Source organism: Typopeltis vanoorti, chromosome 26 (genome assembly GCF_054136105.1).
Source record: "Typopeltis vanoorti isolate ZY-2024b chromosome 26, IOZ_Tvanoo_1.0, whole genome shotgun sequence".
NCBI classification, from domain to species: domain Eukaryota; kingdom Metazoa; phylum Arthropoda; class Arachnida; order Uropygi; family Thelyphonidae; genus Typopeltis; species Typopeltis vanoorti.
This window is the reverse complement of record NC_143574.1, coordinates 14,078,477-14,322,269: the sequence shown is the minus strand read 5'-3', so window position 1 is coordinate 14,322,269 and position 243,793 is coordinate 14,078,477. Positions and strand designations below refer to the sequence as shown.

Sequence of the window (243,793 nt, the reverse complement as noted above, 5' to 3'; positions counted from 1 at the left end):
AAAAGATTTTTGGAAATTTTTTTAGTGTTTTCTTCCTTTTTCTTTGGAGGGGCCAGGGCCCCAACCCCCCACTCTGGATGCGCCACTGGTCCCGATATATCAGCAACTGCAAAATCTGTTCTCTTGGATAATACACTCTTGCAAAGTGATCACTGAGCAACTCAACTATTTCTTTTGCTCCTGTCACCTTCCACCTACGAGCATCTTTGGTTAAATTTATCCTTCCATTAATCATTGTAAATCTTAATCACTAGAAAGCGATAAAACACGTTCCTTTTACTTTGTGTCAAAATCTAATTCAGTGTGTATTTCTATACTAATCGCCCTTCTGTTATGCACAGTTTGTATTGTCACCAGTATGTCATTATTATTATTATTACTCCAAGATCTCATGGAGTCAAAGATTCATTGGGGAGGTCCTTTTATCACACACACACACAGCTCATCATACCGTGTCTTAAACACACTCAAACTCCTTGCAGACACCACACTCTCAGGCAAGGCATTCCAATCATTTACAACTCTGCACAAAAAAACCTGCTTCTCACTCCCCTACTCACACCCTTTCTATACAGTTTCGATGGATGACCTCTGGTTCTCCCCCGATCTCCCACTTTTTTCTGTAGAACTTCACCAGCATTGTTCCTATAACAACCCCTTACTATCTTGTAGGTCTCTATGATATCTTCCCTCTTCCTCCTGTCCACCAGACTCTGCAAATTACATCCTTCATCTTTCCCCATACTCGACGTTCCAAAGGTTAGAAACTACCTTAGTCCGTCGCCTTTGGACCCTTCCCAACATCTCTTCGTCCTTCTGAAAACCAGGTGACCAACTCTTGGCACAATAGTCCATGTGTGGCCTAATCAAAGCCTTATACAATGGAACAAGAATCTCTCTACTTCTACAAGTCAGTGTGTTCTGCATCATTCCCAGAGGCCTTTGTGTTGTTTTCACAATATTGATTGTCTGTCCCCTAAATTTCAGATCCTTATCCACTATCACCCGCCATCTCTTATTTCCTCCAACTCCAACAATAGATCCTCACCAAGCATAAATTCTGCATCCCATCTTTGTTTTCCAAATTTTAAAACCTTACATTTTGCAACATTGAACTCACATCCCCGTTTCCATGCTTATTCACTCAATTTATTCAAGTCTTCTTGTAAGGCCACAACATCTTCTCTACTCTTCATGGTTTGTCCCAACTTTGCATCATCCGCAAATAACTGAATATCTCCATCCAAATCTTCACCAATATCATTAATATACAAGTTAAACATTAATGGCCCTAAAACAGATCCCTGAGGCACTCCACTGGTGACTTCCTTTTCTTGGATATCGTACCCCCATACACAACTTGTTGATACCTATCAGATAGCCAGTCTCCAATCCAATGCACTAATCTAACATACAACCCCATCTGCTCTAGTTTGACTATCAACTTATTATGAGGTAATCTATCAAAAGCCTTTGCGAAATCCAAGTATATTACTGTGTATTCTTCTCCTCTGTCAAAGGATGTTGATCGCTTTTTTCTGTACATTTTCTGTATTATTAATTATATCTTTACTGATCCACTTGACCCATACTTGGTTTGTCTTTCTGACAATGGGCATGGAGAAGATGCTCCTCTCAAACACTTTCTGACCTCTTCTTACGAACTGCTGACATAGTTTCGTTGTAGCTTCTTTAGCATTGATACCGCTTGGATCTATTAAGTTTATTTTAATTCCATAAGTGTCTATACTTCGACAGATATATGGAATTATTACTTGTCTTACTCGTGCTTTCAGCAGAGATTGTTATTATTGTTATTCTAGTCTACAAGAGTTTTGAACGGTATCACTAGGTGGCATGTGTATCAAGTTTCTCTGCCTAAAAATTATCTTTCGCCGGCTAGCATCCGTAATTTTTATTTATTTTTTTTTTTTAAAACTCCGTGATCGTCAATCGTTGTTCATTTTATAATGCCGTATAAAAGACGTAAGTTGCTCATCTGCATGCTTTATTAGTTTACGAAATAATTAATTATCGTGATGGAAATATTCAGTGTTATGTTACCAGTAATCTCAAATGTTATTTAGAAACACCCGGAAGCCATTATAGTAATTTTAGGGGTGGAGGAGGGTATGCCTAAGATATGATTTTGTTTTTAACAGCTGAATCAGCTCGGTTCATTGTTATGACTGATGCTCTGATCGAAATTTTGTACTTCATGAAATAACTCCTGATAGTATATGGAGGACCACTAGTTCAGGAAAGAAATGATCAGATTATATAGGTATTTAACTTGGAATATGGGAATTGAACCTACATAGCTCACTTTCTTCGCTTATGTATACCTGTATTCTGGACAGACAGTTCTGACGAACGTTAGTTAAATTGGAGGAACAGACGTAACCTTTTTAAACGGTATTGCACTTGAGTATGTGAAAGTGACAGCATGCACATTTGCCTTCCATCAGAAGTCTCATGCAGGTGGCAGAGTTTTTCATCCAGGGACAGGCATAGCAGCCACATAGCTTTTAAAACTTTTGTCTGATTCCAGACTATAACAACATTCCGCTGCAATGCGTGGGTTACTGAAATTAAATTTATGAACAAGATGAATCAGTGTCACAAACAAATACACGCAAAATAAAACGAAATGGCATTGGGAAGGTAACAGTAAAAAATAAAATAAATCAAACTGAGATGGAACATAACACATGAAGCTGTTTAAATTGAATTATTCCTTTTAAAATGTATTAAACTGTATTATTGTTGGGTACCTTTAAATCACATAAGTTTCAGAAATTATTCTCCCCTTGCTGTTATATTTACAAATAATTTTATTTTAATGGTTATCCTGTACTCTGTTTTTTTACTAGTATAAGTTGTTTAATGGCAATAGCAATTGTATTGACTTGTAAAACTTTCAGTTTATTTGGTTATTCATTTGATTCTTGAACTGGGGAGAATTTTGGGCATGTTAACTAGGAAGCATGATATCACAAATGCTGTGGCATCTCATGAATCAGTTTTATTATTCATATTTAATAAAGAATATTACTGATCCTTTTCTTCAATGCTTTTTCAACCAAATGTAAAACTGAATTTAAATTGTATTGAAAATCAGTACTGTTAATGTACTTATGAAATAGTCTGGCCAAAAACTGCAGTAAAATAGTACGTAAAAGATAAAGGTTTGTTCAGATTTCTCTAATTACACTGACATTAACCTAAATTGAAATAAAGTTTGGCAGAGATCTGAAGAGTATTTCAAAAATATAAGCCTCACTAACCAAGTACTAATATTCAAAGAAATGGTACTACTTGAACTTAGGTTGAGAAATTTTCTTAAATCATTTATAGTTTTTGTTGTTGTTGCTGCTGCATGATTTCATTGCCATTTTGTGCACTTACTGTGAATTATTTGTTGTTTTAGAAAAGATGCTTTGTATAGCAACAAAAAAAAGTGATGGAGGAATTAATTGATGTTCTTGTCAGCAGAGCAGTATGAATGAGTTTCTAATCATTCATACTGTGAAGCGAGCAGTTTGTGGTATTGCATTAGGTAATTTGTCTTGATTATGTAAGCAAGAGTTAGAGGAGAAGACTGATACCAAGAGGTCTACCTTATTTTGTTGATTGTACTATTACAACGTGAAATAGGTGGAAACAAGGGCAGAAGTTACACCCGACAGACTTAACAAGGGACCAGAAAGCTCAACTACTAGTTGAGCCACGAGTAAGCTTATTGCATTTGTTCCTTATTGTTCAATTCGTTCTTGATCTTCTTACACTTGCTTTTTGGGTTATGTTGTAGCTAAGTGTAAAGCTGGAGTTCTTGATTTGTGCCATGAAATATATACTGTATTTTTATCATGGCTACAACTGCACATTGTTTAGAGAACTATGGTTTGTAAAGAGGTAGGGTTTGCAGCAGTGAGAAATGAAGGCCCTCATTCCAGTAACAATTATATCAATTTTTTAGTCAGAGCATGTGTTTGGATCTAAGGAGCAGAAAAGAATAATATGATGTTGGAAAAGAGGTGTAGAAATCCAAGATGTCACCCCTTGCCATATGGTATGGAGGTGAGATTAGTTGAGAGGATCTTATTAAAGCACACTGAGCTTCTTGACTGCATATTTGGTCATTTGCATGGGTGGCGTATGGAGAGGGAAAAACGTGCATAATCAAAACGGATGGAGTATTTATCTTCAGATTTAACTGTTGACAAAGCAACATGGATAAGATTTTGGTTGGCATTGCAGAGAGGATATCAAACATCTGCTTTGTCAGAAGAGCTAATTTAAAAAAGTTTTAGTGTGTTAGAAGAATGATGAGGGTAATTTAATATTTTGGTTGGGTTAACTATTTGTGTTAAATCATGACTATTATTAGCAGTAGTAAATCTTTTGCTTTCCATTCTCATTTGATCTGTGGAATGAGAGAAGGGGGAGCCAATTCATGTTATGAATGTTAGTATTCTAAGAAGATAATATTACAATTTGGGTAATTAAATTACATCCATTTTTAGAGAACATTTAAGTGGTCTGAAAGGGGAGCATGGTTATCTGATAAAGTTAAGTGATAACGGCATCAAGTGAGTTAAGCAAATCTTTAGCCAAAGCAGATTGAAAAGTTGATTCCAGGTTTGATAGCCTTTAGTATGAAATGTTTTATTTGACAGAAGCATGCCTTCTTTGTTTTGCATAACACATCGTGCAGGATGTAGGGATGTACCAGTCGTGGAAGACCGTTTTGGGTTCGGTTAGGAATAGCAGATTGAGTTTTGATGTCTGTAAGTGGTGATGAATGCAATTCATTTTTGTTATTATGCTCCAGATGTTGGTGAAATTGACGTAGACAGGTTTATTGGATGAAGCTGTGTGTCATTTTGGCTTTTTTTTTTTTAGATATAATTTTATTTTTTTGTATTTTTCATCTTTTCCGTAAGAGACTTTTTGCATCTACATTTACACTAATATTTGTATGGTTATCTTTTATAGTAAAGTCAGCACAGGAAACTTAGAGCAGTGGCATGTAGCAGAGGTGAGGAACTGATGCATATACCTTTCATGCAGGGATGCCCATACTTCAAGTGTTTGTGGGCTTGATAGTGACCCTTCCATTCTGCTATTTTCAGAATCCCTTCATACATGAACCTGGCAGAGTAAGCATCAACAGCAGGATTATTTTATAGCTAATTAGGAAGCCTCTAACAGACATATTGCCATTGGGTCTAGTCCTATATGCTATCTTAGTGACTAGCATGTGGAAACTGCTTTATGGCAGCATACTCCTATGTGCTGGTTTCATAATTCATTAATAATAGTATGTTCAGTATTTTCAGCAAGCTGCCACCCAAAATGCATGTGAAAGATATGCATAGGGGTGGCTAGCTAGTGCCCTGTGTCTGTGGAACAGGTCATATGATGGAGAAGTGGAGAGTTTACTTGATCTGGAGATACTATATATTGCTCATAATTGTATTAATGGCCACATTGCCTAGTGGGGCCATTGCTCTGCTTATTATGCATAAACAGGAAAGTGAGAAATATGTTTCTTTCATCATCAGTCTATTATGTTTCTGTTCTGATTTTACTTTTCTGATGTCAAACCATTTATAGCTTCTGTTGTGCAAGTGAACCCCACCTTCTAGTGGTATAGTCTCATCATCATCATCAAATTTCTGATATGCACCCATCAGAATAATTTCTTTCTTATTCCATATACAATGATTTAGTTGATTTTCCAGCTCTGCTTGTTTTGTTTATTTCCTTATTATTTATTTCCTGTAGTGTTTTTACTTTTTTTTTTTTTTTTTTTTTGTAGGCTACCCATTTCAGCTGCAGCTGATGTTTTAAGTGACTCTGCCTATTTTCATGCTACATGTTTTATAGGACTTACCCAATTTAATTAAGAAATACTGCAGACGTCTAGTTGGCTTATTTAAGAGTACAGCAGATTAAAATCTGTAGTTTTGATATCAGACCTAATGCCAATTTCCTTCATAATGTGATCCATATAGATTGATCATCAACAGTGGATATAATGTGCATCCATGTGTCACACTTGATTTAACATCAAACTATCCTCCTCTATCTCATTCATACCTAGCTGCTGAGATCTCAAATGTCAGTTATTGACAGGACATATTGCTCACCATGTTGCCTCTACACCATACAGGTGTGCAGCTTTTTCTTGGTACCTTGTCATATGCCTCTACCAGGTCTATAAACCTAAGGTATGCTTAAGGATCAAAGCTGTATAACTGGGAGGAGACCTCATTGTTGCCTTTTAAGGAATGCAGAGAACCGACTGAGGCTCTAACCTAATGTCCAATCTTCACCTTCTTGTGGTGCACATTACCTGGATACTGAATAAATGAGGATAGGCTGACAATTTGGGATTTAGCCGACCAAATTGTATTCTTATTGGCTTAAACATAATGTAAAATGTGATGGTACAACATGATAGAATTTCATGTCTGGTTCGAGAAGGTCCCAATTGTTTTTGTTAGGGAACCATGGGAGACAGAGAAAAGTCAGCTAATGAAACAAATCCCATAACATGTCTCAACTCAACATCAACATAGTTCAAGATTGGTACTATCAATATAAGAGGCATCAATGGAAAAGAAATGGAACTAGCAGGAGAATTGGATAAGTACCAGATTGACATAATAGGTGTGACTGAAACAAACAAAAATAGGTGATATTTTTCTAAGCGACAAATACAAAATGTTGTATTCAGGCAATAACAGTAAAGGAAAAGAGGGGTAACTATGGTATTCAATGCTAAATATGAGAATAATCTTGAATGGTAGGCAGTAGCAAGTAGAGTGAGGTGGGCAGACATCAGAATAGGGAACTGGAAAATAAGACTTATTTATGGTCCCACTGAAGGTGCAACCAAAGAAGAAATGTAGGAATTTTTGGAGCATTAGAGAAGGCAGCTGGCTCAATGAAAAAGGAAAAGTTGTTCCTTGTTGGAGATATAAACAGCACAGTAGAAAATGGAGGAATTTTTGGAAGGATTAGAGAAGGCAGTTGGCTCAATGAAAAAGGAAAAGTTGTTCCTTATTGGAGATATAAACAGCAGAGTCGGAAATGATTATTAATCATATAGAAATGTTTGGGAAAAATTAAGAGAAAAGTGCAAAATTAATAATAATGGTAAATGCCTGCTGGATAATCCATATCCTGAACAGAAGTTAAGGACATGGAATAGTTATTACTAACACCATATTCCATCAGTACAGTAACGAGGGTATGAAGCATCTGTGCCAAGTGTCTAAGTTGTGCCCCCAACCCAAAAATTTTGAAAAATTTAAATGTAACAAGTTAAATTTTGCTAAATGCAATGTGTTAAATACTTACTATTAACCCCATCAAAATGAGTTGCAGTGTGTTGCAGAATTTGTGTGTCTAAAGCGGCATATTGCAGAAATTTAAAAATACGATATAAAAAAGCAACTTTTATATCTATTTATTTATTTTTTACGTTTTGCGCCCCAAACCTATTTGGTCCAAGGCAGACTCCTCTTTTGCCACGCCCTTGGTACGGCACTGTATTATTCCAACATAAAAATGTGCACAAATTCACATGAATGGTAGTTGCAAGAAAGAAAAAAAGTCTCATTAACTATGTTATAGTTGATAGCAATGTTTTCCTACTGATTCAGGACACAAGCATATATACAGAGGATTTGAAATAGGAATTGATCACTGTTTAGTTGTGAGCAGGAAAAAATTGAATTTCATATTGCAAAGAAAAGCATGTAAGAAAGCTTTAAAACAAATCAAGGTTGAGCAGCTTTCAGAGATGAACTGTAGATTCACATACACAAGCATCATTGAAGAAAAAATGAAAGATTTTGAAAACAAGAACCAAACTTTGGAGATTCAGTGACATATCCTAAGAAAACATTGATCATTTCAGCCAGAGAGGCATTTGGTGAGGTTGTCTGCAAGGATGGAAAAATCACTCATGATGGACTCAGGAAGTTAAAGAGGTAGCCAAGAAAAAGAAAAAAGCATATCAAAAGTTGCTGGCAAATAAGTTAGCTTGTGCTCCGAGAGCATACAGAGAAAAATGCAACAAATTGAGCCACTGTGTAAAACTAGCTAAAATGTCATGGGAAGAGTTTGGTATGAACATAGAAAATAAATATCAGGAAGGTGGCAAATATTTTAGAGGCTATTGAAAAAAAGCTTAGAAACGGAGAAAAAAGTATTGTAAAAGGAATCAGATGATAAAACCGACATGAAAACTAATGAATAAATTAAAAATGCCAAGAAATTATATTCTTGGTTTCATCCTTTATTCAAATGTAAACAAAGTTTGTGCTTGAAGTAATTTCACGACTGGGCTACTTGTATATACTATAGAGTCTAATGACTTGCACATCAGTTGCCTTAGTATCCCATAATGCAATGCATATATCCTTACAGAATGTATAATACTGTGCATTATGGTAAGGGCCCCTACCCAAACTGCTTTCAACTTTTATTGAGGTCTCATCACTAAGATCCAGACCTAAAAGTAACGTAATGTTGAAGTAATGCAGAAGTCATATTTCCATATACAAGTACTCAAAAGATGTCACAACTTATTACTAAAATACTCTGGATTAGAGATAGATATTGGAGGTTTTTTCACTGGGTTATACTAGAAATGAAAGAAGCCAAGAAATTATATTATATTCTGGGTTTCAATCTTTATCCAGGTGTGTGCAAATATTGTTTGCATACACCAATTTTATCCAAATGTAAACGAACATTATTTGCTCACGTTTGGATAAAATAATAATTTCAAGAAAAATGAAGATAAAGATATTCTAGATGTGTGGAATAATTACTTTGAAAGACTGCTAAATGAAACTAGCAGTGTCACACAGTGGTAAAAAAATTCAAAATAGGAATGCAGGCAGGAATTCATATCCATACTTGAACTATTGTAAAATGTATACACGTTTACACAAGAATATTATTTAATTTGCCAAATATTTGAGTCTGAATATTACAGACCATTTTCAGTGACTACATAGGAAAACAAAAAAAAAAAAAACAAGGTGAAATATGAACAATTGATCATTCACACATAGGACGAGCCGTGTGATGTCATATCACTATGTATTAAAAGAGTAAACATTTTTTATCAGAGGCATGATTAAATTAAAGATATTAAATTCAGAAATTCATGTAATAATCTTAAATAACATTAGACTGATATAGGGGGGAAAAAATAAATAAAAAAAATGGGTTATCCTGATTAAACTTTCCCAAATTTTTGATACAGATATACAGTCATATACGATTCAAGTTAGGACGTTGATGTAAGACCTCACACTTTATTTAAATAAACGTTCAAATTTATAGCGACATCTGTGTTCCGTGCTGAGCTAATCCAGATTTCTCGGGTTTGTTGTGGTGAATGGATGATTGATGCTCTTGAATTCTCTTTTCTATAGCGTGTCCAGTTTGTCCAAAGTAGGAAAGATTACAGTTACACGGAACTTGATACACACCAGGTAGAGACATAGTTGAGCATTTATCTTTAGAAGAAGGAAAATGAGTGGATAATTTGTTAATAGGTGTATAAGTAGCTGTTAAATCATATTTCATCAGAATTCTTGAAATTTGTTCTGAAATCCCAGAAATGTAAGGAATTGGAACTCGACGTATTAAATCTTTGCTGTTTTGTGTTGGATTGTAAGAATCGAAAAGATGTTGTGTACTCTTTTTGGAGAAGCCATTTAGTTTCATGTGATGTTTGATAGTCGAAAGTTCTTTCTGTAATAAATGAGAAGTTGAGCAGTTAGTTTTGACTCATCGGATTAAACATTTTATGATTCCTGTTTTTTGACAAAGTTGATGGGCAGATTCTTTGAGAATATAACGACCTGTGAAAGTTGGTTTTCTGTAAACTTTTGTTGTAAGAATATCCGAAGGTGAACATATGAGGAGGAAGTTTAAAAATGATAACTCGTCTTTTTCAATCTCCATGGTAAACTTTATACGAGGATGTAAGTAATTGATACTGCTTAAAAAGGAAGGTGAGGAGTCTCTGTTATGAGGCCATACAGCAAAGATGTAGTCTATATATCTAACCCAAAAGGATGGATGAGGGAAATATAGATGAGAACAGGACTTCTTTTAGATGTTCCAAATAAAAGTTGGCTGGAGCAGGAGAGAGTGCACTTCCCATGGCTGTTCCTTCCACTTCATTGTAAAATTTGTTTTGACATAAGAAATATCCAGAGTGCATTACAAAATCAAATAACTTTATAATGTCTTGTGGGAAGATGTCAGCAAGTAATTCTAAAGAATTATCTTATGTCAAAACAAATTTTACAACCAAGTGGAAGGAACAGCCATGGGAAATCCACTCTCTCCTGCTCTAGCCAACTTTTATTTGGAACATCTAGAAGAAGTCCTGTTCTCATCTATATTCCCTCAACCATTCTTTTGGGTTAAAAATATAGACTACATCTTTGCTGTATTGCCTCATAACAGACTCCTTACCTTCCTTTTTAAGCAGTATCAATTATTATTATTATTGTTGTTGTTCTGGGCAACTCAAAGGAGTCGACAGACTCATCGAGGGAGGCCATAACATCATGTCAAGAACAACTATTCTAACATTCACACAGTATCTATCATACCTTGCCTTGAACTCATTCACTACTCTCCAAGTAAAAAACCTAGCTCTAACACCCTTGTCAACCACACTCTTGCCCAGCTTCCATTCATAGCCCCTAGTCTTCCCACCACCAGTCATATTTTCAAAAATATCTTCTGGATCAATCTTATAGAAACCCTTCAGTAATTTGAATGTCTCAATCATACCACCCCTCCTTCGCCTATCGACCAATTTCTGCAACCCACAAATCTTCAACCTATTCTCATAAGGTTCATTCCACAGACCTGCTATCATCTTGGTCACTCGTCTCTGGATCCTCTCCACTTCCTCCCCATCACGAAGAAACCCTGGTGCCCATAACTGGGCACAGTAGTCCAGATGGGGTCTTATCAAGGCTCGATACAGAGGAACAACAACTTGTTTGTCTCTGCATGTTAAAGTATTTTTCAGAAGCCAAGTGATTTGGTGAGCTGTTTTAGTCACTTTTGCAATGTGCCCCCTAAACTCCAATTCCCTATCCACCAACACTCCCAAATCCCTGGCCTCATCAATTTCCTGGAGTACGGTTCCACCAATGCGATATACTGCTGCTATTCTTTTCACCCCAAAGTGCATAAACTTACACTTTGGCACATTAAATTGACATCCATTTTTCCTAGCCCAGTCCTCCAAACTATCCAAATCATCGTGTAAAATTTTGATATCCTGTGCACTCACAATTGCACTCACCCAACTTTGCATCATCAGCAAACAAGTGAACACTTCCTCTCAAATCCTTTCCTATATCATTGATGAACAAATTGAAAAGCAGTGGTCCAAGAACAGAGCCCTGTGGCACTCCACTAGTCACAAGCCGTCTTTTAGACTCCACTCCTGAATAAACGACTCTCTGGTATCTCTCCTTCAACCACCCTCCTATCCATCTCACCAACCCTGTATCTATCCCCATCTGCTTCAGTTTACTGATTAGGGTTCTATGTGGTATCCTATCATAAGCCTTGGCAAGGTCCAGTAATGGCTAGTGACGGCTGAACTGGATAGGGGTAAACCCATTACCCCTATCCAGTTCAGCCGTCACTGTGTTATAAAATGTGAGCAAGTTACTGGGCATGATCTACCCTTCACAAAACCATGTTGCCCCCCATACAATATCCCATTTTCATCTATCCAATCCTGTATTCTTTTCTTGACTAATTTCTCTAAGACCTTGACAATGATTCCTGATATGCTAATCGGTCGGTAATTTACAACAGCAGTGTTGGAACCACCTTTATGCAGTGGAACTATTTTCCCCTCTTTCCACTCCCTCGGGACTAACCCAGACCCGAGACTCAAATTAAACAAAATGGTCAAGGGTACTGACAATTCTTTAGCTGCTTCTCGTACAACACGAGCTGGTATACCATCCAATCCCACAGATGTATTGACATTGAGGTTATGCAATAGACTACTCACCTCCACTTCATTCACCACAATACCCGTATAATCTACTGGTTCATTCGTTTCTGCAATGTCACTGCCTGGATGATATATTCTTGCAAAGTGCTCACTCAGTAACTCAACTATATCAACTGATTCAGTTACCTCCCTACCATCGGCATTCTTTAAAATCATTCTGCCATGTACATTTTTCCTTTTACTTGCTACATATCTAAAAAACTGTTTAGGATTCTCTTTAGCCTGCATGGCCAATGTTCTTTCGTAATCCTTTTTTTGCTTTTCTTACCACACTCGTTACCCTTCTGGCCTGCGCCTTATACCGTTCGTGTGCCTGCCGGTCACCTTTCTCCTCAAATTCCCTCCATAGTTGTTTCTTTTTTTGCAGCTCAAGCTTAATGGTGTTATTCATCCATTTAACCCCTACTTGATTTATTATTCGGACTCTAGGTATGCAGTCAGCCATTGCTTCATGCAAACACTTCTTAACTACCTCCCATGCACTATCGACTTCTAGTCCTTGCAGTTGTACATGCCATGGCACTGAACCAATCAAACTCCTAAGCTTGTCATACTTTCCAGCCCGATAATTCCACATGTACCCTGTCTTAATTGAAAATTCTACACCTTTAGCCACCTCCCAAGTCAAGACCCTATGATCACTCACCAATTGGTGGCAATGTGGTCATATTTGTTACAGCCAAATCCTCAGATGTAGTTACTAGGTCAAGCACTCTCTGACCCCTAGTATTTTCCATTACATGCTGTCGCAGATAGTTATCCCTTAATAACCACATAAAATCCAATTCCTTCCTCCCGTGTGTCCTCTCCTCACTCCAATCAATGCGACCATAGTTGAAATCTCCCATAATAATCACCCACCTTCCACTCATTTCTTCTATTTGCTTGTGCATACTGTCACCACCATCTTTTCCATCACCTGGTCTATAGCAGCACCCAATTGTATATTTAGTTCTGCTAGCCACAATCTCACACCAAATGGCCTCAAATGTGCTCTTTTCTTTATCCTGCAATTCAACTTCTATTCTCCTTGGCTGCAGCTCATCAGCTATCATCAACAATACTCCTCCCCCCATTTTATTCTCCCTGTCATTCCTGAACACACTATACCCATCACATTCAATCCCACTAGCTATATCATCTACAGTCAGCCATGTTTCACTAATACCAATAACCTGTGGTCTGGAAGTGCCAACCATGGCCAAAAACTCTTCCTTCTTGTTCCTAATACTCCTAGTATTAGTGTACATGAATTTAAGACCCCCATTTGCCCCAGCCCTACCTTGATGCCTTATATTAGCTATCCCACTCTGGTTTGTTGTCCTTATTTGCTCTAGCATATTATATTCATTTATACATTCAACTGCCTCCCTAAGGACTGTATATCTACTCTCCCCCCCTTAACAAATCTAGTTTCCCTGAATTTGCACATCCACTACATTCAGCAACATTTTCTCAAGTCTTCTTATACCGTAACCATTCAAACGCAAACCATCCATCTTATATAGATCCTTTCGCCCATCAAACTCACTCCACACGTCCACAAATTCCACACCACTCGTCATACATAACCCACGCATAAAGTCATTCGCAATTATGGCCCTCCTTTTAAGTATTTCATTGTCATACCGTGGCAAAAGACTAATCATTCTAACTCTCTCACTCTTTTCTTTTGCTACCTCAAACAATTCATTCAGGTCTTCTATCATTTCCATTTTATCTCCTTTCAAATCATTCGTACCTGCCACAACAATCATTTCTTTCACCCTTTCCTTTTGCTCTCTAATAGATTCAGTTACATCCTTTATGGTCGCACTAGGTTGGTGCGACCATAAAGGATGTAACTAAAATATCACACTCACGATCCGAAATACTCTTCAATTTCTCATTCTCCCTACATTTTCTACACACATTCACTCCTTTATTATCATATAACCACACTCCAACTACACTCCACAAAGCGTACATTTCGCAGCTAGTACACTGAATCATCTCTTTTATACTATCGTTCTTTGATAAAGATGGCGAACCATCATTACTGGCCGCCATTTTCCTTCGTACTGGAGCCATACTTACTTGCAACGTATTTTATCAAATTATAAATTATAACACACCAAAAACACACAAAAAGATGCACTAAGAGACGCAAGGCAAACAAAACTACGCAATATTAAATAAATTTATCAACGATAACTGAAAATAATACTTATCTTATCCGGAGCTTTCACGAACACCACACTACAAATCCCTCTAGCGGCGACAGCCCCAATAAAATATGTTATAAAGACACACAAAATACTCTAAAAACACGAAAATCATTCTAATATACTATAAAACCAATTTTCTAAGGAAAAACACACACAAAAAACACCAAAAATCACCAATTTTACACAAGCGCTAAATTACACCGACCACTCACCATATAACCTCGAACCCAATTCCTTACATCCTCATATAAAGTTTATCATGGAGATTGAAAAAGACAGCAAGTTATAATTTTTAGACTTCTTCCTCATCCGTTCACCTTCAGGTATTCTTACAACAACAGTTGACAGAAAGCCAACTTTCGAAGGTCGTTATATTCTCAAAGAATCTGCCCATCATCCTTGTCAAAAAACAGGAATCATAAAATATTTAATCCGACTAGCCAAAACTAATTGTTTTCAACTTCTCATTTATTACAGAAAGAACTTTTGACTATCAAACATCACATGAAACTAAATGGCTTCTCCGAAAATAGTACACAACATCTTTTCGATTCTTACAATCCAACACAAAATAGCAAAGATTCAATACGTCGAGTTCCAATTCCTTACATTTCTGGGATTTCAGAACCAATTTCAAGAATTCTGAAGAAATATGATTTAACAGCTACTTATACACCTATTAACAAATTATCCACTCATTTTCCTTCTTCTAAAGATAAATGCTCAACTATGTCTCTATCTGGTGTGTATCAAGTTCCGTGTAACTGTAATCTTTCCTACTTTGGACAAACTGGACGCTTTATAGAAAAGAGAATTTAAGAACATCAATCATCCATTCACCACAACAAACCTGAGAAATCTGGATTAGCTCAGCACGGAATAGAAACAAGCCACAACATCCTTTGGTCCAAGACTCGCCTCCTACACAGATGTTGCTATAAATTTGAACGTTTATTTAAAGAAAGTGTGGAGGCCTTACTTTAACATTCTAACTTGAATCGTAATGACTGTATATCTGTATCAAAAATTTGGGAAAGTTTAATCAGGATAACTAATTGATTTTTTTTTTTCCCATATTAGTCTAATGTCATTTAAGATTATTACATGAATGATTTTCTGAATTTAATATCTTTAATTTAATCATGACTCTGATAAAAAATGTTTACTCTTTTAATACTTAGCGATATGATATCATGCGGCTCGTTCTACTTGTGAATGATCAATCGTTCGTATTCCACCTTGTTTTTTTTTTTTTAAAACTATTCCTATGTAGCCACTGAAGATGGTCTGTAATATTCAGACTGAAATATTTTGCAAATTAAATAATATTCTTGTGTAAATGTGTATATAGTTTATAATTCTAATATCACAAGTATCTTTAAAGAATCATACTTGAAGTATAAAAACCATAAATGGTCAAATATGGAAGTATAATAGTTTTATTGTGGCTGCATTGCATAATTCAGAAGGCTGGTCAGAGTTGGATTCTGTATAATTTGAATAGAGTTCTCATAGTACTCATCTATGAAAAGGGAAATAGAAAAACTGAATATGAGAATTACAGAGGTATTTCGCTGCATTGTATTCCCAGTAAGATTTATGTAAGTATTATTATTATTAAGAGACACCTCCAGGGAGTCGGAGATGTATTGAGGGGAGGCCACATATCACACACACACACACACACACACACACACACACACACACACACACTAGCTATCATACTTATTCTTGAATTCATTCACACTGCTTGCACTCACAACATACAATAGCAATCCATTCCAGTCATGTACCACCCTTTGAGAGAAAAATCTAGTCCTCACCCCCTTCTTAGCGTCCTTCATTCTCAGCTGCCAAGGATGCCCTCTCGTCCTTTCCCTATCCTCCATAAATTGAAAATTTTCATCAATTGAAATTCTGTATGATCCTTTCAGAAGTTTGTAAGTTTCAATCATATCTCCCCTCTTTCTCCTGTCTGCTAGTGTCTGTCTTCATCCTCAGTATTACACAATCCTGATATCGTTTTCAACACTCTCCTCTGTACTCTCTCCAGTATATCAGAATCGCAACGGAAACCAGGAGACCAGACCTGCGGACAATAGTCCAAGTGAGGTCTTATCAAGGCCTTGTAAAGAGGCAACGTAACATCCTTATCTTTACATGTGAACGTTCGATTCAGCATTGCAATTATATTTTGAGTTGTGTTTGCAATCTTTGCCACATGGCCTTTGAACTCCAACTTCCTATCTATTAACACTCCAAGATCCCTAGCCTCATCAGTTTCTTCTAGCCTAATCCCACCAATATAATACGACATTGAATATATAATTAACACAAAGTGAATGATTTTACATTTACTGACATTGAACTGACACCCATTTTCCCATGCCCACAATTCCAGCCTATTCAAATCATTCTGTAAGTACTGCATATCAGCAGCATTCCTGATTATCATACCTATCTTTGCATCATTAGCAAATAGCTGTATGTCGCTTGTCAAATTCTTCCCAATATCATTAATGTATAGATTGAATAACAGTGAACCAAGCACTAGTTACCTCAAATCTTGCATGTGAGCAAGTTGCTAAAACATGACCTTCCCTTAGTAAACCCATGTTGTTCATTGCAAAGTAGAGATTCACTGTCAACCCATTTCTGAACGTGAGCCTGTGTATGTATTTTATAATACTTCAAGTATGGATATGAATTTCTGACTGCATTCCTATTTTGAGTTTTTTTTTTACCACCGTGCTGACACTGCTAGTTTCATTTAGCAGTCTTTCAAAGTAATTATTCAAACATCTAGAATATCTTTATCTTCGTTTTTCTTGAAATTATTATTTTATCCAAATGTAAGCAAATAATGTTTGCTTACATTTGGATAAAATAGGTGTAAACTAGGTTTTATCCAAGTGTATGCAAACAATGTTTGCATAAACTTGGATAAAGAATGAAACCCAGAATATAATATAATTTCTTGGCTTCTTTCATTTCTAGTATAACCCAGTGGAAAAACCTCCAATATCTATCTCTAATCCAGAGTATTTTAGTAATAAGTTGACATCTTTTGAGTACTTGTATATGGAAATATGACTTCTGCATTACTTCAACATTACATTACTTTTAGGTCTGGATCTTAGTGATGAGACCTCAATAAAAGTTGAAAGCAGTTTGGGTAGGGGCCCTTACCATAATGCACAGTATTATACATTCTGTAAGGATATATGCATTGCATTATGGGATACTAAGGCAACTGATGTGCAAGTCATTAGCCTCTATAGTATATACAAGTAGCCCAGTCGTGAAATTACTTCAAGCACAAACTTTGTTTACATTTGAATAAAGGATGAAACCAAGAATATAATTTCTTGGCATTTTTAATTTATTCATTAGTTTTCATGTCAGTTTTATCATCTGATTCCTTTTACAATACTTTTTTCTCCGTTTCTAAGCTTTTTTTTCAATAGCCTCTAAAATATTTGCCACCTTCCTGATATTTATTTTCTATGCTCATACCCAAACTCTTCCCATGACTTTTTAGCTAGTTTTACACGTGGCTCACTTTCTTACATTTTTCTCTGTATGCTCTCAGAGCACAAGCTAACTTATTTGCCAGCAACTTTTGATATGCTTTTTTCTTTTCCTTGGCTACCTCTTTGACTTCCTGAGTCCATCATGAGTGTTGATTTTTCTATCCTTACAGATAACCTCACCAAATGCCTCTCTGGCTGAAATGATCAATGTTTTCTTTAGGATATGTCACAATCTCCAAAGTTTGGTTCTTGTTTTCAAAATCTTTCATTTTTTCTTCAATGATGCTTGTGTGTGTGAATCTACAGTTCACCTCTGAAAGCTACTCAACCTTGATTTGTTTTAAAGCTTTCTTACATGCTTTTCTTTGCAATATGAAATTTAATTTTTTCCTGCTCACAACTAAACAGTGATCAATTCCTATTTCAAATCCTCTGTATATACGCTTGTGTCCTGAATCAGTAGGAAAACATTGGTTTTCCTACTATAACTAGTTAATGAGACTATAACATAGTTAATGAGACTTTTTTTATTTCTTGCAACTTCCATTCATGTGAATTTGTGCACACATTTTTATGTTGGAATGCAGTGCCGTAACGAGGGTGTGGCGAAAAAGACGTCTGCCTTGGGCACAACTAGGTGTGGGGCACAAAACGTAAAAAATAAATAAATAGATATAAAAGTGCTATTTTATATCGTATTTTTAAATTTCGGCAATACGCCGCTTTAGAGACACAAATTCTGCAACACACTGCAACTCATTTTGATGGGGTTAATAGTAAGTATTTAACACATTGCATTTAGCAAAATTTAACTTGTTACATTTCAGTTTTTCAAAATTTTTGAGTTGGGGGGTTGAATCAAGTTAGACACTTAGTTAAATCAAGTGAGACAATGCTTCATACCCTCGTTACTGTACTGATGGAATATGGTGTTAGTAATAACTAATCCATGTACTGAACGTCTGTTCAGGATATGAATTATCCAGATTATCCAGCAGGAATTTACTATTATTATTAATTTTGCTCTTTTCTCTTAATTTTCCCTAAACATTTCTATATGCCTAATAATCATTTCCTACACTGTGTTTATATCTCCAGTAAGGAACAACTTTTCCTTTTTCATTGAGCCAACTGCCTTCTCTTATCCCTTCAAAAATTCCTCCATTTCCTACTCTGCTGTTTATATCTCCAACAAGCACTTTGCAAGCGTATATCATCCAGGTGGTGACATTGCAGGAATCAAAGAACCAACAGCTTATACTGGAATTGTGATGAATGAAGTAGAGGTAACTAGTCTATTACAGAACCTCAATGTCAATACATTTGTGGGATTGGATGGTATACCAGCTTGTGTCATATGTGAAGTGGCTAAAAAATTGTCAGTGCCCTTGACCATTTTGTTTAATTTGAGCCTCGGGTCTGGGTCAGTCCCAAGTGGGGTGGAAAGAGTGGAAAATAGTTCCACTGCATAAAGGTGGTTCCAAGGCTGCTGTTGAAAATTACTGGCCAATCAGCATAACAGGAATCATTATCAAGGTCTTGGAGAAAATAGTCAAGAGGAAAATACAAGATTGGATAGAAGAAAATGGGATACTGTATCGGGGACAGCGTGGTTTTGTGAAGTGTAGGTCATGCCTCAGTAACTTGCTCACGTATTATAACACAGTGATGGCTGAACTGGATAAGGGTAATGGGTTTACAGTGATTCTACTGACCCTTGCTAAGGCCTTTGACAGGATACCACATGGAATTCTAATCAGTAAATTGCAGCATATGGGGATGGATATAGGGTTGGTGAGATGGATAGGAGGGTGGTTGACGAAGAGATATCAGAGAGTGGTTTATTTAGGAGTAGTGTCCACAAGACGGCCTGTGACTAGTGGTGTGCCACAAGGATCTGTTCTTGGACCACTGCTGTTTAATTTGTTCATTAATGATGTAGGAAAGGATCTGAGAGGAACAGTTCATTTGTTTGAGGATGATGCAAAGTTGGGTAGGGAAATAGTGAATGCAGAAGATGTCAAAGTCTTGCAGGATGACTTAGATAGATTGGAGGTCTGGGCTAAGGAGAATGGATGTCAATTTAATGTGGCAAAATGTAAGGTTATACATTTTGGGGTGAAAAGATTAGCAGCTGTTTACTACATTGGTGGAACTGTACTCCAGGAAATTGATGAGGGACGAGATTTAGGAGTGTTGGTGGGTAAGGAGTTGAAGTTTAGGGGGGCACATTGCAAAAGTGGCCAAATCAGCTCATCAAATCACTTGGTTGCTGAAGAATACGTTGACAAGCAGAGACAAGCAGGTTATTGTTCCTCCGTATCGAGCCTTGATAAGACCCCATCTCGACTACTGTGCCCAGATTTGGTCACCTAGGTTTCTTCTTGATGGGGAGGAGGTGGAGAGGATCCAGAGGCGAGTGACCAAGATGATAGCAGGTCTGTGGAATGAGCCTTATGAGAACAGGTTGAGGATTTGTGGGTTGCAAAAATTGGTTGATAGGTGGAGGAGGGGAGACATTCAAATTACTGAAGGGTTTCTATAAAATTAATTCAGAAGATATTTTTGAGAACAGGGCTGGTTGTGGGAGGACTAGGGGACATCCATGGAAACTGGGCAAAAGTGTGGTTAGTAAAGGTGTTAGAGCTGGGTTCTTTACTTTTAGAGTGGTGAATGGGTGGAATGGGCTGCCAGAGTCTGTGGTGGATGCTGTGACAGTGAATGAGTTTAAGGCGAGGTATGATAGATACTGTATGAATGTCGAATAGTTGTGATGAATATGATTTGGGGCCTCCCTCGATGAATCTAATGACTCCCTGGAGTTGCCCGTAATAATAATAACAAGGAACAACTTTTCCTTTTTCATTGAGCCAGCTGCCTTCTCTAATGCTCCAAAAATTCCTTCATTTCTTCTTTGGTTGAACCTTCAGTGGGGCCATTAGTAGGAGCACAAATAAGTCTCATTGTCCAGTTCCCTATTCTGATGTCTGTCCACCTCACTCTACTTGCTACTGCCTACCATTCAAGATTATTCTCATATTTAGCATTGACTACCATAGTTACTCCCTATTTTCCTTTACTGTTATTGCCTGAATATAACATTTTGTATTTGTCGCTTAGAAAAATCTCACCTATTTTTGTTTGTTTCAGTCACACCTATTATGTCAATCTGGTACTTATCCAATTCTCCTGCTAGTTCCATTTCTTTTCCATTGATGCCTCTTATATTGATAGTACCAATCTTGAACTATGTTGATGTTGAGTTGAGAGATGTTATGGGATTTGTTCCAGGGCTGACTTTTCTCTGTTTGCCATGGTTCCCTGAGAAAAGCAATGGGGACCTTCTTGAACTGGGCATGAATTTCTATCATGTTGTACCATCACATTTTACATTATGGTTTAAGCCAATAAGAATACAGTTTGATCGGCTAAATCCCAAATTGGCAGCCTGTCCTCTTTCATTCAGTATTAGGTCAGAGCATCAGTTGGTTCTCTGCATTCCTTAAAAGGCAACAATGAGGTCTCCTCCCAGTTATACAGCTTTGACCTTTAAGCACACCTTAGGTTTATAGACCTGGTAAAGGCATATGACAAGGTTCCAAGAAAAAGCTGCACACCTGTATGGTGTAAAGGCAACATGGTGAGCAATACGTCCTGTCAATAACTGACATTTGAGATCTCAGCAGCTAGATATGAATGAGATAGAGGAGGCTGGTTTGATGTTAAATCAAGTGTGACACATGGATGCACATTATATCCACTGTTAATGATCAATCTATATGAATCACATTATAAAGGAAATTGGCATTAGGTCTGATATCAAAACTACAGATTTTAATCTGCTGTACTCTTAAATAAGCCAACTAGACGTCTGCAGTATTTCTTAATTAAATTGGGTAAGTCCTATAAAACATGTAGCATAAAAATAGGCAGAGTCACTTAAAACATCAGCTGCAGCTGAAATGGGTAGCCTACAAAAAAAAAAAAAAAAAACGATTTTTTCACTACTATTCATCAAAATTGTACTCTGACTTACTTTCATCTAGCAATATATGTTGATTGGTGGCTACTTAGGAAATATCATTCAGAAATAGACAAAAATAGTAAGGAAAGTAATAAATTTAGTTTAATCCTTTATCCAAGTGTGAGCAAACAAAGTTTGCACCTGAAAGTATCTTCAGGACTGGGGTAAGGTGGTACAACACTAGGACGACTCCTTGCAAAGGTGGAGCAAGCTACCAACACTCCTATCTCAGTATCTCCCATAATGCAAAACACATCTCCTTGCGGATATGTCTAATATTATGCATTAAGGCCAGAGTAATTTATTAAAAAGGTGGCACACCAATTGGCAACTCCTATGGGTAGTGATGACCTTGCTAATGCTTCTGACTGGTATCGCCACTTGGGCCTGGCTCCCACTGAAGAGACCTCAATAAAGGTCGAAACTAGTCTGGGTAGTGGCCCTTCCCTTAATGCATAACATTAGACATATCCGCAAGGAGATGTGTTTTGCATTATGGGAGATACTGAGATAGGAGTGTTGGCAGCTTGCTCCACCTTTGCAAGGAGTCGTCCTGGTGTTGTACCACCTTACCCCAGTCCTGAAGATACTTTCAGGCACAAACTTTGTTTGCTCACACTTGGATAAAGGATTAAACTAAATTTATTATATTCTAACCAAGTGAAAAATAAACTTTCAACATAGTAAGGAAAGAAGTAGAATATTGTGCTGGATGAGAACTTAAAAAAAAAAAAAAATTGGTTTTTCTTCGAGAAAGATTCTGTGAATTGTATCCAATGCATGGTCTGTAAGGCCAGATTGACCATAGTCATGATTGCTGATGTAAGGTTTGTGTTGATCTTAATGGATAGTCGCTGATCTACCTATCTGTCTGAAGTGAGCCATCTTGCAGGAGCAGGTTATTTCAAAGAGTCCAGGCACTGAGAGAGGAGGGAGCTGATATTTGGTAGAATAAATAAGGTTAGCAAGTTTCTGGTTGGGTTTAAAAGCTGTGTAGAAGTTGGACTGTTTTAAAGACCTGGGCCTATATAAGTGAGGGATGATGATGGCATTTCTGAAGGGATGACTGAGGAATGGGAGAGTTTTTTTCCTCTGTAGCCATTGGATAGGAAGGTCTTGTGTATATTGGAACAAAAATTAAAAATTTCGATTGGTTAGAGTTTTATTGTTTAGAGGGGTGGTGGTGGGAAAGTTTGTGAATGTATCTGCCTGTGTGAGTGGGTTTTCTATATACAGTGAAGGAGAGATTATCATTCAGAAGGCATGTTACTAAGGTGTCTAGGAAGGGTAAACTATCGCTATTTTCTTTTTCCATCATAAACCGGATTCTTCAATGTAGACTATTGTGGCATTGGGCCATGAGGCCAAATAGAGAACACATCATCTATGTATCTTAGCCAAATATGAGGTTTGAGAGGGGCTGAGTCTGTGGCTTCTCTTTCAAAATTCCATGTAAAAATTCCCCCCCCCCCCCACACACCAGTGTAGTGTGTGTGTGGGGGGGGGGAATCCATAGTGGTTCCCTCTATCTGTTGGTAAATTTTTTTCTTCTAAGAAAAATAACCAGAATTCATGGCAAATGAAAAGAGGTCTAAGATGTCAATTTTGATTATTTTGTTTGCCAATTTTTACATAAAAAATTTTGAAAAACAAGCCATAGCTTCAGTCCCTCTCAAACCTTTTATCTGGCTGAGATACGAACATGTGTTCTTTATGTGACCTCATGGTCCAAACACATTAGATTTCTTCCTCAGTTACTTCAAATAATCTATATTCAAAAAATAGCCAGGTCTTTAACTCTTAATTAATCGCACCTTGTTTTATTACATAATTAGGTGCATGGGGGTCAGAAATCACCTCTTACTCTACAACTAATTGCACCAGTGGCCAGCATGTGAATCATTTGCGCCACCTGTTGCTATTTGCCCTTCCCATTATGCATAGCAATTTACAATTCCAAAAGTGTGTGCTTTACATTATGAGATAAATGCTAAGGCAAGTGATGTTAAGCCATTAGCCTCTATACAAATAGCTCAGAAGTGAATATATTTCATGTGCAAAACATTCTTTTGCTTCCTTGGGTGAGGGATTAAAACCAAGTATATAACTTTTTGCTATCTTTAACGTATAATAAAACCAAGGGAAAACTTTCAACATCTTTCTCTCATCCAAAGATTTTTATCAATAAGATCCAGCACCTTTTAGCTACTTGTATATGAGATATATATGACTTCTACATTAATTCAACCTTGGTATCTCTCCTGGGTCTGGCTTCCACTGATGAGACCTCAATAAAGGTTGAACTTGGTCTTCGTAGTGGTCCTTCCCATTATGCATAGCGTTTTACATGTCTGGGTGTGTGCTTTGTATTATGATATATATACTAAGTCAAGTGATGTTACGCCATTAGCCTCTCTATACAAATAGCTCAGATGTGATTATATTTCATGCACAGAACATTGTTTTGCTTCTTTGGGTAAGGGATTAAAACCAACTCTTGCCACGCCTTTAACCCTGCGGAGCTCGCAGCTGATCTGACAGATACATGCAAAATGTTTATTATAAATGTTCTTGCACAATTCGGTGTATAGCTTGGAGGTCATGAGTAGCTGTGCATTCATATGTTACGAGTGATATTCTGCACTGTTTTTTTGCTGTCAGTTTGGTTTAACACATATTATGTAAAGGTTTGTGATATTTGACAGTAAATTGTATCTGAGAGATACCGCGACCTGTGATGTCAGTAAATTATGTGTTAGTTGTTTTTTTTTTATTCTTTGTTCAATAATTTCTAGATTGTAACTGAAAATATATAAACCATCATGTATTACTGAAATAGAGAGCCAAAGGCTTATTTATCATACATCTCCTCTAGGAGATGTGCTTTACATTATGGAAAATATTAAGGAAAGTGATCTGGAGCTTACTCCACCTTTACTACGAGTTGTCCATAAGGTTGCTTATGCTTGCATTTGCCGAAACTTTTAGTTTCTAGATATTTAGCACAAAACTCTTGTAGTTTCTATATTCGGCTATGAAATAATGTTGGATTCGATATCCACTTAATTTGTACCATTGTATTATATTTGCAGTGTTTTTTATTTGTTTTATTGCTTGTTTACCGAGGTCTGGAGAGTCATTTTGCTTGTTATCATAGAATTTATGCCGATAAGAATAAAACTGAAACTGTTCAAACGACTCGTGATAACTTCTTTTGATAAAAAAATTGCATTAAATAATGGACGAATTGTAATTTTACCATTGATTATTAGATTTGATTAACGCGATTTTGATATATGCGGTAACATCGAGGGATTAATTAACTGCTTTAATTGAGGAATACCTGTATATAATTTCTTGCTGTCTTTAACGTATAATAGAACCAAGGTAAAAAACTTTCAACATCTTTCTCTCATCCAAAGATTTTTATCGATAAGATCCAGCACCTTTCAGCTACTTGTATATGAGATACAGGGTGTTCAGGATAAATTTGACATATTTATAATTAATTATATTTTTCCGTAAGTTACATGTATTAACACACACTTCTCTTCATTTAAAAGTTTGGACCCTTCTTCATTCATATACAAGATGTCAGAAAGGATGGATAGCTGGAACCCACCTGAATCATGGAAGAGAATAACTTGTATCATGATGATTCGTGCCCGCCATCAAAATAAGGATATTACGACTGCTGCCCAATGCTCCCTGAATACAGTAAAAACAATCAGGCATGAACTAGAGACTTGCAATGGTGACTACGAGGATGTAGCAAGAAGAAAGATCCCTAGCAGACGATCTGATTGCGTTCGTACAGCAGAATTCCTCGCAAATCTGCAGGAACAGGTGTTGAAGAACCCTGGCATTGGAATTCGGGCTTTGTTCGTGGAGTTGCTAACTGTAGTCAAGCCCTGGATAACAAGGGTAGCCAATGGTAGGCCGTATGTATGGCAGCAGGATTCGGCCCCTTGCCACACCTCTGGGAAAAGTCAAAAATGGTTGTCTGAAAATTTCTACGACTTCACCAGTCCAAATGTTTGGCCTCCAAACTCCCCAGACCTTAACCCCATGGATTATTTTGTATGGGGCGCAGTTGAAAAAGACACCAATCGCACTTCCAGTAATACAAAAGCCCAGTTAATGGATAAAATTAAAACAGTTTTTGCGGCCCTTCCCAGGGAGACTGTAGCATCAGCTTGTTCGAGGTTCCGAAGCAGAATTGAAGCTGTGATCGATGCTAATGGTGGTTATTTTGAGTAAATCTTGTTGATAGTATTGTAATTAACTCTGCCTGTAATATTTTTTTGTCAATTCATTAAATTTAATAGATACAAAGAAGATTTTCTTTTTCCTTACGAAACTGTCAAATTTATCCCGAACACCCTGTATATATGATTTCTACATTACTTCAACCTTGGTATCTCTCCTGGGTCTGGCTCCCACTGATGAGACCTCAATGAAGGTCGAACCCGGTCTGCATAGTGGTCCTTCCTGTTATGCATAGCATTTTACATGTCCAAAAGGGTGTGTGCGCGCTTTACATTATGGGATGTATACTAAGCCAAGTGATGTGACCTCATTAACCTCTATATACAAATAGCTCAGATGTGAATATATTTCATGCACCAAACATTGTTTTGCTTCCTTGGGTAAGGGATTAAAATGAAGTATATACTTTCTTGGTATCTTTAACATATGATAGAACCAAGGTAAAAAATAAACTTTCAACATCTGTGTGTGTGTGTGTTAAAGAATAAATCTTTAAACTGAGATAAAATATTAAATTTTAACGATAATGATACAACTAGTTTCAGCCTCCTTCAGGTATCCACTAAAGGTAGAACACAGTAATAAAAAATTGAAGTTACAAAAAACTGAGAATTACGGGCAAAAAATGCAATATATGATTGACACAAAAACATTGTATTTTTTAAGTCGTTCTATAATACCCAAAAGTTGGGTATTATATCAACTCTTGCGAATCATGCAAGATCTGTACTGTCAGATGAAGAACTACATCTTAAATGGACCTTTAAAAAGTATCAACAAACAATTATCCCACCGTCAACGTAGAGACACAGGACGACTCCAAAGGTTATATCTCCTTGCCATATATCAGCACACTATCCAAAAAACTGAGTAGAATCTTAAAGAAATTTAACATACAAACGTGCTTCTCGAATCTTCCAAAAATAAGATCAAGTTTCAGCAACTACAAACAATGTCACAACCTTCTACAATTCTCAGATGTATACAAAGTCACATGTGAGTGCGGAAAACCTTACTATGGCCATACGGAAAAATCTATCCTCCTACGTCTCGAGGAACACCAGAGAGACATTGCTTACAAGAGAACCAGAGCTATTGCCCTATCAGGCCACGTCCTGTTTTCAATAAACACAAACAACGAAAGCCGCCAACATGAAGTAAATTGGACAACAACTTCAAACCTACACATTTGCCACGATGAGGTAGAACGCCGTATTGTCGAGTCAAAAGAAATCACTTTGGACTCTCTTCATATGAACAATAATCTCAGCTATAATTTGCCTGACTCTTTCAGCTCTACTATCAGATACTGGAGATCGCGTGGTTCCACACACGCATAAGTGTACAACAATAGAACTTTAACACAGACTATAGCTCAAGTTCATAATAACTATAATTTAGTCGAATATTATAGCTTTATAATTGTATAGTTTTAGAGTGTCTCAATGTTTTTTTCAGTGTCTTTTAATAGCTTTCTATGTTAATGCCTGATGAAGTCAATCCCGATGAAACATGTTGCGTTTTCAAATCTCAATTTGTTATAATTCTCGGATTTTTAGTCAGTTTATATTCAAATGAACAGATATGTGTATATATATATATATATATATATATGTATGTATGTATGTATGTATCTTCTTTATTAAAACATCTGTACATAATTGTGTGCAAGCTAGCTGTGCAATGCACACCTGTCGAATAGCATTATCACTATCAATGAACATTATCATTATTGAATAGCATTATCACTGAATAATGGTATTCCGTGAATATTTCGTATTCCCTTAAGCTCTCTGGTCAACTTATTTTTATGAAAATTTCATGGTTTCTACATTCGGCTTTGAAATAATGCTCGATCTAATATCCACTTGATTTTTATAAATTTTGCATCGCTGAACTGAAGCCTTTTGGCTCTTTACTTTAGTAAATACTTTCAATCACTGACCGAGAGTTCACTTATGAAAAATACACCTCGCCGACATTTCAAATCCCTTAATATTGAGAGTTTTTGCTCTCTTGAGGTTTCTATCTGATCTCCGAAGAGAACCAAGCAGTTGGAAACAGCTGTCAGTCCAGTGACAGCTGTTTTGAACAGCAAGCCAGTGAAACCTTATCAAAAATGGACCAAATTAGAAAGTGACTATATGGATGCCCTGGCATTCATGCTTTCTAAGGTGGTCTGTGCTACGGCGACTCGTAAATGCTGGTGGGCTTATTCCCATAAGCTCTCTGGTCAAGTTATTTTTATGAAACTTTCATAGTTTCTACATTCGGCTTTGAAATAATGCTCTATCTAATATCCACTTGATTTTTATTATTAAAGACTCCTCTAATTGTTTCCTGGCTTCGTGAGATTCCTAAAATTACAATATACTTTTTTGTTGTGTAAACATTGCATCACATTTGTGTTAATAGCCCCAGGTGTGTGGTCACAAATGAGGACACCTTGGATCTCTATAAACAAATGTACAGTTGACACAGTGGGTCAAATTCTTAATATTCCATTGATTTTAAACCATCGAGAAGGCAAAGCAGGCTGAGACAATAGCACGCTGAAATCAGTGACTGTGATTGGTTATTGTGTCAACCAATCCAAATGAAAATTATCATTTGCCATGAGTTGCTGTTTTTATTTTCTGAGTTTCATCTGTTTTTGTGTGCATGAAATGTGAACTGATGTGTTTAGTAGACTGATATAGACACGATTTTAATGTTTAATTTTCTATAAATAATTTGTAACTTATTTTGTAGATCGGAAGTTAGTAATGATGTAAGTTTTTCATGTAGTACTATCATATCCTGTACACCCTTTGTGAGGGTACATGGCAGGAATTTGATGATGATGATGATTTTGTCCATATTTTCAATGGGAATATTATTGATGATCTGCTGAATGTCGCATTTTCTGCCAGAACTTTTGCACATTGTATGATTAAAATATCATGGTGATTGGAATTTGTGTATAAATAAGTAAGTAAAACAAGTTAATTCAACTTTTCTTTGGTCCAGTTCTGGAAAATAATAATTTCCCAAGTGATTACTTTTTTCCAATTTTTGTGTGTATTGTATGGCTCGTTTTAAAAATCATACCAAAATTCAAATTATCCATGTATCACTCAAGTATTTGCCAATACAATACATTGTGGTGAGAGTAGATTGCCAATACATTGTGGTGAGAGTAGATTGCCAATACATTGTGGTGAGAGTAGATTGATAATCTACTCTCACCACAATGTAAACTCATTGCCCTTCTGACATAAACGGTGTGCATAAAGCATAGCTATTGTTCCTTTAACCTTTATGCATTCCATATTTACAATTATATTAATTGATAATATAATGGGATGATAATGGGTTAATAATAGGGTGCTTAAGGGTCAAAGCTGTATAACTGAGAGGAGAACTGCACATAGTCTTTAAAGGAATGCAGAGAACAGACCAATGCCAAATCCTCACCTTCTCGTGGTGCACACTGATAGGTACCTCGATACTGAATGAACGAGGATGGGGATGGCAATTTTGGATTTAGCTGAAATTGTATTCTTATTGGCTTAAATCACAATATAAAATGATGGTACAATATGACAGAATTTCATGCTAGCTGGGGCATCACCCAGTTAAACAAGGCCCCAGTTGTTTTTGCCAGGGAACCTGGGCAAATGGCAAAAAAGTCAGCTACTGGAATAAATCCTAAAACTCATCCCAACCCAACATCACCAGAGTTCAAGATCGATACTATCAACATGAGAAACCTGAATGGCAAAGAATTGGAGCTAGCTGAGGAATTGGATAAGTATCAGATCAATATAATAGGGGTGACTGAAAGAAAAAAGGCAACAACTGGTGAGATCTTTTTGAGCAATAAATAAAAAATGTTATATTCAGGCAATGACAATCAAGGAAAAGGAGTAGTCATAGTATTCAATATTAAATACGAGGCTAATCTTCTTGAATAGCAGGCAATTGTAAGTAGAGTGATGTGGGCAAATATCAGAATAGGGGAACTGGACAATGAGACTGCCTATGGTCCCACAGAAGGATCTGCTAAGATAGAAGTGGAGGAATTTTTGAGGCTTTAGAGCATAGGTTCCCAAAGTGGGTGGTACCCCCCCCACACACACACAGTGGGCACTGAAGTCTTCTATGGGGGCTATAGTGGGATCAGAAGCATTTGGGGGCAGTCTAGGGGTCGGTGGCTCTTTATAGAAGAAATTAATAATATATATTTAAAAATTAATTATTTTCGTGATTTTGCGATTCGATAATCATTTAAAATTTAAATATTGCATTTTAATTCATCTTATGCCCGTCTTACACGATCAATTTTTTTATCAATTTTTTATTTCAACTATTTAATCATTTGAAAATTTACCATGTCAGATAGAAATAGATGTCAATTTTCTATGTCAATCAGAAAATAGAGCATGTATATATGTGTGTGTATAATAGGGGAGGGCGTTACAAAATTTATGTCTTCCAAAGTGGGCGGTGGCCCGAAAAAGTTTGGGAACCTATGCTTTAGAGAAAGCAACTGACACAATGAAAAATGAAAAGTTGTTCTTGTTGAGGACCTAAATAACAGAGTAGGAAATGATTGTCAGAAATACAAAAATATTTTGGGAAAATTTGGAGAAAAGAGGAAAGCTAATAATAATGGCAAATACTTGTTAGATTTCTGCTCAGAACATGGACTGGTTATTACTAACACAATGTTCCAACATAAAACTGCACAAATTTACATGGAGAAAAGAGGCAAGGAATAAAAAAAGCCTCATTAACTATGTTGTTATTGTTGATAGTGATGTTTTCTCCATGGTGCATGACACTAGAGTGCACAGAGGATTTGAAATTGTAACTGATCACCCTTTAGTCTTGAGCAGGATAAAATTGAATTTCATATTGAAAAGAAGAACATGTAAGAAAGTTTAAAAATGAATAAATGTTGAGCAGCTCTCAGATGTGAACTGTAGCCTAAAAGACACAAACATTATTGAAGAAAAAAAGAAAGAGTTAGAGAACAGGAACCAAACGTTCGAGATTCAGTGGCAAGCCCCGAAGAAAATACTGATTAATTCAACCAGAGAGGCATGTGGTGAGGTTGTGTAAGGATATAAAAATCAGAACTCCATGGTATACACAGGAAGTTAAAGAGGCGGTGAAGGAAAAGAAGAAAGCATATCAAACGTTATTGGCAAATAAGTCAGCTTGTGCTCTTCGAGAATACAGAGACATGTAAGAATGCTAAAAACCGTGTAAAACTAGCTAAAAGAAAGTCATTGGGAGAACTTTGGTAAGAACATTAAAAAAAAATATCAAGAATGTGGCAAGATATTTTGGAGGTTGTTGAAGAAGATCAGAAATGGAGGAGAGAGTGCTGTAAAAGGAATTAGAGATGATAAAGGTGACATGAAAACTGCAGAAAAAGATATCCTTGAAGTACGGAGTAATTACTTCAAAAAATTGCTAAATGAAAAGATCAGTGACAGCACAATGTTAAAAACACTGTCCAGGCATGCAAACATTATTGAAGAAAAAATGAAAGAGTTTGAGAACAGGAACCAAACATTCAAGATTTGGTGGCAAGCCCTGAAGAAAACACTGGTTGATTCAGCCAGAGAGGCATGTGGTGAGGTTGTGCAAGGATATAAAAATCAGAATTCCATGGTGGACAGGTTGTTGAAGAAGCTCAGAAATGGAGGAGAGAGTGCTGTAAAAGGCATTAGAGATGATAAAGGGGAAAAAGATATCCTTGAAGTATGGAGTAATTACTTAGAAAAATTGCTAAATGAAACAATCAGTGACAGCACAATGGTAAAAAACACTGACCAGGCATGCAATCAGGAATAATATCCATACTTGAAGTAGAAAAAGCCTGAAATGTGGAAAGACAGCTGGAATAGATGATATTTGACCAGAAATGCTCAAGTATGTAAGTATAAAAGTCTTACAGTGGCTGCACTGCATAGTTCAGAAGGCCTGGACTGACGAACGAATTCCAGATGATTGGAGTAGAGCTATCATAGTACCCATATATAAAAAGGGAAATAAAACTGAATGTGAGAATTACAGAGTTATTTCTCTACTTGATTGTTCCTGGTAAAATTTATGCAAGTATACTTGAGAAACTGTTGAGAAAGATTGTGGAAGAGAAGCTTTGTGAAGAACAAGCTGGATTCAGACCAAATAGAGGCTGTCAGGATCAGATTTTCACTTGAAGACAGATAGTTGAGAAGTCATGCGAATATAACAAAGATATCTGTTTAAGTTTTGTAGATCTGGAAAAGGCATATGACAAGGTCCCCAGAGAGAAGCTATTCAAAACGCTACAGTTGTATGGTGTCAATGGGGAATTATATCAAACAATGCTTAGTCTTTATTTGAGTTGTAAGTCAGCATTTAGAATTTAAGAAAGTGCAGGAAGATGGTTTAATGTTAAATCTGGTGTCAGACAAGGATGTACATTATCCCCTCTGTTATTCATTATCTATATGGATCGCATTATAAAGAAAAATGGTATTAAACCTGATACCAAAATTGGAGATGTTAATGTCAGCCCTTTGCTTTCTGTGGATGATGTTATACTTCTAAATAAATCCGCTACAAGTCTGCAAGATTCCCTGATTAAATCAAATAACTGTTGTAATAGATATGGTATGAAGGTCAGCATTAAAAAGACAAGAATGAAAATAGGCAGAAATATTGAAAATATCAACTGCATTGTGAACAGAGAACCTATAGAACAAGTAAAACATATCATGTACTTAGGCACGATTTTTAGTGAAGATGATAAATTGAATACTGAAATAGACAACAGAATCAACAATGCTGGTATGGTAGGAAGTCAACTGAATAAATTTATTTGGAATAAGAGAGAAATTAGCGAAAACACCAAGTTAGTTGTATACAAGACAGTGTTCAAACCAATTTTAACTTATGGATCTGAGAGCTGGATTAGAAGTAAAACACTTGACCAAAGACTAGAGACCACAGATATGAGAGTTCTGAGAAAGATTAGGGGCGTGAACAGATGGCATCAATCAATATCTTGTTAATAAAGAGGATATTAGGAAAGAACTTGACATTGTTGGCATCCAGGAATGTGTTAGCAGAGCTAATCTCAGGTATTATGGTCACTTAAACAGAATGGGAAAGGGAAGATTAGTAAAACAAGTGTTCTCTGTCAGGTTGGCAGGAAAATGACCAAGATATATGCGGATTGATATGGTAAAAGGTGCCTTAGAAGATTGAAATATGAGATCCAATAATGAGTCTTGATAGGTAACAAATTGATTTGGAGCAAAATTGTAGGTAGGAAGTTAGTAATGACGTAAATTTTTCATGTAGCATTTTCATATCCCGTACACCCCTTAACAAGGTGTACCGGATATTATCATGTCAGGAATTTGATGATGATTAATTGATAATTAATTGTATTGGTCCAATTAAGATGAGTGCTGATGTACTATGTACTCCAAAAACTTTCATTCATCAATAAAAATGCAATCATACAGTCAAATTGATGTGAAATTTGTAGTGTGGGTTGCATAAGCTACATGATTGCACGTCAACCCAAATGGGTATGCAATGCCACTGATATAGTCCTAGTTTAAAGAAAACAATTCAGATAATTTTATTGGAATTAAAAAATCTTATCCTCATTGGTTATTTATAATGAAATTTGCTTACTATAACATTCTTTTGGTACCATTTAATTTAAGTAAATGGACACCCACCATATCATCCTCCACCATTTTTTTTTTATTGTCAAATAAAATAAAAATAGACAAGGGCAGTGCCATCCAGTTTTCTAAGCAAATTAATGTTATGCTAACCTGGAGTTGTAATTTTGTCACTCGTAACTTCATTAGTTCAAGCTTTGAAAAGGGTATATTTTGATATTAGCAATAGAGAATATTCAAGTTATTGAGTTCAGTTGATAAAATTTTTTTTCCTACAGGTAGTATATTTTCTACTTTGCCTCGCACTCAGCGGGGCATGCCATTAGTTCTTGGTGGTGATCCAAAAGGAAAGAAGATATTATATGCAAATGGAAACAGTATTATTATTAGGGATATTGAGGTGAGTCAGTTATTAAAAAAAATTCAAATCTGCACACTGTTTGCTTTATACTAAATAACTATTTGACATATTATTAATAGTCTCTGGAAGTTTAGTTGTGATATAAAGGAAACATAGCATTAAACTCAAAATAGAATATACCTCAAATTCAAAAGTTTTTACAGCATTAGCCAATAAAATTTATTATTAATCATAATTTTTTTTATCCTATTTCAGATATCATGTAAGGAAATTTTCAGAACATTTATCATCTGTGCTCTGATGATCCAAAATTTTAAATAAAATGTCTTTATTTGATAGCCTTGAATTTTAGTTTTTTTTTTTTAAAATCCCTGTGAAGCATTTTTTGAAATTATATGCTATAATCTTCTAAAGTTTGAGAAATTTTACAAGTTTTAGGCAATATTGCAGCTAGAGATTTTAAAAAATCTTAAAAGTTGAGAGGTCTGGACTGTGAAGAAAAACTGCATTTGTATATGCTTGAAGTTCTTGCATATAAAAGAAACTGCAAATATAAATTGTGAAATAGATGTAAAGGAATTCTTGGATTACTTTACAGATCTTTGGATTGATAATACTGGCATAAAAAATAATTACACCAGAAACTTACAAAATACCTTAAATGATATGATAACAATGAAAGAATTAAAGGGCAACCTAAATAAAATAAAAAATGGCAAATCAGCAGGAGAAGATGGGATAAATTCAGAACTGTATAAATTTGCTGGAAAAAAATTTCGTCAAAGATTACTAAAATTTTTAAATGAAATATATACAAATGGACAAATACCAATAGAATGGAATATAAGCATAGTAATACCTATATTTAAAAAAGGGGATAAAACAAAACCTACTAACTACAGAGGTATTAGTTTATTGAATACATGCTACAAAATATATAGCAGAATACTTAATGAAAAACTAAAAATATACAGTGAAAAAATATTATTAGAATGTCAAAATGGATTTAGAAAAGGATGCTCTACAATGGATGCAGCTTTCTGTTTAAAACTGCTTATAGAAAAAAGAAGAGAATTTAATTTGGAAACTCATCTTTTGTTTATATATTACGAAAAAGCATTTGACAAACTAAAAAGATATATACTGTTTGATATATTACAAAGAATAAATACACCTAATATTTTACTGCATGCAATATTGAATATATACAAAGATAATGAAATAAAAATAAATGAAAAGTTGTCTGAAAAACAATCTATAAACCAAGGAATAAGACGGGGATGCCCTCTGTCTCCAACACTTTCAATATTTACATTCATGAAATATTAATACAGAGGAACACCTTAAACAATCGAGGTATAGAAATTTTCCAGAATAACAAAATAAATACACTATTATTTGCAGATGATCAGGTAATAATATGAGATAAGGAAGACAATTTACAAAGAGCAGTATATAATTTAAACATTATAGAACAGTTTGGAATGAAAATTTCCACAGATAAAACTAAAACAATGGCATTTTGTGGGCAAACTCCAGTTAGAAGTAAAATCGTTATGAATAATAAAATAATAGAACAGATAAATACTTTCAGTTATCTTGGATGTGAAATATCATATGAAGGAGAAAAAGACATAAAATTAAAAACTTCAAAATTTTTACTGATTATAAGCCTGATAAATAGAACACTCAATCCAAATATAGTACCAAAAGAAACATGCTTGAAAATATACAATACTTTAGCAGTGGCCACATTATTATATGGCAGTGAAATTTGGGCAATAAACAAAGAATAAAAACAAATGAAATGAGATTTATAACTGCAAAATACACATTACTAGATCAAATAAGGAACGAAGACATTTTAAAAGAACTAAAAACAAAATCAATAGAAGAAAAACTAAGCAATTATAAACAAAAATATATTGAACATGTAAACTGAATGGCCAACACCCGACATCCTAAACAAATACTAAAATATAAGCCAGTTGGAAAGAGAAGCAGGGTAGACCTCAAAAATGGATATTGGATGGATAATGAGACTGGAACAGACCAATATGGTCTATACCCGTAATTAGTGTTATGATGATGATGAAGTTCTTGCAAAGAACTTCAAATCTCTACCAAAAAGGTTATATAAATCTACAAAAAGGATTGTAGAAATTGTTCAAGTTGCAGCTTTGCAAAGCATGGAGAAGTCACACTGACAAAGAATCATGTAAATGAGAATTGAGTTTAAGTTTTCTAGTTGTTGCTCATGATTATTTTTAAATTTTGAAATAGGAACTTGCATATTTCATGATATTGCATGTGATATAAGCCTTATTATGATGCTTTAGTTGAATCAGCTTTAGTTTCCCCCCCCCCCCTAAAAAAAAAGCTTGCTAACCTTTCAACAAAAAATTATTATTATTCAGGCCTCCATGGAGTCAAGAGACTCGTCGTGGGAGGTCCCTCTTAGGAAACAGAAAGTCTCTCATATCACTCCTTGAACTAATTGACCGTTCTTGCTCTCACCACTCTCAGGCAGTGCATTCCATGGTTCAACCACCCTTCCCGCAAAGAAACTACTCCTCACCCTCTTGCTCACAGCTTCCTTTTGTAACTTCCAGGGATGGCCCCTTGTCTTCACTCCTTCCCGCTGTTCCGTTCCACCAAACGGAAGAACTCTCCAACGTCGACCCTGTAACTGCCTCTCAACAGTTTAAAAGTCTCGATCATATCATCTCTTTTCCTTCTATCTACCAAACTCTGCAGTCCACATTCCTTCTGCCGATCTTCATAACTGATATTGTACAGTCCTGAAACCATTGTTATCTGCCTCTGTACCCTTTCCACAGTTCATTTATCCCCTTCAGATCCTGGGGACCAAATTTGAGAACAATAGTTCAACTGTGGTCTGATCAGGGTCTTATACAACAGAATGATAACTCTTTTATCTCTGCAGGTCAGCGTCTTTCTCAGTATTGCAGCGATCCTTTGGGTTACCTTCACTACCTTTGCAATATGCTCCCCGAATTTCAGTTTTCTATCAATCATCACCCCCAGATCTTGTCTCTCTACTTCCTCCAGTACAGCTCCTCCAATCGAGTATGCAGCCTCCCATTAATGTATCCCAAACTTCAAGACTTGACATTTTGCTGCATTAAACCGATACCCCATTCATTCGCCCATCTGTCTAGTTTATTCAAATCCTCTTGCAGGGGTGCCACATCTTTACTATTACTAATAACCCTTCCCAGCTTCACATCATCCACAAACAACTGAATATCCCCTTGCAATCCATTGACAATGTCATAATACAGGTCTCGGTACTGAGCCCTGTGGAATCCCACTTGTAACCTTCTGCTTCCTTGATATTGCCTCACAATACACAACTCTCTGATATCTATCAGTCAGCAAGTCCTGAATCAAGTTGACTAACCCGACATCTAAACCTATGTGCCGCAACTTAAATATCATCTTATCATGTGTCACCCTGTCAAATGCCTTTGCAAAATCCAAAAAAAAATGGCAGTATATGCCTTTCCCTCATCAACTGCTCTTGTCACTTTATTATAAAAGGCAGTCATATTACTAAAGCAAGAGCACCCCTTAAGAAATCCATGTTGATTCTCACTGATAACATTACCTTCATCTGTCCAACGCTGTATATAGTCCCTCACTAATTTCTCCAAGACATTAACAACTACTGATGACACACAAACTGGCCTATAATTAGACACTTCCAGTGTGCTACTGCCCTTATGCAGTGGCACTATCTTACCTCCCTTCCATTCCTTGAGTACCTTTCCTGTAGCTGATTTTTATTGAAAAGCCAGGTCAACACAGATGTCAGTTCTTTAGCACATTCTCTCAAAACTCATGGTGAAATACCATCCAGTTCCACAGCTTTACTGACATCCAGAGTACTGAGTACTCTCCTCTTGCACCTCTAAACCCTGAACCTGCCCTATCGTTCAGTATTACTGACATCACTGTTACTTAAAATTCTAAATACTTTCCATTCTTTAACTTCTGTCTTGCCAATCGTCTATCCTTCTTGTTATTCAACACTATTTCAACCATCCTCCTCCCCATGAAATACACTAACAAAATACTCATTGAACATTTTCCATACATATTCTGTGGATGTGATCCATGTTGCAATTTTAGCAACTGAAGTCATTCTTCCAAACTTACCCTTTCTTCTGTCAGCAGTGGAAATTCTATATATCTATAGAATTCTCTAGTGTTTTGTTTTGCTGTCTCAGTCAGTCTCCTCTCATATGCAGTTTTTCCTTCTTCCATATATCAGTCACTTCTTAGCCTTTGCCTTTTATATTTCTCATTGCTGCTGAGGTGTATTCTTGTAACTTATTTTAATTGTATTACAACATCAAAAGAAGTAAATTTTAAAAATATGTTTATTAACTGGCTTATGTTTCACTGGATTCCAAACCAGCATCTTCAGAGCAAAATATGTTATAGTTTTCATGTGAGTAAAAGAACTCAAATTGCAATGGACAAAAAGATCTACAGTCCATTGCAATTTGAATTGTTTCACTTACCCATTGTTGCATGAAAACCATAACATTATTTTGCTCTAAAGATGCTAATTCAGTGAATTATAAGCAAGTTAATAAACATCTTGTTATGATTTCATTCTTTTGGAATTGTAATACTGTTAAAATAAGTTATAAATAATGTCCAATACCTAATCTTGTCTATTAGATTGAGGTGTATTCTGCCATTTGTCTCCTTCATGATTATTGACTCTTCTATTTTGCCCATATTTTATCTTCCTAACCTTAGGAATACAATCTGACATTTTCAGTAGGATCTGATTTTGGACCAAGTCCTAGTCACTGATTTGTCTCCACTTTGGTTGATCAGCCCAGTCAGCTGGTCACCAATCTGTTGACTTAATTTATCATAGTCTCCTGCTCTGCCTAACCACTTTCCATGTCAAATCCACACAATCACTCACTCTCCCAATTGGTTGCATTGTGATGGCATCTTTTGTTATCACTGTAGGAAATATTAGTAAACCCAATGCTTGTGTTCCGTATATGCTTCATTTATGTTTTTTACATAGTTCCACCTACAAAAGCTTTTTGTAACCTCTAGTATTATTACATTTGTACTGTGGGTGAGCTAAGAGCTGTTTATATTAATTTTATATATTTTTTGTATTTTTTTATTTATTGTTTACATAGTCTCCAGACATCCTACTCTAGAAACCAAACAGAACTTTTTCAAGCCACTTCAGGCCTCCAATAAGCAGGCAATGGTCTTGCACTCTTCAACCTATTGGTTGGAGAGTGGATATGATAACTACTCAGCCATCCAGGACAACAAGCTACATAAGGTAGTTATCTCTAAGTAGCTTAAGGAATTCAGGCTCATTTCTCGCATATTATTTCCTGATTTCATTCAATGCTTCCATAGGCAGTTACCTATTGTCACCTTCCTGTCACTCTCAAGACTCATCTGACTAAACATTTCAGAATCATTCCCTCAACATTCCTAGTCTGTGGCAAAACCCACTAAAATTGGTGACTCACACTAACACTAAATGGTCTCAGAGCCATTATTGCTACTTTGAGTTTCACATGGAGCGATCATGACTCTTTTGAGATAGTCAGTAATACCCCTCCCTTCTTCATTTCTGTATTTTTGAAAAATGCTGTAAACATATTCTATTTCTTTGAGTAAATCATCCTTGGTTAACCATGTCTCATTGACACCAGTGATTTGTAGATCAACTAATCTTATCAAATTGCACAATTTCCACTGTTCCTCGCCCCATTAAAGTCCTTTGACTTTATTACTCCTATCGATGCTGTTCCTGTATCCTTTTGTTGTATTCCCTCAGTTTTTCATACTGATCGAGACTTTCATTTTCCCAGTTTCACACTGCATCATCAGTGGATAGCTCTCTCTCTCCTCTATTTTCAGATTTATGTCATACATCACTTACTTGGGTTCTCTTCTAGCTAACTTGTCATTCATCTCTCTCTCTTTTCTCCTTTCAAAATTTCTCTTCTCCTAAAAGGAGAAGAGAAATTTTATTGTCTGGTGTGAGACTATCTCCATAATTTTCAGTTTTGTCTTTAGAGTGGAGTTTCTAGATTATGTACAAAAAACAAACATATATATTAAAATATTTTTTAAAAAATTTACAAAATAAAAATCCTTAGCCTGCTCACAATAATAATATACCATATGTTTACAACCTTTTGTGGATGGGAGTCAAACTAGTTTTATGCTAATGCTAAGGAAATGAGAGTTGATCTGCAGTCAAAATAACTTATAAGTTAATGCAAATGGAATAATATAAATAACTGTCATTATTATTTTCTTGTCAAATTAGTTAGGTTGATCTGAAATCTGATGACCATGGGTCAATTACATGTTTTTGAGCATCTTTTTAACATAATTCATATTATTGATATTCTGAAGTTATTTATTGCATAATATACATAGTAATTTTTTTATACTATATATGCATACAGAATCCTGCTTTAGCTGATATATATACAGAGCATTCACTTCCAACAACAGTGGCAAAATATTCTCCAAGTGGCTTTTATATTGCTTCTGCAGGTTGGTATCTGTGTTCACTTAATTTTATTAATGTATGTATTTATGTAATATTAACTCAAATTTTGAAAGAATGTGCACAAGAATATTAATGGTATCCTATGATTGAAAAGAATAGAAATTCATATTATCCAGCCAGTCAACCAAACTCATGTTTTCTCTGAGAAAATTAGGTTTCTTAAAGCAACAGGCTAAAACTTTTTATTGAGCATGTATGCCCCTTGACATGAATTGCCTCAACATTAATGATTTAGTCAGTATCACCCCCTCCCCCACCTCCTGGAAGCTCTTGCTTCCATCCTGAAAAACAGACTGACCAGAAGAATATATGTACAGATAACTGACACATTACACACTGGCTTTATAGCTTTAGTTGCTTTGGCCATGTTTCAAAATCAGTCATTAATGTTACTTTACTTAAAATATACTATTTCCAAGAGCCTGCATTTTGTTTCATTAAGATTTTGCCGACATACAGAGCTATTTCAAATTCATTTTCTACAAAGACCAGATAGAAACCCCCACAACACCTGTGTACCACCTTGTCAACTTTTTTCACACATCATTCAGTAATAAATTTACAGGCTGTATACCTTTTAATACAGACTTCCACAACTCTAGGTTTCTTCTTATCCTCAAGCAATGAGTAAGAAACAGTCTTCAGGTCAGTACAACTTGGCAAGGGAAAATATAAACTCCTCTAAGGTTGCCTTTTAAGTAATGCAATACAAAATTGAATGCTCTTAGAAACTATATTTTATTTTACTGCATAATAAGTTTGCTTACATGGCTGGAACATGTTATTTTTAATCCTTTTTCATTAAGAATGATTAACATGTAATTATAATACATGTTCTATGTTCTGTATCATTATAGAACTTCGTTCCATTGAGTTAGAAATGTGTTCGGTTTATTTTGGTAAGATATACTTTTTGTATATCTTACCAAAGTACATCTTACTTGTATATCTTATGTACTTTATTTTCTGGCACACACAATATCATCCATGACTTTTATAGTATGATAGAATTATATATAAAAAAAAAAAAAATCATATACCTACCTTTCATCTATCAGCAAGTGTAGATGATTAGTATTTCATTATTGTATTGCATGATAACAGCGTCATTGCATCTGCTGTGAAAATACAGATACTGCTCAACAAGAAATATTTAACATGCTGATATTTGTATGAAAAATTTCTAAATATTAGCTTGGATTTTATTAACATGTTCATGCAGACTATGTGTCTTACCTTGTGTTTCATGCTATGCTAGTACAACTTATCTTGCAATAAATGTGTTAAAATAAATATTCAGACTACGTTGGTCATAATTTTTGGACAGCATTGTCTGGTGTATGTAGATATAAAGTGTTTAAATGCTATTTGATACCTTTGTAATATTCTGTATTATTCATCTGCTTGTTACATTATGGAGCGCAGTGCAGTTATGCTTGGATTGTTTTTCAAGGAGAGATAAAGAGAACTTTAATATCACAAGAAACTACAAAAGAAATTGCTCCTGCCCTACACTGGATCACTGTGGTGGCATGTGTAAATGCACTTCCATCATGGAGTTTCTGAAATTAACAGCAACAGTTATTCTTAGTGATTAATGACATATCGCAGCTGTAAAAGTGAATAATGTATTGTTCTTAGATTTCTTGAACCCATCAGTAGTATTTTCAAGTAAAACAATAGATGTGTACAATACCAAATATGACTATAATGAAATGAGGTGTTGTAATGAACAATGAAAAGTTACAGCCGAAGTCCCACAGAACCAATGCTATTTTAAGTTTACTATTACAAACAGTAAAATCCCCAAACCTTCATAATAGCAAAATGAATTTCCTAGCACATCACAATCAGTAGACAATGTTGTGTGAAATTGTACATATGAACAATCTTCATGAATGGTATCACAGTGTAGAAGCAGAGGAAATGACAGTAAATTATACATTATTGGCAGGAACTAAACGTAAAGAACACAATGCAAAACAACATTAAAAGGTACAAATACGAACAATGATCAACATGAAAAAGAACTAGAAGAGGAAAATTGTGAAAATGCAAAAATGTTTACATTTTGAAATGTAATGTTAACTTAATGTCACTTACCTGATGTCTTCTTGGCTACTTTACAAATTTTATTTAAATTTTGATTTGTCAAGTAGCCTGGTTTTAATCCCTCTGATTTAAACCCCAATTTAAATTGGAGAGACTGTTCTCTTATTTCATCTTATGCAGTGGGAGTCTGCCTAACCTAGTAGGTGGAAGTCCCAACCCACCTGGCCAATGTGGGATGAACTGGGGGACAAAACTTCCCAGATATATGGACAGGGCCTCCAACCCTACTACTTTTTTCTTGCAGTAACTTCACTCCAAAATGCTAATATGGTTGTGCCTTATAATACATCTCATGCTACATTGGAAGTATATTACAGTCTCCAACAAAAGTCAGTGATATTGTGAATGAGGAACACAGAAGGTATGGGATTAATCTCAGAAGGGAATTTTACATAGGCACATGGAATGTTTGGGGTCTACAGATGGGTAAGTATAAAATCGATAGGTATAAAATTGACATCCTGGGAATTACAGAGACCAGATGGAACTGAGAAGGTCACTTCAAAAGAGGATGGTAAGCTGGTTGTATACTCAGGAGGTGACTCAAAGCATCATGGGGGTAGCTGTGATACTGAAGACAGCTCAGGCAAGAAGCCTTCATGGTTATAATCCCGTTAATGATAGAATACTTTCTATTAGACTTGAGGCTCAGCCTATCAGTGTATCAACCATGATAGTTTATGCATCTCACATGGATAGGTCTGATGAAGAGAGTGAGGAATTCTATGAAAACTTAGACTGTTTTGGACTGCCTACCAAGGAGAGACATACTTTACATCTTAGGAGAATTAAATGCATAAGTGAAAGAGTATGAGAGTAAGGCTGGAGTGTGGTATGTTTGGTCCAGGTGAATGTAACACCAGTGATGAAAGACTGTCGGAATTTGCCCATGCTAACAGATTAGTTATTACCAATACCTGCTTCCAGAAATACTCACAACAGACCTATACTTGGATATCTAACATTGGTAGGTCAAGGCACCAGATTGATTACATCCTGGCTCTCCAGCAGTGGAAGACAAGCATCTCTGACGTACATGCTTGTCTTGGAGCACGTTGTGGTATAGACCATCAGCTAGTAAGCGCCAAAGTAAGACTAAGACTCCAAAAACTTCCAAATAGGTACATCTCACTAGACTGGATGTTAGAGTAATTCCTAGTGGATTCACAGAAGAAACATCAACTCAGTTAGATGATTTTTTTGGAGACCAGTGTGGAGAGCTTACCAGAAATGTTTTAGGAAGGAGTCAAGGTGATGATACAAGATACAGCCAAGAAGTATCTTGGCCCAATAAGAAGACCAAGAGACCCATGGATATCAGATTCAACATGGGAACTAATCAAAAGAAGGCAGTTGGAAAAACAAAGAGACACAGGGACTGAAGAATATAAGAGATTACATAGAGAAGTCAGAAGAGCCATCAAGCAGGACAAGGAAAAGTTTTATACTAATAAATGTGAAGAGATAGAGTTCCAGATGAGGAGAGACGATTATAAAAGGATATTTTATTTGGTTTGTGATCTAAAGCACAAGTTTAAGTCCAAATTGAATGCCATCAAAGACAGGAATGGAGCATTACTAACAGAAGAATTGAAAATCAAAAACAGATGGAAAAAATACTGTGAGGAAGTGTACAATAGAGTGGATAAAGAAAATTTGGAGGAGCTCTCTCACCAGGAAAATTCTGATTTGGAATCTCCTCCACTTAGGCATGAAGCTGAAAGAACAGTTAAGCAGCTTAAAAGCAATAAGGCCCCAGGTGCAGATGAAATCCCAGCAGAGTTAATTAAGACTACAGAGGATGGAGGGATAAGAGTGTTTCATAGATTTGATTACAAAGATATGGGAGACAGGATCATGGCCTAGAGACTGGAAGAAGTCTGTTTTCATACTATTACATAAGAAAGGAGATATGAAGACTTGCAAGAACTATAGAACTATTAGTTTAATATTTCAAACAAAATCTTATTGAAGATCATGCTAAATAGGATTGAGGCAGAGATACCCGAGGAACAAGCAGGTTTTATGAAAGGTAGGGACACCAGAGATCAGATCTTTTGCCTTAGACAGATCATAGAAAAATATAAAGAATTTAGATCCCCTCTGGTAATGTGCTTCTTAGATTACTCTAAAGCTTTTGACTGTGTTCAGCATGTGAAACTGTGGGAAGTTATGAAAAGAATGGGTTTTCCTTAACACCTATTAGGTTGATAGCCAACTTGTACAGTGAGCAAGAAGCCATGGTAAGAACAGGTGTTGGATTAACTGATTGACTTCAGGTTGAAAAGGAGTTAGGCAAAGATGTTTAGTATATATGCTGAGGATATCATGCATGAAGCATTGGATGAGCTCATGACAGGAATTAGGATAGGTGGTAGATTGATCAGTAATCTGAGGTATTCTGATGATACCGTACTCCTCTAATGACAAGAACTAGGACAAATTCTTGATAAAGTTAACAAGATCAGTAATAGCAGATGACTTCAACTCAATCCTAGTAAGACAAAGATTATGGTTTTCAAACGAAATACAAACAGGGAAGCTCTTGAGAAACAAGTTTACCTTAATGAGAAAGAATTGAGGAAAGCAGCGAATTTGAGTACCTGTGATCCATTATTAATGTGAAGAATTGCTGTTCAAAAGATGTCAGAAGATGATTAGGAATGGCTAAAACAACTTATCTAAAATCTGGAAGGATGGATCTATCTCCATGGGAACAAAGTTGAGGATTTTGAATGCACTTGTTTTTCCAACAGTGACTTATGGATGTGAGCCTTGAAACCTAAAGAAGTCAGATAAGAAAAGGACAGCTGCTTTTGAGATGTGATGTTATAGAAGGTTGTTGAGGATATTGTGAAAGGTGTACAAATGAATGGGTGTTAGAAAAGATCAGTAGAACTTTAAGTAGAACTCCTTAAGGATATTGACAGAAGAAAGCTAAAATATTTTGGTCATGTTGAAAAGATGGACGGAGGACTTCTCAGAACAGTAATAGAAGGTAAAGAAAGTTCTTGGAAAAAGAGTAAGGAGTAGACTCTCAATCAGATGGATGGATGGGGTGTGTGTGTGTGTGTGTGTGTGTGTGTGTGTAGTGACTGATCTTCAGAGAACTGAAGCCTCCAGAAAAGCATACAACAGGACTACGAGGGTGGTCTGAAAAGTTCTTGGCCTTGACCATAGATGGCAACACCATCGGCAAGATTTTTTTTTTTGTAAGTTGGTACATCTGTCATAAGCATCCATGTGAAATTGCAAGTCATTCTATCAAGTAGTTTGTTTTATACAGCTGTCTGTATCCCTTGAAATGGATAAAATTGAGTATCGTGTCGTTATAAAATTCTTTGTAAAAGAAGTAACTGGTAATTAATTTACGGAATTGACAACGCATATAAAGTAAATTAATTAAAGATAACTTTAATGAATCACTTCTATATTTCGGCAATGTCACATTGCCATCTTCGGGAACATAAAGATATGGTATGTGCACTAAGGAACTAACAAAGCAAATGAGGAAGAAAATAAGAACTAATTTTGTTCCTAAAGTCCTAATGGTGCCCTCTTGCGGGCTAATTTGGTAGTCTTGGCAGTTGGGCTGAAGTTCTCAAAATGAAAGTCTCCCAAATTTGGGGCAGTTTCATGCACCCAAATTTGTTGAGGTTAGGAACGTTTTTTAGAGCTGCTGAAGATTCTTTGAATAGTCTTTCGTATTTAAACTTGCTGCGATGGATTATTTTTGTCTTCTTCCAACGAATTTTATGGTGGGTATCTAAGGCATGGTCTGCCAGCCCAGAGCGGCTGTACTGGTGAAACCGGATGTAGTCTTGGTGTTCTGAAATCCTGATATTTGTTGTTCTGCCTGTTTGGCCAAAGTAGGACAATTTGCAGCTGCAAGGGACCTGGTATACACCAGGTAGGTCTAGGGGAAGTGGTTGGTCTTTGGTAGAGCGGATAAGGGATGCCAACTTTTTATATGGTCTGTAACAGGAAGTAAGGTCATATTTTTTGAGGATATTAGTTATTTTTTCAGAGGTGCCCTGGAACTTTGGTTTTCTCTGTTTACAGAAAACCCACCCACACTGGCAGATACATTCACCAGCAAACCCCCCCCCCCTCACAACAATATGGGGTGATAAAAACACTATATAACAGGGCAAAATTAATCTGCTCAGATGACAAGGCCCTGACTATGGAACTAAACTACATCCTCAACACTTTCTTAGCCAATGGCTACAACCCCAAAAAAAAATCCAAAAAATACTAAAACCTGTAAACCACAACCCCCCTCCCCCCCTCCACAATAAAGACTACACCAAGTCTATCACTATCCCCTACATCCAGGGCACCTCTGAAAAAATAACTAATATCCTCAAAAAATATGACCTTACTTCCTGTTACAGACCATATAAAAAGTTGGCATCCCTTATCCGCTCTACCAAAGACCAACCACTTCCCCTAGACCTACCTGGTGTATACCAGGTCCCTTGCAGCTGCAAATTGTCCTACTTTGGCCAAACAGGCAGAACAACAAATATCAGGATTTCAGAACACCAAGACTACATCCGGTTTCACCAGTACAGCCGCTCTGGGCTGGCAGACCATGCCTTAGATACCCACCATAAAATTCGTTGGAAGAAGACAAAAATAATCCATCGCAGCAAGTTTAAATACGAAAGACTATTCAAAGAATCTTCAGCAGCTCTAAAAAACGTTCCTAACCTCAACAAATTTGGGTGCATGAAACTGCCCCAAATTTGGGAGACTTTCATTTTGAGAACTTCAGCCCAACTGCCAAGACTACCAAATTAGCCTCAAGAGGGCACCATTAGGACTTTAGGAACAAAATTAGTTCTTATTTTCTTCCTCATTTACTTTGTTAGTTCCTTAGTGCACATACCATATCTTTATGTTCCCGAAGATGGCAATGTGACATTGCCGAAATATAGAAGTGATTCATTAAAGTTATCTTTAATTAATTTACTTTATATGCGTTGTCAATTCCGTAAATTAATTACCAGTTATGTCTAACCAACGTATAAGTCTTACTACTAGAATTTGTAAAAGAAGGTTTAACGGCAAAAAGAAATTCATTCGAAGTTCATAAAAGTTTATGGGCACTCTTCTCCTTCGTTTTCGACAATTAAGAAATGGGCTGCTGAGTTTAAACGTGGCCATACCAGCCTTGAAGATGATCCACGTGAAGGACATCCAAAAGTGTAACAACACCAGAAATCATTGATCAAGTGCATGATATGGTATTGAATGACTGGAGAGTTAAAGTGCATGAGATTGCTGAGACTATAGGCATTTCAAAAGAATGTGTAGGATATATTTTGCATGAAGATTTGCGCAAGATGGGTGCAGCACTTGCTTACATCATATCAATGAAAATCTCTGAACAGTGGAGCATTTTAACAAGAATAAAACTGATTTTGTGTGTAGATTTATTACTATGGATGAGACTTTGATATTCACCATTACAAACCAGAATCCAAACAGCAATCAAAACAGTGGACAGAAGCTGGTTGTTCAGCCAAAGAAGACAAAGTCTGTTCCTGGCATCGGTGTTTGGGATACTAAAGGCATTTTGTTTATTAATTATCTTGAAAAGGGTAAAACAATAACTGGGGAATATTATTCCGATCTTTTCACCAGACTAGACAAAACAATTTGTGCAAAAAGACCCAATTTGCAGAAGAAAAAAATGTCTTTCATCAGAACAATGCACCTGCCCACAAAGGTGTTTTGGCAATGAGAAAATTAAGGGATCTGCACTATGAATTGTTGGAACATCCACCTTATTCTCCAGATTTGGCTCCCTCTGACTTCTGTCTCTTCCCAAAACTAAAACTGTTCCTTGCTGGTCAGTGTTTTTCTTCAAATCAAGAGATGATTGCACCTGTAGAAGGGTAGGGTATTTTGCAGATCTTACTGAGAACCACTACAGGGATGGGATAATGGTGCTGGAGCATCGTTGGAATAAATGTATGTCTTAAGGGAGATTATGTTAAAAAATATAAATAATTCTGAAATTATAAATCCGTTTTTTCATTGTTAGGCTGAGAATTTTTCAGACCACCCTCGCACATGGCAAGACCTGGTGTGACACATCACACATCAGAGTGACCATATGCATCTATTGGATGCCCAGTGAACAGATGATGATGAGACTGTCCTGGAATTTGCACGAGTTCTGCAGAATTTGTGTAGCTGTAATAACACAAATGATGGTATGACCTTGGGTAGATTTTATTGCACCATCCTATGTACCCATCAGCATTAATAACAAATTACCATGAAGAGCACCATTGTTGTACCTCAATGCATGTGACTATCCTTGTTCTGGAGGTCATTTCATTCCTTGTCTGCACAGTCTGTGTTGTTGTTTAAGTACCCCTGATAATGACAGCTTGAGCTAGCAAAACATTGGCTTGTAAATAATTAATTTTAGTCAGTAAATTATTGCATTCTAATTCCTACATAGTTTTATTTTCCAGAAACTTTGAAATAAATCACTTCTTATATATATATACTATCCTACCAAAAGTCATGGAACATGTGCTGATATAAACAAAATGTCCTTCATATAGAAAGGGTTTGGTTGTGTTGGTCATTCATAATCATGGTTCACAGTATGAACAACATGAAGAGAGGAAAAAATTATAATTAAATTATTGAATTGAATATTTTGCTGGTTTTCTATCCAGCAACTTCATATCACAAGTTACAACTATGATGAGTACAAGCACCCAACTAAATCATTGTAGAAAATTCAAATTATATCTTAAAACAGAATAAGTTTAACATATTTTCCATATGTGTAGGTTTTTCATAAACTGGGAAAAGAACTAGTGTCCTCTGTCTTGTCTCAGAATCAGTGTTTCCCAGATTTCTGGAAAAGTAATGCAGCTATATACTTGTTGAGGTTGGGGAGCAGTGCTTCATAGCTAATTCTAAAAATAGTCACAGACCTGTAGTGACTTCTGTGTAATACCACTGTCTTCTTCCATTTAATTCTACATGAAAAATTATCCAGACCATAATTTTTGGTATGACCTTGGTAAGCTGCTAGACAATGGTCTAGCAGCTCAACATGCCATACAGATGATCACAGATGTAATTTTTCTGTTCTTTAAGGCAGATGTTAATTGATCTACTAGGCTGTCCAAAGTAGTCTAAACTATAAGCACGAGGTACTTTATACATGAAAGTATAAAGCACGAGGATACATGTGGAGAGGGTTCAGAGAAGAGTGACCAAGTTGGTGAGTGTTGTAAAAAATGCTCCCGACATTGATAGATTGAGAGCTTGTGGATTGCAGAGATTGGTTGATAGGCGAAGAAGAGGGGATATGATAGAAACATTTAAATTACTGAAAGGTTTTTATAGGATTGATGCAGGGGAAATGTTTCAGCTGTGTGATAGTGATGGAAGAACAAGAGGTCATCCCTGGAAATTAAAGAAGAGTGTGGTTAACAAAGGTGTCAGAACAAGGTTTTTTGCCTGGAGGGTGGTGAATGAGTGGAATTCATTGCCTGACTTAGTTGTGAGCTCTTCGTCTGTAAATGAATTCAAGAAGAGATATGACAGATATTGTTTTGCTAGTTTGGGTCTCCTGCGATGAGTCTACTGACTCCATGGAGATACCCGTAATAATAATACACTCCAGGATGTGCAAGAGGATGCTGATCTGTAGGAGAATGGATGAAGAGGTAGCTAGCTGAATGAGTGATTTAAAAGTGGCATGTATATTACATATGCAGAGAACTTGAGTTGTCTTTTCTCATGTACCTTGAATACGAGGGATGGGAATGGTTTTGCTGAAATCTTGTGTGTGGGTTGGTTGCAGGAGAGAAGGTGGGGGGGGGGACATGAAGTATTTTGTCTATTTTATAGGGATTATGGCCATTGGCTAAAAAGGGTTGCAAAGGTATCTGAGCTCAGTTTCAAGGGCTGTCATGTAGCCCTGGCTTGATGTGTGTTTTAAGGATGCCATACTGTTAGGATGAGTGGTGGTGGTGTGATTACTAATATTAATACCTTCCCATATGTTATGTGGGTTTTACATACAGGTATCCCTTGCTTAATGCGGGATTTGATTAACGCATCGAAATTAATTGCGGCAATCCCATGATATACGCGGCAAGAGTTTTGATTAACGCGCCTTTAACCCTGCAGAGCTTGCAGCTGATATGACAGATACATGCGAAATGTTTAATATAAATATTCTTACACAATTCAATGTATAGCTTGGAGGTCATGAGTAGCTGTGCATTCATATGTTACGAGTGATATTCCGCACTGTCAGTTTGGTTTAACACGTTATGTAAAGGTTTGTGATATTTGACAGTAAATTGTATCTGAGAGATACCGTGACCTCCGATGTCAGTATAGTATGGTTTAGTTTTTTATTTTATTTTATTTATTCTTTGTTCAATAATTTCTAGATTGTAACTGAAAATAAATAAACCATTATGTATTACTGAAATAGAGAGCCAAAGGCTTATTTTTCATACATCTCCTCTAGGAGATGTGCTTTACATTATGGAAAATACTAAGGAAAGTGATCTGGAGCTTACTCCACCTTTACTACGTGTTGCCCTTAAGGTTGCTTATGCTTGCATTTGCCGAAACTTTTAGTTTCTATATATTCAGCACGAAACTCTTGTAGTTTCTATATTCGGCTATGAAATAATGTTGGATTCATTATCCACTTAATTTGTAACGACTCTTGATAACTTCTTTTGAAAAAAAAATTGCAGTAAATAATGTAGGTACAAGTATTCTTGATTAATGCGATTTTGATACACTCGGTAACATCGAGGGATTAATTAACTGCATTAATCGAGGGATACCTGTAAATGGAAAAGGAAGACCTCATTAAGCAACGTTTTCCTCTCTGGCACATTTAAATTGTCATTCAGCATTTACTTTAATGTTATTTCTGGGAAGGTTCCCCCTCTTTTCCCTAACTAGCACCAACTTCTATATGGAACATTTTAAAAACCAAGCACTCGATGCAGCTGCACTTAAACCAATAGTTCAGTTGCACTATGTTGTTAATGTGTTTACTATTTGAGCTCATTGCCTAGAAACACGCGATGCATTTTTAGCTCGTCTTAACAGCTTGCATCCTAAAATAAGCGTCAAGACAAAAAAGAAAGCAATATTGTCTCCCCTTTTTAGACACTAGTGACACGGCTACCTAATGGCTCAATTATTCTTTTCCATTTATAGACCACACATACAGGTTTACATCATCACTCATCCCAACAGTATGGCATCCTCAAAACATTTGTACACTGTGCTAGGGCTATTTGTTCAATGACACAACCCTTGAAACTTAGCTGAGGTACCTTCACAACACTTAATAATTTCAATCCCTATAAAATACTGCATGCATTCCCTCCTGCATCAGTCAAATTAGATCATAGCAAACCCATTCCCATATCTCATATTCAGCTATCGGAAAAGATAGCTGAAGTTCTCTGCAGATATGATCTGAATGCTACTTTTAAACCACTCATTCAGCTAGCTACTTTCATCCATTCTCCTAAAGATCGCTTTCATCCACTTGTACATCCACAAGTGTATAAAGTTCTTTTTGCCTGCAGTTTATTTTACTTTAGCAAGCTAGCGGAATGGTTAACATCTGTCTTGAAGAACACAAAAATTACCTTTGCAATCATCTGTATGACAAATTGGCACCTGTAGATCATGCTCTAGACACTTATTTACATAGGATTAAATGAAAAATGACATCAGTATACACAGACATTGCTATAAGTCTCTAAAACTAGTTTTAGAAACAGCACCAGTTGTGAAGTTCCCCCTCCCTTCCTCCCTCCCCATCCTCAACAAGTATGGCTACATCAATTTTACCAGAGATTTGGGAGACAGTCATTCTGAGACCAGCTAGCCCAATTCTCCAAATGTTATCTGCTTGTTTTCCTTATTGTTCTCCTTCTGGCTCTTAGAGAGTGTTGTGTTAGATCTCTAATTCTTTTTCAGTTGCAATTTGAATTTTTCTAGAATGATTTGGTTGAATGCTTTATGCTTGTCATTTGCTCTGAGGATGCTGGGTAGAAAACCACTGAAATATTAGTTAAGAATAAATTATATTTTTTCTTCTCTTGATGGAGTTCATATGATTATGGGAAATGGATTTCTTGGTAAAAATTACTAATGTGTTGTCCATAATTCAGCCATCATAATTGATTTATTGTATTATAGAAGACATACCCATTTTTGGTAGAAAATTTTGCTAAGCTACACTAATGAAAAGGGCTTTGATGTTTGGCTCATGTCATTTAATGATTTATAACAAATAAGTAAACACAGTAAATATTTATTGATATTTAAGATATTTTAAGTCTCACTAAATATTTATTCAAAATATTTAGTGAGTTGGTCAATTTTCAAAAGTTACCTTTTGAAAATTGACCAACCATTGACATGTATTTATTAAAGGCTTGTGGACCACAGCTCTTTTGTGGAAATTTAAGGCATTGCAGCTTTTTAATGTGTTGTGCAAAAATTTCTGGGGTTGTCTGTCACTGTTCACAGATTGTGTAGGATGAGATGAGGTAACCAGCCTTCTCAAAGAGTGCTGGCTTTCATTATTTATGTCATATTATCTCGGGTTCATTACTACCTGTAAATTTCTGTTTCTGATTGCATTACCTGCAACTTTCTGAACACTAAATGCTGTGCACCTACATTTTTTCTATCATCTGACATTCAGCTTTCATTTTCCCTTCTTTGAAAGGCTGTTAACTTTTTTATTTTGCATATAAGACTGAATGACTTCTAATTGAACTTCTGATCTCTTTTATAGGTCACAGAATTTGTTTAATCATTTTTTTTTTTTTGCATCTGGAGGAGTTTCTCATATATCAAGAAACTATATAATTACTTTGTTTTAAGACTTTACCTAGCTAACAGATATTTAGGAAATAATATTTGGCTAACTGCTCGAACTGCTTATTTAGTGGTACATACACCACATTTTGAGATTTGAGTGCAATTCCACATTTGAGTATGAACATGCACTGTTTACCAAACTGAATTATTTCCATATTAATGATTTTCTGGTAAATTAAATATGGAAATAGACAACAGAATCAACAAAGCTGGTATGGTAGGAAGTCAATTGAATAAATTCATATGGAATAAGAGAAAATTATGCATCATCATCATCAAATTCCTGCCATGTACCCTCAAGGGGTGTACAGGATATGATAGTACTACATGAAAAAAATTACATCATTACTAACTTCCTATCTACAATTTTCCTCCAAATCAGTCTGTTACTTGTCAAGACTCCAACATTATCAGACCTTATATTTCTATCGTCTAAGGCACTTTGTACTGTATCAATCCACCTATATCTTGGTCTTCCTCTGGGTCGTTTTCCTGCCAACCTGGCAGAGAACACTTGTTTTGCTAATCTTTCTTCACCCATTCTGTTTAAGTGACCATACCACCTGAGATTAGCTCTGCTAATGCATTCCTGGATGCTGACAATGTCAAGTTCTTTCCTAATATCCTCGTTTTTAATATGATATTGCCATTGATGCCATCTGTTCACGCCTATAATTTTTCTCAGGACTCTCATATCTGCGGTCTCTAGTCTTTGGTCAAGTGTTTTGCTTCTGACCCAGCTCTCAGATCCATAAGTTAAAACTGGTTTGAACACTGTGTTGTATACAGCTAATTTAGTGTTCCGACTAATTTCTCTCTTATTCCATATGAATTTATTCAATTGAGTTCCAAACATTCCAGCTTTGTTGATTCTGTTGTCTATTTCTATATTTAATTTACCATCTTCAGTAAAAATCGTGCCTAAGTAGCTGAAATGTTTTACTTGTTCCACAGGTTCTCCATTCACAACACAGTTGACATTTTCAATGATTCTGCCTATTTTCATTGTCTTTGTCTTTAAATGTGACCTTCATACCATATCTATTACAACAGTTATTCAATTTAGTCAGAGAATCTTGCAGATTGTGGCAGATTTATTTAGAAGTATAGCATCATCCACATAAAGCAAAGAGCTGACATTAACATCTCCAATTTTGATATCATGTTTATTACCACTTTCCTTCATAATGTGATCCATATAGATAATGAATAACCATCCTTGTCTCACACCAGATTTAACATTAAACCATCTTCCTGTACTTCAATTCTAACTGCTGACTTACAACTCAAATAAAGACTAAGTATTGCTTGATATAATGCTCCATTGACATATAACCCTAGCATATTGAATAGCTTCTCTCTTCGCACCTTGTCATATGCCTTTTCCAAATCGACAAAACTTAAATACAGATCTTTGTTATATTCCCATGCTTTCTCGACTTTTGTCGTAAATTGAAGATCTGATCCTGACAGCCTCTATTTGGCCTGAATCCAGCTTGTTCTTCACCAAGCTTTTCTTCCATAATTCTTCTCAACCGTTTCTCAAGTATACTTGCATAGATCTTGCCACAAACACTCAGTAGGGATATACCTCTGTAATTCTCACATTCAGTTTTATTTCCCTTTTTATATATGGGTACTATGAGAGCTCTACTCCAATCATCGGGAATTCGTCTCTTTTATAGTGTGCTTTTTACTATTTTTTAAAACTTATCTTTAAATAGTAGGCAGCATCCAGAACGAATTAAACGATTTTCTATAGAAACCTACTTTAAATCACGTTTCGGCTAACAAATGTGATTCCAGAACGAATTATCTTCGTTAGCCGAGGTATCACTGTAAATAACTTTATTTACCATAGCATATGTGTTATTCTAGTTATGGATATCCCACAGATTTCATGATATATATATATATATATATATATATATATATATATATATATATATAACTTTAGAAGATTGAAAAGGCTGATCATGATAGTTGATAGAAACTAGTGATGAATCCATAATTGTGTTGGTCATAATATATTGTACATCCCTTTAGGCATAATATAAAATGGTTTGGAAATAACTTACGTATGCTTTGCTCGAATGTACCATAAGCAGGTTTGTTAGGTTATAGCTTAGTAAATGTTTTTTTATCTTGGTTGTTGAATTATCTATTGGATGTACCAGTGAGGTTAATTAATATACTTGTTTTGTAAATTAAATATTTATTTTGCATTGCCATTGAGGCTTAGATTTATTTAAAATGGAAAAAGTAATAAAACAATTGAATTTTTATAGATCAGTCTGGGAAGATTAGAATTTGGGATACAACTCAACAGGAACATATTTTAAAAAATGAATATCAGCCTTTTGTTGGTCCAGTAAAGGATTTAGCGTGGTCTCCTGACAGCCAGCGCATCATCATTGTTGGAGAAGGTCGAGAGAGGTAACTTCTGTACCATGTATTTTTAGCAAGTTTTTGATTTTTGCATGTCTGTAATTTGTTATTACACTGAAGCCATTGAACCTACAAAGATCAAATTTAAGACCTAAGATTGTGAATGCTGGAGAGAAAACAAAACTTTTTTGTGGGGGGAAGGGAATACATTTCAATTTTTTTTTTATTCTGAAAGCACTAGGAAAGTTTGGAAATTAAAACTTATCACTTTATTCACAAGATAAGCCCTTTAATTGTAATTACTGAATATTAAAACTAGTTGTAAACTTAATGAAGTTAGCGTTTATGCCAGAAATGTTGAAGTGAATTTTTTGAGCGAAGTGTTTTAACTACATTTTTGAGGGAAGCTAACCTTGATGTACACTTCTGTTGGATTCCAAGTCATTGGGATTAAGGGAAATGAGGCTACAGATACTGCAGTGAGGTCAGCTTGTTTCTTGAACTCCACCTTCTACTTGTACCATACCCAGATTATCAGACAAAACTCATATCCCACTGGCAGCTCTATCTTGGAACAGAGAAACTAATAATAAACTCTACCAAGTTGAGCCTGAAATTCTGTCAGCCTAGCCTGCACAGGGTTCAAACTGAAGAAGTTGTCCTTGCTGGGCTCTACATAGGTCATTGTCATCTTACACACTCCTTCCTACTGAGGGGGTGATGGCATCACTCATATTTTAATTGATTACCCTTGTTTTGCCAATGAGAATAGCCATAATCGGAGCTGTATAATCTTCTGCAGATTTGTTCAGGCTCATCAACTGCAACCTGATTTTTAATAATTACAGAGTATTAATCTTTATCACCTTATATAAATTATGTACTTACTAGTCTAAGTTATTGTAAATGTTTTTAAAAACATGGATTTTATGTACATTTTATGAATTTTAATCATCATCAAATTTCTGACATGTACCCTCAAAGGGTATACAGGATATGATAGTACTGTATGAAAAACTTACATCATTACTAACTTCCTATCTTCAATTTTTCTCCAAATACCTGTTATCAGATATTTTATATTTCTGTCTTCTAAGTGCTTTTTACTGTATCAATCCACCTATATCTTGGTCTTCCTCTGGGTTTTTTTTGCTTCCAACCTGGCAGAGAACACTTGTTTTGCTAATCTTTCTTCTCCCATTCTGTGTAAGTGACCATACCACCTGAGATTAGCTCTACTAAAACATTCCTGGATGATAACAATGTCAAGGTCCTTCCTAATATCCTCATGTTTAATATGATATTACCATTGATGCCATCTGTTCATGCCTCTAATCTTTCTTAGTCTTTCTCTTAATCATATCTGCAGTTTCTTGTCTTTAGTCAAGTGTTTTATTTCTAACCCAGCTCTCAGATCCATAAGTTAAAATTGGTTTGAACATTGTCTTGTATACAGACAATTTAGTGTTTTGACTGATTTCTCTCTTATTCCATATAAATTTATTCAGTTGACTTCCTATCATACCAGCTTTGTCGATTCTATTGTCTATTTCCATATTTAATTTACCATCTTCACTAAAAATTGTGCCTCAGTAGCTGAAATGTTTTACATGTCCTATAGGTTCTCCATTCACAATGCAGTTGATATTTTCAATACTTCCGCCTATTTTCGTTGTCTTTGTCTTGTTATCGCTGACCTTCATACCATATCTATGAAGGTGGTCTGAAAAGTTCTCGGTCTCGACCATAGATGTCATCACTATCAGCAAGATTTTTTTTTTTTTTCTAAGTTAGTATATCTGTAATAAACATCCATATGAAATTGCAAGTCATTCTATCAAGTAGAGTTTGTTTTACACAGCTGTCTGAAGAAAAAGTGTTGTCTGTATCCCTTGAAATGTATGAAATTGAGTATCGTGCGGTTATAAAATTCTTTGTAAAAGAAGATTTATTATTATTACATCACACCTCCAGGGAGTCCAAAGACTCATCGAGGGAGGGCATCTACTCTACAACTCTTTGTCTCATTACTCCACCAACCTTCATCATCTAACACCAACGCCATCTACCACCACTAGTACTTTCACAGACAATCACAAACATCCATGCAGATGGCGGGATTCGAACCCACAGCCTTTTCGCTGGAGAGTGGATATGCTGAACAGCAAAAGACATTCATTCAAAGCTCGTGAAAGTTTATGGATACTCTTCTTCGTTTTTGACAGTTAAGAAATGGACTTCCGAGTTTAAATGTGACCGTACTAGCCTCGAAGATGATCCACATGAAGGATGTCCAAAAATTGTAACAACACCAGAAATCATTGATCAAGTGCACGATATGGTATTGGATGACTGGCGAGTCAAAGTGCATGAAATTTCTGAGACTATAGGCATTTCAAAAGAACGTGTAGAATATATTTTGCATGAAGAATTGCAAATGAAAAAGCTTTATGCAAGATGGGTGCCAAGATGGATCTCACAGCAGATCAAAAATGCACTTGCATGAAAATCTCTGAACAGTGCTTGGAGCATTTTAACAGAATAAACCTGATTTTTTGCGTCGATTTATTACTATGGATGAGACTTGGATTCACCATAACACACCGGAATCCAAACAGCAGTCAAAACAGTTGACAAAAGCCGGTTGTTCAGCACCAAAGAAGACAAAGTCGGTTCCATCAGCAGGAAAGGTCATGGCATCGGTGTTTTGGGATGTTAAAGCCATTTTGTTTATTAATTATCTTGAAAAGGGTAAAACAATAACTGGGAAATATTATTCCGATCTTTTAACCAGACTAGACAGAAAAAATTCGTGAGAAAAGACCCAGTTTGCAGAAGGAAAAAAATCATCTTTCATCAGGACAAAGTATCTGCCCACAGAGGTGTTTTGGTGGGAAAATTAAGGGATCTGCACTATGAATTGATTGAACATCCACCCTTTTCCCCAGATTTGACTCCCTCTGACTTCTATCGCTTCCCAAAACTAAAACTCTTTCTCACTGGTCAGCGTTCTTCTTCAATGCAAGAAGTGATTGCAGTTGTAGAGGGGTATTTTGTAGATCTTACTGAGAACCACTACAGGGTTGGGATGATAGCGCTGGAATAAATGTATTAGTCTTAAGGGAGATTGTTGCAAAATAAAAATAATTTTGAAATTATAAATTCGTTTTTTTTTTTTTTTTTTTTTTTTTTTTTTTTTTTTTTTTTTTTTAGTCCAAGAACTTTTCAGACCACCCTCGTATTACAACAATTATTCAGTTTAGTCAGGGGATCTTGCAGATGTGTATTAGATTTATTTAGAAGTATAACATCATCCACATATAGCAAAGAGCTGAGATTAACATCTCCAATTTTGATATCTGATTTAATACCAGTTTCCTTCATAATGTGATCCATATAGATAATGAATAACAGAGGGGGATAATGTACATCCTTGTCTGACACCAGATCTAACATTAAATCATCTTCCTGTACTTCAGTTCTAACTGCTGACTTACAAACCAAATAAAGACTAAGTATTGCTTGATATAATGCCCCACTGACACCATATAACTGCAGTGTATTGAATAGCTTCTCTCTTGGCACCTTGTCATATGCTTTTTCCAGCTTTACAAAACTTAAATACAGATCTTTGTTATATTCCCATGATTTCTCAACTGTTTGTCGTAAAGTGAAAGGCTGATCCTAATAGCCTCTATTTGGCCTGAATCCAGCTTGTTCTTCACAAAGCTTCTCTTCCACAATCCTTCTCAATTGTTTCTCAAGTATACTTACATAAATCTTACCAGAAGCACTCAATAGAGAAATTTTTTGAGAATTACTTCTGTAATTCTCAAAATCAGTTTTTATCTCCCTTTTTATATATATTACTATGACAGCTGTACTCCATTCATCTAGAATTCGTCCCTCTGTCCAGGCCTTCTGAACTATGCAGTGCAGCCACTGTAAGACTTTTATATCTCCATACTTGAGCATTTCTAGTTGGATATCATCTACTTCAGCTACTTTCCATATTTTCAGGAAAAGCCATCACTTTTGATGGCTTTTCCTACTTCCAGTATGGATATATATTCCTGATTGCATGCATGGTCAGTGTTTTTTTTTACCATTGTGCTGTCACTGATTGTTTCATTTAGCAATTTTTCGAAGTAATTACTCCGTACTTCAAGGATATCTTTTTCTCCAGTATTCATGTCACCTTTATCATCTCTAATTCCTTTTACAACACTCTTTTCTCCATTTCTGAGCTTCTTCAACAACCTCCAGAATATCTTGCCATCTACTTTATGTTTATTTTCTGTGTTCTTACCAAAGTTCTCCCATGACTTTTGTTTAGCCAGTTTTACACGGTGTTTAGCTTTCTTGCATTTGTCTCTGTATTCTCTAAGAGTACAAACTGACTTATTTTCTAGGAACTTTTGATATGCTTTCTTCCTTTCCTTCACTGCCTCTTTAACTTCCTGTGACCACCATGGAGTTCTGATTTTTCTACCCTTGCAGACAACCTCACCACATGCCTCTCTGACTGAATCAATGTTTTCTTCAGGGTTTGCACTGAATCTCCAAGGTTTGTTTTCTGTTTTCAAACTAATTTTTTCTTGAACAATGTTTGTGTATTTAGTCTACAGTTCACACCTGAGTGTTGCTCAACTTTTATCCACTTTAAAACTTTCTTACATGTTATTCTTTTCAGTATGAAATTCAATTTTATCCTGCTTAAGACTAAATGGTGATTGCTTCCAATTTCAGATCCTCTGTACACTCTAGTGTTCTATACCATCGAGAAAACATCCTTCTCAACAATAACATAGTCAATGAGATTTTTCTTATTCCTTGCTTCTTCTCTCCTTGTGAATTTATGCACATTTTTATGTCAGAACATTGTTATTAATAACCAGTCCATGTCCTGAGCAGAAATCTAACAGATATTTGCCATTATTATTAGCATTTTCTTTTCTCAAAATTTTCCCAAAATATATTTGTATGCCTGATAATCATTTCCTACTCTGCTATTTAGATTCTCAACAATGACCAGCTTTTTCTTTTTCATTGTGTCAGCTGCTTTCTCTGAAGCATGAAAAAATTCCTCCACTTTGACCTTTTAGAACCTTCTTAGATCATAGTCACCAGTGAGTCTCATTGCCCGTTTTCATTCTGATATTTGCCCACATCACTCTACTTGATATTTCTTGCCATTACAGAAGTTGATGAATACTATAGCTACTCCTTCTTTTCCTTGATTGTCATTTCCTGAATATAACATTTTGTATTTATTGCTCAGAAAGATCTCACCAGTTTTTGCCTTTTTTGTTTCAGCCACCCCTATTATGTTGATCTGGTACTTATCCAGTTCCTCAACTAGCTCAATTTCTTTATCATTCATGATTCTTATGTTGATAGTACTGATCTTGAACTATGGTGATGTTGAGTACCAGTATCTGACTTTTCACTGTTTGCCCTGGTTCCCTGGTGAAAACAGTGGGAGGCCTTGTTTAACTGGGTGACACCCAGCTGGCATGAAATTCTGTCCTGTTGTATCATCATTTTATATTGTGGTTTAAATCAATAAGAAAACAATTTGGTTGGCTAAATCATAAATTGCCAGTTCATCCTTGTCCGTTCAGTATGCATGTAGATACCTAACAGGGTGTACCACAAGGTGTGGATTGGTCATTAGGTCAGAACTCATGGTCAGTTCTCCACATTCCTTAAAAGGCTAGTGCTCTCCTCCCAGTTATACAGCTTTGACCCTTAAGTACATATTTTATATTTAATTCTTTTTATATATGTTTTATATGCATTTTTTGCATTTTTTATGCTCTCTTACATATTTATTAAATAGTATACTTTAAAGAAATGTTTCATTTATGATTATTGTTATTATTTTGACTTTTATATATAGCTTTTATACCTATATAGGCCTCTTATTTATTACACATGTTTTGGTCTAGCACGACCATATATGCTCTTGTGGCATTAAACCCAGATGAGGGCAGGAAAGAAAAAAAATATCCTGAATATTATCTGTTTTTTATTTAATAAATTTCTCAAACTAATTAATCTTTAACATCAGGAATGTCTTTCTTCAATTTTCATATTGTTTTTATCTTGTTTTTGTACTGTACTGTTCTGTTTCATTTCCATGTTTTTGCAGTAGTCTTTGGAACATTTTGTCACCTTCAATTTTCATGATGCTTGATATCTAAATTATTCTCATGACATTTGCTTCTACAGATGTCTTAGCTATCTTAATTTTTTTTTTTCTCTCTCTCTCTCTCTCTATGCCTTTTAAGTGCACATGCTGACCCATTTCCAACTAACTTTCAATATGATTTCTTCTTTCCAAGAATTTCATTCTTAACCTCTTGAATCTGCATTCTGAATTTTCTACCCTTATAGATGACTTTGTCCCATGCTTCCATGGCTGGATCACTTGCTATATTATATTTTGCTGAAGTTCTCACACTCTCTCACTTATTCTTCATTAGTATTTGAGTTTGCTTTTTATCCCTGGAAGCACTTAGACTTTATTTTTAAAAGCTTATTAGGTGGATTTTCCAACTAATAATGTTTTAAAATTTTCTCCAAACACTTCTGTGTGTCTAGGATTCATTTCTTCCTCTTTTTCTTAAATCTTCAATAAGAAACAGTTTGATTCTTGAAAAAGATTGAAAATATGGACTGCATAAACTGCGTTCTCATTACGAACTTGTAAATCAAGTAAAATGTTTTTAACTATTCAGACATTTTAGTGAACTAGCTTTGCTTAGTGTATATAAGCAAAGCTAGTTTTGTGGAGGAGCCAGTTGAGTAAATTTATGTGGGAGAGAAATTGAGTTAGTAGTGATGTAGAACAAAACATGAGATTTGATGATATTGAACACTTGAAAAAAAAAAAAACATTTTCTTCCAAGTTAATGTATATACATTACAAAACTAGTAAAATATATACATATATATATATATATCAGGAGCGAATATTCTGGGAGTGCAGTTGCTAATCCATGAAATATCAGTATTACCGATGTTATATTTTTGCATTTATTCCCGTTAAATACTCCCTAATTGTTTCCTGGCATCGCGTGATTCCTAAAATTAAACACAATATACTAATGCTTCATGAAGAGGGCATTTTTTGAAGCATAAACATTGCATCGCGTTTGCATTAATAGCCTGGGTATGCTTTCAGAATACGTTGAGCTCTGAGACTAGCACCTAGAGGCTGTGATTGGTTATCGTTTCAACCAATCCAATTGAATGTTTTCATGAGTTGCTATTTTTGTTTTTTGAGTTTCATCTGTTTTGCTTGCATGAAATGTGAACTGAAGTGGTAGGCAAGTTTTTATATATAATATAGACAAGTTTTTAATATATAATTTTCCATAAATTTATAAATTTTTTGCCCATATTTAGAATGGGAAACAGTGTTGACGATCTACTGAATGTCCTGTTTTATGCCAGAACGTCTGTGGATTGTATGACTGTACTCGAAGGAGGTAAGCCTCCTCTTCCAAATTTAGAGCATGCAGAAAGATGCAAAAACTGAGTATATGAGACACTTCTCTATTTCACAATACAGTACAGAAGAATGGTTAACTGGATGTGAAGTGTGGTCAAGGCTTTTTTTTTTTTTGTTGGCCTTGTTTATTATTCTCCAGAGAGAAAGGCATTTGGAATTAGCATAGATATTCTGACCTTAATCATTTAACAGCAGCAGCAGTGCAAAAACATGAGTGCTCTTAATCACATGTTCAATCATTTTTAAATCTCAAGATGTTTGGAAAACAAAGAATTGACACTCTCATTGACAATGAAAAATTGAAGTTACTGTCATAATGAACAGGTAAAGAAAAATAGAGATATTTTAAAGATTAATTGATGCTATATGCTGTTTAGCTAAGCAAGGGCTTCCTTTGAGAGGTCATGATGAATCTGAAGATTCAATTAATCGAGGAAATTATAGATGGAACTTCCCGTTTAACAAGCACAGTAAAATGTCACAGAAATCAACTCATTGAATTTTTTGAACACATAGTGGAGAATTGTGGGGAATGGGACATGGATGCTGTAATCAAAGCTTGTATTTTTTTGCATTTCTTGCAAGATTTTCAAACAATTTTGTTGCTAGAAATTTTTTCTGTTCTATTTGGCTATACTGATGTCTTGAATAATATACTGCAAACTTCATCCTATGATATATTGTACTTGTATTGTATTGTATACTGTCGTAAAAAAAAGTTCGCGACACTGAATCATCTTCGGAATGACAGGGAACATGGATTTCATGATATTTGGGTTTCTCTATCAAAGGAAAAGCATACGGTTGATGAGTCAAGACCTAAGAGACGAAAAAGACCAGAAGAGACGGAGAGGAGCACGTACCTTCAATTATACTAGGGAATAGTCGACTGCATGTGTCTAGAGATGAAAGAAAGATACTCTTCACTTTCGAAACTTGAATTTTTTTCAACTTCTTTGTAATGAAAGATATGGTCAACATGCGAAGACATTTCCTGATGTTATTTTAGAAAACTTAAAATATTTCTATGGTCCAGTGTTTGATTACATTTGCTTGAAAAATGATCTGTAATCAAAGCTTGTGTTCTGAAGAATTTGCCAGGAAACTAATGCATCATCTATTAAAATTCATGCAAGAAAATCAACTTCAGGTTTCATTCAAGGAAATTTATAAGTTAGCAGACCTTTCCATGTCGATTCTGAGCTCTACTGCTACAGTTGAGCATTCTTTTTCGGCTATGAAGAGAATACATATGTGTTATAGAGGAACACAATCACAGGAAAGGCTGTGCAGCCTAAGCTAAATCGCTATTGAAAAGACATTGATGATGGAACTGAAGAAAAAGCCTTCATTTTATGATGTGCTAACACAATTCCTGAAGAAAAACAGAAGATTGGAACTTGTGTATAAATAAATTAAGTAAAATGAGTTATTTCAGCCTTTCTTTGATTCAGTTCGGAAAAATTATAATTTCCCAAATGATTACTTTTTCTGATTTCTGTGTGAATTATGTATGGCTGAATTTAAAAATCGTATCAAAATTCAAATTATCCGCATTTAACTCTAACATTTGCCAATGATAATCTAACCTCACCAAGAAACATGAACCCTTTGTTTCTCAGAAAAACGCCGCGTGTGAAGCATAGCTATTGTTCATTTGACCTTTATGCTTTCTATATTTAAAATGATATTAAAACATCACGTTCGCACCTGGGTGTCTGTCGTTCCTTTATTAGCTTTTAGGTACTAGCTTTTAGCATATGTATGCCTTTTCTGCATTGAGCGGTTGTATTTTCACAAAGCTTATATGGCATGTTAGTCCAACTTTCGTGGTAGAGTGTCTTGATGATATCAAATATCTTAAATGCAAGTCAAACTGATTTCAAGTTATATATTGATTTTGCTTTTCATAAATTGATCACTTTCTGTATCCACTGGCTGTTACACATATTTTGTGGAACTGAAAATTTGAATGCGAATGTTAGGACAAATGTATTTAATTAGGTGTTATGTTTAGTGCTACAATAAATCTTTTCTGTTCGCATGCATGCAGCATAGCCTGCGTGAGTTGATTGCTTTTCCATTAAGTGTTTTGTTCGAGTGGTCTTGCACTAATTGTTCCTAAATATAGTACACAGATGTTAAATATCTGTTTACTGTATTTAGTATTAAACAAAGCTAATTGTTTTTCTTGCTTGTGCTATATAGCATCTTTTGAGGTTGGAAAGTTTTTTAATGGTATAGGGACATTTTTATTTTAGTCTTCGGAAACAACAGGCAGTAATAATTTATCTATTCCTGAATAAAAATTAATACTTCTGTGAATTATAAGAAGTTGTTGATCTACAACAAAATACCAGCATATGTGAGATTGATAAGACAGAAGAGCTACTGACACACACACACAAAAAAAAACTAATGAATATAGGATTCCCGAAAGTGTGGATATGAATCACCCAATCAACATTATTAATTCATTGGAATAGCCTCTCCCTTTAGTTTTTAACTGAACTACTAAATGTATTAGTGGATGTTTATTATTGGTTAGTTATTTATGCCTTGCAAACAAATCTCTTTTCCTCTCCTCATCCTTTTTTTTTTTTTATTTAAATTATGCCATCATAAATTCGCTTATTCATGTCTAGACTTATAGGATCACATGCTATTCGCTCTACCCAGCAACGTATGGGACACACATATCACTAATGTTAATTATTAATAATTTGTTTGACATTAATGAAAGTATTTTTACTCACACTTATTCTTTCCTTTCATTTCACATTCTCACATGTCTTATAAATGATGGTTCACATTTTCACCTTTGAGTAATTCAAATATATCAACCAAATAGGAAGAATTGATGGCAAAGGAACTAGAGGAAGAAAAAGAATATCATGGTTTGACAACATCAAGATGTGGACAGGAAAGAGCAGTGCACAACTGCTCAGATTAGCACAAGAGCGCAGTTTGTTCGCCAAGATGGTCGCTGACCTTCGATAGAAGATAGCACAATAATAATAAGAAGAACCAAATAGAGCATTCTCCTTCATTGTTGTTTTCAGATAAATCCCCCAATCTATGCAGATTTGGTTACAATTAATTAATAAATTAAAGTATTTCAAAGTTATCCTACAATTAATTTCATTGAACCAATTAAGATGAGTGCTGATGCATTGTGCACTCTCAAAACTTTCATTCATCGATAAAAATGCAATCATGTGGTCAAATTGATGCAAATTTTGTAGCAGGTTGCATAACCCACACAACAGCACACCCAACTGAAATGAGTACGCTATGCCATTGATATATATATATATACAGCAATCCCTCGATTAATACACCTCCGATTAGTGCATTTTTGATTAGTGTGTCATTTTTTTTTCTATAACCAAATTTGATTAGTATGCCTATATACATCTTAAAAATAAGTGTTAAAGATTTATTTTAAAAATTTTCTATCTATATATTTTTTATGGGCAACTATTTTAAAAAAATCACTCACCAGGATGAAATAATTTAGTTATCGATTTAAAACATTTTACAAAGTTATTTTTTAATGACATACTACACTATTTCCACATACACTGTTCCAAATTTACCGCCAAAATTTGTTATCTGCTAATTACATAGCATTTTGCTATGTAATTAGCAAAATGCTATGTAATCATATCTTGTGCCTCATTTGCAATTGTTTTTCTTACTTTTATTATTTTAAACTATTTTCCCAACCTTTCATCATGAGTAAAAGAATTAGTGAGCAAAAAAGTGGAAGTGTAAAAATGATTTGAGAAGCAATCTCATTGGAAGAAAAACTTGAAATAATAAAGAAAAATGAACAAGGCGAGTCTAGAGCAAAGATAGGTCAAGAACGCAAAAATGAGTGAATCAACTATAAGAGCAATTTTAAGCAAAGCTGCTGAATACAAACAGAAAGATAAGACTGCTTCAAGTTCATCATGCATTTACTCGAAATCAAAGTATTATAATGACTGAATTAGAGCGACTTCTTTCTACATGGATCGGAGATTGTAACCAAAAAAAGCATTAAGTCTCTTTGCAACCTTGAATGAAAAGGCTATCAATGACGAAAAGAAGAATTCCACGCTAGTGCTGGGTGGTTTGAGAGTTTCAAAAAAAGAAATGCCTACATAATGTTCTAATTTCAGGCGAAGCTGCAAGTATAGATAAGGAGGTGGCTGCAAATTATCCAGAGATTTTAAAGAAAATTGTGAATGAAGAGGGCTATTGTAACCAGCAAATTTTTAATGTTGATGAAACCGGCTTTTTTTTGGAAGTGAATGCCTTCCAAGACTTTTCCCTTACAAAATTCCTTCCAAATCGGCGAAATCTCAGCCTGGTTATTAAGTCGCAATGACAAATGAAATTACTGCTAGCAGTATGTGAGCCGTTTGGAAGCACATTCTTCCACATTGTGCAAATGATTTTAGAGGCTTTTAAAATGAATCTAAGTTAATTAAATCTCATTCTGAGAAATTGAGTGATTCTGACCTGCTAAATTTAGATGCACAGCAGCCTGAAGAATATGAAGAAAATTCAATCACTGACAAGCCCAAAGAGATTTCAGAGAAACAATTAAGAACGTTTTTCTTTAATAAATTTAGTTTAATCCTTTATCCAAGTGTAAGCAAACAAAGTTTGCGTCTGAAGTAACTAGTGGTAAAGGTGGACCAAGCTCTCATCACTCATTGACTCAGCATCTCCCATAATGCAAAGCACATCTCCTTGTGGACATGTATAATGCTATGCATTAAGGGAAGGGCCACTACCCAGACCGGTTTTGACCTTTATTGAGGTCTCGTTAGTGGGAGCCAGACCCAGAAGTGGTGATACTAAGGCAGAAGCAATGGAGAAGTCATATTTATCTATACGAGTTGCAAAAAGGTGTACCACCTTATTACTTGGTTAGACTATAATAAATTTAGTTTAATCCTTTATCCAAGTATAAGCAAACAAAGTTTGCGCCTGAAGTATCTTCAGGACTGGGGTAAAGTGGTACAACACCAGGCAACTCCTTGCAAAGGTGGAGCAAGCTACCAAAACTCCTATCTCAGTATCTCCCATAATGCAAAACACATCTCCTTGCAGACATGTATACTGCTGTGCATTAAGGAAAGGGCCACTACCCAGACTAGTTTCGACCTTTATTGAGCTCTCTTCAGTGGGAGCCAGGCCCAAGTGGAGATATCAAGGCAGAAGCATTAGCAAGGTCATCTCCTCCTATAGGAGCTGCCAAACGGTGTGCCACCTTTTTTTTATTAAATTACTCTGGATTTAGAGAAAGATGTTAGAAGTTTGAAAGATGTTTTAATCCTATACCCAAGTATAGGATTAAAACAAGAATAGGTAAGCATGAGTAATTCATAAGCAATTTAAATTAATAATTAAAGTAAGCATAAGCATGAAATAACTTCACGAATAGTGTACTCATATAGATGCTGTTGATTTCACATCAGTTGCCTTAGTATTCCACATGGGAAGGATCACTACCTAAAATGGTTTCAAAGTTTATTGAGGTCTCATTAGTGGGAGCCAGACCTCAGTGATACCTAAGCTAAATCAGTGCAGAAGTCAAATATCTTCTGCAATTAATACAAGTAGAAAAAAACTACCACCTTAATAAGATATATAAAATTGTATTAAATAGTATTTTAAACCATAAATGCATTCTTTAACTTCCTGTGCTCCTAATGTTGCATTAGTTTTCAATTTAGCGCACACAATTATAAGAATGATACCTATTTATTAGTATACTTTTTAATTTTCATTTATTCTGCTGTAAGAAATTTATGGTGAAATATGTGTTACTCATTCCTACTATTTAAAGTGATTTTTATCACTTATACTTAATTATCTAACCTTTAACTATCTATACTAATCTGCTATACTATACTGTGATTTCTACAATTTCTTGGCAGGATTATCATTAGCATAACAATAAAAAAAAATACACTATCTCTTGATCATAATGGAATATGACCTCCATAATTTTTCCTTCTGAGTGTAAATTTGTTTATCCTGATAAGGTTATCCATAACACTGAGAGAAACATGCATGAAATTTCTAATATTATTCAATATGCAGTATTGATTTCAATACAGCATTGTCCTTCTCAGTGATATCTAGATTTTATATATTTGCATTGTCTTGCATAAAAAAATGTATTGCTGAAATCTTGTACTTCTATACCAATATGCAGATATCTTGTTTGCACAGCATCTTTATTGTGTGCCTGCATGCATGCACATGTCCTAATTTGTAATGACAAATTTTATCTCAAAGGATATTTTTACCTCAAGATTTTACTGTGAGCCATCTGTGTTGACTGAACAAAATTTGTCTTTCTTTACTATTCTTAAATTTTTATTGTGTAGCATATGTAGACATTGACAATTAAATTAAGTGCATTGATAGCTGTGAACATCAACTATTTTACATTAACTTAGGTATTTCTTATTGCAGTTCTTAGCCACTGACAGTTGTTTAATTTTCTAGATTTGGACATGTAATAATGGCTGAAACAGGAACATCAGTTGGCGAGATTGCAGGTCATAGTAATTTGATAAATTCTTGTGATTTCCGTCCATGCCGCCCATTTCGTATTATTACTGGCAGTGAAGATAATTCTGTAGGCATCTATGAGGGACCACCTTTCAAATTCAAGACAACATTAAATGTAATAATATCAAGTTTCTTTAGCGGTGAGCTTATAGGTTTAATAGTCACGTAGAACTTGTAAAATTTATTTATCGTATGGCATATACACATGGTTAAAAGGAAATAAAATATGTATGAATATAGATAAGATACAATATATATAATTATAAATAAGAAGTAAAACATAAACAAACAGATAAAATACAAATATTAAATATTAGATATTAAATTGACAAGCATCAAGCAAAAAATTTAGTCATATTTTTACATATAGATTTTTAATCCAATTGATCGCCTCTGGAGATAGGTCAAAAATGTCCTTTAGTTCACCTGGATATGCCGTTAACTCACATTCCTGAACTATATGATGAATGGTTTGGGTCTCGGCTCCACAAGGGCAGTAGGGATTCAGTATCTTTCCCCATTTTGATAGTAAGTCTCTGCATACACCATGACCTGTATGGATCCTGTTAGTAGTCTTCCATATATTCCTGGGCAGGTCAAATCCAGATGGTTTTTGAAGAATATTTATGTAGCTATGCACTTCCGGTGATACTGCTCGGGTCCACAGCGCATCCCACTTATTCATCAAGTCGGCACTCTGACTGAGAAGAAGACCTGCCATTATAAAAGATTATAATGGCAGGTCTTCTGGATTTTAATCTATCAGATAAAGCATCTGGAATAAACTCATGTATTGGGAGATTTTGGTTATTTAGGATTCTTTTATATTCACGAAGCAGAGCTTCCTGTCATCGCAATTCTGGAGGAGAAATATGGCTCAGTTAAAGTCTGGATTGATGGACAGACTCACGCACACATTATACAACATATTAGATTCAATTTGGCAGTAGAATTTTATTTGAAGTTAACATTTGCGATCTTTCTTAATGATATTGAAAATTTCATATGCAATTGAACAAACACTTATTTCTTGTAATTGAAAATTTGGACAAATGTTTGGACAATAGTTTTTAGTTAGATACTGTGTTTGCGGTACACCGTACAGTTTTGCTTGAGTCTATACAGCATAGTCTATACATGTGGGAGGGGACGGGATTCATTAGTTAGTGCCGTTTTTTATCCCAGTTGTCTCTAATAGCACTATTTGTTGACAGATATATTACATAGACTGCAAATATCTCTGTACCTTATTCAGTGATACAATAAAACTATTTGTTTTTCTTGCGTCTGCAGTATAGTGGCTGTTGTGGAGAGCATGTTGTTTACCACAGCAAGTTACTGTCGCCCTGACATGAACTTGTTTAAACTTTTTTTCATATGTGAGATATGTGCAAAACATTTTGATTTTTTTTTTTCATAAAGTAAAATCAGGTGTGCGAGTTGTACACAAAGGCAAGTTATATTCAAGTAAATGAGGTATAGTATTCGTCATCTTCACAGTTGCAGCAGAATTAGAACATCCAAGAAAAAGTGGGGCTAACGTTGAGGTTCACACATGGCAGGGATGCATCACCTCGTATTATATGAGCTTATATTCATGAACTGGGATACAAAAAATTTCATACTTGCTGGGCTTATGCCACATATAGTGTGTATATTTTCCATTGAACCAGTTCTGTAGAGCACAGAACATATTGTTTTCAGCATATAAAAGTAGCCAATAATTAACACAATTTCTACATTGAACTACTAAAGGGTGGAGTAAATTATATGCGAACCTGTAACATAATCATGAATCATGTGTGCAAGTGGCACATTTAAAATAGAAGTCATAAATTAGAAAATTAGGTAGAACTTAGAAAGATAAGTTCACAACTGAAAAATAATCAATTTAGATTTCTGTATGTGGTAGCAGTTAATTCTAGGAGATAGGATAAATCACTCATGAGCCTATAATCTAATGGCCATGAATAATATGTGATAAGCTTAATCCAGAAAAATTACTTATAAGGAGACATATTCTTTGCAAAAATAAAGAATAAACAGTATCTGTATATGTATTTCTAGCTTATCAAATGATTGGAAAGGAGTAAATCATTCTCACAATAGTGCATGTGACTTGTCATATGCATTATTGTGAACATGAATCCTACATATGCATGGAGTTCTGAACACTCATACTAGTCCACATTTGTTCTATGTCATCATCATCATCATCAAATTCCTGCCATGTACCCTCAAGGGGTGTACAGGATATGACAGTACTACATGAAAAAATTACATCATTACTAACTTCCTATCTACAATTTTCCTCCAAATCAGTCTGTTACTTGTCAAGACTCCAACATTATCAGATCTTATATTTCTATCGTCTAAGGCACTTTGTACCGTATCAATCCACCTATATCTTGGTCTTCCTCTGGGTCGTTTTCCTGCCAACCTGGCAGAGAACACTTGTTTTGCTAATCTTTCCTCTCCCATTCTATTTAAGTGACCATACCACCTGAGATTAGCTCTGCTAACACATTCCTGGATGCTGACAATGTCAAGTTCTTTCCTAATATCCTCATTTTTAATATGATATTGCCATTGATGCCATCTGTTCACGCCTCTAATCTTTCTCAGGACTCTCATATCTGCGGTCTCTAGTCTTTGGTCAAGTGTTTTACTTCTGACCCAGCTCTCAGATCCATAAGTTAAAACTGGTTTGAACACTGTCTTGTATACAGCTAATTTAGTGTTCCGACTAATTTCTTTTTTATTCCATATGAATTTTTTCAATTGACTTCCCACCATACCAGCTTTGCTGATTCTGTTGTCTATTTCTATATTTAATTTACCATCTTCAGTAAAAATCGTGCCTAAGTAGCTGAAATGTTTTACTTGTTCCACAGGTTCTCCATTCACAACACAGTTGACATTTTCAATGATTCTGCCTATTTTCATTGTCTTTGTCTTTTTATTGCTGACCTTCATACCATATCTATTACAACAGCTATTCAATTTAGTCAGAGAATCTTGCAGACTTGTAGCGGATTTATTTAGAAGTATAACATCATCCGCATAAAGCAAAGAGCTGACATTAACATCTCCAATTTTGATATCAGGTTTAATACCACATTCCTTCATAATGTGATCCATATAGATAATGAATAACAGAGGGGATAATGTACATCCTTGTCTCACACCAGATTTAACATTAAACCATCTTCCTGTACTTCCTTCAATTCTAACTGCTGACTCACAACTCAAATAAAGACTAAGTATTGCTTGATATAATGCCCCATTGACACCATATAACTGCAGCGTATTGAATAGCTTCTCTCTTGGCACCTTGTCATATGCCTTTTCCAAATCGACAAAACTTAAATACAGATCTTTGTTATATTCCCATGCTTTCTCGACTATTTGTCGTAAAGTGAAGATCTGATCCTGACAGCCTCTATTTGGCCTGAATCCAGCTTGTTCTTCACCAAGCTTTTCTTCCACAATTCTTCTCAACCGTTTCTCAAGTATACTTGCATAGATCTTGCCAGGAACACTCAGTAGGGAAATACCTCTGTAATTCTCACATTCAGTTTTATTTCCCTTTTTATATATTGGTACTATGAGAGCTCTACTCCAATCATCAGGAATTCGTCCCTCTGTCCAGGCTTTCTGAACTATGCAGTGCAGCCACTGTAAGACTCTTATACCACCATGCTTCAGCATTTCTGGTCGAATATCATCTACTCCTGCTGCCTTTCCACATTTCAAGCCTTTGATGGCTTTTTCTACTTCAAGTATGGATATGTAATCCTGACTGCATGCCTGGTCAGTGTTTTTTATCACTGTGCTGTCATCACTGCTTGTTTCATTTAGCAGTTTTTCAAAGTAATTACTCCATACTTCAAGGATATCTTTTTCTCCTGTTTTCATGTTACCTTTATCTTCTCTAATTCCTTTTACAGCACTCTTTCCTCCATTCCTAAGCTTCTTCAACAACCTCCAGAATATTTTGCCACCTTCTTGATATTTATTTTCTATATTCTTGCCAAAGTCCTCCCATGACTTTTGTTTAGCTAGTTTTACACACTGTTTAGCTTTCTTACATTTGTCTCTGTATTCTGTAAGAGTAAAAGCTGACTTATTTGCCAGGAACTTTTGATATGCTTTCTTCTTTTCCTTCACTGCCTCTTTAACTTCCTGTGTCCACCAGGGAGTTCTGATTTTTTTATCCTTGCACACAACCTCACCACATGCCTCTCTGGCAGAATCAATCAATGTTTTCTTCAGAGTTTGCCACTGAATCTCCAAGGTTTGATTCCTGTTCTCAAACTCTTTCATTTTTTCTTCAATAATCTTTGTGTATTTTAGTCTACAGTTCACATCTGAGAGCTGCTCAACTTTTATTCGCTTTAAAACTTTCTTACATGTTATTCTTTTCAATATGAAATTCAATTTTATCCTGCTCAAGACTAAATAGTGATCACTTCCAATTTCAAATCCTCTGTACACTCTGGTGTCCTGTACCAGGGAGAAAACATCACTATCAACAATAACATAGTCAATGAGACTTTTCTTATTCCTAGCCTCTTCTCTCCATGTGAATTTGTGCACATTTTTATGTTGGAACATGGTGTTAGTAATAACAAGTCCATGTCCTGAGCAGAAATCCAACAGATATTTGCCATTATTATTAGCTTTGCTCTTTTCTCCAAATTTTCCCAAAGTATTTTTGTATGTCTCACAATCATTTCCTACTCTGCTATTTAGATCCCCAACAAGGACCAACTTTTCCTTTTTCATTGTGTCAGTTGCTTTTTCTAAAGCCTCAAAAAATTCCTCCATTTCTACCTTAGTAGAACCTTCTGTGGGACCATAGGCACAAATAAGTCTCATTGTCCAGTTCCCCATTCTCATATTTGCCCATATTACTCTACTTGAGACTGACTGCCATTCAAGAAGATTAGCCTCGTATTTTGTGTTGAATACTATGGCTACTCCTTCTTTTCCCTGATTGTCATTGCCTGAATATAACATTTTGTATTTATTGCTCAGAAAGATCTCACCAGATTTGGTCTTTTTTGTTTCAGTCACCCCTATTATGTCGATCTGGTACTTATCTAATTCCTCAGCTAGCTCAATTTCTTTGCCATTCAGGCTTCGTACATTGATAGTACCGATCTTTAACTCTGGTGATGTTGAGTTGGGGTTTGTTTTCAGATTTGTTTATATAACTATTAGTAGAAATGAAATAAGTATACATCACAAGAAATGGCTTTATTTTAATGCATTTCACAAATTGCCTAAGAACCTGCTAGATTTGTTTTGTGTATCCATGCATATACAAGTTACTCAAGAATTCTGGCTAGATGAAATTTATTTGGGATTTGAGAAAAAAATTATCTTTTTTGGTTGTTTCAGCCAGAGACACAAAGGAAATTTATATCTCCAAGTGAAATGCTCTTCCTGGGAATTTGGGTTTTATGCTTTGCAGAACAGGCAAATCCAGCCATTCAAAGAACACATGCAGTTAATAGACATAATAGTTAATAGATACTGACCTCATTCGTTGCTTTAGCCATAATCTCTCTCTGTGTGTGTGTGTGGTGTTGGGGGTGGGAACGGATGTTGCAATTCTCTTTGGCTGGATAAAAATTGGGATCTAAGATGAAAACAAGATACTTTAATTTTGGATAAAATTAAAAAGTTTCATTTGGATAATTTTTATTGGCAAAATGATTCAAACTGATGATAATGTTATTCTGCACTGGCTGGATGTAATTTAATGAAATTTTGTATTTAGAATGTTTGATAAAATTTGTAAGTTTCAGATTTGGTTTCAGTTGAATAATTTGAAAATAAGTAAATTAAGGTAGAACAAATTTCACATTTAGAATACACAATTCAAAAATTGATTGTCATAATCAGATTCAAATTTTAACACTTTCATCTTCTTTTTACAATTTGATAGAGTTCTTTGAGTAACTTAAATTTGTTGTAGACATCATAGTTCTTACAAAAACAAATATTGGCAATCAAAAACTCAACTCTGATCATTATGGTAAATAATTATAACAGGTTTTAATCCTAACATTCTTGTAGCAAAATGGGTATGCTGCAGTCCTTTTTGTTGTTAAACCAGTTGTAGGTTTAAGTCATCATAATAAAAGATTTGATTTTCATTATTTTATTCTACAGTGTATTGGCAAAATGAGTTGAAATAACTTATTTTTTCATGTTATAATTTGGCTAATTTAAAAATTTAAACATTATGCAGACAAAATTGCCTGCAGTATCTGTGCCAATGATGGGTCCACATTAATTGTGATAAAGAAGTTTCTATAAAAAAATGGTATTTTTATAGAAAATATCTGTTTTGTGTATAAGAGCTTTTGCATATCTCTATATATGCAAATTGTTCTAGGACTCAGGCCAGACAGATTTTACTCAATTTTGAAATATTGGGTTGGCAAGTAAGTTTGTTCAGTTTTTCAGAGTGGAATGAAACACATTTTATTTAATACATATAATACATACTAGTCAGTTATATATTAACCCTCTTTATCAATGACTTCTTGCCATCTGTCCACCAACTTCATTATGCTGTGTTCATAAACCTCCTGAGGTTTACTGGCGAAAAACTGATCCAGGTGTCTTTTGACAGCCTCCTCATTAGCAAAGGTTTTCCCATTCAGAGAATTCTGCAACGATCGGAATAAGTGGGAATCGGAAGGTGCCAGGTCCGGTGAATACGGAGGATGCGGCAAAACATCCCAGCCAAGACATAACAATTTACTCTAGGTTGTTAATGATGTGTGGGGTCTGGTGTTGTCGTGGCGAAAGACAACTCCTTTCCGATTTGCCAATGCAGGATGTTTTGTGCTAATTGCACGGGCCAGTCGCTTAACTGTGAGCAATAGACAGTCGAATCAGTCATTCTGCCTAACGGTAACACCTCGTAGTGGATAACACCTTTATAATCCCACCACACAGAGAGCATGATCTTCTTTGGGTGCAATCCCGCTTTCAAGGTTGTTTGTGGCAGTTCGCTCTTGTGCCCCCATGATCTTTTACATAACATGTTATCATACACAACCCATTTTTCATCTCCCATAATCATCCGGTTCAAAAATGGGTCATTTTCTTGGCGAATCACAGATGGATATGCAAGCAGTCATATTGGCCTCAGTCAATTCATGCGGCACCCAAACATTGAGTTTTGAAACATATCCCAGCTTGTGCAAATAGTTTTCAATGCTTCTATGGGATATGTTCAGTACTGCAGAAATCTCCTGCACTGTTTGTGACGGATGTTTGTTGATGATATCCTTCACAACACTCGAATCAACCTCAGTCGGGCGACCGGCGCAAGGCGCATCGCTGACGTTGAAATCTCCAGAATGGAATTTGGCATACACAGTCTGTTAAGGCATCATCCCCATATACGCTGCATATTTTTTATGGGCCTCTGCAGCTCGTTTGCCTTTTTTGAAATAAAAAAGCGAAATATGCTGGTAATGTACGTTATTTCCTTCCATTTCTAAAAATATGTTACACACATGCATCTGAAGTACGCCGAACAAAAATTCACTAAAAGGTTATGTGAAATGTTGCCTTTCAACTGTGCAATAGCGTTGCATGGTAGCGCAACAATAGCAACAGGCGAAGCGGTGTAAACTTGTACCAACGCATAAACCGAATGAACTTATTTGCCAATCCAATATTATTTAGAATCCATTCAAGAATTTCAGGCCTTTTAAAGAGGCATGAAGAGATAAAACTTTTCAGTTATTATATTGTGATAACTCATTTTTGATTGAATGGAATTTAATAAAATTTCAGTTTAGGATATATATACACAATATGTTCTTGTGATTCAGCTTTGATTCATTTGTAATTTTTTAATCACACTATTTGAGTCAGAACAATTTACAAAAAAGTGATCAACTCATAATGCAAAAACTATTGAGATTTTCATTAAAGTGTCATCACTCAGGGATTTAAAATGATATGATTACAGATGACATGATAGTTCTCACAAAAGCTACAGAAATATTGACACACAAAAAAATCATTTTCTATTTTAGCATAATATTGTATATAAATATTTAGATGTTAGCCCTGACATAATTTTGTGTTGAAGTAAATAAACTAGCCCTTTATTCAAGATTGCTTTAAAAAAAAAAAAAATGTTGCTAAAATTATTTGAAATTGTTCCTTTTTTTTTTTACCATATAATTGGATCACTTTATGGCAAAATTAGATAAAATTGTTTAATAATATGCATTCTAAAAATATGGTTCTAAGCTTATTTAAATTTGTATTTATTTATTAGGAGGAGCAATGTCATGAGGTTCTGACATGTTGTTATTGCTAGAGGATTTGAATAGGTTGGTACTTTGGGCTGAAGAATTTGAATGTCATTTCAATGTTGCTAAGTGTAAAGTTATATACTTGGCCAGAGAAGATGGAATGACGTTTACTACATTGGAGGAACATTGCTTTAGGAAACGGGGAGGCAAGTGATCTGAGGATCTTGTTGGATAGGGAACCAAAGTTTAGGGAGCACATTGCAAAAGTTGTAAGGGTTATCCAGAAAATTGCTGCTATAATGTGAAGAACACTGCTGATTTGTATGTATAAGGAGATGATAGTTCCATTGTATAAAGCACTAATTAGGCCTCATTTGGATTTCTGTGTACAGATCTAGTTACCTGGCTATGTTGAAAAGGAACTTTGGAGAGGGTGCATAGGCAAATAACTAAGACTGTCTCAAGATGCTGGAATATTTAGTGTAAAAGACAGATTGGGGGAGGGGGTTTCAGGGTTTGGCAGGTAGGAAGAGGAGGAGTGATATGATTGAGATCTAAAATTGGCAAGCAGATCCTATCCAATACAGGAGAATTATTGCATAGAATAATATGTGATGCAAAAATGAGTGATCATCCCTGGAAACTACAAAGACCCTGAGTAAGGAAGTGAAAAGGAGATTTTTGCTTGGTGGTTAATACATTGCCAGAGTGGATGGTGAGTGTTCTAGCATTGAATATATTCAAGGCAAGCTATGATAGTTATTGTGGTCTGTGAGTGTTCATCCTCCCCACGATGAGTCTTCCGCCTCCATTGCTGTTTGGAAGTAATATTAATTTATTTAAAATTTACTTTTCTTACATAACAAATTTATTGTTACTTTGTGTGCTGCCGTAACCTTTTATCTGGCACAGCATAATCTTTGCTGTCCTTGCACCAACTGACTGACTGACCACTGGCTCTCTGGTCTTCCTGTCTTTCTTTCCATCTCTAGGATACCCTTCAGTCATCAATTGCCCATTTTTGAGTGCTGCTACTTACAATTTGATGTCAACAATTGTCATTTGAATATTTTAATGGCTATTATATCTCAACCTGGTCTGAGCTCTGATCCAAATATTGTGCTGTCTTGAATGGTAAAGTCAAGCAGTAATCTTTCCATTTTCCTCTTATAGTGTTCTGAACTTGTTGGTCAATATTTTATTTCAAGTTAATGTTTTCCTTCCATTTGTCATGACCAGAAAGTATACAACTGCCAGTTATTTTTCTATTAAGGCAGATTGGGATGACTCATTTGAGTGCTTCGTGGTGTTTTCTAGCCAAGTTGAATTCTTCATATTATTTCTTCCCCACTGCCTCCCTGTACTCTGAACTTTTGCTGTAGATAAAAAGGAAGTTACTATATCATTTGCTGATATATTTATTATACATTATTTTTGTTTTATCTTAGTTTATATTTAATCCTTTCTTTTTACTTTCTGCATTCAATGCATTGATCATTTGTTGAAGTTCTTCAAAGTTTCCTAAAAAATGAACAATGTCATCAGCAAATCATAAGTGATTGTTATTCTTGTAGATAGGCTTGTATGTTGGTAACACATGACTGTTAAATTATTTAAGGAATTTATAACATATACTGGAATATTAATTAAAAGAAACTTTAATAAATACCTCCTATATTTTGGCAATGTCGCATTGCCATCTTCATGGGAACATACAACTATGACATGTGCACGCAGGCACAAAAAGCAAATGAGGCAGAAAAGAGAAAACTACTGTTGTTCCTAGAGTCCTAAAGCTGCTCCGTAGCGGGCTATATTGGGTTGTCTTGGCTGTTGGGCTGAAGTTCTCAAGATGTAAGCTTCCCAAAGCTTTCTTTTAATTAATATTCCAGTATATTTTGTAGAAATCTGTGTAGCTCAGTGGATGTGGCGTTTGCACACCACGGCGCTTGGCCGCACGAAGGAAGACTTAGTTTCGAATCTAGTCGGTGACTAGAGGAAATTTTTCTAAGCCTTTTTTCGACCGGTTCCCGAGTTAGTCGATTTCTGGCACGGGCAAGCGAGTTTTTCCTCCCGGAAACTCAAGAAAATCGACCGTAGAACCCACATTATTTCAGACATTAAATATATTGTGTTAGGGTTAGGGACCACGAGGTGGCGGCACCTGTAGAGCCGTCTCTCTTCACTGTGTACCGCTTAATTAGTAATAGCCTTGGGCCATCTATCTCTGATTGGTACCAGTGGAGATTGAACTGCCCACTCAGTCTCCAAAAGTTAGATAGGGCTAAATGGCCTCGCCTACTCCCGTGTACGGGAATAAAAAAGGCGTTAGCTGATTTTTTTTTTTTTTTTTTTTGTATATTTTGTAAATTTTTTAAATAATTTAATAGTCCTGCTACCAACGTATAAGCCTATATACAAGAATTAAGATTATCCACAGAGATTCTATTGCACGCAAGGCCTGCCATTACAGCAAACTACAGATGAAGATATCGAGACAACTAAATTGTTTGACCTTCTTAAAATGCTGCCAGGATAATGAGGTAATCCTAAATTGTTTAACATCAAAGCACCGTTTCTCTTCACAGAAGGCTCTCCACGTTTATAACTGCGCTAGCTTCACCCTGCTACGAGAACAAATTACCGTTACACGTGTTCTCCTGGCCGACGTAAACAAAGCTATTCAGGTGCTAGAGGAGGAGCTTTCCAACACGCTGAACCATGACCTTTGGATGATTCTCTACGACGTCTCGTGCGCCTCAGCAGCAAAAGAATTTGAAAAGATACGAGTCGGCACATCAAAAAATTTTAAAACTTGAAAAAGGACTCTACCTCCGAACGTCAACAACCACTTGACACTGTAATCAACCTTTCTTTCGTTACTTTGAAGCCTGAGGCACTCAATGCACTGGCACGTCACCACAATTTCGGCAGAACTCCTAAAAAATACTGGCCGAAGAAATAATTCAAGTAGAACATGGTATCCACAACCTTCCGAACCACATCACCAACTATATCAGACTAGATGTAGCCAGTATTTTCACCAAAGCAAGACCACCAAAAACCAACCTATTTAAAGGAGAATATAAAGCTCTACAAGAAATGAAGAAAAACAAAGAAATAGTAATCACCAAAGCAGATAAGGGAAATGCCACTGTGGTTCTCAACCAAACTGACTACACAGGTAAGCTTAATGCTTTATTGTTAGATCGGGCTACCTACCTCCCTATTGAGTATAATCCCGCCTGCTCCCAAATTAGAACACTCCAAAAGCTCATTAAGAAGGTCACTTCTTGGCCTGTGGAAGTTACCAACAAACTAAAACCTTTTAACTCTAGATCAACAAATATATGGGCTTCCAAAAATACAACAAAATGTGCCATTATATCCCATAGTGGATGGCATTGATTTCCCCACATACAAATTAGCCAAACATTTAGCTAAAGCACTCGCACACTTTACTGGCAACACACCATCACACATAAAAAAACTCAATCCACTTCAAAGCCAGTATAGAAAACCTCTCACTCCAACATACTGACATAATGGTCAGTTTTGACGTCTCCTCCCTATTTACAATTCTCCCTCTCAAGGAAACCTTAGAGCTCATCCAAGCCAAATTTTCTCCCAATATCTCAGCCCTATTTCAGTTCACAATGGACTCAGGCTATTTCATTTGGCAATGAAAATTCTTCAAACAGATAGAGGGGACAGCCATGGGTTCACCACTCTCCCCACTTTTCAAGAAAAAGCCTTAAACTCAGCCCCACAAAAACCCACTGTTTGGCTTCACTACTTTGATGATATGTTCACTATTTGCATGGCTCAGATACACTCCACTACTTCTTAACACACTTAAACAATCAACACCCCAGAATCCAGTTCACCTTGTATAATAAATTTAGTTTAATCCTTTATCCAAGTGTGAGCAAATAAAGTTTGCGCCTGAAAGTATCTTCAGGACTGGGGGTAAGGTGGTACAACACCAGGGCAACTCATTGCAAAGGTGGCGCAAGATACCAACACTCCTATCTCAGTATCTCCTATAATGCAAAACACATCTCCTTGCGGATATGTCTAATGTTATGCATTAAGGGAAGGGCCACTACCCAGACTAGTTTCGACCTTTATTGAGGTCTCTTCAGTGGGAGCCAGGCCCAAGTGGAGATACCAGGCAGAAGCATTAGCAGGTCATCTCTACCTATAGGAGTTGCCAAATGGTGTGCCACCCTTTTTTAATAAATTACTCTGGATTTAGAGAAAGATGTTGAAAGTTTATTTTTCACTTGGTTAGAGTATAATAAATTTAGTTTAATCCTTTATCCAAGTGTGAGCAAACAAAGTTTGCGCCTGAAAGTATCTTCAGGACTGGGGGTAAGGTGGTACAACTCCTATTTGGCAAATCCTATAGGTAGAGATGACCTGCTAATACTTCTGCCTGGTATCTCCACTTGGGCCTGGCTCCCACTGAAGTGACCTCAATAAAGGTCGAAACTAGTCTGGGTAGTGGCCCTTCCCTTAATGCATAACATTAGACATATCCGCAAGGAGATGTGTTTTGCTTTATGGGTGATACTGAGATAGGAGTTTTGGTAGCTTGCTCCACCTTTGCAACGAGTTGGCCAGGTGTTGTACCACCTTACCCTCAGTCCTGAAGATACTTTCAGGTGCAAACTTTGTTTGCTCACACTTGGATAAAGGATTAAACTAAATTTATTATACTCTAACCAAGTGAAAAATAAACTTTCAAAACCAGTTCACCTTGGAAAAAGAGGAAAACTACAGTCTCCCTTTCCTAGACACTCCAATCACTTGCCAGCCTGATGGATCCTTGGCTTTCTCTGTTTACAGAAAACCTATCCATACAGGCAGATACATTCACCAGCAATCGCCCCCTCACAACAATATGGGGTTATAAAAACACTATATAATAGGGGAAAATTAATCTGTTCAGATAACAATGCCCTAACCACTGAACTAAACCATATCCTTAACACTTTCTTAGCAATGGCTACAACTCCCAAAAAATCCAAAAATTATTAAAACCAGTTAACCACAAGCCCCCCCCCCCCTTCATAACAAAGATTACTAAATCCATCACCATTCCCTATATCTGAGGCACCTCTGAAAAGTTAACCAAAATCTTAAAAAAAAATGACCTGACTTCTTGTTACAAACCATATAAGAAATTGGCATCCTTTATCTGCTCCACCAAAGACCAGCCACTTCCTCTAGACCTACCTGGGATATACCAGGTCCCTTGCAGCTGTAAACTGTCCTACTTTGGTCAAACAGGCAGGACAGCAAATGTCAGGATTTCGGAACATAAAGACTACATCCGGTTACAATCACTCTGGGCTTGCGGACCATTATCTGGATACCCACCACAGAATACGTTGGAAGAAAGCCATGTTAATAGACTGCAGCAAATTTAAATATGAAAGATTGTTCGTGGAACATGCCTCAGCTTTAAAAACTTTCCAGACCTCAACAAATTTGGGTGCATGAGACTGCCCCAAATTTGGGAAGCTTGCATCTTGAGAACTTTAGCCCATCAGCCAAGACAACCCAATATAACCCGCTAGGGGACACCTTTAGGACGCTAGGAACAACAGTAGTTTTCTCTCTTCTGTCTTATTTGCTTTTTGTAGTGCCTGCATGCACGTGTCATAGTTGTATGTTCCCATGAAGATGGTAATGGGACATTGCCGAAATATAGGAGGTATTTATTAAAGTTTCTTTTAATTAATATTCCAGTATATGTTGTGAATTCCTTAAATAATTTAATAGTCAGGTGATTGTTCTTTCCCATTTACTAGAATTATTCTATTTTTCCAGTCTAGATTTCTAAAAATTTCTTGTAGGGCTGCTGTAAATAATTTCAGTGAAATGACATCTCCCTGTCTTACTCCCCCCCCCTCCCTTTTTTTTTTATAGGAAATGCTCTGTTTGTTCCTGATTTTTATAGAGGTATTGAAGTTTTATATATACATACATTCATATATATATATATATATATACAGGGTGGTTCAAAATTCCATGTATAAACTTTGAGAGGAGGTAGATAACATCAAAATCAACCATATTCACATAGGAAAGCATGATTGGAAACGCCACCAAAAGATACTAACAGGGACACAAAGATACAGAAATAACACAAGGCAGTAAGTAGTGTAAAAAACTTTATTAGGCATAACTGAACAGTTCAATAGTAGTTGGATACATAATATGGTTTTATATCAGGTGCTCAAAGTTACGACCATTAGCAGTGATGAATGCCTGACACCGACGATGCATTGATTGCCGTACGTTTTTGAAAATACCTGGAGTTTCCCGGATATTATCAGTGGCGATGGCAATTCTTGCCACGAGGTCCATGGCAGAGGCAACAGTCATTTCGTACACCATGGCCTTAAGGGTTCCCCACAGAAAGAAATCGATGCTCGATAAATCAGGTGAGCATAGGGCCATGCGATGGATTCACCATGCCCAATCCATCTAGTCCCAAAGGACCTGTCCAAATACTGACTCAGAGATGCCAAAATGGGCTGGAGCCCCGTCGTGCTGGAACCACATCTGCCGACACACAGTCATTGGAACATTGTTCAGTAAATCCGGCAGAACTTCTTCCAGAAATCTAATACTTCTGGGAGTCCAGTAGGGGGGGGGGGGTAACAGGTATGGGCCGACTAAACAGTCAGCGATGATACCTGCCCATACATTAATGGTGAAGCGTTATTGTTCAGCATGTGATCGCACAGTGTGTGGGTTCTAATGGGCCAACACATGAGCATTGTGGTGATTGAAGACCCTTCGTGTGTAAATGAAGCTTCGTCCGTGAATAAAACACAAGTTGGAAAATCCAGGTCTACGGCAGTTTTCTGCAGAAACCACTTCGGCCATCAGTAACTGGACCTGTTGCAGATGAAATGGATGTAAGGACTCAGAGTGTAAAACGTGTAGTACACTGGATCGAGATACTTCTATAGCAGAGGCAACAGCACGTGTGCTTTTCTCTGGATTGTCCATCGCATGCAACATCTCCTCTTCCATGGCCGGATTTCACGTCAACCATGGCCACCCACTATCATGCCTGCGATCCCTGAACGATCCATAGTCACACAAATTCTGATGCAAATGCACAAACATTTGGTGATGCAGTACACGTCTGTTTGAGTACCTTTCGCGATACATTTGTACAGTAGCTCATCCATTACTGTCAGCTAAACCGTAAACGAGGTGCATGTCTGCCATCTCAACATTTGTAAAATGATGCATGTTCTTTGTACGACATTGAAAGCTTGAATGAGGAAGCCCCAAATGTAATCTCACCTGGAGCGCTGCCGAACAGCGCCACCTAACACTTGGATGGCATTTCCAATCATGCTTTCCTATGTGAATATGGTTGATTTTTATGTTCTCTACCTCCCCTCAAAGTTCGTATGTGGAATTTTGAACCACTCTGTGTGTGTGTATATATATATATATATATATATATATGACACTTTAACACCCCAACTGGCCACCGTGTCTATAGATGTCCAGCTAAATCTGGATACAATTCTGTAATATCCATTGAATAACATGGATAAGATGTGCAATTTGGTCTCAATATTTCATCCACCTTCTTGGCCGGTAGGGAGGTTAATCATGTCTCTCTAACACTACTTTTTTCTCAGTTTACAGTAAACTGATCACACAGATAAAAAAAATTATAAGGAATATTTGTTCCTCTCTGCATCTCACATCCCTCTCAACATAACAATGTAATGCTATTACTATTCCCTATATCCATGACATCTCAGAAAAAATAGCAAAAACAAGAAACTATTTGAAAAAATAGCAAGAACAAGAAATATAATCTCTGCATAGCTCACATACCATATTTTGAAGCTAGCTGCCATTATTATTATCATCCCAAGACCCTCCCTATGAGGTCATAGACTCATCATGGGAGGTACCTTTGTCATACACATTGCTCATCATACTGTGCCTTAAATACAATGAAATTCTTTGTAGATACCACACTGTCAGGCAATGCATTCCAGTCATTCACATCTCTCTCCATGCAGAAAAACCTGCTTCTCACTCCTTTGCTTACACCCTCCTTATATAGCTTCCAGGAATGAATTTGTGTTCTCCCCCCAATCTCCAAACAATTTAAGAAAAACCTCTTCAACGTTAATCCTATAACAACACCTTACCAACTTTTACATCTGTATCATGTCATCCCTCTTCTTCCTGTCCACTGTATTCTGTCAGTTGCATCTTCTCATTCATCATATTCAACATTCCAGAGATCAGAAACTCAGTTAATTCATCTCTGGACCCTTTTAAACATCATCAAAAGATTTTCATCTGACAACCAGGTGACCAAATCTGTACACAGTATTCCATATGCGGCCTAATCAACACCTTATACTATGGAAGCAGAATCTTTTTACTTCTACAAGTCAGTGTCCTCAGCATCATTACCAAAATTTGTTTTGTTGTCCTCACAATTTTAGATCCTTATCCACCATCATCCCAAGATCTCTTATTTCATTCACCTCTAACAATATATCTCCATTAAGAATAAATTTTACATCCCATCTTTGTTTTCCAAATTTTGCAACATTGAACTGGCATCCCCACTCCCATGCCCATTCATTGAGCCTATTAAAGTCTTCTTGTAAGGCCATAACATCTGCTCTACTCCTAATAGTTCATCCTAACTTTGTATCATCTGCAAACAACTGAATATCCTCATTCAAGTTTTCTTCAATATCATTAACATACAGGTTAAACAGCAACGGCCCTGAAACATAACCCTGAGGAACACCACTAGTTACTTTCCTCTTCCAGGATATTGCTCATCCATACACAACTTGTAGAAAACTATCAGATAGTCAATCTAGAATCCAATGCACTAGTCAAATATCCAACTCCATTTGCCCTAGTTAGACTATCAACTTATGTAGCAAACTATCAAAAGCCTTTGCAAAATCTTTGTATACTACTGTGTATCTATCTCCCTTGTCCAGTGCAGCTGTCACCTTATTGTACTTAGTAAGCAGATTATTAAAATATGACCTCCCTTAAGAAAATTCATGCTGTCAATCAAAGATAATACCACCGTTGTCAATCCAATTCTGGATCCTGGTTCTCACCAGCATCTCAAAACTTGAATCACTACACCTGACACACAGATTGGCATATATTTTGATGTTTGAGTTCTGTCACCTCCCTTATGAAACAGTACAATCTTGCCTTCCTTCCTCCTTTGGAACTTGACCCAAATGTAACACACATTAAATATATGCCAAGGCAGATGTCAATTCCCTGGATCATTCCTTCAGAATGCGTGGTGATATATCAAGTCCCTCAGCCTTATTACAATCAGGTTTGCTCAATTCCCCATTATGCCTTTTGCTCACTCACAGTTCAACTCTGTTTTTCACTCTTTATCGAAACATTTATTTCGTAATCTAGTAACCTTGAAATTCATATACCCATGAAAAGAAATATCCAGGCAACTTTCTTACTTTCTTTATTGCAAACTTGTAGATATTACAGGAATACAATTTTATATTTATCCCATACATAAAAGGCAGAAGTGCTTATATTAAACAAAATGCCATGCGTTGGTAGGATCTGGAGTAGATTAATCTGTTGATATTCTTTTTAAACTGTTGGAGATTATAGTCCTTTGGAATTGCTTAAAAGGAGGGGAGAGGCTGTTCAGCAGAATTGAGGTGGAAGGAATGAGAGATGACTAGAAGTAGCTGGTGCAGTGAGTATATAGTTCAACTATAAAGGCTCTCATTAAATTGTTAAGCACTTTATTGAGTGCAAAAGGGTGGCAAAGTTTTAATGGATAGTTTTATATAAAATACCATTTATGTTTCTGGGACAATTAGTCAGGCCTTAATGGATAATTTGAGTTAATTGGCTGTAATGGTATTTGCTATAATAAGAGCCAACTGTATTTAGTTTTATTCTTATGCAGTATATTAATTTTACATACTACATGATATTTCTGTATTAACTGTAAAATATCCTGCATATGTTGGAATTGTAACTTGTGTTTACCTGGCTTAGAATTTTTCATAATTTATTTTCGATTAGTTTCTTAAATTTGAATATTTTTTCATTTTAAAATGGGAATAAAACAAATTTCTTTTTTATTCCTTTCTCTCCAACCGAATTCTGTCAGCATAGAATGCTTGCAAGGGATGAAAAGAAGGAAAAAAGTAATAAGAACTTTTTTGAATTTGACAAGACAGAGAAAGATATTTCTCCCAATGAATTGGAAATATGAATAGTCAAAAATTTTTTTAAAATAATTTCTACATTTGGAAAAATTGACATTTCTCTTGCCTGGTATACTTGTGTGGCAGTATTGAATTTTTCTTTATCTTCTATAAAAAATAGTAGAAACTATTCCAGTTCATTATCAAAATTCGTAATATCTGTTTCGTTCTTAGAGATCTCTCTTAATTTTTCCAAATAGTTCTTTTTTTTCCTGAATTATGCAAGCTTCATTGGAAGAATGTTTTAAAATTTTTTATATTATAATTATATGTTTTATTTCTACAAGCAGGTTCTGCTATCATACTGTCACAAATAACATTAAAAGAATTAAAAATTAAATTTTCTTGCAATGAAAATGAATGATTTTCTTCATTACTGTCATCACAAATAGGGTTTCTTTTTTTTTGTCACCTACATATTTGATCCTGTTCCTCAAAAGTTAAAGATGCCATATCAGTTACTTCTTTTTCTACATTAAAAAATTCACGGAATCTTTTAATGAAATTTTTAAATATTTTAATAAACCAGATCCTTTAACTAGTATACTCAATTGATCGCAGTGATTTGCTGGCAGCATTTGCTCTGTAAAATTACTCTTATCAATGCCATTTCATGTTTATTCGTTTTCTTTAACAAAGATGTAGTTTCCACTACAATTTTTTTTTCCGAATTTAAAGCTCAGATGTCAGATAACGCCTCTTTTATATCGTTATAACCAATTTTTAATGCCATTACGGCATCTGCTCCAATCTTTTTTTCACTTCAAGCTCGGAGCACTGGTAGTCACCAGGCCTGACACCTGCTTGATCTACCTCTGGCCATACTTGATACTCAGTGAGTGCTTCATTGTTGATTCTGACTCCAAAAATAATCTGAAGTTATACCAGCATCAGTGTAGTAATTTAGTTTTCTTCCCTTTAATTTTGTATGAAAGGATTTCCACTACATGTTCCTTCTAATTTTGACCTGCCACTGTGTGGTAGCATATGTATTTTTGTTCTTCAAGGCAAATATCTTAAGAAACACATGCACTATTATTGTAGTTGGTCAGCACTGACAGACAATACATTGGACAGTGCATTGTATAAGATTAAATTATTATTGTTGCATGGGCACCTTCATGGAGTCCTAAAACTCATCATGGGAGACCCAGACTGTCAACACAATATCTGCCGTACCTCTTCTTGAAAATGTTAACAGACAAAACACAACTGACTCAGGCAACCCATTCCATTCATTTACCATTCTTCAAGTGAAAAAATCTAGTCCTCATACTCTTACCCAACTTCCAGGGATGCCATTTTGTTCTACCTCCCTCTAGCCAAGTGCTGAAATGTTTCCCTGTATCAATATCAATCCTGTAAAATCCTTTCAGTAGCTTAAGTGTTTCTATCGTATCTTCTCCTGCCTATCAACCAACTTTTGTAATCCATAAGTCTTCTGTCTTCATAGGAAGCATTCCACAGACCACTCACCATCTTGGTCACTTGCATGTGGATCCTCTCACCACTTCCTCATCCCCAAGAAATCCAGGTAACCAGACTTGAGCACAGTAATCCAAATGTGGCTGTATCTAGGCTTTATAAAGAGGAATGACAACTCCCTTACCTCTGCTTGTTAGTGTGTTCTTCAATAACCAAATAATCCTGAGCTATCCTAGCTACTTTATCAATATGTCCACTAAATTTCAGTTCTCTATCTACTACCACTATTCCCCCCCCCCCAAATCCCTGGCTTCATCAATTTCCTGGAGTACAGTTTCCTCAATGTGGTACACAGCTTATAATCTTTGTATCTCAAAATGCATAACTTTACATCTTTCCACATTAAATTTGACATCCATTATGCTTTAACCATACGCTCAGCCTGTTTAAATCATCCTGCATGCTCTCCACATCACCTTGATTAATTATTACCCTACACTCAGCTTTGTATCATCAGCAAACAAGTGAATATCTGTCTCTCTTCAAATTATTTCCTATATTATTTTATTTCCAAATTAAACAGCAGTGGCCCAAGCACTGAACCCTGTGGCACACCATCAGTCATTTGCCTTCTCCTGAATTCTGCTCCTCCATATGCTACTTTTAGGTATCAGCCACCCTTTTATTCCTATCACCAGATTTACAAGGTGCTATCAAAAAGAATACAGACTGTGCTGAACACTTGGCGACAGATTGAGTTACAATCTCATGCTGGCAGGTGTCAGTGGCGTAGACATTGTTGAGTCAGCCTGCCACATGCCATTGAGCTGTGTGCGCTGGAACTCATGTAAAGCGCATCATTCACATTGTGTTTGTGCCATTCTGCGAAATTAGAACAAAGGGCAAATATAAAATTTTGCATAAAACTGGGGGAACTCTGCCTGAATTACTTCGTAAGGTATATGAAAATGAAGCCATGAGCTGAACTCAGTGTTTTGAGTGGCACTCACATTTTAAGAATGTAGAACCACCTTGGAGGATGACAAGAAGCTAAGACTCTTGACCAACCAACAATACAACCCATGAAAATGTTGAAAAAATTCATCAGATTGCTTGTGCAGATTGAAGCATCACCATAAAGGAAGTTGCTGACAGAGTTTAGATTTCATATGGAGCAGCTGAAGCGAGCATCGGAAGACATTTGAACATTATTATTAAGAGAGACCTCCATGGGAGTCAGGGATTCATCAAGGGGGCCACATACTACACAATAACGGAAAACTCGCGTACAAAGATTATTTAATAGTATAATTTTCGCCTGTGTGTCGCAGGCATCTTCAGTACATTTTAAGCTCAAATTAAACAATAACTGACAATTCCAAAAAGCGCCACCTAAGTAGCTGGTGTAAGATAACTAAAAAGGTCACTAAATTTCCTAACCAAAAAAAAAAAAAAAAGATATATATATATATATACATACACACACAATAAAAAGTTAGGAAAGATTAGCTGATTTATAAAGTACTATCTCCCATAAAGGGAATAGACGTAAGCCGTCGGATCTGTTTAAGTTAGGAGAATGAAGTAAAGTTTCACATGTTTCTTTATAAAGGCGTTCCATGAGGAACTGACTTTTGTGAAGGACTCTTGTCTTTCTCCAATGAACTCTATGTCTAGTGAAGATGGCATGTTCTGCAAGTCCAGACTTTTCAGGTAAAAGTATTCAATATAAGATTGGTTTTCTTCTAGCCGAATAGAGGCAGATCTTCCTGTTTGTCCAAAATAAGATAATCCACAAGAGCATGGAATCTGGTAGACACCTGGATAATTAAGATGTGGAAGCTTGTCCTGAGGAGAAGTGAGAAAGGTGGAGATTTTTCTAAATGGTCGAAAGGCAACAAAAATGTTCAGTTGTTTTAAAACTTTTGCTATACATTGACTAATGCCTTGTACATAAGGGATAGGAATGCACATTATTTCTTCTGTATTTGAAGAGGAAGACATATTAAAACTACTCAAAGCTCTTTTAATGAAGCAATTCTTATAACCATTAGATAGAAAGGAAGAAGTTATATATTGCAGTTCTTTCTGTAAAAGATCGCCTGAAGAACAAAAGGAGTGGGCCCAATGAACCAGTGTTTTAATAGTTCCTGCCTTTTGATTGGGATGGTGATGAGATTCAGCATGGATATAATGGCCTGTATGAGTCTTCTTTCTATAGAATTAGAAAATGTAGGTTACCATCTGGTTGACAAAGAATTAGATGTAAAAAGGCTAACTGCTTATTTGATTCTACTTCTAGGATGAACTGGATCCTAGGATGAAGTTAATGTTTAACTTAATGAGAAACTGTTGAAGTTCATCAGAAGAGCCATTCCGTACAGCAAAAATGTCATCGACATATCTGAACCAATGAGTAAGTCTGGGAGAAATGTTGTCAAAGAAGACTCGCAAAGACTGCCCTATGAGAGAAAAATCTAGCCTTCATCCTCTTCTTACATTCATTCTCAGCTTCCAAGGATGTCCTCTTGTCCTTTACCCACCCTCCATAAATTGAAAAATTCCATTAATTGAAATCCTGTATGACCCTTTCAGAAGTCTAATTCTCAATCATATCACCCATCTTTATCCTGTTTGCTAGTGTCTGCAGCCAACAAATTCTCAGTCTATCTTTATAAGCAGTATTCCACAATCCTGATCTAATTTTTAACACTCTCCTTTGTGCTTTCTCCAGTATATATATATATATATATATATATATGAATCACAATGGAAACCAGACCTGTGCACAATAGTCCAAGTATTGTCTTATCAAGGATTTGTAAAGAGGCAAAATGACATCCTTCTTTACATGTGAACGTTCGTTTCAGCATTTCAATTATCTTTTGGGTTGCATTTGCAATCTTTGCTACATGGGCCCTGAACTTCAACTTCCTATCTACTAACACTCCAAGATCCCTAGTTTCATCAATTTCTTCAAGCATAATCCTACCAACATAATACGACAATGGATATCTGATCATGCAAAAGTGAATAACTTTACATTTACTGACATTGAACTGATATCCATTTTCCCATGCTTACAGTTCCATCCTATAACCTACCTATCTTTGCATCATCAGCAAATAACTGCATGTCGCTTGTCAAATCCTTTCCAATATCATTAACATATAGATTGAATAACAGTGGATCAAGCACTGATCCTTGTAGTACACCACTGGTTACCTTAAATCTTGCCAACTCGCATTCCCCATATACCACTTTTTGATATGTCTATCAGCCATCCTGTTATCATATATATGCAACAGTCTTCCATGCTATATTCTGTCAAAATCCTTAGCAAAATCCAAAAGTATCGCAGTGTATCCATTCCCTTTGTCTAGTTCAGTGGTAACATTGGTATAGAATGTGAGCAAGTTGCTAAAACATGACCTTCCCTTAGTAAATCCATGTTGCTCATTGCGAAGTAGAGATTAACTGTCAACCAATTTCTGAATGTGAGCTCTAACTAATTTTTCCAAAATCTTCACCACCACTCCTGAGATACTAATTGGTTGCTAGTTGGATACATTGGTCTTTTCACCATACTAGTGCAACGGAATTACCATACATTCTTTCCATTCCTGCAGAATCTTCCCTGTTCTGAGACTCATATTAAACAGCCTGGTCAAAGAAATAGTTCAGCTGAACACTCTTTTAGCACATATGCTGATATCCCATCACTCCCTATTGCTGAATAATTCTTATTCAGTTTGTGCAACAGCTCTAATACCTCGTCCTCACACACGTGAGTTTCTTCATCCAGTGAAGAGGTAGCAGTGAGCTCAATGTTGCATACACCAGGTTGATAGCTTTTAACAAAATGGGCACTCATTAGTTGAACAACCTCTTCTGTATCTGTAATCCTCACGCCATTTGCATTTAGAAGAGTTATTCTTTCATATTCATTCTTTCTTTTACTTGTAGCATATCGATAGAGTTCTTGTGGGTTGTCTTTAGCACACAGAGCCAGTTTCTTTTCATACTCAGACTTTGCTTTCCGTACAACAGATGTGACTATTCATGCCTGCTGCTTATAATTTTCATAATGCACATCATCCTTATGCACATGGTATTCCTTCCACATCATCCTTTTCTTAGGAATCTGTTGCTTTATAAGATTCCATTAATAAGGTCAACGTTGCCAAGTGTAAGGTTTTGAGATTTGGTAAGCAACAATGGGATGCGAAGTATACACTTGGTGGGGAAACTTTAACAGAAGTTGTGAAGACATCACATCGAATAATGGCAATGATGCAGAGAACCTTGACATGCAGAAATGGAGAGATTATGATTCCATTGTATAAAGCCTTGATCAGGCCTCATATGGATTATTGTGTTCAGATTTGGTCGCCGGGTTTTCATGGTGACGAGGATATGTTGGAAAGGGTACAGAGAAGATTCACAAAGGTAGTCAGTGGTCTTTGGAATGTGGAGTATGAGGACAGATTGAGAGAATGTAAGTTGCAGAGCCTCTTGAATAGGAGGAAGAGGGGAGGGGATATGATTGAGACATATAAATTGGTCAGGGATTGTTATCAGGTAGACATAGAAGAGATTTTTCATTGAATTGGAGAGGGGAGTAGAACAAGAGGCCATTGCTGGAAACTGTATAAGGAGGGTGTGAGCAAAGGAGCGAGAAGCAGGTTCTTTGCATGGAGGGTGGTTGGTGAGTGGAATGCATTGTCTGAGTTTGTTATGGATGTGGATACATCGAATCAGTTTAAGACGTGGTTGGATGAGCATTGTATGCAATAGTGAGTACCTCCCACGATGAGTCTCTGACTCCATGGAGGTCGGCTGTTAATAATAATAATAATTCCACATCCAATTTACTCCTATCCTATTTATTCTTCGAACTCTCGGGACCCACTCTGATATCCCATCATTTAAGTATTGTTTAAATGCTTCCCATGCACTGTCGATATTCTTTCCATCCATCAACTGATCCCATTCCCTGAACTTAGTATACTCCTCAGTTGGTCAGCATGTAACCTTTTCATAAACTTAGTCACATCGTAAGTGAGTACTGCACAATCACTGTCACCAACCATAGGCAGAATAGTTATGTCTTTAACTGAAATGCCTTCTGATACTATAATCAGATTTAGCACTTTTTGACCTAGAGTTCCTTCTATCACATGCTGCTTGAGGAATTTGTCCCGAAACAGCTCAATAAATGCATTTTCATTCTTCTCATGATATTCTACTGCTATGTAATCAATATTTGGATAATTAAAGTCTCCTATTATGATTACTCTTTTTGTGCTCATCTTGTCTATTTGGTGATGCATTTCTTCATCACTAGCAACCGACCCATCAGGTCTGTAACAACACCCCGCTAATCGATCTTGTTAGATTCCACCTCACACCAGATGGCTTCAAACTCACTGCCACATGAAATACTGTTAGGAGTAGTAGTAGTACTACAATCATAGATTTCAACTCTAACTGTATTCAAGTCATCCGATATCATTTGCAGCATGCCCCCTCCTCTCCTATCCTCTCTATCCTTCCTAAAAATAGTGTACCCTTGACACTCAATTCCAGTTAGTATGTCTGATTCTGATAGCCAGGTCTTACTAATGCTTACAAACTGAGGTCCCAACATATTGACCAAGGCAACAAACTCTACCCCTTTGTTTCTGATACTCCTAGCATTCGTGTACAGACATAGTAATTGCCTGCATGTTCTTTTGTATACTCTTGTCTGCATGACACAGTTGGACAACTTGCAGATCTCTATTCTTCTCTAGTGCCTTATGCATTTAGACATCTTTGCACATGTTTGATTGGTCCGAACCGGACAAACACAAAGTTGTAATTGTTCTCTTCAACTTTTCCACAACAAAGCCCATTCCTGTCATTAACACAGTTATATAATATTGCCGCTCTTACGTTCACATTCTCACCATTCCTCCCTTTATAATTTAGTTTCCTGACTCTCTATGTTAGGTCTCATACCAATTATTAGTTTTTCTAGCCTCCTGATACCAAACGCATTCAGGTGTTGGTTGTTCCTCTTATACAAATTCAAACTTCCCCTCAAACTCACTCCACACATCCAAAAACTCCCATCCATTCCTTCTACATAGCCTATGCATCGAATCGTTTGCCATCATAACCCTTCTTCTTCATTCATTTTTATCATATTGAGGCAAAATACTGACGATTTTCACTTTCTCACTCATCACTCTCGCCTCTTCCAACAACCCTTTCATGTCCTCTCTCATACTGAACTTATTGCTAGTTAAGTCATTAGTATCTACTACAGTTACTATTCCGTTTACTTTTCTTTTCTGTTTTTGAATTGCCTCCTTTATATTCTTAATTTTCACTCCAGGAAAACTCAAAGTTGTAACTTGCTTTTCAATATCATGTTTTATTATGGAGCATGTCATATTATATTATAACATGCATCGTGTCACTGCCAAATTCGTTCCCTGTCTCTTGATTTCTGATGAGAAGGAGCTCCATGTGAGTCTGTCAAGATCTTCATCAAAAGGCCATCAATGACCCAACCTTCAACTCACAGGTGACGAGACTCTGGTTTACGGCTATTAGCTATAGACAAAACACCTATTGTCACCGTAGAAGAGTCCACATTCCCCAAGTCAAAATGCGACAAAAAGCATGTTGATTATCTTTTTCGACGTTGGTCCCACCTGGTCAAATGGCCAATGCAGAATTTTACTTTAATGTTTCAAGGTAGTTGAGAGAAGACGTTCGTTGCAAAAGACTAGAACTGTGGTTAAGCTGCAGCTGGCTCCACCACCACAACAATGCTCCCTCCCACAGCAGCTTAACGATGTGAGTTTTTTGGCAGCCTGGCAATCTTTCCACATCCTCCTTACTCTCCAGATTTAGCTCCTTGTGACTTCTTTTGTTTTCAAAAATGAAATTGAAGCTGAATGGGCAGCAGTTTGACACTGTTAAGGAGATCTAAGATAAATTGCTAGCGGTGCTTCGTGCACTTCAACAAAAAGACTTCCAGAAAGCGTTTAGAGCATGGTGAAAGTGGTGGGATTGCTGCATGAACTTTGAAGGGGGGGGGGGGTTGAGTCCAAATTTAAATTGTGTAAGTTGTAAAAATTTTATTTAGCCTAGTTTGGTTTCTATTTGTTAGTATCTCTTATGTCCATTCCCATTTGTTGTAGTTTGCATAACAGAGTTCCATGTGGTATCCTGTCATATACCTTTGCAGCATCGAGCAGTAGTATCATCGTGTCGTCATTCCCTTCACAGAGTCATGCTGTCCCTCATTGTGCATCATATTCTTATCCTCCCATTCAGAATTCTCTTTTTGACCAACTTTTTCAGTACTTTTACCACTGCTCCTGAGAAAGTGATTAGGAAAACTATAGTACTTCATGGTTGAGAGACTATTTTTGAGGTTGGCAGCAGTAGTGAAACCTTCTCCTTCCCTCCCTGCAAATCAGGAGATATGTCTTCATTAATTTACCAAAAATATGGGAGATGGTAAATTTAAGATCATCTTTATCTTAACCTCTTTAAATTTATGTTCCAAAGTTTTAGTAATTTAATGCAGCAGTTATTAAAATTATATATAAAAAAAAAAAAAAAATCTAACATCCTAAAGTGTGTACTATAATGCGGTCAGATTTTTTTTTTCTTTCTGCAAGGACTTCTTCATTATTAGTGTCTTGTTTACCATGATGTGTTACTAATGCTGTAAAGATGCTGGTTTGAAATCCAGTTCAACAGCAGTTTAATAAATCTCATGTATCTTGTTATTAGGATGTGAGTTGAGATGATTTACCATCTTCTGATCTTTTCTGCACATTAGAGCTAATTTTCATACTGGGCGAGACTGTCTCCTTCAGCTATTATTTATGACTTAAGTTTAAAGAAATTGTCATAAATGAATGTAAACTGGTGAGAAGTAAAAATAAATAAATGGAAGTTTTAATCAGAATAAGACCAAGTATGTTGAGTTGAAACAGTGCAATACAACACAAACATTCTGCTGAAAATACAGGATATTCTGTTAAAGAGAAAATAAAACTCTTAATTTGGTTAGTAGGGAATAAATTCTATAAGTGAAAGATTAATGAAATACCCAAGAAGGAAGAGATTGAAGTTTGATGCTTCTTCTAATTGATTTTTGATACCTTCCCAAAAACAAGAGATGAGCATGGAGTAATTATTTGGGTTTACTTGATTTCATATGGCCTTGCCAGTTTGCTTGGATAATGTTCATATTTTCAGTAACTATTGTTGAGAACTTTGATCTAGTTCCATTTTACCCTTGTTTAGTGGATATAGATTTGTCCATTTGCCAATGGACAAATCATGCTACATCCACCAAATGAGTAAGTGTCAAATGGCATTCAATTCAATAGCATCAAATTGGTCCATTTGCCAGTGGACCAATTTGATGCTATTGGCATAGATGTTATTAATACTTTTATTAAAAAAATCAACTTCTTGACCAGTGTTAAAAAATGTTTGACATTTTATGATGACATATCATAGTTACATTTATTCTGTTATTACTATTGACATTCACTTAATAAATCTACTTTTTTTTTTTAAGGATCATATTCGTTTTGTTCAGTCTGTCCGTTTTTCTCCTAATGGAGAACTTTTTGCAAGTGGAGGGTTTGATGGAAAAGTGAGTATATTAATCTAGCTTGTTAATAAGTTTCAGTGCTTATTTTTACATTTTATTTCCAAATAAAATACAATTAAAAAAAAAGCAAGAAAATGAGATTTCATATTTTCTCTATCTCACTTCACACAACAATTAGCACAGATGATCTTTCTATCCATTGTCTTTCCTTATCAATAATTCTTATAAATATGAATAAGTCCATTGTCTTTATTCAGCTGACCTATAATATCCACGATCCATCCACATTTCTCATGACAAACAAAAATTATAATGTGACTTCAGAACTCATCGAACTTGCTTTTTCCTCTCTTCTTTCATTCCTAGTACTATTTACTATAATTTAATATTTTAGCACCAGTTATTCAGGACAAGTCGATAAGCTGTTTGTTCCCAATCTCATCTAAATTTGTTGTTGTATTATTAGTATACTGCAGATTTTGAAGAAACCTCTTTGGGATTGGTACAACAATTCAGAACTGCCTACCATACCATGGAGGTGCTTTTCCTTCTTTATGTACACGAAGACACTGTTTATAGCACTAAATGGTTCTTAAATCACTTTAGTGTAGCATACTGATTAAAAACTAATTTTATTAAATTGTCAGCTCTTTTTTAAATTAAAGAAACGTAGTTGGATATACTGTGTTGGTCGGGACATCACCCAGTTAAACAAGATCCCTGCTGTTTTCACCAAAGAACTGGCGTGAATATTGACATTCCAACCAGTGGAACAGATTCCAACTCAACATCGGTATAAGAAAGAATTCAAACAAAATTGAGTAGAGCAAAAATCAACTTAAGAAATATCAACAGAAAAGAACTAGAACTGTACAGAAGAATTAGAGAGGTATCATGTCAGTGTAATTGGTGTTACTAAAACAAGACACATAGGTGAGATTCTTCTAAATAACAAATACAAGGTGTTACATTCAGAAAAACAGTGATCAGGAAAAGGAAGAGAGAGCAGTAATGTTCAGCACTGATCATGAGAATAATCTTGAATAGCAGGCAGTATTACCAGCAGGAATTTAATGTGGACAAACATCAAAATGGGAAATTGGACGATGATATTTACTTGTGCCTGTGGTTTCCTAGATGGTTCTGCTAAGGGGGGGAGGGGGGAATGGAGGAATTTTTTGTCATTAGAAAAAGCATCTGATCAGAAGAAGTTGGTCCTCGCTGGAGATGTAATTTGCAGAGTAGGAATATCATATATATAAATGTTTTGGATAAACTGGAGAAAAGCAATAATGTAAGTACCTGCTGGACATGGAATAGTTACTACTAACACCATTTTCCAACATAATGATGTATACATACTCACATGGAGAGAAGTTCATTGACTAATTATTGTTGATAGTGATATTTTCTTGATTGTTCAGTACACAAGAGTGTAACAGGAGAATTGAAATAGGAAGTGATCACCATTTGGTTTTAAACATGATAAACTTGAATGTAATACTGAAAAGTATATCAGAAAAGTTTTAAAATGAAAGTGGAAGTGCTTTCTGAAGTGAATTATAGTGTTATATATACAGGTCTTATTCAAGAAAAAGATGTTTTGACTAATTTCCTTCTTATTCCATATAAATTCAGATGACTTTCTGCTGATTTTTGTACCAAATTTATTACAACAATTATTCAGTTTAGTCAGGAAATCTTGCAGACTTGTACTGGATTTATTCAAAAGTGTAACATTATCTGTGTAAAGTAAAGAGCTAAGATTATCATAACAAATTTTGATATCAGATTTAATACCACTTTCCTTCATAATGTAATCCATATAGATAATGAAGTGAAGATAACTGCACCCTTGTCTCACACCTGATTTTACCTCAACCAATCTTCCTGTACCTCCTTCAAGTCTGACTGCTGACTTACAGCTTAAATAGAGACTATGTATTTACACTAAATAACTGTAGCATTTTGAAGAGCTTTCCTCTTGGCACCTTGCCATATGCCTTTTCCAGATCAACCAAACTTAAATAAATATCCTTGTTATATTTCCAAGATTTCTCATGTTTGTCTTAAGGTGAACATCTGATCCTGACAGCACCTTGTCATATGCCTTTTCCAGATCAACCAAATTTAAATAAATATCCTTGTTATATTTCTAAGATTTCTCATCTGTTTGTCTTAAGGTGAACATCTGATCCTTACAACTTCTATTTAGCCTGAATCCTGCTTGTTCTTTATTCATTATGCTGTTAATTTTTATTCTGATAAAAACTAAATGGTGATCCCTTTTTATGTAATATCCCCTGTATACTCTATATACTGAACCATTCAGTATCAGTAATAATGTGGTCACTCAGACTTTTCTCCATGTGAATTTATGCACATCTTTGGGTTGTAACATGATGCATAACAGAGTTCCATGTGGTATCCTGTCAAATACCTTTGCAACATCTAGCAGTAGTGTCATTGTGCTGGATGATTTTTCCCATCGTGCTGGATGGGAAATGAATTTTATATATATATATATATATATTTATTTATTATTATTATTATTATTTTTTTTTTTTTTGCAACTTTTGGACTTTTGATCTTTTTCACCCATAGTCAAAATAATCATAATTTATTTTTACATGCAGAAATATTGCATATTTTTACATTTTACATATTACTTTTGCAAAACCTAATGAATTAATTACTAATTAGGTTAGATTTGAAAATAAATTTTAATTATATGTTACAGATGTTTCTCTATAATGGAACTGATTACAGTAAATTGGGTGAATTTGGAAATCCAGCTCATGCAGGAGGAATTTATGCAGTTAAGTTGTATATTGTATTCAGTTTTTCATGCTATGTTACGTTACCTTTTTAAAAATGCAATAAATATTTTCTTGAATAGAATGCAGTGTCGTAACTATGATTTTTTGACTTCTTCATGTCGTTTAGTTGTGGGACAGGAGGATCTATACACACTTTCATAGCGTATATAGCATTTCTCTTGCATATCAAATCTTGTGTATTTGATTTCTTTTCCTACATTGCAAGGTTTCATGCTATGTTAGTTACATCATTGCTTGAGTGTTTACCATCAAGTTACCTATATATTATAAAGACAACTGGAGTCTGTAGACTCATTGATAGACTCTAAACATTAGAAGGTGTGTGGTTTTGAGGTTTTAATATTTTTTGGATGTGGGGATTATAGCCATTGGCTTTGAAAGTTTTATAAATATAGTCAAGTTCAGTGGAGAGGGCATTGTTATCTAATTAATTTCCCCCTGTTATATAAGGTTTTAATAATCCCATACTGTTGAGGTGGGGGGGGGGGTGACTGTTGACAAAGTGTACCAGTCAGGGACCCATCAGGTTGGTATTTATTTTCTGACTATAATTGGGCACCTACAATAGGATGCACTGGAAAAAGGCCACTTTACTCCACCACAGTAAATATAAGTATAAGAGACTATTCCTTAAATTTGCTTCAGCCTTAAGAAACTACTCTTACCCAACAAATGTTGTCAGATTTGGGAAGCACTCATCTACTATGCTTCAACCTAACAGCCAAGTATTTATTTTAGCCTACTGGGAGGTACTATGCCATGCTTCAGTCTCATTTACCAGTGTAGTGCCTGCATGCACATATCGTATTGTTGCATGTTCCATGATGATGGCAATTTGCCTTTGCTGAAATATTGGAAATATTCATTAAATTTATTGTAATTAGTATTAATTTGTTATAATTTCTTTAAAAAATAGTTATAAATAGCCAACATATAAGCTAGTTTTATGACTTTGTATGCAAAAAAACATTTCCTTTGGTGATATAATCCTAACAGAGTAGATGTTGTTAGATGTGCCTGTCTAGAAGCATTAGGTAGCAGCCCTACCACTGGACTTACCCAGCAACAGGCTAGTAACCTTGTCCTGGAGAAATTCAATATACTTTCAAGTCTCATCCAAAGAAAAACTGGACTCTCAGGGAAAAGATCACAATTCAGGAAAAAGTAAATGAAATTGGAAAAAGGAACACATAATGAAGATTGTAACATGTATGCGATGTCAGAAGCATCGCATACAAAGAAGAGAAACTTGATAAACAACTAAACCAGGTTAATATAAAAATATGTATAGTAATAGAAACAAAAAAAAAAGGTAAAGAAACAAATAACTATATACAAATCTATATTAGGATAAAAAAAAGAAGAAAGAGTAAAAGCAGATGTAATGATTATGGTACATAAATAGCAATATTGTATATTATAACTATCTGAACAAAAGACTAATAGAAATTAAGACTCAGGACATTAAGAGGACACATAACAATAATTGGTGCATATGCAACAGAAGAGGAGAAAGAAGAAGACAGTAATATATTTCATAAAGAATTACAGAATGCCATAGATAAAACGATCTTGTCATTTATAATAATGAGAATAATGAATTCAGTGTTTAAACACAAGGAAAAACATAAATATACTTGGTCAGCCAGAGGATGTAAACCAGTAATTGATTACGTTATCACAAATTTTAAATTAGTGGAGTTAATTTTAGATGTAAGAGCATATCAAGGTTTTGAATTAAACTCTGATCATTATATGGTATCAGCAAAAATTCATTTTAAACCAGAGTGGCTAAAAATAGATAATTGAAAATTCTTATCGCAACTGAGCTACAAAATTTCTTCATTACAGGATTTCCCATGTTAGACAACAATATCAAAAATGCACAAACTTAAAAATAGGAACTGCAAATGAATCAAGTGACATAGAAGAGGAATGGGAAAATTTGAAACAAATTCTCACAAAAGCAGCAACAGAAAGCTTAGAATTAAAGTGCAAATGGATTAGAAAAAGAGGACTACGAGACTGGAACAAAGAAACAGAAAATATAATGAAAACAAAAAAGGACAGTTACCAGAAATGGTTAAATTCCAAACCAATAGAAGCAGAAATAGAGTATAAAAGAAACAGTGCAATTGCAAAACAAGAAATAAGGAAAAAACATAGAGAGAGATGGAACACTTTCATAACAGAACTAGAAAAAGATATATTTAAGCCACAACCCAAAACCTATAAAGTAATAAAATACATGAATAAATAAATAAAAGAAAAGATAAAAATACAAACAATAGATTTAGAAAAATGGATGACCTATTTCAAACTCTGGACAGATGAGAACAATGAAATAAAATTTTATAAAACAAAGAATGACCTAACAGAAAATATCACAATGTTAGAACTGAAAACTACAATAAAGAAGATGAAAAATAGGAAAACACCAGGAAAAGACGATATAAATATAGAACTATGCAAAAATGCAGGTGAAAAATTTAATGAAAGACTTCTGAAATTTTTTAATATGGTTTGGATGTCTGGTAAAACTCCTGACTTTTGGAAAAAAAGCACTGGTTATCCCAATCTATAAAAAAGGAAATAAAGACAATTGCAATAATTATAGGGAAATTAGTCTGCTAAATACAGGATATAAAATATATGCAAGAATATTAAAAGAGAAGCTAAATGGTATTGTAGAGGACAAACCACTGGAAGAACAAAACAGTTTCTGAAAAGTCTAATCTTGCATAGATCCAATTTTTAACCCTGAAATTATTAATAGAAAAGAGAAGAGAATTTCCAAAAGAAATACAAGTGGCTTTTATTGATTATGAAAAAGCCTTTGACAAAATTAGTAGACAAAATTGTTTAAAATATTAACTGATTTAAATATACCAAACCAACTTTTACGATCAATTCAAGAAATTTATATACAGGAAATAAAAAGCAGTTAAATTAGAACACATCTCAGAATGGAAAGATATATCAAGAGGAGTATAACAAGGATGTACCCTCTCACCTCTACATTTCAATATATGTGTATATATATATATATATATACATACATAAAATTATAACAATTATAAAAACCCACAAATGAAGATAGATACACTATTTGCAGTTGATCAAATAGTATTAGCTACATCAGAAGATGATTTACAAAGGTCATTAAAATGATTAAACGATATCTCAGAACAATATAATATGACAATATCTAAAGAAAAAACAAAAATAATGGCATTCAAAGGAGAAAACCCAGTAAGAAGTAAAATAGTGATAGATAATAAAATATTAGAACTAGTAAGTACTTATGTTCGTACAATATTGCATACCAGTTTCGCTAGTAACTGGTATGCAATAACTGGTAAGCTTTCTCAAGGCTTGCACAGTACAAAAAAATGGTAAATGCAAAAAGGGTTTAAGAATACAAAAAAACGTTAGTACCTGTTAGGTAGCTAAGGTAACACGTTCGCGTGACATCTCTACTCTGTCTCAAATCGCTATAACACTATCACAAAATGGTTATCCTCGAAACATCATCAACAAATTTTTATACAAAGATAACTAACAAGAAAGAACAGTCTACAAATTTCAACAGCAGTCATCCCCTTTATGGGTTCAATTTCCACCAAAATTGCGAGATTGTTAAAGGCCATACATTAGGGTTGTATTTAAACTAACTACTAGCATCAGACAGGTTCTAAGATCTCCTAAAGACAGTGTTCCATTTTATAAATATCCAGGTGTGTATAATATTCCATGCATGTGTGGTCTTTCCTACATTGAACAAACTTCGAGAAGCCTGGAAATAAGACAGAAAGAACATGTTGGTGATGTAAATCACAACAGAATGACCACTTCCGGGTTAGCACATCACTTTTCAACATTGAACCACACTATAGACTGGAATAACAGCTCTATGCCCTACGTAGACGAAGATTACAGACATCGATTATTTAAAAAAGCAGCAGTAGTGCTATGTACAGGCAGCAACCTAAACAGAAATCAAGGAGCTATACTGAACGATACTTTGAAAAATCTAATTAATTCCCTCAGTTCAACAGAACTACAGTACGCGAATAATCATGTTATGCATTTGCATGTAACGTGTGTTCATGATACTGAGTAGAGATGTCACGCGAATGTGTTACCTTAGCTACTAGTAAATACTTTCAAATACTTAGGTTTGATTTATCATACGAAGAAGACAAAGACCATAGACACTAAAATATCAAACTTTGTCAAAGTAAATGGCATAATAAATAATATATTAAAACCATCCCAGTACAAAAACACACTAGAATCAGACTATATAATGCCTTGTCAAAACCATACTATACGGAAGTGAAACATGGACCATAAAAAGGAAAGATGAAAAACAAATTCAAACAGCAGAAATGAAATTTCTCAGAAAAACAGTTGGATATACCAAGTGGGACCATAAAACAAATGAAGAAATTTACAATCCCTGAATATAAAACCAATTAATTACTACCTAAGACAGTATAAACAAAAATTGGATAAAATATTTAAATCGAATGGACAACAGCAGACTACAGAAAATATTATACAAATATAAAATAAGTGGGAAAAGAAGAATTGGAAGACCAAGAAAGAGATGGCATGAGACCGGAATAGGTCACCTGGCTTAAAATCCATGTTAGGAAGAAGAAGACCTTCTTGCTGTATTTATTCACATTTCTATTGTTCTTTACTCCATGCTGAAGATGTTTTTATGAGTTAATATATATTAATATATATCTTATTTCATAAGATGTATTAATATATATCTTATGAAACAAAATTGTTTGTAAATGGATTAGGCCATTTACTGTATGTTTCAAAATGATATTAATCTTTTGTGTCACTTCTGTTTTTATTAATTCTCTGCTTTCACATTTTTCATGTCAGTTTTTGATCTTTATAACAGATGAATAGTTTTCTTACACCTTGAGATGGTTACATTGTCTTGGCTACCTTCTCCTACCTTTTATTTTGAGGTCTGTTAGGATTTTTTCCCTGCCATAGTTTTAATCTGGGAAAACAAGCTTTAAAATATCTTGCTTTTAATATTAAACATAAATTTCTGCTAATTGGCCTAGCCTAGCTTTCAACTCATCTTCCAGTTATCAAATTGCAGCCATTCAACTCATTATCATACGGTCTCTCTCAACACTCAAAACCTTACCTTCATCTCTTATGCATCTATTAAAAATCTGGATGGGTATTGTTCAGAGCTGTGATTCAATATTGATCTGACCAGAGATATACAAGAGTATTATGATTTTTTTTTTTTTTTTTTTTTTTTTTTCCCTACAGTGCATCTTCTTTTAATTCTTTCAACAGTAGTCTTCTGGACTTAATTAGTTGATCACCACAATGGTTCTTAAATTTAATTCTTTATCCATCATTTTTAGTATTATTATTATTATAGGCAACTCCAAGGAGTCCTTAGACTCAAGGGAGGCCCTAAACATATCAAGAACAACTATTCGACATTCGCACAGTATCTATCATACTTTGCTTTGAACTCATTTACAGTCATGGCACCCATAACAAACTCTGGCAGCTTATTTCATTCATTCACCACTCTCCAAGTAAAAAACCTAGTTCTAATGCCCTTGCTAACTACACTCTTGCTCAGTTTCCATGGATGGTCCCTAGTTCTCCCTTCACCAGACCTGTTCTGAAAAATTTCCTCTGAATTAATCTTGTAAAAACCCTTCAGTAATTTGAATGTCTCAATCATATCACCCCTTTTCCGCCTACAAACCAACCAATTTCTGTAACCCACAGATCTTCAACCTGTTCTTGTAGGGTTCATTCCATAGACTAGCTATCATCTTGGTCACTTGCCTCTGGATCCTCTCTACCTCCTCCCCATCAAGAAGAAACCCAGGGGCCCAGATCTGAGCACAGTAGGTCAAGATGGGTCTTATCAAGGCTCAATAAAGATGAACAGTAACTTGCTTATCTCTGCTCGTCAAAGTATTCTTCAGTAACCAAGTGATCTGATGAGCCGATTTAGCCACTTTTGCTATGTGCCGCCTAAACTTCAACTCCCTATCCACCAGCATACCCAAATCTCTGGCTTCATCAACCTCCTGGAGTATAGTTCCACCAATGTTGATATACTGCTGCTAATTTTTCATCCCAAAATGCATAACCTTACGCTTTGCTACATTAAACTGACATCCATTCTCATTAGTCCAGACTGCCAATCTATCCAAATCATCCATTTTGACATCATGTGCATTCACTATTGCTCTACCCAACTTTGCATCATCAGCAAATAAATGAACAGTTCCTCTCAGATTCTTTCCCATATCATTAATGAACAAATTAAGTAGCAGTTGTCCAAGAACAGAACTCTGTGGCACACCACTAGTAACAGGCCTTCTTTTGGACTCCACTCCTGAATAAACTACTCTCTGATATCTCTCCATCAACCACCCTCCTATCCATCTCACCAACCCTATATCCATCCCCATGTGCTGCAGTTTACTGATTAGAATTCCATGTGGTATCCTGTCAAAGGCCTTAGCAAAGTCCAGCAGTATCACTGTAAATCCATTACCCTTATCTAGTTCAGCTGTCACTGTATTATAAAACGTGAGCAAGTTACTGAGGCATGATCTAACCTTCACAAAACCATGCTGTCCTCCATACAGTATCCCATTTTCATCTATCCATTCCTGTATTTTGCTCTTGACTAATATCTCCAAAACCTTGACAACGATTCCTGATATGCTGATTGGTCAGTAATTTGCAGCAGCAGTCTTGGAACCTCCTTTATGCAATGGAATTATTTTCCCCTCTTTCCACCCCCTTGGGACTAACCCAGAGCTGAGACTTAAATTAAACAATATGGTCAAGGGAACTGACAATTCCTTTGCCGCTTCACATAAGACTCGAGCTGGTATACCATCCAATCCCACAGATGTATTTACATTAAGGTTCTGTAATATACTATTCATCTCCATTTCATTCACTTCCATTCCTGTATCAGCCATTTGTTCTCTCATTCCTTCAATATCACATCCTGGATGATATATTCTTGCAAAGTGTTCGCTTAGTAATTCTACTATTTCATCTGATTCAGTTACCTTCCTGCCATCGGAATTCCTTAGAATCATTTTGCTGTATACATTTTTTCTTTTACTTGCAGCATATCGAAAGAACTGTTTGGGATTCACTTTAGCTTGCATTGCTAATTTACTTTCATTAATCTGCTGTAGCTTTTTACCACACTAGTTATCTTTCTTGCCTGTACTTTGTACTGTTCATGTGCCTGCAAGTCACCTTTCTCCTTAAATTTCATCCACAATTGTTTATTTTTTTGCAGCTCAAGCTTAATGGTGTTATTCATCCATTTAACTCCCACTTGATTTACTCTCCGGACTCTAGGTATGCAGTCAGCCATTACCTCCCTCAAACGCTCCTTAACCATTTCCCATGCACTATCAACATCCAGCCCTTGCAGTTTAACATGCCATGGCACTTATCCAAGCAATCTCCTAAGCTCGTCATACTTGCCAGCCCAGTAATTCCACATGTACCCTGTCTTAATTGAAAATTCCACACATTTAGTCACTTCCCAGGTCAAGACCTTATGATCAATCTCACCAATTGGTGGCAATATGGTCAAATTCATAATAGTCTATTTCTCAGATGCAGTTACTAGGTCAAACACTCTCGAACCCTTAGTATATCCCATTACATTCTGTCTCAGTTAATAAGGTAGTTATTCCTTAGTAACTGCATAAAATTCATTTCCTTTCTCCCATTTGTCCTCCACTCATTGAGTATTTGCCTATGCATATTGTCTTCATCATCTATTCCATTGCCTGGTCTATAGCAGCACCCAACTGTAAATTTTGTTCTACTGACCTCAATCTCACACCAGATAGTCTCACATGTGCCATTTTCGCTATGCTGAAATTGAACTTCTATTCTCTTTGGCTGCAGTTCATCAGCTAGCATCAATAACACTCCTCCCCCTCATTCTTTTCTCTCTGTTTTTCCTGAATACATTATACCCCTCACATTCTATCCCACTAACTATATCATGTTCTGTTAGCCATGTCTTACTAAATTGCAATAACCTGTGGCCAGGAATAACTAACCAAGGCCAAAAATTTCTCCTTATTCCAAATACTCCTGGCATTAGTGTACATAAAGTGCAGAAGCCCCCTAGCCTCACCCCTATTTTGATGCCTTATACTAATTATCCCATTTTGGTTTGTTATCCTTCGTCCTAACTCAGGCATATTATACACATTCTTACACTCAACTGCCTAAACTGATGTCTGCATTTTGATACTTAAATCTTTTTATTTGCTAACTTCTTCCAAATCCATTCCATTTAATGAGTTCAGTTCATGAACTCATGATTTGCTATTCAGTTAAAAAAAAAATGCCTAGTTTTCATTTGGAAAGATTTCCCTTATAAACTTTGCTGCAGGAAATTTCCAAATGTGATTAAAAAAAAAGTTAGCCACATGGGTAGAGCAGGTAATTGCAACACATTGCACAGTGTATCTGAAGACAAAGCTGAATTCAGATCCTCTCTTCAATGTGAGAACCTTTATAAAGGCTTTTCAGTTGAAGCTGAGTTAACTAATTTCATTGAGATGTTGGGTTTTTCATCCTGCGAAACAGACAAACTGGTAAGAAGAAAACACAGTATAATAAACTGGCCTCATAGCCTTAAATGATTTAGCCATAATTCAAAAATATCAGATTAAAGTTTTTTTTTTTTTTCCCATTTGGACAGGAAAGTAAACAGTCAGACTGTTTAGTTCTGGGCAACAGAACATACCCAGCAGTTTAATGGAAAAGCAGTGAATGGAAGTAGTCATGTCATGTGCAGCATGAAATTATTCTGTAGGAATAACTTCCTGTTTCAACTTAGCCACCTTTGAATACTGACTGAAACGTGGTTGATATTCAAGGTGGTGCCATACTACACAAACACAGTAAATGTCATGTTAGATTTCTTGCACAGTACCTTTATTATTTATATTATTCCTCATTATCTTAGTTATCTTAGTCATATAAAACAAGTTGCACTAGAATGTAAGTTCACTCATTGTTGTCTTCACTGTGAAGCGCTGATAGTTAAATTTCTCCCTGATGATTTAAAAAAAGTGTACAAATAGTTAATATCATCAAAACCCAACCATTGAAGTCTCGACTTTTTCAATTATCTGTGATAACTAATAATTAAGGAATTGACAGCATACACTAGAAGGTCACTTAGACCTCCTTAAGAAGGTCACTTCTTGGCCTGTGGAGATTACCAACAGACTGAAACCCTATAACTCTAGACCCCCCCCCCACACACATATATGGGCTCCCAAAAATACATAAAGATAATGTGCCATTACATCCCATAGTGGATGGCATTGATTCCCCCGCTTACAAACTAGCCAAGCATTTAGCCAAAGCGCTCTCACACTATACTGGCAACACATCATCACACATAAAAAAACTCAGCCCACCTCAAAGCCAGTATAGAAAACCTCACACTCCAACATAATGACATAATGGTCAGTTTTGATGTCTCCTCCTTATTCACGAATGTCCCCCTCAAAGAAACCTTAAAGCTAATCCAAGCTAAATTTCTTCCCGATATCTCAGCCCAATTTCAGTTTACAATGAACTCAGGCTATTTCATTTGACAGGGAAAATTCTACAAACAAATAGAGGGGACAGCCATGGGCTCACCACTTTCCCCACCCTTGGCTAACTTCTTTATGGAGACTTTTGAAGAGAAAGCCTTAAACTCAGCCCCACAAAAACCTACCATATGGCTTCGCTACATTGATGATGTGTTCGCTATTTGGCCACATGGCCCAGATTCACTCCTCTCCTTCTTAACACACTTAAACAACCGACACCCTAGAATCAAGTTCACCCTGGAAAAAGAGGCAAACAATAACCTCCCCTTCCTAGACACACTAGTCACCTGCCAACCTAATGGAACCTTGGTTTTCTCAGTTTATAGAAAACCCACCCATACAGGTAGATACATTCACCAACAATCCCATCACCCCGCCTCACAACAATATGGAGTTATTAAGATGCTATTCAACAGGGCAAAAATAATCTGTTCTAATGATCAAGCCCTAACTACTGAACTAAATCACATCCATGACACTTTCTCAGCCAATGGTTACCCCCCCCCCCAAATAATCCAAAAAATACTTAACCCAGTTATCCACCCCCCCCCCTTCACAAAAAAGATTATTCTAGATCCATCACCATTCCCTACATCCGAGGCATCTCGGAAAAAATCAACAAAATCTTAAAAAAACATGACTTGACCACCTGTTACAGACCACATAGAAAATTGGCATCCCTTATCTGCTCCACTAAAGACCAACCACTTCCCCTAGACCTGCCTGGTGTATACCAGGTCCCTTGCAGCTGTAAACTGTCCTACTTTAGCCAAACAGGCAGGACAGCAAATATCAGAATTTCAGAACACAAGGATTACATCTGATTTCACAAGTACAGCCACTCTGGGCTTGCAGACCACGCTCTGGATACTCTCCACAGAATAAGATGGAAGAAAGCCACAGTAATACACCGCAGCAAGTTCAAATATGAAAGACTATTCATGGAATCAGCCTCAGCCCTTAGGAACATGCCAAACCTCAACAAATTTGGATGCATGAGACTGCCCCAAATTTGGGAAACATTTATCAGAAGAACTTCAGCCCAAAGGCCAAGAACTACCAATATAGCCTGCCAGGGGACACCATCAGGACTTTAGGAAAATGTTACCTTCCTAGCTTCTGTTCTCATTTGCTGTTATGTAGTACTTGTGTGCACGTGTCTTTGTAATAAGTTCCCAAGAAGATGGCAATGTGACGTTTGCCGAAATATCGGAAAGTATATATTAAAGTTTATTTAATTTATATTTCTAGTGTACGCTGTCAATTCCTTAATTATTAATTATCATGTATAACCAGCATATAAGCCTCTCAACAAGAACAATTATCTGTGAAGAAATGGGTAGCCTGCATAAGAGATTGCTGCTTCACACAGAAGTACATTGGTTGTCACGAGGAAATGTCCTTTGCCGTTTATTTGAACTCCACAATGAACTTTGCTTTTTTTCACGGACCACGAGTTTTAACTTTCTTTGAGATTACGAGATATAATCTCAAAGAAAGTTAAAGAGACTAAAAATATCAGCTAATGGATATTTAGCTGATATTTTTGAAAAAATGAATATTTGGAACTGATCATTGCAAGGAGACAACGTCGATGTGTTCTATGTTGAGAAGAAAACAAGAGGCTATGGTAAAAAAAAATTGTCTCTGTGAAAACAGAATTAAAAAGAATAGTTGTGACCAATTTCAGCAACTACATTCATTTCTTAAAGAAAATGAGCAAATGATTGCAGACTTTAAAGCCTAATGGAGGTGGGAGAAAGCATTTCTCTTTGGCCTGAAATTTGAAGTGCTTCCTTGTTTCATATTCACTTATCAGCTGGTCTCAGATTGAAATGGCATTTCTTTTTCTTCCAGAAAACGTGGGCTTTTTCTCTACAAAGCAAATCACCAGTGAACATTTGACAGACATATGACACTCTATGACAAGCTGCCTTGCCATTAATTCTAAATTACTTTTTTATTTCATTTATATTTAATGCTATCTTAAAATATTTAATGCTCGTCGTCGTCCGGTAGCATCCTCTAGCAAGAGGGTTGCAGCAGATGAGCAGCTCTTCTCCATTTCTCTCTGTATTTAACGCTATCTTAAAAAATAAGTTCATCATACTGTACTTCTCTGGCTACTTCCAGCTGTATATGGTTTATGAAATAGTTTAATGTTTAAAATATATATTTTTAGACTAATTAGAATTTTTTTTTTTTTTTTTGAAAAATTCTCTAGGTATCTTGGAGTGCTGATGGTAAGAGTATACTTTCAGCTTCAGGTGACAAAACTTGCAAAATGTGGGATGTCTCCACTATGAATGTTATCACGTAAGTCATTTGTATTTTTTGATTCTTCTTTGATCCTGCCAGACATTTTTGACACTAGTATTATGTTCTTATAATTACCTGGATTCATTGTTATAGTAAACATAAAAATTAAAGGAATAAAACTTAAAATTTTGCTACCTAAACATTTTTAATGTAAATCTCATTCATGAAAGGCTTTAAACCTATCATGCATTAGTACTCTTGGTGGACCAAGGTTAGATAATCTGGAAACTTTTAGAGATTAAACATGGAACTTTAAGTCACTACAGGTCTTCACTATGCTGAATGGTAGTCTTACATGTCACATTGTTGAAATTCATATACCATCTATGGATTTTTCACAAACATCCATGCCTGTTGTGTGATGTTGTTCTTCCAATTTTGTGCTATTTTCTTGATAAAGTTATTTAATACAGCATCCCAAACATTAGTAAGCAACCTGGTTATAAGAATCCAAGTAGTAAATGAAACAGGAAAGCCTTAAGTGTTGGATGAAAAGCTTGAAATAAAACATTTTCAAGGAAATTAGAGAATGTGATATTTCAAGAGCAACAGGCCTAAAGGAAGCCATATTGTGTACTATCAGAAATTACACTGAAAATAAGACTTGTTTAGCAAGAATAACTGTGAGTGCTGAAAAGTTAGAGAGGCGATGAGGTGTGTGTGTATTTCATGTATTCCTCCTCAGGTTACTACCGGGTGGTGTTACTCAGTGATGCAAAGAATAGTTACCTCATGAAAAATCACATGAGCTGACATGATTTTATATTTTGGTGATTTTATTTCCCTGTTTATTATTGCATATGAACAAATTTGTGCATTGTGTTGTATTAGAAGAGACTATGTTATGTTTTTTATTTTGGAAACATTACTCTAGAGATCAGATATCAAACTGAAGCCACTTCAGGCCCCTAATAAATGAAAGATTAAGCTTACACCAGCCAATAAAATTCATTTCCCACCTAAAGACAATCATGACGACTGTGGGATTTAAACTCATAACCTGTGGTTCGAGAACAGATGTACTTAACCACCTTGCCAGGGCTGATGGGTTGCATTCTTCCTAGATATTTATTGCTGCTATTCTGTGATTTGATGCAACATTTAATAATGCAATTTTCCCTTTGCATGTTAGGCTCACTTACCTGGTAGGCCGATATTGATAAGTCAATAGTTGGTAGGTATTGATAAGTCACTAGTTAGTCACATTAATCTTAGCACTACCCTTGTGCAATGGGATTATACTACATTCTTTCCATTCCTGTAGGATCTTTCCTGAGTTAAGACTCACATTATACAAACATGTCAAGGACCCATCTAGTTTGGCTGAGCATTCCTGTAGCATATATACTAATATCCCATCTATCCTCCCTATTATTATTTTATGTCATCTCCATGGAGCCTGGAGACTCATCACAGGACACATAAATCAACCATCATACACACAAATCCTATCATACTTCTCCATTCACCATTAGGGAACTCGCAACTAATTTTGGAAATCCATTCCACTCACACTCTCCACACAAAAAATCTGATCCACACATCCCTACTAACCATGCTCTTACACCTTCCACAGATGCCCCCAAGTTCTCTATTTGTCATATATTGAAAAATTTCGTTTGTATCATCAATTTTATAAAACCCCTTTATAATATTTTAGAAGTTTCTATCATGTCCTCCATTTTCCATCTATCAACTAAACCTTTGTAACCTACAAACCTTTAACCTGTCCTCGTTGGCAGTATTCCACAGACCTCTCACCATCTTGGTCAATTGTCTCTGAATCTTTTCAACCACCTCCTGATCCCCAAGAAATTATTACCAGATTCTTACCTATGTTATGCAACAACTCTAGAATCTCCTTTTCATGCACCTTCATCTCTATTGAATGTGTACTGTGTTAGATATTACAAGTTAATAGGTTTAGAAAAGTGAGCACTCTTTATTTGAGTCTTATCATCTGCTTCTGATACAAGGGTACCTTTTACATTCAGTTACTGTTATGAGAACTGATTCTTTCTTTTAATTGCAGCATAAACATAAATTTTTCAGGAAATAACTTATACCAAAATATTAATTATAAAAAACTTTAATTAATACTGTCCTATATTTTGGCGATGTTACATTGACATTATCAGGGATCATGAAAAACAATGATATGTGCACACAGGCACTAACCTGGGCAAATGAGGCTGAAGAAAGGTAACAAGTCGAGCCTACGATACCCCTTAGTGGCTAAATTGGTAGTCTTGGCCGTTGGGCTGAAGATCTTAAAATATATGCTTTCCAAATTTGAGGCAATCTCATGCACCCAAATTGGTTGAGGTATGAAAAGTTTTTCGGAGGTGTTGAAAATTCAAGGAATAGTCTTTCATACTTGTATTTTTTGTGGTGTAATAGAGTGGCCTTGTATTCTGTGGTGTGTGTCCAAATCATGGGTAGCAAACCCTGAGTGGGTAAATTTGTGGAACCGGATGTAGCCAATATCACAATATCTTGTGTTCAGATATTGTGATATTGGCTGTCTTGCCTGTTTTGCTGTAGTAGGACAGTTTGCAACTGCAATGGACCTGGTATATTCTTGGTAGGTCTAGGGGATGTGGCTGGTCTTTGGTGTAGCGAATAAGAGATTACAATTTTTTTTATGTGGTTTGTAAGTGGTTGTGAGGTCATATTTCCTTAGGATTTTTGTCAGTTTTTCAGATGTGCCCTGGATAAATGGTGTTAGATTCTGAGTAATCTCTGATCTGAAGGGAGAGGGGGGGGGGTTGCAGTTATAGGGTTTAATATTTTTTTTGGGGGGGGTTGTAGCCATTGGCTAAGTAAGTGTTAAGGATATGGTCAAGTTCAGTAATTATAGACACTGTTATGAGAACTGATTATTATTTTTTGGTCCTGTTATATAGGATTTTTATAATCCCATACTGTTAGGAGGGGCAGGGGGGGGTGACTGGTGAATGTATCTACCTGTATGTATAGGTTTCCTGTAAACTGAAAATGCCAGGGATCATGTCAAGTTCAGTAATTATAGACACTATTATGAAACTGATTATTATTATTTTTTGGTCCTGTTATATAGGATTTTTATAATCCCATACTGGTAGGAAGGGGGGGGGGGTGACTGGTGAATGTATCTACGTGTATGTATAGGTTTCCTGTAAACTGAAAATGCCAGGGATCAATCAGGGTGGCATTTAATCAGAGTGTCTAGCAATGGGAGACTGTTGTTTATCTTTTCCAAGGTAAACTGGATCCTGGTGTGTTGATTGTTTAGATGCGTTAGAAATTGTGGAGTGTATCTAGACCATGGGGTCAAATGGAGAACACCATCCACATAGTGCTGCCATGCCACTTTTTTTCTTAAAAGCTCTCCATGAAGAAGTTGGCCAGGGGTGGAGAAAGTGAAGAACCCATGCTGTCCCTTCTATCTGTTTGTAGAATTTTCCTCCTCCTCCTCCTCATCATCATCATCAATGCCATGTACCCTCAAGGGGTGTACAGGATATGATAGTACTACATGAAAAAAATTACATCATTACTAACTTCCTATCTACAATTTTCCTCCAAATCAGTCTGTTACTTGTCAAGACTCCAACATTATCAGATCTTATATTTCTATCGTCTAAGGCACTTTGTACCGTATCAATCCACCTATATCTTTGTCTTCCTCTGGGTCGTTTTGCTGCCAACCTGGCAGAGAACACTTGCTTTGCTAATCTATCCTCACCCATTCTGTTTAAGTGACCGTACCATCTGAGATTAGATCTGCTGACGTATTCCTGGATGCTGATAATATCAATTTCTTTCCTAACATCCTTGTTTTTAATATGATATTGCCATTGCTGCCATCTGTTTATGCCTCTAATCTTTCTCAGGCTTCTCATATCTGCGGTCTCTAGTCTTTGGTCAAGTGTTTTACTTCTGACCCAGCTCTCAGATCCATAAGTTAAAACTGGTTTGAACACTGTCTTGTATACAGCTAATTTAGTGTTCTGACTAATTAATCTCTTCTTCCATATGAATTTATTCAATTGACTTCCCACCATACCAGCTTTGCTGATTCTGTTGTCTATTTCTATATTTAATTTACCATCTTCAGTAAAAATCGTGCCTAAGTAGCTGAAATGTTTTACTTGTTCCACAGGTTCTCCATTCACAACACAGTTGACATTTTCAATGATTCTGCATATTTTCATTGTCTTTGTTTTTTTATTGCTGACCTTCATACCATATCTATTACAACAACTATTCAATTTAGTCAGAGAATCTTGCAGACTTGTACCGGATTTATTTAGAAGTATAACATCATCCACATAAAGCAAAAAGCTGACATAACATCTCCAATTTTGATGTCATGCTTAATACCACTTTCCTTCATAATGTGATCCATATAGATAATGAATAACAGAGGGGATAATGTACATCCTTGTCTCACACCAGATTTAACATTAAACCATCTTCCTGTACTTCCTTCAATTCTAACTGCTGACTTACAACTCAAATAAAGACTAAGTATTGCTTGATATAATGCTCCATTGACACCATATAACTGCAGCGTATTGAATAGTTTCTCTCTTGGCACCTTGTCATATGCCTTTTCCAAGTCGACAAAACTTGAATACAGATCTTTGTTATATTCCCATGCTTTCTCGACTATTTGTCGTAAAGTGAAGATCTGATCCTGACAGCCTCTATTTGGCCTGAATCCAGCTTGTTCTTCACCAAGCTTTTCTTCCACAATTCTTCTCAACCGTTTCTCAAGTATACTTGAATAGATCTTGCCAGGAACACTCAGTAGGGAAATACCTCTGTAATTCTCACATTCAGTTTTATTTCCCTTTTTATATATGGGTACTATGAGAGCTCTACTCCAATTATCGGGAATTCGTCCCTCTGTCCAGGCTTTCTGAACTATGCAGTGCAGCCACTGTAAGACCCTTATACCACCATACTTCAGCATTTCTGGTCGAATATCATCTACTCCTGCTGCCTTTCCACATTTCAAGCCTTTGATGGCTTTTTCTACTTCAAGTATGGATATGTATTCCTGACTGCATGCCTGGTCAGTGTTTTTTACCACTGTGCTGTCATCACTGCTTGTTTCATTTAGCAGTTTTTCAAAGTAATTACTCCATACTTCAAGAATATCTTTTTCTCCCGTTTTCATGTCACCTTTATCATCTCTAACTCCTTTTACAGCACTCTTTAATCCATTCCTAAGCTTCTTCAATAACCTCCAGAATATTTTGCCACCTTCTTGATATTTATTTTCTATATCCTTGCCAAGGTCCTCCCATGACTTTTGTTTAGCTAGTTTTACAAAGTGTTTAGCATTCTTGCATTTGTCTCTATATTCTCTAAGAGCACAAGCTGACTTATTTGACAGGAACTTTTGATATGCTTTGTTCTTTTCCTTCACTGCCTCTTTAACTTCCTGTGTCCACCACGGAGTTCTGATTTTTTTATCCTTACAGACTACCTCACCACATGCCTCTCTGGCAGAATCAATCAATGTTTTCTTCAGAGTTTGCTACTGAATCTCCAAGGTTTGATTCCTGTTCTCAAACTCTTTCATTTTTTCTTCAATGATCTTTGTGTATTTTAGTCTACAGTTCACATCTGAGAGTTGCTCAACTTTTATTCGCTTTAAAACTTTCTTACGTGTTTTTCTTTTCAATATGAAATTCAATTTTATCTTGCTCAAGACTAAATAGTGATCACTTCCAATTTCAAATCCTCTGTACACTCTGGTGTCCTGCACCAGGGAGAAAACATCACTATCAACAATAACATAGTCAATGAGACTTTTCTTATTCCTAGCCTCTTCTCTTCATGTGAATTTGTGCACATTTTTATGTTGGAACATGGTGTTAGTAATAACCAGTCCATATCCTGAGCAGAAATCCAACAGATATTTGCCATTATTATTAGCTTTGCTCTTTTCTCCAAATTTTCCCAAAATATTTTTGTATGCCTCGCAATCATTTCCTACTCTGCTATTTAGATCACCAACAAGGACCAACTTTTCCTTTTTCATTGTGTCAGTTGTTTTTCTAAAGCCTCAAAAAATTCCTCCACTTCTACCTTAGTAGACCCTTCTGTGGGACCATAGGCACAAATAAGTCTCATTGTCCAGTTCCCCATTCTCATATTTGCCCACATTACTCTACTTGAGGCTGACTGCCATTCAAGAAGATTAGCCTCGTATTTTGTGTTGAATACTAGGGCTACTCCTTCTTTTCCTTGATTGTCATTGCCTGAATATAACATTTTGTATTTATTGCTCAGAAAGATCTCACCAGTTTTGGTCTTTTTTGTTTCAGTCATCCCTATTATGTCGATCTGGTACTTATCTAATTCCTCAGCTAGTGCCATTTCTTTGCCATTCAGGCTTCTTACGTTGATAGTACCTATCTTTAACTCTTGTGATGTTGAGTTGCGGTTTGTTTTCAGATTTGTTCCAGTAACTGACTTTTCGCTGTTCGCCCTGGTTCCCTGGCGAAAACAACGGGGGCCTTGTTTAACCGGGCGACGCCCCAGCCGCCATGAAAATTTGTCATGTTGTACCATCATTTTTTATTTTGGTTTAACCAATAAGAATACAATTTGGTTAGCTAAATCCCAAATTGCCAGCCCATCCTCTTTCGTTCAGTATCCAAGTAGATACCCAACAGGGTGCACCACGAGAAGGTGAGGATTTGACATTAGGTCAGAAGCCCTGGTCGGTTCTCCGCATTCCTTTAAAGGCTATGTGGAGGTCTCCTCTCAGTTGTACAGCTTTGACCCTTAAGCACCTCTTGGTGATTTCTATGCATTATAATTAGTGTTTTGAATAATATGATATGATTAAATCAAATTGGCTTCTGAGACCTGAATCCTGAAAATTGCTATGGCAGGCAACGTGTTAAACAAGATATTCGTAAGAAACAGATGATGTAGAAAGAATACTGTATCCATGAGGATGACGCCTGTTATGAAAATTATAAACAGCAGACTACAATAGTCACAACTGTAGTATGGAAAGTTAAGTTTGAGTATGAAAAGAAACTGGGTCTGCAGGCTAAAGCTAACCCACAAGAATTCTGTCTCTGCTGCAAGTAAAAGAAAGAATGAATAAAGATTAACTTCTGAATGCAGATGCAGATGGTGTGAGGTGACAGATGCAGAAGAAGTTGTTCAACTAATGAGTGCCCATTTTGCTAAAAGCTATCAACATGGTGTATGCAACATTGAGTTCACTGCTACCTCTTCACTGAATGAAGAAATTCAGGTGTATGGAGAGGTGGTATTAGAGCTGTTGCACAAACTGAATAACAATTTGGTAATAGGGACTGATGGGTGCTAAAAGAGTGTTCAGCTGAACTAGCTATTCCTTTAACCAGGCTATATAATTTGAGTCTCAGAACAGAGAAGATTCTGCAGAAATGGAAAGAATGAATTTTAATCCCATTGCACAAGGGTGGTGCAAAGACCAATTTATCCAACTGTCGACCAATCAGTATCTCAGGAATGGTGGTGAAGGTTTTGGAAAAATTGGTTAAGGTTCACATTCAGAAATTGATTGACAGTAAATCTCTACTTTGCAATGAGCAGCATGGGTTTACTAAGGGAAGGTCATGTTTTAGCAACTTGCTCACATTCTATAATAATGTTACAATTGAACTAGACAAGGGGGAATATATACATCATGATGCTTTTGGATTTTGCTAAGGCTTTTGACAGAATACAGCATGGAAGACTGTTGCATAAATTGGAGAATAAGGACTTTGATTATAAAATATTAGCGTGGATAAGAGAATGACTGACTGACATATCAAAAAGTGGTATATGGTGGATGTGATCAGTCTTTGGTCCACTGTTATTCAATCTGTACATTAATGATATTGGGAGGGATTTGACAGGCAACATTTTTGCAACTCCAATGATGCAAAGTTAGGTAGGGTAATCAGGAATGCTGCTGATATGCAGTACTTGCATAGTGATTTGAATAGGTTGGAATTGTGAGCATGGAAAAATGGATGTCAGTTCAATGTCAGTACATGCAAAGTCATCCACTTTGGTGTGATTTGATATCTGGTGTTGTACTATATTGGTGGGATTATGCTAGAAGAAACTGATCAGGCTAGAGATCTTGGAATTTTAATAGACAGAAAGTCGAAGTTCAAGGGTCATATAGCAAAAATTGTAAATACAACTTGGAGAATAATGGCAGTTCTGAAATGAATCTTGACATGTGAAGATAAGGAAGTCATTTTGCCTCTTTACAAGGCCTTGATAAGACCTCACTTAGACAGTTGCATGTAGGTGTGGTCTCATGGTGTTTGTGGTGATTCGGATACAGTGGAGAGAGAGAGAGAGTGCAAAGGAGAGTATCAAAACTGATATCAGGATTGTGTAATACAGATTATGAAGACATTGAGAATTTGTAGGCTGCGGACACTAGCAAACAGGAGAAAGACGAGTGATATGATTGAGATTTACAAACTTCTAATAAGGGTTATACAGAATTTCAGTAGATGGAATTTTTATTTTATGAAGCATGGGGAAAGGACGTGAGGGTATACACGGAAATTGAGAATCAATGCTGTCAAGAAGGCGGGGGGGGGGGGTTAGGGCTCGATTTTAGTACTTTTCTCTTAAAGTAGATTTAAGTAGATTTTTCTCTCGTAGGGTGGTGCGTGATTGGAATTGGAATATTGCCATTGGATGTTGTGTGTGCAAGCAGTGTGAATTCAAGAATAAGTATGATAGCTTGTGTGTATGTGTGGTATGCGGCCTGTTTCGATTAGTCCCTGACTCTCCACAGATTTCTCTTAATACTAATAATAATAAATCAGGATCAAGCCCTTCATACATCACACATTTCAGATGGCTCCATAATCAAATGTCATGGGTTTGAAATCAGGCGAACAAGGTAGCCATTCTGTGGGAAATGCTTGACTAATCACTCTGTGTTCTGTGAAGTGATTTTGGTTTTGTTGCTTTCGCTGTACTTGCAATCCAATGTGAGGTAGTTTTCCATCCTGCATGAATGTGGTAGAGTCAAGGCATCCTCATTGCTGCAGTTGCACAACAACAAATTTGCACAGCATCTCTCAATACCTAACAGCAAAGATGATACAAGTTACTGGTCCTGTCGGGCAAAGTTCTTCGAAAAAGTACCAACCAATGATAAATGATGCGGTGAAACCACACTTTGCACCCAAAAGGTTGAAAGCAGGGTTTTGCACCCTGCTTTCAACCTTTTGAGATGTAAACTGGAAAATTGTATGCCCATATTTTAGAAGAGAGGCTTAGGAACCAAATTGGAGATGTTAATGTCAGCTCATTGCTTTATGCGGACTATGTTATAATTCTAAATAAATCTGCTACAAGTTTGCAAGATTCCCTGACTAAATTGAATAACTGTTGTAATACATATGATATGAAGGTCAGCATTACAAAGACAATGAAAATAGGTAGAATTGTTGAAAATGTCAACTGTGTTGTGAAAGGGGAACCTGTGGAACAAGTAAAACATTTCAGCTACTTAGGCATGATTTTTACTGAAGATGGTAAATTAAATATGGAAATAGACAGCAGCATCAACAAAGCTGGTATGGTGGGATGTCAATTGAATAAATTCATATGGAATAAGAGAGAAATTAGTCGGAACACTAAATTAGCTGTATACAAGACTGTATTCAAATTAGCTGTATTTAAACCAGTTTTAACTTATGGATCTGAGAGTTGGGTCAGAAGTAAAACATTTGACCAAAGACTAGAAACCGCAGATATGAAAGTCCTGAGAAAGATTAGAGATGTGAACAGATGGCATCAATGGCAATATCATATTAAAAATGAGGATATTAGGAAAGAACTTGACATTGTCAACATCCAGGAATGCATTAGCAGAGCTAATCTCAGGTAGTATGGTCACTTAAACAGAATGGGCGAGGAAAGATTAGCAAAATAAGTGTTCTCTGCCAGGTTGGCAGGAAAATGACCCAGAGGAAGACCAAGATATAGGTGATTGATACGGTACAAAGTACCTTAGACGATAGAAATATAAGATCGGATAATGTTGGAGTCTTGACAAGTAACAGACTGATTTGGAGGAAAATTGTAGATAGGAAGTTAGTAATGATGTAAATTTTTCATGTAGCACTATCATATGGTCACTTAATACACCCCTTGAGGATACATGTCAGGAATTTGATGATGATGACTGTCTATTCTATAATTTTTAGTAATTAAAATATTCCATAAGAAGTCTTAAACAATGTGCCTCTTGGCAAGTGTGTTGACTAACCTCCATTAAGGTGGTGTCTAGTTAACTGAGTTTTAATTCAATTAGTCTGAATCATACAGTTGGAACTCCAATAAATTTCAGTCATTCATGTTAAATTGTGCTGGTTAAAAATGGATGTTTTTTAAACAGCATAGTTTTTGTCCATAATCTTCATAATTTTTTGCTTTTGCTATATGATATTGGATTCCTATAACTGAAAATATATTTAATGATTTTAGAAAAATCATGTTTGTAAGTTATAATGCGAATGTTAAAGAATAAATATCTTTAATTATTCTTATTTGAATGAAATATGATAACTTCTTCCAAATTGTGTTTGCCTGAGAAGGGATATTGATGGCTTTACTAAAGTTTTATAATGGGTATGCAGGTACCAAAAGTTTAGAAAACACTGGCATAGAGCACAGGGGACTTGTTGAATTAGCCAGTTGTTTACTTTATTATTTACATAAATAACCATATGTTGATGTTTTCCAGATTCTACCTTCTTATTTTCTACGAAAATAAGAAGGTAGAATCTGGAAATCCCCCCCCCCCCCAAAAAAAAAGGTGAATACAATATACAAACATACTGGCTTCATAGCCCTACTTGTAATTCAGAATACCCATAAAGCCATTTTTCTTCATAATATCATCTCCAAACAGATGATGAATAACACTGGTGATACTGTGCACTCTTATGCACTTGATTTTCATCATTCCTGTATCCTTCAGTTCTAATGCTTACTTAAGTCTATTCTATATATAGCTCTGTGTATTGTCCCATTTGCACCATCTAATTTTTAAACACTTTTCTTCTGGCATCTTATTATTTGCTTTTTTCCAGATCTACAAAATGTAAAATACAGATCCCTCTAATGTTACAATGATTTCTTCAGGTCTTCACAACTCTCTTTTGTCTTAATCAAGTTTGTTCTCCAAGTTTCTGAACAATTTTTCTTAGTCTCTTCTTGCGTATGCATGCATAAATCTTATCCGGAACACTCACTGGGGAACCTCCTCTGTAATTCTTGTTTTGTTTCCTTTATATATAAACAGGTTCTTTGTAATTTCTATTCCAGTTATTCAGAATTTGACCTGACCAGGCATTCTGAATTATGCAATGCAACTCTAAATAGAGGATATAAAGGACTAAAATTTTTACAAAAATGTGATTTCTATGCAATTAAACCAAATATATTGATTGATCAGGTCTCTCTCTCACTCTACTTCGATACATATTGTTTCTACTTTATGCATTGTCTCATAATGTTTTTACTTTAACTATTCTTTAGAAATACTGTTATAATTCCCAGTGCTTCAACTAGCCAGTACTATTTCTTTTGATTGATCCTACTTTACTGCACTTCTTCAGAACAGCTTCTCTTATATTCTATTCAAACTCTGTATTGGTAAGGTTTATTACCAGCCTCCATCTGTTTGCAGTTAGAGTTCAGAATTAGCAACTCATAGTGACAAAAGAACTAAGTTTTTTTTTATTCAAAGGTTTTATAGTATCTTTATAAATAAAGATACTTTATTTATAAAGATACTATAAACTACTAGAGTGAGAGTTGACTTGTATGTATGTATGTACTAATATTCTTTGGGACAATTATTTTTCTTTTAGTTCTCTTCATTCATAAAGAACCTTTATTCTGATAAATAATGCTTGTAAATAATAATACTCTGTGTGTGTTTGTGTGTATGTGTGTGTATATATATATATATATATATACACACACACACATTTTTATTTTATTTATTTATTTATTTTTTAAATAGGGAGTTCCCCATGGGATTAGATATTCAAGATCAGCAAGTTAGTTGCTTATGGCAAGGACAGTATTTGATATCAGTATCACTTTCTGGCTTTATCAATTATCTGGATCCTAATAATCCTACAAAACCTTTACGTGTTATCAAGGTAATTCAATTGAATTTTCTGCATGTGATGAAATCCAATACTGTTTTTTTTTTATGTACTTTTTCTTATAAGCTTCTGTGAACAAAAATAATCTAACTCAAAAGTAAGATTTTTTGAGTTATTTCCTGCTGTCAGCATAAAATAAGTATCATCTAAAGAAAAGTAAATGAGATTGTAATTGTAATAGGCATGAGCAATAAGTTCAGTAGGAGAGAGGACATGAAAGTGTTGTTGGAAGAGGCAAGAGTGAGAAAGTGAAATAGTATAGTATATTGCCTTTAGATTAAGAATTAAGAACTTTAGAATTAAGAAGGGCTATGATGGCAAACGATTTGATGTGCAGGCTGTGTAGAAGGAATGGATGTGAGTTTCTGGATGTGTGGAGTGAGTTTGAGGGAAGATTGGATTTGTATAAGAGGGACGGCCTACACTTGAATGCATTTGGCATCAGGAAGCTTGAAAAATTATTAGTTGATATAAGACTTAACAGAGTCAGGGAAACTAAATTCTGATGGGAGGAATCGTGAAAATATGTGTGTAAGAGCAACAATGTAAGGTAACCGTGTTAATGATGGGAATGGTTATTATTACAGAAATGATTATGAAGAGAGAGAACGATTCTGTATTCCGATTCGGAATCTATCAAGCATGTGTAATGATGTCTACATAAGTAAGGAACTAGATAAGAACAGAGATCTGCAAGTTGTCGAACTATGTCATGCAGACCACAGACAAGTGTATGCAAAAGAGCATACAGGTAATTTATTATTTCTGTACATGAATGCTTGGAGTATCAGAAACAAAGGAGTAGAGTTTGTTGCCTTGGTTAATATGTTAGGGCCTCGTGTTGTAGGCATTAATGAGACTTGGCTATCAGAAGCAAATGTACTAACTGGTATCAAATGCAAAGAATACAGTATTTTTAATAAGGATAGACAGGAGAGAGAGAGAGGAGGGGGGGGGTGCTGCTAATGATATCAAATGTCTTGTATCCAGTTAGAATTGAGATCTATGACTGCAATACTAGTAACAATTTTTTGTGTAGCAGTGAGTTTGAAGTCATCTGGTGTGAGATGGAGTCTAACAAGATTTAAATACACAGTGGAATGTTGTTACAGATGTGGTGGATCGATTGCTGAACAAAGAAATGCATCAACAAATAAATATGATGGGTGGCAAAAGAGTAATCATAATGGGGACTTTAATTATCCAGTATTGGGTAGCTATGAAATCTCATGAGAAAAATGAAACTAAATTTATTGAGTTGTTGCAAGACAACCTTCTCAAGCAGCATGTGACAGAAAGAACTCGAGGTCAAAAAGCACTAGATCTGATTATATTGTCAGAGGGGGTTTCAGTTAAAGACATAACTATTCTGTCTCTCTGGTTGGTGACAGTGATCATGTGGTACTCACTTGGAAAGTGGCCAAGTCTATGAATGCTCCAATCAGAAAAGATTACATGCTGAACTATAAGCAGGAAATTATGAACACTTGAGGGATATGCTAGGGTCTGTGCCATGGTATCAGTTATTGGACAGGAAGGATATCGACAGTACATGGAAAGCTTTTAAAAGACACTTAAATGATAACAGCAGGCCAAAAGAGTCAAAGAATGAATTCGAAAGAATAACGCTGAAAGAAAGACTGATGCAGAAGTGATTGTTCAGCTAATGAGTAGCCATTAGTTGCTGCTACCTCTTCACCATATGAGGAAACTCGTGTGCATTTAGAGGAAGTACTAGAACTGTTGCACAAAATGAATAAGAATTCTGCAATAGGAACTGATAGAATATCAGCACGGATGCTGAAAGAGTTTTTAACTGAACTGGCCCTATTCCCTTGACCAGACTATATAACTTGAGAGTATGGTATGTATGGTTAATCCCATTGCACAAGAGTGGTTCAAAGACTGATGCATTCGACTATCGACCAATCAGTATCAGAAGTGGTGGTGAAGATTTTGGAAACGTTGGTTAGGGTTCATATTCAGAAATAGGTTGACAGAGAATCTATACTGTGCAGTGAACAGCATTGGTTTACAAAGGGAAGGTCATGTTTTAGCACTGAGTTAGGCAGTGCACCATAGCATGCACCATATTACTTTTGGATTTTGCTAAGGCTTTTGACAGAATACAATATGGAATACTATTACATAAGTTGGAGAATATGGGACAGGATTATAAACTACTGGCATGGATAAGAGGATGGCTTACTGACATATATCAAAAAGTGATACGTAGTAGATGTGAATCCGCAAAATTCAAGGTAACCAGTGGTTTGCCTCAAAGATCAGTCCTTTGTCCATTGTTATTTAAGCTGTACATTAATAACATTGGGAAGGATTTGACATGTGACATACAACTATTTGCTGATGATGCAAAGATAGGTAGGGTAATCATGAGCCGCTGCAGTACTTGCAGAGTGATTTGAATAGATTGGAATTCTGAGCATGGGAAAATGTATGTCAGTAAAGGCAAAGTCAAGTACTTAGGTGTGATTAGATATTCAATATTGTATTATATTGGTGGGATTATGCTTGAAGAAACTAATGAGGCTGAGGCTCTTGGAGTTTTAGTAGACAGAAAGTTGGAATTCAAAGAGTCATAGAGCAAAAATTGAAAATACAACTCGCAGAATAATCGCAATGCTGAAACAAATCTTGACATGTAAAGATAAGGAAGTCATTTTGCCTCTTTACTTGATAAGATCTCGTTTAGAATATTGTGTGCAGGTCTAGTCTCCTGGTGATTCTGATACAGTAGAGAGAGAGAGTGTAATCAAAAATGATATCAGGATTGTGGAATACAGATTATGAAGACATATTGAGAATTTGTAGGCTGCAGACACTAGCAAACAGGAGAAAGACGAGTGATATGATTGAGATTTACAAACTTCTGAAAGAGTTATACACTATTTCAGTAGATGGAATTTTTCTTTTTATAGTGGGTGGAGAAAAGGATGCAAGTGATTCCATGAAAATTAAAAATGAATGCTGTCAAGGAGGTTAGGGCCAGATTTTTCTCTCATAGAGTAGTGCATTATTGCCATTGGATGTTGTGTGTGCAAGTAGCCTGAATGAATTCAAGAAGAGATATGACAGCTGATGCGAATAGCGTGGCCTCCCTTGATGAGTTTCTGACTGCCTGGAGGTCTGTTTCTCTTAATAATAATAATATGTACATTTGTATAGCATACATATGTATATATGTATATGATGCAATTGTGAGTTATGTATGAATTAGTGATACACACACACACACACACATCATAATTGTATATCAGTAAAAGAAGTATGACATTTTCAGTCTGACCTATTTGATCCTCATTTATGTCAGTGTTAGAAACAGCTTTTGTTATGTCAAAACTAGTGGCATCAGATTTTATTTAATAGTTTTGAATTTGTAAAAATTTTTTGAGCACCAGAAAAAAAAAAATGCCACATTCACTGAATTCAATACGCTGCAGTTATATGGTGTCAATGGGGCATTATATCAAGCAATACTTAGTCTTTATTTGAGTTGTAAGTCAGCAGTTAGAATTGAAGGAAGTACAGGAAGATGGTTTAATGTTAAATCTGGTGTGAGGCAAGGATGTACATTATCCCCTCTGTTATTCATTATCTATATGGATCACATTATGAAGGAAAGTGGTATTAAACCTGATATCAAAATTGGAGATGTTAATGTCAGCTCTTTGCTTTATGTGGATGATGTTATACTTCTAAATAAATCCGCTACAGGTCTGCAAGATTCTCTGACTAAATTCAATTGCTGTTGTAATAGATATGGTATGAAGGTCAGCAATAAAAAGACAAAGACAATGAAAATAGGCAGAATCATTGAAAATGTCAACTGTGTTGTGAATGGAGAACTTGTGGAACAAGTAAAACATTTCAGCTACTTAGGCACGATTTTTACTGAAGATGGTAAATTAAATATAGAAATAGACAACAGAATCAGCAAAGCTGGTATGGTGGGAAGTCAATTGAATAAATTCATATGGAATAAGAGAGAAATTAGTCGTAACACTAAATTAGCTGTATACAAGACAGTGTTCAAACCAGTTTTAACTTATGGATCTGAGAGCTGGGTCAGAAGTAAAACACTTGACCAAAGACTAGAGACCGCAGATATGAGAGTCCTGAGAAAGATTAGAGGCGTGAACAGATGGCATCAATGGCAATATCATATTAAAAATGAGGATATTAGGAAAGAACTTGACATTGTCAGCTTCCAGGAATGCGTTAGCAGAGCTAATCTCAGGTGGTATGGTCACTTAAATAGAATGGGAGGGGAAAGATTAGCAAAACAAGTGTTCTCTGCCAGGTTGGCAGAAAAATGACCCAGAGGAAGACCAAGATATAGGTGGATTGATACAGTACAAAGTGCCCTAGACGATAGAAATATAAGATCTGATAATGTTGGAGTCTTGACAAGTAACAGACTGATTTGGAGGAAAATTGTAGATAGGAAGTTAGTAATGATGTAATTTTTTCATGTAGTACTATCATATTCTGTACACCCCTTTAGGGTACATGGCAGGAATTTGATGATGATGACATTCACTAAATACAAAGATTGCTTTACTTGATGCATTCTGTCTTTGGTTAGAAAATACTCTTCTGTTAGTGGATATACGTGATTTTACATTTTTCAGGAAATGACAATGTATACTAAAATATTAATTAAAAAACTTTAATCAATACCTTCCAATATTTTGGCAATGTTAAATTGCATTTTCTGGGAACATAAAACTATGATATGTGCATGCAGGCACTAAAAACTAGCAAATGAGGCTGAAGAAGGTAACTGGCATTGGTCCTAGAGTCCTAAAGGTGCTCCCTAGCAGGCTAAATTGGTCGTCTTGGCTGTTGGGCTGATGCTCTAAGGATGCAAGCTTTCCAAATTTGGAGTAGTCTCATGCACCCAAATTTGTTGAGATTTGGGAAGTTTTTTAAAGCTGAGGCTGATTCCAGGAACAATCTTTCATATTTATATTTGCTACGGTGTAGAAAATTGGCTTTCTTCCACTGTATTCTGTGGTGGGTATCTAGTTCATGGTCTGCAAGTCCTGAGTGGCTGTATTGGTGAAACCGGATGTACGGATGTAGTCTTTGTGTTCGGATATCCTGATATTAGTTGTCCTGCCTGTTTGGCCATATAGGACAGTTTACAGCTGCAAGAGACCTGGTATACTCCAAGTAGGTCTATGGGGATTGGCTTGTCTTTTGGTGGAGCAGATAAGGGTTCTGGCTTCAGAGGTGCCCCAAATGTAAGGAATGGTGATTGATTTAGCGTAATTTCTGGGAGGAGAGGAGTGTTTTGGTTAACTGGTTTTAATATTTTCTGGATTTTTTTTGGTGTGTGTGTGTGTGTGTGTTAAGGATATGGTTAAGTTCAGTAGTTAGGGCATTGTCAATTAATTTAGCCCTGTTATATAGGGTTTTTATGATCCAATATTGTTGTGTGTGTGTGGGGGGGGTGATTGCTAGTGAATGTATCTACTTATATGGGTCGGTTTTCTGTAAACAGAAAAAGCCAAGGATATCCATCACGCTGGCATGTAATCAGTGTCTAGAAAAGGGAGACTGTTGTTTTCTTTTTCCAAGGTGAACTGGGTTGTGGGGTGTTGATTGTTTAAGTGTGTTAGGAACACATTATCCACATAGCATAGTCAGGGTTTTTGTGGGGCTGAGTTTAGGGAAGTTTGAAGAAGACTTTTTTCTTCAAAATTCTCCATAAAGAAGTTTGTCAGGGGTGGAGAAAGTGGAGAACCCATGGATATATCCTCTATATGTTTGTAGAATTTTCCTTGCTAAACTAAATAGCCTGAGTTCATGGTGAACTGAAATAGGGCCGAGATATCAGGAAGATATTTGGATTGGATGAGATCTAAGGTATCTTTGAGTGGGACAAATGTGAATAAGGGGGGAGACATCAAAACTGACCATTATGTCAGTGTGTTGGAGTGAGAGGTTCTCTATACTTTAACGTGGGTTGAGTTTTTAATGTGTGATGATGTGTTGCTGGTATAATGTGTGAGCACTTTGGCTAATTTGTATTTGGGGGAATCAGTGTCATCTAGAATGGGAAGTAGTGGCACATTCTGCTTATGGATTTTTGGTAGTCCATATATTGGGTGTGTGGGAGGAGGGTTTCTAGAGTTGAAAGGTTTCAGTCTGCTATTCACTTCCTCAGTCCAAGAAGTCACCTTCTTAAGGAGCCTTTGGAACGTTCTGATTTTGGAGCTGGTGGGATTATATTCAGTGGAGAGGGAAGTAGAACGATCTAACAGTGAAGTTGAAAGCTTACCTGTGTAGTCCGTTTGGTTGAGAACCACAGTGGCATTTCCCTTTTCCACTATGGTGATTACTATTTTGCTGTTGTTCTTCATTTCTTGTAGAGCTTTAAGTTCTTTAGAAAGGTTGGTTTTTGGTGGTTTAGCTTTGGTAAGGACTCAGCTACATCCAGTCTGATATTGTTAGCAATATGGATAGGAAGGTTGCGGATACCCTATTCTATCTGTATCATTATTTCTTCAGACTGTATTTTTTTCGGTGCTATGGTGAAGTTGTGGCCCCGTGTGAATGCACTGAGTTTTTCAGGCTTCAAGGTAATGGAAGAAAGGTTAATTTCCGTGTTGAGCGGTATTTGAAGTTCTGAGGCACAGTTCGTTTTTAGATTTTCAAACTTTTTTATGTGCCGACATCATATTTTAATAAATACTTTTTCTGCTGAAGCGCTAGAGATGTCTGAAAGAATCATCCAAAGGTCATCGTTAGAGGAAGAGCTTGCCACTATGCTGAACGTAGTAATGGTGTCCCCTCCTTATTCGTAAATGTCCCACTCAAAGATACCTTAGATCTCATCCCAGCCAAATTTCCTCCCAATATCTCAGTCCTATTTCAGTTCACCATGAACTCAGGCTATTTTGTTTTTTTTTTGGCAAGGAAAATTCTACAAACAGAGGGTACAACCATTGGGTTCTCCACTTTTTTCTCCACTCCTGGCAAACTTGTTTATGGAGACTTTTGAAGAAAAAGCATTGAACTCAGCCCCACAAAAACTGCTACATGGATGATGTGTTCGCTGTTTGGCCACATGGCTTAGACACACTTAAACAGTCAACACTCCAGAATCTTGGAAAAAGGAAACAACAACAGTCTCCCTTTTGTAGACACTCTTGATTACACGCACAGCCTGATGGACCCTTAGCTTTCTCTGACTCTCATAACAGAAGTTTTTAAACATTTCCATACATCAAGAGCAATCACTAAAATATATCCATTGCCTGGTGATTAGTACCTCAGATTGAAAGACAAACCTCACCCTGTGTTTCACCTGGACAAAAAAAAAGAAAAAATCTTACTAGGTATTGCTATATATTTACAGAAAACAAACCCATACAGGTAGATACATTCACCAGCAATACCCCCCCCCCCAACAATATGGGATTATAAAAACTCTATATAACAGGGCAAAATTAATCTGTTCAGATGACAATGCTCTAACCACTGAACTAAACCACATCCTTAACACTTTCTTAGCCAATGGCTACAACCCCGAAAAAATCCAAAAACTATTAAAACAGTTAACCACAACCTCCCCTCTTCATAACAAAGATTACACTAAATTCATCACCATTCCCTATATCCGTAGCATTCTGCTTATGCACATTTGAAAAGTTAACCAAAAGAAATATGACCTGACTTCTTGTTACAAACCATATATAAGAAATTGGCATCCCTTATCAGCTCCACCAAAGACCAGCCACTTCCCCTAGACCAGTGCTTCCCAAACTTATGGATGTAAAGGCCCCCTTGGAAAAATTAAAATATTTCACAGATCCGATCGGAAAAAAAATCGTATTACAGACATATATTATTATTATATTTATTGTATTTATATTCAATACAAAACATACACAGCGAATATTGCATAAATCAAATGCAAATATTACATGTTTAGCATCCTACATACACATTTGACATGGCACACTTAGTCTTAAAACATTTTAAATTTGTTTTCATTTCACAGCCCCTGAGGGGGCTGCAGCCCACAGTTTGAGAAGCGCTGCCCTAGACCAACCTGGAGTATATCGGGTCTCTTGCAGCTGTAAACTCTCCTACTATGGCCAAACAGGCAGGACAGCTAATATCAAGATATCCGAACACAAAGACATCTGGTTTCACCAATGCAGCCACTCGGGACTTGCGGACCGTGCACTAGATACCACCACAGAATACGCTGGAAGAAAGCCACTTTACTACACTGTATCAAATATACATATGATTGTACCTGGTATCAGCCTCAGCTCTAAAAAAAACTTCCCAAATCTCAACAAATTTGGGTGCAAGACTGCCCCAAATTTGGGAAGCTTGCATCTAAGGATGCAAGCTTCCACTAGCAATCATCCCCCCCCTCCACAACAATATTGGATTATAAAAACCTTATATAACAGGGCTAAATTAATCTGTTCAGACAACAATGCCCTAACTACCGAACTTAACCATATCCTTAACCCCCCAATCCCATCAAAAAAACAATCCAGAAAATATTAAAACCAGTTAACCAAAACCCTTCTCCCCTCTTCTTAACAGAAATTACACTAAATCTATCACCATTCCTTACATTTGGGGCACCTCTGAAAAGTTAACCAACATCCTAAAAAATATGACCTGTTACAAACCATATAAGAAATTGGCATCCCTTATATGCTCCACCAAAAGACAAGCCACTCCTCCTAGACCTACTTGGAGTATACCAGGTCTCTTGCAGCTGTAAACTGTCCTATATGGCCAAACAGGCAGGACAGCTAATATTAGGATATCCGAACACAAAGACCACATGTGGTTTCACCAATACATCACTCAGGACTAGTGGACCATAAACTAGATACCCACCACAGAATACAATGGAAGAAAGCCAATTTTCTACACCGTAGCAAATATAAATATGAAAGATTGTTCCTGGAATCAGCCTCAGCTTTAAAAAACTTCCCAAATCTCAACAAATTTGGGTGCATGAGACTGTTCCAAATTCGGAAAGCTTGCATCCTTAGAGCATCAGCTCAACAGTCAAGATGACCAATTTAGCCTGCTAGGGAGCACCTTTAGGACTCTAGGACCAATGCCAGTTACCTTCTTCAGCCTCATTTGCTAGTTTTTAGTGCCTGCATGCACATATCATAGTTTTATGTTCCCAGAAAATGCAATTTAACATTGCCAAAATATTGGAAGGTATTGATTAAAGTTTTTTAATTAATATTTTAGTATACATTGTCATTTCCTGAAAAATTTAGTCATGTGTAACCAACATATGATCTACAAGAATTAGTGGATATACGACAGACTTTTGTTGAAAGTACTGTTCACATTTTATTTATTTGTATTGTAATTAATTGCATTGCCCACATTTTTCTACACCCTAAGGACATTCCAGCCCCTTCAGCTGTCATTTGTATTCTTAACATTTTCACTGCTGAGCTTGAATTTTCTTAAGCACGTTAAAATTGTCTGTTAGCCAAGTTTGACAACAAAATCACTGTTGAAACAACTTTTAAGAGTTGATTATATAGAGAAACCTGTGGAGAATTCATGACTAAAGTTAACACACGTTAAACACAGTAGTAGGTTTTTTATTACGTAAATATTTCATCCTAGATATCTTAGGACATCATGAGTACAGTGGAACAATACTGGGAATGACACAAAGGATAGGGTGCGTACATGCAATGGAATCCAAATTGCGTGTAGTGTCGTGTTGCGGCCTGAACTTAAATTTGATTAAATTGAATTAAATTAAAATTAAATTACAGTGAAGTTATTTTTACACAATTTTGTATGACAATTTCCCATACTTCAGGGATGGCAAGAACATCATTGCGGTTTAGATTTGGTCTGTGAAGTAGGGCCTCAGCACTTTCTTTATATAAGCATTCATATTTATATGAAGATCTGTGTAGGAGTTTTGTCTTTTCCCAGTGGATCTTGTGGTTTGAGTTTTCACTCCATGTTGAGCAAGGCCTGATTTTTGCGGTTTGATGAGGCGGATTTGGTCTTGATGTTCCAGAATGCGTTTAAAAACTGATCTGCCTATCTGTCCATAATAAGAGAGTTTACAGGAGCATGGAACCTCGTATACACCAGGTAGTAGCATAAGTAAAAGTTTGTCTTTGGGCGAAAGTAACAGGTTGTGGATCTGGTTGATGGGTTTGTAGGTGGCAGTAAGATTGTATTTTTTCATAATTTTCGAGAGCCGTTCAGAGATGCCTTTGATATAAGGTATGGGAATCCTATGGGCTTGTTCTTGTCTAGGTCGATGTGTAGAGAATTTGCTGATGATTTTTTGAGTTGTTTTGAGATTGTATCCATTTAGAGTGGCTGTGTTTTTGATTATTTCCAATTCTTGTTTTAGAGAATCCTCAGAGGAGCAAAATCTGTGTGCTCTGGTCACCAATGATTTAGTTTAATTTTAATTTAATTTAATTATAATTAAATTCAAAATTAATTTAATTCAATTTAATCTAATTTAAGTTCAGGCTGCAACATGCCACTGTACGCAAGTTGGATTCCATCGTACGTATGCACCCTATCCTTTGTGTCATTCCTACTATTGTTCTACTGTACTAATGATGTCCTAAGATACCTAGGACGAAATATTTACGTAATAAAAAAACCTACTACTGTGGTTCACGTGTGTTAATTTTAGTCACCTTTTAAGAGGTTTGAATTTTTTGAGCTTGTATTGACATCTGTTGTGAATATAATTCAACTCAACACTTCTCTTATATGCATCTGTTGTGAATTGAAAGAATGTTTGTACTATTGCACATAGCATAAGAAATCTACCAGCCGATTCGTCACATAGTTCATGTCTTCTCAGGAATAGTAAAAATAGTGGGAATCTGTGCATGATCATCACACATCATGAAAATTCATGAAATCATCATGAAAAAAATAGACAGTTTAATCCACTAATGGGGCTCAGTAGATGAAAACATACAATAAGAATACAAGAGCAGTTGATGGGTTAGACATAAGTTCTGTTGAATGTCTGATAAGGCATTGATGTAGTATAGAGTTCATTTTTCACCACCTGGTCATAATTCTAAATTTTCACTAAAAACACAGAAAACAATACTTGCAGATTTTCAATCATAAGAGAAGTTTTTAAATATTTCCATACACCAAGAGCAATCACTAAAATATATCCATTGCCTGATGATCAGTACCTCAGATTGAAAGACAAACCTCGCCCTGTGTTACACCAGGACCAAAAAAAAAGAAAAAAAATCTTATTAGGTATTGCTATATACTGGGGAGGAGCTCGGGTGGACAGGGAGACATGGCATAGCGAGAGTGAATGTTGAAAAGGGCAGTGAATGTGTGTATGAAGATGGAGTACATTGCAATGTGGGTGGGGAAGTTGAGACTGAGCAGGTATATGTGGTAAGTGGTGATAAAGGTGATTTGGCAGGTGTAGTAGGGAAATCACAACCAATGTATGGCTTGGATAGGACTGGCTATAGACCTAAAAATGAACTGCCGTGTTTGTTTACAAATGCCAGAAGTATCGGAAATCAAAGGGATGAAATGGTTTCAGTGATTGAGTTTATTCGCCACAAATCATTGGAATAAGTGAAACATGGTTGAACGAAGATATCTTAACGGGAATAGAAATGGAAGGGTACAGTATTTTTTTGCGAGGATAGAAAGGGCAGGAAGGCAGGGGAATTAAGTCCACATAAGGTAGACAGGAAAGGGGGAAATAGTGGCAATGGTTATGAGGCAGTGTGGTATAACGTGGAAGTTCAGAGGAAGATACTCATAAGAGTCTCTGGGAAGGTGGTGATGAAGAAATGTATAAACAACTTGGATTAGTGAAGAAAGCAAGGGTAATTATTACGAGTGATATTAATTATGGTGGTATAGATTGGAATGAAGAGGTAGCATTTGGGAATAAGGAAAATGTATTTCTCGTGTTCTTGAGAGATAACTATCTAATGCAGCATGTAAAGAGGACCACTGAGGATCAAGAGTTATCATTATAATCATCCAATTCCTGCCATGTACAGGATATGATAGTACCATATGAAAAATTTACATCATTACTAACCTCCTATCTACATTTTCCTCCAAATCAGTCTGTTACTTGTCAAAACTCCAACATTATCAGATCTTATATTTCTATCGTCTAAGGAACTTTGTACCACATCAATCCACCAATATCTTTGTCTTCCTCTGGGTCGTTTTCCTGCTAACCTGGCAGAGAACACTTGTTTTGCTAATCTTCCATTGCCCATTCTGTTTAAGTGACCATACCACCTGAGATTAGCTCTGCTAACACATTCCTGGATGCTGACAATGGCAAGTTCTTTCCTAATACCCTAGTTTATAATATGATATTGCCATTGATGCCATCTGTTCACACCTCTAATCTTTCTCAGGATTCTCATATCTGCTGTCTCTAGTCATTGGTCAAGTGTTTTACTTCTGACCAGCTCTCAGATCCATAAGGTCAAACTGGTTTGAACACTGTCTTGTATACAGCTAATTTAGTGTTCCCACTAATTTCTCTCTTATTCCATATGAATTTATTCAATTGACTTCCTATCATACCAGCTTTGTTGATTCTGTTGTCTATTTCCATATTTAATTTACCATCTTCACTAAAAATCATGCCTGAGTAGCTGAAATGTTTTATTTGTCCCACAGGTTCTCTGTTGACCCAACGAAGTTGACATTTTCAACGATTCTACCTATTTTCATTGTCTTTCTTTTTATTGCTAACCTTTATACCATATCTGTTACAACAGTTATTCAATTTAGTCAGAGAATCTTGCAGACTTGTAGCAGATTTATTTAGAGGTATAACATCATCCGCATAAAGCAAAGAGCTGACATTAACATCTCCAATTTTGATATCATGTTTAATACCACTTTCCTTCATAATGTGATCCATATAGATAATGAATAACAGAGGGGATAATGTACATCCTTGTCTCACACCAGATTTAACATTAAACCATCTTCCTGTACTTGCTTCAATTCTAACTGCTGACTTACAACTCAAATAAAGACTAAGTATTGCTAAGTAATGCCTTGACACTATAACTGTAGCGTATTAAATAGCTTCTCTCTTGGCACCTTGTCATATGCCTTTTTCAGATCGACAAAACTTAAATACAGATCTTTGTTATATTCTCATGACTTCTCAACTATTTGTCGTAAAGTGAAGATCTGATCCTGACTGCCTCTATTTGGCCTGAATCCAGCTTGTTATTCACCAAGCTTTTCTTCCACAATTCTTCTCAACTGTTTCTCAAGTATACTTGCATAAATCTTACCAGGAACACTCAGTAGGGAAATACCTCTGTAATTCTCACATTCAGTTTTATTTCTCTTTTTATATATGGGTACTATGAGAGCTCTACTCCAATCATCGGGAATTCGTCCCTCTGTCCATGCCTTGTGAAGTATGCAGTGCAGTCACTGTAAGACTTTTATATCACCATACTTCAGCATTTCTGGTCGAATATCATCTACTCCTGCTGCCTTTCCACATTTCAAGCCTTTGAGGTCTTTTTCTACTTCAAGTAAGGATATGCATGTCTGACTGTATGCCTGTTGAGTGTTTTTTTTACCACTGTGCTATCACTGCTTGTTTCATTTAGCAATTTTTTGAAGTAATTACTCCATACTTCAAGGATATCTTTTTCTCAAGTTGTCATGTCACCTTTATCATCAATGGGTCAAAATGTCCTTGTACCCTTCTGCATTTAGATTTCAGTGTAGTGTTATGAGAGGGCCAAGTCCATTCCATGAAAAACACCCCTGCACTGTAATGACACCTCCTCCAAATTTCACTGTTGGCACTACACATGCTTGTAGGAATTGTTCTCCAGGCATTCACCACACTCAGACTTCCCATTGAACTGCCACATGGTAAAGCATGATTCATCACTCCAAATCGCACATTTTCAGTTGTCCAGTGGCATCGTTCTTTACACCACTGCAGGCAGTACTTAGTATTCAGAGGAGAAATGTTTGATTTATGGGCAGCTGATCGACCATTGAACCCCATTCCTCTTAACTCTCGACAGCCAGTCATGGTACTGGCTGGACAGTAGCACTGCAGATCTCCCAGGTGATTGTTTCACTCAATGCCTGGCAATTTCCATGAACCACTTTCTTCAACCCTCAGTTGTCCTGTGTGTCATTAAATATGGCCTACCCGACCATGGTTTTGTTGTGGTTCACAATCACAGCACCAACTGTTGACTCGGGCAACTTGAGGACGGTTGAAATGTTTCTGACAGATTTCTTACTGATGTGGCAACCAATAACTAGTCCACATCCACGTTCAAAGTCACTGAGCTCCCTTGACCTATCCATTCTGCTCTTATTTCTTATCACTGAACAACACACACACACACATACACACAGCTCCGTGCCTCCTTTTATACCAGTAAGCGAGGTCGTAGTGACATCTAGATGTCAGTTTATGAATTTCAGAGGGGTATCCGGATACTTTTGATCAGATAGTGTATAATGCATAGCATTATACAAGTAAAAATTCTACTCTCTTGTGCCCAAGATTTCCTAACTCAGGAATTGGAAGAAACAAAAGTTCTAGAAAATTGTCATCTGGATGATTTGAAAAAAAGTTATAATTAAAAATTCTTTGTATAGCATGTTCTGAACTCGAAGCAGTTCGTTCAGTCAGTGTGATGTACATGTGTGTGTGCACACATGCATATGCACACACAAATTAATATGGTCTTTTCAGTGTCTAAAATATACATTAATGAAATTATTAATGAAAATAGTGATAAAATTTTATCGCTGAACTCCAGCTCACATTGCATTCTGACTTTTTTCATTTTCTCGAAGTATGGTTGAATAACCGTTAATATTAGTTTTTGGTCTGAATCATATTTATTATATAGTTGAGTTTTGCTTACTGTGAATAATAGTCATCCCTTACTATAGCAAGCTCTTGAATAGGCCTGACCAACATCCCTCCCTCCCCTTCCTTAGGCACAGTGTTATTCTAAAAGAAATTCACTGTAACACTTCCTGTGAGTCCTACTAGTTTGCTATAGTGAGAGTTGACTGTATTTTTTAAAATTTATTTATGAATATTTTATTCTAAAATATGAAAACCATATTTTTTCCCTTACTTTTCAGGGTCATAACAAATCCATTACAGCACTCGCAGTCAGTTCTGACAAGTCAACTTTATTTACTGGTAGTCATGATGGCTATATCAATATCCTTTCATTAATTTTTGAATCGTTACTGTCATGATTTTATCTTAGTTCAGTATATTTTAATCTTGTTTACATATTTCTGGAATTGAAACAAAACAGAGAAATCTAAAATTGTTTCACTTAACCAAATTTAATGATTACAACCATATGTACACAGACCAATGTTTTTCTGAGGTCACATCACACCATGATGTGTCAGACATGGATATCAAGTATATTACTTAACAAAGTAGTTCAAAGAATTGTAGTATCATATACTGTGTTATTTCTCGCTGGGCTCTACACTGGGCTATATCTGTGGCTGGTTGAACTCTAAAAATGTATTCAGGCCAGGCTATGTTTCACATATGTTGTGCATCTGGCAGTAGTATGCTTGACTTCGTAACATGTCCCTTCCACTTTAGAGCAAGTGAGATTTGACATGTATATGTTGAATTATTGTTACATTGCTGTTTAATTATACACAAACCGCATGCTTATATTGCCAAATTTCCCCTGGTGGCAGAATTTTGTACTACTTTTTTGTCTTCTGTAAATCAAAACTCCATGTTCCAGAGTGTACTTACCAAGTTGGTTTGAATTTTGTCCCATACGTTTTTCACTACAGGACTCTGAACACCTACTCTTTAATTATAGCCACCCTGTATAATGACACATATAACCTATCTTACTACCTGTAATGTCATGTGAATCACATGATATGCTTCATTGTTATACTTGAATCTCTTCTTCCTATCATGGATTTTAAACCATGTGACCTCTTACAGTCTCATAGCATTGCTTTCTTGATTTTCTAGTTCCTCTTTTACCTTTATTTCATCTATACAGTAATTTTGGTAGTCTATTATTGTCCATTCAATTAAGATGTTTTACCCATTTTTGCTTATGTATAATAATGTAATTTCATATTCAGAGATTGTAAAATTTCTTTTTTTCTTTTTTTTTTTTGGTCCCACATAGTTTTTTCAGCTACTTTTTTCTGGTTTTTTTTCTATCTGTTTATAAAGTTAGTTCCTGCACATGAAGTAGCCCAAGTGCATTACAAAGTTTGCTGATTTGGTTATTGGTAGGATTCTGAGTAATCTTGGTAAATGGTTTGATCTTGTAATAGAAGGGAAATTTTTCTGTTATACTCTGTGTTATCCATGACTACAATAGTTTTCCTTTATTTGCTTTTGCAATGGTAAGCTAGGATTTTAGGGCCTTGGTTTTAGCTGAGAGAGTTTGGCTCTCGGTAGTGTGGAGAGAGAACTTTTAGTAGGAGTTTATTGGTATAATCACTTAAGAAGGTGAGTACACTTCTCTCAGTACTATAAAAAAAAAAATCCAAATATGGAATATTTTAGGCACTATAGCAAAATCATGTTCTTTGCCAAGTGCTGAAATTTTTGTTGCAGTGAGGGTCATCCAGATATGTTCACTACCCTTGGCTCGTTTTTGTTTCTGTGTATGTGAATCAAACTTGCAGTCTTGGGTGCATCTAACTGTATTGTACAAATAGCAAAGAGAGACTGTTATACCTAATGTTGAGAAGGTCTGTGTTTAAGATCAGGGATGTTGTCATTTGAAGCCTGGAGATGTTGCAGATATTGAGAATGAGATCCAATTTGGTGGCTCATGGTTGAATAAAGCAATTAAATGAAGGCAAGGCTAGCATTGATGTAAATACAATGAGCACCCTGGCGATTTGATGGTTTCTTCAAATGTAACAAAGATGGGGATTATATTTGTGTCATGGTATTGTTTTAATAAGGAAATCCTTGCTCATAGCTTACCTTGTTGAACTGATAGCGTGCTGAGTTTACTGGTCTTTGTGGGAAATTCTTCCTGTGAAGGATAATTAAACTAGTTTTTAATGCCACTTGTGATATAGCAACCATTATTAGGAACATGTGTTCACAAGAAAAAGAATAATTTTATTATTAGAAATATGGCAGAGCCCTACCAGTAGCCAAATCAACAAACTGAATTCTCCACTCAACGTGATCATCTGGGAAGAAGATACCGTAAAAAAAAAAAAAAAAAAAAAAACAACGATCCATTTTGGAAGAATCCCCCAAAAAATTCATCAGAATTCCTAACAAAAATTAAAAATTTATCCTTATAACCATTAGACTTCATGGTCAGTTTTGATATACAGTCATTATTTACTGGTTTGCCTCTTGCTGACACTCTTCAGCTGTTTTCAGAGCAATTTCCTCCAGACATACTGAATTACAACTGTCATGCACTCAGGCTACTTGGGTATAGAAACCAATACTACATATAAATTAAAGGAGTTGTGATGGGAGGCTCCCATCTCCTACAACAGCCAAATTCCACTTAAAACATCTTGAAGATGATTCCCTATTCTCTACAATGCAATTGAACCTTCCTTTTGAGTATGCTATATGGATGATGTTGCCATTTTGCCAGAATCAGAAACATTTTTACTAGCCTTCCTAACCAAAATTAACAGTCTATACTCATGCATCAGTTTCACAATGGAAAAAGAAACAGATGAAAATTAGTCTTCATGGATATCTTCAATTCCCATACACCCCCATCTGGAATACTTACATCTCTTCACTGTTACCTTCACAGGCTGTTAAATACAGCAAAATTCAGTCCATGTAAAAAAAAAAAAAAAAAAAAAAAAAAAAAAAAAAAAAAAAGCATCATCAAATCTTTGCTCAGTAGAGCATGTTATCTGCTTTAATCCCAAGAATTTCTGACAAGAACTGGGCACCATCCAAAACATAATGCTACAGAATGGCTCCACCTCAAGATAGTTTAAATGCATCCTGGATACATACAAGCCAGTTGCTAATAACTCTAAACAGCCATCTTTTAGGCAATTGCAAACATTCTGAAATGATGGTTTAATCCCTACTTTCTTCTCTATCACAGAATCCTCTCCTGGTTACCATCCACAAAAGATAACAAGCTTCCCACCCAGTGTTTATCAGATTCAAAGTGATTGTCTCTGCTCATTCTTTGAACAAACTTTCAACGCCTTGTAAAAGTAATGTGTCACACGGCAACAAGCTCATCTAAATTAATAACAGCGATTAACAATAAGTTCAAGGACACTTGCCCCAGTTGCACATATGTGCTCAACCAGATGTAACATTTGTCCAGAGAGAACAGTCATCTTCGAAAACAACTAGAAGAAAACACCAAAATGCAGAAAGCAATTGGATTATAGACTACAAACAAGTTAAATAGGTGAAATCAAGTGAAGCCACTAGTATCCACCATGGAAACCAGTATGCAGACACAGCATAGGAAATGTGCAAAACCCTTGGGTCAAATATATGCCTCACAGAGCCTTGCATATCCACTTCACCAACATCCGTGGCCTAAACTCCAACCTTAATAGTGTCCACTACAACCTTCAGTCTACCAAATCTCACTTACTCTTTCTGGCAGAAACTCAAATCCCCCCCCCCCAGCACTATTTATCTCAACCTTCCAAACTACACATGCTTTAACTCTTTTTGACCTAAGGGTGGTGTCCGCACATACATCTTTTTTTTATGTATGTGCAGATTTTTATGTATGTTGGGCCCATATACAGTAGGTTGGCTGGTCAACCTATAGTACGTTAGTACCGATATGGGTGATGGGTTGTGAAAGGAGAAACTTGTTTACATTTGATTTGAATGCCTGTATATTGTATTCCTTGGGAAATACATCAGGGGGAAGACTGTTCCACAGTATTGCAGTAGCAGGGATGAATGAGGAGGAGAAGAAACTTGTTCTGTGGGTTTCGAGGTGTACTGTAAAAGGATGTTGGGCGGCAGATGTACCTGTTCCAATGGGTTTGGTACAGGGTGGGGGAATTATTGATGCTGTTTCAGATGAACCTTTCCCGTGAAAGTATTTATAGAATATACAGATTGCGGAGACCAAGCATCTATGTGAAAGTGGGGGGAGTGAGTTGGTATGGGATGGATCATTTATTAGTCTAATTGCTCTCCTCTGTATTGAGTCAAGCATTTTGAGGGAGTTTTTTGGAGCTCCACTCCAGATATGAAAGCAGTATTCAAGAGTTGGGCGGATTTGTGACTTGTATAGTGTTAACAGCTGTTTAGAGGTGAAGTAGCGTCTTGAGCGAAAGAGAAAACCTAGTTTTTTGGAAGCTGAGGATGCAATGGTTGTGATGTGTTTATGCCAGGAGAGGCTTGATGTCAAGGTAATTCCGAGAAGAGAAATTTCGTCTTGTCTGTGAATTTGAATGTTATCGAAAACAATGCTGGGGGAAAATGGTTCTTTTTTGCGAGAAATAAGACAGAACTGGGTTTTACTAGTGTTGAAGTTGACAAGGTTGTCTGAGCCCCATCGGAGGATGGCTTGGAGGCCGGAATTAAGGGCAGTGGTGGTTGATGTTCTGTGGGTTGAAGTGAGTTGTGTAGAGTAGGGTTTGTCAAATGAAAGGGAGGAATGTAGTGTGCTGTCATCTGCAAAACTGTGTATTGGGTTAGAGGTCAACTGAAGTAGGTCAGTGAGAGAACTGAGCCTTGAGGGGACCCTGGCATTAGTTGGATAGTGAGAGGATAGGGAGCCGTCTACCATCACACATAGTGTGCGTCCAGACAGGAAGCTGGCAATCCATCTGCAGAAGTCCTGAGGCAGTCCAAATGATGGGAGTTTGCTTAGTAAGCCTTTGTGCCAGACTCGGTCAAAGGCTTTGGAGATATCAGGTGCAACTACTTGGGATTCGCTGAATTTCTCCATAGCGCTTATCCAGTGATGGGTGATGTACGAGAGTAGATCTCCTGTTGGAACGGCTTTGGCAGAATCCGTACTGGTGGTCGCTTAATAGCTGGGTAGATTATTCAAGGTAGATTAGGATTTGAGAGTTGATGATTTTCTCCATTACTTGAGATAGGGCGGTAGTTAGATGGCAGTGATTTGTCACCCTTTTTAGGAATGGGTTGAATATAGGCCAGGTTTTGGGATATATACCAGTGGAGTAAGAGAGTGTGTATAGGTGAAATAGGTTAGGAGTTAGTTCAGATGCACAGACCTTCAGAATAATTGGAGGAATTCCGTCTGGGCCAGAAGACTTTTTTTGTGTCTAATTTAGACAGCAGGTTTGTGATGTCTTTTTGGCAAAAGGATATAGGAGCATTGTATGTTAGACAGTTGGAATGAATGGAGTCCATTTGCCATTGTGTGTGCATTGGAGGCAAAGTGCGATGTCAGGAGGTTAGCTTTTTCTATGGGTGATGTTGCAAATGAGCCATCTGGGTATGATAGAGGCGGGAATAGTGTATGGCAAAAGTTATGGCCAGTTGCCTTGGCAAGGGACCAAAAGGCATGCTTTCCATTTGGACAGGCTGCAAGCTTCCTGCTTTTTGCCCGTTCAAAATCTGTTTTGGAAGTATTGATAGTTTTCTTGCATTTGTTTTGGGCTTCAGTGTAGGCATTGAATGAGAATGGTGTCCTTGATTTGAGCCAGTTAGCATACCACAACTTGAGCCAGTTGTGGTATGCCTGATTTTTCATTTGTACTGCCTTGGCACATTTTTTGGAGAACCAGGATTTAGTTAGGGGACGGCAGGTCTGAGTTGAACAGACAAGGATGGGCTGGCAATTTCAGATTTAGCTGACCAAATTGTATTCTTATTGCCTTAAACCAAAGCAGTTTGATTTTAGAGTTGCTCTTTTCAAATTGCTCTTTTTAGAGCAATTTGATTAATAACTCATCTCTTATCAACTCAAGCCCCCCCCCCCACTTTCGCAAATGCATTTGGTTTCTTCATGATGTGTATTCTATAAATATTTCCATTACAAATGCTAATAAAAAAAAATAGCAGCAATAATTCTCCCACACAGTACTTAGCCTGTTGGAACATGTGAAGCTGCTGGCCAACATCTTTCACAGTACACCTTGAAACCCACAGAACAAGTTTCTTTTTCTCCTCCTCCATATCTACTACTGCTGTATTGTGGAACAGTCTTCCCCCATTGTGTTTCCCAAGGAATATAATATACAGTTGTTTAAATCACAAGTAAACAAGTTCCTCCTTTCCCAATCCACTAGCCATATATGGTACTAATATACTATAAGTTGATCAACCAGTCTCTTGTGTATGGGCTCAACATAAAAAAAAAAACAAAAAAAAAAACAGGACATTCGATCAAAAAATGAGTATAGAAACACCAGTCTTAGATCCACCATAGTTAACCTGAAAAGTCTAGCCTTGCACAGCATGGGATCGATGCTGATCACAATATCCTCTGGTCCAGTACTCACATTTTATATCATTATTAGTTTAAATTTGAGCTGTTGTGTAAAGAGTGCTGAAGCACTGATTGAATGAATGACTCCAATTTTTTTTTTTTTTATGTCATTCATTTTTTGTTATTTTCATTATCTATTTTTATTATTTTATTCTATTTCAATAACTTATTTAGTAATTAATAAAGATTATTTAAGCCAAATATATGTAGAAACTATGAAAGTTTTGTAATTTGATCTGAGAGCTTATGAGAATGCAATCCTTTGCATTGGGGTTGCCTTAGCTTGCACTACTTAAAAAAACATGGGCATTGCCCATATGTTTGTATAATTATTAAGCTTAACCAGTTTGAAACTGCTGTCAGGCCAGTGAAACTTTTATCAAATGCACTAATTAAAGGTGAATATATGGATGATTGAGTAGTGCTCGTGTTCTTTTAAATAGTGTGCAAACTAAGGCAACTATGATGCCAAGGATTGCATTCTCATAAGCTCTCAGGTCAAATTATGAAACTTTCATATCATAGTTTCTACATATATTCGTCTTTGAAATAATGTTGGATCCTTAATATCCACTACTTCTATGTCATTTAATTTTTTTTATCTGTAAATTCATTTCGTTTTGTAACCACCCATGTTGTGGCAATTCCCTCACATGGCTGAGATCTGTGAAAAGGAATAACTTTTGTTCTAGCTTTATGTTGTGATTGTGCACTGATGATGGCCTGTTAGGTTCAGGCTGACATATTTGCAATAATAAAATTATCTTCCTAAAAATATCCTTCACAATATGATTCTGCCATTTCTGTTGTCTGTTGACTAATTTTTCTCAGAACTCATGGTTTCTTCAGTTCTTGATCAACTGTTTAATTTCAAACCGAACACTCAGCTCCTTAAGTTAAAATTGATGTGAACACACTCTTACATACAGGTAGTTCAGTGTTTGACTAATTTCTCTGTTTAGGTGTAACAGAGACATTATGACCACAACTGAGCATTCTTAGCTTCTTCTCTAAGCACCTGCGATGATAAATTTGTGACCATGTGATCTCATCGAAGTTGCAGTTGATAGTACATTTTTCCCCTGAAACTTCAGAGATGTCATATAGTCTACAGTTCAGGATTTAAAACCTTAAATAATTCTACATGTAGATCCATTATAGTGCTGTTTAACCCGATAAGCTGTATGTGAGTAGTGCCAATTTGTTCCCATAGGAGTTCCCATACTAAACTCACCCATTGGTTAATACTGTGTGCCTTACCGGAATGTAACTATTTGAATTTGAAAAATGTTTGATGTCTGGATAATTTCAGCTTACTGAAATGTTGCACATACAGTGTCATCTCTGTAGATATTCATAATTCTAATAGACAAACTTAGGGTTAATGTTATAACTTATTTTACTGGTATTACGACCTCCAAACAAACTAAATTATTTAGTTTGTTTGGAGGTTAATGCAAACCATACTACCTCCTCAGGTTAGGAGAATCCTTCATAGCCATGGAGATCCAAAACTGGTTTATATTTCACTTGATTTCAAAACTAGCATCTTTTTTTTATTATTATTATTACGTAACACCTCCAGGGAGTCCAAGGACTCATTGAGAGAGGGCACCAACTCTTCATCTCCACCAACCGCAAGTACCTTCATTATCTACACCAATGCCATCTACCACCACCACCACTAGTATTTTCACAGACAATCGCAAACATCCATGCCCATGGCAGAATTCAAACCTGCAGCCAAACGGCTGCAGGTTTGAATTCTCACTATGGTTTGGGGACATGACCCAAGGGGACATCAACCAACCAACCAGGCCAGCGACACTGAGTAAGTGAAACCATTCAATTTGTACCGGACCAAAAAAAAGATAATACATCTGTGTAGCAGATTAATGCAAACTATACCTCTTCAGGTTAGGAGAATCCTTCATAGCCATGGTTGACTCTAAAACTAATCTTTCTGACCTAATGACTTCTGTATAACACATTGGTTATGTCGAAGTCATTATATAACACTTTGGCAGTACTGAACTGTATCACATGCATCATACTTTGAAAAAATAGCAGTTATATGATACTTTTTGAAATAGTACTAGATACATTTATCACACACACATTTGTGCTCTCCCCCCCCCCAGCCCTCCTCCCAATTTCCATGTGAGACACCTGTTTGTGGTGGAGGGGACCTCCCCAAGTGTAATACTGATGCTTTTCATTCTTATTCATGTACTATGCTTTTCTTCTTATATTCTTTGCTCTATTTCTCCTGAGTCTTTTATGCTATCCTATCTTCCAGACTATCACTGCATTCCAATACCTCTCCACCATGTTTGCCATGCAGTACGACCCATGGACAAATGGAAAGGGGAAATCCTTGTAGTATCACATTACTTTGGCCTCTGCTTCAGCAAGATGGGCAGTCTGGATTGCCTGGTCATGATCAATTGACTAGGGGACTTGCCTGCAAGGGTCAATAGCATTGCAGTAAGTCTCCTTCACCATGGTTTGGGGACATGACCCAAGGCTTGCTGTGGTGCTGGTATAGCATCCAGGGCAGCCCTGGCATCCTGCTTCCAAGTGCAGCCATTGCTTTCTGGAGAGTGGGCATTCATGTGTTGCTCTTTGGTGGGTGGGAAGCTCTGATGCTGAATCAAACTCCTTCTGAGAATGATAATTTTTCGTCCTCTTGTTTATTAGGACCTTCAACAGGCCCTAACTTTGTTCAGAAATCATAGAAACATCAATAGAAAACCAAACTAAAGCAGAAGCTGCAACAAATACACCACTTTTCTTAATTCTTCAATCATTGGGAAAATCTACTTGGAAAAAGTCTCCTTGTTCTTTATCCAGAAAGGTTTGGAAGAGTTGGCAGGATCTCCAAAATCTGTAAAGTAACTTGATTCAGGAGATATTGAAGCAGAAGCAGTAGCACATCAGAAAAATTACTTCATACAACATTATCACTGGAATGTGCCAATTATTGTTACCTCCCCCCCCCTAAAAAAAAGAACTGTTTTAAAGCCATAATAAGGAGGTATAGTAATAAGGAGCCATGATAAGGAGATATACCTAAACTCAAGCAGTGACAGCCACAAGAAGAGTCTTCTTACATACAGATGGGCACCTGGTTACCAACAGGAACATCATCCTTACCTCGAAGAAACCAAAACCACCAACACCTGTCAAAGCAGATTATCTCAGCTGTCCAGTAAGACTATATCCCGAACTGTTTGCACTGCTTTAAATGTCAGAAATGTGGTTATTATCCACCTGCCTGTCGTGCCTTTGCCATCTGTACCTGATGCAGCAGTAAAGACCATGAAAACAAAGATTACAAGCACAAAATACTAATTGTGAGAGATGCCATCCAGATCTTCCAGGCCTACCAAAGGTGGAAGAATGAAAGGGAGATCCAAAAAATAAAACAGCAATGCATCAAGAAGTGAAGAGGCAGTTTTTTATTATTTATTTTTATGTTGAGCCCATACATTCATTCTTATTCTTGTACTATGCTTTTCTTCCTGTATTCTTTGCTCGAGAGGTTGGTTGATCAACCTATAGTACATTAGTACCATGTATGGGTTGGGAATGAAGGAACTTGTTTACATTTGATTTAAATGACTGTGTATTGTATTCCTTGGGAAACACAACAGGGGAAAGATTGTTCCACAATACAGAAGTTGCAGGGATGAAGGAGGAGGAGGAGGAAAAGAAACTTGTTTTGTGGGTTTCAAGGTGCACTGTGAAGGGATGTTGAGCAGCAGCTGCATGTGTTCTAACAAGCTTAGTACTAAGTGGGGGAGTTGTTGATGCTATTTCAGATGCACATTTTCCATGGAAATACAGGGTGTTCGGGATAAATTTGACATATTTATAATTAGTTATATTTTTCCGTAAGTTACATGTATTAACACACACTTCTCTTCATTTAAAAGTTTGGACCCTTCTTCATTCACATACAAGATGTCAGAAAGGATGGATAGCTGGAACCCACCTGAATCATGGAAGAGAATAACTTGTATCATGATGATTCGTGCCCGCCATCAAAATAAGGATATTACGACTGCTGCCCAATGCTCCCTGAATACAGTAAAAACAATCAGGCATGAACTAGAGACTTGCAATGGTGACTACGAGGATGTAGCAAGAAGAAAGATCCCTAGCAGACGATCTGATTGCGTTCGTACAGCAGAATTCCTCGCAAATCTGCAGGAACAGGTGTTGAAGAACCCTGGCATTGGAATTCGGGCTTTGTTCGTGGAGTTGCTAACTGTAGTCAAGCCCTGGATAACAAGGGTAGCCAATGGTAGGCCGTATGTATGGCAGCAGGATTCGACCCCTTGCCACACCTCTGGGAAAAGTCAAAAATGGTTGTCTGAAAATTTCTACGACTTCACCAGTCCAAATGTTTGGCCTCCAAACTCCCCAGACCTTAACCCCATGGATTATTTTGTATGGGGCGCAGTTGAAAAAGACACCAATCGCACTTCCAGTAATACAAAAGCCCAGTTAATGGATAAAATTAAAACAGTTTTTGCGGCCCTTCCCAGGGAGACTGTAGCATCAGCTTGTTCGAGGTTCCGAAGCAGAATTGAGGCTGTGATCGATGCTAATGGTGGTTATTTTGAGTAAATCTTGTTGATAATATTGTAATTAACTCTGCCTGTAATGTTTTTTGTCAATTCATTAAATTTAATAGATACAAAGAAGATTTTCTTTTTCCTTACGAAACTGTCAAATTTATCCCGAACACCCTGTATTTGTAGAATACACATATTGAGGAAACCAAATGTCTTGCAAAAGCGAGGGGGAGTCAGTTGGTAAGAAATGGGTCATTAATAAGTCTTATTGCTCTCCTCTGTTTTGAGTCAAGCATTTTGAGGGAGCTTCTAGGGGGCCCCACCCCAAATGAGAGGTGGTTTGACTTGAGCAAAAGAGAAATCCTATTTTTTTTTTTATTTAAGAAGCTGAGGATGCAATGGTTATGATGTGTTTATGCCAGGAAAGGCTTGATGTTAGGGTAATTCCAAGAAAAGAAATCTCAAATTGTCTGTTAATTTGGGTGTTGTCAAAAATAATATACTGGGAGAAAATGGAAAATGGTTCTTTTTTTTAATGAGAAATAAGACAGAACTGGGTTTTATTAGCATTGAAATTGACAAGGTTATCTGAGCCCCATTGAAGGTTGCTGTGGAGATCAGAATTAAGGACGATGGTTGTTGATGTTCTGTAGGTTGAAGTGAGTTGTATAGAGTAAGTTTTATCATATGAAAGGGAGGAGTACAATTTCATCTGCAAAACTTTGTACTGGATTGGAGGTCTATATAGTAGATGAAGACAAAAAAAAATGTTTAACTTAATTATATTCATAATAGATGTCTTTGCATGCTAATAAAATTGAAACATGTCTGCAATGACTTTAAATGCAGAAAGTCTGCTCAGGTATACTCAAGCTCAGCAAGGATACCATTTTTCAACTACTCAAGTTTAGTATTGAAAAGATTAATTAGGATGATATAAATCCAAGTTTCTTGGTTTGATATAATTATCAATGGCTTACAAGTCATTGAGCCTAACACATTCAGGAGATGATAAATAATAATACAAGACTTATGTTAGTGAGTTGGTTTAATAAATATCTGTGGAAGAAGAAAGAAAAATCAGAAAAATTACTGCCAAATCACGAAGTTGGCAGTAATACAAATTTGCTAAAATTGAGTATTCAACTTAATTTTAGCGAATGAAGCAGAGCATTTGGTTAGGGAGGGTTTTCATGTTTTTAATTAAACATGAAAAATAAAGATATTAGTATAGAATTAGACATTATTGATATTAGAATGTGTAAGCCAGGATAATTGGAAATGGTAGTTCACTTAAACATAATGGGAGATCAAATATTAGTGAAACAAGTGTGCGAAAGAAGAAATAACAAGAAAAGACCCATAGGAATATAGTATATGAATAGATTGATACATTTTGGCATGATTTAAAACCGGCTTGTCCAACCCACAGGCCGCATGCGGCCCAGGATGGCTATGAATGCGGCCCAACAAAAAATCGTAAACTTACAAACTTTATGAGATTGTGACTAAAAAATATCATTAATAATACTACAAATACAATTTTAACATGCTATTAATTTATAAGCAATGAACTTTTGAATTTAACATGTTCTTTAGCAATGAGAGATTCATAAAATCGTTCTCAAATAATTGTATTTATTCAATATTGCCGCCCTTGCGAGTAGTTACTTCTCGACATAATAAATGGTGCTAGCACTCTTGCTTCCTACTTTTACTACGCAATAGATGTCTCTCTATGTGCACCATGGGTACGCTGGTACGGCTTTCAATGTGCAATTGTAAACAGTTGAGTTGACACTGAAGAAAGATGCAGACGTTACGTGTGTTTGTGGTGATTTGGCGAGTAATTTTTTTAGTAGTAAAAATTTGGCGATTTGGTGATTATTAAACCTAGTTTTCTGATTTTCAATCTATTTTTTTTTTTAATTCCAGCATGGCTTCCACAGCGTCTCGAAAACAGAACCAAAAAAAAAAGAAAAATTATAGAAGAAGGAAGATTGTTCAATGAAAAGTGGACAGATGACTACTTTTTTGTCGAGGCTAATACTAAGGCAATCTGCTTAATTTGTAGGAATTTGTGCCAGTTTAAAGACTACAATTTGAAAAGGAATTATACGCAAAAACATACTGCGAAATTTAATGCGTATCAAAGAATGTGTCCTAAAGACAAAATAGCAGAACTGAAAAAGAAAGTCTATCATCTCAACAAAGTTTTTTTAAAAAAATAACAACTGAAGTGGATGCTATTGTAAAAGCTAGTTATGCGGTTGCAAACTTGATAGCAAAAAAATCAAAACCATATGCCGATGGTGAGTTTATTAAGCAATGTATGGAAAGCATGGCAGATATAATTTGCCCTGATAAAAAAGGGGATTTTTCTAAAATCAGTTTGTCTCACCAGACTATAGCCAGGCGAATTGATGAAATAGGAAAATCTGTCGAAAAAGGTTTGGAGAGTAGAGCTGCTAATTTTAAATTTTATGCTTTGGCAATAGACGAAAGTACTGATGCTACTAATACAGCTCAATTGGCAATTTTTATTAGAGGTATTGATGACGAATATAATATCACTGAAGAAATGGCTTCTTTAGTGCCATTAAAAGACACAACTAAATCAAGAGATTTATACGAAGCAGTGAAAAATACGTTAAAGCGATTTTCTTTGTCCGTTGTGAACATATCTGGTATAGCTACTGATGGTGCCCCGGCGATGATAGGTAAAAGAGATGGACTTGTAAAATTAATAGAAGACGATGCAATTGCCTCCCAGAATTTAAGTATGATGAAATATCACTGCATAATATACCAAGAAAATTTATGTGCAAAAGCTTTAAAGATGGATAATGTCATGCAGATTGTCATCAAGGCAGTAAATTTCATAAGGGTCAAGGGATTGAATCATCGCCAATTCCAGGAATTCCTTAAATTTATGGATGCTGACTATGGGGACATCATTTACTTTTCGGAAGTAAGATGGTTAAGTTGAGGTAAAATGTTGAAAAGATTTTATGATTTGCGAAATGAAATCAAGTCGTTTATGGAATCAAAAACAAAATTTGTGCCAGAAATTGACGATGAAAACTGGCTCACAGATTTGGCATTTTTAGTAGACTTGACCGCTCATTTAAATGAGTTAAACATGCGTCTTCAAGGTGAAAACCAACTGATCAGTACAATGTTTCAAACTATAAGAGCGTTAGAAATGAAACTGAAACTATGGCAATCTCAAATTAAGGCAAATAATTTTATGCATTTCGACATGTCCTGTGAACAACGAAAAATATGCAGCCTTGCTTTTTGATTTGATACAGGAATTTGAGAAGAGGTTTCAAGATTTCTGGAAAAATCATCAATCTTTTGATATATTTGACTCCATTTTCAGTCGACATAAACATATTACCTGCCAATTTTCAAATGGAATGCATAGAGCTACAATCTGACATTCAACTTAAAGAAAGAAAAATTTAATCATGTCTCTTTACTAGACTTCTATAAGCTATATCTTCCCAGAGAAAAATATCCCTCGCTTCACAATCATGCATTATTCATGTCATCGCTATTTGGAAGCACCTACATTTGTGAGCAGCTATTTTCAAGGATAAAGCACACGAAAAATAAAACTAGAACCAAAATATCTGATGAGCACCTTGAGAACTCACTGAGAATTGCAACTACTTCCATCGAATCATTAGTGTCTCAAAAACAATGTCAAACATCTCGCTAATTTCATGTTGCTATCTTGTCTTTTACTTTTATAATAAAAAATTCATGAATTAATGAAGTTTAAATTACTTAAATATGTTAACTATACATTCTACGTTTTTTTGCTCATCAGCTATCGTTAGTGTTAGTGTATTTTATGTGTGGCCCAAAACAACTCGTCTTCTTCCAATGTGGCCCAGGGAAGCTAAAAGGTTGGACACCCCTGATTTAAAAGATTGAAATGTAAGAGATGCTTAGATCAGTCACCTGAATAATATGCTAGTTTTGAAGCTGTATCATCTGTAAAATGTATTATCTTCTTCACTAGTTTGTCTCTTTGCCATTTCACTAATCCTTTCACTACAATCCTTGATTGTAGATTCCTTTTCATGTGAGTTCAGTAAATCTGCAGTAAATGCTTCTAGAGCTAAGCCAGTTTGCTCTTTCAACCATAGTCATTGCCTTTACCAAACAAGATTCTAAACTTTCAGAGATTTCAGTTAATTGTGAGCAGAGTTTCTTTCAGTCTGCCTTTAGATTGGATTTCACAAGTTAATTCCATTCTAGGCATCTAACCATTTTTATACCATCTAAGTGCCAAAATTTTGTCAAAACTCTTGGATTGTTGGGTTGTTTTCCTAATTGTGACATGCCTTTATATATGTACCTCAAATTACATTTGTCATGTTCACTAAAAATAGCTGAATTATATCTAAAACCAAAATTTTACATGTCCTATAGATTCTCAGTTTGGGATGCAGTTGATATTTCCTATGTTCCTACTAATTTTCATAGTTCTTGCCTTTTATTTCACTTATTGACTTAACAATTGATTCAAGTCTCAGTAATGCCTCGTTATATGTTACTTCATTAAACATAGCCTGAGAATGAGTAGAATGTTCTTGATGTAAGATATCTTCTGAAAAATGATTTTTGTAAGTTGACCATAGTGATAGAGGATCAGTCATATAGCAGTGAACCAACATTACAGTGAACAAAAGGTGCAAAGGTAACGGCGAGTTTGAAATTATTGCAGGGCTGAGACAATTAGACCAGTGATAATCATCTTCTATCAAATTCAAAAACTTACATGCATCATAGTATGTTGGATATACTACATTATTTACTGTTCTTAGGTCACTGAATAATTTTGGTCCTTTCACACAAATCAAGAGCATTTGTAAATAAAAGCATTCAGCATTATTGGGATGTACTCTATAAACATGACCTAGAACATTACTCTTTTTCTTACCAGGATAGCCATCCATGTTGGCATCCAGTCTTCTTTTGAAATTTGTTTTGATGCCAGGTGTAGTATGTTGGTACCTCGTTATAGGTCAGTGTTTGGGCCAAATTATCTTCAATGCATAGCTTAAAAAAAGCTGTTAATGTTGTGTTCCTTGGTGACTTCACTATGATGAGTGCATTATTTCTGTGAAGTATACTCTTTGACCATTTTCGAGATGAACTACAGTTGAATGGTGCTCATGAATATCAAAAGAAAAAATCCACCAAACAGCTTCAGAGGTGCTGATGTATCGTCCGGCTTGGTTATGTTCATTTTGCAAACCAAACATAGTTTGGTCTGAGCCTTGTTGATATACTTGCATACATATTTGATGGATTTCACGGTACTGTAAATTTCAACATTTATGTTTGCATTAAAGGTTCATGACAAAACTGGATTATATGGCGATTATCAATTTCAAAAGTTCCTTGGCTATTTATGTATGGTAGCAATTCGGCCACTGAAGGAGCAGGTCAACAATATCATGGATATTCATCCTCACCTGTTTGAGTTTCATTTCAAATTATCTTAGACATCTCTTCATGTACTTTCCTGACTTCATGCGCGTTGAGATTGGATTAACAGGTCCACATGGAGTGTGCATTGTGTTTTGTTATGATATTGAACATTACTTTGTCACATTGAGAGGTATCTTGGTACTTCTAATGGAATTGATTTCATGGCTCTTGATTTTATCTTCAAGTCAAATCAATATGTGAGCTTGTGGCAATCCTCTTTTTTGCCATTCTACTGAATACATATAGCAATCGCCTCCATGCTCCAAAAATCTTGTGCTGCGATGAGATTTATCAATTTCTTCAGCTTGCTATGAAAAACTCTTGCAATGATGTCATGCCTGTCATAAATCTTGTTACCAGGTAGCAAATTTTTCAAAATATCTGGCCAATTACTGTTGCACTTAAAGGTAATGAAAAGGTCAATGCCACCATATGCTCTAACCATACGTTGCATCCTGAGTCTTTTTTTGTTGAAATAATGGGAAGCTTCCCACGAAAGAAGGCAATATTTGAATTTGGCCAGTGTTTGAAGCATTTTCATCAGTGCACAATGCATCACAGGAATGGATATAATTTTCTACCTGAAGTTTATTTACTTTTAGTTTAAACATATGTATGTGAGACACTCAGATCCAATTTTAGCATACATGCCAACCCAGTATTGATTGATGAGCTGACCATATTTATGTAGTGGATTTAAATTTTCCATCTATACCATCATGCGATACGCATAAAAATTCACTGATGAAATGGTTTTTCTACTTGTAGGTTCTTCACTTCCTGGATTCATTTGTGGTAAATCAATGCAATACCATCTTCTATTCTGCAAAATAAAAGTGGATATTGGAGAGAATCATAGGCTCTATGCATCTCACTTATCCATTTCAGTCTATTGTTACAACCATGTAAGATTGTCTCAACAGTTAAATTCTTGCCCAGTAATAACAATCTCTACTTCATTAGCTGTGGGTGCATTGCATCTATCTCTGTGATATCCTGTAGGTACTCGGTTTGCATATATGGCCAGTCTTAGTTCTTGCACAATGTTAGCATTCTCTATAGCTGACTTAAAAGTTTGTATATACGAGGGTGGTCTGAAAAGTTCATGACCCAACAATGAAAAAATGAATTTATAATTTCAAAATTATTTTTATTTTTCAACATAATCTCCCTTAAGACTAATACATTCATTCCAGCGCCATTATCCTGTCCCTGTAGTGGTTCTCAGTAAGATCTGCAAAATACTGCTCTATAGCTGCAATCACCTCTTGATTCGAAGAAAAATGCTGACCAGCGAGGAAGAGTTTTAGTTTTTGGAAGAGAGAGAAGTTACAGGGAGCCAAATCTGGGGAATAGGATGAATGTTCCAACTATTCATAGTGCAAATCCCTCAATTTTCCCATTTCCAAAACACCTTTGTGGGCAGCTGCATTGTCCTGAAGAAAGGTGATTTTTTTTCTTCTGCAAACTGGGTCTTTTCTCATGAATTTTTTCGCCTAGTGTGGTTAAAAGATCGGAATAATGTTCCCTGGTTATTGTTTTACCCTTTTCAAGATGATTAATAAACAAAATGCCTTTAGCTTCCCAAAACACTGATGCCATGACCTTTCCTGCTGATGGAACCAACTTTGTCTTCTTTGGTGCTGAACAACTGGCTTCTGTCCACTGTTTTGATTACCGTTTGGACTCTAATGCGTAATGGTGAATCTAACTCTGATCCATAGTAATAAATCGAAGCAAAAAATCAGTTTTAGTCTTGTTAAAATGCTCTAAGCACCGTTCAGATTTCATGCTAGTGCGTTTTTGATCTGCATGGAGCAAACACGGCATCCATCTTGCTCAAAGCTTTTTTCATATGCAATTCTTCATGCAAAAAATGTCCTACATGTTCTTTTGAAATGCCTATAGTCTCAGCAATCTCACACACTTTTGCTCGCCGGTCATCCAATACCATATCATGCACTTTTTTCAATGATTTTTGGTGGTGTTATACTTTGGACGTCCTTCATGTGTATCATCTTCAAGGCTGGTACGGCCATGTTTAAACTGGGCAGCCCATTTCTTAATTGTCGAACACAAAGGAGAAGAATGCCAATAAACTTTTATGAACTTCGAACGAATTTCTTGTGGCATTAAACCTTCTTTTACAAAGAATTTTATAACCACACAATACTCAATTTTATCCATTTCAAGGAATACGGACAACACTTTTGCTTCAGACAGCTGTATAAAACAAACCTTGATAGAATGACTTGCAATTTCACATGGATGCTTATGACAGATGTACTAACTTAGAGGGGAAAAAACTGCCGATAGTGTTGCCATCTATGGTCGAGGCCAAGAACTTTTCAGACCACCCTTGTATATGTTATTGTTATGCTGATGTAACATTCTTTGATAATCAGATACAATTTCCGAGTTCAACCCCGTGATCTGTCTACAACGGAAAGCTGCTTTTCGTGTAGGTTTGAAATTAAATAAATTTGTAAAAATTTATGATCATTTGGTTCGACTGGTAACAAACTTCCAGCCAAATGGTACACCTGTCCTTGCATCTTGAAAGTAGGCATGAACCCCCCTTTCAACTATTTGCTTCACACCCCAAATGATGTGATTTGAAATGTGGAATTGTAAGCTCAAATAGTTTCAATAAATTGATGAGACTGTGGATGTTGCATTGTAGTGAGTGATAATAATGGTTCAGGAGGAGCTGTGATTTCATTTGGTTTCACCTTTCCATTCAAACAACATATCGGAGAGATTCATGTCTATATTTAAATGCTTTACAGTGCTGACATACTAATCATAGTACCAACCACAACTGTTGAATCACTGGAATATCTAATATTGCAGTTGTAAGAGAAAGCAGACCATTCCTTATTATTCTAACAAACTTCAATAATTTCACTCTATTTAGTGTCATACACCTTGCTGCAGGAGTTGAGTGACATAGAACTTGCCCTTCATTGTGGCATATTGTAAAAAAATTAAAATACCTACTATTAATTATAAAAGCTACTAATAAATACTGATATTAATATAATGATAGTAATAATAATGGTAATAACAAAAGATCTTTGCAAAATAGTAGCCAAATATTGTTAAACTGCAGTACAGTAATGTGAGGCTATTCACTACAGCATATACTATGAATGCATTTTATTTACTATGAATGCACTACAATCTATATGGTTTGCTAAAGTTACCGATCAACCGTTACTACAATTATTGGCCTGACCTCTGGTGAAAAACCTGGTATGAAAGAAAATTTAAAGAAGCCTGTGAAATTCTGATTAACCACCCTAATATCAACAATAATGGTGGCATAAAAATTCCAAGAATTTGGATGGCACGTATTCAGCCCACTTAGTATCTAGCAGACTTTAGGAGACTATTCCATATCAATTGGTTGAAATTTATATGTATAATCACATTTTTTTTTTTTTGTTTGTTTGTTTGTTTCTTTTTAAATACAGTGGTATCTCGCAAATCCGAACCTCTTTAGTCTGAACCCTCCAGTAATCCAAACTGCAGTTTGAAAGAAAAAAAAGTTTTATTTATTACTTATTATTTTGTATATTATTATTCCAGTACAGTATTTTTTTCATACCGTCGATTGTGCAGTTATAGTGTAGGCCTATTTTGATATATTGTGTGTTCGTGTTTGCTTGGGAAGCCGTAGAACCTGAAACAATTATAGCATCATTGAAAAAACTGTGGCCTTCTAGAATTTACCAAGATAACGACGGTGATATACAAAAAGAGGAAATTCAAAATGTGCATAATTTGGTTAAAAATATAAATTCAGATGTTGAAATTTCACAAACAGACGTTATGGAATGGATTACAGGTAGAACCGAAAGTGAATTAGAAATCGAATCAAATGCTGAAATTATAAATATGATGCTACAGAATGAATACGAAGACAATGATGACGATAAAGAACTCAAAGGGGAAAAAAAGTAAAACATGGAGAGGCAGTTGACAGTTTTAGTATGTGTATAGAATGGACTAAGAAGAATGATACGACATTCTCCAAAATCTTATTGCTAATGCAGCTCCAAAAAGAAGCATTCGAAAAAAGTTTAGCTTCCAAGAAGCAAACGAAAAACAGTGACTTTTTTTAGAAAGAAATAAAAAAAAAACTTTTTTGTGTGTGTTATTTTGTGAAACTTTTTTTTGTGTTGTGTACAAGAAAGTGATATTCTGTACGCAAATTAAGTTACGTACTGAACTATACAATTTTATTAAATCAGAATCCTCAACAATACAGGTACATACAAACTACATTTTTTATTAAAATAAACTTGTATACTGTATTATTTTTTAAGTTTCTCATTACAGTACAGTAGCTTTTTTCCTATCAGTTACTTCATTTATTTACAGAATTAAATTGATGTACCATTAGAATCTGATTATTTTTGTCTTAAATACTAGTTATTGTCTCTTGGGGGAAAATTTGCTAATCCGAATGAGCACGGTTTTTATTATTTCGGATTAGCGAGATACCACTACACACACACACACACACACACACACACACACGTTGTTCTCCAGCCCAACTCTTAGTTTTGTAACCTAATAGATAATAATAAGACTCTAGCTTTGATGTAGTAAAGGTTTTTTTTTTCCACCAGAGGTCAGGCCAATAATTGTAGTAACGGTTGGTGAGTAACTTTAGCAAACCATGTAGATTGCAGTGCAGCTTGTTTCTCTGTATATATTGTGTATGCTCCAGAGGATGAAGGTCGAAATGTGAAGTGTTGATTTTGGTTTATATTAAACTAAAGTTTTACTCTATAACATAGTAGTTGTCTCCATAATTTTTCAAAATGTATTCTGATCACCGTGTAAATGTGAAAGAAAGGATACTATGAATGGGATGCTTCTGACTCGTGCCAGCTCTCATGTTATGCCATGGTTTCTCACCTGAGCAAGGCGAGCCTCTCCCCTCCATAGAGACCTACCAATGTGCTTGGCAACTTCATTTACTTCAATAGCACATTGTACTTGACACACTATGATTTTTTTGCATATTGTAAATCACCTGTACAAGATAGACATATGCTGTTACTGAGTTTTTTTTCTTTTGTAGCTCTCATCAAGATCTACATTTTTGTCACACATAGTATGCACCTATTTTCTGCAGTTCAGCCAGTACATTTAGTTGAACACTCACAGGTGGGCAGCAGAGGGAGGTATAAAAAAAAAATTCACTGCTCCATAATCTGGAGGTGTACATCAATGAAAATGCACATAAACTATTTTTGGAATGTTCTCTATCTACTGGTAAAGACATAATCAAAATTGGTCAATTCATTCTCGAGTTATAAGTGAACATTGAAAACAGACTTTGCTCTATACCTACTCTATATTATAAAATGATAAGCTGAAATTGGAAACGAATGCGATGTTGGCTTGAAACGGATGTAGGATGTAACATTTTTGTCAAGTTATTTGAAAAGTTTTGAAACTCGGGCTACCCTGAGTGTTGAGTCTTGAAAATTCGGGTCATTGGAATTCAGGGAGAACCGGCCTACCAGTCTGGAATACTGGGGTTGGGTGCCAGGGGAGTGGAGTCCCCCTTTTGAAGACTCGACACTCAGGGGCTACCCTGAGTCTAGAGTCTTCAAAATTCGAGTCATCAGAATTCAAGGAGAACCGGCCCACCAGTCCGGAACACGAGGGGTTGGGTATTGTAGGAGTGCCTTGGGTAGGGCTTGAATTAGTGGAATATAACCAGCCTTTTCTTAAGACTGAGGAAACAAATCAAGCTTTGATGAATCTTATATATATATATATATATATATATATATATATATAGATGGATAGATAGATAGATTGATAGATGGATGATATTTTTTTTTTTTTTTTATTGTAAACATAACAATCTTATATACAGGATTAACCGGTTTTTGGTTTTCTCTGCAGTCAGACAGAGAGGTTACATGCTCATACTCTTGTTGAGGTATGTTACATCGAAGTCACTTATAAGGCTAATTACATTTTTTTTTTTTTTTTTTAAATAAATTAAAGCCATTAAGAGTTATTTTAACATGATAACATAAGATCTTGTTTTAACATAAGAACATAAATGTGGAAGAACATAGAAGTTACTATTGCACAATATTATCCATTAACATGAGAGTGCCAGCTGATTAACTTTCGCACTGTTAAGCACAACAATCCTTCTTTCTTCCCCCTTTCTTTTTTTTTGGGGGGGGTAAAGGTGTCACTTCTATGCTGGAAAGTGGATTATAATGCAGTCGCCCTGCTCAGCCAGGAGTTGATTCCGTGGATTCCATTCTTGGTGGAAAAGATCTAAGGTGTTGTTTTGCCTATGGTGGTGATGTTCGTGTAGGATCCGACATCTCACCTTTTGTTGGAAGGCTGCAGTGAGTTGGTCAGTTGCCTCTCTCTGTGAAGTCGCTGTGCTGTCTGGTCTTGTATGTTTGAGGTAGAAGTTATATATTACCGCTTTTGCGGTGATGAAAAGGTAATTGCAGAATGAATGGTTATTTGGCTCCACATGGACGAGATTGAAATATTCCTCTTCTGTATGAAGATTACCACATGTAAGAGCTGCCGTTTCCCGAGTCAAACTGATTAATTTAGTGTTGACTGGGCATTCCAAGTAGACATGCCGGACCGTTCCTAACTGGTAGCAGAAGAGGCAGTTATCTGAGACGTTTGAGTTAAATTTTCGTAATATAGTAGGAGTAGGTAATATATTATGCCACATTCTCCACTGAATATCTGCGTCAGGTTTGATGGCTCTTGTGCGATATGGTAGATCCCATTGAAATAGTGTTTGCTCAGATGATGCAGGATTTTCCATCAAATTGCTTTGGTTTGACTGTTGTGTTATGGTGCTGTAGATCTTGTTGGTGTTGCTGGGTGTAAGTTTCTCCCATGAGTTATTGGTTTTTATCAGAAAGATAGGCGCCAAAACTTCTGAGTTTGGAGGAATAAGCCCAACTTCTGTTATGCTATCAGGCATAGCGGCTTGAAACGCGGCCTTTACGGTGTCTATCTGCTCAGACTCATTCCCATATTCCAGGTTTTCGAGTGAATTTGGAAAGCGCCAGGTGAGGCTTGGAGAAAGAATGTCACCCAAGATCCTCACGTTTCGCCAGCTCCATGGAGGAAAGAAAAATTCTTTCTGAGTGATCGGGCTTCTTACCATCGTGTTGTGAAAGATGGGTTCCATGAGGATTTCAGGTAGGGATGCTGTCTTCACTGTGTGCTGGAGGTTTAGCTTCTTCCATCGTCGAAGGGCGTCTTTGTAGAAGTTTGTTAAATTTACAGGCACTTGAGCTGTTGTCATTCTTAAGGTGGTGGAGAGAGAGAGACCTCTAGTGGCAGAAGTGAAAATATACTCAGTGGTGCACTTGTGTGATATTTCCTGTTGTAGGGCATTTATGAGAAATCGAGCGCGGAACGTTGTTATCCTGTTGTCAATGGAGACCAACTTTTGTCCTCCATCTTTGAGAGAAGTACATAGCTGGGAGTAGGAAAGCCAGTTTGTTTTATTCCATATGAATCGATATATGGTTGACTTTATTTGTTTGATGAATTGAACTGGTGGCGTAAGGATCTTTAGTGTATGCCAAAGGACACTGGTGGCTATTTGGTTAACGATTATTGTTCTCCCTCTTGTGGAGGCAGAGGCTCGTATTGCTGCCCACTTTCCTAGAACTTGCTTGAAACGCTTGTTTAGTGTTTCCCAGTTCTTATCCACATAAGAGGGTGTGTTTCCTAGGTAAATCCCCAGGTATTTGTTTCCCTCTGTGGACCAGGTACCAGACATTGGGGAATCGGTTCGGTTTTTCCATTTGCCACACCACAGTCCTGTGGTTTTATGTGTGTTTAGTTTGGCTCCTGAGGCTGCCTGATATTGTTGGTATGCCATTTGTATGTTATGAAAGTCCTCTTCTTTGCGGGCTATGATTGTAACATCATCATCAGCATATGCTGTCAGGGTTATGGTTTGGTAGGGAAGTTTAGGGCGGAATGCTTTGAGCAGCATGCTGAGTCTACACAGAAAGGGTTCGATGGCAATTGTGTAAAGAGGACCGGAGAGTGGACAGCCTTGTTTAATACCTCTGCTGTATGGTGCAGTTATGGTAAGCCTGTTGTTTATTTTCATGCAAAACTGTGCCTTGGCATACAACATTTTAATAGAGTGAATGATGCCTGAGCCAAAACCAAATGCTTTCAAGCAGTTGAAGAGGTAAAGGTGTTCAACGCGGTCGAAAGCTTTTTCTTGGTCTAGTGTTACAAGACCCATTGTTTCACTGTTGTTGTTCGCTATGCTTATGAGATCCCTTATGAGATGTAAGTTTTCGTGGATAGATCTTCCAGGGATGGAATAGCTCTGATGCCTATTTATTATTTCGCTCAGAGCGGGTTTAAGTTTGTTGGCAATGGCTTTGGATATAATTTTGCAGTCGGTGTTTGTGATAGAGATGGGTCTCCAGTTTCCTAGTTTCGTCGCGTCTCCTTTCTTTGGAATGAGTTTGATAACTGATGTTGTCATATTGAGTGGAAAGCCATTGGTATTCGCTTCGACAAATACTCTGTAGAGGATAGGTCCAAGCTGTTCCCAGAAGGACTGATAAAATTCAGTGGTGAGCCCGTCTATGCCAGGAGATTTATCTTTAGGTAAGGAGGTGCAGGCAGTTTTCAGATCGTGTAACGTGATAGGGAGTTCTGTGTTACTCCTTGTTGTTGGTGAGAGTCTTTTCACATCGGAGAGAATTTTATTCGTGGCCTCCATAGATGTTGGGTTGGCTTGGTACAAATTTTTGTAGTACTGCAAGGTATATAAGAGGATTTCGTCATCATTTTCTATGATGTTTCCATTATCTGTTTTAATAGCAGATATAGTGGTGCACTCTTGTTGGCGTTTTTCTAGTGAAAAGAAATACTTTGTAGGGGCATCTGCGAAGTTAATATGTTTGCGTCGTGCTCTTATTAGTGCTCCTCTTGCAGAGTGCTCTAGGTGTGAGCGTATGGTGGCTTCTAGGGACTGGATAGATGGATGATAGATAGATGGATGGATAGATAGATAGATAGATATACAGTGATATTCTTGTGCAGTTGTAAAATTTCATGATTTCCATTCTATACATGATAAAATCAATTTGAAACAAAGGTAAATGAAAAAATTTATTTCAGATTTTTTACATGGTCAGAAGGTTGAATTCTGATTGGAGTAGTTGCTGCAATAGTACCCATCTATTAAATAAGGAATAAAGCTGAATGTGAGAATTACAAAATTTCTCTGTGTGTTCCTTTCAAGCATACTTGAAAAGAAGTTGAGAAAGATTGTGGAAGAGAAACATGGAGAAGAACAAGCTAGGTTTAGGCCAAATAGAGGTTATGAAGATCAGATTTTCACTTTAAAACAGATAGTTGAGAAATCATTGGAATAAGACAAAGATCTGTATATTTAAGTTTTGTAGATCTGGAAAAGGCATATGACAAGATTCCCATAGAAAAGCTTTTCAAAACACTTCAGTTATGAATGGAACATTATGCAGAGCAGTACATAGTCTATATTTAAGTTGTCAGTTAGTAGGTAGAATTGAAGCAAATACAGGAACATGATTTGATATGAAAGCAATTCTAATATCAGCCCTAATGCCACTTTCTTTCATAGATCACATTATGAAAGAAAGCACCATTAGGGTTGACATTAGAATTGGAGATGTCAAACTTAACTCTTTGCTTTATGCAGATGATGAATAGCATTGAATAACAGCTGTAACAAACTTGCCGTTAAAATTGGCAATAAAAAGACCAAAACTATGAAAATAGGCAGGAGCATAGAAAACTTCAGCTGTATTCTGAGTGGAATCCTATAGAACAGGTAAAACATTTCAGCTGTTTAGGCACAGTTTTTAGTGAAGATGGCAGGATAAATCTGGAAGTAGGCAACAGAATAAGCATAGATGGTATGGTGGGTAGCTATCTGAATAAATTTTTATGGAATAAGAGAGATATTAGTCAAAACAGCAAACTAGCAGTACATATGACAGTGTTCAAAGCAGTTTTAAGTTATGGATCTGAGAGTTGGATTAGAAATAAACCATTTGATCAGAGACTAGAGACCACTGATATGAGGGTTCTGAGAAAAATTAGTGGTGGAACCGATGTCATCAATGGCAGAATCATATTAAAAATGAAGATATTAGAAAAGAAACTTGACGTTATCAGCATTCAAGAAAAAAAGACCTGTAAGAAAGCCAAGGTTTTAGGTGGATTGATTTAATCAAAAGTGCCTTAGAAGCACAAAATATTAGATATGACAATATTGAGGTGTTCAGAAGTAATAGACTGATTTGGATGAAAATTGTTGATAGGAGATTAATAATAATATAAACTTAATCATGTAGTGCTTTCATTATAACCAGAACACTCCTTGGAGATACATAGCAGGAAATTGATGATGGTTTTTGCCAAGTTAAATTTCTTCATCCACATTAGGAGCAAGGATGAAGAAATTTAACTTGAGCATTAAAATTCAAAACTTACTTGAAAACAGCAATGAAATAGAAATATCAAGTGCAAACATTTCTCTAAACCTTTCGATGGCACATGTTGTGAATCCAGCTAAGGAATTCATTCGCAGTTGTCATTAATTGATTGATTTTGAAGTTGACTGCTAGTGAACATGAACATTTGCAGGACTGAGGTGAGAGCAATGGGTCGATAGTTTGATGTGAGATTTTAATCTTTTTTTATGGAATGGGATGAATTTAAACTTTCTTCCATACTGTTAAGTGTTATAAAACTTGAGTATGAAACTATCAGAGGCATGGGGATGTCATTGATCTCTTAAATATTTTGACTTTTCATATTGTTCTGTCATTTAGGCCATCTCTTCACTCCCTCTATTTTTCCAACAAATCTCATATCTGCAGTCCCACTGTTGTTAATCAACTGTTTTGTCTTTAACCAAACTCTCTGCTTCATGTATTAAAATTGGTTCACCACTCTCTTGTATATTGGTAGTTTGGTGTGTATTAACACGTTCGCTGCCAACTACGAGTATACTCGTAGTGGGTAAACCTGCTTCACAAGCCAGCTACGAGTATACTCGTATGACGCTTACCGCCGGGAACGAGATTATTGTAGTGACCTTGAAGTGAAAATCCTTGGCTTGTGGGGCTAGCATCAAAACTGTGTATTCTCATAGACCGTATATGCTCTGTACAAGCCAACTACGAGTGTACTCGTAGGACGTTTACCTCCGGTAACGAGATTATCGTACTGACCTTGAAGAAGTAAAACTGCTCAGCGTAGGGAAACAGACCATGCCAAAGTAGCATGGCAGCGAACGTGTTAAATTAAAAATTTCTGGCTTTTAGAGCATAGACATTGAGCACAACCATTTTTTAAAATCTTCTGCTCAGAATTATAGTATTACGATGAAATAAACTTATTTTCTAGATACTATTGACGCAGTAATGATCATTGGTAAGTAGCATACACAGTTAATGATTTTCAGAGAGAAAAAAAAATGCATAACTTAGTTCCACTTTGTGTTGAGAAGATTATAATAAATAATACAATAGCATACACTGTTTCATAAAATGTGTATTATGTACTGCTAGGAAAAAAAAAAAAGTCCCAACTGAAATCTAATAGCACAGGGTGTGTTTTTTAATTTGCATACAGGCTATTTCAGAAGTTCACTATAATGAGCACTTCATTTATTAACATTGGCCTTATTGAAATGTTGGAAAATGACAAGTCATGGTTACCCAATGAATCGCATCCTTTTGCAAGTATATACTCATGAACCATTCTAGGACAAGATATTTTCCTCCAAAATACTTTCACTTAACCTTTTGCTATAAAAAGCTATTACAAATTTGCTGTAGCGAGAGTTGAAGTATGTAGCTGTGTTATGCTTCTTCAAACAGAAAAGTTAAAAACAGATCACATTTATATAAAATCATTAAAATGAAATGATGTGATTTATCAGTTTTTAATAGTTGCAGGCTGAACAGAAGCTATAGAAATTATAACACATGATCAATCAAACCATTTAAGTATCTGATTTGAGGACCAGATAGAACTGCTTAAAGTGAAAAAAAATAGATAAGTGTATATCAAATTATCTTCATTATGTCATAAGTGTGTAAAAAATCTGCACTTAATATATTAAATTTTTGTTTTGAATTTTAATTCCTTAAACATAACCAGTAAGCTGGTAAATGAGAATTCCAATTTGTTTATTGTAATATTGACAATTTACTATCTCTTGGGGATTAAAATTCTGCTCTTTCTCTTGAAAGCAATTTCTTACCATCTGGGTGTAAAAAGTTTAATTGTTTCATTAATTTTTTATCTTAATAGTCATTCTGTGTGATAAGGTGTCCCTTTAGCTGAAGTAGAGAAACTCAGCTATGGTAATTTTCAGAAAAAAAAAATACAAAGTAGGCAAATGTGTGATTTAGTCCCTGCTTTTGCATCAGTTCAAATGCCTTCAGTCTTGATTATTATGAGATAAAAGGGCTGAGATGTTTCCTTGTTGCTATACAAAAATGTATGATTTCTGTTTGGAAATACTGCTTCACATTTAGAAGTTTGTAAATTTGTTATTGGGTAATTTTGTACTGTCTTGATACCTTGCAGTTGGCTTGATATTTCTTTAACATATTCACCTTTTTGGGATGCCGCTACTGGAGATCAGGACAGAGTTCAGGGGAAAGGTCACAGTAATCAGGTACAGGACATGGCTGCCAATAGTGAAGCAGTTTATACCTGTGGATTAGATGACACAGTGAGATCAATAAACTTAGCTACAAACCATTATGCGTAAGTTTTTAAAGTTGTCTTGCAGAATTAAATTTCAAAAACATTAACAATTGAAAATTTAGAGAAATTCACTCTTTTTATATACATATATTTTATAGAACTGCTGAGATAAAGATGGACTGTCAACCACGAGGTATTACTACTAGAGATGGCACTATATTACTTGTTGCAGGCATCAATGATGTAAGCTTTCTTTGTGATATTAATTTTATTTCAGCTTTATTTTTAACATTATGCTATAACATTTCACTACCTAAGTGAAAAAGTATTAAAAGGTGAAAAAAAAAATAAAGACAAATTACACCTTCCCCTAATGTTAACATCAATTCCACTATTTTTATTTAATTAGGTTGTAGTAGATATTTGCAATGTAGTAAAATGCCAGGGGTACCGTAATTGACATGGCATGATATCCTACAGCCAGGGACAGATCTGGGAAGGGACAAAATGTTGCACTTGCTTCTGGCAGAGCTTAACGACAGAGCAAAAATGAAACAATCGAAATTATATGTCAAACGTGAAGAAAACCAGAAGCAAACATGTGAAATAACAATTGTATCATATTGTAAGAGGATGAACTTTGCCTGTCTCATTTTGCAAGGAATGAGACATCCCGCTCAAGAAGCAAAAACACTTGCTGCAAGAATGAGAATGGAAGTTCTTAAGTAGAAATATTAAGTTTTTTTTAATGGTTTTAATTTACAACATAATAATAAGAAAATAGATAAGTAACTAAATATTTTCTTATTCCTGTGTTGTAAATTAAAACCATTAAGAAAAACTTAACACATACTGCCAACATAAACATTTCTACCTGTCTTAAGCAGAAAGAAAATTTTAAGTTGTCTTGAGATGAATTAAGAATATGGTCACCTTAAAGAGTGTTTTTAATTGAGAACCTAACCTCATTTTTGACTGCATAATTACAGAAATAGAGACTACAATAGAAAGTGCAAAAAAATTGAACAAATATTTGCATTTCTTAATGTGCCTGAAATAACAAAGATAACAGTTCATGATTTACAAAAAACACAGAACAAAAACATAGATTTTTGTTCTGTGCATAGATTCAGCTCATAGATTTATTTGCTAAAGAGAGCCTACAAAGTAAAATTTGGAGAGACTTTTTATGTTTTTGCTGAATTTCTACTTCAGCATTTTTACCAAACAGAAAAGTACATTTTTGCTTTCAGAAAATAGTTAAAATTTCAAAACTTTGTAATAGTGGCAGCAAAAATTGTTTTGTTCCTCCCCATCTCACACACACACACACTATGATTATTTTTTGTTTTTTAGATCTGACTCTGTCCACAACAGAAGCACAAGGTTTGCAGCATATTCTAGATCAGGATTTCCGCAGAACACTGGTGTTCCGCGAGAAGTTCTGGAATTTATCATTTTAGTTTTCAAAGCATTTTTCATGAATAAATATTTTATAGTGGAAATATTCTGAGGAAAATAATATTCGTGAATATGTCGAAAAGCTCAGACCCAGAACACCTAATAACATCTGTGTAGCAATTGTTAGTGACCAAGCTGTGTATTTTTAAACATGGAAGTATTCATGAATTATTGTTAATTTTCACAAATCGAAACCTTTCGACATTTGGGAAAGGGAATACCGCTGTTTATGACTGGTCATAAAAATTGCCTGCAAGCAGATTATAACAATGGGCAGCATAAACTGAAGGAAATGACATCTGTGTAGCAAATGTCAGTGACCAAGCAGCATATTTTTAAACATGGAAATATTCATGAATTATTAATTTTCACACAGAAATCTTTCAACAATCGGGAAAGAGAATACCGCTGTTTATGACCGATCATAAAAATTGCCTGCAAGCCAATTGCAACAATGGGCGGTGTATCCTCTGTTCTCATAACTGAACGAAATAACATCTGTGTTGCAGATGTTAGTGACCAATCAGCAAGGAAGTATAAAGAAAATTTTTCCACTAAAATTGAAGATCAAGGTAGTCTGTATCCGGTTCTCAAATCTAGTAATACTGTATACTTACTTCACAAGTTCGTATTGTAGGGTTAAAGTTTTGAAACCATAGTGCTGTGATTTTTTAAAAGTAATAGGCCTGCAGATTTAAATTTTAATATGAATAAGAGACAAGGAACTTTATTTAATTTTGGTATTAAGAAATCTCTTATTGAAGGTGTTTGGGACACCACAGATAGTGAGTCATTCACCACCAGCCTACGATGCGATCTCTGGGATGTACAAAACGAAGGGGAAAACTACCAGCATACAGGAGAAAAAGTCTGCATTCACTTGTAAGTACTTATAATAATAATATACATTTTTGGTGATCAGAATGGGATATGTCAATGAAAATCAGCACAAATTAATTTAATGATGTTTATGTTTAATTGGTGTTTAATTAATTACTAATTATTAATTAATAATAAAAATCAGCTAAATTAACAATTAATTATTAATTAATGCATTACAAAATAACCAAGGTGTTCCGTGAAAATTTCAGGATTTGTGAAGTGTTCCGTCGTAGGAAAGGTTTGGGAAATGGCGTTCTAGATAGTGAGACTCACTATATGACATACTACAAACCTATCGCCCCTTCTGACTGATAACTCGTCACTGGCATGACCTGTTGTTGCAGGGATTATTAGTTTTTAATATAGGATGGCCATTGAGTGCAAGATATTGTGCCAGTTGCTATACCACAGCTTCCATTATTATTTTTTAAATTCAAGATGTTCATGGAAAGACTGTAAACCTATATAGTACAGTGTAACATAGTAGGCTAAAGGCTACATACAGAAACCTTCCTCTACAGGCCAAACTGAACTTCCTAATGCCACTTCAGCCATCCATGTTTTGAGAATTATTAGTATGTCCACTTTCCAGTCAGCAAGCTGTGGATTTGATACCACCCTGACACATGGATGTGTATGAATGCCTTTGTTAGACCACACAAAGTGGTGAAAATAGCTTAAGAAAATAAATGCCAGGTTTTGGTCTCTTAAGAGTATGGTTTCTGTATTATAACCTTTAGCCTGCCCATGGTGCTAATACTAATGTCCTGTAGGCTAACAGCCTTTCATTGGTGGGAAGTCACACATCAGATGACTAGACAGTGAGTTGCATAAGCTAATGAAGCCATTATATTATATCCTGAATGATAAGAGATACTATATCTTTTGTCATTCTCCTTATTTTTAAGATTGCACTTGCATTAGACCAGATGACAAGAATTACCTTAAAATTCTAGAATGTAATAAAAAGTTGTTCATAAATTCACAAGGAGAAAAGTAAGTCTTACTGGCTGTCCTTGTTTATTAATTTTTACACTGAATATATAGGATATTTTTAAACAGAAAGTGATCACCACTTAGCCTAGAGCAGATAAAATGACGATCATATGATGATCATATAAAATGTTGATCAAATAATGGCCAGTCTGGCCGGCCGAGTGGTTAGCATATCTGCTCTCCAGCCAAAAGGCTGGGGGTTCAAATCCTGTCATGGGCATGGATGTTTGTGATTGTCTGTGGGAATACTAGTGGTGGTGGTCGGCATTAGATGGCGTTGGTGTAGTTGCAATCAGTTGGTGGACGAGTGGTGGAAACAGAGTTATACAGCAGATACCCTCTCTCGATGAGTCTTCTATCTCCTGGAGGTGTTGTATAATAATAATATTGAAAAGAAATGTGTAAAAATATTAAGAAGAATGTCGGTTTTCACATATGAACTTTAGACTCAAATATACAAATATTACTGGAGAAAAAAAAATGAAAATGTTTTTAAAACAGTGACCAGACCTTGTAGATTGAGTAGCAATTCTGAAGAAAATGTTCGTTGATTCAATTAGGGAGGCAGGTGGTTAATTGCTTGCAAGAATAGAAAAATCTGAATTTGATGGTGGGTCAAAGAGAGACATTGTCCTAGGAAAGAAGCCAGCAGGTCCACCTTACAGAATACAGAGAAAAATGTTTTCAAGCAAACCTGGCTTAAAAGCAGGCTAAGTACTGTATTTACTCGAACATAACTCGATCTCACGTATATCTCGCACCCCTAATTTTACTTTGCGAAAAAATTAATAAGTTTCACATATACCTCACACTCAAAAAAGTTTTAAAACTTTAAAAGAAATAGTGAATGTTGTTATGGCAGTTTTCAGATATTTTAGAATTCAGTTAGAGAATCAGCATTTCAACTCAATCATTGGTTTGCCTTTGTCATTGAGTCGTGCGATCTTTTGTTACTACTGCACCAATAATGAAACTGTTTTAATTACAGAAGCACTGTCTCTAAAGATTTAAATATATTGTATGATGAAGGTAAGTCTCCAATCACATAAATAACGTTGATAATTAAAATTTAAATACATTCATTTTATAAATAACGTAAGCAAGTATAAATTATAATGAATACTGAGGATTTACTTATAATGTCAATTTAGTTTCTTTTTCTTTTTTCCTGAAAAACTTTAGTTTACGAAAATCCCTGCATATATCTCGCACCCCGATTTTTTAACTTTAATTTTGGGGAAAAAAGTGCGAGTTATATTCAAGTAAATATGGTAATTCATGAGAAGACTGGTAAAAATGTAAGAATAGAAGATCTAATCTTTAGGGATACCTGTGACATAACTATAAATAATAAATTACATGATAACCACAGTAATTAACTTTAATGAAATAAAGGGTACAAATATTTCTTACTGAAATTAACAGTACATCATCAGTGTAGACAACAAGCAGTTCAAAGGAATGGAATACAAAATACATAAGTCGGTGGATTACCAATTAAAAACTTGCATGCTAGAATTTAATATTAATAAATATTATTAAATAATTCTTAAAAACTTTCTTTGATGGTCGCATAAGATAAGAATCTCCCAAACTTTTGGGAGAGAGAGAGAGACAATCATTTTGATTCAGATTTGGCCGATGTAAAAGGGCTTCGCAACTTTCTTTGAAAAGCCATTCATATTTAAACTTGCATCTATGGAGAAGACGAGCTTTATCTCACTGGATATTGTGTTTAGTGTCAATACGATGTTGTGCCAGACCAAACTTTTGCGGTTTCGTGTATTCGATATAATATTGATGTTCATTCATTCTTTTTTCCACAGAACAGCCTGTTTGTTCAAAGTATGTTAAATTACATACTGATTCACACAGTATCTGGTAAATGCCAGCTAATGATAGAGGTGCCAGTTTGTCTTTTGTAGATGGCAAGAGGTGAGAAATTTTGTTGATAGGAAAATATGTGGGAATGAGATGATACTTCTTCAAAATTCTGCCAATCGGTTCCAAGATGCCAGAAATATAAGGGATTGGAACGTGAAGTGTTGAAACATAGGAGTCAATTATCTGCTGGATTTGATTAAGGTTCTAACCATTAAATTCCATTAACATTTTGATAGTGAAAAGTTCTTGTTGTAAACTTGAGGGAGAGGAGCACACTTTATGTGCTCTATTAATTAAAGACTTGATAACACCAATTTTTTGAGAGGTGTGATGAGCAGACTTTTGATGAATGTATCTGCCAGTAAAGGTTGGTTTTTCGATAAACACTGGTTGATAAATTATCAGAGGCTGTGCGTGTAAGAAGGATGTCCAAGAAAGGTAAACTACCAGTCTTTTCTTTTTCGATGGTGAACTGAATGCGTGGGTGAAGGCTATTGATCTGTTATAGGAATGTAGTAAGTTCCTCTTCAGAATGCAGCCAAATAGCAAAGACATCATCAACATAACGAAACCAAAGAGAGGGCTGGGATGAATGGATGAGAACAAGGTGTCTTCCAGATGGTTCAAAAAATAGTTTGCCAAAGGTGGAGACAGAAGGCTACTTATGGCAGTACCTTCAACTTGTTTGTAGATCTTGTTTTCCCAGCTGAAATATCCTGATTGTATAACAAATTCAAAAATTTTTGCAATATCCGGAGGGTAATTATCATATAGTAAATTAACAGTGTCAGTAAATGGGGGTGCTTAAGGGTCATAGCTATATAACTGAGAGGAGACCTCCACATAGCCTTCAAAGGAATGTGGAAAACCGACCAGAACGTCTGACCTAATGTCCAGTCCTCACCTTCTCGTGGTGCACCCTGTTAGGTATCTACCTGGATACCTGGAACGGACAAGGAATGGGCTGACAATTTGGGATTTTGAGATTTGACATTTCAATTAAGGATATGACTGCTTTGCCACCATTTTGTAGCAGTGTGATATTGACCTGGGAAGTAGCCAACTTTATGGATATTCCAATTAGGGCAGGTTATGTGTTAAACTAGAAAGCTGGAAATTATGAAAACTCAGGAGAATACTGTGTTCTGTCCCCATAGCATCTTTACTGAATGAGAAAGATATCAGTAAATGGGAAGCTTTGAAAAAAAAAATTCAGTTTGTGAATGTGCCATTAGAGTTTGAAGAACAAATAGAGTGGGAATAAGATGCGTATATCTGCTTATGATACAACCCTTGTGTCATAAGCAGACGCAATTGTTTAAATAATGAGGACTGAGATCTATTAACCTGGGGTATGTAACATAATATTGCTACCACAGTAGTGAATGAAGAGACAGAAAAAGAGGTTCCAGAGCTATTGCATAAAGTAATTAATATTCAGCCAAACTGGCTGGGTCCTTGACATATTTATATAATTAGTGTTAGTGCAGGCAAGATCCCCACAGGAATGGAAAGAATGTATGATAGTTGATCCCATCTTGGCTCAAAGAGATTAACAAAAAAAGCTTAAACCTTATCATGGCAGACCACCCCAGATATATGGAGTCCCAAAAATTCATACACGTGACATCCTCTTTGTCCAATAGTAGACAGCCCCTGATCTACAAACTGAACATTTATCCAAATCACTTTGCACCCCCCCCCCCATACACACACACAAGCAACTACATCATCTGTTAAAAATGTATACACTTCTGTACACTTTAAAACATTAATAAAAAAATCTAACATTGACAGATTTAACATCATGGTCAGTTTTGATATTACTTAAGTATTCACCAATGTAGCTTTAACAGAAACCCTTGACCTCATTAAGCTACATTTCTTCCTCACCCCCATCCTAACATAACTGAATTATTCAGATTCACCATATATTAGAGTTATTTCTTATGGAAAGGGAAATATACAAGAGTGGATGGGACTGCAATAGGTTTTGTTCTTTCCTCCCTTTACACCTTCACTATAGTTAACTTCTATTATAGAACATTTTGAAAACCAAGCAATCAACACAGCTACACTTAAACTAATAGTTTGTTTTTGCTATTTGGCCTTGCTAATTTTTGCATACCATACAGCAATCCATGTTCACTGTTAAGGACTTACTTTTTTTTCTTTTAGTCAGAACTGTAATGCTACACACCACCTGAAGTGGCAACTTTGAGATCATAGAGTAAACGTTTTGAGCTCCTTTTTCATTCTAATTCCGATTTACACTCATGTGTAGACCCACACTTCACTATGCAGGCATTCGAAACCGAAATCCTATGGAATAGGTTGGTTAATCCTTATTCCAGGAATGTCTTATGTCTGTAGATGTGTGTTCAGGGGGCTGGTTCGTCCTATTCTGAGGGACAAAAACCCAAGTTTCCAGGTGTAAAAACCCTCCACCTCCATATGAGAATGGCTAACTCACCTTTAGTTGAAAGAGACCAAATAAAGATTCCTCATGTCTTGGACAGGAATTGAACCCAGGTCTTTCCGACCAAATGGCTTCATCTATACCAACTGGGCTATGAGGCTCTTCCTTTTTCATATACCATAAATTTAAGTCATTTTTCACAGTGATGATTGAAATATATACAGTTTGTAAGGGAGCATCTATATTGTAGTGTAGAGAAAACTGCTGACATGCTGCTCAGAAATTTTCTCTAGTGTTGTACAGGGTTAGCCTAAAAGAAATACAGTTTAAACACTTTATAAATTGAAATTTGTTTGTTACATCAGCAACATTTGTTGTGTTACAAAAGGGTCACACATAGAATACTTGTAACTTACCCATGTAAACTTCAGAACGTACTCTTCAAAATATGTAAGTTACATACATACAAAATATGTATGTAAGTTTCAGCCATGCTATTAAAACTCTTCTTTGCAGGCTAACCCTGCATATTGCTGAACTATATTTTTACAGATATTTTCAAAAAAAAGAAAAAAAGTCAATCTCATGTCAAATTTTTAATAACAATAAAACATATTCATTGCAACTTTTCAATAAATGGAAAATTGCAGTGAACTCAGTAAACAAAGAGAAATATGAACTTATCACAAAGTCACTCTGCATATGTTGTACTGAGATATCGGTAAAGAGTTCTACACTTCAGAATATTAGAGATGAAATTCTGCTATGTTTCGAAAATATGATGGTATTCATTCAGTGGTTACCTGTAAAACTACTGATTGTTATAAATCATTCCTTCTTAAAACTATCTAATTTCTTTTCCGAGAGCATCTCAGTATTTTACAATTAAGCATTTTGAATGCAAAATGTTATTTTTACATTTATTTGAGTAATAGTTTGTTCTTTTCAATTAGATATGTGTAGTAGACAGCGGACAGAAAATGTCTTCATTTCCTGTTGATTATGAACCTAGTTGCATTAGTCTACATCCTAAAGAGTCAGATGTTGCTGTTGGAGGAACCAAGGTAAATTTTGTGGCACTTAATTTTATATTAGAATAATTGTATCATCTGATGCTGATTTCAGCACTTATCCCTTCAAGTGTGATATAGTCGATTCATTTTGACATCACTAATTTTTAGTATTTTCTTATGTTCTTATCATGACCTGACCTGATCATAAACCGTAGAAATATCTAGAATGACCCCATGGTTTCACCAAACCTTTCTGTTACTTGGTTCTACAGATGAGTGATGATGTATCAGAGATCTGCTGTCAGTTAATTATGACAGAATCTGATTGATTAACTGGAAGGCACCTAGTGGTGAAACAGTTGATAATCACCTCATTTTTGAACTGAGGTGAATGCAATGTGATGACAGTGACTGACTTGTTTCCTTTCTTTAGGATAGGTAAGGTAAATAGATGATTATGAAAGATAACATAAGGTGGGAGTTCATTTAGGAGCACAAGTTTTAAACACTTGGTGGAGGGAGATACCATCAGGAGTAGCAGACTTGTTGGTATCCAAGCTATTTAGGATTCTTCTCTGATGTGTTTATGACAAAGACTAGATGAAGCATATAGTGAACAGTTAATATATTGTAGGAGGGAATACTTTACCTTGATCATCAGTTCAGGAGTTGTAAAATAAGAGTAATGTAAGGAACTCGATCTTCTCTTCATCAGTCTCATACAGTGGTATCATCTGGTGTGAGACATGTGCCTTGACTGCCATTTGAGCAGGAGACAACTTTTTTTTTTTCTCTTGGCCCTTTTGAAGTCTGTTATGGATTGGACAGTGATCTTTATGCAACTGTTGCATGCTGCCTTGTAGACTGAGAGTATCTGAAGTTTAGTCTTGTGCCACTTGTGATATTCTAATTTTTTTTTTTTATTGCACTACCTATGCACACACTTCAAAACCAAAATTTGGATAGTGGTCTAGGTGTTTTGGGTGCATTGAGGCCTTCATTCCATTTGCAAGTATTTCAGTTGTTGGTAAGAGATGGGTCATTAAGAAGTCTAACTGCTCTCCTCTGTATTGAGTCAAGCATTTTAAGGGAGCTTTTCGGGAGCCCCCCATATGTGAGAACAGTATTCAATAGCTAGGTGGATTTGTGATTTGTATAATGTTAACAGCTTCAGGTGTGAAGTAACGTCTTGATCGAAAGAGATATCCTAGTTTTTTTTGAAGCTGAGGATGCAGTGGTTGTGATGTGTTTGTGCCAGGAGAGGTTTGATGTCAGGGTAATTCCAAGAAGAGAAATCTCAAATTGTCTGGAAATTTGGGTATAGTCAAAAAGAATACTGGAAAGAAATGGTTATTTTTTATGAGAAATAGGACAGAACTGAATTTTATTATCATTGAAATTGATGAGGTTATCTGAACTCCCATTGGAGGATGACTTGGAAATCAGAATTTAGGGCAGTGGGTTGATGTGATGTTCTGTAGGTTGAGGTGAGTTGTGAAGAGTAAGGTTTATCAAATGAAAGGAAGGAGTGCAATATGCTGTCACCTGCAAAACTGTGTATTGGGTTGGAGGTCGATTGAAGTAGGTCATTGATATATAGCAGGAAGAGAGTTGGTGAGAGGACAGAACCTTGTGGAACTCCAGCATTAGTTGAATAGTGAGAGGATAAGGAACCATCACACATAGTGTGCATCCAAACAGAAAGCTGGCAATCCAACTGCAGAAGTCCTAAGAGAGACAAAACGATGGTAGTTTGCTCAGTAAGCCTTTGTGCCAGACCTAGTGAAAAGTTTTGGAGATATCAAGTGCAACCACTTGAGATTTGCCAAACTTCTCCATAGTTGTCCAGAGATGGGTGACATAATATGTCACCCATCTCTGGACAACAGGAAATCTTCTCACATATTATGTGAGCAGATTTCCTGATCAGCAGTGAGAATCCATACTGGCAGTCATTTATTAGATGGGTGTCTTCAAGGTAGTGTAGGAGTTGGGAATTGATTTTTTCCATTACTTTAGATAGGACTGAGGTGAATGAGATAGGACAGTAGTTGACTTGTCACCTACTGTCCTTGTCTAAGGCAGTGACTTGTCACCCTTCTTTGGTAATGGGTTGAATGTAAGTCAATTTCCAGGCTGTGGGATAGATACCAGTGGAGTAAGAGTACATACAGGCGACATAGGATAGGTGTCACCTCTGGTGCACAAACATTCAGGACAATTAGAAGAATGCCAGGAGACTTTTTTTGTGTCTAATTTAAACAGTATTTTTCTGATCTTTTCCGAGCAAAAGGATATAGGGGTCTTTGTATGTTGGGCATTTGGAATGGGTGGGGGACATTTACTATTGTCAGCTATGCATGCATTAAAGCAAAGTGTGAAGCCAGAAGATTGGCTTTTTCTTTTGGTGATGATGCAATAGAGCCATCTGGGTATGATAGGGGTGGGAATAGTGTTGGCCAGAAGTTACGGCCAATTGCTTTGGAGGGAGAGAGAGACCAAAAGGCTCGGCTGCTCTTTGGACAGGCTGCTAGTTTCCTAGGAGATGCTTTTAGTTCCTTCAAACTCTGTTTTGGAAGCATTGATTGTTTTTTGCATCTATTTTTGGGCTGCAGTATAAGTTCTAAAGGAGGATGGGGGTTCTTGATTTGAGTCAGTTACTGTATGTTTGGTTTTTAATTTGTACAGCTTTGGCACATTTTTGTTGAACAGGGTTTAGTTAGGCTGTTCAGAGTAATGTGGGGAATGTATGTTTCAATGCATATCAGGATTACTTTGGTGATAAATTCTGTGCATATGTTTGGGTTGGAAGGCTGGAAGCAATAGTCCAATTATGGAAATGTGGCATAGAAGTTGCAGAGACTGTCCCACCTGGCACTGTTATAATGTCAAACTACTCTTGTATGGGAGTGGCTGTGTAAGCATTGTTGTGTGTAGTAGGAGATGAACACTAGATTGTGGTCAGAATACATAGGGTGGAGGGCCCACAACTTCCATTGTTTATTTGGAATGGTCATTGGTGAGGAAGAGTTCTATCGTGTTGGGAGAGTGGTTCAGGTTATCTGGTATTCTGGTTGGCATCTGAACAAGTTGTGTAAGGTCGTTAGTGATGGCAAATGCTTCTGCATCTCTGCCTGAAAAATCTGTACAACTGGAGGAGGAAGCATTTGGTGTTGTGAACATTAAAATCTCCTAGGAGGATAATTTCACTGTTGGGAAAGTGGGACTGGAGAAAATCAAGTTTTAAGGAGAGGAAATTAGAGCTTAGAGCGGTTGGTTGCATTGGGAGAGCGATAGAGACAGCAAATAAATGTGGGGAAGGGATATTTACAACTAAAGAAGGTCAAAGTTGGGTGATTCTAGGTTGGGTGCTCTCTGGCAAGGTATGTCAGAGTGGATGTATGTGCAGACGCCACCCTTGGATCAAAAGAAGTTAAAGTGTGTGTAGTTTGGAAGGTTGAGATAAATAGTGCTGGGTTGGGGGGGGGGGATTTGAGTTTCTGCCAGGCTTAAATATAGGCTGTGAACAAAGCCAGGATTTTTGTCTCAAGCCACATATGATATGCTGTTTTCTTTTCTTGGACTGTCCTTAACACTTTTTGGAAAACCATGGCTGAGATATAGGATAAGAATTTTGAATAGAATTGGAATCAAGGCCTTCATTCCAACTTCAATAATGTCTATAATATGATTGCTGCAGGTATCTATCTGGAGAACAGAAGTCATGTTCTTAGTAAGGAGAGAAGTAAAAGTCTCAGATCTTTCCACTTGGCATTGTAGTTTTAATGTATCTAAGGTCATGAATGGATGAGGTGAGGGTAACTTGGATGAAATTCTGATCTGAATTATCAAAAAAAGTTGTGGTCACCTTGACAGTGTATCTGGATGGAGAACTGGTTAAAAAGAGATCCAGAATATTGGGTGAGTGGAGAGAATCATCAGGAATTCTGGTTGGGAGATGGTTTGTTTGAAATAGTTGCTTATAGCAAATATCTGTATACTTCCCTTCCAGCTTGGTCAGTGGAATTTGGAGGGGAAAAAAAAGTACCAATTAGAATTGTGGATGTTGATCAACAAGGAAGATGACTTCACTGTTAGGGAATTTGGATTGTATGAAATTAATTTTCATGGATAAGAAGTTAGAAGTCAGAATGATTTACAAAATTGAGGGAATGGTAAAGCCAACAAATGAGACAATAAGGCAGGTTAATATTAAGCTACATAAGGTCAAAAATGAGAGAGATTCAAATTAGGTATCCTCTGGCAAGCAATATAAGATCACACAAAAGCAGATGTGTCACCCTTGGAATGTAGTTTGACAGTTAAGAGGGGTTGTGATTGTAATGGAAGAGATTTGCTGTTTGCTAAAAATAGATTAGGTTTGGATATCTTCCAGTGATGTATATTATTTAAGTTGGTCTTTATACCACAAATGTTGAGGTGAATGTGCAATAAAGTTTAAAAACACAAGATTATTGAGATTTTAAATTAAATATTTTTCAGGGTTGGGAGGGGGAGTTATTTAATTTAACCACAATAACACTATTTATTTAGGTTTACTCTCAGTCAATGTTACAAAGGTGAAGAGAAAAAGAGGGAAATATACAGTGAAAGGAGATACTCTGACATGTTACCCATATAAGGACGTCGTTTCCATACCATTGTGTCGCCTCACAGTATGACATGGAAATCACAACTTCCTCCATCCAGGCACATCCTGGCCATGTGGATGGTAGCAAAATTATGCCCCAGCTGATCATGAAGCCTCCACAAATGCATTACCATCTAGTTCAGTCCCATGCATTATCTGGAAGCCTGTCTCCAGAACTGTTTTGCTGCTGTATGCTCAAAGAGGAAGGAAGGCACTAGCTCTCTGGTTTCCAGTCCCTGCCCCACTGCATACACTCTGGGAATCTAACATGGCACTAATCATTTCAGACCTCCCCCTCCTCTCCCCAATAATCAAGGTAGTGGTATTTCACTTGGCAATGGAGGTCATCTACCATCTATCAGCAATTTATATAAATTGCTCTAAATTATTCTCTTATCAGATGAACACTATTCAGAATTTATTTCCAGAAATTCTTTTATATTCCAAATTTGAATTGTATTGTTAGTTAATATGAAAAAATGAACAAGTTACTTTGGGAACCACTGGTCTATAGTAAGAATCTAAATGTGAAGTGAAAGAGCTTTTACTTCTATATAATTGTCATTAATTTTTAATTGTCACTATCTTTTTTAGGATAATTCTGTTCACATATATTTGTTAAATGGTTATAACTTAAGTCATAAGACAGCCCTTGAGCATCGCGGGGCTATTACCGATGTTTCATTTTCTCCTGATGGAAAGTACTTGGCTTCCTCTGATGCTAATAGAAAAGTTGTTGTATATAATTCTCTCACATATGAGGTAAGCTTCAGTAAACTTCAGTGTTTTTAATTTGGAATGTGCTTATTTAATTCAACATTTTTAATTGCATTTATGATTAATTTTATTTCTTGTGCTCACATTTCACAGATTGTCTTCAAATGATCTTTATATCGAACTACACACACACACACACACACACACACACACACACACACACACACACACACACACACACACACATATAAACAGTTGTGTGAAAACTAACATGTGTATATCCTTGATTTTTAATGATCAGGTTAATATGGAGAGCTGTGTTACATATATAGAACATGAAACTTTGTTTTGGCTCTTTTAAATCTTAAAAATAAATCTTAATAGAAACTTTATTGTATATAACTCAGAAGAAATGGACAACACAAACAGCTGTGTAGAAATCATAAGTTTCATGATTTACATAGCCAACCAGATGAAATAAATGATCATGTTTATATAGCCTTCCTAAATCACAAGAAAACATATCTCCATGTCAGAAATTACAACCATACCAGAATATGAATAAAACAGAACTGTATCCAATAATTAATTTTTTATGATAAAAAGTTTTTCTGAATTAAAAAAAATTCAGAGAAAGAAAATCCAAATGATTAAAAGGCAAAAATTTACAAGATACTCAAAAATATATAATTCTTATTTGAAGGTTATCTGAATTTAATGCTTCTAATATTTAATATAATATAATATATTAAAAAAAAAAAAAAAAAAAAAAAAAAAAAAAAAAAAAAGCTTATTCAATTTAGTCAGGGAATCTTGCAGACTTATACTGGATTTATTCAGAAGTATAACTGCATAAAGAGCTGAGATTAACATCACCAGTTTTGATATCAGATTTAATACCACTTTCCTTAATAATGTGATTCACATAGATAATGAATAACAGTGGAGATAATGTGCACCCATATCACACATATCATTTTCCATAAACCATAAACCATTTTCCTGTACCTCCTTCAAGTATAAAAATGCTGACTTATAGCTTAAATAGAGATTATGTATTGCTTGACCCATTTACACCATATAACTATAGCATTTCGAAGAGCTTTCCTCTTGGCACCTTGTTATGTGCCTTTTCCAGATCAACAAATACAAATCCTTGTTATATTCTCAAGATTTTCCAACTATTTGTCTTCAACTGAAAATCTGATCCTGACAACCTCTATTTGGCCTGAAATCAGCTGGTTTTTTATCAAGCTTCTCTTCCATAATTGTTCTTAGCTGTTTCTCAAGTATAATTGCATAAATCTTACCTGGAACACTCAGTAGAGAAATACCTCTAATTCTCACATTCAGTTTTATTTCCCTTTTTATAGATGGATACTATGAGAGCTCCTCTCCAATCATCTGGAATTCCACCCTCTGACTATGCCTTCCGAAATATGCAATGCAGCCATTATAAAACTTTTACATCTCCATATTTATGCATAAAGAAAAGCATTCAACTGAATTATCTCAGATTTTGTTATCAGATTTAATACCACATCCCTTCATGGCATGGTCCATATAGATTATAAATAACAGTAGAAATAGGCAACACTGTTGTCTGCTGACTTGCAATTGACGTACAGGCTATATCATGTTCTATGTAATACCTAATTTATACCAAATAACTGCAATCCTTTCTTTTTATATATATACACAGAAAAGCAAAATTACATGGTAATTAAATTCAAACAGTATGTCAAAGCATCACAAAGCAAGTTATCTGTAACCCTACTAGTCTGACCTCTAGAAATTAATAAAAAAAAGTTTTTTTTCCATCAGCTAGCATTTTTAAAAAGATGTAGAGACAACAATCTGATTACTAACTGCGTGAAGCTAAAAGAAAGAAATTTGCCATAGCCTAGAGCACCACTCTGAATTTAGGCTCATGCAGAGGGAAAAAAATACTTAGAAGGAAAATTTAAGCTACTCATAAAAACTAAGCATGTGCTCAATACTCAAAATCAGGTTCCGATTTTAAAATTGCAATTTTTCAGTTATATAAATCCTGATATTTGGGATGTCCTTGAGAGATTCACCAGCAGCTCAGCTAAACATATTCTGGAAACCAATTTAACAAACCAAAATTATGGCAAGATTTAAATAGTCAACATACAAATATACTCATCGCAACAAATGATTCTAGGAACAGCCAACTGCAAACAAGTGATAAAAGGATCAAACCAACCACCTAATCAGCAAGTAAAAGCAAATCAGGATATTGTGATTACAAAGACATAAAGGTAATGCTACCAGTATTTTAAACTAAACAACTTACCTTTAAAAAAAAAAAAAAAATCAATCAGTCTCTGACAGCACCTATCAACTTATCAAATATAACCCAACAAACTGAATGAAAAAGAAACTGTAGAATTATTTAAGTTGATTAAATCTGAGATGCAGTTAAAGAACTATTATCACACTATGATTACTCCCCGAAGAATTTATTTTTTTAAGATTTAAATAAAAGGCATTTTAAGATATGTAAAAATAATGTGCCACTTTGGTCAATACTCAAAGGTATTAACACCATAATTATCACTTAGCCAAGGAATAATTGTTGACACTAATGGAGTTGGTAGGTTATTCCCCTTCTATAACACACATACACACAAATACTTCATAAACAAAAGCACATCACACTTGGCAAAGATGATCAGTTTTGATTTATCTGCACTTTTCACAATGTCCCAATCAATGACACTTCTTTTACAGGACAAATTTCTGCTCAATAACACAGCCTTCTTTGTAAATGTACTATATTCTGTTATTTTGTGTGACAAAATACTTTTTCTTATACATAAGAAAGACAGTCATGAGTTTTTTTGTTATTCCACCTCACCCTCCCAATTATAGAAGCTTTTGAGCAATGTACAATAGATTCCTCCACTGTAAAATCCTCTAAAATAAAATCAGATTACAGTAAAGCTTTAGAAATTCTTGGTCAAAGATCTCACGTTCTTTCCCCCCTCCCCTTCATATTAGGAATTGTCTCTATTTTAGAAGCGCCGTGCGCACCTCAGGTTGTTTATATGTTCGACTAAACAGCCAAGAGTATAGTTTATTTCTCTGGATTTTCCTTCTTTGTGACACAAGGTTCACATGAGGGTCTGTCTCCTCTAACAAATGAGGCTCCTTCAGATTTAACAACTGAAATGCTGATCTGTTCTTTGTCATTTCGTTTCTGCGGTTTATATCTGAATGAATCCCCTCTTTTCTTGTAAGAAATTCCATTGTTACCTTCTCGAGAAATTCGCCTCCTTCCAAGGATATATACCTTCCTCCTTGCATAATCACACTTGAAGTTGTACCTCATCAAGAAATCATCCCCTAGAATCAGCTTGATATGTGGAAGAGAAGTTCTGGACAAAACCAGAAATTCATGCCAAACACATAGTCTGAATTTGGGCAAGTACACTTTTAGATATGCAGATTTGGTAGCGTGTGTTGTGGAGGCGGTAATCCCAGTTATTCTTACTGACCTTCTGAGATATGTAACATTATCCTTTATATAGGGCTCTATCAGTTTAAAATAATCATCAGAAATAATGGAGGTTTGGGACCCGGTGTCCAATAAAGCATTACAATAGCTTCCATGGACACTGCCCTTCACCATCATTCCATGAGGTGGCTCTTTCATTCTCTGCCCTTTTCTCCATGTTCTATAAGCATAAGTATGGGATTAGGCTCCTCATTATAACATCTATTAGATCGTCTCCTACTGCTGTAGTAATTGCAAGCAAGATGCCCAATCTTGTCACAATTGTAACACCTGGGTAGTTCTCTCCTATCACTTAGATCACTGACAGTTCTGTGATTTGGTGGAAGTACTGTTGTTTCTTGGGAGGTAATAGCGGTTAGTTTCTCCATGACAGTGTTTATTCGGTCAAGAAGGGGGCCTTTGTAACCTCTCAAACTCCTCGTGAATTAGTCTTGTAGTTTCTTCCGTCTTGATGTTATTAGGCTCTGGAGTCTTCACAGATATTGTTCCTATTTGCTTCATTACCTCGTCTAGTCGCGCCATGATAGGTTTCTGGAGAAGTTCCACCTCCTGCTTAACTATAGACGTGATTGTGCAAGTCTCAGGAAGGAATTCTGTGAACTTATTTATCATTTCACTATCATTACCCTCATTTCCCTTTCGTATCCTGGATTTATCCTTCTCTCTCTCTCTCTGCACTCCCTTTCCTGTTCAGGTTGCCTCATTGTGCTGCGGTCTTCCTCAACCAAGTTAATAAAACTGGCAGCAGTTGAGGGACGGATGTCCCCAAGCATCTGCTCCCGCTCCTTAACCGCATTGTAGCATTCTTCCGGATTGGTCACTCTTTTGTTGAATGCTGTCTCTCTTAACTCCTGTCTCACTCCTTTTGAATTGCTGGAAAACAGCCCAGTCCAATCCAAGTGGGGTCTTTCCTCACTGGAGACACTTAAAGCACTGGCCACCGTCAGCAATCTATTCTGAGAGTCAGACACACTCCCCTATCCTTCTGAATAAATCTCTGGAGCTTCCACAAATTAGGCCCCAAACTCCTCAGTTTAGAAAATTGAGAAATTAGGACTTCTCTAAATCTGGAATACTCCAGAGTCTCTTTTAGAATGGGAGAGGAGTACAGGAAGGTTTTTGCCTTCCCTGTCAGTTTGCTACGGAGTAGAACCAGTAACTAAAATTCAGTCCATCCTCCAGCCTTTTTCAGTTCCTGTATATAATTAAAAAATGCGATTATATCATTCGTTTCCTCCCTTGAGCATTGAGGAAACACTTGTTGTGGGTTAATATGCCTGAAAAATTCATTGTCATTTATCCCTGAACTGCTATCTGGGATAGGCATGCTTGCAATCTAAGTTAACATAAACTCTGATAATCAACCTTTGCTTTGACAAAAATTTTCTGGATAGAATCCGAAACCTACTTGCTGTGATTTATATATAATCCTGATCTAATTAAGTAAATCACATCCTGTCGGCCGTGCCATTTAGGTTGTGTCCTCTTTCTTAAAATTTTATAGTTCTATATATTTTTATAGAAAAATATATAGAATTTTCTAAAATAATTTTCTAGAAAATTGTATATTTTCTATATAATTTTATAGAAAAATAAATTATGTTAATCAAGAAGTGAGTAAGAAGACGTACTGAAATAACACTAGATTTGCAATTGTGACCTTAATCGTACTCTAGAAGTTTCCCGCTCAGATTCATAGCAATTTTACAAGTGGTACATCGGATTCCATACACAGACAATCTTAGTTAAGAATAACAAGGTTTATTAAACACAAAATATACAGCTAGTAATACAAGAAAAATTTCCATTCTAAGTAAGTTAGAAATCAAATCAATCAACATGAACACCCTCTACAGATATAATCAGCAAGACACAATTTACAAATCCCACATTGCAATCTTAATACTAACAATTCATATCAACTTTTATTCCATAGGCTGAAACTTCTTAACATCCATTAACATATGCAATAATTCAATTTTGTTTAATGATTATCCTTTCATGATCTCCTATATAACAAAAAAATGCTATAGTCCTGTCTTATAATTCTGAGTCCTTCACTATCAACGTTTCACATAACATTAAGTGATCAGGTTATACACAAACAAAGAACAAATTTTCTACTTATCCACGCACGATAGTTCCTCACTCTTGCTGCATCATCACTAGTTTGTCTTTTATTCAATTGGACATTCCTTCGGTACTCTCAATCTGTTTCAGGGGCTAGAATTCTCTGATCATCGATATGCTCAAGCGATCTTTTCATGACCTCCTCAGTCACAGCCTTCAGGACGCGTATTTCTTCCAACTCTAATCAGCATGGCCTGCTACTGCCTCCTCCCGGGAGTCCGTGAGGTGGCAGTAGCAGTCTATTCTTCTAATCTTCTATTCCCACAGAAACATCGTCCGAACGCTTAAGAATGGAGTTGCTCCCGCAACCGTCCAGCCAACGAAGATCCAGCACCAAGAGAGCCGGTCAACAATGAGGGGAAACAAAAAAGAGAGAAGAGAGCTGGGGGAGGAGGGTTTTCCTAACCCTTTTATATCTCCTCCCTACCGGCAATCACCATAACTTAGATCGTTCACCCGGCACGTAGAATTTTCGTCGCATGGATCTGACCTCACAACGTCCGTTCTCTCTCCGCTTGTTTTCTTCACGTGCCGTGAGCACACGACTGCCGGAGGCAATCATTTGCTTGCCCCTGAACTTTGAGCTTTCGTTCACACAGATTATCTTTGTCATCTCTCTTGTAAATTATTTTACATTAAAGGCAATATCAACTCTAAACCAATATTATTAACTTACACTTATCATTGGCATTTCCCCCATATATATGCATCTTTTTTTTATCAAGTAATTAATGTCTCCTTGAGTTATTTCACAATTCTTTTCTTTTTAAACTAATGTATTCAATATTATACAAAGAGCACAACCACACATACTTAGAAACAAACATATATTTAAATTTCTTATAGGGTCTTTGCCTGTTAAACAATGATAAGTGGAATCTTAGTATTCTACACTTATCAAAGTTTAACACAATAACCCTGAAATGTGGAAAAGCAGCTGGAGTAGATGTAATTTGGCCAGAAATTTGTTGATAATATACTATGATCATTTTACTCATTTGATAAACCATACAGGGTTCAGTCATCCCAAACTTTCACATTCAAATTATTAAAATGCTGTTCTCTCTTGAACATCAAATGAAAGAGTGAATTGTTTAAAAAAAAAAAAAAAAAAAAAAAAAAATTAAATTACAGAACCTGCAATATTCGAGTTCCTCTGATTATTTGTTTCATGCTTTAAATTTATGCAAATATTAATTTTTTTTTTCTTTTTTAAGCATTCACTCTTTTAACTCCCGTATTTACTGCTGTCACATGGCACATCACATAATTCATTATCCTTAAAAAAAAAAAACTCTCCAACATCATAACTGAAGATAGGAACCATCAATATAGGGAATAATTAATGCAAAGGAAATCGTACTTCCAGAAAAACTGGAAGAGTACCACTTTAACATAATTGATATTACTGAAAACAAAAACAGATGAGATCTTACCAAATAATAAATATAGGATGTTATATTCAGGCAACAGCCATCAAGGAAAGAAAAGAGTAGCAACATTATTCAATACTAAACATCTTAATTGAAAGGCAATTTCAAGCAGCAGGAATACCACAAAATGGGAAAATGGACAATAAAACTTATTTATGCCTAGGTCCCACAGAAGGTTCTCCTAAGGAAGAAGTGGAAGAATTTTATTTCAGTAAAAAGTGTTCATTGTTGGAGATCGGAACAGCACAGTAGGAAATGAATCACACCAGACATATAGGAATGTTTTGGGAAAATTTGGAGAAAAGGGCAAGGCTAATAATAATATCTTCTGAGGATATGGCATAGTCATTACTAACACCATGTTTCATCATAAACTTGTGTACAAGTTCATGTAGAGATAAGAAAAGCCTCATTGACTGTGTCATTGCTGATAGTGATATCTTCATGCTGGTTCAGGGTACAAGAGTGTACAAAGAATTTGAAATTGGAAGTCACCATCACTAATTTTCTAAGTAGGATAAAAATGAATATTATACTGAAAAGGACAGTATGTAAGAATGCTTGAAAAATAATTAAAGTTGAGCAACTTTTACAAGTAAGCTTTAAACTATACAAATATTATTGAAGAAAAAATGAAAATGTTTGAAAACAAGAACCAAAACTTGGAGTCTCACTGGCAAACTCTCAAGAAAACATCAATTGATTCAGCTATAGTGGTATGTGCTGAAGTTGCCTATAAGGATAGAAAATTAACACCATGTGGACACAAGATGTTAAATAAGAAGTCCTGGAAAAAGTAGAAAGCATACCAAAAGTTCTTACCAGCAAAGAAGTGGACAGATGCCTTAAACGAGTACACAAAAAAAATTGTACGACAGCAAAGATGTGTAAAAGTGGTTAAACAAAAGTCATGGGAAGACTTTGGTAAGAATATAAAAGATAAATATCATGAAGGTGGCAAAATGTTCTGAAGGCTATTGAAAATGCTTAGAAATGGAGGAAAGAGTATTGGAAATGAATCTTCTTCTGCAGCTTTTCCCACTTAAGTAGGGTCACTGTTTGTGGTGAGTCTCCTCCACAACCTCCTGTCTTGGGCTGTAGCCACATCCAAGTTCTTCATCCTCAAATCCTCCTGTACCATCTCCCTCCATCTCTTCTTTGGCCATCCGTGCTTCCTCTTCCCCTGCACATCCATCTGCATGACCTTTCTTCCCACATACTCTTCCTCCCTCCTCACCACATGACCAAACCATCTCAACCTTGCCTCCTGTATCTTTGCTCCTAAGTTCGTAACTTTCACTGTTCCCCTTGCATTATTATTTCTCAGACGATCCTTTCTGGTCACACCACACATCCACCTAAGCATTCTCATCTCTGCTACCTCCATCCTGCTGATGTTATTTTTCCTCAGGGCCACAGTTTCCATAGCATACGTCATAACTGGTCTCACTACTGTCCTGTAGAATTTGCCTTTAAGAATGATCGGTACCCTCTTATCGCATAGCACTCCAGCCATCTCTCTCCAGTTCCTCCATCCTGCTTGTATCCTGCATCCCACTTCCTTCTCAGCCTCACCATCTTCTTTCATTGTTGAACCTAAGTATCTAAAGTCACTGACCTTCCTGATGACATTTCCTTCCAGCTCTAGATCTGTCTCCTGGCTGCCATCCACTTTGCAACTCATATATACTCTGTCTTACCTCTGCTCAGTCTCATACCTCTATCTTCCAGTACTTTCCTCCAGCTTTCTAGTTTAGCTGCCACTTCTTCTCTTGATTCTGCACACAGCACGATGTCTTCTGCATACAACGTAGTCCAAGGCGCGTCTTCTCTCACCTCCTCCATCACCACCTCCATCACAATATTAAACAGGAACAGATTAATTGCTGACTTTTGATGCAAGCCAACTGTCACTGGATAACTTTCTGTCTCTTCCAGGCAGGTTCGAACTCTTATCTTCACATTTTTGTACATCTGCACCAACCTGACATATTTCTCCGGTACCTTCCTCTCCCTGAAACACCTCCAGACTTCTTGCCTTGGCACTCTATCATAAGCTTTCTCCAGATCAATAAAAACCAGGTGTAGCTCCCATTGCTTCTCTCGAAACTTTTCCATCATCTGTCGTAACCCAAAGATAGCATCTGTCGTCGATCGACCAGGCATGAAACAAATTGCTCCTTTGCAATCTCCACCTCCTTCCTCAGTCTTCCATCAAGAACCTTCTCTAGGATCTTCATTGTGTGGGACATCAACTTTATTCCTCTGTAATTCTTAGTCTTGGGCATCCCCTTGACTCTTGTGGATGGGGACAAGAGTACTTTCGCTCTGTTCCTCAGGTATATTTTCCTGTTGACAAACTTTTATTAGCAGGTCCCACAGCAGGTCAATTCCCTCTTCCCCTAGTGCCTTCCATGCCTCCACTGGGATCCTGTCAGAGCCTACCGATTTTCCATTCTTCATCCTCTTTACGGCTTCCTTCACTTCCACTCTACTAATGTTCTGCACCATCCCCTCATTAGGCTCATCTTCTCTGTGAGTCCTTGCATTTTCTTCATTCAAAAGCCCTTAAGTATATTCTCCATCTGTTTCTTATATCCACATCCTTCCTTAATACCCTTCCTCCAGAGTCTTTGATCTGCGTCACATGTACGATGTCCTTTGATGCCTTATTTCTACATTTTGCCAATCGATAAATCTTTCTCTGTCTTTCCTTTGTTTCTAATTGATCATAAAGGTCTTGATATGCATATTTCAAGACATTGGAAGACTTTGGTAAGATAAAAGATAAATATCATGAAGCAAAGCCTTCACCTGTGCAACAACTCTTTTGCCTTCTCACTTTTTCTCTCTGTACTCATCTCTGTCCTCTTCCACTCTTGACTCGTCCCACTTCTCCTTTGCCTTTCTCTTAGCTGTCACTGCATCTTGTACATTATTATTCCGCCACCAACCCTCCTTCTGCTCTCTAATCTTTCCGGATGTTAGAATTACTTTGGAATTATGTCTCCACCAGTCTTGTACACTTTCTAGTCCATTCGAAATCCTCTCTAACACCCTCTCCCTAAAACGGTTCCTCACACCCTCTTCTTTTAACCGAAACCACTTAATTTTCTTCCTCTCGTGGCTTCTGAAGGTTCCTATCTTCGACTTTATTTTAAAGTCTGCACACCGCAGCTGGTGTTGCTGCGCTACCTGATCTGTTGGGATTACCTTATAATTTGTTACTGCCTTAAGATGCTTTCTTCTAGTCAAAATGTAGTCAATCTGTGAACTATTATTGCCACGTCTGAATGTTATCAAATGCTCTTCCCTCTTACAGAAAAAGGCATTCACAATTGCCAGATCAAACGCTACTGCAAAGTCCAAAATCCTCTCTCATTCCTGGTTCTCGTTTTCCATCCAGTTCCTGGAACGTCTAGCACGTTCCAGAATTCATCCTTCTCCTCTACTGTACAGCCAACTTGTGGGGCATATACACATAAGACGACCAGTTGCTCTTCTCCAAGACCCAGTTTCATTCGCATGATCCTGTCGTTCCTCCTACCCACTTCCAGTACTTCGTCCTTCATTCTGCCACACACCACAATTCCGGCACCATTTCTTCCCTCTTTATTCGCTCCAGAGTAGAACAATTTTTACCTGTCTCCTAGTTCCTTCGCCTTTACCCCCTTCCACCTTGTCTCCTGCATGCAGAAAATGTCCAGCTTCCTCTTCCTCATCATGTCTGCCACCTCTCTTCCCCTTCCAGTCATGCTTCCAACATTCAACGTTCCCACTCGCAACATTCTCTCCACCTGCAGGACTCTGTTCTTTAACTGCATCCGCCCTTGATGCGGTAGCTCTCGTCCACTTCTCACAGCTGTAGGGCGATGTGGCCACGTTGCTTAAGTGGTACTCCCTAGCCCTTGTATCACTTTCTTTTCAACTTATTTGATCATAGCTAGAGCTAGCAGTGACGTTTTATGACCAGATGCCCTTCCTGACATCAACCCTTGCCATTTATCCGGGCTTGGGACAGGCACCTATTGGGGCTATCTTTTTCACCCTTCAGTGGCTGCAATAGGCGAAATGACATAGCAAGATAGGAAAGATTCACCCCTAGCCCTCGAATACTCTAATAGCATTGTGGGTAAGGAGCAATAAGAGAAGAAAGAAGGGGAGAGGACCAGTCTACAGATAATATAACAGATGTATATTACATGAAGTAAGGCAGTACCTCGGGTTTGCCATGCCCATACTCGCTAAAGTGAGCCCATGAGGACAGTATTGTAAATGAATCAAAGATGATAAAAGCTGATGTGAAAATTGAAGATAAGGATATCCTAGATGTCTGGAAAAATTACTTTGAAAAACTATTAAAAAAACGTTTTAACAGAATATTTAGAAAATTTCCAAGAAAACAGCATCACACATCAGTACTTGAGATAAAAAAAAAAAAAAAAAACTATCAAAAACTTAATGTGGAAAGGCAGCTGGAGTAGATATTCTACTAGAAATGCTCAAATATGAAGGTATAAAAGTTTTGCAGTGGCTATACTGCCATTATTCAGAGTACTTAGTCAGAAGATTGAATCCCATGATGATTGGAGTAGAACTCTCATAGCTCCCTGTTTAAAAAAAAAAAAAAAAAAAAAAAAAAGTTCCAGGTAAGTTTTATGGAAGCATATTTGTAAGGAGAGAAAAAAATTGTGTGCCTAAGAAAACACCAATGATTCAAGAGCAAGAAGTATTCTGTGAGGGAGGATGTAAAGGAGTTGTTAGAAGAGGCAAAACTGAAGGTGAAGATTGCAAGTCCCCTACCATGCTATGATAGAGGAAAACTGAGGAGGAGGGCATTGATATTCAGTGAGTCCATACATAGATTGTGCAAAAGGAATGATGTAGAATGTTTGGCAGAAAGATGGATTTGTGCAATGCTGATAGACTACATCTAAATGGTTTTGGTGTCTGGAGAGAGTTTTGTTCACAGAGCATGCTGAAGTGCAAATTTAGGGAACTGTAATCAATTAGGGTGGAAGCAAGTGAGTTTGTGTGAGTGCACCCATGAAGCAAGTGATTGAGTGAATGACCAAGTGAGGGATCTAGTCTCTCGAGCAAAAATATTGAATAGGAAAGTCAGTTCAGAAAGTAATGGTGGGTGGGGGACTAAAGGGGATGCTGCAGTTTCTATCTACTAATCCTAGAAGTATCAGGAACAAGTGGGAGGAGTTTTTGGCATTGGTTAGTACAACCTCGTAAAATGTTATAGGCATTAGTGAGACTTGGCTAAAAGCAGATGATGTAATTACAGGGATTGAATGTGAAGGGTTTAGTATTTTCAGCAAGGATTGGATGGGGGGGAGCAGTACTATTGACGAGAGCAGATGAATTGCAGCCAAAAAGAATAGGATACAGGCAGGAGGGTAGAAGTAATCTGGTGTGAGATTAAGGCCAGTAAGACGAAATATATATAGTTGATGAGGGTGACCATGCACTCTTGACTTGGAAGATTGTAAAACATGAGGAATATTCTATCAAGAAGGGGGGGGGGGGTATTTGCAGAACTACAAGGCAGGTGATTGTGACATGCTTAGGAAAAAGTTTAGATAGATCTGTACTGTGTCATAAAACACTACAAGGTAAGGATGTTAGTAGTGCATGGGATATAGTTAAGGGTCATCATATAGAGGAAGCAGTATTAAATTTTATACCTAGGGTGAGGAGGGTTAATCAGCTAGGAGTTAGATGGATGAGTAATGTCATTAAGCATGAGCTGCAGAAGTAGAAAATGCTGTGGACAGTATATAAAGCGAAAGGTGACCAGCAAACTCGTGAACAGTACAAGGCTCGCACAAGAAAGGTGCATGGCAAGGAAGGCAAAATCAGATTATGAGAAGAATCTAGTCCAGCAGGCCAAAGGGAATCCCAAAGAGTTCTTTCTCTTTGGGATTCCATTTGGGATGGCAAGAAGAAGAATGACTATGGAAGATTAATCTTAATGAGTGATGATGACGGTCACGAGGAACAGAAGCTGATAAAACAGTTGAGTTACCGAGTAACCACTTTGCAAGGATCATTGTAGTGAGGTTACTGCTTTAACCTATGTGACAGACACTAATGTAAGAACAGAGGTGGATGAATTGGAAGTTCTAAGGATATTGCAGAATCTCAATGAAATTACAGCTGTGGGATTAGATGGGATATCAGCTAGGGTTTTGCAAGAATGTGCAAGGAAACTGGCAATGCCTTTGACTAGTCTGTTTAATTAAAGTGTCAGCTCTGGAGTTCCAAGGGACCTGAAAGGAAATATTCAGTTGTTTGCTGATGATTCGAAATTAGCTAAAGTAATAGGTAATCAAGATGTTGGAGAGGTTGCAGGGTGATTTCAGTAAGCTGTTGGTATGGACAAAAGATGATGGGCGTCAGTGTAATGTTGTGAAATGTAAAGTTATGCATTTTGGGATAAATAGAAAAAGAGTTTCAAATAATTCCTCTGCATAAGAGAGGCTCTAAGACTGCAGAAGCAAATTATAGCCCAATCAGTATCTCAGGTGTTGTGGTAAAAGGACTACAAAAATTGGTAAAAAAAGAAAATTCAAGAATGGGTATATAAAAAACACAATACTGTATGAGTTGTCAAAATGACTTTATAAAGGGTCAGTCATGCCTTAGTAATTTACTAACTTTATATAATAGAGTAACAGCTGATTTGGATAAAGGAAATAGCTACATGAATTTTACTTTATTTTGCAAAGGCATTTGACAGAATATCACATGGAACTCTGTTATGCAAATGAGAACAAATGGGGATGGATATGACACTTGTTAAGTGGATAAGAGAGGGGCTGAATCAATGCAAAAACAGGTGACTAAGTGGTATGGTGCAAGATTCAGTGCGACCATTGCTGTTTAATTTGTACATAAATGATATAGGAAATAACCTGAAAGGAAATATTCAGTTGTTTGCTGATGATTCGAAATTAGCTAACGTAATAGGTAATCAAGGAGATGTGGAGAGGTTGCAGGATGATTTCAGTAAGCTGTTGGTATGGACAAAAGATGATGGGTGTCAGTGTAATGTTGAGAAATGTAAAGTTATGCATTTTGGGATAAATAGATTACAAGCTGTGTATCACATTGATAGCACTGTACTCCAGGAAATAGATGAAGCTAGAGATTTAAGGATAGTTGTAGACAGAGAGGTAAAGTTTAGAGGACACATTGCTAAGGTATCCCATAAGATTACTTTGCTAGTGAAGAACAAATTTGTCATGAAAATGAGCAACAAAAATACTAAAAGTATTAAAATAGGCAGGATAGGAAACTTCCAAGTGCATTCGCAGTGTAGAACCTGTAGAACAAGTAAAATATTTCAGCTATTTATGTGCAGTTTTTAGTGAAAATGGCAAATTAAATTTAAAAATAGGCAACAGAATAAGCAAAGCTTATTATGTATAACATGGTTGTAGAGTCCATAATTTGTCTAAAATGAATGCTGATCACCTTTAACACTAAAGGAAAGGATTACCTAGAATAACAGAAAAATAAGTTTCATAGGGATTGGTGTCGAGGCTAGCTGGTGAACGGACGTGCTACCGGAGAGCTCCTGAGAGATTTGTGTTTTTTGTTGATTTATTGGTGTTTTGGATTCAATTTAATGGACTTAAATGTGTAATTTTGGTATATTATTGGAGCTTTATTAGCGTGGTTAGTGTACTAAAGTGTTTTATAACATAATCTATGTCGGGAAGTCGCCGCTAGATGAATTCGTAATGTGTAGTGTTCATGCAAGCTCCAGATAAGATAAGTATCATTTTCAGTTATCGATACAAATGACTTAATATTGTGTAGTTTTGTTTTGTTTGCCTTGCGTATTTTAGTGAGTCTATTTTTGGTGTGTTATAACGTATAATTTGACAAAACACGTTGCAAATAAATATGGCACCTGTGCGAAGGAAAATGGCGGCTAGTAATGAAGGTTCGCCATCGTTATCAAAGAACGGTAGCATAAAAGAAATGAGTCAGTGTACTAGCTGTGAAATGTACGCTTTGCGGAGTGTGGTCGGAGTGTGGTTAGATGATAATAAAGGATTGAATGTGTGTAGAAAATGTAGGGAGAATGAGGAATTGAAGTGTATTTCGGATCGTGAGTGTGATATTTTTGTCAACCTTCAGAATGAAGGAAATAGGGATATGACAAGAAACGGCAAGGTTGTACATGAAAATTGTGACAGTGTGAATGTAGAAAGTGTGAATGATAGTATAAATGGTTTCTCAGAGAACAAAAAAGATGAGATAGATGCATTGAGTGAGATCGCGTTGTTGAATAGTGCGATAGAAAGAGCAAAACAGCAGTTAGAGTGCATGAACAAAAGTAGACTGAATGAACCAACCAATAATAAAAGGTATGACAGGAAAAATAGACGTATGAATGTGAACATGAACAAAATGAAGGATAGAGTGCTGTATGGAGACTCGTTAGTACGAGGTGTGTTAGTAGAGGATTTGACAAAATCGTACCAACCTGGTGCGACCATAAAGGACGTAACTGAGTCTATTAGAGAGCAAAAGGAAAGGGTGAAAGAAATGATTGTTGTGGCAGGTACGAATGATTTGAAAGGAGATAAAATGGAAATGATAGAAGACCTGAATGAATTGTTTGAGGTAGCAAAAGAAAAGAGTGAGAGAGTTAGAATGATTAGTCTTTTGCCACGGTATGACAGTGAAATGTTTAAAAGGAGGGCTATAATTGCGAATGACTTTATGCGTGGGTTATGTATGACGAGTGGTGTGGAATTTGTGGATGTGTGGAGTGAGTTTGATGGGCGAAAGGATCTATATAAGATGGATGGCTTGCATTTGAATGGTTACGGTATAAGAAGACTTGAGAAAGTGTTGCTGAATGTAGTGGATGTGCAAATTCAGGGAAACTAGATTTGTTGGGGGGGGGGGGGAGTAGAGATACAGTCCTTATGGAGGCAGTTGAATGTAAGAATGAATATAATATGCCAGAGCAAATAAGGACAACAAATCTGAGTGGGATAGTTAATATAAGGCATCAAGGTAGGGTTGGGGCTAATGGGGGTCTTAAATTCATATACACTAATACTAGGAGTATTAGGAACAAGAAGGAAGAGTTTTTGGCCATGGTTGGCACTTCCAGACCACAGGTTATAGGTATTAGTGAAACATGGCTGACTGTAGATGATATAACTAGTGGGATTGAATGTGATGGGTATAGTGTGTTCAGGAATGACAGAGAGAATAAAATGGGGGGAGGAGTATTGTTGATGATAGCTGATGAGCTCCAGCCAAGGAGAATAGAAGTTGAATTGCAGGATAGAGAAAAGAGCACATTTGAGGCCATTTGGTGTGAGATTGTGGCTAGCAGAACTAAATATACAATTGGGTGCTGCTATAGACCAGGTGATGGAAAAGATGGTGGTGACAGTATGCACAAGTAAATAGAAGAAATGGGTGGAAGGAGGGTGATTATTATGGGAGATTTCAACTATGGTCGCATTGATTGGAGTGAGGAGAGGACACACGGGAGGAAGGAACTGGATTTTATGCGGTTATTAAGGGATAACTATCTGCGACAGCATGTAATGGAAAATACTAGGGGTCAGAGAGTGCTTGACCTAGTAATTACATCTGAGGATTTGGCTGTAACAAATATGACCACATTGCCACCAATTGGTGAGAGTGATCATAGGGTCTTAACTTGGGAGGTGGCTAAAGGTGTAGAATTTTCAATTAAGACAGGATACATGTGGAATTATCGGGCTGGAAAGTATGACAAGCTTAGGAGTTTGATTGGTTCAGTGCCATGGCATGTACAACTGCAAGGACTAGAAGTTGATAGTGCATGGGAGGTAGTTAAGAAGTGCTTGCATGAAGCAATGGCTGACTGTATACCTAGAGTCCGAATAATAAATCAGGTAGGGGTTAAATGGATGAATAACACCATTAAGCTTGAGTTGCAAAAAAAGAAACAACTATGGAGGGAATTTAAGGAGAAGGGTGACGAGTGTGGTAAGAAAAGCAAAAAAGGATTACGAAAGAACATTGGCCATGCAGGCTAAAGAGAATCCTAAACAGTTTTTTAGATATGTAGCAAGTAAAAGGAAAAATGTACATGGCAGATTGATTTTAAAGAATGCCGATGGTAGGGAGGTAACTGAATCAGTTGAGATAGTTGAGTTACTGAGTGAGCACTTTGCAAAAGTATATCATCCAGGTGGTGACATTTCAGAAACGAATAAACCAGTAGATTATACGGGAATTGTGGTTAATGAAGTGGAGGTGAGTAGTCTATTACATAACCTCAATGTCAATACATCTGTGGGATTGGATGGTATACCAGCTCGTGTTGTACGAGAAGCAGCTAATGAATTGTCAGTGCCCTTGACCATTTTGTTTAATTTGAGTCTTGGGTCTGGGTTGGTCCCGAGCGCGTGGAAAGAGGGGAAAATAGTTCCACTGCATAAAGGTGGTTCCAAGACTGCTGTTGTAAATTACCGACCGATTAGCATATCAGGAATCATTGTCAAGGTCTTAGAGAAATTAATCAAGAAAAGAATACAGGATTGGATAGATGAAAATGGGATATTGTATGGGGGACAACATGGTTTTGTGAAGGGTAGATCATGCCTCAGTAACTTGCTCACGTTTTATAACACAGTGACGGCTGAACTGGATAGGGGTAATGGGTTTACAGTGATACTACTGGACCTTGCCAAGGCCTTTGATAGGATACCACATGGAACCCTAATCAGTAAACTGGAGCAGATGGGTATAGATATAGGGTTGGTGAGATGGATAAGAGGGTGGTTGAAGGAGAGATATCAAAGAGTGGTTTATTCAGGAGTGGAGTCTAAAAGATGTCTTGTGACTAGTGGAGTGCCACAGAGCTCTGTTCTTGGACCACTGCTTTTCAATTTGTTCATCAATGATATTGGAAAGGATCTGAGAGGAAGTGTTCACTTGTTTGCTGATGATGCAAAGTTGGGTAGAGCAATTGTGAGTGCACAAGATGTCAAAATTTTACAGGATGATTTGGATAGTTTGGAGGACTGGGCTAGGAAAAATGGATGTCAATTTAATGTGGCAAGGTGTAAGGTTATGCACTTTGGGGTGAAAAGAATAGCAGCAGTATATCGCATTGGTGGAATCATACTCCAGGAGATTGATGAGGCCAGGGATTTGGGAGTGTTGGTGGATAGGGAGTTGAAGTTTAGGGGGCACATTGCAAAAGTAACTAAAACAGCTCACCAAATCACTTGGCTTCTGAAAAATACTTTAACATGCAGAGACGAACAAGTTGTTGTTCCTCTGTATCGAGCCTTGATAAGACCCCATCTGGACTTCTGTGCCCAGCTATGGGCACCAGGGTTTCTTCGTGATGGGGAGGAAGTGGAGAGGGTCCAGAGACGAGTGACCAAGATGATAGCAGGTCTGTGGAATGAACCTTATGAGAATAGGTTGAAGATTTGTGGGTTGCAGAAATTGGACGATAGGCGAAGGAGGGGTGATATGATTGAGACATTCAAATTACTGAAGGGTTTTTATAGGATTGATCCAGAAGATATTTTGAAAATATGACTGGTGGTGGGAGGACTAGGGGCCATGCATGGAAGCTGGGCAAGAGCGTGGTTGACAAGGGTGTTAGAGCTAGGTTCTTTACTTGGAGAGTGGTAAATGAGTGGAATAAGCTTCCAGAGTCTCTGTTGTGGGTGCTACGACCGTGAATGAGTTCAAGGCAAGGTATGATAGATACTGTGTGAATGTTGAATAGTTGTTCTTGACATGATGTTAGGGCCTCCCTCGATGAGTCTGTCGACTCCTTGGAGTTTCCCGGAACAACAACAATAATAATAATAATAATAATAATAATAATAATAATGAAACTAGCAGTTAAAAGCAGTGTTTAAATAAGTTTTAAGATATGGATTTGAGAGATGGGTTAGAAATGAAGCACTTGATCAAAGACTAGAGGCCACATATATGAGTTCTGAGAAAAACTAGGTGAGTGATGATATGGCTGCAATGGCAGAATCATATTAATAATGAAAATATTAGAAAGGAATCTTTCATTGTTAGCATTCAAGACCGCTTGAGCTGAGCTAATCTAAGGTGGTATGGCCACTTAAACAACAATGGGAGAGGAAAGATTACAAAATGTGTTTCATGCCAAGATTGCAGGAAAAAGACCCAGAGATATACCATGATCTAGGTGGATTGGTTCAGTCAGAAGTGCCTTAAAAGAAAGAAATGTTAGATATGACTGTATTGGAGTGCTGACAAGTAATAGACTGCTTTGGAAGAAAATTTTTAATAGGAGATTAATAATAATGTAAATGCCATTTAGTGCTGTCATAGTAGCTTGGGCACTCCTTGAGTGTACATATCAGGAAATTAATAATGATATAAAAATTGTCTTGATAAGAAGGAACAAAAAAATGTTTGGTTTTCTTCATTTTCATAAGGCTGTCTGGGATGCCAAGGTAGACATAAAGCAATTTTGCTTTATGTCTACCTATAAAGAATGTTGCACTTAAAATTTTATATTTTTATTTGATTCCAAATAAAAACAAATTTGGACTCCAAAGTCAGTTGAAAGTTTTCCACTTGGTTAGAAACTAAACTTTCCAAGGTATTGTATTCTTGTTTAATCCTTTATTCATTATGGGAAAGGTTAGTACCCAGACCAGTTGCAATTTTTACTGAGGTCTCATCAGTGGGAGCCAGACCCAAAAGAGATATCAAGGTTGAATTAATGTGGAGGTCATATATTTTTCTTATGCAAGTCATAAAAAGGTGTATGGGATACTAAAGCAATTGATATGAAGTCATCAGCCTCTATATACAAGTTAGTCTAGTTGTGAAGATACTTCATGCACAAACTTTGTTTGCTTACACTTGGATAATGGATTAAATAAGAATATAATTTCTTGGCAAATTCAGTTTTTAACCAAGTGAAAAACTTTGTTGTTGAATTTAATTTCAAAAAGTTATGTAGGACACCAAATAAAAATTTGAAATTTTTATGTGAGATATTTTTCATAGGTACCCATAAAGTAAAATTAGTTCCTTCTGTCCTGCGCTTTATATATTTTATAAAGCTCTCACTCTTCTTCTCACAATAATTTCTTCCACATCATCATCTTATGGATCTCTTGCTTACAAAGGTTGTACATCCATTTCATTTCATCCTGTTTGTTCTTCGAACTTTAGGGATACGTTTAGATATTGCCTGTAATAAATTTAGTTTAATCCTTTATCCCAGTGAGAGCAAACAAAGTTTGCTCCACCTTTGCTACGAGTTGCCCTGGTGTTGCACAACTTACCCAGGTAAGATAGTATATTCAGTCCTGAAGATATTTTCAGGCGCAAACTTTGTTTGCTCTCACTGGGATAAAGGATTAAATTAAATTTATTATAGTCTAACCTAGTGAAAAATAAACTTTCAACATCTTTCTTTAAATCCAGAGTAATTTAATATAAAAAGGTGGTAAACCTTTTGGCAACTCCTATAGGTAAAGATGACCTTGCTACTGCTTCTGCCTGGTATCTCCAACTCTGGGCCTGGCTCCCACTGAAGAGACCTCAGTAAAGGTCGAAACTAGTCTGGGTAGTGGCCAATCCCTTAATGCATAACAGTATACATATCCACAAGGAGATGTGTTTTGCATTATGGGAGATACTGGGATAGGAGTGTTGGTAGCTTGCTCGACCTTTGCTACGTGTTGCCCTAGTGTTGCACTACTTACCCAGGTAAGATAGTACAACACTATATTCAGTCCTGAAGATATTTTCAGGCACAAACTTTGTTTGCTCTCACTGGGATAAAGGATTAAACTAAATTTATTATAGTTTAACCTAGTGAAAAATAAACTTTCAACATAGATATTGCCTGATTAGGCTACTTTTCAGAACTTCCCATGTATTGCTGATATCTTTCTCATTCAGTAAATGATACTATGGCACCAAAGATTCTTCTGAGTTTGTCATAATTTTAAACTTTTTAGTTCGGCACATAACCTACTGGTTACGATATCCATATAGTTTGCATATATGTATATGCAAATATACATATAGCTACTTCCCAGATCAGTAAATTGGGATCTCTTTCGTCCACTGGTAAAGCAGTCAGATTCTTAACCGAGATCCCCTTCTGATGCTATGATCACATTTAACACTCTTTTGCCTTGAGCTGCTTCTTTCATGTGCTGCTTGAGAAAGTTGTCTTGCAACAGCCCAAATTCTCCTTTATACTTATGAGTTTTCTCTTCTACCTGGTATCCATATAATTTAAGTCATCCATAATGATTACTTGCTTAGTGCTTATGCAGTGCCAAGTTACCAGGGGTAATTTGGCACTGCACTTCATTGTCCCCAGCAACTTGAATCACACGGTTTGTACCAAACACTCCCACCATATATTTCATCCTTTGCCTAAACTTCATAGCAGTCTCAAACTCACTACTATATGGGACATTATTACTATTATTGCTTTCATGTGTTACTATCTCTTGTTCTCTTTCCTCAAAATGGTATATCCTTTTACACACTGTCCCACTTACATCATTTGACTCTGATAGCTATGTTTTAGTAATACTGACAACATCAGGCCACCAATACAACAAACTCAGATTCTTTGTTCTTAATGCTTCTGGCATTTGTGTATTAAGTGTATAGACATGAGTTACCATGATGTGTTTTCTTATACTTACATCTACAGTTTGCTCAGCATAGTTGGGCAACTTTCTCTTTTCCTTCCCTAGACACTCAAAAAATTTCAAACTCGTGAAGTGTGTGCCCCCTGCCAGATTCATAACCATGCTCAGTGACATTCATATCGTTATCATATTTGCATACCATAGTTGAATTTACACATTCTCACTATTCCTCACATGAAACTTATGATAAACCATGATTAAACTTATTTTGCAAGCATGATTCACATATTTATTATAGAAGTGATTAACAGTGAGGAAAACTACACATTTGAGATGGTATTGAAAGTGGAGAATTCACCAGACATATTGTTAGCATTTCAGTGAAATTTGTAGTAAATGTGCAACTGTGTTGCTAATGCTCAGAGAATTAAAAATAAAAAGTATAAAGAAAAAAATTTTTGACCAAAAATTTATAATGAGGTTACATCACTTTTATCAGACATTGTCTGATTGTTCAGGGTACATTCAAATAGTGATTTTAATAACATTTATTCATTGGCTGAGTTTCTAATTTCTGTTATTTCTTCCTGTTTTGATTAAATACTTGGTGATATCAAAATTGGTTACAATCCCTGCCAGTATAGCAAACACTATGATAGTGAATTTGCTGTAACAGACAACTAAAAAGACTGTTTTAAAGGAAATTTACTATATGAAAACTTATAATACTGTTGTTTTGAGCTGGTAAATTGTTATAGTGCGAGATCAATAAATTATTTTCAACACAAATTCTGTGCGTAATTTATTTAGTTATTATTTGTTGTTTAATTGATTTGTTCAAAAAAAGTTCCTGCTCTTATGTAATTTTTCCCCCTTGAAATAAAAAGTATATTTATTGAATTACTAACATTAATAAAAATTCTCATTTCTGTACTTAGCCTGCCCACAACTTGGACTGGTGTTTTCATACAGCTCGTGTAAACTGTTTAGCATGGTCACCAGATTCCCTCCATTTAGCAAGTGGAAGTCTGGATACTGGAATTATAGTGTGGGATGTTGAACATCCAACTAAGCATATTAATATAAAAAGTAGGTACTTGTACTGAATATTATCCAAATAATATTAGTTCATTAAAATTGTGTAGTTTTTAATAATCATTGCAAAAATTTATTAAAATTTAGTTTTCAACTATTCATTAAGTTTATCTTTGAAATTCATTTACACATACACTTCTTAATGATTTTGTATATCGCTGCCCTGTTTGGTTCAGGAAGTCATGGTGAAGTATGAACATACTTTTATTCTTCCTTAGTGCAGTGTAATGTTAAATTTTTAAGCATTCTAACTTGTGAAATTTAAATTGCACTACTATCCAAGGAAACATCATATGCAACTTGAGTTAGTTTTAAAAGAAAAATTCAGTGCATTAATTTTGAAAATGTATAAAAGAAATACTGAAAGCTTTAATTATTAATAGGAATAAAGACATAATTCCTCAAAAGATCATGGAATCAAAAAATATAATGTAAAATTCAGTATAGTTCATTAAGATTTAAAGTGGATTTTTATAAACTGTTACAAGTTTTCTTAGAAGTAAAATATGCTTACATGTACGAAAGTTTAGTTAAATATGAAGTGTTGAATTTTTACCTCTGACTTCTGTTTTCCTGTCAGTATTTTTGTATCAAACCTACAACTAGAGGTTATTACAAAAATAGAAATGACTAGTGGAAAAAAGGAGTCTGTGTTCTTGAACAGCTGGAGATTGTAGTCCTTAAAGAAAGTGGTATTGTGAAGGAAGGTTCTTCCAAAGAACAGAATTAGTTGGAATGAAAGAAGATGAAGAGTAGGTTCAGTTAGTTCGAAGCTGAACTGTGTATAGAGGTTGACTGGCAGCCATTTAGCATCTGTGGGAAAGTAATTGAGGAAAGCCTGTGTGAGAGTTGTCATCTGTTAAGAAGACATCCCTCTTCTGGATAGCATAAAGTATTCTTAAAGGAGGTTTTTGGTGAACCAAACATGAGAATGATATTCTCATGTTTGGTTCTATATAAATCCAATATTTGTTAGGAGTTGCTGGTGAACATCTTGAGCAAAAGAGGACACCAGTTTTTTTTGAAGGCTGAGAAGGTTATTAATGCAATGTATTTGTGCCATGAAATGTTAAATATATCAGGCAGCCTAAGGTGAGAAATCTGATTTTGATTGTTGAACTGAATATTATCAAAAGCAAGACGTAAGAGTGAAGTGAGAAATTGCTTATAAAAATTTGACAGGACTGTGTTTTTAGTGTTGAAATTCACTACATTATTGCCACCTTATTGGAGAATGGTAAGAATACCATTGTTTAAGGCATGGGATTTGGAAGATTCTCAGCAAAATGGGTAGGATTTGAGTTTAGTGAGAAGTTGTATAGCAGGAAGCACATAGTCTTGGAGTACTATGACAGTGATACTTATATTTCAAGTCTTCTGACTCTCATCACCCATTTGCAAAGGACTAAAGGCAAACCATAAAATGATAAATAAAAAGGCCTCTAAGCCATACCCAGTCAACTGTCCTGGAAATGGAATGAGTGATCATAAGGTTCTTATCTTTCCAAGGCATGTTTCAAAAGATGGTAAAGGTCAATTAGGAGATCTATAGAATGAGAGTGGGAGAATCCATATCAGAGAAATTAGTTGCTGATGACCTCCATTATTTTCAAAAAGATTGAAGTGAAACAATGGGATGATAATTTGATGGCTGTATTTCATTTCCGTTTTAGGAATAGGAACCAGAAAAGTATGAGATGGATGTTAATTTTGTAAATCTTGAGCATGTTGGGGGGGGGGAAATACCATTTGGACCAGAAGTCAGCCTTATCTGTGGGATATGCTATCATGATATAAGACAGCTTGGTGCATAGAATAGCAGGAGTTGCACCCAAGTATAGTGAGAGACAGGAGGCAAGTTTTTTGCTTTTAATCTCATAGTCTACTTAGGAGTTTTTTTCAGAAGTCATCCTAGTTAGCACTGTTGTAGTGCCAGAGCAGAAGGCCAAAATCAGCTAGATGAAAGTCAGTCTGTAGAAAAGGAAACATGGATATGGTTATGGTCAGAGTTGTCAAGAGCTGATATCTGTGGTATATTTGGAGGGAGAGCTAGTAAAGAACCAAGGCATTGGGAGAATGATGAGGAAGTGAGTGTGTAAGGGCCTGGTTGGCCAAGTGGTTAGCATATCCACTCTTCAGCCAAAAAATGCTGTGGGTTCGAATCCCATGGGCATGGATTTTTGTGATTGTCTGTGAAAATACTAGTGCTGGGTGGTAGATGCCATTGGTGTAGATGATGATGGTAGTTGTGGTTAGGTTTAGTTGGTGGATTGAATGGTGGAGACAGAGAGCTGTAGGGTAGGTGCCTCCCTTGATGAGTCCTTGGACTCCCTGGAGATGTCACTTAATAATAATAATTACTAAACTGTAATTACTTTGCATAGAGCTTTCCTCTACTTTTTCTCACTTCGAGAGAAAATGGAGGAATAGTGTCAGCCAGTTCAGCAGAACAACACCCATGAAAATACCTAAGGACCAGAAGAGGACACAAAGCAGAAACAGTATATCTGCAATAATGACTAGATTGAGAATGAGAGAAAGGTTGCCAGTTAACTCAGTCACTCTTTTCTGGACAGCGTCAAGCATTTTTTTAGAGTGGTTTTAGTGCTACCCCAACTCCCCCCCCCCCCCATATGTGGGAGCAATATTTTAAGTCAGGACAGATGTATGGTTTATAGTGTTAGTTGTACAGATGAGAAGTAATATGCTAAGCAAAAACACACACCTAGTTTGTTTGTTTTTTTTGCATGAGCAAGAGATATTTGGGCATTGTCAGAGATGAGGAGAAATAAAGTGTGGTCCATCTTGCATGAAATAAGGTAAGATTCTATTTTGGTGGCATTGAAGTTCACAAAGTTGTCTTCATCCCATTGATCACAGAAGATGTAACTTGGGATAATATAGACTGGATTTGCATGGTATGTCAAGTGAAAGACAATTGGAGAGTTGTCTTTTGCAACAATGTGGATAGGATTTGAGGTTAGTGATAGTAAAAGTGATTTATGAATGGGAGAAAGAGCATTGGTAAAAGTTCAATGCTATAGGATATTCTGGCAGTGGGGGAGAGTCTGAAGAAAGAAAATAATCTACCATGACATGCAGTAAATGACCAGAGAATAGATTGACAATCTGGTTGCAAAGGGTGGATGGTAGACCATGTGATAATTTGGTAAATAAGCCCTGTGCTAAACCTGATCAAAGCCTTGGAGATGAAAGAACAAGCTTGGGAAAGATTTGGTGGGGGGGGGGGAAATTTCACCAAATTTTCACCAAATAGATATCTGGTTGGTGAAGGAGGCGATTGTTGGCTTTCTTCATTATTTTCATTTGAACTGAGGCACAGTGAGGCAGTAGCCGGATGGTTGACTTTTATCTCCTTTCTTTTGGATTGATTGGATATAAATATTCGATGTTGAAAGTAGATGTCAGATGTATGAAAGATTGTAAAGATAACAGGATGAGTGTTAGGAGTACAACTGGAGAATACCATCAAGACTGAAGACTTGTATCCAAGCTATTCAGGATTTTTCTGCCTTTCTAGCAAAAAAAAAAAAGGAAGTATGTAGTGTGCACTTATTGGTAATGTGTGGGAGTAGTTTACCACACATTACCCATAAGTGTACACTAATTGGTAATGTGTGGAAGTAGTTTACCTTGATCAACAATGCAAGAATTGGACAAGAAGAATGCCAGGTGGTCACCCTTGTCTTTGGGTAATGGCAGTGACACCATCTTGATGTGAGATAAATGAAAATGTGAATGAGCAGAAGTAAAGTTGCATCTGATGGCCTTTGCAAGGGATCAATAAACTTGACTGCCATTTGGCTATGAAGCAAGTTTCTTTCTACACTTAGTACTTTCAAAGTCAAATTTGGATTGACTGATGGTATATTTGAAGATGCTGCTTCATAGCTTGAGTGGAATGCAGGGTTTTGGTTTCAAGCCACTTAAATATGCAGAATTATTTTCTTGAACTGTTTTGACAAAATTGTATTTGCCCTGAACCACCATCCATGATTTGGACAGTGGTCCTTTTTTTGTGGAATGGGAATGAAGACCTTCATTCTAGTAAGGATTATTTATTATTTGGTTGAAGCAGGTGACTGAATCAGAAGAGCAACAGAAATCAGTAGTCAGCACAAGAAAAGGAGGAGTAGAAATCATGATATGATTCCATTTCTTTGAAGTCATCCCATTTGATACTTTTATAGTGCTAAAGGATACCAAACCAAAATTGGTTAGGTGCATACCATTTGTCATGAATGGAGACTTGGTTAAGGTTTGAACTACCAAGAATAGAGGTGGAAATTTACAGTGTATGTATTAGGCAAACTGGTTAAGAAGAGATCAAGGGTGTTGACGGTATGGAGAAGATGGTTAGGTATTCTGTCAGTTGAACAGTTTGTGAATATATCACATATATCAGTTTCTGCCATCTTGATTAGTGGAATTGGAGAAGTGAAGCCATTCTGAGTTGTAAATGTTGAAGTTTCCTAGAAAGATACCTACTGTTTGGGTATGTGGATTGTAGATGATCAAGCTTCTCAGATATATAGTGAAAAGGGTTACATTGGTTGTCAGAATTTGGAGAGTGATGGAGACAGTAAGTGAACATAACTGAATAGGGAAAAGAAAATTTGACTAGATTGTCATTCTCTGACATTCTATGCCAGAAAGTGACAATCTAGAGACAATATTTTTTGTTGTTGTTTCATTTAAGTGTTTTTTGTTAGTTTTTTATGCTGCTTTTTTTTTTTTTTGAGGAAGATTTTTTTCTGATCTGAAATACTAACAAAATTGCTTATGTTGACTTTCATGGTTGTTTAATGTTCAAGAGTTGGAGTAGGAGTATTTTTGGTCCACATTGTATGGTACTAATAGCTCTCCCAGCATCAGAGAGAGAGAGAGAGAGCTGTTGTCAGAAATGAGGCCATTTGCTAGCTGATTTGAAAATCTCATGATGTATTACCATGGGTTTGGTCCTATGTACTATTTAGTGGTCAGCATGCCCACTACACTGGCATGGCACCCACACCAAATGTAACAAGAAAGGTGAGGGACATAATTTATGCTTATGTTGAAGCCACGAATGTGAAAGATTGTTGCATGGGTTGTTTTTGTGAATGTATTTATTTATATATTTGTTTATTGTTCTTTTTTTGTGGGAGGTTTTATGTGAACTTGAAATATTATTGTATGGTGCTCTATCTGGACCACTTCCCAGCCACAATCTGTCAGAGTAATGGTGGAAGGATTATCCGATAGCCAATCAGGAACCTTCTAGTTGCATTATCAAATGGGGAAATGGGAAGTATAGACAGGGCACTTGCAAAGAAAGAAGCTGTAGCAGAAAAGCGAAAAGAAAATTTTAGAAAGACAAAATGAAAATTAACTGCTTTCAACAGGTCACTTTGATATCTTCATCTTCTGAAAGTGAGGGGGAACATTTATTGTAATAGAAAAGTGATGCCATCAATTTCGAGATCATATCTGAAATGTGGGAGAAAAATTATTGTTGATGTTACTTTGGCTGCTGCTAGCCTTGATATTGCCAAACTTAGTGATCAGAAAGCACTGATGCTACTAATCCTATCAGTTAAGAACCTAGGCAACAAGCCTCAGAATACAATGACAGTCTCTCCTCCTGATGTTTGAAAAAAAAAAAAAGAATTAAATAAAAATAAATAAAATTTAAAATTGCTCATTAAATAAAAAAAAAATATTTTTTTTTTATTTAGTGTGCTTTGGGCACTAAAGTAGATTTATAAAATGAAAAAAATGTTTTTTTTTTTATTGGGGATGATATTAAGCACAATCATTGCAACCTTTAAATATACTCTAAATCACTGGTGAGCAACCCATGGGCTGCATGCAGCCCTCCAGCTATTAACCTGCAGTCCACCGAAATGTTGCACTTCGTTTAGATTTAGTGTAAAAATGTTAGCAAAAGGCACAGTGTGTTATCAATATCAACACGCATTAAGAGGTCATATGAAAAATATTTGCTCATGACAGTAGTTCCCATGATTGTGTCATTCGTCTTTGCATTTTCAGTCTTGCACTGGCAGTCATACTTTAATGATATGAAAGAATTTGCATTATTCTTGAATAAACATGTTGATACAAGTTCTTTCAAAACCTAAGCAAATTATAAACTTGAAATGATAATATAATTTTTTCTTTTAAAAAATTGCATCTTTACATTTTTTTTGTACAACCAGAGCCCTGTGTTTAATCAGTGAGTTCAAAATCTAGAAAGCGCAACATTAAGGATGAAAATCGTCAGTTTAACAAAAGATGGATATTCAACTATTTTTTGCTTGCATAAAAGACAGTGCCTTTTGCTTGATATGTTGTGAAAAGATATCTGTTCTCAAGGAATATAACATCAAGAGACATTAGAAAACTAAACATTCTTCAAATTTTGACAATTTGCAAGGACAGTTGCTCAAAGACAAAGTGAATCAACTGCAATAAAAAAATCGTGAACAATGACAAAATGTATTTTGAGCTGCTTCAGTAACTGCAGTTCATGCAAACTACAATGTTAGTCAAATTTTGACAAAAAGAATGAAATCATTCTCTGATGGAAAAATGGTAAAAGAATGCTTACTAGCGGTAGCAGATGTTGCTTTCCCGGATAAAAATGATATAATTTCGAAAATCAGATTGTCACAATTTACAATCACAAGAGGGATTGACGATCTTTCGCAAAGTATTGAGGAAATTTTGCAGGTACATATTTCTAAGTTAGAATGGATTTCTTTGGTTTTTGTGTGTACCATTTGGATGAAAGCTATGATATTAGTGATATGGCACAACTTGCTGTCTTTTTTGAGAGAAACAGATTCTAGTTTTAACATCACCAAAGAATTTGCATCTTTAATTCCATTGAAAGGAACTACTACCAGAAAAGATATATACAGGAAACTGAAAACTTAATCTGAACCGAAAAGAAATTGAACTTAACTGAAAACTGTTCTTAATCTATTAAATATCCCAATAGAAAAGATCATCGGTATAACAACAGATGGAGCTTGAGCCATGTCTAGTATGAATGTTGTTTCTCTTGGGATTATTATCCAGCGACATAAAAAGATTAACAGGATGTGAAATAATTATTTCTCACTGCATTTTCCATCAAGAAAATTTGAACGCGAAAATTTTCAAAATATCCAATGTTGGTCCACCGATCATTAAAACTGCAACTTTTATTAGATCTCGAGGACTGAATCATCGCGAATATGGCAATATCCTTTTTAACACTGAGGTTCAATTCGATGGTTAAGTCATGGCACAGTCCTTAAGCATGTGTACCATTTGAAGAGCCAAATTCAGTTATTCTTGGAGATGAAAGACAATTCGTTTCCAGAATTTAATGACAAGGACTGGATGTGCGATTTTGCATTGACATTTTTCAACATTTGAACGAATTAAATGTAAATCTTCAAGGACAGAACAAACTTATTAATGAAATGCTCAATAAAATAAAAGCCTTTCAAAATAAGCCAAAAATTTGGAATTGCCAATCAGAATCTAATAATATGGCTCATTTTCCAATTTTGAGAAAAGAAAATCCACCTGAAATGAAAAAAATATGCAGAGAAAATACAGCGACTACAAGAAGAATTCATTTCGCAGTTCAAAAACTTACACGAAATGAAACTGATTTTGATATTTTCTCATCACCCTTTAATATAGACATTGAAAGGGTTCCCAAAGAATTTCAAATGGAAATAATTGATTTGCAAAGCAACACTGAACAAAGAAATAAGCTTCAAAATGTTAGTCTTATTGACTTTTATAAGAGTTGCTTTCTAACTGATAAATTTCCATTGCTGTCTACCATTCCAGGCAAATAATGAGTTTGTTTCGTAGTACTTATCTGTGTGAACAACTCTTTTCGAAAATGAAAATGATAAAAAACGATCATTGAAATTGCCTCAATGATGAACAACTAGAAAATTGTATTACAGTTTTCAAACATAATTGTATTAGCAATTTCAAACATACTTCCCAATATTGAACAGCTTGTTGATGAGAAACAAAACCAAATATCTCAATTAAATTTCAGCAACTATTTAATTTCTTTTGATTAAAAATTATGTAATCTGTGTACATATTGAAAGTATCACTAATAAAAAGTAAATCCATAAATACAATGAAAAGTATTAAATAACTTTCATAAATCTATGTCGAAAATAACAAATTCCACCCCATAAATAAAAATTTTGTGATTAACATATTAAAGTATTTAATATTGTGTTCATTGCGGCCCATGTGGAATGTTAGGTTCTTCAATTGCAGCCCACTGAAGAACAAAGGTTGCTCATCACTGCTGTAAATCATTTCAAAATTTCAAAGTTGCAAAAACTATAGATTTGTTTTTGCAATAAAAAAAAAAAAAAATTAGCCAGGTGCCTTGTATGAAATTCAAAACATTTAAAATTTGTTATTTTTATAAAAGCACCCCAACATATATATTTAGAGTATTTGTTGTCTCTTTTGTTATCTTTCTGTGTGGCTATTATGGTGCTTCTTAGAATCTTTTGTTATTTATGTGTTATATTGTTCCAATTTGGTACTGAAGCTGCCTTTGACTCTTAAGCAAAACTTTTATCATGATGTAATTATTGTTGCATCTTATGGTTATTTTATTTTAATAGTATGCCAATTCATGTTTTCTTGATTTTAAAACAGAGCAATCTGATATGTAACAGTGGTAGAAGGTGATATTCTTTGGGAATGTAAATTCACTGATATTTTTCATTCCTTCGTAATTAGTGATGCGATAAACTATGCAGCCAATCAAGAAAAAAAAATCTTGCAATATTTTTTAGCCTCAATTTGATATCATCAGAATTGTTTTTGAGGTCTTAGAAAGAAATTTGATTTCAGTGATTGTCATCCTGTAAGCAGAATTGTTAAGAAATTCTGCAATACAAAGTTCCATGAAAGCATTGTGCCAAATTTCTTGTGGCATTCTTTTTAATTCTTCCAGACTCTTACATGAAATGATCAACTCCTGACCAAAGTCTCATAAGGTACAATGCTATTCTAAAAGAAATTCAATATTTCTGTGGTCCTTGTGAGATGAGTTAGCGGTAGTTGACTGTACTTAGACCAAAAGTAGTGAATTTGAGGTAATACTCTGTTCTTTTCCTTTAGAAGTAGTGGAAATACCTGCTGTTTAAGATATCTGAGAGGGCCTCCACAGAGAAACATGGTGTCCTCTTTTGGGTTAGAAAAGTTCTGGTTGAATCTTTCCTCCCTGTTAATGTATGCGACATAGCTATAAAGATACTTAGTATAGTGCAGAGGCAGCATGGTTTTTTCCTTTTAAGTTTTTCATTCTCCAAAGAGTAATAATATAAAAAAAAATATAGACTCATTGGCTGTCAATGCCTTCCTCCTCAGTTTGCCTCTATCATGGTAGGAGTCTTACAATCTTCACCTTCTCACTCTTCACTTTTGCCTCTTCTAACAACTCCTTTACATCCTCCCTCATAGAATACTTCTTGCCTCTCAAATCATTGGTACCAATCAAGACAATCATTTCCTTTCACTTACCTTTATGAATCCAGATGGCGTGGCTAATATCGTGAATTTATAATTAAAGATGCAATGTACACTGTATAGTGATGTTTGAACAATTATCATTTTATATTGTTTTCAAACAATTTATGTTAATAAATAATACTATAGCACATATACTTACATTAGCTAGTGAAACAGTTATATACTTATAATAATAGATCATTTAAATCCACATTGTATAGAATATATTATTTTACAGCTTAATTATTACATCTAAAAATTGCACATGTACTGTAGCAGTACAAATAATAACTGGCATAACATGCTCAATAGTTGTACACTACCAATGGGTGCAAAATCCATAACAATGGTTATAGGGTACCCATAGCTTTTTTAATACAACATGTACACACACACACACACACGTTTGTTGTTCTTAAACTGAAATTGTAATGTGTAAAATGAAAATTTGTAGGATTTTTTTCAACCATGCCCTTCAAGTACTGTGTAAATCAACTGTTCAGTGTAATTATTGTTTGTATTATCATGTAACTGGATTGTTTACTTTAGCGATGGCTAACATTTGGGGACTTTCACTTAGAATATTGGATATGAGATAAGATTTCAAAATAAAAAAGTTATGTATTATGCTTTGGGGTGGATTTAGATTTTAAACTATTAAATATCATATATCATAAATATCACACAGATCAATCACTACAAGAATTTTTGAATAAGATAAACATAATAAAATAACTATTTTTTTACAGAAATTACAGCATAGACTAATATATTAACTAAAATAAATTTAATTAATATTTTGGTAAAGTCAAATTGCCATAATCAGGGAACAAAATATTATGTGACATCTCCAAGGACTTGTCACGAGAAGGCACCATAACTCACCATCTTCCTTAATTAATCTCTACCTACACAACACTACCACCATCCACACACAGTGCCACCTACTGCCAACCACCACCACTAGTATATATTGTTTGTAAATTGCATGTGTTCTCATGGGCAATTTGCCTGTATGCACAATGAAAAAACCAGAGTTTTCAAGAGAAAAAGACCCTGTTACCTCTGTATGAGATCATCTAACTCAACTTCAATTGAAAAAGCCTATGTAAAGATTCCTCTCATCACAACGAGAATCAAATTCAGTTCTTTTTCATTCAAAGGGTGCAGTGTACTGTTGTGCTACTGATGCCGCCTGCTATTCATATAATATGTGTGCAGGCCCTATACTAAGTAATGAGGCTGAAGCATGCCAACTGAGAGTAAGTAAAGTCCTGAATACCCCCCCCCCCCCCGAGTGGGTTAAATTGGGCTTCCTCGGCTGAACTATGGAGGATAAGAACTTCCTAATTTTTGGGAAGTTTTATGCAACCAAATTTATTGAGGTTAGTGTAGTGGGTAATTTCTTAAGGTGGAATGAGATTCAAGGGATCTGATTCCATGTTTATATTTGTGCAATGGAGTGTATCCTATGATGGGTGTCCAAAGAATGGTCAGCAAGTGATGAGTGGCTGTAGTGGTGGAAATGGATATAGTCCTTATGTTCAGCAATTCTGATGTTGGCTGTCTTGCCTGTTTGGCTATAGTAGGATAGTTTAACAACTACAAGGGACCTAGTAAATACCAGGCAGGTCTAGCAACTGTGTCTTCTCTTTGGTGGAGCAGATAAGGCATGCTAATTTAAGTGGTTGGAAGGTTGTATTTTTTAGAATTTTAGTTAGTTTTTTGGATGCGCCTTGGATGCATGGAATGGTGATAGCTTTGGTGTAGTCTCTGTTCTGGAGAGGGGGAGGTGTGGTTTTTAGAGTTTAATATATTTTGGATATGGTGAGAATTTTAGCCATTAGCTAAGAAAGGTTTGTGAATCTGGTCAAGTTCTATTGAGAAAACACTGTTATCTGAGCTAATTAATTTAGCCCTGTTGTATAAAATTTAATAATCTCATATTGTTGAGGAGGGTGTTTGTGAATGTATCTACCAGTGTGTGTGTGGGGGGGGGATTTTGTGGAGGGTGTTTGTGAATGTATCTACCAGTGTGTGTGTGGGGGGGGGGGATTTTGTAAACAGAGAATGCCAGAGATCCATCAGACTGACATGTAATTAAATTATCTACTAAGGGAAGACTTTTCTTTCTAAAGTGAACTGGATCGTGGGATGTTTAAAAAAATATGTTAAGAGCATTCAGGCTATGTGGTCAAATGGAGAACACATCATTAACCAAGCACAGCCAAACAGAATAGTGGATCCATGTGTGACAGAATTTATATTGGAAGTATTAAATTTATTTAATATAATATATTAGTCTACATTGTAATTTCCTTTAAAGAATACATTTATGAATAGCCAACATAATGAGCTTTATCATAGACAAACATTATAGAAAAACAGTATTTTTACATAATGTTTTAATCTTTCTGAGGACCAAGTCCAATTCTTAGTAATTAGATTACTTGGCCATCACTAGTATACTTTAAGGTTTTAAGAATGTTTTGAAAATGAATTCACTCTTGAAAATTTCATTAATGTTTTTTTTAACCATTTCCAGAAGCACATCCACAGAGTCAAATAACAAAAGTTAAATGGCTGGATAATAATACGTTGGTATCTACTGGTCAGGATAGTAACATCAAAACCTGGGAGATCGAGTATGCTTAGTATGTCTTCCATTTATAATGTGACTTCAAACTCAGGCTTCCTAATGATGTGGTTTCTAATGATTGATGCATATGCAGCCATGTGGTTGACTTTGAGGTGCTCTTAATTAAATGCTGTGGGATGGCCAGTTTGTGGACAGATCAAGCTGTTGTTTCTACTGCCATTCTGCCCAGATAATGAAAAGCTTATCATGAAGATATAGTTGATACTATTTTGTTGTGATTTCACTTTGTGCTATAGTCTATGTAATAGTTTTCATACTGAAAACTTACTTGCAATCCGTTAGCATTTTTCGATGTCAGTATGTAATGGTTAAAGAAAGAAAAGATAATCATTGCTAAAAATTATATTTTGCTATTCGGTAAACAATCAGGTGAAGGAATAATTGATGTACTAAATTTAAATTTGAATCATGCCTTTTTAAAGAAATACTGAAACAAAATTTCTTACCACTTTTGATGTCCTCTTTATAAGTATATTGGAAGGTACTACACAGAATTGTAATGGATGTGATAATAAAGGATTTCTGTCTCAGTGGAATTGTATGATGTGGTTTGAGAACTTCAGGGTATTGTGGAATTTAATAAACGATTGAACTTTAAAGGTTATGAAAGTCATTGCAAAAGTTGCATTTCTTTGAGGGAAATATTTCTGCTTGCTATTATGGTTAAGTATAAATAGTAATTTATTATGAATTTATATATTGCTTTATAGTATATAAGGGCATTTCTTTCTAGATGTGTTTCCAAAATTGTGCTGTGAACTGTTATTTCTCCTTGAAAGGAACAGTATCAGAATTTGCTACAGAAGTTTTTTTGTTTGTGATTCTTTTTTATATGCTAATTTTTATTGAGGGAGATTTTGTATTTTTTTCCCCTGCATGAAAAAGTCATCTGAGGTATTTTACTTTGATGAAAGGGAACATGGTAGACTTTTTTTTTTTTTTTTTTTTTCAACTCCTGTAGAGTTTATATTTATGTGCATTGAAATTTTTATATGGCATTTTCACAAATATGAAATTTATACCCTTTTCATATTGTAAAAGGACATGAGTAATATTTTAAAAAGGAATTTTTTTTTTTAATTTAATGAATATTCATTCTTTAGTTTTATCATTGCAGAGAAGGGGAAATCAGAATGCAATGTCACATATTTGTATAAAAATTGGTATTTTCATTCTATAGATGCTTACAGGATATCAGAGATATTTTGCAGTTTTCAGTACAGTTCAGTTTCTTAGCAGTGATAACTATAAGATGTTTTTTTCATGGAAATTAAATCTAGATATAAATAAAAATTGTCAAGGTAAGGATGAAAAAAAAAAATTGTTCTTTTAATGAAAAAGTTTAAGAATGTTTTTATTCCTTAAGACATTTACTTGAATATTAACTAACATTTTTTTGTGGATTGTTCAGTTTTCACTACTTAAGTGATGCTTACTTAAATTTTTTAATATTTCATTGTTTTGCAAAGGCAATTGTGAATATTTTGTTAAGCATATCAAAATTAGTTTTGCCTACTTCATTAAAGTGTCCTTGAAATTTGTAAGATACAACTTAAGAAAATCTTAAATAAAATGTTTTTTTCTTGAATTTTTTTTTAAGAACATTAAACATTCAGTTAATCATTTCCACTTAAAATGGTTTGTGTGCTGTAATAAAATTGTAATATTTCAACGAATAAAAAGATGAATAAAATGTAAACTTTTGTTAAAGCAAAAAATTGGTACACTAGGATATATTTTGACAGATTAAACAATGACAATAAATAATTGTTATTTACATAAAACTTTATTTGTAATATTTTTACCTAGCATGCAGGCAACTTCAATAAAATTGCAAGCAATAAGAGAGAAAAGATTAACAGTGCAGAGTAAAGTTTGTTTTAATAGAATATGTGAATTCTCACTTTGGCTGCTTCAAAAGACCTGAAGCTGTTTGTTTGCAAGGAATTTGACCAAAATTCCTTGTTAAATCTTTATAAAGCAGCTTTATAAACAAATTTTATGACTAGCTATCAATAGTCCCCATAATTGTTGCTTTGTGCTGTTCTTATAATGATACATGGATAGTTTAATAAATATGTGGGAAAAAAAAGTAAATATATATTTTAAAATAATCATAACTATAAATTATGCTTTAATTAAACAAAGGAAAGATCTAAAATCAATGTGTGCTCCCAAAATAATAACTTATAGTAGTGAAACCTTGAGCACCTGACTAAAAAAAAAACACCTAGTGAAACTTAATGAAATATTGAAAGAGCCATTTTGGGAATAGCACAATTAGATGTTGAAAGTTTATTTTTAACTTGGTTAGACTATAATAAATTTAGTTTAATCCTTTATCCAAGTGTGAGCAAACAAAGTTTGCACCTGAAAGTATCTTCAGGACTGGGGTAAGGTAGTACAACACCGGGAAACTCGTTGCAAAGGTGGAGCAAGCTAACATCACTCCTATCTCAGTATCTCCCATAATGTAAAACATATCTTGTTGGAGGCTTAATGGATATTTTACAACACTCAAAAATAATTAAAATAGAATTTAATACTTCCTATATTTCGTCCTAGTCACTAGGACATCTATGGGGATTACAAAAACAATTAATGTAACATGCACACACAAATCTTACAATACTAAGTCCAACCACTTGGGTGACACTAAAGTCCTATCTGTGGAGCGCCTCTAAGGGTGGTAGTTGGTGGCCTGGAATGTAAGGTGGGACCTCTGGTGATGAGTGTTTCCCAAATCTTTGGAAGCTTAATACAACCGTATTTATTAAGGTTTGGTTGGTTTCTGAGAGTTGCTGCTTCTAAGAAAAGTCTCTCTTTCTTGAATTTGCTGTGGTGGAGCATGGTGGTTTTCTTCCATGATACTCTGTGGGTGGTGTCCAAAACATGGCTGACCATGTTTTGGACACCACTTGTGTTCATCCAGGCGGATGGATGCTGATCTGCCTGTCTGTCCAAAGTACGCCAGCTTACAGGAACAGGGTACTTTGTAAACTCCAGGCAGCGAGAGAGGAGGGAGTTGATCTTTCATAGAACGGATAAGGGTAGCAAGTTTACGGAAGGGCTTATATGCTGTGTGTAGGTTGTACTGTTTTAGTATCTTGGCTATTTTATCAGATGTGCCACGGATGTAGGTTATGGTGATGGCATTTTTAAAATCTTGTTGATGAGAAGGACAGGGAATGGGGGAGGAACTGATTATTTTTTTGATACTGTGTTCGCTGTAGCCATTGGAGAGGAAAGTATTGTGTATGTGGTTAAACTCAGTAGTAAGGGCGGTTCCACTGGAACAGAGATTGTGGGCTCTCTTAGTAAGAGTTTTGATGATTCCATATTGTTGTGAGGGGTGGTGGTGGGAGAGTTTGTGAATGTATCTGCCTGTGTGTGTGTGGGTTTTCTGTATACAGTGAAGGCAAGTGTATCATTAGGCAGGCGTGTGACTAAGGTGTCTAGGAAGGGTAAACAGTTGTTCTTTTCCTTTTCCATAGTAAACTGGATTCTTGGATGTAGGCTATTAAGATGACTGAGGAAGGAGTCTAACGTGTCTGGGCCATGAGGCCAAATAGAGAACACATCATCTACATATCTTAGCCAGATAGAAGGTTTGAGTGGGGCTGAGTCTATGGCTCATTTTTCGAAATCTTCCATATAGAAATTGGCAAGGGGGGATGAGAGGGGGGAACCCATGGCAGTTCCCTCTATCTGCTTGTAGATGTTTTTCTTCCAAGAGAAATACCCAGAGTTTAATGGCAAAGGAAAAGAGATCTAAGATGTCAGAGGGAAAAACGTTTTCTAAGAGAAATACGGTGTTTAAGGGAATATTGGTAAACAAAGACATCAAAGCTTACCAATATGTCTGCTTTATTCAAGGTTAAATTTTCTGTGAGGGCTTTAAAGAGGGTCAAGTTTTTTATATAGGAAGTGGACCTTCCGGTTAGGTGGGAGGGGGTCAGTGAGTTGGCCAGCTGTTTAGACAGTCAGTAGCGAGGTGCATTGGTGGCATCTACTATAGGTCTGAGTGGGGAATTGGGTTTGTGGATTTTTGGTAAACCGTATATGCGGGGGGGGGGGGGGGAGGTTTAAGTTTTTTCATGACGTCAGAGGGCCAGGAGGAGGTTACTTTTTTAAGTAAGATTTTTAATTTCTTAACCTCTGTTTTTGTTGGGACGTGTTCCAGCGTGATGTAGGTAGTGTGATCACGGAGGATAATGTTCATTTTACGATTGTATTCAGTGGTATTAAGAATGACAGTGGCATTACCCTTATCCGCTCTAGTGATGACGATACGTTTTTCTTTATAGAAAAACTAGAACTCCATGGTGGACACAGGAAGTTAAAGAGGCAGTGAAGGAAAAGAAGAAAGCATATCAAAAGTTCCTGGCAAATAAGTCGGCTTATGCTCTTAAAGAATACGGAGACAAATGCAAGAATGCTAAACACTGTAAAACTAGCTAAACAAAAGTCATGGGAGGACTTTGGCAAGAATATAGAAAATAAATATCAAGAAGGCGGCAAAATATTCTGGAGGTTGTTGAAGAAGCTTAGGAATGAAGGAAAGAGTGCTGTAAAACGAGTTAGAGGTGATAAAGATGACATGAAAACGGGAAAAAAAGATATCCTCGAAGTATGGAGTAATTACTTTGAAAAACTGCTAAATGAAACAAGCAGTGATGACAGCACGGTGGTAAAAAACACTGACCATGCATGCAGTTAGGAATACATATCCATACTTGAAGTAGAAAAAGCTATCAAAGGCTTGAAATGTGGAAAGGTAGCAGGAGTAGATGATATTCGACCAGAAATGCTGAAGTATGGTGGTATAAAAGTCTTACCGTGGCTGCACTGCATAGTTCAAAAAGCCTGAACAGGGGGGACGAATTCCCGATGATTGGAGTAGAGCTCTCATAGTACCCATATATAAAAAGGGAAATAAAACTGAATGTGAGAATTACAGAGGTATTTCCCTCCTGAGTGTTCCTGGCAAGATCTATGCAAGTATACTCGAGAGATGGTTGAGAAGAATTGTGGAAGAAAAGCTGGGTGAAGAACAAGCTGGATTCAGGCCAAAGAGAGGCTGTCAGAATCAGATCTTCACTTTACGACAAATAGTCGAGAAAGCATGGGAATATAACAAAGATCTGTATTTAAGTTTTGTAGATCTGGAAAAGGCATATGACAAGGTGCCAAGAGAGAAGCTATTCGATATGCTACAGTTATATGATGTCGATGGGGCATTATATCAAGGAATACTTGGTCTTTATTTGAGTTGTAAGTCAGCAGTTAGAATTGAAGGAAGTTCAGGAAGATGGTTTAATGTTAAATCTGGCCCTCTGTTATTCATTATCTATATCAATCACATTATGAAGGAAAGTGGTATTAAACATGATAGCAAAATTGGAGATGTTAATTCTGCAATCAACGCACCTTTAATCTATCCTTCTAGGGAACATTCCACAGGCCACCATCTTGTTCACCTGCCTCTGAATCCTCTCCATTGTTTTCTCATCTCCAGGGGAACAGACTTGAGCACAGTAAGATGTGTATGTGGGTGTATCAAGGCCTTATAAAGAGGAATGACAATTTCCATATCTCTACTTGTTAATGTGTTCTACAATGCCGAAGTACTCTTATGGGATAAATTAGCAGTATGTCCTCTAAACTTGAACTCTGTTTACCACCATCCCTAAATCTCTAGCGTCATCTATTTCCTGGAGTACAGTGCTATCAATGTGATACATGCTCCTAATCTGTTTATCCCAAAATGCATCACTTTACATTTCTCGACATCAAACTGACACCCGTTAACGTTTGCCCATACTGACAGCCTATTTAAATCGTCTAGCAAACTTTCCACATCGCCCTTGATTAACTATTACTCTATCTAATTTCGCACCACCTGCAAACAACTGAATATTTCATAGAATAAAAGCCAAAAGGCTATTTTTCTGGCAACCTTAATAATAATGAAGGGGATGTTTATCTGCCAGTAAGCAAAACTCTAAGAACTAGGACTAAGATCTATGAGTTTCATACCAAAAAACTATCGGCAAATCCAAGTGTAAGTAACCACTTGGTAGTACAACACCAAGGCAACTCGTATCAAAGGTGGAGCAAGCTCCCTCACTATCATTGATATTTTCTCATAATGTAAAAACACAGCCCCTAGGGGATGTAATACTGTAATTACATTATGAGGAAAAAAAAGGTTGAAACTGGTCTGGCATGTGAATCTACCCAGACCAGTTTCAACCTTTTTTTCCTCATAGTGTAATTACAGTATTACATTCCCTAGGGGCTGTGTTTTTACATTAAATTAGTACTCATTGTACTAATTTGGCGATGCATGTCTTCCAGATTATTTGTGGAACACCCTGGCTTATAGCAACAACCAACTGTATATTTTGTCTTATTAGCCTTAACCTCACACCAGATTGCTTCAAATGAACAGCCACCCTCCCACTTGTCTTCTATTCTTATTGGTTGCAATTCATCTGTTGTCAGCAGTACTCTTCCCCCCTCCCCATCCTATATTTTCCATCTTCCTTGAAAATACTAAACCCTTTACATTCTATCCCTATAACCACATCATATGCTGTTAGCCACGGCTCACAGATGACTATAACTTTTGGCAAGGTTGCACTAACCAATGCCAAAAACTCCTCCCTCTTGTTCCTGATACTTCTGGCATTAGTATATAGAAACTGCAGCATCCCTTTAATCCTCCCCTCCACTCAACTTTACTTCTGAATTGACTCTCCTATTCAATATTTTTGCTTTGGAGACTAGATTCCTTGATCATTCTCACACTGACTAGCTTCATGGGTGCCTTTACACAAACTTGCTTGCTTCCACCCTAATTTAAGTTTCCCTGAATTTGCACTTCAGCATGCTCAATGGACAAAGTTCCCTCGAAACCATTCAGATGTAGTCCCTCGTCATTGTACACTCCCTTCTTTCCATCAAACAGAGACCATAGATCCACAAATTCTACATCATTCCTTTTGCACAATTTACGTGTAGACTCATTGGCTATTAATGCCCTCCTCCTCAGTTTACCTGTATCATAGCATGTTAGGAGACTTACGATCTCCCTCATAGAATACTTCTTGTCTCTTAAATCATTTGTACCAACCAAGACAATCATTTCCTTTCACTTACCTTTTTTGCATCAATAACGTGGCTAATTTTTACACCCACGAAACAAGATTTTCTCATACTTTTAAGTCAAGTTAAGTTTCATTAAGTTATATCAGATACTTATCAGATGAACATTAAAGGTTTCAAGTTTGTGTTTCTGAAGTTTAATGATGGATCCAATTCACCATCAGATTGTCAACCGAAGCATTTCAAACATCATACCTATTTCTAGTCTTTACAATATGTGACCAAAATAAAATTGTTGCCAGATCATCCAGCATGACCAGTAGCTTTGGTCCATGTTGGGAAATGTGCACAACCTTTCAGACTACCATGCATCCCTTGGTTTGGGAATAAGAGCATTATCTCTAGACATCAGGGTAGATAGTACTGCACAGGTGCCAGTAAATATGCTATTACCAATGCACAGCTGCATTTTTGCATGCAGCTTCTCCTTGTGCAGATGAGTCAAACATTCCTTCCTTCACTTTGTCCATCAGTAGCCCTTTGAAACCTAACTGATCCCACCAAAATGTATCAACTATACTGTCAAGGTGCATGCAATAGAGCCTGCAGCAGTATCTAGATTTTGTCCTTATTAGTGAGCGTGTTTCTAAGCATTCAAGTACTCTGTTTTGCTATTTTGTTAATTTTTGCAATATGGCCTTTGATCTCAGTTCCCTGTCATGCAATCCAGACTCCAAAATCCCTGACCTCATCAATGTAATAACAGACTGAAACCTTTTCAGACATTTAACTACATTGAAAGAAAAAAAAACCCATTATCCTTGGCCCATGACATCTTATTCAAGTCATTTGGAAGGATACCTTCACCCTTTTATTTATTGCCCTCCCCTAGTTTAGCGTCAACAAACAACTGGATATCATCCATTAAATTATCCCTAATATTAATATATAGATTAAATAGCAGTAATTGAAGAACAGATCCTGTGGCATACCACTTGTCACTTACCTAATTTAGATGGTATTCCTTCATGCACTACATCCTTGATGTCTGTCTGAAAACCATTCTCCTATCCATCTCACCAATCACAACCATCCACATTTACTCCAGTTTACTTAACAGATTACCAATAATGTCACAAGTGAACGTAGTAGTAGATTTGAGCTGTACTAAAAAAAGTATTTTTAATTAGTGTACAGTGTGGCTTTTTTAGCTCAAATTGTGTTGCGTTTTTCCAGTTTGAATACAAGTGTCTTCAGTGATGATACTATTGAAATTTTTTTGTTATGTTGTGTTTTGATACTTATTTGTTGACTGCTTCAGCTTCTGAAATTGCCATCCATAAAGAAACATACGTCAGAAGCGTGGAAGGCTTCTGACGTATGTTTTTTTATGGATGGCAAGCATTAACATGTGAAAAGTGTCTTGAGAGATTACAAATGAGAACAAGGAGTGGGACCGTAGTAGTAGACCTTAGGCGGAAGTTAGTGAAAAGGAAAAGTGAAATGAAACACCTGGAAGAGGATATTAAACATCTAAAGAAGACACTGGCTGCTGATAATGAGGAAGTTAATATTATGAAGAAAGAATCAAAGGATAGTCGTATATCATTGTATGGGCACTTGATCATTAAAGGTGTGATTACTAATAAAGTGCACAAAACATGCTTTCTTGGTGAAACAATGAAGCAAATAACTGATGTGTTGCAGAAAAGGAAAGACCGGGTGTCAAAATTAGTGGTAGTTGTGGGCATAAATGACTTAGTTGGAGAGAAAAAGAATGTTGATAGAGACTTGAAGTTGTTCCAGCAGGTAAAGAAGAATAGTGTTGTTGAAAAGTCGTAGGCGTGTTGCCCAGATATGACAACAGTGAATTGAGGAGGAGAGCAGAGATCATGAATAGTAAGATGGCTGAGTTGTGTGAGACAAAGGGAGTTCAATTTGTAAATCTCTGGAGTATATTTGAAGGGAAGCTGATGGTTTAAAGAATCATCTTTAAACCATCAGTTTAATTCCATCAGCTTTAAAGAATGGTTTAAAGCTGATGGATTACATTTGAATGGATTTGGTGTTGGGCATTTAAAGTCTACTGTTTTCTGAGAAGGCATGGAGTCAAGAAGTTAATGTAGAAAATGATCAAGAAATATAAACATGTTCAGTGGCATACTCAGGATTTAATCTTGGGGGGGGGGGAGGTATCATGTATTGGCGATCATTGCAGATGCTCAGTCATAGGTATTATGCAATGTGTAGCATACGATTTGAGAATACACATTGCATATGATCTCCTTTGGCCCGGCTTGGGCTTTATTCGCCTTGCGTTCAACAGTGGCCGTGATTCCCGAGAGCGATAGCGTATTCCCACCTTATGTGCTCGCTAATTCATACGTAGTATAGAAATTGAAGACACGACACAATATAAATAAAATGATTTTAATTAGGAAAAGATTTTTGGAAACTTTTCTAGTGTTTTTTCTTTCTTTTTTTTTGGGGGGGGGGGGACTTTCCCCCCTGGGGTGCGCCACTGAACACGTCAACACAATATTTTAATATTTGCCAAATATTTCAGTCTGAAATTAACAGACTATCCTCAGTTGCTTGATAGGAACAGTTTTTACAAGGTGGAATACAAACAATTGATCATTCAAAAGTAGAACGAGCCGCGTGATGTTACATTGCTAAGCACTAAAGAGAGGTAAATTTCATCAGAGTGATTAACAAATTATAGGTATTAATTCACAATTTCATAGATAACATAGAAAAGATAACATTAGACTAATGGAGGAATTGTGCGTCTCAATTAAAAAAAAAAAAAAAAACCTAGTGTGTTATCCAGATTAAACTTTCCCCTATTTTTGACAAGGATAGGCAATCATTTCGATTCAAGTTAGGGCATTAAAGTAAGGTCGTACCACTCTCTTTGAATAGCCGTTCGAATTTATAGCAAAATCTGCGTATAAGGTGAGTCCTGGACCAAAGAATGTTGTGGCTTGTGTTCTTTTCCTTTCTTTTAGTGTTACACGGTGATCAGCATTCATTTTATAAATTATGGATTTTACAACCGTGTTATAAATAACTATTATCTCGACGTTTCGATCTTCATGTTAAGATCATCATATGGAGCATGCACAATTCTACTATACAAACTGCGTTACATTACAAACCGTAAGCTAGAGAAACAAAGATTTGATCACATGTTATTCTACTGGCATGACCTCTAGTGAAAAAAAAATTAAGCTAGAATTTAAATAAACATTCTTTCTTACAGATAGTTTTCTTTCAGTAACAGTGATGTCCTATTTTTAGTATTACAATTGTTATTTTTGATTTTAAAAAAATATATAAAAATCAACATGAATAAACATTCTTTCTTACAGATTTCTTCCTAAACAGTGATGTCCTATTTTTAGTATTATAATTGTTATTTTTGATTTAGGATCCTGGATTTTCTACAGTCCTGTTTACGGTTGTTCTTAGAGAGGAAGGATGAATATATGCCTTCCATATGTATGGGATTTTTAGACCATCATTATTGTTCAGATTGGGGTGGTTGATAACGATCTCACAGGCTTCCTTAAATTTGCGTTCATACCATACATCATCATCATCAAAGACATTACATTAGAAAAAGACGATTTATTAGTCAGTTTTGACATCTCTGCCCTCTTTACGAATGTCCCAATCAATGACACGATCCTTCTTTTACAGAATAAATTCCCTCCAGATATCACGACGCTCTTTGCGCATGCATTACGTTCTGGTTATTTTGTATGGCAAAATAACCAGAACGCATTTTCTACCTACAAAAAGAAGGCACAGCCATGGGCTCGCCATTATCCCCCCCCCCTATTGCTAACTTTTATATGGAACATTTTGAGCACCTTGCTTTAGGTTCCTCCCCCTTTAAAACCCAAAGTCTGGCTTAGATACGTTGATGATGTTTTCGCTGTCTGGTCTCATGGCCGCCAGACACTAGACACTTTCCTTAGCCACCTAAACAACACAAACGCGTACAGTTCACTGTTGAGATTGAAAAACAGAACACACTTCCGTTTCTAGATACACTTGTCGCACGGCTTCCTATGGGCAATCTTTCCTTCACTGTTTACCGGAAACCGACACATACTGGCCAATATACACATAAACTCCTACCACCACCCAACACAAAAACTAGGTGTTATCAATACTCTAAATAACAGGGCTATGAAGATTTGCTCCAGTGAACAGGCACTGAAAGATGAATTTAAAGTGATCAGCAATACTTTCCAAAAAAATGGGTACAGCCAAAACACTATTAACAAAATTCTCTACAAGACCTCAATAAAAAACAAAGACAAATTACAATAAAACTATAACCATTCCCTACATTAAAGGGACATCAGACAAAATAAACAGAGTACTACAAAAATATAACCTCAAAGCCACCTTTAAACCCTCCTGCAAAATTAAAAAGCTTACTCAACTCCTCCAAAGACCCACTCCCTCCGCTGGCCCACCCTGGAGTATACCGTATCTATTGCACCTGTAACATACCATATATAGGAGAAACAGGAGGCACAATTCCCATCAGACAAAAAGAACATAAACGACACATTAAATATAATAATTATGGTGAAGCTGGCCTTTCTGATCATGCCCTGAACACCCTACATAGAATTAACTGGAAAAGCACTAGTTGTCTACATCACACCAAAACATAGTATGAACGCAATAAGGAAGCCTGTGAGATCGTTATCAACCCCTAATCTGAACAATAATGATGGTCTAAAAATCCCATACATATGGAAGGCATATATTCGTTCTGCGAATCCTTCCTCTCTAAGAACAACCATAAACAGGACTGTAGAAAATCCAGGATCCTAAATCAAAAATAACAATTGTAATACTAAAAATAGGACATCACTGTTAAGGAAAGATTATTATTTAAAATTTTTAACAATTTAAAATTATAATGAGTGAATACATAAACAAATTTTGACAAACAAATAAACTTACAATCTGTAAGAAAGAATGTTTATTCATGTTGAGATTTATAAATAATTTTTTTAAAATCAAAAATAACAATTGTAATACTAAAAATAGGACATCACTGTTACTGAAATTTTTTTGATGAAAAGTTTATTTTTCACTTGGTTAGAGTATAATAAAATTAGTTTAATCCTTTATCCAAGTGTGAGCAAACAAAGTTTGCACCTGAAAGTATCTTCAGGACTGGGGTAAGGTGGTACAACACCAGGGCAACACGTTGCAAAGGTGGAGCAAGATACCAACACTACTGTCTCAGTATCTCCTACAATACAAAACACATCTCCTTGCGGATATGTCTAATGTTATGCATTAAGGGAAGGGCCTGGCTCCCACTGAAGAGACCTCAATAAAGGTCGAAACTAGTCTGGGTAGTGGCCCTTCCCTTAATGCATAACATTAGACATATCCGCAAGGAGATGTGTTTTGCATTATAGGAGATACTGAGATAGGAGTGTTGGTAGCCTGCTCCACCTTTGCAACGAGTTGCCCTGGTATTTTACCACCTTACCCCAGTCCTGAAGATACTTTCAGGCGCAAACTTTGTTTGCTCACACTTGGATAAAGGATTAAACTAATTTTATTATACTGTTACTGAAAGAAAACTATCTGTAAGAAAGAATGTTTATTAAAATTCTAGCTTGATGGTTTTTTTTTCACTAGAGGTCATGCCAGTAGAATAACATGTGATCAAATCTATGTTTCTCTATCTTACAGTTTGTAATGTAACGCAGCTATAATAATATAACTGTGTATGCTCTAGATGATGATCTTGATATGAAGATCGAAACGTCGAGATAATAAAGTTATTTTAACATGGTTGTAAAATTCATAATTTATAAAATGAATTGTGGCTTGTGTCTATCCTGTGCTGCGCCAATCCAGACTTATCGGATTTGTCGTGAAGAATATACGATTGATGTTCTTATATTATTTTTTCTATAGAGCGTCCGGTTTGTCCAAAGTACGGCAGATTGGAGTTGCAAGATTTTGATTTTATTTGTTCTATAGGTTCTCCATTCAGAATGCAGCTGAAGATTTCTATACTCCTGCCTTTTTATTGTTGATTTTCATGCCAAATTTGTGATAGCTGTTATTCAATTTGGTTAGAGAATCTGGAGACCTGCACTAGATGTGTTTAGGAGTACAACATCATCTACACCAGGGGTTCTCAACCTTTTCCAGTAGTGTACCACTATATTTAATTCAGTATATTAGATGTCCCAGTAAGCAAGTTTATTCTGGAAAAGCGTGTAATTGTTGGTCCTGGGACAAAATAAACATTTCTGTACAACACTAGTGATTTATTTAGTTATTTATTATTTTATTCCTATATTTATTGGAGAAACAGATACTCTTTGAATCTATTCAATGGATTGTTCTGTAAAATGTGCAATTTTTTAAAATTTAAAATAATAATGTGTGAATATATAAATAAATTTTGACAACCGTAATTACAGAACTCACATTCTTGTTTCAGTGTGAAGGTTGTGCTTATTTAGCTAAACACGGCTTAATATTTGGTTTCAATGAATTAATTTGAGTCTTAAATCGGGTTCAACATTCAGCTTATTCCTGCACTTGTTTTTGATATAAATGTGAGAGAGAAGAAAACCCACATTCACAAAGGTAAGTAGTTGCAAACACCAACAGAAATTTGACATCTTTTTCTGAGATTATTGGATATTCATTTCTTCTTGCCAACCAGAAGTCTGTTAAATCCATCCTCTTGATCGAGGCTCTCCTGTCGCAGCAGAGCTTGATCAGTCCATCTTTCTTGGAAGGAGTTAACGTGTCTAGTAATGTCATCAATGGAAAACGGCTCTCTAATCCAAAATTCTGAAGCCAGGTTTTCAGGGAAGTATTCCTGGAAAGCTGTGATTAGACTCCCAAGATGCTTCTTTATATTCACTACCAGTTCACTCTGAAGAAGAATTTCATTCTCAATTAAGGAAGTATCCAACATGGAAAGGAACACGTGTTTGCAGTGTCGATTTCTTTAATGATGAAGGTAAGTTTTTTTTTTCATAAGAGCCGCAGTTTTATCCTGCACCAAGAATAAGGAAGTACGTTCATCCTGCAAGCTCGTGTTCAGCTGGTTGAAGTGGCAAAATAAATCCTCCAGGTAAGCCAACCGGGCAAGCCACAGTTCATCAGTGAAATGATTCAAGTCTGAGTCTGAGGATTTGTCGCAGAGAAAAATCAGCACTTCTGAATGAAGTTCAAACAGGCGGCTCAATACATTTCCCCTCCGCCACCTAACTTCGGTGTGAAGTAAAAGAGAATCATGTTCAGCATCCATTTCATTGCACAAAATGGAAAATAGTCGTTAATTCATAGCTCTGGACTTCATGAAGTTAACAATTCTCACACTTTCATTCAAAACTGTCTTCAGAGCAACAGTCATATTTCTTGCGGCTAAAGACTCGCAATGAATGCTACAATGTACAAATTTTGTTTGTGGAGCTACTTCTTTAATTTTTGCAACAACGCCACTGTGTTTCCCAACCATTGCACGTGCTCCATCAGAACAAACACCAACACATTTACTCCACTCTATATCATTCATTTTCATAAATTAGTCTAATTTTGAATATATTTCATTTGAGGTTGTTCGAGCAGGCAGTGGTTCACAAAACAAGAACTCTTCCTTTACTGTTTTCCCATCTATAAATCTCATATAGTAAGAAGATGGGCCATGCTGGTAATGTCAGTAGTTTCATCCAATTGTATGGAAAAATATTTACTAGCCTGAACTTTTTCTATTAACTGCTTAACATTGGAAGACAAATCTGAGATTCTTCGTGGTACGGTGTCATTGGATAATGGAATCAGTTCAAATTGTTTTACCGCCTTTTCCCCCAAAATTATTCTAATCATATCTGTAGCTGCTGGTAATATTAATGACTCTCCGATCGTGTGAGGTTTTCCTGCCCTAGCTATTTTTAAACTGACTTCACAAGATGTCTCCAGACCCTTCGTGTTAACTCCTGAAAATGAGGATTTTTTCCTTGCTGACAAATCGGACAGTTTTCTCTGGAAATATTCCAAAGGTTTGTATTTTAAATCGCCACGCTTGGTTTCAAAATGAAGGGAAAGCTTCATCGAATGTTTTGATAGCGTTTCATAACAAATTATACATTGGGGGAACAGGTGCGGTTTCTACTCCAATATATGTGAAACCATATGATAAATAACTAAGATTATATTTACGTTGTGCTGTGTGGGGCTTTTTGTTGCATTCTTGTACAATGATATCCTCCGTCGGTTGGTTAGGATTCGAAGTAGTGATAATGATAATGTAAAATCTAATTGTTTTCATTTAGTTGCATGAAATGTTTTAAGTAGAACTGTTAAATATTTGTGCATACATTTTTAATTCTCAACTCATGTTACGAGTAAAAAAATGTGTTAATTTACTCTTTTATTTTATACTGTTTTCGTACCACCCGGCAGTGGCTCATGTACCACCAGTGGTACGCGTACCATAGGTTGAGAATCCTTGATCTACACAAAGCAAAGAGCCAAGTCTGACATCTCCAACTCAAGCATCTGGCCTAATGTCGCTTTCCTTCATAATGCTATCCGTGTAGATGATGAATAAAAGTGGAGACAATGAGCATCCCTGTCTCACCTCTGATTTTACATCAACCCATCGTTATCTCCTTCCTTCAATTCTACCTGCTCACTGACAACTTAAATATAGACTATGTACTGCTTCGTGTAATGTTCCATTCACCCCATATAATAGAAGTGTTTTGAAAAGCTATTTCTCTGGGCACCTGTTGCATGCCTTTTCCATATTTGCAAAACTCAAGTACAGATCCCTGCCATATTCTAACCATTTCTCAACTGTTTTTCTTAAAGTGAACTGATTTTGACAACCTCTATTTGGCCTGAAACCAGCTTGCTCCTCTCCAAGCCTCTCATCCACAATCCTCAACTTCTTTTCAAGTATACTTGAAAGGAACACATAGTAGAAAAATTCTGTAATTCTCACATTCAGCTTTATTCTCCCCTTCATAGATGAGTACTATGAGAGCTCCACTCTAATCATTAGAATTCGACCCTCTGAATAATGCACTGTGTCCACTGCAAAACCTTTACAGCCCCATGCCTAAGCACTTCCTCTCCAACACCATTCACTCCAGTTGCTCCTCCATATTTCAAGTCCTTGATGAATTCCTCCACCTCAAGCACTGATATGCACTCCTTGCACTCAGGAAAAAATTTTAGTATGGTTCTGTCACTGTGGTTCATTAATAGTCTCTCAAAGCAACCACTCCAGACATCTAAGATATTCTTATCTTCAGTTTTCATGTCACTCCACCCTTCCGATGTCTCGTATTTGCATTTCATACTTCCACTTTCCTTCAGCTACCTTTACACATAGCTCAGCTCGCTAACATTCCCCTCTGTATTCTTCCAGGACATCTGGTGACTCACTTGCCAGGAACCCTTGGCATGCTTTTCCCCCTTCCAGGACCACCACCTGTGTCCACCATGGTGACCCTGCTCCTCTACCCCTACAGACAACACCACACCTCCCCAGCTGAACCAATCAATATTGTCTTAAGAGTTTGCAACTGGGACTCCAAGGTTTTTGTAAAAGCTGGTTAACTTTAATTCTTTTTACAACTTTCTTGCATACTGTTCTTTTCAATGTGATATCCATTTCCACCCTACACCATCCTACACTTCCAACTTCAAACCCTCTCTATCCTGAATTGACTACATCATTGTTGATATCACTATCAACAATGATGTAGTCAATTAGGTTTCTACCATTATTATTATATTTGTCCTCTCCAAATTTTCAGGTTCCTGTATGTCTGGTGAGATTCATTTCCTACTCTGCTATTCAGATCTCCAACAAGTACCACTTTTTCTATTTTCTTTGTCAGCTATCTGCTGTAGCAACTTAAAAATGTCTATACTTCTTCCTTCGAAGAACCTTCTGTAGGAAGATTCCAAACAAGAAGTTTGTCTTCATGTTTGGTGTTGAAAGCTATCGCTACTCCTTTTCCTTGATCATTGCCTGAAAATAATATCCTATAATTATTTAGTAAGATCTCACCTGTTTTTGTCTCAGTAATGCCAACTACGTCCACGTGGTACTTATCCAATTCTGCAATTTCGATCCCATTTCCATTAATGTTCCTTATATTGATAGTTCCTATCTTCACTGCTTCTGTTGTTGGGCTTATTCTTCTAGATGTTGAATTGGAGCATGCTCCAGTAGCTGACGTTTCATTGGTTCCCTAACGAAAACAATGATGGCCTTGTTTATCCAGGAGACGCCCCAGCTGGTATGAAATCTCTTCATGTTATACCATCATATCCATTTGTGGTTTAAGCTAATAGAGAGTACAATTTGGTCGCCCATCCTCATTTGTTCATTACTCAATAGAAACCTATTAACGTGGCGCACCACGAAGTGAGGATTGGACATTAGGTCCGAGTCAACACTTTTTAGACACTAGGTCAACACTAAACATGAAAATCTTCATAAATTTCAGGCAATATGAGAGAGAGATGTGGGCAAATATCCAAATGGACTGCATAACGAGACCCCATTTGTGCCTATGGTCCCACGGAAGTATTACTAAGGAAGAAATGGTGAGGTTTTCAAGGCAGCAGAGGTAATGAAAAAGGAACAGTTTGTTAGTAATCTAAACAGCAATATAGAAAATGATTAACAGAATCGAAATGTTTGGGGAAATTTTGGAGGATAGCAAATCTTCTTCTCCCTTCTACGTGTTTAGCCTACTGGCCTGTTACAGAGCTATATTAAGCCCTTCTAAGCCGTGCTCGTCCCGAGGATAAGGTGACTAGCCCTATGCCTCCCGATATATTCTATGGCTGTAGCTACGTATGTTCAAGGGGCCGGTTTGCCTGTTTGCGGGAGGAAAAACCCCAGATAAACTGCGGAGAAAACCCTATTGTCCACGCTCAAGACCGGCTAACTTGGCTATGTCTGAGAAAGATCCTTAACCTTCTCACGTCGGCGACAGGAATCGAACCTAGCACACTCCTTTCCCAGGCATATGGTTGCGAAGCGCACAGCCACTACGCTAATCGCGCGGACGCAAAGCCAATAATGGTAAATATCTGCTGGATTTCTGTTCAAGACATGAAGTACGTAGTTATTAACAACGCTGCAACATAAAAATGTAATACAATTCACATGGTAAAAAGATGCAAGAAATTAAGACGTCTCATTATGTAATTGCTGAGGATGATTTTTTCCCACTGGTTTAGGACACAAGAGTATACAGCGGATTTGAAACTGGAACTAAGCACCATTTAGTTTTAAGCAGGACAAAATTAAACCTCACAGTGAGAAGAGTGTGTAAGAAAGTTTTTTAAAAAAACCAAAGGTAAGCATCTTTCGAAGATGAACTATAGACCAAATGAAAGTTTAAAAACAAGAGCCAGATCCTTGGAGATTCAGTGGCAAACCCTGAAAAACTGATTTTTGTTCTGCCATGAAGTTAAAGAGGCTGTGAAGTAAGTGCCGACAAGCACTTGTATTCTTAGAGAATACAGAGAAAAATGTGAAGAAGCGAAGTACTGTGTGAAATCAGCTAAACAAATGTCGTGAAAAGACCAGCAAGAACATCAAAAAAACATACCAGGAAGGTAGCAAAATGTTCAGGAAGCCACTGAAAAGGCTCTGAAATACAGGAAGGAGGCTCCAAGAAGAATCGGAGATGACAAAGATGACACAAAAGCTGGAGACATTCTAGATGTCTGGAGTACTTAATCTGAAAGACCGCTAAATGAAACAAGCAATGACTGCTTGTTTCATGCATGATGGTAGAAAACACTCGATAAGAATGTAATCAGTAGTTTTAAGTAATACTATATATCTTCTACTGCCATTCGTTGGCCGACACGTTGAAGGCGAAGTTCTGGGCATCCACTGGAGCACGATTCTGCGCAGAAATATTCAGATGCCAGGCTCACAACATGGGTTTCCATGGTAGAACCACAATATGTAAGCCCACATTACTGAACCAACATGCAATGTCGTCTTTAGTGGTGCAAACTGTGTACAGAGGGACGTGGAAGCTTGGAAAGCTGTATTATGGAACGACAAATCACGTTACACCCTCTACCTAGCAGATGGAGGTGGGAATGTCGCGGATGAACGTTGATCATCTTTTACCAGAGTGCATAACCTCATATATTAATTCGGAGGTGGCTGTGTTATAGCACGTCCTGTTTTTCTTTATTTGGTCTCGGACCATTGGAGTTCCTTTCTCGGAACTCCGAGAGGTTTCTGGACAATGCGATGCTTCCTATTTTGTGGTGTTTCTACGGAACTGACCATTATCTCTTTCAGGAAGTCAATGCACTCTGTCATAAGGATGTAATTGCGTGGTTTGTAGACACGAACGTCACCACATTGGACTGGCCTCCACAGAACCCTGATCTTAACCCTATTAACCATATGTGGCATGAATTGGATCGTCGGGGTCAGGTCAAGGGACGTCCGCCTAACATTCCTGGACTTTCATTACATGCCTACAGGAAGAATGGAACAAAATTCCCATCGATCGTTATCGTACGCTTGTGAAAAGTATGCCCTGTACGATTTCTGCGCTCAACACTGCGAAAGGCGATTGTACATCTTATTAAGGTGTACCCCATGGCTATTTATTCCTCACGCTATGGTGCCTACTTCTTTCCAAGCAGTGTATATTGAAGGAGAAAAATGCCAGACGAGTGAAAGAAATAAGTGAAAAAAATGGAAATACGTCAAGGCAGTTATAATACAGTGAATGGAACATTTACCAAAGAAATTGGGAATCATTACAGTGCCAAAAAACTGTATTCCACTCACTCACTGCTCTATGAGAGAAAAACCTAGCTCTCATCCCATGTCAAGGTTCACTTCAACACTGCAATGATCCTCTGAGTTGTATTTGCAATTTTCGCAATGTGACCTTTGAGGTTCAAATTCCTATCCACCATTATGCAAAATTCCTAGTCTTTTCTCTTTCTTGTAACATAATCCCGCTAATATAATATCCGGCTGAAAATCTCACCATGCCAAAGTGCATAACTTTACACTTACTAACATTAAACTAATAGCCATTTTCGTTTGCCAAAATTTCCAGCCTATTCAAATCATTTTGTAAGTGTTAGATATCAGTAGCATCCCTGATTTTTCTGCCCATCTTTGCATCATCGGTAAACAATTGCACATCTCCTGTTAGATCCTTCATGTACAGATTGAACAACAATGGCCCAAGGATAGAACCCTGGGGTACACCACCGGTCACCTTAAATCTGACAGATTCACATACCACTTTTTGATATTTTTGTCTGTCAGCCATTCACTAATCCAAATCAAGAGTTTATATTCCAATCCCATATTCTCCAGTTCATGCAATAGCCTTTCGTGTGGTATTCTATCAAATAGCCTTAGAAAAATCCAACATTATCCTAGTGTATCCATTCCCTTTATCCAACTAGGCCGTAACATTGTTATAAAATATGAGCAAATTGTTAAAACATGGCGTTTTCTTTAGCGAATCCATGCTGCTAATTGCAGAGTATAGCTGGTTTGTCTACCCATTTCTGTATGTGAGTTCTTACCAACTTTTCTAAAATCTTCATTCTTCTTCTTCTGCAGCTTTTCCCACTTAAGTAGGGTGCTGTTAGTAGTGAGTCTCCTCCACAACCTTCTGTCTTGGGCTGTAGCCACATCCAAGTTCTTCATCATCAAGTCCTCCTCCACCATCTTCCTCGATCTCTTCTTTGGCCGTCCGCGCTTCCTCTTCCCATGCACATCCATCTCCGTGACCATTCTTCCCACATACTCTTCCTCCCTCCTCATCACATGACCAAACCATCTTAACCTTGCCTCCTGTATCTTTGCTCCTAAATTCGTAGCTTTCACCGTTTCCCTTACATAATCATTTCTCAGACGATCCTTTCTGGTCACACCGCACATCCACCTAAGCATTCTCATCTCCGCTACCTCCATCCTGCTGATGTTATTTTTCCTCAGGGCTACAGTTTCCATAGCACACATCATAACTGGTCTCACTACTGTCCTGTAGATTTTGCCTTTTAGATTGAGTGTCACCCTCTTATCGCGTAGCACTCTAGCCATCTCTCTCTCCAGTTCCTCCATCTTGCTTGTATTCTGCATCCCACTTCCTTCTCAGCCTTACCATCCTCTTTCATTGTTGAACCTAAGTATCTAAAGTCACTGACCTTCCTGATGACATTTCCTTCCAGCTCCAGATCTGTCTCGTGGGCACCGCCCACTGCTCAACACATATACTCTGTCTTACCTCTGCTCAGTCTCATACCTCTCTCTTCCAGTACTTTCCTCCAACTTTCCAGTTTGGCTGCTACTTCTCTTGATTCCGCACACAGCACGATGTCATCTGCACACAACATAGTCCAAGGCACGTCTTCTCTCACCTCCTCGGTCGCCACCTCCATCACAATATTAAACAGGAACAGACTTAATGCTGACCCTTGATGCAAGCCAACTCTCATTAGAAAACTCTCTGTCTCTCCCAGGCAGGTCCGAACTCTTGTCTTCACATTTCTGTACATCTCATGCACCAACCTGACATATTTCTCCAGTACCTTCTTCTCCCTCAAACACCTCTAGACTTCTTGCCTTGGCACTCTATCGTATGCTTTCTCCAGATCAATAAATGCCAGATGTAGCTCCCGTTGTTTCTCTCGAAACTTTTCCACCATCTGCCGTAACCCAAAGATAGCATCTGCCGTCGATCGACCAGGCGTGAAGTCAAATTGCTGCTTTTCAATCTCCACCTCCTTCCTTGGTCTTCCATCAAGAACCCTCTCTAGGATCTTCATCGCGTGGGAGATCAACTTTATTCCTCTGTAATTCTTACAGTCTTGGGCATCCCCTTTATTCTTGTAGATGGGGACAAGACTACTTTGCCTCCATTCCTCGGGTATATTTTCCTATTGACAAACGTTTATTAAGAGGTCCAACAGGAGGTCAATTCCCTCTTCCCCCAGCGACTTCCATGCCTCCACTCGGAACCTGTCAAAGCCAACCGATTTTCCATTCTTCATCCTCTTTGTACATAAATTTGCAGTTTTTTTTTCATACCTGACAACTAGTTTCGTTTTCTTTTTTATATAGCTAGATTATGAATGCCGTCTGCAGGTACAAAGCTTGTAGCAGAAAATATGTTTTTGTGTCACCAAATCATCTTCAATTATTTCTTGAACGTTTGTATCAGATAGCAGACTTTCTTGCTTTCTTTCACAGACAAGTTGGAACATATTTCTTGAACGTTTGTGTCAGATAGCAGACTTTCTTGCTTTCTTTCACAGACAAGTTGGAACATACAAACACCTGAATGATATAATCACGTAATCACAAGAAAGATATTTATTTAACCAAATATTTCGGTCTGGAAATAGCAGACCATCGTCGGTGGTATTACAAGAACAGTTTAAAAAATATACAAGCTAGAATACTAACAATAGATCGTTGAAATTAGAACATGCCGCGTGATGTTATATCACTAAGTATGAAACGAAATATTTTGAAGTAGAAACATGATTGAATTTGCTATAAAAAAAAAAAAAAAAAAAAAAAAAAAAAAATTAATGAGTAATCTTGATTAGGCTTTCCCAGATTTTTGATATAGATATGCAGTCATTACGATTCAGGTTGGGATGATGGAGCAAGGCCTCCACGCTTTCCTTGAACAAACGTTCGAACCTATAACGGGATCTATGTAAGAGGCGCGTTTTGGACCAAAGGATGCTGTGGTCAGTTTCAATCCCGTGTTGAGCCAGACCAGACTTTTCAGGTTTATTGTGAAGAATGGATGATTGATGTTCTTGGATTCTTTTTTCAAGAGAGCGTCCAGTCTGTCCAAAGTAAGAGAGATCACAGTTGCAAGGAATTTGATAAACTCCAGGAAGAGATAAAGTTGAGCGTTTGTCTTTAGGAGAAGGAAAATGAGAAGACAATTTGTTAATAGGAGAATACGTAGCTGTTAAATCATATTTCTTCAAAATTCTTGCGATAGGTTCTGAAATACCGGAGATATAAGGAATAGGTACTCGACGTATTGAATCTTTGTTGTTTTGTGGAGGATTATAAGATGTAAGAAGACGTTGAATACTTTTTTCAGAAAAGCCATTGAGTTTCATGTGTTGCTGGATAGTAGAAAGTTCTTTCTGTAGATAATCAAAAGTAGAACAATTAGTTTTGGCTCTTTTGAAGAGCAACACATGAAACTCAATGGCTTTTCTGAAAAAAGTATTCAACGTCTTCTTACATCTTATAATCCTCCACAAAACAACAAAGATTCAATACGTCGAGTACCTATTCCTTATATCTCCGGTATTTCAGAACCTATCGCAAGAATTTTGAAGAAATATGATTTAACAGCTACGTATTCTCCTATTAACAAATTGTCTTCTCATTTTCCTTCTCCTAAAGACAAACGCTCAACTTTATCTCTTCCTGGAGTTTATCAAATTCCTTGCAACTGTGATCTCTCTTACTTTGGACAGACTGGACGCTCTCTTGAAAAAAGAATCCAAGAACATCAATCATCCATTCTTCACAATAAACCTGAAAAGTCTGGTCTGGCTCAACACGGGATTGAAACTGACCACAGCATCCTTTGGTCCAAAACGCGCCTCTTACATAGATCCCGTTATAGGTTCGAACGTTTGTTCAAGGAAAGCGTGGAGGCCTTGCTCCATCATCCCAACCTGAATCGTAATGACTGCATATCTATATCAAAAATCTGGGAAAGCCTAATCAAGATTACTCATTAATTTTTTTTTTTTTTTTTTTTTTTTTTTATAGCAAATTCAATCATGTTTCTACTTCAAAATATTTCGTTTCATACTTAGTGATATAACATCACGCGGCATGTTCTAATTTCAACGATCTATTGTTAGTATTCTAGCTTGTATATTTTTTAAACTGTTCTTGTAATACCACCGACGATGGTCTGCTATTTCCAGACCGAAATATTTGGTTAAATAAATATCTTTCTTGTGATTACGTGATTATATCATTCAGTCTTATGTCGCAAGTATCCTTAAAACTACAAACACCTATTTTTTGCGACATGTTAGAAACCAATCTCTCTTACCCTCAGTATTCAAGTGATGTAGTAGTTAGTCACGCAATGTTACCTTCGACTAACAGGTCCAATCATCTTCCGATTGTCAAGCCAAA

The 243,793-nt window shown here is 36.3% G+C and overlaps 1 protein-coding gene across 1 annotated transcript; it reads left to right on the top strand.

Moving 5' to 3' along the window:
- Positions 1-1,865: 1,865 nt before the first annotated feature.
- flr (actin-interacting protein 1 flr) lies at positions 1,866-221,143 on the top strand. Its single transcript, XM_090414883.1, has 16 exons — positions 1,866-1,986; positions 34,085-34,206; positions 40,665-40,755; positions 56,092-56,239; positions 70,224-70,404; positions 98,900-98,977; positions 101,676-101,753; positions 113,677-113,768; positions 125,827-125,968; positions 141,161-141,242; positions 170,246-170,399; positions 170,498-170,582; positions 178,935-179,045; positions 184,240-184,407; positions 207,071-207,221; positions 219,331-221,143. Exons 1-16 carry the CDS (start codon positions 1,971-1,973, stop codon positions 219,438-219,440), a joined length of 1,809 nt encoding a protein of 602 aa, XP_090271009.1. The 5' UTR covers positions 1,866-1,970; the 3' UTR covers positions 219,441-221,143.
- The last annotated feature ends 22,650 nt before the right edge of the window (positions 221,144-243,793 follow it).

Bases quoted from the DNA above. Each gene is read 5' to 3' on its own strand.
- flr (XM_090414883.1), top strand. The intron at 113,769-125,826 runs GTAAGTCATTTG...TTTTTTAAATAG, and splicing joins TCCACTATGAATGTTATCAC to GGAGTTCCCCATGGGATTAG. The intron at 170,583-178,934 runs GTAAGCTTTCTT...CTTTTCAATTAG, and splicing joins TTGTTGCAGGCATCAATGAT to ATATGTGTAGTAGACAGCGG.